We start from the raw sequence: 273,376 nt of genomic DNA on the forward strand, positions 1-273,376 counted from the left end.
CTCCTCCAATTAGAAGATAAGTTCCTTATTAGTAGGGATTGTTTTGTTTTTGCTTTTGTATCTCTAGAACCTGGTACAGACAAGGTAAATAATAAATACGTCATTGATTAATAATAATATAAAAGTGGCTAACTGGCTCAGTGGTTAGAAAGTTGACCTGGAGTCAGGAAGATCTGAGTTCAAATGTGACCTCAGACACTAACTAGCAATGTGAGTCTGGACAAGTCACTTAACCCTATCTGCCTCAGTTTCCTATTCTGTAAAACAAGCTAGAGAAGGAAATGGCAAACCACACCAGTATTTTTGCCATGGAAACCCCAAATGGAGTCACAAAGAGTCAGACATAATTGGACAACACCAAAAGCAGCATTATATAGTGTGTAAAGATTTTCTGTCTTATAGGGTATTTGTGTAAATGATAAATGTCTTATTAAATTATACCAGTCATTTGATTAAAAAATTCAAGGATCAGTGGTTTCATCAGTGACTAATCTCTCCAGTAATATGGATCACAATCATTCTTTAATTTCCTAGATTGTCTTTGAGAAAGTTTGTGATTAAAAAGAAACTCTCCTTGAGGTCACAATGATAAAGGGCACCTCTAAATCTAGCCAGATGAGGTCTTGGGTAAGAGACCTACCCACAGTCCCTCACTCTGTCCATATTCAAAGTCCACTGGCCAATATTTCATGAATCCAGAGTCTGCTCAGAACCACCAAAAAACAGCAGAGCAGACCTTTGATGCTCAAAGACACAACAAATACCACACTCACACCCAAATCCACACACAAACCACTCAAAAATACACACATAGAGGAATTAAACATGCAACAGATAAACTTTAGAAGGCTCTATTTTCCTTCTCTTTTTGCACCAAAGGCTTGCTCTGACAGCTCTTTGTAGAGTGTAGGGATTACCACGCTCAACCCAGAGGTGTCACCCCAGTAATAGCTCCAGCCCCACTGATCAATGGAAGAAGACTCCTAAATAGTCTGTAGCTCATATGTCTGAGGGCCAATCTAGCTCAAAGAGAAGTCATTTGTCACCAGAGGCCAGTCAATAGGGGACAGATCCTCATAGCTGTCATTTCTTAAGTTGGAGAGGTCCACAATGTGCATCAGTGGAGGGGGTGCCCATGCCAGCACAGGTCTATCCAACATAGCAGGTGGCCATTGGAGTGCTCAGAGAAGTATGGCAGGTGGACAGTTGGGCACTTCCCTGATAACCTTGAGATGTCAAAGAAAGAAAGGAAGGCTTCTGCTATGTTGGATAGACCCTCTTATGGGTATGACATGGAAGGTAGCAAAGGTTCTGCATCATTGGAGGAAATAGCTAGATTGAGGAGATCCTTGACATTGGTGTGTTTGATCATATTTATCTTTTTTTATATGTGATCATATCCACATGTAGGTGATGCCTAGTTGAATATATATGTTTTTACAAAAATGAGTAAGCCTATCTGTCAAACAGCATAGGTGGGCACCAAGGAAGCCTCAGCACCTAGGAAGGTAAAATCCATTGAACATTCAGTCACAAAGGAGTTACTTTAATCCATCAAATTATCCATTAATATCTAAACTTTATTTAAAATATAAACACAAAATGAGACACAAAGTGAACTTTTTATTGAGATACTTGGGCATGCCTGTAGCCTTTCCACTTTCTCCTATACCTCTTAGTTAATGCACATTTGGGACAATATTGACAATGATCTACTGAGTTTCTCTGATGAATTCAAAGCTCTCCTAAAACCTGACTCATTCTCTTTCTGCTAATGCATCCTGTGAACCCTAGCATCCCTCCTGAGGATCCCACCTGGTCAGGGCTTCACACCTCAGTATGATGGAATAGCTGAACATTGGTCCAGGTCTCTAATGACTACTCCACTGCTAAAATACTCGAGAGATACTCAAATGCTGAGTGTGGGCTATGAGGAATTAAACAATGGAATGAGAATAGGAGACCTGGTGATGGAAGAGACTCATTTGTCTCTCATTAGTGCCTTTAGCTGTCTTTTAAGAAACAGATTCCATAGGGGTGGCTAGGTGGCACAGTGGATAAAGCACCAACCCTGGAGTCAGGAGTACCTGGGTTCACATCTGGTCTCAGACACTTAATAATTACCTAGCTGTGTGGCCTTGGGCAAGTCACTTAACCCCGTTTGCCTTGCAAAAACCTAAAAAAAAAAGATTACAAAAAATTTATCTGGCAGAGTATCCCAAGATAAGAGAAACAGTCAACTTTAAAAAAAATCATTATGACCAGACAAAGGACAGACCCCAGGCAGTATCTCTTGCTACTGCCCTGACATGCTTAGTACCCTCTTCTTACCTCCCAGATGTCCAGAACCCCCTTCCCACTTCTCTCTAAGGATCACACCCCTAATTTGGACTGCTCCTTTCTTCCTATTGGAAGAACACTACCTTATTGGGAGTGATAGGTAACAGGGTTCTCTTTTGGGAGATGATTGGTCTTATTGGAAAGAGCCTGAAAAATGACTTTGTTTTTTTTATTTTTGATTCAAACATGTGCCTTTTATTGTGTGAAGAATTCCCAGTATGGAAAATCTCTCCAAAGATGCAAATCTGTGTGAGCCATCCTTGAAAGTAGCAGAGGTTGTGTGCCTTCTCCCACTCCCTCTAGTTACTGTGCAACAAAGGAAAACCAAAAAACCTCAAACGACTGCTCCTGTGCCCATTTCTGAAGGTGCACGCACCATTCTGCCCTTATTGTCCCTCACCTCTTTGCCAATAAGAAGGTAGACTTGAGTAATTGTGGACTAGTAAGTGGCAATGCACTGTCTTGAGTGGCAGTGCATGGAGCCAGGAGGGCCTGGCTGCACTCCTCCCCTTGCTTCCAGTCTCTCTCCTCTTCATGACATCCTGCCAACACAATCTTGTGTGCTCATAATTCTTCACTGGCTCCCCATTTTCTTGAGGATAAAAGCACAAACCTCTTGGGCCAGCATTTAAAAAGCTTTAGTGTTTGGTTTCTACCCACCACTCAGTTCCCTACATTCCATCAAATACTTCACATTCGAGACAATCTCAATTACTATCTGGGACCCAAAATTCCCACTCTATCTCCTATTCCTGGGCCTATCTGGCTGGTCATCCTCTGAGCCTGGAAAAACCCATGGGCCACTAGATTGCTCAGTGGATAGAGCACTAGCCCTGGAGTCAGGGGGACCTGAGTTCAAATTTAACCTCAGATACATTCTAATTATCTAGCTGTGTGACCTTGGGCAAATCACTTAACCCCATTGCCTTATAAAATCCCCAAAGCTCCCCATAAATCGCCTCTCCTTACTGGGCTCCTCAGCTCTCCTTAAAAGTAGGTTGTAGACTTGAAAGTGCCATATATCTTATTATTATTATTATTATTATTATCATGATCATTATTAGGGTTTAATGCAAGGCTCTGGTTGGATGCTGCTATCTCCTCTTCCAAAAAACCTTTACTGATGTGTCCAGTTCACAGAATCACAAGGTCAAATGTCTAGAGCAAGAAGGGTACTTAGATTAGTCCAATTGCACAGATGACATCACTGAGGCACAGGGTTTCTAAGTGACTCGTCTAAGGTCACAGTTACTCAACACAGTCTGGAGAGAAGGACAATGCAGATCCATCACATAGGAGGACTGATGACAGGTTCACCAGTTCCTGTCTGAACAAACTAAATCATTCAGTCTTCCTGCCAGATTTTCAGCCTCCCACCTGACTGTTTGTGGGCCTGTGGCATACAACTGAACTATCCACCATCTTTTTTATCTACCCATTGATGCTCCATGGGGGCCACTGGTTCCAATCCATCTCCTCCAATCTAAAGTATCCTAGAAGATGCCTGAGACCCCAATCCTCTCTTTTTCTAGAGAAGGCATCTGTGATCCAGAGAGGGAAAGTCATTTATCACACAGAAGAGGCAGGATCCAAACTCAAGTCTTCTGGTACCCAACCCCCTTTCCACTATATCAGATACATCTGTCTATGACTGCCAACATAGCCAGCCTTCAATAACTTGAGAGTATACACTTGATGCAGTCATTGGATCAAATATTTAGAGCTGAAGGGGATCTTCAGAAGTCATCTGGTCCAATCCCTTCATTTTACAGATGAGGAAACGGAGGCCAAGATTGTGCACAAACTAAGCAGTGTGGTATCACACTGACTTTGAATCAGGATGACCTGGGTTCAAATTCCTCCTCAGATAATTCCAAGTTGGGCAAATGACTTAAATTTGTCAGGCCTCTATTTCTTCTTAAAATGAAAGAAATGGACTTTGGGTTTGTGATCTCAAGATTTGTGATCTTAGTTTGTGATCTCAAGATTTGAACCCAGGTCCACAGACTCCAAAGTGAGGCCTATTCAAAACAACATGCTCTGTGCAGTGTCTGCCAGGGGCCACCCATCTTGTGAAATGAACTGCAGGCCGCTTACCCCATCAGCCCTTTGGATTTATCTCCCATGGTCCCATCTCCTGGGCAAGATTCTGGGAAAAGAAAAAAGACCCAGCTCTGCCAAAGCTTCCCAGCCCATCAACAAGCAGCCTGGGCAGGAGTTCAATGACTGTTAAGAGAGGGACATTATTTTATAATATCTTAGGGGAGAAGTTGGGGGAATTTTGTTAAAAAAAAAAAAGCTTGCCCTAATAAATGATTTACCAGGGCAGCCGCAGATCAAAGCAACAGCCCAGAAATGGCATCTCAGGGCACCTAAAATGCAGAGTTTATGGAAGGCCCCAGAACCTCAATCCTTTTATGGCTGTTATATTAGCTAACCACTAAATTTTCAAAGCAGTGGGACAGCCCTGGGTTTTAATAAGGGCTGCAAAGCCTGGTCCCTCTGCCCCTCCTTTTATAAATGGGAGGCGGCAGCTGCCACCACAGGAGACTTGGGAGAGATGGGGAGGGCAGGCAGCATTTGGAACCCAAGAGGGAGACTTATGATTAAGGGTGAGTGCCAGGTTTCCAGACTGGGGGTAGGGGAGGAGTCAGAGAGGAGAGAGTATAATACAGGTATGCAGAGCAGCTGGCACCATAGAGAACCCCTCCTGGAGTAGGACAATGACATGGTCTGAAATCACCTTTAAGAAGATGACTTTGACAACTTGGTGGAGGACATATTGGAGAGAGAAAAAGACAGAAATCAGGGAGATGTTACTTTTGCTGCTGCTACTACTACTGCTACTGCTACTATTACTGACTCCTCTGCTGTTGCTACTATGGCCACTACCATCTACTCCTGCTGCTGCTGCAGTTCCTGCTACATTACTATAGCCAGCTGGCATGACTACCTAGCACTACCTAATAGTGCTGTAACTGCTACTATTTACCAATACATTTATACAGGATTTTACATTTTGAAAGCACTTTTCAAAACTGAGCCCATTTAACCACCAGATTAGCCTCAGGAGACAGGGACTGGTATTATCACCATTTTACAGATGAAGAACCTGCTGAATAGAAAGAGGTCACCAAGCCAGACACAGTGAGGAGATATTTAGATAAAGTGCTATGCTTGGGGTTTAAGTTTTTAAAGGCTACAAAAAAGTGATATTTTATATATATATATATTATATATATATAATATATATATATATAATATGTATATATGTGTCTACACATCTATGGGAATCTGTATTTATATAGGTGTGCATACATATGTGCAAATATAATGTATGTCTAATATATGTATATATAATATATGTTATATATTATATATAATATAATATATATGGGCAAATGACTTAAATTTGCCAGGCCTCTATTCCATATATATATATATACATATATATATGTATATATATATATATGAAATATATGTATATAGTGTATATATATATATATATATATATATATATGTATGTATATAGAATACTAATACTAGAACCACCTGACTTTCTATAGTTTCTACTCTGGGCCAGGCCCTTTGCTAAGTGTTTTAAAATATTTTCTCATTGGATCCTCACAGCAACCCTGGGAAGCAGTGCATGTGCACATGTATGTGTGTGTGTACATGCATACTTCATATATATAAATACTGTTTACACATGCATATATGTGGAGATTTGTGCATGTATCTGGCAGCAATGACTCTGGATCAAAGGATACAATTTGTTCATTTTAAAAATATTTTCTCATCTCTTTTTTTTAGTTTTTTTTTTTGCAAGGCAAATGGGGTTAAGTGGCTTGCCCAAGGCCATACAGCTAAGTCATTATTAAGTGTCTGAGACCGGATTTGAACTCAGGTACTCCTGACTCCAAGGCCATTGTTTTATCCACTGCACCACCTAGCCGCCCCTTCATTTGGTTTTTAAAACTTTGAGTTCTAAAATGTCTCCTTCCCTCCTTTCCTTTTCCTCTCCCTGAGATGGAAAGCAACTTGATAAAGATGATACATGTGTAATCATACAAAAGAAATGGCCATATTTGTCATGGTGTGAAACAAAACAGATTAAAAAGGCCTCAAAAACTTAAAGAAAGTAGAAAATCTGTTTCAATCTGCATTGAGACTCTATCAGTTCTTTCTCTGACTGTGCATGGCATTTTTCATCATGAGCCATTTGAAGTTGTCTTAGATCAATGTATTGTTGAGAAGAGTTCATCATCACATAAAATTTCTGTTACTGTGTACAGTGTTCTCCTGGTTCTGTTCACTTCACTTTGCATCAGTTCATGTAAATTTTTTCCATCATTTCTTATAGCACAATAGTATTCCATGACATTCATTCCCCAACTGATGGGCATCCCCTTAATTTCCAGTTCTTTGTCAACACAAAAAAAGGTTAATAACTATTTTTGTACATGTGTTTTTTCCTTTTCTTTTATCTTTTTTGGGATACAGACTCAGTAGCAAGTATTATTGTGGATTAAAGAGGAGGCAGAGTTTTATAGTACTTTGGCCATAGTTCCAAATTGCTCTCCAGAATGAGTAGAGCAGTTCACAACTCCACCAATAAGGTCTTAGTGTCCCAACTTTCCTGCATCTCCTCCAATATTTGTCATTTCCCTTTCCTTGCAGAAGTTCTTAACCAGGGTTTGATGGACTTGTGCTTTTTAATATTTTGAAAATTGCATTTCACCAACTAGGTGGTGAAGTAGATAGAGTACCTGATCTGGCATCAGAAAGAACTGAGTTCAAACTCAGATACTTACCAGCTGTGTGATCCTGGGCAAGTCACTTATCCCTGTTTGCCTTAGTTTCCTCCTCTGTAAAATGAAGTGGAGAAGGAACTAAATCTCTACTCAAAAAAAAATCCCAAATGGGGTCACAAAGAAATAGAAATGACTGAACAGGCCTGAAAAATAACAAACTGCAATCCAACATGAACAATTTCCTTTGTAATTGTATGTATTTTATTTCATGAATTCACATACATTATTCTTGGGGGGTAGCTAGATGGCACAGTAAACAGAGCACCAGCCCTGGAGTCAGAAGGACCTGAGTTCAAATCCAGCCTCAGACACTTAATACTTAGCTGTATGACCTTGGGCAAGTCATTTAACTCCATTGCCTTGTCAAAAAACAAACAAACCCATTATTCTGAGAAGAGACTTTTCCAGACTGCTGTTAAGGGTATCTGGAACATATACAAAAACTGATTCAAAAGCCCCTGAGTTAATGAATTCTGGGATTTTTTTTTCCATAATGGCCAACCCAATTCTCATTCCATCAAGTATCTTCCTTCCTTCTAACAACAACTCTGGCATTGTTTATTTCTATTTTTTGTGCTCTTTTGATGCAATTTCGTTGGTTGGTTTCACCTTATGGAAGTCACTCTGTTCCTTACTCCCGCTAGAGGAAGGTATATGAGAGTAGGGGGAAGAACATTTGACCAGCCTGCCCACACTGGCTCCTCCTTCTCATCATTTTATCATCATCATCATCATCATCATCATCATGTCTCTCTGTCTCTGTCTCTATCTTTTTCACTAGAAAGTTTTTACCCTTCCCTTGCCAAGTCCTTAGCTTCTTGACCCTTTTTCTACACTGATGCTGGCTTTTCAGCACCTCCTCCTTCTGCCTCTCTCTCTTCAAGTTCCTTCCACTCTAATTACTGATTCTAGAACCATCCTTGGAAACTTAAGGGTGTCTGCTTTTCTTCTCCTTTCCATAATACTCTGACCTTGGACACATCATCCACCAATATGGGTGCCTCCCTATAAAATGAGGAGAATCTCTCCTGGCCTGGAAGGTTTTCTGGAGTTACAGAGATCAATGATGTCAGGGTCTGGAAAGAGGCTGGCTATAAGGATCAACCTGGGTGAAGAGATGGTGCCCTCCAGGGGCTGGGTCTGAAATGAGAAAAGTGCTGGGGCTCCCTTCACCCAGCTCTGACTCAGGCAACAGGACATACCCCCACCTCCAAAAGATTCCATTATTGCCTATTTACAGGAGGATGCCAGCAGAAAGGACTCCCCACAGACCTGAACCAGGAGTGTTTGGACAGAGGAGGGCTAGTGGCTCTTCTCTCTCACCTGAAACATGTTTCCTTCCCACTATCTGCTATTCATTAGGCAGCAGGCAACCTTAATGATACATCTATCCAAGGTGCTCTGGGAGCCTCATTTGTTCCTCTTTATTTATTATTTTAATAATAATAGTTAACATTACAAGAGGGTTTGCAAAGCATTTAATTCATTCATCACATCAACCTTATGAGGAAGGTGCCAAGATTATCCTCCTTTTAGAAATAGGAAACTGAGGCTGAGACTCCCCTACCCAAGGCCACCCAGCTAATAAAATATGGAGCACCCAGTCCTTTAGCCTCCCCAGCAGTGTCTAGTACTCTAGAAGGGTGTTCTAGGGCACACTGTGACCCTGTGACTGTACCCCAGGTGACCAGGGCTAATAGTTCCTACCTCAAGCTCACCTTCCTTCTTCTCTGGGCTCCATCCCATACCTCTGGGATTTTCTCTGTCATAGTACAGAAGCCTCTTCATCCTAAAGGTTCACTGCACTCCTGGTGGACCTTCTTACACTAGATGTACACTCAGTTAACCTTGCAGCTTCTCCTTTTTGTTTGCAAGGCAATGAGGCAAATGGGATTTGCCTAAGGTCACACAGCTAGGTAATTAATAAGTATTTGAGGCTAAATTTGGACTCAGGTCCTCCTGACTCCAGGGCCAGTGCACTATCCACTGTGCCACCTAACTGCCCCCAGCTTCTTCCTCTGATTGGCTGGTTCTTCCCAGAACCTGGATTTTAAGGAATGTGTCCAGCAACAACTACCCTTCTGGGCTTTCTCTACAATGCTCCACCCATTGGGCACTTTCTCCTCCCTTTTCACCTCCCTTTTCATGCTCCTTTTCTATTTTCCTTATTAGAATGTAAGCTCCTCCAGGAGCATTTTAGTCTTGATACCATTTGGCACAAGCTTCCTTGACCTCTATTTCCTAAAATACAAAAGAGCCTAGTTGAGGCTCTGCTTCTCTCCAAAGTATACATGCCATGGAAATGAATGAGATATTTCCTTCAAAATTCTTAAAGTAGCATTATTATAAGTTATTTATTTTTTATAATTTAGCCTCATTGGACCCTAGCAACCAGAATTGGTGATTAGTTAAAATAGTGATAGCAACAGTAGCAATAGTAGCAGCAGCAGCAGCAACAGTAGCAGTAGCAACAGTAGCAACAATAGGAGCAGTGGCAACAGTAGCAGTAGCAATAGTAGCAGCAGTAGCAACAGTAGCAACAACGGGAGCAGCAGCAACAGTAGCAACAATAGGAGCTGCAGCAACAGTAACAACAATGGGAGCGGCAGCAACAGTAGCAGTAGCAACAGTAGCAACAGCAGCAACAGTAGCGACAGTGGTAGCAATAGCGACAGTAGCAATAATAGTAACAGTAACAGTAGCAACAACGGGAGCAGCAGCAACAGTAGCAACAATAGGAGCTGCAGCAACAGTAACAACAATGGGAGCGGCAGCAACAGTAGCAGTAGCAACAGCAGCAACAGCAGCAACAGTAGCGACAGTGGTAGCAATAGCGACAGTAGCAATAATAGTAACAGTAACAGTAGCAACAACGGGAGCAGCAGCAACAGTAGCAACAATAGGAGCGGCAGCAACAGTAACAACAATGGGAGCGGCAGCAACAGTAGCAGTAGCAACAGCAGCAACAGCAGCAACAGTAGCGACAGTGGTAGCAATAGCGACAGTAGCAATAATAGTAACAGTAACAGTAGCAACAACGGGAGCAGCAGCAACAGTAGCAACAATAGGAGCGGCAGCAACAGTAACAACAATGGGAGCGGCAGCAACAGTAGCAGTAGCAACAGCAGCAACAGCAGCAACAGTAGCGACAGTGGTAGCAATAGCGACAGTAGCAATAATAGTAACAGTAACAGTAGCAACAACGGGAGCAGCAGCAACAGTAGCAACAATAGGAGCGGCAGCAACAGTAACAACAATGGGAGCGGCAGCAACAGTAGCAGTAGCAACAGCAGCAACAGCAGCAACAGTGGTAGCAATAGCAGCTGTAGCAATAATAGTAACAGTAGCAGTAGCAACAACGGGAGCAGCAGCAACAGTAGCAACAATAGGAGTGGCAGCAACAGTAACAACAATGGGAGCGGCAGCAACAGTAGCAGTAGCAACAGCAGCAACAGCAGCAACAGTAGCGACAGTGGTAGCAATAGCGACAGTAGCAATAATAGTAACAGTAACAGTAGCAACAACGGGAGCAGCAGCAACAGTAGCAACAATAGGAGTGGCAGCAACAGTAACAACAATGGGAGCGGCAGCAACAGTAGCAGTAGCAACAGCAGCAACAGTAGCAACAGTGGTAGCAATAGCAGCTGTAGCAATAATAGTAACAGTAGCAGTAGCAACAATAGGAGCAGCAACAGTAACAATAATAGTAACAGTAGCAGCAGTAGTAATAGCAACAGTGGCAGCAGTAGCAACAATATTTGGGCAGAAGGAAGCAAGATTAGGGGGGAATTGTAAAATTCAAAATAAATAAAATCTTTCAAGAAAAATAGTAGCAGCAATAGAAGTAGAAGCATAAAAATAGAAGCAGCATAGTAGAAGTAGAAAGAACAGGAGCGACAGCAACAACAATAGTAGGAGCAACAGCCATAGGAGCTGCTGCAGCAGTGCTAACCTCAATAGAATAGAAGGAATAATAACATAATAGAAGTAATAACAAAAATATACATATATTTCTTGCTTTAAAGTTTGTAACTTTGATCTGCTTTGTCCATAGGGTTGACATAAAGAACAAATGAGAGAATGGGAGATGGGAGCATTCTGTACAAATTACGGGAATTTGTAAATTAGCAGAAATGTGTGATTACTCAATTATTGGTTGGTTGTTGTCCTTGTTCTTGAAGTGGACCAAAATGACCTCCAGTTAGAGTGTGTCTGATTGTGCTTGATCAGATTAATATGTGCTCAGAATGTTCCACCCTAGGTCAGGCACAAATAGGCCTTGTGACCATTTGGGGAGATTTTCTAAATTTGGTATTGTTTGATTTCTTCTGAACTACTACAGTTCTGCTTTGCTCCTAGAGCACAGCACCTTGTCTGAGGAGGGCATGCCATACTGGAAGACCCTGTGCCAGTATCTTCCCCTCACATCATCACTTCCAAAGTTCTTAAGAGAGGCCTTGAGAGTGTCCTTCTTCTAGCCACCATGTAAGCACTTGCCTTGTGTGAATTTTTCATCAAATATATCCCTATGCGGAACCATCCTTTACAGCACATGGAGAAGTTTTGAGTACTGTGGATAAATTCACTTATCTTGGCAATGTACTTAATTTCTAGGGATAATGAGGTTAACACAAGCATTACCAGAGTTAGCTCAGTGTTTGGGAGCCTCCAAAAGAAAATGTGGGGGAGAACGGATATTAAACTGACTTCATTGTTATTTGCCTGTGAAACCTGGATATCGGTGCTATGCCAGGGAAATGGAATCACTTCCATTTAAATTGTCCTAGGAAGATTCTGAAGATCACTGGGCAGGAGAAGATCCCAGATACTGACCTTTCTCCAGCTAAACTGCCAAGCCTTCCAACTTTCCCACAGAGAGGGCAATGACATGGGCTGGCCATGTTGTTTCAATGTCAAACATATACTAGTCAAAAAATGAAAAAAAATACTTTTTATGGAGAGCATAAATATGATAAAAGGAAGGTTAGTACCAATGTAGTATTGAAGGACCATAGAGCTTATGGACCTTAATGCTTGAAAGTTCCTTGGATGCCAATACAGTCCACCCTTCTACCTAATGCAGTAATTGCCTCTGCTCCATCCTTGGTATGTGTCCATCCAACATGCTCCTGAAGGTCTTATGTTTCAGGGAGTTCTGACAAGACCATACCCTTGTGGCTGCAGTTGATTCAAGAGGGACGCTATCAGACCCAGACTAGGACCTCAATGTCAGCAATTTGAGTACATGGTACAGTAGTTGAGTTCTAGAATTGACATCAAGAAAACCTATATTTAGGGGTGGCTAGGTGGCGCAGTGGATAGAGCACCGGGCCTGGAATCATGACTACCTGAGATCAAATCTGGCCTCAGACACTTAATAATGACTTAGCTGTGTGGCTTTGGGCAAGCCACTTACCCCCATTGCTTGGTAAAAAAAAAAACCCTATATTCACATGCTGCCTCTGACATGAATTTGTCATATGACCCTGGACAAATCATTTAACTTCCTCAGCACCAGTTTTCTCAGCTGTAAAATGGGGGCAATGGTAGTAATTACCTTCACATGGCTTTTTTGAGGATTTAGCAAGATAATACATGTGAAAAGAATTTACCAAATCACATAGTAGGCACAATGAAATGCTTATTTCTTTGTCCTCTCTTCAGACAAGATAAAGTGATATGAAATAGCTTGCCAAGATGATAGTAAACTCATGGCAAAGAAAAAGTCCTTGCATGCCCTTAGTCTTCAGTTTTTAGAATCTATTTAGGGTGGAGTTGAAATTTACCTTCCCATAATTTAAACTTTTTTTAGATAGGAAGGACATTAGATGCCATCTAGTCCAATCTCCTTCCTCCTACTCTCCCTCTGCTCCATCTCAGACATTTGATCATCACCAGAGAGGATCATTTGGGACATGCCACAAGTTTCCCTTTCCAACCTTCAAAGCATACACTCTAAGCAACTGGCTTCTGATCCACAAGGGTCCATGGATTCTGGGTATTCATAGCTGGTGTTATTTTTACAGACAGATCAAATTGGCTTTGCAACAGCAAAAACTAAATTAGGAGTGAAAGTAATTTGGTTCAATGAAAATAAAAAAAAATTCAATCCCCCAAGTGAACCAAAAAAAAAAATCAAGACAAATCCCATAGAGGTCAGATTGCTTGGACCAAGCCTTCCTAAAGTCTTATAAATAGGAGGTAATTTCTAAAATGTCAAGGGCTTCTTGGCTCAATTAAAATTATTTGTAGCACAAATTGTTAGGAACTCGAAGTACTTGGGCCACAGAAATGCAGCAGCAAGAATAATGAGCTCCTGGGTTATTGTTGTGTGGGGGTGGGAGGAGGAGCTTATTTAAATTTTGAGGAATTTCAATCATCTCAGAAAGAAGCCCAGGAGAGAGGGGCTCAGTTAATCAGAACAGGAAATGGAAGCCCATTCCCTCAGGTTTCTTTCATCCTGCCTCCACTTAGAATGAGGAAACAGTCAAGAGCCATTTTGCAATCTAACAAACTTCATTTTCCCTAGCTATTGGGGAGCAAGAAACACAAGTCAGCTAATACATATTTAGGACAGAGAAGGGGGGAATCTTTGTGATTTTGCCATCCTGGGCTAAGAGCTGTATCACATCTTTCTAAATGGGTTTTGGACTTGGCAGCTGTCATCTGCTGAAGGATGGATTTTGCAAATATTATGAACTGATCCATTTGGGAAGCAAAAACAAATATTCCAGAAGTCCCGGCTTCCTGTCATAGATAAATAGTTCTTTACACAGTGAGCCCAGGAGTATTTAGAGCAACCTGGGAAAGCCCAATGGATTGTCAATTCCAGCCCCCCATCTTATCATTTATTGTCAGCTTAGACCCTCATCACTTACAACCATCATTGGGAAGAATTACTGATGATGGATACTGATGGCAACAATGATTACTCTTGCAATAAGCTTAATTAAAATAATGAAGTGCTTTTGCCCAGATTGTGGTGGCTTCGCTAGTAGGAAGATATATAAGCAGCCCAGGGAAGTCACTGAGATGCACAGCACTCATATTTCAATCGTGACACGCCTGGGGAGATGAGGAGTTACTGCCTGGGATGCATCGATGACCTCTCTCTCGAACAGATCTTGGACCCACATGCCTCCCATGTCCAGAACTACTGGGTTCAATGAGGCCCAGAATGAGATGCAGTGTCTTCTGGTGGGAGGGTAACTGCCTATGTGGCCAGCAATCCCAAGGAGGAGAGGGGATGATCTATACTCTGCCTGGCCAGAGCAGACTCTCTTTTGAGTTCTCTTAGGATGTGCTCCCTAGAGTGAGCCCCAAAGCTGGGTTAGCATCACCTCATCTTTCTGGCCTTAATGCGCCTGCAGTTATCCTCTTCCTACTTCCCCACCCCTGGTAGTAACTGCTTATTAGAGGTCAAATTGGAATAAAAAAGGTGGGGGGGAGGGAGAATAAAAACCTCAGAGGTAATTTCTGAGCCACCCAGAAGGCCAGCCTCCATTCCAGCCCTGTGTCCATTTAACACAATCTGCCTTAAAGCCAACCCTTCCTCCTCCTCCTCCTCCTCCTCCCCCCCCATCCATGGTGGGAAGATCAAAGGGACATTTGCCTACTCCCTTAACTCTGAAAAAATAAAACACCCAGTGCAAATTGTGGGCTTTTAACTATCTTGTTGGGACAAAAATCCCAATCATATTGTAGGGGACTATAAACATGGAGGAAGGGAAGCAGACAGCCATTAAAGTCTGATTATGAGACCAGCAGCTGTGATCTGGCATTATTGGGCTGCTCGGAGGAAAGAGCTCCAGGGTTGACACAGCTCTCCCTTCCCCTGGGGTGCAGCTTGGGCAAGAGAGCTCAGTGGGAAGAACAGCCCGGGCTCCTTGGTTCCTCTCCAGGGGAGCAGATGCCACACAAGGTGACAGAGTTACCTGCCTAAGACACAAAGCTTTGTTCCTGACCTTCCTGGGTTTCCCCCTGGACCCAGGGCTGCTTTATATAATAGTCGAGTTGCATGGGATGCCTAACAAGCAGGTCTGGTGGCTGTCATTCACCTCCAGGGGAGTGGGGTCTGTGCCAAGAAAATAGAGGGCAAGAATCCAGTGTCAAAGGGAAGAAGCAGAAATTGTTCTCTTTTTGTTTGTTGTAGGGGATTGAGACCAAATCTGTGATTTCATTGGTCTAAGGCACTTCCATAAATAAAAGGAGACACCTTTTGGGGAAGTTAAGGGACATGCCTAGGGTCTCAAAGTCAGTATCTAGTAGAGGCAGGATAGTCCCCACTCTATGTCACATTGCCTCTCAATAGATTATCCAGGCTCAATTTCCTTAAAAGATGACCTGAAACAGAGAGCAGATAGTGGATTTCTCCTCCCAATTGTGACTCTAGGCTTCAGCACCACCTCAGCTGTAGTCTTACCCTGGAACATCCCTCCATCAAGCCAGTCCCATTTTCCCTTTGGTGAGTTTTTCCTGGGATAATATATAAGCAGCCCTCTCCATTTGAGAGAGAGACTCAAGTCAGACAGCTTTCCTTCATTTCTGCCATTTGGAGTTGAAAGCAGTTCAAACCACCCTCCCCTTCCTGTTTCCTCCATCCCCATTCAATTCAGCCCTGTGATGCCTGGATCCCTATTCTCCTGGATTCCCAATCCTTCATTGTGTCTTCCATTCTGTTGTTAACAACCTACATTTCACAGAAAAATATGAAAGATATTAGTAAATATTAAAGATACGAGGCCCCTCTGAATTGATGTTGTCTTCACAGCTGCTAGGAAATCTTTTCCCTATCACATTTTCTATAGAATCTATCTCAAATCTTTTCTTCTCCTCTCAAGTCATCCATATGATACCTTCTTACCTTCCTCTTATTTTATATTTTATTGAAAACATTGAGGACATCCATTGTGAATTCCTTCTTCTCCTCAACTTTACATCTCAATATCATCTTTCATTTTTTCTTCCTTGGTTCCATGGTCAGAGGATGGAGTAGTTCTCCCTGAGGAGCCAACCTGATCTTGTGATCTTGATGCCATCCTCTCCCATCTCCTCCAAAAGCTTTTTCTTTCAATAATTTTCTTTCTTTTCATTTCCTCACTCCTTTCTTGATGCCTATAAGGCAGCCCAGGGATTCCTTACTGTGAATCCTGTCATCTTCTTAAGCTATCATCCTATATCCACCCCCCCTTTTTATAGCCAGACACCTATAAAGCTGTTTACACACCTTGCCTCTGATTCTACTCTTCTAATTCCTTTCTGAGCTTCTTGTGATTTGATTTCCAATCTCACTATTCAAATGAGCCTCCTGATCTCTCAATGATCAAATCTAGAGATCTTTTCTTGTTCCTCTTCCTTCTTGACCTATTTGAAGCAATTGGCATGTTGACTACCCTCTCCTGTGTATTCTCTCTTCACTGGAATTTCATGACATTGCTGTCTCCTGGCCCTCTCCCTCACTTTTCCATTTCCTTTGTAATACCACCATCGATAGCCTACCAATTATCAATGGGTGTATACCAGGACCCAGAGTCCTGGACTCTTTTCTTTCTCTAAACTTTCTCAGTCATATTTTAGCTTCCGTAGATTGGGTCTCAAATGAATCTATCTGTACTTCATCTCTTTCATCTACAGTCATAGATCAGCTGCCTCTTTTGACATCCCATCTATGTATAGTATGGACATCTCAAACTCAGCATCTCTACAATGGAACTCGAGCTATGTCCCCAGACTCAGTCCTTATTCAGACCCTAACCCGATTTCCGTCATGAGCATCTTCCAGTCCCCCAGGTTTACATCCTTGGAGTCACCTTGAATTCTTTCTTCTCCTTACCCGCCATTGCAAATCTCATGGATTCTTGCTCTCCAGAATCTACTTGAAATTCTATCTGAATGCCAGCTACTACTTCAAGCTCAGATATCATGTCTGGAGGCCAATGAAATCTTAACAACCAAAAAAGTCTTACGGGTGCTAGTCTTTACATATATATATCACTTTCCAGCAGTTCCTCTCCAACCAAATTTCCAAACAGAAGCCTCCCTTGTAACAAAAGCATAATGGAGCAAAATAAATGAAGCTATTTGTCCCTTTCTGACAAACGTCTGCCTCTGCACTCTCACTCTACTGGGTGGAAGGGGACATTTTCACCACAGTTACTGTATTTGCCCATCAGAACCCCAACCCTAGTTCCACGAATACTAATCTTAACAATATTCACTCACTGGATCCTGAGGTCACAATGAGTTACTGGATGAGACTCTGAAATCTGACCCGGGGCTTCCAGCTCTGCTAATGAACACATAACTCATGAATCATATGGAGTAGCTGTTAACACATTTCCACATAGCTTGGCCCTCCAAGACCTCTTCCTGCTCCTCTGCAGAGGTGCAGGCCACAGGTGTGCAACATTGCATATAAGATCAGGGTTTTTTTTCACTGTGCTAATCAATTTTGCTGAATTTTCTCTTCTTTAAAAAATTTTTGTTTATAGGAATGGTTCTCTGAGAAGGGGCAAGGGTAGGGAGAAAGGGGGAATCTAAGCAAATAGAGACAAAAATAGCAACAAGATTGCTTTAAAAAACATTGTGGCGTGTAGATTAAAAAGAATGGTTGTCCTTTCTGTTTGGCTTTAAGGTTCAGAAATCAACATACATACAAAATCATGCCTGATTTCATAAATGAAGTCACTGAGTATCAGAGAGTCTGAGTGGCTTTGTCCCAGAGGACCACTAAGCATCAGAGTCAGTATTTGACCCAGGTCTCCCTGCTTCAAGACCTATTTCCTTCCAATCAGCGGCTATCCAGGAATTTGTGGGACTTCAATTATCTCATGAGATAATGCTTGTAGAGTACTCTGAAGCACTTTAAATAACAATGCACTAGTCCATTCATTGAGCCTCACCTGATCAGGCTGAAATCTGTGGGTGGAAAAAGAATTCCCATTGGTGAAACCAGAGATCCTCAGAAGATTGAAATCAATTGAGTCCTCATCTTGATTAAGGATCAATATGTCTGGACCATGGATGTCTGAGTCTCTTCAGGCCATGATACCTCATAGAGGAAATTCCCTCCAGGAAAGGGGCTTGTCATGTTCTCTTGTTCTACTGCAGAACCCAACTGGATGACTTTTCTATTCACATGGGAAGAATTTGTATAACCCAGGTTTTTATCATCATTCATTCTCTCTCCTACTCAACCCAAAGAAGAGACATTCCTCAGAGATAAACTGCAAGATGGATTCTTCAACAACCTCCAGGCCCAAATTATAACAACTGCCAAAGAGGTCTTCCTAAAGCATGGGCCCACCCAGGTCACACCCTTACTCAGCAAATATCAATGGCATCCTATACAGCTGGGTTCAAAATGGAACTCCTCTCTTCAGCATTTGAAGTCCTTAACCTGACTGCAACCTCCCTTTTCAACTGTCTCACATAGTATTCTCCTTTCTTCCTCCCTCCCTCCCTCCTCCCTTCCTTCCTTGCTTCCTTCTTTCTTCTTTCCTATTTTCCCCTTTCAGTCTAGTCAAATGGATCTTCTTCTGTTCTTCCTTTCCAACAGTCCATCTCTGAGCCTGTGCCCTTGCTGATCATCCTACCTGGGGGCGTGCCCACTCCATTAACATCTCTTAGCAGCTTTCATTTCTTCCAAAACTGCTCGTATGCTCTTTTCCACAGAAAGCCTTGCTCAATTTACTGTTTACTCATACTCTCTTCCCTCCAAAACATTGACATAGGATTCAAGATCATGGGTGGATTGAGAGTCAGAAGGGACCAAAGAGATCATTGAGTCCAAACCTCTTGGCTCAAGGATAAGGAAACTGAGGCACACAGTTGTTAATGTTCAGTCTTGTCCAACTTTTCATAGCCCCTTGGGATCTTTCTTGGCAGAGACACTGTATTGTTTACCATTTCCTTCTCCAGCTCATTTTACAGATGAAGAAACTGAGGCAAACAGAATAAAGTGACTTGGTCAGGTCTCACAACTAGGAAGTGTCTGAGGCTGGATTTGAACTTGGATCTTCCTGACTCCAAGCTCTGATGTTCAATACACTGTGCTATCCAGAGGCACATAACACGGAGCAGGACCTGTTGCATTTCTGTCTTTGTATCCCTGTTTTGCTTTTTTTCTTTTTTGCAAGATAAATGGGGTTAAGTGGCTTGCCCAAGGCCACACAGCTAGGTAATTATTAAGTGTCTGAGGCCACTTTTGAACTCAGGTCCTCCTGACTCCAGGGCCAGTGCTCTATCCACTGCACCACCTAACCATCCCTCTGTCTTTGTATCCCTAAGATCTTACATAATGTCTGGCAATAATAAGTAATTGCTCTTAAGTTAATTAAACAAAGGAAGAAATACAGGAACAAAAGCATTTATTAAACCCTTATTATATACAAAAGTATTTAGCTAAGCATTACACCATCCCTGCAGGGACAAAGTGTTGGGTTTTGAGTCAGGAAGATGAGTTCAAATCTAGCCTCAGATATTTCCTAGCTCTGTGATCTTGGACAAATCACATGACCTCCCTCTACCCCAGTTTCTTCATCTTTAAATGAAGGTAATAGCAGTACCTACCTCCTAGGATTAATCTTGTTTCTTTTCATTTCTGTTCCACATGGTCCCACACCAGCCTTCAGAATGAACATGGCCTTGCCTGAGCTAACCACATGATCTCATCACTGTGTTGCCCCTCTATTGAGGGAGTAGGGAAATGAATGGTGGACTGAAAATAGGCATTAATTAAGCACCTATGGTGTGCCACTTACTATGTTAAACATTTTATACATATTATTTCATTTTATCCTCTAACAGCCTGAGGCTGATGCTATTATCCCCACTTTAGAGATGAAGAAACTTCCTTGGCAAGTCATTTTATTCAAAGGCAAAAGCCCCACCTGCCTTGGAATGACTGTATGTACAGCTGGTTCCTGGCCAAAGCTCCCCCTTACTCCTCTCTTCCACTCCACCCCAAACACAAACACATACACATACACACACTACCCACTTGTTTTGCCTCTTGTCAAAGAATCCCTCTTTCTAGCTACAGTCAATATTCAATTATTTGTTCTCCATCACAAACTCTTCCAGAAAATAGGAAACAAAACATCTCTGATTACTGTGCTGCTAATGTAGGGAAGGGGACACTCGAAACACATTATTGTTATTATCATTATTTCTCCCAAGAACTCCCCAAAGTCCCCCTGAGGACTTTATTGAGAAATGGATTAGGTCACTATTTCCCCTCTTACTCTCCAGATTGTCTGAGGGGACCAGAATGTGACAGGGGCCCCCATTTCCCTGAAAGAGTTAAATCTTTCAAAGTGATGCTTCAGGCTTAAGTTTTTAATGGGAGATCAGATCAAATCTGGGGCTAGGTCATTTAAGAGCTCAATCTCATCTTTGAAATATAGATTAGCTAGGAGAATATGAGTTCAGCACTTCTCTGTAATGTTGTTTCATTGATCTTCTGGGCCAACTGGACTTGGCTTTAGACAGATACCTAAAAATTAGTTTTAAAACTTTACCATCTTTTAATATTTTATAACCTGTCAGAAAATCAATTACGGCCTCACGGCTGCCCCTTTGGACTCCAGTGCCATAGGAGCTGATGTTAAGCAAGAGAATGAACCTGCCCCCTCCACTGCAAAAAGCAATGGGCAGTTACCATAAAAACACAGAGTAAATGATGACTTGGGGGAAATTCTTGGATTTGCTGAGATTTAGCGATGAATTGAGTGGCTTTTGACCTGATGAGGTCTGAGCTCAGGGTTTTCTCTTCTCCCTTAATAGCCATTGAGTGACATCACTAAGCCTCAAAAAGATCAGGGATCGGGGGTGTCAGGATTGGAAGAAGTCTCCATCGTTGTCATTTGTCAAATAACTCAAGAGCTTTTTTTTTCAGGCTCAACAATTCCCAAGGGTCTTTCCCTGACAACACCGTCCACTTCCTCTACATGAGCACACATGAGCAGTCACACTGGATTAGTATTCATTATTTAGGATTCTTCCTAAAGGAAAATATATTTAAATTGAACCTAAAATAACCCTGAGAACTACTGAAGAATGAAGGGAGATTTATTTCAGAACAAGGTTAACAATCCAACCCCAGACTTCCAAGAGACCTGGTGTGTTTATATCAAAACAGCCTTGTCCAGATCTAATTCTTCTCCTCCCCCAATCCAATCACCTTGTTCACTATGATGTGCTTTAATGTCCCTGAATGAAAAACAGGTGTGTGAGGTTTCTTTAAGAAGAGAGGAAGGGAGTACCTGGGTTCAAATCTGGTCTCAGACACTTAATAATTACCTAGCTGTGAGGCCTTGGGCAAGCCACTTAACCCCATTTGCCTTGCAAAACCCTAAAAAAAAGAGAGAGAGGAAGGGAAGAAGGGAGGAAGGAAAGGCTGAAGGGAGGGAGGGAGAGAGAGAGAGAGAGAAGAAAGAAGGGCAGGAAAAGGGGGGGAAGGAGGGAAGGAAGGAAGTCCAAAGTTGCTAGAGCAGATGATAAAGTATCTGGATCTCTTCTGGGAATCACCAGGTCACTCCATATTGTGTTTATTGCAGACAAAGTCCTAGGTGGCCTGCTCAGGGTCCAAGAAAGGCACAAGAGCCTATGGAACTCTTGAAATAGCTAGTATAATCCTTCTCATTCTTTCTGACACTGGGGCTGAGTAGCCACCTAGGAGGGCCCCTGAGAGCATCCCCTGGCAGGCTTAGTCCTTAGAATGGGGGCTTGGAACTCTCTAGAAAGGGAAGCCAGCTCCTGTAGTCCTATAAAGACCCCTCCCAGCAGTAGCAGCATCAGAATCCCAGGGCCCCATGGAGGCTACCCAAGTGTGCAGGGCTCGGTGGCACTGTCCAGTGTCTCCAGACTCTTTCCAGCTCCAGCTAACAGAATGGGATGGTTTAGTTTGGGCCTTGGGGGTAGAGGCTGGTAGTCAGATCCCACTCCCACTCCACTGCAGGAGCACAGAGGGAAGGAGAGGGAAGAGGAAGTGGCTGACAGGCTGAAATGAGTGAACCTTCCCTTCCTCGAAGCTAGCAGGAGATTAACAAAGAATATGCTTAATGAGTCCTTCCTGGCCACCTGCCTCGCTGGTCCTGAAATGTGAAGTTATTACTCACTCCCCACACTTGCTGAGTCCCTGAAATGTGTCAGTCGGCAAATTAACTGAGTCTTTTGGGCTTCCCTCCAGGAAATCAAAGAGATGGGATTGTTTCCTCTGCCTTCTCAATTTAATTTGACAATGACCTTTGACTTTTGTGGGAAGCAAGGGGGCCATACTCCTTGGCCTACCCACTTGCCACCTTTAATTATCCTACTAAGAAGAGATAGCCTGTGGCCAGCCTCCTCAGCCTCTTTTTGAAGGAGTTCCAGGTCTTCTTTTAGGGTGTGACTCTTTTGCAAGCCCCTCCACATTGCCCAATAAGATTCAAGTATTCTAAGGCCCCTTGCTCATGGGTCAGTAAAATGGCCTTGTGGTAGAGAGACTATTCAACACCATCCAGTGTGGGCATACATGCTGAGAGACAAGCTTACATCTTGAGACCTACCCTGGGCCAATCGCTGGAGAATGGTTTAATTGGTTAATCATATAAATTACAGTCACTTAATCATTTTAATCACCATCAGCCAATTAGCTCAGAGTTATGGGCTCTGAGGTAACACTTATGCAAATGTTTGTTCCGATGCCCACTATTAGCAGCCATATTTTCTAGATCAAACTGACAGTGACTGATGGGTGGGGGGAAATGAAGGAAGGCAAGCATTTGTTATTTTTAACTTCTTTCCTGTTGAGTTATAATGGAGATACAGCAGGAAGACAGTCCAACAAGCATCTTTAGTAAGGGCTCTCCTGGACACACTGTGGGGAGAGGGAGAGAAGAGGGAGAGAGAGTTGGGAGCAGGAAGGGAAGGAGGTGATAAGTAAGTCCTGCTGCTTAACTAGAGAGAATCCTCCAAGCATTGAATTTTAGAGCTGGGAGGGTCTTAAGGAGCATAAAACCATGAGATTGTAGATTTAGACTTGGAAGACACTTGAGAAGTTTTCAAATCCAAATCCTCGATTAGAGAAGAGAAAGCTGAGGTCCTTAGGATGCCTACCACCTAGTTGGGGAAGATAAGATGGTTGGTTGGTTGGTTGCTTTTTGTCCTTTGCCATCAAAGACCAAAATGACATCACTATGTTTGAGACAAATTACAGTGTGATAAGATACAGGATACCATGTCATCATGTGCTAAGTTATGTGTTATTCATCATTATGACTAATTCTGTTAAAGAAATGATATACCTTAGGGTGCTCCTGATGTTTTCACCAAGGCTTACAGGCTAAAGGTTTATAAATCACTTTACATACATTATCTCATGAAGTCTCCCAACAATCAAATGAAGTAGACAAAATGTAGTATTATCATCACCATTTTACAGATAAGGAAAGCTCACTTGGACTGGGGCTAAGCAATTTGTCTATGATCACATAGCTATCAAAATGTCAGAGGCAAGATTTGAACTCAGACTTCCTAACTACAAGTTAACTATTCCACACTGCCTCATTTTTTTTAGAAAAGAACATTTTTAGAAAGTGAATATTAAGATTAAGAATATGGAATCTGAGAATACAATTGTATTTCTAGACTGTGGTTAAAAATACAGGAATGAGGGGGCTATAGGCCAGGGATGGAGTATACCCAAGAAGATAAGAATAAAATAGATTTTCTGGAATCTTTTAGGTTTGATCAAAATAATGTTTAATATTTTTTTAAAAGGAGGTAAAGGGGGGTGGCTAGATGGTGCAGTGGATAAAGCACTGGCCTTGGAGTCAGGAGTACCTGGGTTCAAATCTGGTCTCAGACACTTAATAATTACCTAGCTGTGTGGCCTTGGGCAAGCCACTTAACCTCATTTGCCTTGCAAAAACCTAAAAAAGAATAAATAAAAGGAGGTAAAGGAATAGAATTATATATACTGACCAACCCAGGGACTATTGAGAATAGGAATTAGCCCATAAGAAGAACAGGTAGAAAAGCCCAGGATATCCAGGAAATAAGGCAGCAATAAAACTCATAGGGGATGGGATTGGACAAAGGAACAATCATTTATTAAATACCTATTGCATATCAGGCATACTAGTTGGGCAACTAGGTAGATAGTGGATAGAGTGCTGGGCCGAGATACAGGAAAACCTGAGTTCAGATCCAACCTCAGGTACTTCCTAGATGTGGGACCCTGTCATTTAATCCTGTTTGATTCTATTTCCTCATGTATAAACTGAGCTGGAGAAGGAAATGGCAAACCACTCCAGCATTTTTGCCAAGAAAACCCTAAAAGGGTTCATGAACACAACTGAGTAATAACAAAAATACTATGGTAAACACTTTAGAAATATTATCACATTTGATTCTCAATAAACATTTTACAGTTGAGGGGTGTGTAGAGGGGTGTTCAAGGATGACCAGCACCTCTGGTGGGATGGCTGCCCATCTACCAACTCTTACCTGTGACTCCAAGAAACTGTAGCCTGGGCAGTGAGTGGTCACATCCAAGGAAACCTTCATGGCAGATGAGCTAAACTGGGTTGAAGGTGAGAGAGTGAGACTGATGACTTTGTATAATTTTCTCAGTTACATTCAATTCACAAAGGAGTCAAAATATTATCCCATGATGTCATTGGTTCTCTTTGAAAAGGAAGAACAAAGACAAGCATCTGAGGCAGGATTTGAACATGTCTGTCTCTCTCTCTAGACCTGGCTCTGTGAAGTGTGGGGCTGCCTACTACCACAATGGTTTCTCAGGTATCATGGAAACTCAGTAGGAAGACACCTTGGGCTGGGGTCATATTCGGTTAACTAGAATATAGCCTGGAGAGCAAGATTTTCTTTAGAAGGAAGATAGTAGGTCAATGCTGTGTGATGGTAGGCTGAGATGGAGTGGGATGGCATTGAATATTAAGAGCATTTATTTCCATGGAAAAAATCCAGGAAAGAAAAGAATGGGAGGATAGAGAACATTTGGGGGAATTTAATGAATGCAAGGAGAAATGGAAGCAATTTTGTACTGAGGGTGTACTATAAACCACCTGGTCAGAGGGGGAAAAGGCAGAGTTTGGGACTCAGACATAAAGCTTAGGACTGAGGCATGATATAGGGATAATGATGCTCTTCCACATGTGACACATCTGTCCATGTCCTCTTTCTCTACCTCATATGTAAAGTCCCCCATTAGATGGGGGAAACAAGTATTTCCTGTTCAGGGTCTGGTATATAATTGGTGCTTGATGATGATGATGTTTGTCCTTTGTGACCATGACACCAGGGAAGTGATGCCATGACAAGTGAGTGAACTGGATTTGACTGAGAAGGACCAGTCTCACTTGCTCTTCCAGAGCCATCTGGGTGCAGTGACCAGATGTGAATCAGGACAACAGGAGAGGGCCCTGGGTGAAGTGACTTACCCAAGGTCACACAGCTAGTAAGCATCAAATGGGGCCAAATTTGAACTCAGGCCCTCCTGATTCCGGGACTAGTGTTCTATCCACTGCACTATCTAGCTGCTTAATAAATGTTTGCTAACTGATTGACTGACTGAGACCTAAGATTACATTAGCTGTCTGATAGCTGGGTCATTCTACTCACTTGTTGTTGAGTTTGCAGTCATTTCTCGGGAAGAACTGAACTAGAGGTACTCTCTGTGGAAGATTTCTTTTTAAAATTTCTTTTATTTTTTGGTTTTTGCAAGGCAAATGGGGTTAAGTGACTTGCCCAAGATCACACAACTAGGTATTTATTAAGTATCTGAGGCTGGATTTGAACTCAGGTCCTCCTGACTCCAGGGCCGGTGCTTTATCCATTGTGCCACCTAGCTGCCCCCAGGAAGATTTCCACTAAGAAAGAGCCCTCACCTCTCACCCTTTCCCAGACCTCTAATTTCACCTTTTGATGCAAATCATTGGCCATTATAACAAAGGAACCATAAAGTTTTGGCTTTAGAACATCAGAGAGATGTTTTTTAAATGACTAGTAATAAAGGGTTTAGCTTAAGAGACACAGAGAAGGCTGGAGAAAGGGAAAGGTTGACAATAATCTTTTTTTTAGGGGTTTTTTTTTTGCTAGGCAATGGGGTTAAGTGGCTTGCCCAAGGCCACACAGATAGGTAATTTTTTTTTAGGTTTTTTTGCAAGGCAAATGGGGTTAAGTGGCTTGCCCAAGGCCACACAGCTAGGTAATTATTAAGTGTCTGAGACCAGATTTGAACCCAGGTACTCCTGACTTCAGGGCCGATGCTTTATCCACTGCACCACCTAGCCACCCCTGGTTGACAATACTCTTAGAAAGAATTTTAAAGTGTTCTTCATTCAATATTTACAGCGTTATCTAACTAATTGCACTAAGTACCATAAAAATCTTTGCATAGACCTAAAGCTACCTACAGAGATTGAACTTGAATTATCAGACCTAACTGATCATTGAGGAAAGAATCTTGTGTTTGGAGGCAGGTGAGACCTGGGTTCAAATCCTGTCTTTGTCCCATTTTAACTGTATGACCCTGGGAAAGTCACCTAACTTTAAAATGTGGAACCTACAGTTTAATCTGATCATGCAGCTGGGTCTGACTAGGGTAAAGAACAGAGGGACTGTCCCCTCCTTAGGCTTCCTCTCTCCTCTCTCCTCCCTCATCACTCCTCTCTCTTTGTCTTTCTGTCTCTGTCTCTGTCTCTCTCACACACAGATACACACACAAACACAAACACACACACACACCCTCTCTCTAGCCCAACTCTTTGATGATGTTAGTCTCCAATTTACAATTCAGACTCAAATATAGAAGACTAATCCATTGAAGGGCAACTAGGTGGTGCAGTGACTTAGAGTGCTGGACTCTACGTAGCTATGTGACCCTGGATAACTCTGTCTCAGGTTCCTCATCTGTAAAATGAACTGGAAAAGGAAATGTCAAAGCATTCTAGTGTCTTTGCCAAGAAAACCCCAAATTGAATCATGAAGAGTATAACATGACTGAAAAATGCCTGAATAACAATTCAGCTTAGAGTGTGTGAGCCTACTCACCTCATTGTCATCTTCCCAGGTATCAGAGCAGCAAAGTTAAAAAGAGGAAAAGGCTGGTATATGGTTCGAATTACAATTTTCACTCGTAATAAGTACAGTGAAATGGAACCATGTTAAGTAGGAGTTTTCTCATAACAGGTTTTGAGGTGTATTATGCAAAAACAATAACTACTTTAGGGTTTGCCAAGCCCTGTTTATGTTCCTCATGTGGTCCAGAAGATGCAGAAAGAAAATGTGTTTTAAATATGGCGAGGATAATGAGATTGCGGATATGGCCATGAGTTGAACTAAGTAATTTGAGAGAAAGGGTGAAATACAGCTTTTTAGAAATTATTTTTCCTTTACCATGTCTGGTCCTACTCACCATGATACTAACATTTTTCTTTTCTCACTTCAATCCAACTCTTTTTAAAAATTATTCCCTCAATTACATCTAAACAAAAAAAAATTTAGTTTTTTTTTGCAAGGCAATGCGGCTAGGTCACACAGCTAGGTAATTATTAAGTGTCTGAGGCTGGATTTGAATTCAGGTCCTCCTGACTCCAGGGTTGGTGCTCTATCCACTGCACCTCCTAGCTGCCCCCCAAACAAAAAAAAATAATTTTGAGTTCTAAATTCTCTCCCTCCTTCCTTCTCTTCCCCCTCATTGAGAAGGCAGGCAATTTAATATAGGTTATATACTGTAATATAAAACATTTTCATATTAGCCATGTTGCAAGAGAAAATGAGGACCCCAAACCCCCAAGAATAATAAAGTTGTTTTTTAAAGCATGCTTCAACCTGCATTCAGATTCCTTCAGCTCTCTTTCTGGAAGCAGACTGCATTTTTCATCATGAGTTCTTGCATATTGTCTTAATAGATTCTATTGTCGAGAATGTCTGAATCATTCACAGTTGATCATCGCTCCAATCTGGCTTCACTTTGCATCATTCTTGTTTGTCTTCCCAGGTTTTTCTGAAAGTTCTTTCTTGTCATTACTTATAGCACAATAATATTCTATCACAACCACATACCACAACTTCTTCAGTTTTTCCCCAAATGATGGGCATCTCCTTGATTTCCAATTTTGTCACTACTAAAAGAGCTTGTGTGAATAACTCCTTTTCCTTTGATCTCTTTGAGGTACAGAGCTGTAGAGGCATTATTGGTAGAAAGGGAATGAAGTTTTATAGCCCTTTGGGTCTAGTTTCAAATTGCTCTCCAGATTGGTTGGATCAGTTCACAATTCCACCAACAATGTATCAGGGTCCCAGTTTTTTCCACATTCCCCATAATAGTTGTCATTTTCCTTTTCTTTCATATTAGCCAATCTGATTGTGAGGTGGTACCCAAGGGTTGTTTTAATTTGCATTTCTCTTTTCAATAGTTTTTAGAGTATTTAAAACCCCTAACATTATTTTTTAGAAAGATTTTATTTATTTTGAATTTTACAATCTTCCCCCTAATCTTGCTACCCTCCTCCCACCTCCCACAGAAGGCAATTTGCCAATATTTACATTGTTTCCATGGTATACATTGATCTAAATTGAATGTGATGAGAGAGAAATCATACCCTTAAGGAAGAAAAATACAGTGTAAGAGACAGCAGAATTACATAATAAGATAACTTTTTAAAAAAAAAATTAAAGTAGGGGTGGCTAGGTGGCACCGTGGATAGAACACCGGCCCTGGAGTCAGGAGTACCTGAGTTCAAATCCAGCCTCAGACACTTAATAATTACCTAGCTGTGTGGCCTTGGGCAAGCCATTTAACCCCATTGCCTTGCAAAAACCTAAAAAAAAAAAATTAAGGTAATAGTCTTTCCTCTTTGCTCAAACTCCACAATTTTTTTCTCTGGATAAAGATAGTATTCTCCATCAAAGATAGCCCCAAATTTTCCCTGATTATTGCACTGATGGAATGAACAAATCCATCAAGGTTGATCATCGTCCCCATGTTGCTGTTAGGGTGTACAGTGTATTTCTGGTTCTGCTCATTTTGCTCAGCATCAGTTCATGCAAATCCCTCCAGGCTTCCCTGAATTCCCATCCCTCCTGGTTTCTAATAGAACAATAGTGTTCCATGACATACAAATACCACAGTTTGTTAAGCCATTCCCCAACTGAACGACATTCACTTAATTTCCAATTCTTTGCCACCACAAAAAGGACTGCTATGAATATTTTTGTTCAAGTGATCTTTTTACCCTTTTTTATCATCTCTTCAGGGTATACTACCACCCAGTAGTGGTGTTGCTGAAACAAAGAAAACCCCTAACATTCCTAACCCAAGGGCCTTTACCTGACCATCACTAGCCCTCCTATTTAGATTGCCTCTCCTTGTTAGAATATAAACTCCTCAAGGTCAGGATTGAGTTTGCCTATGTATTTGTATCTTAAATTTTTTTCTTTCTTTTGTTCATTCATTCATAAGAAAATATAGAATACAAAGTATGACTGTATAGTCCCCATCTTGAAGGAGGTTTTAATATGCCACATAATGGCAATTCAGGATAGTATGGATAAACTGATGAACACACACAGATAGTATAGACCAAAGGGAATTGGGAAACACTTCATGGGGTCTTGGAGGATAGATAGGATTTCAGTGGACAAAAATGTTGAGGAAAAAGCGTGGGGAGAAGAGGCATTTCAGGCAAAAGAAAAGGCCTGGTAGTAAGTAATTCATGGAGAACTAGTATAATCTGGAAGTACAAACATCAGGTCATCTGGAGAGATATTTCAGGGCATTTCCACTATAATGAAAGTCCGTCTCTCCCTCTTTCTTTCTTTCTCTTCTACAGACCTCAGAGGTCCTCAGGTCACCCACTTCATTTGAATGAACTGAAGCCCAGGGAGGTCATCAAGCGACTTGCCCAAGATCTATCAGATAGTAAATGACAGTCCTAATTTTTGAACTTAAGTTGTCCAACTCTAAATTCAGAACAATACTTCCTTGTCCACTTGTCTTTCCTTTTGTTTTTTGAGACAATTGGAATTAAGTGATTTGCTCACGTCAGGTAGTTGGCAAATATCTAAGGTCAGATTTGAACTCAGGTTCTGTAGACTTCAGAGCTAGTGCTCTATTCACTGCACCATTTAGCTGGCCCTTAAGTTATTTTTCTTTTCTTTTCTTGCACCTCATTCATTTTTAACAAGCACTTATTAAAGTACCTACAAGGTACAATGTAGAGACACAGAAACAAGTATGACAAGTCCTGCCCTCAAGACCTTACAGTGATGTCAGGTTACCTCCATATTGGCTTAGAATGGGTACAAATAAGCCAGGCTGCAGCACATGGAAGGGCGTTCATAAAGGAGGGGTCTAATTGTGAGTAACCGAGACTGAGAATTAATATGAGGAAACCCTCATCAACTGCAGAGAGCTGTTTGGCATTGAGTTTGCTAAATACTGAAAGGAGTTATTGAGTAAGACAAGAGGATGTTCATTTCTGAAAATGGTTAAAAAAAACAGAGGATTTCTCATTTACCTGACAAAATTTTATTATGGTTTTTCTGGATCTGGGCTCCCAAATCTTTGGCTCTGAGATTTTGTGATCATAACAAACTACATAGCAAGTGGTGAAAATGAAAAGGACTAAGGTTTTTATTTATCCTTGAAAGCATCATGTGACTTAATTACAGTAATTGAAGACAGTATTTACATGGCCCCATTACATGTGCAATCAGGAAATGAATGGTAAATATTTAAGGAAGGGGCAGATCTTTCCTTTTAGACACATAGACCTATATGCATTTATGGCTAATTTGCTTTTTACAGGAGTAATTGCCAACCTATGGTGAGTTCTTCACTTAATTTTGTTTGTAATGATATAGTGGTCAGAATCTGAAAAAAAAAACCACTTCAAAACATGAAGAAGCTGAGTCTGAGCATGTAAACATTTGCTTCTATTTTAATGTCTTTTTCAAGAGAGAAGTGAAGGAAGGAAAAAGAAAGGCAAGAAAGAAGAAAAAGAAAGGGATTAGAGGGAGGGAGAAGGAAAAGGAAGAAAGAAAGAAAGAATGAAAGAGAAAGAAAGAAAGAAAGAAAGAAAGAAAGAAAAAAGAAAGAAAGAAAGTAAGAAGGAAAGGAAGGAAGGAAGAAAGGAAGAAAGAAAGGGAAGAAGAAAGAAAGAGAAAGGAAGAAGGAATGGAAGAGAGAAAGAGAGAAAGAGAGGAAGGAAGGGAGGAAGGAAGAGAGGAGAAAAGAGGAGAAAAGATGCTGAAGGTTAACAGATGCCATTTATAGTCTTGTTTTGTCTTTTTTGTTTGGTTTTTTTTTTTACAAGGCAAAGGGTTAAGTGACTTTCCCAAAGTCACACAGCTAGATAATTATTAAGTATCTGAGGTCGGATTTGAACTCCTGAATCCAGGGCAGGTGCTCTATCCACTGAGCCATCTAGCCACCCCAATTTATACTCTTAATGAAGGTGGAGCTGCATCAGTTTTTCTGTGTTATTTGCAAAATAGAGAGATTTTTCTATAAGAATAGAAGAAATTCTATTTATTCTTATTAGCTTGATAATAGCCCATTATGACACTGTTGCTACTTCTGAGTGCTGTGAAAACAGATGCAGTATAAATGCAGGTCCTTAGATAACTTTCTGCTTTCAACAAATCTCAAGGTCCTCTGCTTCTCTGTTGGCTGCCTTGGCTGCCAGATTAGTCAGTCTAACCAGTCACTTTTGCTCCTGAGGATAAATATTCCCACTTTGCCTACAAAGCACCCAGACTGTAGTACAATTATGCCAGAATTGGGTTGTCACTCATCAAGATGGAGACATGAGTAGAACCTTGGTGTAATTCTCCTTAGCAGCTGGAAATGGGGCCAATTATTTTATTGTCATTACATTGCTCTTCATTCCCATTATAGAGTTTATGAATCATCTCTCCCAACCCAAAGTTTTTCCACATCTTGGTTATATATCCCAACCTTAATATTTAAATAAGTGATGATCCATATCAGTCAGTCAATAAATATTAAGAGTCTACTATGTCCACTCAGCTCTGAGGATATAAAAAGAAGCCAAAAAACAGTCCTCTCCTGTCCTCAGGGAACTCACAGTATCATAGTAAAAAATATTCTATGGGAATAGGAAGTGTAGCTACTTCCATAAATTCTCTTCTTTTAAAAAGTTTTAATGTTTTTTTCCTTTTAAAAATCTTTTAATTTGTTATTTATTTTAACATTTTTTTCTTCTTTAAATTTTAAGTTCCAAACTCTCTCCCTCCTTCCTGCCCTGCCCCACCTCACTGAGAAGGTAATCAAAATGATATCAAGTATACATGTAAAATTATGCAAACATATTTCCATATTAGCCTATCACAAAAAAAATTAAAAAGTGAGAAAATTATACTTCAGTTTTCACTCAGAATTCATCAGTCCTCTCTCTGGAAATGGAAAGCATTTTTCCATCATGACACCTTTGAAACCATCATGAATCACTGTATTGATCAGAGTAGCCAAGACTTTCACAGTTGATCATCATTACAACATTGCTGTTACCATGCACAATGATTTTCTGGTTCTTCTCACTTCAGTTCACATAGCTCTTGTCATGTTTTTCTGAAACTATCACCCTTGTCTTTTCTTAAAGCATAATTTTTTCTCCATCATAAACATATACTATAGCTTATTCACTCATTTTTCCAATTGATAGATATCCCCTCAATTTCAAATTCTTTGCCATCACAAAAAGAGTTGCTATGAAGATTTTTGTACATATAAGTTATATTTCTTTTCTCTTTGCTTTACAGATGGGATGTTGCTAGGTCAAAGAGTATGCCCTTTGGACATAGTACCAGATTATTCTCCATAATAGTTGGGACAGTTCACTACTCCATCACAATGCATTTCTTTACCTATTTTCCCTCATTCCTGCCAGCATTTGTCTTAAATTTTTGATAGGTGTGAGGCAATATTTCAGAGTTATTTAAATTTGCATTACTGTAAACAATAGTGACTTAGAATATTTTTCATATAATTCTAAAATAGTTTGAATATTTTCCTTTTGAAAACTGCCTCTCTTTAACCATTTATCACCTGGGGAATGGCTCTTATTTTTATAAAACCGAGTTCCATATATTTCAGAAATGAAGCCTTTATCAGAGAAATTTGCTATAAAAGGTTTTTTTTGTATTTTTTGTTTTGTTAAGGCAATGGAGTTAAATGACTTGCCCAAGGTCACACAGCTAAGTATTTATTAAATGTCTGTGGTTGGATTTGAACTCAGGTCCTCCTCACTCCAGGGCTTGGTGCCCTTCACTGAGCTACCTAGCTGTTCCTCATAAAATTTTTTTGATATTACTTTATTGTCTATCGCACTTTTTTTTGGTAAAATATAGCTTCCCTAATTATGTCTTTTTTATTTTAAATTTTATTTATTTAAGGAAATGGAGTTTAGTGATTTGCCCAAGGTCACACAGCTAGGCAACTATTAAATGTCTGAGATCAGATTTGAACTCAGGTACTCTATCCACTGTGCCACTTAGCTGCCCCTAATTTTATCTTTTAATTAGGTCTATTTTTTGCTTTGGCTTTGGCTGAGATCATGATTGCCATCCCTAACTTCTTTTATTTTGGTGGAAGCAAAATAGATTCTGCTTGACCCTTTATTTAAACTCTGTTTTTCAGTTTCAAAATTGTCTCATAAACAAAATGGTGTTGGATTCTGGTTTCTAATCCATTCTGTCCACCTTCAGACATTTACTAGGGTATGTTTTACTCTGACGACTTCAATTCCATTTGCTTCAATTTCCTCATTTGTAAAATGGGGATGATAATAAAACCCCTGTCTCAGAGTTGTTGTAAGGATTAATTAAAATGATATTTCTAAAAAAAACTTGCAAACTCAGAAATGCTCTATACTCTATCATTATTATAACCTAGATCTGTAGTTTTGTTGGTATAAGGCTATCCTGGTAAGGGAATTTCTTTAACTAATGTATGTCAGCCCAGTCTTAGAAATGTTAAGATTTGGACAGCCACACCTGTGTTGGAGAGATTAGAATTGGGTCACACAGCCAGCTTGTATCACAAACAGAAGAGAAAGATCATTCTATCTGAGTTTCTGAGTATTTTCATGTCTTGTTTAGTTGTCTATGTCCTTAACCTATCTTGGATTTAAAAGGTCTGTCCATTTGCTTTGAGCAGGGTCAAATATACAGACAAGGCTCTCCACAAATGATGGTGATGACCATAAGGCTCCCCGTTCATTTGATCCCTAAGGATTCCTTGTAAATACAATAACTATTCTCCTCAGCACAGCCATATCCCCTAACAGACCACTGTCTGCCCACTGACCAGTCCACCTTGGAGGCCTCATTGCAGCTGTATGAGTCATGAGGCTTGAGTGATAAGACTGTCACAAATAGCAATAGCCAGGGAACCAAGATTTTGGAAATCCTACACCTTCACTGGCCTGGGTAAAGAACCATTTGCAGCAAGTTGGGTTGGTGTGCTAAGAGCTGACCTTGCGACCCCAGTCATAAACAAATAGTAAAGTTGTCTTCCACCCCTCAGTACAAAACTCCCTCTCACCGTTCTGAAAACCATTCTGGAATTGGTCCAAGGTGTGGATCTATTTGGATGTTTAAAGAGCAGATAAAGCCATCAGTGGGGGGAAATGGACATCTCAAGATTGTTGTCTCAAAGGACAGTAGAGAGAAGAAAAGTTTGTTTCTGGGAAGACAAAGAAGTCTAGGCAGGGATAGAGAGGGGCACAGGTTTATAAATTTAGAGCTGAAGGGGACCACCAAAGCCCTTAATTCAATTCTCTCAGGTGGGGGGGGGCTCTTCAAAGTCTCTTCTTATTGTACTTTTGCATGCTGGAAAAGCCAATAGCATAATGGTCATGGTATCATAGGACATTAAAGTCTGAAGGAATGTTAGAGATTAACCAGTTCTAAATCGAACTACAAATGTTTATTAAGTGTCTACTATATGCTAGGTGGTTGATTAGGTGATACCCTGGAGTCAGGAAGACTCATCTTCCTGAGATAAAATTTGACCTCATACACTTACTAGCTGTGTAACCCTGCCCAAGTTATTTTACCTTGTTTGCCTCAGTTTCTTCAACTGTAAAATAGACAGAGAAGGACAGGGCAAGTCTCTCCAGTATCTTTGCCAAGAAAACTTCAAATTTTTTAAATTGCATACACAACAACAAATTATCAGGCACTAGTTTGAACACTGAGGACTCAAAGGAAAAGTGGAAAAGAGATCCTTTCCTGTAGAAGTTTATATTCAAAGGGAATGCTGTCCACCCTCTTCATTTTATAGCTGGAGAAACTGAGACCCAAGGAGGCAAATCTTCTGGGTCCATTATTTATGACATTCCATATTCTACAGAATATTTTCATCAGTGACATTGAATTCCTTCCAAATCTTTCATGAACCAGACATTCACCTACTTTACATTCAGTGGCAGCAATCTTTGGGAATGAAATGTTCCTTATTTCCTATTTTATATTGCTATTTGAGATTAACTAACCCTATTTTCTTCCCCAATATTTGCATCAATTTCCTTATTGGGCAATAATTTCTTAAAGATAAAGGCTGAAGGTGTCATTTAATAAATGCATATTTCATTCTGCAGCTTTAGTTTATTATTTCCCTGTTAAGGGATGATAAGAGGGGAATGGTAAATACTTCATCATGAGTTTTTAATATATATAATTTTTGCTGCTTTGATCAAAGTTGCAATACTATTCTATAGATTGTTTCCTCCTAGTTCTGCTCATTTCATTCTGTATCAGTTTGTAAAAGTCTTCTCAGGTTTCTCTGAATGCAACATTTTTTAGACATGGCCAATCTAATTTGTTTTTTTTTTTTCCTGGACTATATGTACTTATCATAAGGGAGATATTCTGCTTGGGGTGAAGAAATGGTAGGTTAATGAGTAGTGATAAATATACAAAAAAGTACATGAATAAAACATTTTGAATGCACAGAAGGAAAGAAAAAAGTAGGTGAAGACACAACTAGAGTAGTTGAGTTACTAACTTGCTAAATTTATATGTGGATGTTTATGTATGAGAAACTATGTATATAATCATATATAATTAAAGTTACTTAACCTTGAATTATTTAAATAAGCTATTAAAAATAAAAAACAGGAAATTGATAACAGACAGGACACTGACACTGATTATAATAATTTCATCCAGAAGTTTATCTAGTGTACATTAATCTTCTCAACAAAGAGACCCACCTCACGCAGACATGTCAACCATACTTACATTTAGGTACCACAAAATGCAAAGCATCATTTAATAGGCAGCTGCTGTGATACTAGGTCTAGGTTATATGTAAAACAACACATGCCAAAAACCTAGCCTTCAGGAAGCATCTGGGCACAAACTCTCTGGAGTGACCCACCTTGGCCAATTCAACCTTCAATATGCAGTGAGACCTGGAACATCACTGTCTCCAAAGAACTAAAAATGAGGATCACCAAGAGGGCAATAGAAAGTCATATGGGAACAAGCCATATTACCAAAAAGAGATCCCAAAGAATAGCAGGAATAATAGGCATTATGGAGCAACCCTATGACAGAAAAAGAAATGGATGAGAGTGCACAATTGTGAAGGAGGATGAGAAGACCATCTTTCCATATAACCTCACATTATCAGGTAAAAGCTTCCTGAGACAAGGGAAGCAGGACACATGACCCTACTTCCTGGACCCTGAATAGCTGCTTATATGTATATGGTGGTGTCAGGTTTTCAAAGACACCCATTAACCTCAGTGAAGTCCCACAATAATCTTCTAATGTAGGAGTTCTAGGAGTGATAATTCTCATTTTGAACAAGAGGAAACTATGATACTAAGAGACATGATGAAACCTATCAGACATTGATCAGCTATGTAACCCTGGGCAAGTCTTTACATATTCCCTGCCTCAGTTTCCTCATCTGTAAAATGGTGAATTAAAATAATGCTTACCTCCTAGTATGGTTGTGCAGATCAAATGAGATCATATTAGTGAAGTACTTTGGAAACCTTAAAGCATGATGGAAATACTAATTATTATTGAGTAGTTAGTGTTGAGAATAGGATCTGAGGTCAGCTCTTCCTGATTCCGCAGTGAGCACTCACATATTAATGAGTAAGGGAAAATTGTCCAGTAAAGGGAAGAGATTTTGAAATTGCCCCTGCCACCCCCCCCACACACACACACACTCACACATCACACTGGCTTTGCTTCCTTTCTTATTCCATCATAGCAAATTCAGTTCCTACCCAGTGAAATCCCACTGATGATGATAGCCTTCCCCTTCCCCCCCACCCAGACCCCTTAGGAATAAAAGGGTTTCACTGAACTCTGCAAAGCCATTTGGAACATTTCCTGATGAAAGATTCTCTATAAAGGAGGTAATATAAGAGACTTGGCTTTCCAGTGCTTTCATTTAGTCTTTAACAGAAACATGAATCTAGTATATTAGCATCATAAACCAGGAGTGTTATATAAATGCTAAAAAAGATTCAGAGAGAATCACATGGCAGATATGAACACTCATTAGCTAAATGCTTCATCAAGTGTTATGCAAATGTTGATCAATCATACAATTCTATTAAATTTAATAATAATAATAATAATGCTATATTCTTCCTGTTTTTCAAGTACTCTTGGATTTCCAATGGTTTTGCATTTCAAGTAAGGGTTGTTTTGGAGACAGGAATAATAGCACCATTAAAAATGTATAAATAAAACATCTCTAATGAAAAAAATTTCATTGTCTTCTGAGGACTAATACCTTAGCTCAGTGGTTCCTAATTCATTTCTGAATTATGGCAATCAATCTATACAGTCTATGGATATCCTTGACTTGCAGTTCCTGAAAACTGGATAACCATTTCATTAACTGAGAGTAATAATGCTAAAAGTAGCTTAAAGGTTAGAACCATCCATTTCATAGTCCTTCCTCAGATCCAGAACTTTTCCATCATTTCTATTCTTGGAGAGTAGTCTGAGGTGCCCTGATCCTGGTTTTCTCTTGGTTTGCACAGCCAGTATATGTATAACTTGAATATAGGCCTCCCTGACTCCAAAGTCAATTCTCTAGCCATCATGACAGTCTTCCTCTTTGATAAATTAAATCTATCACTGACCTTCTATCTGCTTGAAGAATATCTGCCTGTTTTATTTGTGAAAAAATTATTAAATATCTGAAAAAATAACCCGAAAGCCCCAAATCCTCAAAATCTTGCCATCTAGCTTAGATCAACCAGAATCTTTATTTTTGTTGTTAAGGCAGTTTTCAATCATATCTGCCTCTTTTGTGCTTCTTTCTGGGTAAAGATACCAGACTGGTTTACTGTTTCCATCTCTAGCTCATTTTACAGATGAAGAAACTGAGGCACATAAAGTGATGTGTTCAGGGTCATACAGCAAGTAATTGAGGATGGATTTGAACTCAAGGTCCTTCAGACTATGTTGCCACCCAGTGCCCACTGAAACTTTATGACGTTTTCATTTAAAGATTATTTTTCAGTAATGTCCGTGTTGCCACCTCTGCTATGCCAGACCATGCAAAGCAATCTGATGAAAGGTCTCAGCTACAAAACTCATTTCTTCCATTCACTATCTCTGAGCCTCTGGGCAAATGATTTCCTCTCTCTGGGTCTGTTTTTCTCTTCAGTATAATGGGGATTTGGGAACTGAGTTTCCAAACAATGTTGGAAGTTCCTTCCTCTCAGTCCTAAATCTGTGATTCTAGGGCCCACTGATGTTCCCTTGCCCTTAGGTCTGCCCCAGTCCACCCCCACCCCAGTCTATAATGTTCATTATATTACTTGGGGTGAACAGATCCATGTTAATGTGGGTAATGATTTTTTTACATTACTGCCTTCAGAGGTGGGGAGGTAGCTCCCACTTGTACAAAAGCCACAGTCATTTCTCTGGCAGCCTTGAATAGAGATTGATGGGACTCCAATATGGAGGAATGCTTTAAATCTCCAACTGATCCAATTGCTTGGGTATTAAATAAAGAACTTGTTTGATGGTTAAGAAATAGCTCAGTTTTGTGCCTGCCTCATTTTTTTTAGGTTTTTGCAAGACAAATGGGGTTCAGTGGCTTGCCCAAGGCCACACAGCTAGGTAATTATTAAGTGTCTGAGATCAGATTTGAACCCAGGTCCTCCTGACTCCAGGGCTGGTGCTTTATCCACTGTGCTACCTAGCCGCCCCCCTGCCTCATTTTTGAATCAAACAGAAGTTCCCAAGACCCTGGAGAATTAGGGTGTCCAAATCTGACGCTCCAGATGAGGAAATCAAATAGACTGCCCCCTTCCCTTTTAAAAATGGGTTTCACATTTCATTTGGTGAAAGAGCCAACTCAGAAGGATTGGAGAAGGGTAATTTAACAGGCTATGGATGGGGAAAGACTGAAGAGAGGATGATAACCAGCTGTTCTCCACCTCGCCAAAGATGATGATGGCCTTCAGTTGTAGCAGGAAGCATAGGAACAGCCCTCATTTCCCAGAGCCCACAAGCTCAAGATGTTGCTTGAGGAAGCCCGGTGAATATTGACTCTTCCCTCCATTCTCAGCTGGTTGTATCTCCAGAGGAAACGGGAGCACCTCCTTCAAGACTCCACAGATCAAAGGATCCACAGCCTGTAGACACCTTGGCGAACATTCCTATGCCATTATACTCAGCGAGTGTGTCAAAGGGCCTGCACTACCTGACATCATGCTGGCTGTTGAAAGTGCAAAACTAATTTTTAAAATAGTTGTCCCCAACCTCAGGAAAGGGCAATGAGATGATCAATGGATAGAACAACAGACCTGGATTCAGGAAGACCTGAATTTCAGCTGTGGGACCCTGGCCAAGCCACTTAATCCTGTTTGCCTAAGTTTCGACATCTGTAAAATAAGTTGGAGAAATAAATGGCAAACTACTCCAGTATCTTTGCCAAGAAAACCCCAAAGAGGGTCACAAAGAGTCAGACACAACTGACAACACCAACAATCCTCAGGGAGCTTTTATTCTATTATGGATGAGGAGAAAGATAAATAAATTAAAAAGTAATCTGGGGAGGGGAGAGAAACCAGAACAACCAGAGAGATGAGGAATTTCTTCCTGTAGTATCTGTCATTGAATCCACAAAACGATGAGTTTTGAAGGAAGCAGAGATAGTTTATCAGTTTCTGCTTTCTTAGAGAGTTAATTGAAGAGAAGCTAAAAGAAGAGAATTGAAGAAGAAGAAGGAACATTGCAGGCATTCAGTCCAACCCCTTTACTTTACAGATGAGGAAACTGAGGCCCAGAAGATGAAGATTTGTTCATGGCCATCCCCAAGTATTGTGATTCCACCCAAATCCAGTATTCTTATTTCTGCCAGTCTGGGGAAGACACCAAACTATGGCCTTCAGTGTCAAGGAGGATGATCTGTGGAGGAAGGAAGGCATGAAAACAGGTTATTGGTAACACAAACTGTTTCTCTAGGCAGATGGTATTAGGAGAGCTCAGAATGGGGGGAGCTCTCAGGGAGGTCATAGTGCTTGGACTGGGCTTCCATTGAGAAGGATTTCAATATGTCCCTAGGAGGCTGGAGGGGACATTTGGAGGGGAAGGGAATAGCCTCTAGAAAAAGTATTGGGTCAATGCCCCTCTTGTGTCTGCGCTACTCCATATCATGGGCTTCATGAATATAGGCCAATTGGCAAAGCAAGAAGCAGTGTATTCTGTAGCAACAATGATTTTGCCTTGAGTGACTGGCAAAAGGGCATTACCTATAGCCAAGATTTTGTATATTCATGAGCAGATTAGGAAAATTCATTTATTGGCAATATTTCAAGTCAACTTTGCTTGAAGTCAAATGAAAGTGATGTCCCTTCAAGGAATTTCAGGTCTCAATGACCAACCTTGGTCTGCAAAAACAATTGTTGAAATATCCTTTCTTAGTAGAGAGGTGGGGGACCACTGGAACAGGATATCACATACTGTCGATTATTTGGATGGTTGATTTTGCTTAAGGATTTCTTCACTACAAGGGATGGTTCAGTAGAAGAGAGTGGAAGTGATTGTAGCATGAAAAATACAGGGATAAGAGACAGTATGGTATAAGGAAAGGAGAAATAATCTTGGGGTCAGGGAGACCTGGGTTCAAGTCCTAACATCTGATACACAATGGCCAACAGAGTCTAGGCAAAGCACTTAATCTAGTGGGACTCTCAATAGCTCTCTAAATCATCCTGTTAGAGAGAAGATGAAAATCTGCTTTAGTAAAGAGAGTTCCTCATCTGGAAGTCCTTAAACCCACAGATGAAATCATATGTCCTGGATTTAGCAGGGGAGGGGGGGTGAAGGACATCAGTTAAAAATAAAAGCATATGGATAGGGATCATGGAGTCACACCATCCATAGCTATTCACTTAGGTCCCCAAAACCCAGCTCCCAGGGGTGTCTGGTAAATTGCAAATATCTGTCAGCCCAAAGGCTCCTTGGCGAAGATGCTTCAATGACAGGGTCATCTCTGAGGAGTCCCCTTGCCACCTTTTTATTCAGAGATTCAATTTAGAACATGATAATCAAGGCAGGGAGGTGATACGGTGGACTTTTTAGAATCAGAAGGTTCTGAATTCAAGTGTGATCACAGACACTTACTATTTGTCACTCTGGGCAAGTCACTTAAGCTCACTGCTTGCCTCAGTTTCCATATTTGTAAAATGGGAATATTAAGGGCACCCACCTCCCAGAGTAGTTGTGGTAGTTGTGAGGCTAAAATGAGATAAAATTGTAAAGTGTTATATTGATGCTAGCCACTAACAGTAATATAAGCAACCATTTATAGATAGTTATGTGCCCAGAAAATTCAAAAATAGTAAATGCTATTTGATTCACTAAAGGCAACTGGGAAGATAATCCTCTGCTAGGCACTAGAAGGGGAGACAGTGTAGAGAATGTGGCCCTCATTTTAAGAATAACCCTAATGGAGAGGAAACAAGATAAACAAATGGAATATTTAGATGTGTTATATTCCTTGTTCATGGATTTCTAGAAGTAGATGTCTTTCTAGGTAATACTAATGTTTTCGAGTCATTTCAGTTGTGTCTGACTCTTTGTGACCCCATCTGGGGTTTTCTTAGCAGAGATTACAAAGTGATTTGCCATTTCCTTCTCCAACTCATTTTACAGGGGAGGAAACTGAGACAAATAGGTGAAGTGACTTGCCCAGGGATCACACTGAGTGACTGAGGCCAAATTTGAATTCAGGTCCTGACTAATCACCATACCACTTACCTTCCTAGATAATACTATTAGCTAGACTTTATAAAAGCCCTTAAAAGTTTACAAAGTACTAACGTTTGAGCCAATTTTATTATGAAGAAACTAAGGTGATGTTTAGAGCCAAAAACATCTGAGGAAGAATTTGAAAGCAGGCCTTCTGAATTTAAGTCTACCATTCTAGCCATTATTCCATGAGATCAGGGCTTCAATAATTACTAAAGTGTTTGGAGACTTCTGCAAGAGATGAGCTTTGGAGAAGACTAGGGAAGGCTGAGAAGTTGTTTTTATACATTGGAGAACAAAGAGACTTGAATCAAAAGCTGTCTGTTTTTTGTCCTGTCTAGACATCCCCATCTCGTTTAGTTTCTTGGTTTGTTTCTTTTTAAGCAGCAGATGTCTCTTGGGTCTCGTAGCTGTTGTTCATTATCCAAGGAAGGTTTGGCTTTTACATGGTGTTAAAAATCAAGTCCTCTCCATTGTCCCTCATTAAGATTTCCTCATTTTGATCCTTCTCAACATATTGATCAAATGTTATACACTTCAGTGTGCACGTGTCCCCATTGGTTAATTCTTTCTGAAAGAGGCACTCTCTTAATGCACCATAAATTCCCCTCCTTTCTTTCCCAAAAAATAAAATTTTAAAAAAATTTAAACCCTCAGCAATGACTGGTGAAAAATGCTTCCAATAGATGACCTTGGAAAGCTTAAAGGTTCTTCTAATAACGTCATCAACTAACTAATCAACAAGAATTCATGCATTTATTATATACTGGTCACCATCTTTACCCTTTAGAAACTTACATTCTGGGGCAGCTAGGTGGCGTAGTGGATAGAGCACCGGCCCTGGAGTCAGGAGGACCTGGGTTCAAATTCGGTCTCAGACACTTAATAATGACCTAGCTGGGCCTTGGGCAAGCCACTTAACCCCATTTGCCTTACAAAATTATTTTTAAAAAACCTAAAAAAAAAAAAAGAAACTTACATTCTTTTTTTTTTCAGTTTTAGCAAGGCAAATGGGGTTAAGTGACTTGCCCAAGGCCACACAGCTAGGTCATTATTAAATGTCTGAGGACAAATTTGAACTCAGGTACTCCTGACTCCAGGGCCCGTGCTCTATCCACTACGCCACCTAGCTGCCCCAGAATCTTACATTCTTGAACTATGATGTTTGGATACCATTTATATATGTAAATTGATGGACCCAGCCTCTCTCACAATGGAAGCAAAACTTTAATCTGTTAGGACCAAAGTCATCTTGCCTAAAGCAATTCTCTGAAGCTTCACTTGACTAACTTTCCATCTACTTGACTAATAAATAGCAAATGTATTTGAAAACAAGTCTATTTATGAGGCTTCTAGCCTCTGTCCCTGTCTTTTTTAAGGTGTGTCATTTAAGATCAATTCTTTGGGATTTGTCCTTTTTGCCCTGCCTTGGGTGGGCTGGAAGGTCAGATGAGACAACTGCAAAGGTCCTTCCCAGCACCATAATTCTCTAAGACCCCTTGGCTCTCTTAGCTTAAAACTTAGGGTGCCTATTTCTCCCAACTGGGTCTGCAGGCTGTAATAAATGTCAATTGATCCTTCTTTATGGGCTATGGATGATCTCCACATAAGAAAACATGAATAATGGGATGTGCTAAAATATGTATTCACCAGTGCCAAAGTCACATGTGCATAGAATTAAACAACCTGCTCATCCATTTGTCATCTTTTATAGGATTTTCTAAGTTTTAGCCATATACAGGTTTTAAATGAAAAAGATTATATTTCTCTTAACACATCTCCTATAGCTGAATTCCAAAACTGTATTAAGAATGAGTTCTTTGGACTAATTCAGAAAATATTTTTCGCTCTGTTGACTTTATCATTGAAGTTATCTTCACTGACCTTAACTGTTTCTGGAATTTCTCCTATATGTAAATAAACTCTTCCTTTCCATATCCAAGTTCCAGAAAAGCCTTATCTTGGATATATATCAGGCAAACATGCAGAGAGCAATCATTATATTCAAGTCTTACCCAGTGGCAGATACCCCCACTCCATAGTACACAGGGTGATGGACCTGGAGTCAAGAAGGTCCAAGTTCAAATTTGACTTCTGAATTTACTGACTGTACCTGGACGAGTCTCTTAGCTGTGCCTCAGTTTCCCCATTTGTAAAATGAGCTAGGAAGGAAATGGCAAATTAGTCCAGTATCTTTGCCAAGAACACCCCAAATTGGTTCATGAAGAGAAGAGCATGACTGAAATGACTGAACAACATACTATGGGCAATGTGATGAACAGGCTCTTCCTGTTAGTAGCTAGGACTACATGGTAGATGATTGTCAATCATCACCCTGCATTGCATCTTTATTGTTGTAATTCTTTTGTCAATGAGTATGTCAGTCATGATGAACCTGTCACTCATAGCTTGCTCTATAAGCCATTTGCAGACATTTTCATTCCTTATCCAAACTGTCTGCTTTAAGAAGTCATAATAATTCAATTAAATTTGATAAAAAGCATAGTAAAAATCCAAGAAAACATCAGGCCCTTGTGCTATTAAATGTGACCATCAAACCTTTCTCAGTTCCAATTCTCCGAAGTAAATTTTTCTTTAAGACTGGAGTCTGGTTTCTCCCAATGTATCCTCTAGGACCCAGAATGAGGTGGTGGTGTCTTAGCTTAGTTCATTTACCAGGTTTGTGTGTAGGTGGAGCAATCAAATGGGAGTCAGGGGAAGAAGCTGGGACCCAGGGAGAGGATTCAAATTCAAGTCTAACACCCATTCCATTAAGTGACTTTGGGCAAGTCACTTTTCTCACCTTAGTTTCCTCATCTATAAAATTTGGAGGCTGGACTTTCAGAAAGCTTGAAGGTCTTACTCTGAGTCCATGTCTTGCCAGGGGATTCAAAAGCTAATTTTAAAAACTCTCTCTAGATTTTTTCCATTTATCTCTTTCTAACCTCCCCCATTGAATATAAGTTTCTTGATATTAAGAATTGTTTCATTTAGTATATTTGTATTCTCAGTGCCTACCATATTTGTTGTTGTTTAGTTAAATCCAACTCTTGGCAAAAATACTGGAGTGATTTGACATTTCCTTCTTCAATTTATTTCTACAGATGAGGAAACCGAGGTAAAGAGAGTGATGTGACCATCCCATTCAGAGTTATACAGGTAGTTAGTGTCTGAGATCAGATTTGAACTCAGGTCTTTCTATTGCCAGGCCCAGCTGTCTATCCACTTAGCACCCCAGCTTCCTAGTGCTTGGTACGTAATAAGCACTTAAAATGCTTTGTTAACTTTTTTCTTTCTCTTTCTTCTGCCCTTCTCTTACTTGCATTCTCTTTCTAGCTCTGTGTATATATCTCTCTCCCTTTCCTTTTTTCTTGATTTCCTCCTTTTTCTCTCTTTCTGCCTACCTATTTCTTTTTGTCTGTCTGGAATGCTCCCATATACACAAAAGCAATTCATGGCAATACTCATTGTAGCTAGGAAGAAGTGGAAGCAAAGGAAATATTTGTCTCTGAGGGGGCTAATTGGACAAGTTGTAACACATGACAAAAGTGGAACTATGTCATAAGACAGGATGAATATCAACAATGGAGAGATACACGAGAATGTCGTAACTGATGCAGAATGAAGTAAACAGAACCAGGAAAATATTTTCTTTTCTGTCTCTTTTTTTCTTTTCCTATTTTTTGAACTCTATTTCTCCCTCCTTCCCTCCCTTTATTTTCTCCCTCTATATGCCTGTCTCCCTCTATAAAAGGGGGGGGGGGAGCCTTTTGCATCCAAGACCATGCTTCTTGAACCTTTCTTTACCTTACAGATTTGTTTCCTCTACTTCACAGTTAGAACTTCCAACTTAAGGGGAAGAAAGTCAATAATGTCTTTATTTCTCTCCAGAATGCATTACTGACTCCTTTCCCTAGGACCTCTGCTCCCATTTATGTCCCTTTATCCTCTTTTCTTCATTCCAACCTCCCCCATTTTCAGCTTTTTTTTTTCAGATTTTGGCAAGGCAATGGGGTTAAGTCTCTTGCTAAGTAATTATTAAGTGTCTGAGGTTGGACTTGGACTCAGGTCCTGGATCCAGGGCCAGTGCTCTATTCACTGAACCACCTAGCTTCCCCCATTTTCAGGTGTTGTCTTTGACCCTTAGAATATAAACTCCTTGAGGGCAGGGAATGAATTTTTCTCTGCTCCTATTTGAATTCCCAGCACTTAGCAAGGACTGACTAAATTATCTGACTTGCTGAACTTCCATGGTGCTCCCACTGAGAAGTTCAACAATTTGGTTCTATAGATCAGTGAAATATTTCTGAGCCAGAAAGAAATCTCCTTTGGAATAACAGCCGTCCCCATAAGTTGCATTGTCTGAGCTTGCCTTGCCCTTCCCTGACTCTATTCTGATAGCAGCTCACTAATTGCTACTTATTCTAAGATCTGTGGGCCTAAAACTCAGCTATTGGTAGGTTCTAACTGTTATTTGATGAGATAACCACATTTGGTCCCAACCGGGAAAGCTCTTTGGATGGCAAGGAAATGCATTAATTTGTTTCTGTTTCTACTGCGGATGAAGGAAATGCTATCTATTGTCCCACTGGGAAAAACCACTGCAGATAGAGAGAGGAATAAGCACATTTTGATTATATCTGGACTCTGTTTACATCCAGAAAGGTGCCATTTTAAAACTCTTGTCATCTCAGGTTTTAAATAGAAAGTGTAATGAAAGAACAAAAAGCCAAGAACTGGGCTATTTCTCCATTTATTCAGGTCACGGTGTTCTAACGAGGTCCATTTTATGTTTGTTAATCATCTTGTGGCTCCTACTTCTCTTGAGAAGCTGAAATACCAACTCTCCAATGCCAACTTTTGCATAATACCCCACATACTGAAGCCTCAGGCTTCACAAGGTTAGCACCAGATGGACCCACCAGACTGCCAGCTGATGTCCATCCTACTGTGTTCAGAGAGTTAGACACGTAGAGCAACAAGAGACTTCAGGATACAGAGAAATCAATGCTAGATCTCGAGGCAGAGGACCAGGGTTTGGGTTCCAGTTCTGTCATTCACTCCCCATGAGACCTGAAGGACATCTCTTTGCCTTTCTAGTTCTCAGCATCCTCATCTATAAGATGAGAGACTTGGACTGGACAGCTTCTGATGTGGCTTCCAACTCTAACATCCTCATCAAATTCCATCATTTTTCAGAGGAAGAGATTCAAAAAGGTCATGTGGCTGTCTCATAATTGGCAGAACTGGTGTGTGGATCTAGTTCTCATTGCATTGTACCATGCTGCCTCTCAATGAGCATCCTTCCCTACACACCCAGCTCTAGCCCCTTCATCACCAACTGGCTATTGGAAACTCCATTGTCTGTAAAGTTATATCAGATGCAAAATGTCCAAAATGTCCCTCATTCTCTTCCCTCACCTGAACCTACTCTTCTTCCAGATTCCTGGGGAGGGTACCCCCATGCCTCCAGGCTGCCCTACTCCCAACCTTGGAGTCGTCTACAGCTATTCACTCTCCCTCAACCTCTCATTCCAACCTGTTCTCCTGCTTTCTCAGACAGCCAATTCACAGTTATGAAGCTCCTAGGGTGTCAAGCCTGGAGGGTTACAAAAGCCTTGGGCAGTCCCTGCCCAAGAGGAACTTTCAAGTTGGTTGTGAACACAATCAATCCATGGGACTAACAGCTTGTTTAGTTCCACCTCTCACATGAGTAGATTGCTCTGGAATCTATACATGACTGCTTTCCATGCATACATGACCTTTACAGCAAAGTCTGAGACAGATGTTATCATCCCTGTGGATCAGATGAGAAGACTAAGGTTCAGATAAGTCAAGAAATTTGCCCAAGGTCACACAGTTAGTATACATGAGAAAAGGTTTGACTCCAAATCTCTCTGATTTCAAGTTCAATACAAAGAAGCTAGGTTAGAGCACTGAACTTGGAGTTAGGAAAACCTGTGCTCCAACCCGGCCTCAGACAATCCTAAACAAGTCATTTACAATCTCTTCACTTCAGTGTCCTCATCTGTAAATGAAGAATAATGATAGAAGCTATCCTGTAAGGTCATGAAAATCACATAAGATAATGCTTGTAAAACACTTTGCAAATTGAACTGTGTGTGTATGGATACAAGCTATGATGATGATGATGGGAACAGTGATGATAATGCCAGCTTCCTCTTCACTTTCCTATTTGGTCTCCTGGCCTCTACTCTTTGTCCTGTTCAATCCATCTTCCACAAAGTTACCAAAGGAATCTTCCTCAAGCACAAGGCTGCTCACCATGCACAAGCACACACACACACATGCACACACACACACACACACACACACACACACACACACACACACTTGAGACATCCTCAATAACTATCTTATGGCAAAAGATCCTCAGTCTGGTATTTAATCTCTTCATTGTCGAGGTCCACGTGACCTTTCCAGACTTATATTACCTTACTTCCCCTTACATATTGCACATTCCAGCAAAACTAGCTTCTTTAGTCTTCTGTCTCATGTCTTGTGGCTTTGCCTGGTCCTTGAAAGTCTAGAACACACCCTCTCTTCTTTCTTCTCAGAGTTCTTAGCTCTCGTCAAAGTTTCCTACAGCTGCTTTCCCTGACCCTCCAAGCTCTAGGTTTTTTCTTCCTCCTTAAATTAACATACCCTTGCTTACCTGTTGCCATTTACCTGTACAAATGTTGCGTCCCTTCCCCCATTAGAATATAAGTTTCTCCAGGAGAGTATTTGTGTGGGGTTTTTTGCACTCCATTACTTATACAAGTAGGTGCCTAATAATTATCTATGGAGCTGAATTTCCACTCCATTCTCTATTCGATGCACTCTTTTATTCAAAGGACATTTCTTCCTCTTACAATTAAACCCCATCTGCTTTGTTCTCAGTTCTTCAAAAACTATAGGAAAAGGTGGGGCTGGTGAAAATAAAATAAAAATTTAAAAAGCCTGGTATGCCCTTGCTTAGAACCAGCATGAACTCCAGGCTCCCCTGCCTGGGCTTGTCCAGCTGGCACATGTGAAGGAGATGTGCTGAGCTTGCCAGAGAAAAGTGTAGTGCTCAGCAAAATGGTTATTGCGGCATCAGAAAGCGACGTGCCCCAAACATGTGTTTTTAATGGATTCCCAGACCGTTAACGGTGAACAATTTTAATGATGTGTGGAGAGTTCAAATCTATGGCTAAGTGCTACCTGCAAATCTTAGTTCTCAGGGAAAGAGTGTCTCTTGGTTATCACTTTTTAAATATGCAATATAAAACCAGTTTCATTTTTATCCCTGCTCGGCTTTTTTATATGCACATTTCCTCTGATCCCTGGAGTCAGAAATGATCTCTCCTCCCTCACAACTTTCATTGCATTTGGATATTGCCTCTTTTTATTTGAGTTTATAATGTGGTCTTTTGTGCTTCGCCTCTCTTCAGAGGTATAACTAGGGTGAGACTGTCAGAGTTTTGCCCCAAGGTACCAAATTTAAAGGGTGCTAGCAGCACCTGCAATGTTTCAGTATTGTAGAAACAGCTTTAGCATCTAGTCATCAAGAATAGCTCATTAAAATCAAGAACTTTTCAGTGGGTCTGGGGTAAGATCCTCTCCCCTTGGTCTCTCCTGGGCTGGAGTAAGTGAATCTTCCATGATGTCCCACTCTCCACCTTGCCTTCTCAACATTAGCCAAGGAGTGATGTTCCAAAGCTTTGCTTCCTTCTCTTCTCACAGGGGAGTATTCAGCATGTCTTTACCCCATATGAGAGGTTTTCTCTTTTAGGTATAGTTTGTGGTGGTAACCCTAAATACAAAAATTCCTATTGAAAATTGGCCCCTTCTCCCTTACTAGAGAATAAACCCCTCATGGGTTGGTACCCATCAATAGATGGGCTTTTGAGAATTGTGGTGGCTGAAAACAGACATGAAGCTACAAGCAAATGGGCTGGTCCAAGACTGGTAGACTCAATCCATGAGCAAGTCTGTTCTGGAAGTCTTCCCAGTTCCACAAACCCTGCAGAGCCGGGGGCACCCCAGGCGCATCTAGAGGTGACCTCCAGGGTATGACGGCAGAAAATAAAGCTCCTAGAAACCAAAAACCAAAACCAAAACCAGGCTGTTTTCTCCCTATAAAGCAAAGCATTCTTTTTTAAAAAATGATAAATAAACTTTCATTGATGCTTTCTGCTCTTCCATCAGTCAATTCTGGATATATCTCGACATCTTTCTTTGGAGCTAGGTAATACAATGGATAGAGTCCTGGCTGAATCTGGATTCTGATACTTATTGAGTGACTCTAGCTAAGTCACTCAACCTGTTTGCCTCAGTTTCCTCAACTATAAAATAAGCATAATAACAGCATCTATCTCTCAGGATCATAGGGATCAAATAATATTTGTAAAGCGCTTAGGATAAGCACCTGATACATAGCAGATCCTTGTGCTTTATCTCTTTCCCTTGCAAAAGAATAACATTTAGGCAAAGATATCTGATACAGTGCCCCAGTTGGACAAGAGCATCCTGACTCTTGGTGATGCATTCTGTTTTTTAAAATAAGAGACGGAGGTTGGATTTGTGATTTGATTGGCTTAGGGAATTTGTTGTTGAAGAAACTTTCAACCAATGCCAGTTGGCTCCTCTGGAACCAAGGCAGAAGTAAGTGACAAAGAGGTGAACGGAAACCAGGAGCCCTATGTTCCAGTTCTGCCTCTGCTAGAGATCAGTTGTGTGACCCTGGGTCAATCACTTAGCCTCTTAATGTTCTATCTCTGCAACTCTATAAGACTAGGCTGGTTCAGAAGCAGTGGTTATCCTGAGTCCCTGGCTCTGTCCAGCTCTCCCTCTCTCTCCCCCCTGCTGCCTTTCTCTTATCACCAGGACCTCTCTGTCTTTGTGCCTCCATTCTGAGTCTCCATTCTGAAGGACTTAATTAAAAGGTACCATTAAGGGAACCAAACTGAAAGGAAGGAAAATGGAACCATCCAACACCATGTCTTTTCCAGATCAGCATCCACCTGTCCGGCCTATTTTTAGTTAACTTCCCTGTAAAACTAGGAAGGAAGAAGAAAAGAGACCCCCTCCCTTACAATTTCTGTTGTTCTGACTCTAGTCACCCACTTTGTTAGGGAGATCACTATGGCTGACATTAAAGGAATCCAGACTGAAAAGAACCTAGGAGATTGTCTAGATCTCCTTTTGTTTTCCTTTTGAGGAACATATATAGGAGTCCAGAAAAGTTAAATAACCAGCCCAATGTCACCCAGGTGGTAAATGACAGAAGCTAGATTTGAATTTGAGTCTTTCATCCCCTTTCTTTCCATATTGCTATGCTATTATGTAGATTTTCATCCCCAGATTGGGGAAGGGTTGGAAGGACCTGGGTTCCTGGCCTGGACCAGGAACTAAGAAGTTTGCATCTTCCCGAACTGTCCTCCAGCACTCTCCCAGAATCCCGTGGCTCATTTCATCCACCCTGGCAGGTCCATCAGGCTTACTATACCTTGGGCAGTAAAAGTACAAAGTAAAATATCATTGCACATACCTCGCTGGTCGATAAAATAACATAAAAAATCTCACTCTCGCCAAAGGGAGAGAAGCAATTTTCGGCGGCTTCTCACATTGGGTGGAACTTTACAAATATGTATCCCCCAAACCATTAAATGAGTCAAATCTGGACAATACTATTTATTTTTATATGCTACCTCATCCTTTATCCAAAGTATCTTAGAGCACTTTAAAATGAGAGGGTGAAATAGGGAATGTAATTTATTGGGCTGGAGAGAATAAGCCTCAGGCTACAAGGAAGGAGGGAAATGATCCCCAAGACAGAATCTCAAGAAGAAAAAGGGCTGAGACTCCAGCATAGTTAAAAATGAAAGCACACATATGCACATTGTTTATGGAAAAAAGACCTTGTAGAGAAGGAAGGGAGATGAAAGGCTATAGGCAAAGCTAGGGTCCCTGAGAAAGAAAAGGCAAGAATGGAAATGGACAGGCCAATAAGACCTTACTCTATGTCCTACTCTATGACCCTATGTCCTTAACTTTGTTTCTGTGCTTCCCTGCTCCCTTCTCCCCCATCCACACACTCCTTTATGTGTGAGATCTAAGAGGAAAAGTGGGGAACCTAGACTTCCAGAGCTGTATAGTAACTCTTTACACACTGGCCCTCCCAAGGATGATCATCAGGGACGATCTAGGCTTCATAAGTCAAAACTGGGATGCAAAAGAAATGTTTGCTGTCAACTAGGGAGTATCTGGTAAGAGACTCTCAAGTCCTGGACCAGGAAGTTGGTCCACAAAATAGCAGACTTGAACCTGAGACCACTGGTTACTCCAATGGGAGTATTTCTACTCTTTGTCCCAAAGGTTTTGACACCTGAGTTTGAGAATCTGTTGACTGAAATTAGAAGCCACAAAGTCAAGACAGAAAAGTGGACAAGGCAGGCTATTTTATAAGGATAAAAGAAGAGGAGGTTTGGCCTAACTCCCCTCTCTCAGACTGCTCTTGGTCCTGTGACTTTCCTACAGGTAGGTTTTTGAAATGAAAGAGCATTTCAGATATCACTCTTCTCATGAGAAAGAGGTATTTCAGGAGGTCAGCCTGAAGCTGGAACCACAGAGGCCCAAATCCTAGTTAATCTTTGTTGAATTGAATTATATTTCTAGAATTCTTTGGAGATTAAAACAGAATTTCTTAAACAAATATTCTTTCAAATCAAATTAGAAGCAGAAGCCCAATTTCATGGACATTCTAGTGATTCTTCCTTGCTGAGAATATTCCAAAACTTACAATCCTTTTCTGTGATGTACTAAAAAGAAAGCTATTGGCTCCTAGGCCACATGGACTTCATTTGCTTTGTCTAATGGCAGAAGTTAAATTGTGAGAAAGCTAGACAAAGGCTGGGCCCACTTTAGCTTGAAGCAAAGCTGTCTGGTGATGCAGATCAGCAGAGGCAAGACCGAAGTCTAATATTTATTACCTGTATGACCTTGGCCAAGTCACTCATTTGCCATTGTGTAAGTCTCTAGCTCTAAATCCTCTGAGCAAGGAGCTTCTCTGCTGAATAATTCATCCCAAGGCAACTCTTTACTGAAGGTGACATCTTGGGAGGATGTCAAAATTGCCTTCCTAAGTCTCATTTTCCTATTCTGTCAAAGTAAAATTTGATAGATTCTGAAGTTCCTTCCATCTCTAGAACCTTGGTCCTATGATCCTTTAATTCATTAATGTTATGTTATAAGTGGCAGTTAGATGATGCAATGGATAGAGTGCAGGATTTGGAGTCAGGAAGACCCAAGTTCCAATCCAGCCTCCAAACACTACCCCAGACAAGTCATTTAACCTCTAGCTGACTCAGTTTCCTCACCTTTAAAATGGATTTATTAATAACATTTACCTTCCAGGGTTCTCATAAGGATAAAATGAGACAACATTTGTAAAGCGCTGTGCAAGCCTTAAAGTGCTATATAAATGATAATAATAATAATAATAATAACTGTTATTACATACTCACCAAATTAATTGGTCATTTCAGCTTAACTCAAAAGTCATCCCATTCCTGGTATAGCAGCGTGGTCCAGAAATAAGGTTTCTGCATTCCAATGGGGTCCCGGGGGTAAAATAGCTTAGCTGGTGGTGAAAGAATTAATAGTAAGGCAGTGGTAAAGTAGGTGAGACAGACTGTGCCGAGTCAGCAGTTTGATGGGCAAAGTGCACAAAAACTTATTGTACCATTAAGGGATGCAATCCAATTACTAAAATATGTAAAAATGGAAATAATAAACATGCAACTCGATGAGATGGGCACATAAAATCAGCCGTTGTAAAGAGCAGTAAAATCAATAAAGTTTATGAAAATTGAACCATGAGAGCATGCAGGTGTGTAACTTACGTGTGCATCATAAATGGGGCAGAAGAAGGAAAGGAAGCCCCACCCCACTCTATGAGCCATGCCCAGGCAGGTGGCCCAGACCTCAGTGGCAAGAATGTGAACCCATCTTTCAATTTGATGCTTTAAGACAAATTCAGTTGGGAATGGGCCCTGGAGTGGAGCCTCGAAGGCAGCTTCTCTGGTTTTGGCTTCCACGTGGTGAGAAGGATCAGCAGCTACATAAAAGTAACTTACCGAGTGTGAAGCTGCCAGAGGTCAGAGGAAGGAAAGCACTTATCCAATAGTTTCTTATTTTAGTTACTTATTCTTATTAATGAAACGAAAAGCTCTAGAGAAGATCTACAAAAGTCACCAGCACCCTCTAAAATTTGAGACCCTAGGACAATACTCTAGTGGCCCTCACCTAGTTGTGGCAAAACTGGTGTGCAAGCAGGCTCATAGACAAGAGTTAATGGCACCTCTCTTATTTACTATCTGATTTTTTAGGGGGAGGGGATAATCTTTGGCCCTATTGAGGTAATTCCAATTTTCATTAGAGGAAGTGAGCTAGAGTGATAATGATCTTTCAAATCTCATGTATCACAAAACACATGGCAACCTTCTGAAGCAGATGTAAAAGCAGCTATGCCAGTCATCTGTGCTGCTGGCTAAGCCTCCTACTGGAATGTCAACTCCTTGAAGGGAGGAGCCATGTCTTAAGGTAAACTTTCAATTTCCCAGCACAGTGTTTTGCATAAAGCAGGTGCTTAATAAGTTTGTGGATTGACTGAAAAGGGCAGGCCCTCCTTGGTCAGGGCCTATGCTCAACAATCTGATTTCTTGCTGATTCCTCACTATACCCAGGGTATACCATTTCCCACTTTGCTTCAGGCCCTTTCATCATCCCCTCCCCAGCCAAACCAAACCCAGCTCAGGGCTCATTTTTGGCATGCAGCTCTCTCTCTGTCTCTCTGTCTCTGTCTCTCTGTCTCTCTGTCTCTCTGTCTCTCTTTCTCTCTCTCTCTCTCTCTCTCTCTCTCTCTCTCTCTCTCCCCACTTTCTCTCCTTTCTCCCATCTTTTTTTATCTTGGAAAGGAAGTTGGGGGGGGATCTCTTTCTCTCTCTCTCTCTCCCCCCTTTCTCTCCTTTCTCCCATCTTTTTTATCTTGGAAAGGAAGTTGGGGGGGGAGGAGAAGCAAATTTAAGCAGCATGACAGGAAACATTTACCACTCCCTCTTTCTATTCTCTCTCTCTCTCTCTCTCTCTCTCTCTCTCTCTCTCTCCTTCCTTCCCTCCTTCCTTCCTTTCCTTCCTCCCTCCCTTTCTTCCCTCCTTCCCTTCTGTCTTTTCTTCCTTCCTTTTTTTCCATCTCAGTGTTTCCCATTTTGCTGCTGGTAGCTTTATCCTCATGATTCAGTGAGTTTCCTCCCAGCAGGGAAACTGGCTACTAGAGAGTGTTTTGCTGCTTTCAGAAATCTCTAATTAGGTCCCTGTCTGATTTAACAAGGAGTCCATGCCGTTCATAGCATTCCTGAAGCCTTTACAAATCTTTGCTTTGAAATCTCTGGAGAGATGGGAAGGTGCCCCCAAACTTACTTCCTTCTTTACCTTGAAACAGGCTCCTCACTCCCATTCTCCTCCCCCAGCCCCATTCCTTCCCTAAAGAAGAAGGCAAGGCATCCCTTTCAGTCCCTCTAATTAATAGTTTGTTTTTGTTTTTCCATATTTGGTGGTCGATTTAGTTTAAGGTTCTCAGGGGACTGAAGCCACATGGATTAAACAAGAGCAGCTGGAAGGTTGTTCTAGAGTTTCCTTCTCTCTATTTTTTTAATTGGTAGCAGCACAATTTGGAACAAGGTGAGGCTGATTCCATTCTGCTGAGAGAGGAGGAAAGTTTTTTTTATTATTGTGGTTCTCCAAAGTGCAGGTAATTTGTTGCTCTCTGGTTCTATCTGGGGCAGCTAAGGGACATCATAGGTCTTAGAGGGTCCAACCTAGAGTCAGCAAGACTCATCTTCCTGAGTTCAAATATGGCTTCAGAATTTAATAGTTGTGTGAACCTGAATCACTTCCCCCTATTTACCTTGGTTTCCTCATCTGTAAAATGAGCTGGAAAAGAAAGTGGCAAATCCTTTCTGTCATTACCTCTCTCACTTATCTTCAAACTTCTCTACTGACCCCAAACATCTCTAGCTTCCAAAAGCCCTCATTTGGCTTTCACATCTCCCCCTAACTACAATCCTATATCTCTTCTCCCTTTTGTGGCTAAAGTCCTTGAAAAGGTCATCTACAATTAGTGCCTCTTCTTTCTCTCCTCTCACTCTCTTTTTCATCCTTTATAATCCAGCTTCCAACCTCATTACTCCCCTGAAACTTAGCTCTCCAGAGTTATCAATGATTTCTTTGCCAAATGCAATGATTTACCCTCACCCTCATTCTCCTTGACTTCTCTGCCCTGTATGAAACTATGGATCACCATTTCTTTCTTGATACTCTCTTCTCTTTAGATTTTTTTGGATGCCATTGAGTCCTGGCTTTCCTCCTACTAATTGGACTCTTCCTTTGTCTCCTCCCCTGGATCACCATCAAAATGAAGGTATCCTACAAGATTCTGTCCTTCTCTACTACTTCACTTGGTGATCTCATTAAGTCCCATGGATTTAATTACTATATCTGTGTTGATAATTCTCTTATCTACCTATACTGCCCCAACTGCTCTCTGTTGACCCCCAATCTCCCATTTGTAATTGCCTCTCAGATATCTCAAACTGGATGTCCAGCAGACACTTTCAAAACAACATATCCAAAATGGAAATCTTTGTTTCCCCAAAATTCTCTCTTCTGCCCCCAAACCTATTTACTATAGATGGCAACACTTTCCTCCCAGTCCCTCAGACTTGAAACTCAACTCATCTTTCTACCCCCTCCCCATAATCCTATCTGTTGCCAAGACGTGTGGATATCACTTTTGCAATGTCTCTTAAATACATCCCCCATCTCTCTATCACTACTATCACTCTGATATAGGCATTCATCACCTTAAGACTGTTGATGAGTTGGCTTGCTTCACATTTCTACCTGCTCCACTCTATTTTCCATTCAGCTACCAGTGATTTTCCTAAAGTGTAGTTTTGACCACATCACCTCCTATACAATGAATTTAATTTTCAAATACAAAATGCTATTTGGCATTCAAAGCCTTTCATAACCTAGCCCCCTGGCACAGTGTATCGAGCACCAGCCTTGGAGTCAAGAGCACCTGAGTTAAAATCCAGCCTCAGACACTTAATAAATTATTAAGGCAATGCCTGGCTTGGGCAAGTCACTTAACCCCATTGCCTTAAAAAAACAAAAACAAAAAAGCCATAACCTAGTCCCCTCCTGCTTTCCAGTCTTCTCACACCTCACTTCCCACCATATACTCTCTGATTCAAAGACATCATCTTCCTTTCAATTTCTCAAACTAGACCCTCCAACTCTTGTCTCCAGAAAACTGGAGCCACAAAGTGACTTGACCACAGCAATACAGTTAATAAATGGTTGAGCCAGATTGAGCCAGGATCTAACACGTTGTCTTCTTGGTCTTCTTGCCTCCAAGTCTAGTCACTCTTCTCTAGTGCTTCACAACAGACCACCCTGCCTATTCACCACTTCAGCTTGACTGCTGGATAGACCTGATGAACTGTTTGGGCACCAGACAGAGGGGGTGGGGGATAGAGGACAGAATACTGGCAAGGCTCATTGCATTTTCACATGCCTGAGCCCTGTGAGTACAGAGCCAAAATAGACACATGATAAAATTTAATCTGACCTTTAGTAGCTTCTGAGTTACACAGTTACAGCTCCAAGGACTGGCAGCACTTCTATGTGGTTCTTATAGTTCATGTCCAGGAGCTCTCCAGTCCTCAGAAACAAAGTCTAGGGTTTCTTTTTCAAAGGTCAAGTCTATCATGGTTATTATTTTCTTGTTTGATTTGTTTTCAAGAGCTGGACCTTTGGAAAGAGGAGAGTGTGAGTAAGATTCTGGAATAATTTGATCTTCCCCAGAGCACCAGAGATGGGATTGGAGCTGCTGGTGATGAAGATGATGAAGATGATGACAGTAAGGTCATGAGTATTAGAGACAAGGAACCTTCTACGAGTGTCTTCAGGGTCTAAAACTTTGGTCTGGAAACATTTCAGGGAAATGACCTTCCTTAGCATCACAGTCTGGACATCTGATTGACTAATAAGGACAGCAGTATTGTTCATCCACCAGAAAGGGTACCCATCAACCACTTAAGATCTCTGACTCCATCTCCAAACCAGTTGTCGTGGTTACCCATCATTCTCTGAAGTTTCCGAAAGGCCTATGCCTCTACTCTGCTCAGAACCAAATCCTACTTCACCCTGTTGAAGATCTCAAGTCTTTGAGAAACTAAAAGTAAATCCTTGTTAGCTAGATGACTTGAGATGTTAGAGATGAGAAGTGGATGCCAGTTCTTAGAAACAGTAATGTCAAGTTATAATTGGGTTGGAAGTTTACCTGTCTTTGGAGGCCTTTAAACAAAGAGTAGCAGAGATTCTTCTGTCAGGAATGTGTTGGGCTAGATGATCCTTCCAACTCTGCAGTTCTGTGATTCTAAAATTCCATTTTGTGATCTTTTTTTCACTTAAGAGATTCTAGAAAATGTTCTTGAAGTGATGAACTGTTTTCTGGATCTCTTTGTGGCTTCCATGAGACTTTTTGGTTTGGTCTTTTCTATGGAATGAAATAAAAGCTATCCTTAGCCCAATTTATACTGGTTACCTTCAGAGTTTATTCAGGATCTGCCTGCACACAAGCTTTATTTGGCTATTTCCCAGGGTAAACATGGGGTAGAATCACATGAGGCAAAGAGCATATAGATTTGGGGAGAAAGCTAGTCAATACTGAAGATTAGAATCGGTTCTTGCAAGCCCCAAACTTTGGGACCCCCAGGCCATTGGTTACATCTATCTGTCTGGACAAGTTATTTTTCCCCAATGCAATCTAACTCTTTGCAGACAAAGTTGTTTCATTTTTATCTTTGCAAAGCCCCTGAGCATAGTAGGGACTTCATATCAATTTTATTAAGTACTTCCCAGGCCCTGTGTTAAATCCTGGGGATGGAAAAACAAGAGGGAAAAGTCTAATGGAGAGGAGTACACAGAGATTATATACAAAATGAATATAAGGTCATTTGGGGAGAAAGGGCTCTAGGAACTGAGGTGGAGGGTAATCAGATCAGGAAAAGCTTCATGTATAGGGTAGCCTGGAGAGGAGTCCTGGGCAAAATGCTTGCTGATTTGAAGTAGTACTGAGACCTGGAGGGGGCCTTAGAGGTCATTTACAGATGGAAAAACTAAGGCTCAGAGAAATGAAGTGACCCGACCATGAGCAGTAAGTAGAAGGGACCGGGATAGAGGCAGTGTGGTTTAATTTATATTTGGAGCCAGAGGACCCAGGTTTGGCAACTTGCCACTATCACTGACTACCTGGGGGCTTCCTTCTAGGACAATGCCTATTGGCATGAATGACTTGGCCAAGAGGGTCTGCTGGTGAGGCTCCCAGGTGTTTGTCACTGAACTTTTCTACATGTGATGACACTTGAAGCACTGACCATGATCAGAAAACCCTGTGAAATAGCAATGAATATATGGGGCTGTCATGATACTTTGACTTTCTCTTCTTTTGGATGCATAGAGCACCTTTCCATCACACCTCTGTCCTTTATTTTGGAACACCCCAAAGTATTACTAAGGAGGGGCTTAGAGTGGGAACCTTGACAAGCATTGAGCAGCCCCATCCCTGGGAAGTGAGTTCCTATGGCCTCCCGTGGCCTTTCTTGGCTAAGCAGAGAGATAGTATTTCTCTAATAGCAGCTCCCTCCATCCAACTTCTCTGGCTGCCAGCCATGGAGAAAGAGGCTTGAGTCCTTTCACCTGCTGATGGGTATCCATATTCTGTCACTTGCCAGGGACATTCTATGACTTAATACTTCTGGCAAAAAGCTGAGGGGTAAAAATAGAACCTGATAAAACAGAAAAGCCAGCCTTCTAAACTAGGGCAATGCTAAACAAAAACCTTTCTTCAGAAATTACATTAGGATTCCTAAAGAATAGGTTTGACCATATCCCTTTCCCACTTGAGATGCTTCTAAGGTTTTCAGGATAAGCCCTTATTTGCTATCAAAAGTCCTTCCCAATCTGGTTCTCATTTATCTTTCTAGTCTGATTTTACATCATATCCCCCCCACACACTGTATATTTAATAATCTTTAATAAATCAATAAACATTTAGTCTGCACCCTTTTCAACACTGAGTATACAAAAGGAGACACTCCCTGGCCTCAAGTAGCTCAGTTTAATGGGGGTGAAAACAAACCTACTAACAAATACCAAAAACTATGCAAAGGATAAATAATTCACAGATGGAATGGATTCGAAGAACAGTTGGGAAAGCCTTCCAGTAAGGGAAGGGATTCAAGTTGAGACTTAAATTGAGAAAGTGAGGGAAATCAGTAGGTAGAGTTGAGGAAGACAGAGGGGACTGGCAGAGAAAATGCCAGAGCCAAGAGGTGGAGTGTCTTTGTTCGAGGAACTGCAAGGAAGTCCATTTCAAAGAAGATGTCACGTAAAAAGTCTGGAAAGGTAGGAAGAGTTGAGCGATGAAGATCAAGCAGAGGATTTTCTATTTGATCCTGGAGGTGATAGGGAGTCACTAAGGTTACTGAGTAGGATCTGTGCATTATGAAAATCACTTTGGTGGGTAAATGGAGGATGGAAGGGAGATGGATTCAGGCAGGTGGACTCATCGGCAGCTACTGCAATAGTCCAAGAATCATCCTTGTTCTTCCTTATACATGTCATTTCCCATCTGTGAATCTTTACTTCTCATATCTATCATACTCTTCCTCCTCACCTCCATCTCTTGTACTTCCTGGTTCCTTTTAGACTTCACATCAGATACCATCTTATAGAAGTAAATCCTTCATTTTTAATTCCTGCTTCAAAAATTCTCTCGTATCTTTTCATGTTTTTAAATTTTACTTCTTTGTGAACATGTTATTTCTCTCTCCATGAAGGTAGAGATTTTCTTTTTTGGCTTTGCAACCTTAATACATATCATAATACCTAGTGGCACTTGTAGCTGTTTATTCAATGCTTTTGAAATTGAATTAACAACAGTGAGTCCTGAAGGGAGATCTGAGAGGCCTGAAGGAGAAGGGAGAAGGATAGGGAAAGAGAGGGAGAGGAAGAAGACCTTGGGAAACAATAAGGAACTGAGAAGATGAGGAGACAGTGAAAGGGAGAAGGTGCAATTAGAGAGATAGGAGGAGAACTAGGTGGCTGTAGTGTCTTTGAAACCAAGGGAGAACAGAATATAAAAAAGAGGCATCATTTACAACATCTAACACCACAGAGAAGTCAAGGTTGGCAATAGCTAAGCAAAGGTCTCTGGATTTGATGATAGAAATTCGGTGATTTAGCCAAATTTTCCTATCCAGAGTGGGACCTTGAATAATTCTGAGTTATCATGAAAAGGGGGCATTTTTTTTTAGGTTTTTGCAAGGCAAATGGGGTTAAGTGGCTTGTGCAAGGCCACACAGCTAGGTAATTATTAAATGTCTGAGACCGGATTTGAACCCAGGTACTCCTGACTCCAAGGCTGGTGCTTTATCCACTATGCCACCTAGCTGCCCCTAAAGGGGGCATTTTTTAAACAAAAAAAATTATAGCTTTTCTTCTTTGGATTTATGGTCATATATAGCTATGACAATGGAATACTAGTATCTCCAGTGAATGAAAATTGATCATCCAAAGGGCAACAGAAAGGTACATGTTGAATAAGAACATTTTAAGTGAAGAATTAATGAAATTCTAAAATTTCTAAAATTCTAAAATTTCTAAAAAGTGTCATCAGAGAAAGAAAAGAAGGACTGGTGATAAACATGATGGATTAATCAAATAGCCAGAGCAAGGGATAATATTTGGATAGCCACCAGGCACCATTCTTTTTTTTTCACCATTCTATTTTAAAATTTTATTTTCATCCATTTGTATATGCATATTTCCAAGTTACAAAATTTCCTTCCACCCTTCCTTTCCATCCTCCTCCCCTCAGTAGGGAACAGTCAGGTTAGCATTTTCCATACATATTTTGTTAAACATATTTAGAAATTAGTAATTTTTAGCATGAGGAATTAGGATTAAGAGAAAGATACAGAAGAGATCATTTTTATAAAGTGTTCATCAGATTCGGCAGGGGTGAATTTTTTTTCCTATGTGTTTTGTTTTGTTTTTCTTCCTCTGGTTGGGGATAATATAGTCTATAACCAGTCAAATATAGCTGTCCTGGCTCTCTGGACTGATGAGAGGAGTTGCTTCCATCAAAGCTGTTCATCTCATAATGTTGTTGATGTGTTCTCTTGGCTCTACTCCCTTCGCTCAGCATTAGATCTCATAAAGTCTGAGGGAGAATCAGTGGGGGACTCCTCCTCTGGTGAATTTTTAAAAGCATATAGACAAGGGTCTGACAGGATGGTCATGAATGTATAGATTGGGATCTGTTTTGTCACTAGAAGAAATATATTGATGAATATTGGGTTCACATATTACACAAAAGATCCAGTTTTCTTTAAACAAAAAAATTTAAATTCCAAGATTCTCAATCTCAAAGACCACAATTTCCACTAATTTTTGATGTCAGTCTAAACTATAAATTTTCAGCTTTTCATGGACTATTTTTTCCCTCTTAAAACATTTTCAATCATTTTGATATACTGGCTTTTTTTTTGATTGATTCAACTGTCTTGGTTGGTTAATGAGAAGCTAGTTAATGAAGCCCCAAGGAATTATGTGAATTCTCATCTATATGGCATTTTATGGATTGCAAAGTGACACATGATCTCATTTGGTCCTTACAACAGCCCTGTGAAACAGGCGATGTTGTTACTACCCATTCCCATTTTACATATAATTCTCAGAGGGGATGAAGTGACTTCCCCATTGTCAGAGTACCAATTTGTGTATGAAATAGGATTTGAACTCAGATCGTCCTGACTCCAGGTCTAGCCCTCTCCACTTTACAAGGCTGTCCTGAGTGGGAGGAATATGCTTTCTATCCAGAGGGAAGTTTGTTTCTAGGATGGTTGAGGAAAAGTATGGGGTGTTTTAAGTCCTGGAAATCTTTTGTCTTTGGGTATTTGTGCTCCACAATGGGACAAGCTGTGTTCCCATGTCCTGATCTGAGGAAAGAAGGATGCTTTGATGTTGGGTCAAAGGGGAGACTAAAGGGGCTGGCGCAGGTAAACAGGGGGCTGTAATAAAATCCTCTCTCATGGCCCATGCCCATAAGGAAGAGGAGAAATACAAAATAATCATCCAAGCCGAGGGGTTTCTTCATTTCCACTTCCTGTGATCCCAAGTAGTTGCTAAAGGGAATTCACAGTTTGAGTTACATTTAGAAAGCTGTGTTCACCCTACCTGAAGTCATAAAAGCCATTGTTGGGGACTTCTAATTTATAGCAGGCAGTAAATGCTAGCAAATTGTACTGTACTAAAAGAGATGTTGCTCCAGGATTTAATCCCAAGGATAAAACTGAAGCCAGCCTTTATTCTTCCTCCTGTATTGGGACATATGGATACACTGAGACCAAAGGGACAGTCTTTGAGACACTTCCCTGGGAGGCTGTTTAAAAAAAAAGATTATTGCCATTTGATTCTTATAACACAGAGCACAATTTACTTCAGACTGGCACTGGCCTCCCAGATTTCCATTCTACCTTAGTAACCCCAGTGTCTCTTATATAGTAGGTGGTTAATAAATGTTGGGTGATTTGGCATCAATTCAACAAATATAAATTGAGGACCTTATGCCAGGCCATGCTGAAGAGGCCAAGATGAAGGAGATGTGGACCTTGCTGGGGAGGAACTTCAGTCTACAAGTACAAAAAGTAAAGTAGAAGAATCAGAATGTGATTATTACCCTCCCCAAACCCCCATCACCCTAAGAGGAGGGCTGAGAGCCAGCTGGTCCATCACTGGACCAGTCTTGGAGTTGTCCCAGTTTGGTGGCACCTCCTATAATTCATGCTCTGTTGGTTTAGCCTCTGAGCACCCAGGGTTACCACCTCACTTCTAAGAAGACTACTCAGAAGAGGTCTTTCCATGTATTTATTAGTGGGTAAGGTAAGTTATTGGGCAAGGTAAGGGATACATGCCAGGGAGGTTGGAGAGATTTTCTGAAGACTATTTGCTCAGATCTTCATCCCAACATAGAGAGATACCCCCCCACACACACACACACAGTCAGAAAGCGAAGATGCATAAACCTGAGCATTCAAAGAACAAGATATTGCCATGGCTCCTGGGAGTCAGGTCACATCACCCAACTGGGGTTCTTTGCCCCAGATTCCCAAGACTGGGGTGGGGGAGCAGAATTTACCACCTCTTAGGGATGCAGAATAGTAAGCCACTGCCATTTCCCCATTACTCACACTAACCAGCCCCCACTTCCACCTCTTGTAGGGGTACACTCATGGACACCAGGAGAGATATGGAGGCCTATCTCATTGATGTGTACCCATGATTCCTATCCCTTCCCTTTCCCACTCCCAGCCCCATTTATGACAGATCTAGCTGGGTGATTTTGAACTGGAAGACTGCCCAGAGCATTCAGATGACACATTGCTGCTGTTCCACTCTATGGTCCTAAACTGATTGCTGAATCTTTCTCTATTTCCTCACTTTTAAATGAGAATAATACAATTTATCCTGTCCTATTCCATGCAGATGTAAGGGAGAGTATTGTGTAAATAAAGCACTACAGAAATGAGAAATGATTAGTTGTAAGCAAGAAGCATTTATTAAGCCCCTACTATGTACCAAACCAGTGCTCAACTCTGGAGAAACAAACACAATGAAAACAATCCTTATTCTTAAGGAGCTTATATTCTACAAAGTGAGAAATATATATATGGAATAATGATAAAAAGAACAAATACAAAGTAGTTCTGGAGAAGTCAGTCAACAAACCAACATGCATTTATTAAGCTCCTCCAATGTACTAACCACTGTGCTGGGCTCTGGGAAAAAAGACCCAAAGAATGAAACCATCCCTATCTTTAAAGAGCTTACATTCTAACAAGGGAAACCAAAAGTATATACATACATAGAAGAGGAATAATGATAACAAAAAATAAATACAAAGTAGCTCTGGAGGAAAGACAAGAAGAGTAACGAAGTAGCAAGCCAGGCAACAAATCAATAATCCTTTATTAAGCATCTCCTATGTACCAGGAGCTCTGAGGCTATGATGAGAAGGAAACAATCTCTGTTCTCGGAGACCACAAGTAAATGCATATATGTGTATGGAATAAATATAAAGAGAACAAAGACATAAATAGAAGGCAATTAGAGAGGAAGACTATGAGCAGTACTAGCAGTAGGAAGTCGTTTAACAAACCAACAAGCCCTTATTAAGCACCTACTATCTGGAAAGCAATAGGCTAAATACTGGCAAAGAGAGGCAAAAACAAAGGGTTCCAGACTAATGGGTCAGGAGGTAGAGATGGGATCAGGTCTGGATATTATCCATGGGCTAAAGTCTGAATGGTGTGGTGGAAAGATGATTGACGTTGATTCAAATTCTGGCTCTGGTACTTACCAGCTATGGGATCTCTGAGCCTCAGTTTCTTTATGTGTAAAATGGGAACAATAATATCTCCTAACTCCTAAGGTTATTATGTGAGTCAAATGAGATAATATTTATAAGGTGCTTTGCCAGCCTCAAAGTAATAAATATATAGAAAGGTTACTTTTATTATTATTATTATTATTATTATTATTTTGATTAGCAACCTTCTCAGGGAGGTCTGGGAGAAGTGCTCTGTTAGCCTTAAAATACTCTTGAAATTTGATTACTCATGAAAGGATTTAGATTTGGAAGTCATTTTCATCATTACCTGGAAGACATTTTCCAAAGACCCAACCAGAGATTGCATGAAATGGAAAACTATGAGCAAGGTGCAAGCTAGGTGCAAGGATGGACAGAAGGAAATCTGACCTATTTCTCAATTGTCCTCATTTTAGACAATCTATTTCCCAGGGTAACAAACTCCAAATTCAGGGAGAAAATTGGTCTCTGCCCCTCCCCTTCATCTATAGGACTCAAGGGGGCAGTCTTATATATGCTCCTACATTAGTTTCCTTCATTCCCAAATTTAAAAACAGAAATTAGTCTTTACCCTAATTATTGAAATAACCAACAAGGATTCTCTAAAAACACTTATTATAATGAAGACAGTCCTTTCCCATAAAAAAGACCACTCTTATTCCTCAGAACCTTAGCTCCCCTTAAGGTTTAGTTTGAGAACCCCCTCCTATGGGAGATTCTTTCATTGTCATTGCTTCCTCACATGACCCCTCTTGGAGATTGACATTCCCCTTAAATATATTTTGTATTTGCATATCTGTGGATTGGTTATTCCCTCCCAGGAGAATGCAAGCTCCTTGAGGGTAGGACTATTACTCTTTTGTCTTCCTTTGTCAGCACTTAGCATAGTGCCTGCCCAAACATTTAATGAATAAAGGGGGAAGGATAGTCTTCTTGAATTTTCAGAATTTTAGAATGGAAAATGGTGGCCATTGGGTTCGACCCATGTTGGGAAAAGGATGCTATTCTTTTTTACTGCAGAGATGGTCCAAGAGATTTACTTCAAGTCTCCAAGGAGAGGGCACAGTTTTCTAAAACATTCCTGCTCCAATTTTGTTTGGTGCTAGTTGGTAGGAGTTTTTTCCTGCTGTCCAATCTAAATCAGTCACTACCAGCTCTGCCTTCAGGGACTAAATTGAAGAAACCTAGCCTACTGTGAACTGCTTTCATTAGAGATAAATTTCCTCTAGGTTTGGCACATGTGGAAGGAAGGATTTCTGAAGCCTTCTTCAAAACAGGCTGACTATCACTCTTTGGTGCTTTCTGAGGGGCCCTACCCAGTTCTCAAACATAAGTATCAAAGACTTAGCCCTGGAAGGGATCAGTGGATCATATATTATAGCTTGAAGTAGTCTTTGAGGTCATGGAGTCCAAGCCTCTCACTTTGAATGGGAGGAAACTGAGACCCCAAGAAGGGAAAGAATGTACCCCCCAAATAGGTAGCAAAGTTAGATGGGAAGAGAGTGGGAGAGTCGGACATTCTGGCTGCATTCTATGCTCATGGACTAGTCCTCTCACTATATTCTATCTTGCAAGAGGTTCAGATCCCAACTCTGCCACATCCTATGTGTCACCTGGGCCAAATCAGATGAGAGAGTTAGATGATGTAGACTCCAGGTTGTAGATCCTTGGACTCATGACTGAGAATGAACCTTTCTTGTTCTAAACCTGTGGTCTGCTCTTCTTTTTGGGGCAACCTCAAGAGTCTCGGAATATTATAGCTCCTCTCACCCTCACCTATAAACATGATATGAAGCTATGCACATGCACACACACATATCCATACATTCATACAAATAAATCTATAAATCTATCTTAACTCTAGGATAGCTTTAAAAATTATTCTATTCTTACTCACAAAACCCATTATCTACAGGGATTTCTAATAAGCATTAAATAGGTGGTTAGATAGATGATAGACAGATAGATGATAGATGATAGATAGATAGGTAGATAGATAGATAGATAGATAGATAGATAGATGCATGCATTTATATACACAAAGAGGGAGAGATAGATGGATGAAGGTGTGGATGGATGGATGGATGGATGGATGGATAGATGGATAGATGAAGGGTGTGATTTCTAACCTGGCAACAGTTTTGCTGCTCATTAGAGTTCAGAAGAGGACTGGAGCCCTGGAAATCCTATGCAAATGGGTCCCATTGAGCACTTAACTAATCTGTTTACAAACCAGAGCTACAAGACAGGCCTCAATAGTTTCCTATCAAAGCAAAGGACAGTCTTTATGGGCATCTGGCTGTCCCTGGATGGATTGTTTAAACCTGAGTCTCTTTCTTCAAAGTGAGATCAAAGGTTTTATGACTCCTAAATTAGTGCATTATTCCCACTCACTCCCTCCTTGTTTGCAATTTGAGTTTATTCCCCAGCTTGTCCCAGGTTTACTTGGTGAGTTACTGGCCTCTGAAAATCTCCAGGCAGCTTTATGGAGCAGGCTGTGCAAGCTCGTCCGGGGCTGGGCCGCTCCATCCATAAGGAGGCCTAGCAGAGAGCAGGCTGGGCCTAGAGGACAGGATCTGGCCATGCAGAATTCATTTGTGATTTCCTCTAAGAAGGGAAACCATCTGGCATCACCGGATTACCAGGATATTAAGGGGAATAAAGGTCCCTGAAACGAAAGGACTAGAAGAGTAGGCAACTGAAGACAATCCAGATTTTTCTTTGAAGTTTGAACCGTGTTTTCTCCTAGGAAGGATGCTGAGAGGCATTTCTTTCTTTCTTTCTTTCTTTCTTTTCTTAATAATATTTTATTTCTTCCCCAATTATATGTTAAAACAATTTTTAACATTTTCTTAGACAGCTTTGAGTTCCAAATGCTATTCCTTCTTCCCATCTCTCCTCCCTTGAGATGATAAGAGCTATGGCTTAGACATGTGCAATCATGTAAAACTTTACCATTATTCATTTTGTATAAGAAGACTCAAACAAAAAAGAGGAAAAAAGGAAAAAAATAGTTGTGCTTCAGTCTGCATTCAGAGGTCAGTTATTTCTCTAGAGGCAGATAGCAAGTTTCATCAAAAGTCCTTTGAAATTGTCATAGATCATTGTGTTGTTGAGAATAGCTAAGTCATTCACCGTTTATCATTATATAATAGTTCTGTTTCTGTTTTCAATGTTCTCTTGGTTCTGTTTACTTCACCTTGCATCAGTTCATCTAAGTCTTTCCAGGTTTTCCTGAACTCAAGCTGCTTGTCATTTCTTATAGTACAATATTCCATTGTAATCATATACCACAGCCATTTCCCAAATGATGGGTATCCCCTTGATTTCCATATTTTAGACATTACAAAAGAACTGCTATAAATATTTTTGTACAAAAAGGTCCTTTTCCCTTAAAAATATCTCTTTGGGATACAGACCTAGTGGTGGTATTGCTGGGTTATACACAGTTTTATAGCCCTTTGGGCATGGGTCCAAATGGTGTTGAGTGGTATTCTAAAGATGAGATGAGCTAGAAGGAAGTTCCAGCAGAGGGAAGTACAAGGAAGCATATTCACAGATAATAAAAGGAGATTTTAAGATGTCAAAGCTGGTAGTGTGGCTTCAAGGGGAGGATGCTAAATTGAATCAAATGACGTGGGTCCCTAATCCTTGAGGGTAGGATCTGTTTCCTTTCTGACTCTGTGTCCCCAAGACCCTCATGATGCCTTACACAAGGCAGACATTTAATAAAGTCTTATTGAATTGAGAGATATTATGATATGGTTGGTCTCTGGGATTCTTCTAATAAGCCTTTATTAAACTGTATATACTAAGTAAGGATACTAAGATGCTAAGGATACTAAGGGCAGTTAGATGGCAGAGTGGCTAGAGCACTGGCCTTGGAGTCAGGGGGATGGAAGTTTGAATTCAGACTCAGACACTTGCCATTTACTAGCTGTGTGACCTTGGGCAAGTCACTTAACCTGGATTGCCTCCCATCCAGGGCCATCTCCAGTCATCCTGATTGCTATCTAACCTTTGGAACCAGATGGCTCTAGAGGAGAAAGTGAAGCTGGTGACTCAATATACTATCCCCCCCCACTCAAATCCAATTCATGTTCTTGTTATGACATCACCTCCCTGATGTCATAATCTTGAGAATGAAGGACAAGCATCATCACTAAGAAAAAAAAGGTAAAATCAACCCCCTCTCCCCTCCTCCAGTTCCCAGTCCCTGAACACAAGAAACATACTTTCTACTTAATGGAAGATCTAGGTAGACAGGTAAATCAAAAATGATAAGAAACAAAACCAACAGTAAAGTTTTACTTGATTACCCACGTCTAAGCCATAGCTCTTATCGTCTCCAGGAAGGGAAGAGAGATGGGAAGAAGGAACAGTATTTGGAACTCAAAACTTTTTTAAAAAATGTTAAATGTTGGGGCGGCTAGGTGGCACAGTGGATAAAGCACCGGCCCTGGAGTCAGGAGTGCCTGAGTTCAAATACAACCTCAGACACTTAATAATTACCTAGCTGTGTGGCCTTGGGCAAGCCACTTAACCCCATTTGCCTTGCAAAAACCTAAAAAAAAGTTAAATGTTAGGGGCAGGGAGGAGCATGAACACTTGGGAAAATCAGTGAAGGCCTCTTTGTGACTCAAAGCACTGTATCATGTTTGTATCATTGTTTGTGGAATGAATCAACTGAGGTATAAGGAAAGTAAGATGATCTCTAGGCTTTGTTTTTAGAAATTCACTAACTCTTGCCTTACCAACTATGCACTTCTTTGTTTCTTAAGCCAGGCACTGTACTATGGGCTAGGATACAAAGAAAGACACAAACATCCCCTGTCCTCAAGGAACTTCCAGTCTAATGCAAACAATTATGCACAATCAAGAAATACTGAGACATTGGACAATGCAGAGTTCCTCTGGGAGGGCACTGAGGGGGGAGGCAGGTTTGGCTTTTGTCAGATCAACTTTACACAATCATCTAGTAAACATTTTCTAAGTATGTTATGCTCACATCAGCAAGGAAAGAAGCAACGGGCCTGTACAAGATGAAACAGCATCATTGGAGGATGCAGCAGTTGGACAACAAGCCAATGGTTCACAGACACTGTAAGAATTTAGCATGGCAGCCCTCGTGTCTCCTAGAGATGTGATCAAAGAATGCAGGTCAATATAGAGTCTTAGGGAACTGCAGCTAGGTGATACCGTGGATAGAGCAGTGGATGAGACACAGGAAGACACAGTTATGCATTCAAATTCAGCCTCAGGCAATTACTTGATGAGTGAAATCTGGGCAAGGCACCTAACCTCTGTCTATCTCAGTTTTCTCATGGGAGTAATAGCAGACCCTAACCTCCCAGGGATGTTGTGAGAATAACAGAGAGCAGAGTGACTATCATATAGCAGATGATTAATAAATGTTAATTGAATTGAAAATCATATTTGCAAAGTACTTTGTAAGCTAGACAAATGTTAATTATTGTTATTACTATTCTTATCAAGAACATTTGGAGATCCCAGCCCAGGCTTCCCTGGCTCCAAGGCCAGCTCTCACTATACAATGCCACATTGCTTCTTCACCTTTCTGAGCAGATGTAAAACAGGGATGAGGTCAACTTCATAGACTACTACATATAGCATTGTGAGAATGGGAACAATAAGCTATGATTTCTGATGCACTGGACCCCTAGAATATGGTTAGATGATACTTAATAGGAGTAAAGGAATGAATTATGTAGTATTTCTACCATAGCTACCATGATGTGGTAAGTCCTACAGAAAATGTAAAAATACCATCTTTTTTCTTAGAGGCTTCATTCATTTTTTATTCTTTCATTGTGATGGTCCACTTTCTCTCTCTGTCTCACTCTTTCTCAGCAATCAGGGTTAAGTGACTTGCCCAGGGTCTGATAGCTAGTAAATGCCAAGTGTTTGATGCTGGATTTGAACTCAAGTCCTTCTGATTCCAAGGTCATGTCTCTATTCATTGCACCACCTACCTACCCCTTGCTGTTCTCTTTTCAAAAAGTATAGTTTTAACCAACCAACCAACCAATGCAAAATAAGCTTATGTGTCAGTACATCAATAGCCATACCAAGAATCAAACTATCACCTCTTGGTTCCCCAGATTTCATTAGTATACTGTTCACTATAGTGTTCAGATAGTTGTAACCACTGCATGCCCATCAATTTTCCTCTCTTTTGCATAGGATTTCCATAGTCATGCCCCTTTCAATGCCATTTAGAATGTCAACGTGCTACTGTATTAGCATTCTATACACTTCAGTGTGTACAACAGGGTATTTGGAATCAAAAAGACCTGAGTTCCAGACTCATCTCTGGTATGATCTGCGTGAGCATAGCATTCAACAGTTGTAACTTTGGTGACTACAAGACCACTTCTCAATCAGAACTCAAAGTTGGAATTTTATGTTGAGGAAGAACCACAAACTACCCTTAGAGCAATAATTTTTGTGGCATTATCATCAATGAGACATCATCTCACTGGGGGAAACAGAGTCCCTGGGACACTGGAGAGATGCCACAGTTGGGAGGTCGCCTGGGGAGAAGAAAAGGACAGAGTAGAGCTCAGCTTAGCCCTCCTTCTGGTAGCTTCCCATCTGAAATAATTATTCTTGTTAACTAGGTGCTAAGCTTTTCTTCAAGTTACTGGATGACTGAGAACTGCAGTTAGCACCTTTAAATTCAACACCCTTCTAAATTCAGCCCTCTGTGACATTGTGTTATTTGCCCTGCCCCTATTCAATAAACTCCAGTGGCTCCCTATTGCCTCCAAGATCAAATAGAAAAGTCTGATGGCTTGTAAGGTCCTTCAGAGCCAGCCCCCTTTCTATCTTCCCATTCTTTTTTATTCTCTTCTACATATTTGGCATCCAGTGACACTACTTTTCTTTTCTTGTCTTTCCTCATCTCCCCATGGAGTTTTCTCACTGACTCTCTGGCCCCTATGGCTAGATCTTTCTCCACCTTCCGGTTTTCCTGGCTTCCTTTAAGCTCAGCTAAAGTCCAAACTTCTGCAAGGAGCCTTTCCCAGTCCTTTCATCTTAGTGACTTCCCTCGGATCTGCCTACTGATTTATCTTCTCCATATCTTCTTTGTTCACAGATGGTGCATGTTGGTTCCCTTAGCCAGTGAAAGCAGGTCATGAGTTTTTTAGTTTATTTTTTTAGGAGATGCTTAAGAAATACTTAAAATGGCTGTGATGAGTCTCAAGAAACTTCATGTACATGAAAGACAATGCGAAGCCTAGAGGCCAATAAAATTGTCAGTTATTTTTATTATAATTCCATCATTTGCAACAATAGACTATCCCCAGGTGACAGCAGTCATTAACTGAAGGTAGGTGCACTTCAAGAGTTTATCTTGTAAAGGTGACTATTTCCTTCCATCTTGGGGAGTAGACTGAGCTCCCATCTTCTCAACCATCATTGATCTTTATTAACTCAATTTCCCCTCTATGGTTATGACTGAAAGGGTTGTGTTGCTTTGAGATTCTTTGGGGGTTCTACCTCTTAGAAACTTCTTCTATAGATTTCTAATTGGGGCCACTCTAAGAACAAATGCAACCGTAACCTTCTCTCATTTTGAGACTCTGTTGACCTTAGCCTTGACCGGAGGCCTGCACTCTCCCTGAACATTAGAAGTGATTCATTCTCTTTGCTAGGTTTAGAGATGTTCTTTTAATGAGCTGAGAGTGCCAAGGAAACGTGAGAGCTCATTTTTGCTGATGAGAGTCTGCTAGTTAGTGTTTACTCTACAACTGCTGGCCCTTTTGTCTCAGAAACTCAATCTTTGGCCAAGATGTTGGTGCTAGTTCAATTACAGTATTTTGGAATTTCAGGGGGGACAAAGATGGGGACTTAGAAGTCATCTTATTTGACTTTATCATTTTTTAAAAGAGGGAACTGAATTTAATTTTAACAAAAAGAGGGAAATGTCCCTTTATTATTCAAGGGGCTGTCTTTTTAGTAGCAGAAGTAGCAACTAGGACTTAAAAATGGCTTGTTGATTGGTTCATTATAAGGTAGTAAGGCATGAATCATTCTTGGTAAGACAAAATCTTGGTTTGGGGGGATATTAAAAATATGCAATCAGTCCATCTTGGATCTGTGACTTTTTAAAAAAGTTTTTGCGAGGTAATGGGGTTAAGTGACTTGCCCGAGATCACACAGTTAGGGAATTGTCTGAGGCTGGATTTGAACTCCGATCCTCCTGACTCCAGAGCTGGTGCTCTATTTACTATGCTATCTAGTTGCTCAGGAAGTGAGTTCTAATAATACAGAACAAGACCTTTTTCCTTTTTTTCTTCCTCCTTATTTTAGAAAATTGCCTGGTGTCACTGGGAGACTAAGTGATCTGCTGTGAGTCCCACAGCAAGTTTCAGATGTGACACTTGAACCCATGTCTTCCTAGCTTTTAGCCTGGTTCTCATTCTACTTCCCACATTGCCTCTCTTTCATTATTTTCCCCATTATTCGGGGTTCAACTTCTTCCTGGTGATCCTTTCATTGTTTTCTTCATCCTTTACATTGCTGCATGACTCTTCACAGGCTTCTCTTAGCTTTGCCTATTTCCTCTCCATACCAGACCACATTTCCATGCCACCATTTTCCTAGTTTCTCCTAGAGGAGGCCCAAGAGCTAAGAGAATCCCTAAAATGTATCTGCATCCTTTATGACACAGAGCTCTCTGACACAAGGTTTACCTATGTCAAAAAACAGCAAAGCAGCCTGGACCAGTTTTAGCTCTGACCTAACAATCTGTTGTCCCCTTCAGATCACAGTGTGCACAGAAGCCCGTCAAAGGTCTCTCAAGGGGAATCTTTACAAGCAGCTGGATGGTTTGCTTTCAGAATGCCAAGAACTCTTTGAGAATTTGCCATCTCTGTGTTTCTCTTCCAGAAGTCCAAAGAATCTTAATCAATTCTGGCATATGCTCTTCAAAATGAAAAAATTACATGCTTCATTTCCAGTGATTTGAGAAAATTGTCTCTTATTTTTTCTTTCAAAGAGAGGAGGAATATTGTATTTTCAGCTTGTGACTATCACTAGGGCATTTTTATTTCTAGTCTTAAACAGAGAGTGCTGGGCACTGTGAGGTTACCTTTCCTCATCTCTACCACACTCCCAGGCATAATCCATGCTGGGGATTTATCATTTTTAATGACCAAGGAGACAAATGCCAAATTCTGGCCTTTTAGAGATTTTTTTTTTAAAAAGCTCCATTCCCAAACTGGGGGGGGGGGGGGGGGGGGAGTTGTGGACACAGCCATTGCTGCCCTTTGATTTTATGAGTCTGGCTGTGAGGAAGGTTTCCATTGCCTCTCTCCCTTCTGCCAGCATCATTATTTTTCAGATATTCCTGCTAATATGCAGGTCCTGGCTAAGTACTGTCTGGGTTCCATGCTTATTCAAGTGGCTCAGTCAAGATTAGATTCTCTTAGTCTCTCTTTACTAGACATGATAGATTATCATTAATAAAATTGTATTGATTACTAAATCTACTCCCTGCTATAAAAGTTCTAATAAATGGGATTACTGTATGAGTGATAAATAATATTTAGCCAAAAGCAAATGATCCAAAAGTTTCTGGAAGCACATGCATGAAGTTGTCAAATTACCTTTCAAAACTCTTAACCCACTTTTAAAATAGGATAAGAACATATCAAGAGGTTGGGGAACCCTGATAACTGATATCTCATCTGATTCAACTGGATTCCATTTGACAAGCATATATTAAGGACCCACCTTATGCCAGGTCTTACACTTCAGGCTAAGGGTATGAGCCAAAAACCAAAAACTACCCCTGACCTCCAAAAGCTTATGTCTCCCAGGGAAACTACACAGGGACAGGTCAGTATTTTCCTAGATGGATCTTGAACAATTTCCATTCTAGTCAAAGTGAATTAGATCTCCATTTTTATTATATTTACTTGATACATTATACAAAAAATAAAATTACTTATTAACAAATCACAAGAAGGCCATATGGGCATCCATGCAGTGGTGGTCTTTACATCTTGCACGCAACACAGCAAATCCCTATGATGTCTCTGAGATCCTTTTTAGGCTAAAACCCAGTGGTTCCCTATTGGCTGCCCTTGTGAAAAAATGGCAGAATGCAGTTATTCCATCAGAGGCTAGCAATGAAGGAACATCTTTGGATAAGCACTTGCTTCTGACAGTGACCTGGGGAGAATTTAGAGATCTGATTCCCTCTTCCCCATTTCTTTGTTCAAATGAGCCTTTTGAGATTGTTGTGCTGGAGAGGGCACATATATACCTGATCACTTAGGAAAACAGGGAAAAGATCAAAATCTCTACTTTGAGGAGAAAATGCAAGTCAAGGAGGTAGGTTCAGCTGTGATTAGAATTGTAAATGAAGACTTTGAAAGAATTTAGAGGATATAGGCACCATATACAGCTTAGACATACATGTCATAAGAAATTAAATAGGGCAGGAACATAGGGCAGCAGATAGAGCACTTGGTCTGGTACTGGGAAGGTCTGAGTTCAAATTTGACACTTACTAGCTGTGGAACACTGGACAAGTCACTTCACCCCTTTGCCTCAGTTTCCTCCTCTATAAAATGGGCTGGAGAAGGAAATGGTAAACTACTCCAGTATTTCTGTCAAGAAAAACCCAAAATGAGATTATGGAGAGTCAGACATGATAAGAACAACAACAGAATAGATTAAATTCTGATAACCCTGAAAATACACAGGGAAAAAGGTTCATCTATTCAATCCTTACTATAGGCTAGGAACTGTGCTAATTGTTAGGAATACAGATGCAAGCAAAAAGAAAGTTTCTATCTTTAAGGAGTTTCTGTTCTAAGCATCAAAGAAACTGGAGAGCAGAAGATAGAACCAGAAGCAGTAGCTGAAGCAGCTGGTCAAGGCCTTTCCCCCAAAGGGGCTCATCAATGGAAGAAGAGGGCTAGGAGAATGGAAGAATGTGACTAGGTGGGAAGACCCTGGCTACTGTGGGAAATTCCTGAGGGGGAAAAAAAGGACAGCTAAGTCATGGGTGGCCAAGTCTGTAATCAGAAGCACAGTTGGGAGGAGACAATAATTTTCTAAAAGTTGAACATGCTTGTCATAAGAACCACTTTCAGGTGGTCTAAAGGTGAAGCAACGCAGAATTACATTAGGAAACTTGGGTGATGTTCAGTTGTCTACTATACAAAAGTGTAATCTACCTGTGCAATACAAATCTTTCTTCTCATATTTTTTGGTTAGCTTACCTACAAGTTTGGAAAACCTCCAAAAGTCAGACTGTACTACAATGTCAAAATAACTGAACAATCGTTCAGGATAGTAACCAAACATGAAGTGCACATGTTCCATTCTTTCTACATTTTGGGTGACAGAAACACATGATGATCCTAAATAGGCAGAAGCTTATTACCAATGACCTGTGACATATTTCAAAGTCTTAAAGTCCATTATGGGAACCTCCCCCTATGCCTTTTCATTCTATGTAATTCCTTTCTCCATCTTCCCACAAATCCTTTATGGAAGGTCCATCCAAAGAGTTCAATTCCTGTCTGTTTCTTCCCCTAAATCATCCATGGAAGATCCATCCAATGAGCTGGAGACTTTCTATCTTTTAATATTCTGGGTACAACACTATGGTACTCCATTTATTCATCTGTTATCCATTATTCTCAATTGTAAAGTTCTAGAATCATGTTTCAATTTATTTAGTGCCTGCAAATCATCATTATTAATACTATCCTTACCATGTCTCACTCCATTTGCCTTTGGAAATTATAGTTCTATAATGCTGCAGTCATAGGGCTCCAATAGAAGAATATTGATGGATTTCTATGGGAATAAGCTTCTTGAAGTCAGCGAAAATAAGGTACAACTTACCTCATACAATACAGCTGCTTTCTTCTCATTTTCCGTTTTAGGCCCATTATCTATCTGCTGCACCTACTTCAATAAGTTAGTCACTCAATGTCCATTACATAGACAGTTAAGAAAACCTTGTTAACTGACTGAGTCACCAAAGAAAGAAAATAAAGGAGTGGGCTCGAAGGCAATAAACATTTCCTGGGATCTGGGCTGTCTTACCTGGAAGTACTCATGATGAGCATAAGTAAAAAACAAGAGCTGCAAAGATAACGTATGCACTGACATCTTCCACAGAGGATGAAAAGAATTTGACAAGAGCTTCCATTCCAAACCAACCTATACATTGGGGTTTAGTGACTTCAGTGAAGCAAAGACAACCCACCAAGAAAGAGAGCATCAAGATTACCTTCTAAGAAATGTATAATATTAACAAGCATTAAGGAGAGAATTACAATTTGAAAGGAACTTTACATGTAATCTTCAAAACAATCCTGGGAGTATTTTAAAGATGAGGAAACTGAGGCAGAAAGCAGTTAAATGATTTGCCCAGTGTCATACAACTCCTAACTGTTTGAGGGATTTGAACTCAGGTCTTCTTGACTCCAACATTCTAACCACTACACTACCTAGTTACCTCAGAAGAGGAAGAGAGGAAGACAAGGGGTGGACAACCTGAATATATCACTGTAACTCATGAAATGAAAGATACCTAGAAGATGGCCTCTAATGCGTTGAGGCAGCTCCTCTGTGGTAGCTCCATTTAACAGAGCTCCATTGTATGGAGGAGAATACATAGCTTTTAATCTGTTTCACAGGAAAGTCTTCATGTGGTCAAGAGAGATACAGTGAAATGGTGAAGTTTAAGTTTCACCAACTCCTATGCACAGTTTGGCTTTATTAGGGCAACAATATAAAATCTAATAATTTTCCCAGTTGAGGAAAATTCCTACTAAGAGATCAATGAAGATAATTACTCAATTGCTTTAACAAGAAAACCATGAGGGCTCATCAAAAGAGGAAAAGACCTCTATTCAATGGAAGGGCTGTGGTCTGCTCCTTTAAGGTGAGATAGTAATTAAGTTCACCAAGTCCTGACCTGAGGTTTCCTCAGTCTGGAGATTTATTTTTAAAAGGATAAGTCAGCAAACTAGAAGCCCCAGTAAGTCCAACTGAGGTGGAAAGGCTTTAGATGCAACAGACTGAGTTTCCTTAGGAAAGAGAAATTTAGCTAAATTAGGACAAGAGAATCACAACAGACAGGTCATATAATGAATCCTTTAACCTTGACAAAATCTGAAACAAACAAAAATAGAAAACTGCTCTTAGGTCCACGAATCTTCCTTCTCCACTTTTGCAGTCATTGAAAGGTAGAAGAGGTGGCAGAGAATTCCAAGAGTCACAGAATTTCCAGACCATCCACAAATCTGAGCCACTGCTGGGATTCTGAATGTGAGATCCTCGTTCTAAGACAAAGGGAACATAGCACTGGGAGGATCTGACTTGCACTAATCTTAATATTCTTTCAATAAACAAAACTAGGTGTCATCAAAGGAACATGATTGAAAGGGGATGGGTTGAGGGTGGCTAGGTGGCACAGTGGATAGAGCACTGGCCTTGGAGTCAGGAGGACCTGAGTTCAAATCCAAGCTTAGACAATTAATAATTACCTAGCTGTGTGACTTTGGGCAAGTCACTGAACCCCATTGTCTAAAAATAAAATTTTAAATTTTTTAAAAAAAGAAAAGGGATGGGTTGTTCATGGGGTCAAGGCAAGAGATAACCAATGGGCAGCCTATGTGCTCTACTGTTATTTTTTATGACCCTGGGTCAAAGGGATGGAGTTGCACAGAAGATCCCAGAGCCATTGGAGTAACAATTGCAACTCATATTTATATAGCACTTGAGATTTCAAAGGGTATTTTCTTCACAACCACCATGGGAGCTACTATTAAGCAACATTATCAAAAAATAAAAAATTTAAAAATTATATAAATTTTAAAAAAGCATTATCCCCATTCTCATGGATGAGGAAACAGAGACTCAGAAAGTTTAAGAGATTGGCCTGGGGGTCTCGCCACCAGTAAATGCCAATGGTAGAATATGAATTCAGGTTTTTTTCTAACTCTTAAGTCCAGTGTGTTTTCTTCTACAACGTATCACCTTGATACTATAACTTTTGCAAAGACCAAACTGAAATCTCAATATTTCCTGTTGTTCAGTCTTGTGGAAGATACTTGATTGTTGAAGGCCCAACCAGCAAAGTGAAAGTCCTGGCAAAGTCCAATGCTTTGAAGAGTTCTGTGTGGACCACAGTCTATGCTGGAGGATCATCTTCAGCATTTGGCATTTTGGTATTTTTTAGTCACAGAGGCTCACAAAGACTATGACTCCACCAAGGCATCAGAATGTGTGAACCATCTCAATGTAGATGACCCACCGATCTTACAAGCAGGAGATGATTCAGCACAAATGGCCTGACAGAACTTCAGAACTTAATAGCCCAAGGACCACCAGGAACTATTCACACATCTTACCCTTGAGGAGAAAAAGAGTCAGACCTGAAGGAACTAGCTTGACATCATTGAAGAATATTTCAAAAGTAACCTAGGGGACTTTGTAGAGAAATAAGTAGGAAATAGTACCGATAACTAGACCATCAAAGAAAGGCAATCCTTGACTTTCAAAAAGACATTGTTCCTGGTGAAGAAATGCATTTTCTCTTTGGAAGTGTGCAGTGCTTCAGGGTAGTAGAATGTTTACTGGATATTGTTGGCCAGCATACAACTGGCTGCCCCAGCCTCTTCAAGAAGCGACAGCCAGGTCTCTCTGATTAAGTAACTACTTATGTGCAGCCCCAAATAAGTGAAGAAGCTGAGAGAAAAGTAAGAGAAAATGGGACAATGTGCATGTATATGCACCAGATGAGGAACATAACAAAAAGAAATCTAAATTTATCTATGAAAGACTCTACTCCAGAACACACCTTTATTTCACATATCTTTTCACTAGACTCAAAAAAAGGACTTGGATCTCTTCTAACTCCTTACAATACAGATGGGAAAATTGCATCCTAGAAAGTTAAAGCAGGCAGCTAAGTGGCACAGTGGATAGAGCACCAGCCCAGTTCAAATGCAGCCTCAGACACTTAATAATTACCCAGCTGTGTGGCCTTGGGCAAGTCACTTGACCCCATTGCCTTGCAAAAACTAAAAAAAAATTTTTTTAAAAGTCAATTGGCAAATATTAAGCATCGATTACATGCAAAGTACTGTCCTCTTCGATGTAAGATGCTGCTAACCTCCTATGCAATTTTGCAATTTTTAATAAGTAATGTGAATACATTGAATCCTACACACCAGGCAGAGGGAGTGACTAACTTGCCCAAGGTTAGTCATTTAATAAACATTTATTGAGTATCGACTATGGACTAAGTGCTGAGGATAAAAAGAGGCCAAAGACAATCCTTGCCCTCAAAGAGCTTACCATCTAATGGGCAACATGCAAAAATGCATATAAAACAAGCCACATACAGGACAGATAGAAAGCAGAACTGGGGTGGGGGGGTAGGAAGGCTTCCTATAAGAATGTTAGCTGGAACTTCAAGGAAGCTGAGGTGAGTCGTAGCTGGAGGTGAGGTGGGAGAGCAGTCCAGGAATTGGGGAGAGAGCCAATAATAATGCTCAGAGCTGAGAAATGGAATAGTCTGGAGGCCACTGCAGCTACATCAGAGACTGTGTCAGGGAATAGGGTTTAAGAAGACTGAAAAGCTAGGAAGGGGCTGGGTTATGAAGGGATTTGAATGCCAAACAGAGCATTTTGTGATTGATCCTGAGGTGAGATGGAGCCCCTGGAATTTACTAGAGAAACATGGATGGACCTGAACTTTTGGAAAATCACTTTGGTTACACTGATAACTGAATTGAATATTTGTACTTAACAGTTTGATTACATATCAAAAAGGGTGGAGGAGGAAGCAAAAAGGGAGGCCGAATGAGCTCTTATTAATTTGGGGTCAAATCTGTTTCTCTAGCTTACTGGGGAATTGCTGTACCCCAGTCCCCATCTGACCTCCAAGCTCAAGGCATTCAATCAGGTCAGTGAGATGCTAGGTCCACCTTCACATTGATTGGCCTTTTCTAACTTACTTCACTTAATCTCTCACTGCGTCCAATGACTCAGGAGTCAGGGACCATAACAGAGCTACATGCTAGTTTGTTCTTAAAGAAAAATAATGAGTTGTTATAAAATTTCAGAGGATCAGAGAGGTAATGGAGCAGAGGCTAGCATGTCCTTAAGGACAACTTATGTTCTGGAAGTAGCATAAAAGACATGGAGGATCTGCAAGTCTAGAGAAGGGAGTAGGCCAGGGAGGAAGCAAATCAGGGAGCACCTGGATAACCAGAGCACTGCTCCAGCATCACACACGCACACACTATACACACACACACACACACACACACACACACACACACACACACACACACACACACAGACCAGGGGCCAGAGGAACACCTTTACCTCTGAAGAGAGAGACTCTTGAGAGCATTCCCTCAGGAAGAAGGGCACAAATAAGAAGGGACAGTGCAGATTTCACCTTGTGGATGGGGTATTCACACTCAGTACATTAAAAAAAAAAACAAAAATTCTCAGAAGACATTTTCAGCATAGAAATTTATTTGAATTCAAAATAATGTAGTTTGTTTATTTAGAGCAACATAATAATCATCTAAAGCAAATATTCATTGTTAACCCAGGAGCAGGCCCTGAAGATGCCATTCTTTTGATGTCCAAAAATACTTGAAAAAATATACAAGGAAACAAAAAGTTTAAAAATCAGTTCACAGTATATGGAGGCTTTACTGGAAGAGGCGGGGGACACACACCCAGGGAGACATACAAAGATATTGCAACTAAGTACAAATTGTAAAACATACAATAACAAGTTTTAACTTAATTTTATCAACTCCGTGGAACAAAAAAAATAAAATCAGTAATTTTATTAACCTAAGAGAAACCAAGTATTTAAGAAGACAAACCTATTAGGTAGGTGGGTGAGTAAGGAAGTTGTATATCATGCTGCCTCAGTTTAACTGATTTGCCCCTGTCCCTAAAACTAATTAGACCTCCTTCTCCCCACAAAGAAAAATTTTATTCTGGTGAAACTTACTTAAGATCTAGCTTATTTGTAAAATGAAATGACTAATAACCTAGCTGAAGTAAGTAAAGATTCAGTTGAATTTGCCCAAGGTAATACTTTGGGGTGGCAAAAATATAAAAAAAAATTTTTTAAAGCCTAGTATTGCTTTGGTGTGCCTCTGATGGTGGCCCTTAAGGTATGAAAGTATTTGATTATGATATGGTCACTAAATAGACTAAAAAGAAGCATTTTTTTAAACAGATGAAAAAATTTCCTAGTCCTAGATCATTGTGACCTAGACAATCAAAACCCATCATGTCTAGGAAAGATGCTGCCTCAAGACCTTGAATCCAATCCACTTAGAGGTGGGAGAAGCTACAAGGAGGTCCCAGAAAGCTTTGGGCCTCGACCAGTGCCTGCCACCAGAGCCACTCACAAGTTCTCCTCCTCCCGTAGAAATTGGAAGACCGAGGAGAAGTCTTTGCGGGCATAGCCCTTGGCACACATCATCCTGTAGATCTGATGCGCCAGACCCCCAAGAAATACTGGACTTTTTGTGTTGGTTGCAGAGTCCTGTGCCAAACCCAGATCCTGAAACCAAATAGCAAAAACAAGGGGAGAGAAGGAGAACATTTGGGTTAACAGAGAAATTGCAGTTCACTCATCAAGGGTAGAAAACAAAGTGACCAAAACTTCAATATTTACATAAGGGATAATGTTTGGTTTGAAAAGTGATTTCTCCTCAAACCACTGTAAGATAGTTATAAATCAAAATGGAGATTTCTTCATTTTACTTCTTTTATTTTTAAGGTGCTCCCCCCAAAATAAAAAAGTATATTGATATTTCCTGTGGTGGGTATAACAAATGAAAAGCTGTATGGTGACATTTTTAAAAAAATATATTTTAAAAGAATTATGAATGTAACAAAAATGAACAGAATATTCATATAGAATGAGAGAGGATTATATTTGAAACCATGTATTTTTAAAAAGTATAATTACATTTAACACTAATACCCCCATTGCCCTGCTTGACCTGAGCACCTTTTTGAACTTTTCTGTGAATTTTTAAATATTCCTCTGATGCTCTTTTCTTTCTCTGTTTTTAAGTCACCATTACTACCAACCCCCAAACAAAAACATCCTCTTTAAGTAATCAATTAAGTTTAAACAAAATACAATTTACACAGTGGTCATGTCTGAGGACAGACATTTTCTTCTGCACCTATAGTCTGTCATTTCTCTCCCAAGGGAAAGTGGGATTTATCACTGGTCTTCTGGAATCATGATTAATGACTACATCAATCAAGAGTTCTTTCAAATTATGTTCCTTCACAGTATTGTAGTCATTTGAATAAATTGTTCTCCTGGTTCTACTCACTGTACTCTGCATCAGTATATACAAGTCTTCCTAGGTCTCTCTGAGTTGTCCCCTTTCACAATTTCTCAGGATATAAATATATTTCATTACATTCAGGATATAAATATATTTCATTACAGTCATTATATTTATTCAGTCATTCCCCTACTGATGGGTACCTACTTTTCTTCCAGTTCTCTGATATAATAAAAAGTGTTATTAAAAATATCTTTGTACATATGAGTCCTTTCCATCTTGTCTTTGATCCGGGGGGGGGGGGGATACATGGTTCAGATCAATATTTCTGGACCAAGGGGGATATATATATATATATATATATATATATATATGTATATAGTGAGGTGACCTAGTGACATAGTGATATAGTGAAGTTGGGTCCAGTTCTAAACTACTTTTCTTCAATAGCACATTTGTGTTTCTATCTTCCCACAGACTTTCTAACAACTGTCATTTCCCTCAACCCTTTCTCCCTTTTTTGGGGGATATCTTTGTCAATCTTATGAGGATGAATGAGAATTTCAGAGTTTTAATTTTCATTTTTCTTATTAATATTGTCCAGAATTGTTTCTTAAGATATGACTTTGGAAAGCCTGTCCTTATTTAAGGAACTGCTTGGATACATAGTTTTTTTTAATATTCTTAACTTAAAATGCAAAAAAATAGAATTTCCATATATATATATAATAGAAAAAAATTGATAGAAAAAGATTTTACATGAAACTGTAACGTTTTCTATATATAGCTTCAAGTGGTTCGCTTTTCTTTCAAATTCAACATGTAACTTTGAAAGTTGCCCTGTGTCTCTCTGATGTCTTCTATCCTTCCTTCTGTTTTATTCTGTGCATTAAAAAATGTCCCAATGACTAATTTTTCTCTCCTTTTTTTGGCAACCCTATTCCTATTCCTCTTTTCCCTCTCCTCTCATTCTCACTGAAATAAAAGAAAAAAATTGTGTAGTCAAGCAAAAAAATTCTCTCATTGGTCATATGTGAAAATGCCTATCTTATTCTTTCTCTTGAGTCCATCATTTCTCTCTCTCTAGCAGAAGATGGGCAGTAGCTTCCTCATCAGTCCTGTCGATGTGGAAATCCTGGCAATAATCAGAGTGCTTAAGTGTTTCAGAGATGTTTGTCTTTATGATGTTGTTGTTAATGAAAATTCGACTATATTTAGATATCACACTTGATTCAGCTATTTCCCAAACCAAAGGGAATAGGGTTTTCAATTTATAACAAAAAGAACTATTTAAATATTTTTGCACACATGGGTCCTATTAATCTTAGTTTAAGTTTCCTAGGGTACATAGGCCTACTAGTGATATTGTTGGTAAAAGCAATATTATGCAACATTTCGTGACTTTGGGGGCATAATTACAAATTGTTTTCCAGAAACAGAAAGTTGAGAAACAACTTTCACAGTCAATGCCTCTGATAAAGGCTGCATCTCTCAAATATATAGGGAAATTTGTCAAATTTATAAGCATAAAAGTCATTGCCCAATTGATAAAATAGTCAAAGGATATGAACACAGTTTTCAGTTGAAGAAATCAAAGCTACTTATTGTCATATAAAATAAGTTCTCTAAAATCATTAGAGATTAAGAGAAATGAAAATTAAAACAACTCTGAGGTACCATGTTGTATCTATCAGATTGCCTAATATGACAGAAAAGGCAAATGATAAATGCTAGAGAGGATATGGAAAAATTGGGACACTAATGAAATATTGGTGGAATTGTGGACAGATCCAATCATTCTGGAGAGCAATTTGGAGCTATAATGTATCACACAATCAAACTGTGATTTTTGCAATAGCACCACTAGGTCTATATCCCAGAGAGATAAGGAAAAAAAAAAGATTCCATGTACAAAAAATATTTAAAGCAACTCATCAATTGGGGAATGGCTAAATAATGGATGTAATGGAATATTATTGTGCTGATGAACAGGCAGATTTCAGAAAAAACCTGAAAAGACTTACATGCACTAATAATGCAAAGTAAAATGAGCAGAACCAGGAAAACAATGTACACAGTATAAGCAACATTGGTTGATGATCAACTAAGATAGACTAGATTTTCTCTGCAATAGAATGATCCAAGACAAATCAAAAAAAATCAGGATGGAAAATGCTATTCATATCCAGAGAAAGAATTGATAGAGTTAAAATGCAGATCAAAGGCATATTATGGAAGCATGCTTTACATGATTGCGCAGATATAAACTATATAAAACTGCTTATCATATTAGAGAGGGGAAGGACAGAGAGAGAAAATTTTGAAACTTAAGATTTTATGTAAAAAATGTATGTTAAAAATGTCTTTATATGTAATTGGAAAAATATATACTATTAAAACAAAGAAATTGCTTTCCAGAATGGCTAAACCAAATGACAAATCCTCCCAACAATTCATCTGAATTACAGCCAATCTGATGGTTGTCAGGTAGAATCTGTCATTTTCATTTGCACTTCTTTAATTAATGATTTGGAGCATTTTTTCATATGATTCTTAATAGTTTAGATTTCTTGCTTGGATAATCATGTATCAATTGGGGAACTGATCTTCTTTTTGTGTTTTAATCAGTTATATATATATATATATATATATATATTGGGACCTTCATTGGAGAAATTTGCTATAAAGACTTTTTTCTTCTTATTCAGTGTTTCCCTACTAATTCTAATTACATTTGATTTCATTTGTGCAAAAATCTTTAGAACTTATCGAATCAAAATCCTCCATTTTATTTCCTGTCTTCCTCTGTATCTCTTGTGTAATCAAGAATGTTCTCCCTACCCCAATCCATAGTTATGGAATGGCTTTTCTTTCCTTTTCTTCTAATTTTTTCATGAGATAAGCTCTTACATCTTTTATCCATATGAAGTTTACTGTTGTAAATGGGGGCAGCTATTCTCTCAGATCGATTTCCAACTTTGTCAGTTTAGATTTATCAAAAATGATGCTATCATGTTTTAGTGTTTTGGGTCATGTATACTGATTAACTTTCTATTTTTTAACTAGCATCAAACTGTTTTAAAGATTCCTGCTTTTCAGTTTATGACCAAGGAAGAGATGGAGAACATCATTAAAAACAAGCTAGATAATTTTAACTACATTAAATTAAAAAGCTTTTGCACAGACAAAACCACTGTAACCAAGATCAAAAGAAATGTAGTAAACTTGGAAACAATTTTTATAACTAGTATTTCTGACAAAGGACTCATTTCTAAAACATACAGAGAACTGAGTCAAACTTTCAAAAAAAATAAGCCAATTCCCCAATTGACAAATGGTCAAAGGATATGCAAAGGCAATTTACAGTTGAGGAAATCAAAGAGATCCATAGTCATATGAAAAATTGCTCTAAATCATTACTTATTAGAGAAATGCAAATTAAAGCATCTCTGAGGTACCACCTCACACCTCTCAGACTGGCCAATATGACCAGAAAGGACAATGATTAATGTTGGAAGGGATGTGGGAAATCTGGGACACTAATACATTGTTGGTGGAGCTGGAAACTCATCCAACCTTTCTGGAGAGCAATTCGGAATTACACCCAAAGGGAACAAAAATGTGCATACCCTTTGATCCAGCAAATACCATTACTGGGTCTATACCCTGAAAAGATTATGGAAAAGGGTAAAAACATCACTTGTACAAAAATATTCATAGCAACCCTATTTGTTATATTATTATGTAATTTTGATATCTCTTATACTTTATTTTTCTTCCTTAAGGATATGATTTCTCTGTCATCACATTCAACTTAGATCAATGTACACCATGGAAACAATGTAAAGACTAAGAGACTGCCTTCTGTGGGGGGGGAAAGCAAGAATGGGGAAAAAATTGTGAAACTCAAAATAAATAAAATTTTTCTTTAAAAAATCCTGCTTTTTAAAAATAGTTTGAGATATGAAACTACTAGGCTTCCTTCCCACTTTGTTTCATTATTTCTTTTGAGATTCTTGATCTTTTTTCCTCCAGATGAATTTTATTATTATTCTAATTATTTGTATGAAATAACTGGTATAGTACCAAAAATACAAAGTTAATTACACAATTGTCATTTTAATCATATTAGCATCAACCAACTGTGAGCAATTAACATCTCTCCTATGATTTAAGCCTTCTTTTATTTTTCTGAAGAGTATTTTGCAGTTGTATTCATATAATTTGTGTGTTGTTTTGAACATAATTTTTTACAATCTCTTATGGTTGAATTTTCTTAACATACATAAAGGCTAATAATTTTTATTGATTTATCTTGTAATCAGCTATTTTACTGATGTTACTGTTTCTATTCATTTTAATTGATTCTCTAGCATTCTTTAAGCAATCTTTTTTATCATTTGCAAAAAATGGTCATTTTATTTATATATTGCCTATGTTTCATTCCTCAGTTTCCTTTTTCTTGTCTTATTGTCATGGCTAGTACTTCTAGAGTAGTAGATATTCTTTGATTGGAGAACTGCTGGATGGGGCATCAAACTTCTCCCAAAGCCCCTTTTAGTCAGCTCTCCTTTTCCTACCAACTGCACTGCTAAGTTTTGACTCTATAATCATTACATCCTTACCACTCCACTTTTCATCTTCCTTTTATGTTTTGTTTTCCCTCATTAGCTCGTAAGCTCCTAGAAGCAGGAATTGTCTTTCTTATTTATATCTCTACTGTTTAGCATATTATCTATAGCATAGAAAGTACTAATAAATATTGTATTACTTGAATGCTTATGTTCATGACAGAAAAAATTATTTACTGGTTGAAATATATATATTATTTACTTTCTTAAGGAAAGGTCAATTTATCCCTATTGCTTTGATTTTTTTTAAAATAAGCACTGGGTTTATGAGTTTTGTTATTAATATGGTCTATTTTATTTATATTTTTCCTAAAATTAAATCTTGGGATAAACTCAACCCAAACATTATATATAATCTTTTTAATATGTTGCTTTAACTTCTTTGTCAAAAATCTATTCAATATTTTGGCATCAATATTCATCAGAGATATTGATCTACAGTTTTCTTTGCTTTCTCTCTCCCTGGCTTAGGAATGAGAATCTTATTTGCCTCATAAAAGGAGTTTGAGATCATGCCTTCTTTTCTTATTTTTGCAAATAATTTGTATAATAATGGAGTAAATTCTTCTTTGAATATTTGATATAATTCACTACAAAATCCATCTATTCCTGGTTTTATACTTCTTTGGGAGCTTATTTATGACTTATTCCATTTATTTTTTCTGAAATGAATGTTATTTAAGTTCTCTATTGCCTGACTTGTTTAATCTGGATAGTTTACATTTTTTAGAAATATTCATCCATTTATCTTAATTTATCAGTTTTGCTGGCACATAATGGAGTAAAACAGTTTCTAATAGTTTTCTTAACTATGTCTTTATCAGATGTGAATTCTCCCTTTTCTCTTTTAAAATGGGTTTTTTTCAGAAAGTTAAAGATCAAATTAGTTTATCTTGCTACTTTCTTTTTTGATATTCAAAATTTGTCTTTAGGTGTTTTGGTTTGTAGCTTTTAGCTACAATTGTGCTTTTTATACATTTGTGTGGTTAAAAAGTATTAAAAATATTCAGTATCATGAAGAAGAATGGAAAGAATGCAAAGAAATATGGGAAAAAGTAAACTATACATGGAATGCTTCCTGTAGTTTTAGTTATTGTGTACCAGGAAACTGAAGTAGATTTAAAGAAGGTCCAGAAAAAGGCAACTAAACTGATTAGAGAAGAATTTTATTACTTTAAACTAAAGAATGCATGATCACCAATTCTAAAAGACCTATGATGGAAAATATCATCCACAACCAGAAAAAACATTATGGTGTCTAAATGTAGATCAAAGCAAACTATTTTTCACTTTTTAAAACTGGCTTTATTTTTTTTTCTTTTTCTCATGGTTTTTTCCCCCTGGTAGTTCTGATTTTTCTTTTACAACATGATTAATATGGAAATATGTTAAACATGACGCTACATATATAACCCATATATCAGATTACTCACTATCATGAGGAGGATGGAGGAAAGGAAGAGAGGTAGAACAATATGGAACTCAAAAGCTTATGAAAAGATGAATGTTATCTTTGCATGTACTTGAAAAAATAAAATAAAAAAGACTAAATGTTTACTCTGCTCAGACAAAGGGCAACTAGCCAAACAGCTGACCCTTTCTGTGAGAGGGAAATTCTTAATTTTCTCAAGAGGCCACTGAAACTTAGGTCTGCATGGCACTGACAAGGATTTTTATTTTTAGGTTTTTTGCAAGGCAAATGGGGTTAAGTGGTTTGCCCAAGGCCACACATCTAGGTAATTACTAAGTGTCTGAGATCAGATTTGAACCCAGGTACTCCTGACTCCAAGGCTGGTGCTTTATCCACTGCGCCACCTAGCCGCCCCTGACAAGAACTTTCTTAAACTCTCCAAACTTTACCAATACAAAAAGGTAATCCAATTAGCTATAGAATACAGTTGCTAAACCATCTCCTATCATGATTAAGATAGGAGAGGGAGATAAAGTCCTTCTCTAAAAATTTTAATTCCAAATAAAATTTAGGGTACTCTGATTGAATTTAACATTATGCTCTTATTAAATACAAATCTAGTACTAGGCTGTAAGGATCTGCATTTCAGAATATGGACCAGGATTCAATGCACATTCCAATATTGTGATTTTTATAAAGAAAAGAATTAGATTTGTGGATCCTATTCACCCACATTCTACAAAAGCCAGTGTATCAAAAATTACTCCACCGTAAACTCTGCTGAATGTTGCTTTGTCTTTCTTGCCTTCTCAAGTGAGGACACCATTTCTGTTTCACTTCCTTTTCCCCTACTCCAAACTTCCATTCTTGAACAGAAACTTGTAGAAAAAACTTCAGAGAAACTTTAAAAGAGACCATGGTTCTATTGGATAGATGCTTCTTAGGCAATTTAGAGAGAACAATCCTGAGAAAGGGTATAGTGAAGAGAAGTAGGTCTCTGTGCCATCACAAAAGTCACTGAGGCCAAGACCTTCATTTTACAGAAAGTGATTTCTCCAAGGTCACACCTACAGAAGGTCTCTGCAACAGAATTTGCACCCAGCTCTCATCCTGGCTCTAATCCCAGATTATTCTCTACTTCTTAGTTTCTCTCTTGGTTTCCATCTCTGGCAGCATTTCTCAATTAGATCTCTAAGCACCACGAGTTCCAAGTCAGCTGTTATAGATTCTCAGAACATGGCCATTCCTTTATGCCTGCTGGCCAGCAGCCATCCCTTTTTTATAGGAGATGACTTGTTCTTATTTGGTAGGTGATGAAAACTAGGATTAGACAGCAATCCTGCCCATGACAGCAAAAGAAGAGTATTCTGAACTGAGAATAGGAAACATACCTATAACATGCTAAGTGTAGAGAGGTCTAAATAATGGCTTCTTGGAAAGTGAATTCCGAGCTAATAGGACAGGTGCTCCCCTTAAAGAGAATGGCTTTAATACAATTTTTCACATAGGAAAAAATATAATACAGTCCCTTACAAATCCCCTATTTCTCCTCAATAACTAAGTAAGAGAATTTTATTTTGAGGTCTTCTATTAGTTTGGGAGAACTTTTCTCCTTTTAAAGTGTACTTATAAGACCAATAAAGGGGGTTAGGAAATTTAAATGTTAAAATCAATGTTTACTAATCTTATTCTATGTTTTATAAAACTGCACAAAATTTTACCAGACTATTTTAAAAACAAACTCAAGCACAAAATGTGGCAAATACCTTTGTCAGTGTCTTCTAGTAAGGTATATTAGCAATAAAGTTGAATTCAATTAGCATTTTCTTACCAATTTGGAATAAATTCATACTTATCCCTGGTTAGGAGGTTTAAGACAATTTGCAAGGGTGAAATTAAAAAGTGATTTTGTTGTTTGAAAAATATATGAATGGAAGGGATAGATTTTTGTTGGGAAAAAACAAGAATAAGAGAAAAGGAATTTAAAAATTAAATCTCTATATCAAATGTACAGTACCTTGGCCATAAGCATCGTTCCAAATCCACCCTGGTAATTATTAGCAGAAGGTACTCCATCCATTACACCTGGTACAGGATTGTAACTGTCACTTGACCAACAACGACCTGAGCTCATATTTAGAATTTTAGCCAACAATTTTGGGTCAAGACCCAACCTGTCAAAGATCAAAGAAAAGATATGTTAAATGTCAAGATGTGCAAGTCATGGGTGATTTGTTTTATATATGACAACAAGGTGCAATTTCTCTTCCATTTATTAAATGTCTTGAAAAATAAAAGAATATTGACATTACAATAGGAACTTTTAAAATACAGGGTGTCTCAAACTAGCTACTAAGCAATAATATTTCAGAAGCAGCATTTTTGGCATTTCATAAGAATATTTTGCCCTATCTTGATTTTTAAAATAATATCGCTTAACGAGATTTCAGTGTGTTTGCCTGATTACTGCAAGCAAAGGTTTTTTTGGTCTTTTGGTCATCACTACATCTATGTACTTTATAAGAATCTTAAACCAAAATGATCATCTCTAAGACAAGATAACATTTAAATTCCGCATACCATGCTCATAACTAAAATATTTCAAAATGATACACTGGCAAATAAATTATGCACCATGGGAATATACGTGTGGGTGCATTTATATTGTGTATTTTTTTTTTACTTTTCATGAGAATAAATGCAAGAGATGAGCCACAAGCAATAAAAGAATCTTAAAAGAAATTATCTTGTAAAAGAACATATTTCCTGTTGTATATTGCTGAAGACTATTTATTTATTAAATCTTCATTAAGAAATCTTGCTTATGAAGCAAGTCTGCACAGAGTTGTGACATATGCTATCTATTCAGAGACATGCATTATAGTTCTGGGTCAACTGCTGATGAGGTCACTGATCCTGATAAAACAAAGCTTGTCCGAGCAGAAACATCATTTGTTCTAATGCTGGGCTGACGGTGTAAATGGCTGCTCCATGTGGACTTGAAAGAAAATAGAATCAAAATACGGTATTGTTGTGGGGCTAAGTAATTTTACCCAATTGGAGAAACATATTTTTGTTAAGCATCACTTACTCAAGTTTCAAATAACATTTTCTATGGATGACTTATCTACTTCTTTAATATAGAGTTGTTAAAAAAATGCTATGAAGTTTCCTGTTCTCACTTAGAACCAATCTTTTCTAAGAAGAGAAAGAATATACTTTATTATAGAAAGGCAGATCAAGGTAAAAATATAAGCACCTTTATTTTGTACATTGTACTTTGTATGAAAGCAAAGAGAAATTTTTTTTAAAAAAGAAACTGATTAAATATTAAGTTCAGCAAAATTCTTTTCAATACTGGTCCTGGGAGGCCATTAACAACTCAGTTAGAGGTTAATGACTATGTTACCTCACACTTTATAAGTATTCAAGGGAACATGATTAGACTCCTGATATATAAAAGTTATAAAGATCTGTGTTAAAATAGGTTATGCTGAGTGTTTAAATATCATAAAGAGGAGTATAATAAATGTAATAGATTAAGTTAGACTAATCTGAATCTGACTTCAATGAAAGAAATTCAATTATTTCTCATTTTTTCTGAACTAGTTTTGCTTACGTAAGGCACTGAAAGAGGTGTGAAGGAGTTTGAATTATACAAATGTTTGTGTAGCTATATCTATTTTCTAATCAGCATCAAGCCTCTTAGTCAAGAAAATAAACATTGCAAAGAGAATAAGTGAAAAAATACAGATTGTTGATTAGCTAATTTGCTTTAAGTGCAAATAAATATTTTCTAAATGCAATGTAGTACTGCTCTTAATTCAGGGGCATGTGGACTCTAAAGAGCCCTCTTTTTCTTACCTCTTGAGAAAAAATTAGGGTGGCTCCTAGTCGGCAATTCTTTTGTAACTACTTCAGCATATTGCTATTCCTCTTTCTAACACCACAGGTAACACTGACCAGATGCTAAGCACTAGATGCAATTCATGCTCATTGGAGGCAATGTTCCCCAACTCCAAAGCCCTCCACAAAAGAGGGCAGGCCATTTTATTCTAAGAAAGTACAGCTTGATCTGACATTCTTTGAATAAATAGAATGATACAGAACTCAAAACAAAGAACTGTGCTGCTCGGAAGCATGGGGGGGGGGGGGGGAGTGACGCCCCTGACTAGCTCAGAAAGCGGCTCCTGCCCCGGCCCCCTTCCTCAGCACAGGAGGCGCGGGCCGGGGTGGGCCCGGGCCGGCGGGGCCAGGCCCGGCGTCATTGTCATTCAGGGAGCGTCTCCGGACGTCGCGCTTCACTGGAGGAGCCTGAGCTTCCATCTGAAATCAACAAATTAATCCGAGACAGGTATCCGAAAGGGCACGTTTAATAGGGAGCCGCTCCGGGCTCTCAACCATGATGAAATGTTATTGCTGTTTCCCTGTAAATTGGCCGGGAACACAGGATGCTCTCCGCATAGGCTGCCGCTCGCAGACAGAGCGCCGCGGCCGTCAGAGTGATGACGGGCTGTCAGTCCCCATAATAACGTGCCGCTGGACCCAGCTCGGGTGCGCCTGCGCACCCGCGCTGACCGCTGCTGGACGGCTGCTGGAACGTTCTCTGAAATAGCCCTGACCGCAGTCACCATGCTTCCCGAGGACGGCACTGCGGCGCAGCTCGTCGCCTCTAAAATTCAAGATTCTGCAATGAAATACTGGGGCACGTGAGGGGCCAGTGGGGTGCCAACTGCGAAACATTAAAAATATCCAAACCTGCCCTGAACCAAACCAAAGCTTCAAACACCAGAAGAGTTGAGTTAACTTTCCCCATAAGCACATCTGCCTCCCAGGGGTTTGGCCTGAAAAGAAGCCAAACATTCTAGGCATCACAGTCAGACCGATGTCTGGAGATGTTTCACAGATGGACCGGAGGCCCGGGACACCAGAGCACCAATTACATGCAGCTGATCTTGTATGAAAGGAGCACTTACATGCCCAGAGTATTGTAAGGACCCAAAAGGAGGAAGCCGTGTCCCTGACCTAGTGGGGCCTACCGTCAAATTAGTCAGAAAAGATATCTGTCTTCCAAAATAGTCACAGCAGCTCTTTTTGAAGTGGAAAAAAATTGGAAATGGAGGAGATGCTCGTCCATTGGGGAATGGCTGACCAAGTTATGGTATGTGAATGTTATGGAGAAAGATAGTTCCATAAGAACCATGACTGGTGGGACTCTAGAAAAGCATGAATTACAGGATTACATGAATTACAGGATCTGACGCTGAGTGAAGGAAGTAGAACCAAGAGAACACTCTACACATTAACACCAACATTGTGAGATGATCAACCTGGATGAATGCTGCTCTTCTCAGCAGTTCAGAGAGCTCAGATAACCCTGGGAGACCTATTATAGACAATGCCATCCACATCCAGACCAAACAAAAAACAACTAAAATACCCCACAGAATCTGAATGAACACTATGTTCATTTTTTAAAAACTTCTGTTTTTTCACATATAAGCTTATATGTGAAATTCACCAATCTTATGTTTTTTTGACAGGAGAAATCATATCATATTTTCTAGAAGTTAAGTCAATCTTCTATTTCAAACTTTTTGTTTGAAGCCTCTGAGTTTGCTTTACCTTTGGGTAAAACACTGATTTTTTTTTTATTTTGAAGCCTAAGTCAGTCGCCTGAATACAGAATTTTTTCCAAAGTAATTCTCTTAACAATTGAGATTATGCATCACTAATCTATTTTATTTTCCCAGTTTACATGTAAAAGCAAGTTTCAATATTCACTTTTAAAACCTTGAGTTCTAAATTCTTTCCCTTCCTCCTACCCTAATCCCCCTCATTGAGAAAGCAAGTTAAGTTGGAAATTTCACTATATATTTTTAAAAGATTATCTTCACCAATACTATAAATGTAATGACTCTTAGAGGGATTCCAGATTACTCAAGGAACTTGAATTTTAAAAAAATTTAAAACTTGAATTTCTTTATGCTCCCCCAATGGTTAATCCAGTTTATATTTGTTTATAACACAAAATATGTCTCTTTATTTCAAAAAAGGCAGTTTTCAATATTAAACCCAGCTTTCTGATAACTAGGAACCCAAACTGAAAGGATAAGCTACAATGAAGAGACACCTTCAAATTATAGTCCTGTGTTGTGACTTCTTATTCTTGATTAACATCATTTAAAAGTGATAGTAACCCAAAACATGATAAAGAAAAAAATAAGTGAGAGAAGAGATTTGCCAGACTATACTAATCAGTATAAAAATAAAAATAAATGTTCCTGATGAATAACTAAACTGTGAAAGTTAATCAGAAATGCATATTTAAAAGGGATCAGCAAAGACTTTTAAATGTTGACATTATAACTCTAAAAAGAAACGTATTCTTATTTTTATGAACAAAAAGAGACAAAACCAACATATTTCCCCCAGAGTGTATAGAATATAAATGGAGCTAAAGTGCCCTGATGCTGCACTACTTTGTGGGAATTTACTACTTGGGAATTTATGCTCGTTGATGCCAATTTTCTCTTTCACCTTGCAAAGCTCTATAAATCCTGCCTGCTATCTATACTCTATTAGAGAACAATTCTGTCATTTTAAAACACGTCTGTAAACCATGGAGAAAAGACAATAGTAGAAGCACTCATATTTTAGTGCTTCCAAACCACTGAGAATCTCCTAAAGAAAATGGGATGAAAGATTTCAACATTTTGAAAAATGAGCTTGTGAATTATGTTACCAGGCAGCAATTCATTAACAAGAGCTGAAGGAAACACTGGCAACGAGCACACTATTTTCAACAGTTAAATAAAACAAGTGAGTTTCTTCCACATGTTCACAGATGGGCCACAGGCATGAGAAGAAGTGAATAGGCTCAGGTTAGTCCTGAAAAGGCTTTCAGCCTCACATTAGTATTCCTGTATTTAGATTTCCATTGAGTTTTGTTACTGCATCGAAACTCCAAACCTTTAGTCTATCTAAAGGGATAAATCTTCCCTTACTTGTGCCCACCTAAGTGAGGTCAAGGCTTCTTATTTCTCCTACAAGGGCTTATTTCTTTCAACCAATATTTATTTAATTAAACCCCTACCAAAGGAAATGCAATGGATTAGATATGGAGAGAAATGCCATGAAAAAAAAATGAAACACAGAAAGATCTGGGGATGGGGAGGGGGAAATCAATACTTGTGATACAAATGATATAAAGATGGGGGGAATTCACATACATATCTCCACATTTGTCCCTTTGGGGTGCACCCTGTGCTTTGCCTTTTCTCACAAAGTCCATATTCCTATATCCCTGAGAAAGCCAGCCCAAAGATTAATATTTTTCTATTACACATCAGGAAGTGCATGGATCACAGAAGCTGAAGGATTTGGTCAAAGCCAGACAATAGAGACTTCAAGCCTAGATCTAAACCAAGGTCTTCAGATCTCAGGTCCCTGGGCTTCTCATTGTAGAGCTTCTTTCATCGGCTCCTTCCCACCTACATCCTCCTTTTCAGTCTTGGATCATCTTCCATCTCCTGGGTAGGTATCCCCAGGCCTCAGGCTTAGACTCTCCTCCCTTCTTTCTCTAATGTCTCCTCCCTTCTTTCTCTAGTCTCTCCTATGGGAATCTAATTTATTAACATGCTTTCAAATGCTTTTTCTATGCAAATGACTGTCAAATCTAGCTATCCAGACATACCTAATGCCAAATACTAACTGTAAGATGAGTTTATCTCCTCGGAGAGTCAAAATATACACAAAACAGAGCTCATTATCTTTTCCTCTCATCTGAACCCACTTCCAAACTCCCCTTTTTCTAGAGGACTATCAATCCTCTCTTCCCCCCACCCCCAAACACAACCACTTTCTAGGCAAGTTTGGGCAATGAGGCCTCCACATCCCTCACAATCGATCCCCCTTCTCCTGCCATGCTAGTTTAGACTCTTAGAAGCCAAGAAGAAAGTAGAAGAGGAAAAAGATGGAGTAGACTACTAGATGAAGATAGAAGAAAGAAAGAAAAATAGTCCAGGAGGAGTCAGAGACAGAAGACAAAGGAGGCGTGAGAAATATGAGGAAAAAGATGCCTAGACAACACAACATTTAGAGTGGATTCAAAGCAACAAGTAGGACCTGCAATGTTTTTCTGGGAACCATGCTGCCTGGAAGAAAGGCATCATTTTGCTAAAGGCCAATTAATAGACAAAGGACGTGCCCCTTCTATCCTCAATGATCTGGGAGTCTGGCTGACTCCTGGTTGCATGTTTTTCCTCAACTCCTGACCTCAAACTAGGGGACTTCAACATACACATTGTTACTGTTTCAAAAAACCCTAAGCTCATGTTCCCCAACTCACTCATTTCCCGTGGCCTATTCACAGCCTACAGCCGCCGCCACCACACACACACACACACACACACACACACACACACACACACACACACACACACACAGGTCTTACCTTGATCCTGCCATTACCCACAAATGCATTTCTTCCAAGATGATAAACTCTGGAATCTTCTTAGCTGATGAGTTTTTTGGCATTCCACTTCTCCCTGCTCTCTCTCACACTAGTACCTTCAAACCCTCAGCTCCTCAGTTCTTTCCTAGGTCATCACCCTCACACTAGTTATACTCTCCTCCCTTCTCCATTATGATCTTTTGGTGAACCAAATCAATTCTATACTGTCTCATTCTCTAGAGTCCTTTGTCCCTTTTCATATAGCCTATCTTGCCCTAAAGGAAGCTAGATAACACAAGGACCTGGAGTCAGGAATATCTGAGTCCAAATCCAGTCTGTGTGACCCTGGGCAAGTCATTTAACCTGTTTGCCTTTATTGTGGTTTGTCCTTGAAAAGTAGAGGGACTTTCATTGTTGTTTATCCTTTGTGACTGAAAAGTAGCTCAAGGAAAAGAAACCTCTTCAAAGATGAACTCATTGTTCTTTTACTACCTTCTCTCATATGAGAGGGAGAGAAAGGGAGAGAGGCTTTGCTTGGCTGAACAATTACTGAATAAACAGAATCCCCTATATTTGAAGAACGGGCTACTGAAATACTTTATGGCACTCCTGCTATCTTCTACAGTTTAAGAGGAGGGAATTTCTCAAAGCTCCAGAGCAGACTTGAGAAAGCTTGGCAGTTCTCTTGTTTAAGGGAATTGCTCACCACTGAGAGCAAAACACTTCCTCAGTGTCCTACCAAAGGAAGCTGTGTGCTAAATGAACTTGTCCCTATTTCAGTATCTCAAGAAGAACAGAAAAGAGACACGGCCAAATTAGAGAGCTATAAGGACACGAAGGGGAGAACCAGAGGGAAAGTAGATAACAGAGAAGGAGGTGATGCATCAGTCTATTTTATAAGATCATCGAGGCTATCTGGTCTGCTCCTGTCCAGCTTCATTAGAGGCAATGGACATATGAGTTTTCCAAGCACTGTGTGTTCTTGCTAGTGTTTTGTAAATAGGTGACCACTCTCCCCCCACAGACACCCGACACACTGGTTGATTCAGGCTTAACAATTGACATTATATTTTGGTTATTTCTACTTTTATTTTCTACTGAGAAATGTTATCATTATTCATGCTTTTGTCTTCCACTGAACACAGTCCTCAACTTTCATAGAGTTAATGTTCCTGAAAAATGCCATGAAAATAAAAAACATGAATGTTGATGCATTAAACCTTTGGGAAATAGGCTTTGGGTTCCCATGACCACCAAAAATTCTAATTCTTGCTGGAGAAGGCTGAAAATATACTTTTTTTGCATGCAATTTAGATAATTGCACTTATCCTAACAGAGTAACTATAACTCATAAAAATGCAAAAGGAAAAAGAGGGACCACCAGACAGGAGAGGCAACAGCATGTAGGTGGGCAGTGGATACGGCACCAGCCCTGTAGTCAGAAGGACCTGAGTTCAAATCCAACCTGAGACACTTAATTACCTAGCTGTGTGACCTTGGACAAGCTTTAAATAAAAATTTAAAAAAAGAATAGCCTCCAAGGGCAATCTGCCATCTCTCATTTACCTTTCAACTTAGTGGCTCAATTGCTCCCTGATCAAAAGCATATGTTCAGAGCAGTCCCTGAAACCCTGGACCCCAGCCCCCAGCCCTAGGCTGGGCAGGCTCAGCAGGACCAGTTGGGTACAACATAGCTCTTGGGCCTTGATGTTCAAGAGTCCAGCTATAGGGACGGGAAGGGGTGGATGGGGAAATATGGAGGGGCAATGCCAGAATGCTCTGGGAGCGCTGCAGAGAGGGTAGGGGTCACTGCCTTTCCATTTACCAACAAATTTAACTGCTTTTTCATTTTTTCCAATTCCTTCACCTTGCTCTTGAGAGATTATTTTAGCATTTTCTGGAGAGGATTCATGAACACTAATATATTCCTCCTCTTTGTACACAAAAGCATTATGCTTCTTATATTTTTCTCTACTGTACCTAGCCATGAATGTGCTATGCCAAGATTGCCAACAGGAAAGAGAAAATGAGGTTACTAATAAAACCACAAGAATACTTTTAGTTGCAAAAGTTCAGTGTGAATGGCAAAGGCTGATTTGCAAGCATAAAGTTGCTCTTTCCCTCTATTGAGAAAATATGATAATTATTCCTTCTTCTGTTATACCCTTTTAGTAAATATTTCATGTTTCGCAGTTGATGGTATCACGGTGATTGAGTTTATATAAATGTGAAACACACTGAAGGGGGCTCAGGATCTACAGGGTTGAAAAGAGAAGATTGCCTCTAGATCCTAAGAAAGAGCTTGAGTCACAGCACTAAGGCATCCTCTGCTTTGAGAATTCCAGATCTGCCGACTGAAGTGTCAACTGGGGAACAAGAAACTCAGAGACCTGGAGGAGAAAGTCTGTGACCCACCCCTGCCATCAAGGTATCACCAGCCTTGCCTTTAATAGGAGTATAAGAACTGTTGGTGAATTTAACTGAATTAGAACTTCCAGAACTTTGTTTAAAACCCAGCTCTTTTTCGTCATTTGCAAATGATCACCTACGGTGTCTGATGAGCAAAAAGTGTTGAGGGAGTACCAGGGTATTAGAAGTGTATTACTCATTTCCCGTGGCCTGTTCACAGCAGCTCTGGAATCATAATGTCCAAAGTATATGGTAGGAAATTGGGGAAAATCTACCAGCAACACTCTTGGTAGATCTTTCTTACGAGACCTGGAGGAGAAAGTCTGTGACCCACCCCTGCCATCAAAGTATCACCAGCCTTGCCTTTAATAGGAGTATAAGAACTGTTGGTGAATTTAACTGAATTAGAACTTCCAGAACTTTGTTTAAAACCCAGCTCTTTTTCGTCATTTGCAAATTATCACCTACGATGTCTGATGAGCAAAAAGTGTTGAGGGAGTACCAGGGTATTAGAAGTGTATTACTCATTTCCCGTGGCCTGTTCACAGCAGCTCTGGAATCATAATGTCCAAAGTATATGGTAGGAAATTGGGGAAAATCTACCAACAACACTCTTGGTAGATCCTTCTTTTTACAAACCCTTTATTTTTTTTTTATATCTCAAAACACTGAACTGTGTTAAGATATGCACCAAGTCACTCATTGCATTGTCAACACTAATTAATTTTGTACACATTTGTGTTGTAGAAATTTCCATCTCCCTCTTTCATTTGTGAACTGCAATAGAGCAGGACATGAAAATAAGTTGGAGACAAGTAGTTTTTCAATCATGCTAAGTGACCCATAGACTACAACTGACCATAATACAGATACACCACTTTGAATTACAATTGGCTTTAACAATGGCTACATCCAAGACTCCCTGGTTTTATTAAAGCTTAATACAGATATGCTTCACCATCTTACAGACATTCAATTTTAAAATGTAAATGGTACAGGATATTGATAAACCAATTAGCACTGATGCAAAGCAAATTGCTCTTTTATCTCAATTACAACATGACAACTTAATAGGTCAAGACAGTCCAACATCTGAGACAAGGGCAATTCAATAAAACAACAGCATCTTGATATGGTAATTAAGAGGAAATGTGAATCCATTACTGGGTTGTTGTTATTGTTTTAAATCAAGTGCATTTTGCTGTTTTGTAGCTTTTATCAAAAGTTGAATGGTAGGCTACTCTATGTTAGTTCATTAGAAGTATTCAATATCTTCGTTTGAGGTGGGCAATTTTAGGGGCGGATGTGAAACAGGAGTTCTTAACTTTTCATGTCATGGACCTTTTGGGCAATGTGGGAAAGCCTATGAACTCCTCAGAATAAAGTTTTTTGATTATACAAAATAAAAATACCATGGATTACAAAAGAAACCAAATATATTAAAAGAAACTTATAAAAATATTTATTAGAACCAAATTCATGGATCCAAGGTTAAGAAACTCTGATCTAAAGGGTTAACTAATACATGAAGTACTCAACAAAATAACTTGAAAAATGTATTAGGAGGCTAGGTAGGAGGAGTAAAAAAAGAGAATGAAATGAGAATGGGAACAAATATGTTAAGGAAAAGAAAAAATAAAACAGGAGAGTATGAGAGACAGAGAGAAAACACCTTCAGAAAAATGAACCCATGTGTTCAATTAGACAGCCATCACATTGAAAATATAATTTCTTAGAGACTGTCATATGAAGAGTTTCAAATATAAAAGATTACTGATTCATAAGCCAAAATTAAGAACTTATCCCATGACAGCACAGAGAGCACTGGGACTGGAGTGAGGAAGACCTGATTTCAAATTCAGTCTCAGATACTTACTAGCTGTGTAAACCTGGGCAAGTCCCTTCACCTCTCTGTGCCTCAACTTCCTCAACATTAAAATGGGGATAATAAAGGTACCAGGGCTGTTGTGAGGATCAAAGGAGGTCCTATCTGCAGAGTGCTGAGACAGGTGATAGATTAATTTTGTCTAGAGAATACCAGGCTTCAGATCAGGTCACATTGCTTTACTATTTAGAAATTAAGCCCCTGATGTGTTCATCACAATATCTAGGAGAACAATGTTCAGAATGTAAGGAGATCACCCTCCCAGGAGGAGCCAAGAGAAGAATTCAGGAAGAGATACAAAAATGAGCATAGACCATTAAAGGATGAAAAGGATTTTTCTCATTTCCCAAATGATATAAGAATCTGCTTGTTTTCCCAGTATTTTCCCAGTCATCATCATGGGATGGTCTCCATTACTTATAGTTTTTGTTTAGTAAATCACAGAGAATAAAACTTCATGTCTATTCTATATTTTTCTGTTGTTTTTAACCCTTTGTTTTTGAGGTTCTTATAATTTTAGGGTTCACAGTTTTTGGTGTCATCGATCAGATCTAGATATGTTTTGAAAGAAAAACACTTTTCCTCCTGGAAACACCACAAGAAGGGATCCCTAGAAAACAAAGGCCTGAGAGTGAGTTTTCTTTACTTTTCTTTTTTCTTTTTTGCAAGGCAAATAGCGTTAAGTGGCTTGCCCAAGGCCACACCGCTAGGTAATTAGTAAGTATCTGACGCTGGATTTGAACTCAGGTACTCCTGACTCCAAGGCTGGTGCTGTATCCACTGGGCCACCTAGCTGCCCCTTTTCTTTACTTTTCAAACTTAAACTGCTGTAGTCTGAACTGTTGGGGTTTTGGGGGAAGTTTTTTTTTTTTGTTTGTTTTTGAAGTTGAAGTTTCTCTAGGAGATTATCTTTTGTTTTGGGGGATTCTCATAGGTTGGTGAGAATTGTTTTAGGGGCTAGGTGAGTGCTGAGGACTTGTTCCTACATCTAAGTGAGGCATTTCTTTGAAATGGCCTAATGGTTAGATCTCTGGCACTTTTTTGGTGAAGTATAAGGAATTTGTCTGGCATCCTTGTCATATGTCCAGTGTCTTTGTGGCCATCTTTAGATGATCTCCACCTATATAGGTTTTGGTAGGTAACTCCCAGAGAATAAAACTTCATATATAATTTGTCTTTTTGTTATTTTGTTTAACCCTATGTTTTTGAGATTCTTATAATTTTAGGCTTCACACTTTTAATAGAAAAAGAAAATTCTTGAAATAATTGAAACAAACTATTAGCTAGTATATATGTGTAAAATATGGTTGGTTATCTAAGGATACATGTGAATACATTTTAATAAGTAAAAGAAATGCTGGTACACATTAACAACAGCATTGTGAGTTGATCAGCTGTGATGGAGGCAGCTCCTCTCAGCAGTTCAGAGGTCAAGGACAACCCTGGAGACCTGTTAGGGACAATGCCATCCACATCCAGAGGAAAAAGCCATGGAGATGAGATACAGAGCAAAGCAGACTATGCTCATTTTTTTAAAACTTCTTTTATGGTTTTCCTTTTTTCCTCATGTCCCCCCCCCCCAATTCTAATTCCTATTTCACACAATGACTATCATGGAAATAACATTAAACACAAATGTATATCCACAACTTTTACTAGATTGTTCCTTGCCAGGAGGAGGAGGAGGGGAGGGTGATAGAAAAATGTGGAATTCATAAATTTGCAAAGGAATGAATGTTGAAAAACTACCACTACAAAATTACATGTGTAACTGGAAAAATAAAATAAAATTTCAATTTTAAAAAAAAGAAATTCTGGGTTCTGATGGCAAGGGAAAAGCAAGCCCTGTGAGAGATCTATCTCTAAGACTGAATTCTAGCTTATGTGGACAACAAAATATTCCTCTTTGCGCATGGCACCTGACCAAGCAAACTGAGCTCTCTATTGCCAAGGGATATTTCATTTTACTGAGATTGTAATCCCTACTTCAACATGATAGAAAAATTGGGAACATCACCATAAGAAAAGATAATGTAACTTTAAGTGTGGCTCTTACAAAGAAAGCTTGTGCTCCCCAAGGCTCAACCTCTGGTTATATAAACAAGGTTCAGAACATTCCAATATTCCAAACAATTGGAAAAATTTTTGTGGCAGAAACTCTCCTGTGTCTCTTTAGTATTATTTCCCACCATCAAAAGACATAGCTGCTAAAAACATAGAAGCCAACAAACCTGATTCCAAGATTCATTGCTTCCGCAGTCCCGATCATGCTGATGGCTAACAACATGTTGTTGCATATCTTTGCTGCCTGGAAATAAAATAAATGGTCACCATGTTGGGTCAACATGACTGCTCTCGCCCTATCATCTCCAAAGAGGTCTGTCTAGACTTGCTCCTATTGGCTTCTTCAAGGGAACAACCCAGAGGATGCTAGTCTTCCTCTGAACATAACTTACAAGTGAAAGTAGACCTGAGCAAAGTGGGCAGAGCAAACTAATCGACATAAAGCTGATCTCAGCTCCCTCCACAGCCCAGTGTCAGTGACTGGGCTCCTCCCTCCAAGGCAGGCAAGGTCACTCAATGGAAAGGCAAACAAAGGTCAGTGAGACACAGACCTAGAACCCAAGCAAGATCACAGACTTAGGAAGTCGCCTATGTTCAGCTGGTGATGCTGGGTAGTAAGAGTTCAGAGACAGGGGAGGCCCATGACCCCTAGCACTAGGGTTGAGATGATGGAGGAGAAAACATTGTTAATGTGAGCAGACAGCAGCATGGCTGAAGGCAGAAGGAACAAAGAAACAGATTCTAGGAAAGGGTGGCTATAAGTTGAGGGATGAGAGTGAGACAGTGAGATAACTGGCTTAACTACAGTTCAGCTATTGAGGAAAGACCCATAGGGATGGCTCTGTAGGATATGAACAAAAATCATGGAGGAAACCGAAAGCCAGGAAAAGCCGTGTAGATTTTATTCAGGAGGAAACAGGGAGTCATGGAAGATTATTCTGCCGGTTACATGAAGTAGAGGGGAACATGAGAGGTACGGGAAGTCGGCTGGGTGAGAGGATGGCAGCCTGAGATCAGCCCTGCTAGAGACACTGGGGGAGAGGAAACAATAAGCCTTCACTAAGGCCTGCTTCTGTTGGTCGATCCAAAGGAATGGATTCTCAAGGAGAAAAGAAGAGAAGGAAGAGCCTGTGGCCATCCTCTAAGAAGAGCCCAGGGTCTATCCAACCAGGAGAAATGAGAAGAAAGGCCGAGCACTTCAGTGAGAAAAAAAAAAAGCCATTTCATGTATTTGAAAGTTTCTTGCCCTGACAGGAGAACAATGTTAGTGAAAAATCCCACAAGCTATGAGAAGCTATTCTAGGTCCAATTCTAAAGTTGTGGGGATTTTTGTTATTGTCATTGGGAAGTAAAGGCTTCAAATGCAGGGGAACCCCCAGATCCTACCATGGCTCACCTCCCTCCCTTCCCTTCCTCCTCCAAAGGGGTCCTTCCTGATTTCCCAGTTCTTAGTGCTCCTCACCCAAATTGATGAATGGGGGTTTTTGGTTTTCGTTTTTTTGGTCTCTATTCTGCACTTTTCTGTGACTGTATGACCTCAAACAGTGCCTGTCATATAGATACTTTAGAGAATGCTTTTTGATAAACTGAGTATATCCTTGCAAGAAAATCTGAGTACAGTATGGTAGAAAAGAAGGGAATTAAGTGAATGTGAAGAACATCTAGAAGGAAAAGAACAAGTATGCCCCAAAGAAAAACGAAAACAAACCCATTCCCTCTCCTCCACACTCGGTCTCACCTGTCCGGTTCCCACTTCGCCACAATACACCACGTTGGATCCCATACACCCCAGCAGTTCTTTGGCAGCAGCAAACTCTTGCTCGAGTCCTCCTACCATGAACGTCAGGTTCCCAGCTCGAGCAGCTCCAACCCCTGAAAAAAACAGATTTGGAATGGAGAATAAATGTAGAGGAACCTTCTGAACAAATTTAAACATGGAGGCCTAGATTAACAGAAACATCAAATTCAAACTAAAACATTACTGACACAAGCTGCATCTAGATGCAAGCTTTGCCCAGCTTGTCCAGCTCTCCTCTGCCCATGCTGAGACACTGCTCTGGGAGAAACCCACACCATGCCCCTCCATAAGCAGAGTTGCTGATGACCCAAAGAGCAATGGAAAGAGCCATGACCAGACTAAGTGGGCCCAGGCAGTCCAACAACAGTGCTGTGCCCGGGCTACCAGATGATCCGACAGAGGTCGGGGCAGCAAAGACAGAATACCCGAGGCCTGAGCACTGCTAGAATCAGAGACCTCAGAATGGTCCAGGAGGAGGAGAAGACAAATGAGTCTCCACTGCTCAGATTGAAGCCACTTTACACATGGAAGATCATAAAGCCGAAAGAAGTCAGACTTTACAAATCCATGCAGGGATGTTGCAGTAGGCAGAAATCATGGATAATACAAATGGAGTCCAAGTCAGTCCCATTTCAGTGTTTGAAAAATGATGAGCTGAGTATTTTGCATGATGTTTGACAGCTTTTATGAGAGGATGTGGCACTTTATGTTTGGCTAGCCTGGCTATCAAAGGAGAGATATGCAGTCTAGCCACCCCCACACGCCCACTCTGAGTCTCAGTCTCCTCATCTATACAATTAGAGGACTGGCATAGAAGACCTCCAGGGCTCCATCCAGTTCTGATCTTGGGATCTTAAAGCCAAGCCCAATGGGCATGTCTTTATGTCTGTATCACCCTCTACAAAGCTAAGACTTTGCAGAAGGTCTACTGTCTCTCAGACTACTCCCAATGATGCAATCATAGTCTTTTAAACAAAAACATGACAGGTCACCTTCTATATATTGTCTCATCTCATCAATACACTGGTGATTTTTAAGCTTCATGTAGAAGGACCCCCTCAGGACATTCAAGTGAAGAATTTGGAGGAGATCATCTCCCCTTTCTTGCACACATTTCCCTTTTACTTCAAATGACTCCCCTTCTCATTTGCATTCTCTTCCTTCAAGCCTCAGCTTGGCTACCATCTCTTCCATGTATCTTCTCCTCTTCCCTTATGCTTGCTCTCTCTTGAATCAAATTTTCTTATATTTATTTCTCAGTTTACTTAATATTTTCTCATCTTGATAATGTAAGCCCCTGGAAGGCAGAGAATGGCTCTGGTTTTTGTCTTTATCTTCCCAGAGTTTTGAAAAAAGCTGGTGCTAAATAATTGTTTACTGAATTTTCCTTACTAGTGTGACTACTGTTTATGTTTATTTTTTCTCATTAAAAAAGTATTTATTTGCCCAAAAAGGCATTAAATGAAAATTTCAGATTTTAAGGTCTGATTATTCTAATAATGGCACTTTCATGGTTTGGTCAATGCACTGATACTAAGGAGATAAGCAGATTAAAGATTAGAACCTTAAATTAATTTGGCTGTTTTCCAGGATCTTTTTAAAAGGTTCTACTGGGTAAACATAGAATTTTTATCTGTGGCTTTACTTCTTCTGTACTAGCATAGAGGATGTAGAACAAACAGTTTTGTAACTAAAAGATGATGCTCAAGAGAAGGACTTGCTGTTCTACTTCATGTGTTAACAAGACTTTGAGAGCTTCACTGTGAGTCCTCAAATCTTGTCCCTGGCTTAAACATTCAGAAACTTAATTTTACCATTTTAGACAGACCAATCAGACTCTAGGGAAATGAGTAATGCAAATAAGTCTCAAGAGCCTAATTTATAACCCCAAATACTAAACTACTAATTTACAAAGAAAGTTCTAACAGGAATCAGAACTGAAGAAAAATGATAAAAAAAAAAATACTTGAGGAGAACACAGTCAGAACCAACAGAGTCAATACTCTCAAGGGAGAATTTTCAACAACCTAGGGAAGCTTAATGAACAGATTTTCTCCACTCCAAGCACATTTCTGCTTTGGGAAATTATATTTGTCACTTAGAATCAGAGCATCTTCTACCTTGGACAGTGTTGCTTAAGTCCTGGCAAATTCTTATTATCCAAGTTTCTTTTTCAAAATTCTTTATCAGAGGCGGCTAGGTGGCACAGTGGATAAAGCACAGGCCTTGGAGTCAGGAGTACCTGGGTTCAAATCCAGTCTCAGACACTTAATAATTACCTAGCTGTGTGACCTTGGGCAAGCCACTTAACCCCATTTGCCTTGCAAAAACCTAAAAAAAAAATTAAAAAAAATTCTTTATCAGTCACCAGTCCATATAATACTTCCTAATGAGAGACATGTAACTTAGAGTTTATTTTCATTCTTTCCAAGGGGGCAACCCAGTCTTATAGTAACATATTCATAAATTCTAGGATAGGTTACTTTTGAAACCGACCAGTCAGATCTAAGACATTCCAGTTGATATACGGTATTAAACTCAGGATTAGGAAGACCCCAGTTCAAATCCTGCCTCAGATACTTACTAGCCATGTGACCCTAGGCAAGTCATTTTACCTCTCTTAGACTCAGTTTCCTCTTCTGTAAAATGGAGTGAACAAGAATGTTGACCTTAAAAGGTTGCTGTGAAGACCAAATGCAATAATGCATAGCAAGCAAACCTTGAAGCACTCTTTAAATGTCGGTGTTATTGTTATTTTATGTAGATTTTTATTATCTTCAATTTCAAAGGTAGACAGCATTGTTTCAATCTATGTCCTAATTCTCAAGATTATACTCTTTATAAAACTCATAGCTTATTACTAATTATGAAAAAAATACCATTCAATGTGGCTTGGCCTCAGGGCCTACAAAAATTAGGCTAGTACTGAAATAGATTTGATCCAACTAAGATAAAACAGACCAGACACATTATCAGTGTTGTTTTCAAAGAGGAATGGAAAAGTCATTCTTCATTGATACTAAAAATATCAGCTCACAATTTTCATGTCAAATCCTGTTGTCCAAGACAAGGATACTATGTGGCTGAGCTATTAGCCAATGTCTTATATTTACACTTCATTTTACACTAGAGCTAGGAATGAAAATACCATAAGACTCTGGGACATGTATAAAACTGGAGCCCATTAGAAGAGACAGCTGCAAGTAATGGCCTACTTTTGAACTTAATTTATTCACCCAAACCCACAATCTCTATACTTAAAAAGCACAAGTGAGAGTAGCTATATTTCATTCAAATTGTGAACTATTTCATTCTTGCAAAGTCAAAGCCTATTGAGGTTCATACTATTTTTAACCAATTAGGTACTGGCACTCTAAAAAGTCAGCACTATCTTGGTAAAAGTATTTTGGGAAAATGAGATCATCTCTGAAAGCCTGAAAGAATACACATAGGAACCATGACCATCCTTCAGACCACATTCTTTTGAAGTGTTTCTGTATGGAAGTCCCAGGTTCAAAGGATGGCTTTCATTATGACCTTTGCCCACTGTTCATTCTGATCATATTCAAAGTACAAGTGACTGTTACCATGTTGGCTTCTGACATATTTCCCAGCATGACTGCAGAGATCATTATGTTAATACTCTCTGACATCGAGAACTGTTTTTATTCAACAACCATACTAAGTCTTACAACTGATCCACTGATCTGACCTACAGCAAATTAAGTAACAATTTCAGTCAAAACTCACAAACAAACCCCAGAACTATCAATCATAGGCCAATAGCTTTGTAGCTGCATTACAGGCTGCTAAATAGCTTCAGAGAGTCATTTATTAGAGAAAAATTAATGATGACAATAGTTCTCAGCTGGTTAAGCTTGTGACAGCTGCACTTTTTCACTTGTTCAAACACTTATTTCATGTAAAAATAAATTTTAAAATCTCATATGCAAAAGAATAATTCACTTTATTACATATGTGTAGGGAGTTTTGTTCAATTATTTCCTCCATCTAACATAACAGGCCAAATGTGTGTATGTGTGTGTTGGTTTTTTTTTTTAATTATTCACAACCTCTTGGGAGCATCCACCAAAATGCACACTTTTTCCCAAATGAATTTTGGCAATCCCAAAGGCCAAGTCCAATACGGGGTCCCAATACAGCAATAATACAGCACATAGTTACATGTCATATTAGAGTACAACTTATCATTCACTATAATTTATGATGATTATAATTAAATTTGTGATCATTATCTCATTTGGTCTTCCCATCAACCTTATGAGGCAAACAGTGCAAGCTGAAGAAGCTAAGGCTTAGAAAGCGGAGATGACTTGCTCAAAACTAAACGACCAAAGGGGAATATTAGGTCTGAGGTGCAGTGCCGACTGATCGTCTGGTATAGAATTTATGATATATGGTTTAGGACTTCCCTAGATATCACCTCACCCTGTACCATTCATTAAGTTATCAGGTCAAAAATCAAAGCTGATGGTATTCTCACAAAAGTAGAGTCATTTGGAATTCCTGAAGGAACAGCTAGAACATTTGCACAAGGTCGCATGCAGTTTTAGGATTTCAAAAAAAATAAAACTACCTAATGGTAAGATTGTGTAAAGCTCTTTAGATATGGAATTCAAGGATTAGGCTTCAAATCACAGCTCTGATGCTTGCTACACATGTAACTTTTAATAAGTAAGTCTTCTTTACTTCATGAAAACCTGGGTTTATAGCTGCTATAATCTGAAAGGGAATTTTTATTCTACCTTTCTGTTATTTTAAAAAATACCTGAAATTCAACAAATTAAGCATTTATTGGTAAACATGCACCTACTATATAAATAAAACATTTATTAATAGCTTACTGCATACAAAATTCTGAAATTATAAAAACAATCAAAAAGAAAGACAATACTTTGCCCTCAAGGAGCTTACAATCTAATGAACAACACATAAAAGGATGCTGAAAAGCAGGGAACAAGGTCCAAGGTTCCTATTTGGGAATCAGAGGAGAAAGAAGTCATCACGATGAAGGTATTGCCAGTTTGAGAAGATCTATTAACAGGCACATTCACTACATACCAATCTTTGTACCAGTAACTAAGGGAGATGTCAAATTTAAATATGATGTGATCCCCAACTCCATGGAGCTTAAAGTTTAACATGGGAAGAAGTTGCCAGAACAGAGAGCTCTAATATTATATGACAAACCCATGAAATGAGGCCAAACAGGGAAGGTTATAACTGACTCCAGAAGGGATCTTCATGGAGAAAGTGGAATTTGATGGAAATCCAAAATTTTAGGGAGGTGGACACTGACTCCCCCCCCACACACACACACAAGAGGTCTAAGTTACTTCTCTGCAATAGCCTGAGGTCTTTGGACACCATACACAGAGGAGCTGCCACTCCACCTCCCTGCCTGTGATGGAGAATCTTCATGTTCAGACGAAGAGTCTGGATTTTACTTAGTAGTGAACAGGGAGACAATAGGGTTTTGGGGAAAGCTTTTGACTGGCACATGCTTCTCATTTCTGGCTCCCTGAAAGGCTCAGCTCAAGCAGCCTCTCCCAATGCCCCTTCCCACACCCCCATTACAGAAGGGTATCATTGTTATGCTGTTATCATTATTTGTTGTTGCTGTGTGCTTTTTGCTATGTCCTATGATACTAGCAGAATGTAAGACCAGGTCACTTTTGCATTTTTTATAGCCCTAGTATCTGATTCATCATTCTCACAATTATAAATTTTTTACTTATAGTTGATACCACTCTTAATTAATTCTATATAATTTTATTTTATTATCAGTAGGTATGGACAAATTTAGTGCTCTCATATTAAGACCTTCAAAAACTGAAAATTATAAAGTCCTTCTCTTAGGCTTCTCTTCTCCTGGCTAAAATCATCAACTTCTTTTGCTCATGGGACTTGTCTTTCATTTCCTTAATCAGTTTTGTTCCTTTTCCAGGCCCACCTATAATTCCTCTGTATTCTTTTAAATACTGGGCAAAATATAAATGACATGGTTGCAAGATATTTTCCCAAATATACAAGTTATATTCATTTTCAAAAATTTTAGTTTCATGTTAGCTTTTAAATAATTGTAACAAATCTAAAATTCATTTAATTCATCTCCCACTGTGATTTTTAAGGCACACAAGTATGAGTTCTACATGAAAACTAGGGCTTGTTTCATTTCACTGTTTACTATAATTTGGATTTCTCTAATTTGTCTCATTCACTGATTTTTCATCACAAGGGGGTTTGCTTAAAACAAAACCAAGTAAAACAAAATGTTAATCTGTTCTTACATGATATTTAAGAGTTTTAAAAAACCATCATTTGAAAAGCATGTATTTAAGCCATGGCTTGAATTCAAGAAGGGCCCACTTATTCTTAGAACAGTACTGGTAGGTCTTACATAGTTAGAGATGTTGTTATTGATGGTCTCCAACTTGACAAAGACTTTTCCAAGGGATAGGAATGCTGAATCCACTAAAAACTTAACTCAGCACCATAAAATCATCTACACACAAAAGCAATTTTTTAAAAAAACAAACTTTATAATTGGACTTCAACCATAATCTCCTTCCTATCAAACAACAATCTACCCATATCTTCTCATTCTCTGTGATACCTGTCAATATTCTTTTACAGAGAATAGCAATCAGACCAGAGTACTTACTCTAGGTAGTTATACAGCATAATGACTCCTATCTCTCTTGGCCAGTTTGCCTCTCTCTCTCTAACTAGACAATACTTTGGCTTCACAGATATCAAAGACGGTCTTTATATCACTGGTCAGGACAGGCCACCACCGGAAATATTCTGGAGCCTCCTGAAACCTTGAAGGTATTTCTCCACTGACCTTTGGGTCACCTGAAACTTTTATTTCTTATAGATTTGAGCACATTAAAATCATGATGTAATTTCCTAAATGCAGGTTACCCCTATCATATTTATTATTCAAATCTAGGTTCAATAAAAGTAAAAACCAGACCCAATTAAAAGAACAAGAAATGGAAAATTTTAACAATTTAATTTCAGAGGAAGAAATTGACCAAGTCATAAATGAACTTCCAATGTTAAAAATTCCAGGACCGGATAAGTGAATTCTATCAAACATTCAAAGAACAATTAATCCTAAGACTATAAAAACTGTTTGCAAAAACAAAAGAAATCCTACCAATTTCTTTCTAAGACACAGATATGGCTTTGAAACACAAAATAGGGAGAATGAAAGCATAAAAAGAAAATTAAAAAAACCAAAATTCTTGTTAAACATTGATTTAAATTTTTTTCATCAAATGTTAACAGAGAGTAAAGTTATAAAAACTGATTAGATTTATACCAGGAATATAGGTTGATTTAGTATATTAGGAAAAACATAAGCTTAACTACATTGATAATAAAATCAACAAAAACCATTCTTTATATCAGTAAAACAAGAAAGTCTTTTTGACAAAATAAAATACTCGTCTATTAAAAACACCAGAAAGCATAAGAATAAATAAATCTTTTCCTAAAATAAGTTGTATGTAGCTAAAACCAAGAGGAAGCCTTATCTGTGAGGTAGAAAAATTGGAAGCCTTTCCAATAAAATCAGGCAAAAGCAAGGAAATCCATTATCAACATTATTATACAATCTTAGAGTAGAAATGCTATCTTTAGTAATAAGACAAGAAAAAGAAATTAAAGAAATACAAATAAGCAGCAAGGAAACAAAACTATCATTTTTTTTTGCAGATGATATGATAGTTTACTTAGAGAATACTAGAGAATCAACCAAAAGGCTAATCAAAATAAGTAATAATTTTAGCAAAGTTGTGAGATATAAAATAAATCTGCATGAATTATTAGCTTTCCTAAATATTACCAACAAAATTTAGCAGGAAAAGATGGAAATAGTATATAAAACACTTGGGAATATTTACTAAGGCACCTACAGGAACTATATGAACACAATTAGAAAATGCTCTTCACACAAAGACAGATCTAAATTCAAACTTGGCCTCAGACACTTAGTAGCTATGTAACCTTGGGCAAGTCACTTAACCCTGTTTGTCTCAGTTTCTTCATCTGTAAAATGAGTTGGAGAAAAAAAAAATGCCATACCACTCCAATATCCTTAACAAAAAACAAACAAACTCAAATGGGGTCATAAATAGTCGAACACAACTTAAAAGGGACTGAACAAATAACAACAATCAATTGGAGAAATATCAATTTCCGTGAATAAGCTGAGTCAATATAATAGAAATGACAATACTACCTACATTAACTTATTTATTCAGTGCCATACAATCAAATTATCAAATAATTACTTTACAGAACTAGAAAAAATAATGACAAAATTCATCTAGAGATACAAAAGATCAAGATTATCAAGGAAATCAATGAAAAAAATGAAGGGGACCTAGAAGTACCAGATCTCAAATTGTATTACAGAATGGTGATTATTAAAATAATCTGATGCTGAATAAGAAATAGAGTGGTGTATCGGTGAAATATGTTAGGTACACAGTATACAAAAGTAAATGACTAAAGTAACAGTATTTGATAAATCCAAATGTTTCAGCTATTGGGACAAGAATTTACTATTTGACCAAAAACTGTTGAGAAAACCAGAAAGCAATCTTGCCAAAAATCGGGATAGACTAACATCTCACATTTTATATCAAGATAAGCTCAAAATGGTTACATGACAGACACAAATGGTGATATCATAAGCAAATTAGGGCAACACAGAAAAGTCAGATATGTTTAAGAGTTTGTGACCTAAAAAGAGATAGAGAAGATCATGGGAAGTAAAATGGGTAATTTAAGGTTTTCACATTAAAAACAAAACAAATAGAAGGAAAGCATGAAACTGGGGCTAGGGGTATGGGGTGGGGTGGGAATTTTTACAAGTTTCTCTGCTAAAGATCTCATTTCTCAATAATACAGAGAACTGAGTCAAATTTATAACAATAAGAGTCATTCTTCAATTGATAAATGGTCAAAGGATAGAAACAGAAGAAATCAAAGTTATCTCAAGTCAGATGAACAAAAATCTCTAAAGCACTACTGATAAGAAAAATGAAAATTAAAACAAGTCTGAGGTACCACCTCAAAACTATTGACTAATATGACAAGAAAGGAAAATGCCAAATGCTGGAGAGGATGTGGGAAAATGGGTTACTTAGCACACTTTGGCAGAGTTGTGAACTGACTCAACTGAGTCAATTATTCTGGAGAACAATTTGTAACTCTTCAAAGGTCAAGCATTCCCAAAGAGATCAAAGGAAAAGGAAAAGATCTTTGCAACAAAAATATTTCTAACAACTCTCTGTGGTGACAAAAGAATCGGAAATTGAGAAGATATCCATCAATAAGGGAATGACTGAACATTGCTAGGATGTATGATTGTGATGGAACACTACTGTGTAGTAAGAAATGATGAAAGCGATGGTTTCAGAAAGAATTTGGTAAGATTTATATGCACTGATACAAAATCCAAGAGAAGATTGTACATAATAACAACAATATTGTAACAAGAATCAACCGAGAAAGACTGAGCAACTCTGATCAATACGGAGATGCACACCATTTACATAGGATATTAAAAATGCTAAACATCTTCAGATAGAGAACTGATGAACTCTGAATGTAGACTGGCACATTTTTTATCTTTATTTTTTCTTGGAGTTTTTTCCCCATAGTATGGCTAATATGGAAATATGTTTTGCATAACTTCATATGGATAATAGGTATTATATTTCTTGCCTTCTCAATGTGTAGGTTAGGGGAATGGAAGGAGGGAGAGAATTTGGAACTAAAAATGAAAATGAAATAATTTTTTTTTAAATAACCAGATATATCCTAAGACCAGATTGGATTTCTACCAAGAATTCAATAAACAGTTAACAACATTAATAACAAAACCAACAATAAAATTTCAAGATACAGAAATTTTTTTTGACAAAACACAACACCTATTTCTATTGGAAAAAAAACATTTACAGGGAATAAATGGACCTTTCCTTAAAATGATAAACAGTATGTACCCAAAACCAAGCGTTACAATTAAATATAAAGAGATAAACTAGAATATTTTCCAATAAAATCAAAAGTGAAACAAGGATGTTTCTTGTGGTCACTTCTAATCATCAACTAGAAATGCTGGCTACAGATATTAAGCAAGAAAAAGAAATGGAGAGGATAAGCAAAAGGCAAAAAAGAAACAACTTTCCGCAGCTGACATGACGGTGTACTTAAAAAAAAAAAACCCCTAAAGATTCAATAAAAAATAAACAACTTCTTCAAATTTGTTGCAAATAAAATAATTTCTTTTTTTTTTTTTTTGGTTTTTGCAAGGCAATGAGGTTAAGTGGCTTGCCTAAGGTCACACAGCTAGGTAATTATTAAGTGCCTGAAGCCAGATTTGAACTCAAGTACTCCTGACTCCAGGGCCGGTGCTCTATCCACTGTGCTACCTAGCTGCCATGAAAATAAAATAATTTCACACAAATCATCTATTCTTGTATATATGAAACCAATAAAACTCAGTGGGGATAGCTAAAAATAGAAATTCCATTTAAAATTCTGTAGAATACATAAAATGCTTGAGAGTCCACATATCAAGATACATACAAGAATTATTTAAATACAACTGTAAACTGCTATTTTCAGAAATAAAGATAGACCTAAATATTTGGGAAATTATTAATTTATTTTTGACAGGATGAATCAAAATAATACAACCTAATTAATTAAATTAATGATTTTTTTATTTACTGATGTACCATTAAAACTACCAATCAGAGGATTACTTCTTAGTTCTAGAAAATAATAAAATTCATATAGAGGCAAACAGGTCAGGAATCTCAAGGGAAACAATGAAAAGTGGGAATGAATGGGGCCAAGCAGTTCCAGATCTCAAACTATTCTACAAAGCACTAATTCTCAAAACAATTTGATATTGCTTTAAAAAAAAAAGATTGACCAGTAGAAAAGTTTAACTATAAAACATAAGCAAATATATCTAGAATGCTAGTATTCCATAAACACAAAGATCCAGTGATTGGGATAAAGACTTCCTATTTGACAAAAACTTCTGAGAAAATTAGATAGCAGCATGAAAGGGAATTAGATTTATATCAACATTTCACACCTTATATCAAGGTAAGCTTAGCCTAATGGATATGTGACCTAAATATAAAATACATAATTTTTCCAACATATATTTTAAATGCATAAACAATTCTAAGAAAACTAGAATTAAATGGGAAACATTTAACTGAGGCAGGGGCGGGGGGAATCTTTGCAATATGTTTCTTTGATAAAGTTCTCATATCCAAGGTATGTAAGGGACTGATTAGAATTTACAAGAATAACAGCCATTCCCAAATTCAATAAATTGTCTGAGGATATGAATAGGCAGTTCTCAATGGAAGAAATTCAAATTATCTACAGCTATATGAAAAAAAAGTTTCAAATCATGACTAATTAGTTCTTTGCCTAACATGTGGAAGTTATTATATTAATGCTTATTCCCCTTTCCCTAATTAAAAATGCAAATTAAAACAATTTTGCAGCTTTACCTTATACTTATCAGATTGGCAAATTTGACAAAAATTAAAAATGATAAATGTTGAAGGGGTTATATTGTTATATTGTAAGCTTTGCTTAATTGTTTTGCTTTGTTATACACCTCTTAAAGAAAAATACATCAATGTTTGTAATTTGTACAATAAAGTTTGGTTTGGTTTTTTTATAAAAAGAAAAATAGGAACATTAATACATTGCTGATGGGAGTTGTGAATTGGCCAAACCATTAAGTAATTTAGAAATGTTCTAAGAGGGGCAGTTAGGTGGAGCAGTGGTTAGAGCACCGGCCCTGAAGTCAGGAGTATCTGAGTTCAAATTCAGCCTCAGACACTTATTAATTACCTAGCTGTATGGCCTTGGGCAAGCAAGCCACTTCATCCCATTTGCCTTGCAAAAAAAAAAAAAAAAAAACTAAAAAAACAAGAAATGTTCTAAGAAAATAAAATGTTTTTACCCTCTAACCTAGAGATGCCACTATTGGGCATATTCTCCAAGGTCAATGACAAAAAGAAAGAGCCCAATACACCAAAATATTTAAAACAGGATTTTTTTTTTTGGGGGGGGGGGGGTTAGTAGCAAAGAACTGGAAATGAGCCCACTAAGGAATGTCTATACAATTGTGGCATAGAAACATACTGGAATATCATTGTGCTCTAAGATATGATAGAGGAAGATGTATATGGACTGATATAAAGAGAGACATAACAAGAAAAATAATGTAATGACCACAACAATGTCAAGAGAAAGAATAGCAATAAAAGAAATGAAAATTAAAGTTATAATGATGACTAAGCTTGGCTCTAATCAAAACAAAAGCATCTCTCCTCCTTTGCTAAATTAGGGGACTATGGGGAAAACAGTAGAGATGTAATCTTCTTTAATGTGCTGGTTAGCTTTGGTAGACCATTAGTTTTTTTTTTTCTTTTTTTAATTCTTTTGTTATAAGGGACGAGTCTTGGGGCAGCTAGGTAGTGCAGTGGATAGAGCGCCAGCCCTGGAGTCAGGAGGACCTGAGTTCAAATCCAGTCTTAATAATTATCTAACTGTGTGACCTTGGGCAAGTCACTGAACCCCATTGCCTTAAAAAAAAATTTTTTTAAAGTAAATCATAAAGGATGAGTCTTTTGAAGTTGGAGGCTGAGAGACACAGCTGAAAATGTAGATGATGAAAAAATAAAAGCTACCAATAACATTTATTTTTTAAAATTCTAAACCCAATTCTTTATCTGTATGTAGTATCTAAAGCAAACATATGTACAGATATACTAGTTCAATGGAATTAGACACCTAGCTGCTGTCACAATCTGGATCACAGGTATTCTTCATCCATGATGGTTAAGCTGAAGCTGATCTCTTTTTAAAAAGTAGGCCCTGGGCCATTCATGAAGCTTGGTATAATGAAAATAGCACATAAGGGACTCAGATCAACAGGCTCCTTCACACTTTTCCCATCTTTCCAACCTTCTGGGTTCCCTTCCTTCCTTTCCTTGACCTCACATTCGCCTTCATCCTTCATGTCCAATAGGCTGCCCCATTTAACTACCCACAGCATCTTCTGCCTCCAACTCTTTTTCTCTGGACACAGCTGCCATCTTAGCACAGGCTCTCATGCCCTCCTTACCTCCTTGTGGATCTCTCCACCTCTAGTCCATTCTCCAGGCCACCGCTAACATAGCTTCCCTAACATGCAGATCTGACTCTGTAAATCTCTCCTTCCATGGCCTCTAGAGTCAAGGAGAAACTCCTCTCTTTCACTTTTCAAGTGTTACACAGCGGGGACCCAAGCTATCTTTCTAGCTTCGGGGGGCATTATTTCTCCTCTCTAACTCTGCAGTCCCCCAACATGGCCTTGTCTGTGCCCTTTTCCCTTCTGTCTTCAAGACTCTGCACTGGCCATCCCCATGTCTGAATGCACTCTAGATTTAAACAGTATAGGTGTGCATATTTGTAGGTAAGTATGTATGTATGTATTGACTCTTTTCTCAGAGAAGCTGAGCTCCTTCTCCATAAGAATTGTGTCATTCTTTGTGCTTGTATCCCCAGCATCCAGCTCAAGGACCAGGTCCATTGTAGAAACTTAATAAGTGCCTGCTGATTGATAGATTCTATTTTGTCCCTATAAAAGACTTCCTCCATGACAGTGCAATTGCCCTGGGAATCATACATCTCTCTTTTAGGCCTCAATTGATGCTGATAAGCAGAGTCATTGGGAAAAAATCTCTGTGGCTGCAAAGTGCCTGTGACTTACCTGGAGCTTAATAAATGCTTATTGATTGATCAAAGTCTAACTTGAATGATTTTAACATATGCATGAAAAATTCGGACATGAAGTTAAAATCCAGGCAAACCTCTTTACACTTGACTTCTTTTCATGACCTGTGAAAGAGGTATTAAAAACTAATGCTATATAACTTTATCTAGGCTACTCTGACAACTGTCCTCAGTTTATTTCCCTTTCATACTCTAGCTTTGTATCACACATAAGTACACATAAAAACACATAAAAAGCTTAAGCCATAGGCTCTAGTAATACAAGAGCATGACTTTGGGCTTTAGAGGATGGGGGAAAGGAGGGACAAAAGAACATGTACTGGGAAGTACAGTTATCATTCTCCCTACCAGTTTTGATATATCATAAGTTGGTATAAGAAATGAAATGGGAATATTTGGAGAGTATTGCAGAAGCCACAGATGACATACAAAGGCCAGCAGATAATATGGGAAAAAAAATTAAAAAAACTCAGAAATGTAAAAAATATATGCTGTATAACATCAACTCCAATTTTATAATAAAGTACTATAAACACTTCGTAACAGAAAAGGAAAAAAAAGTCAGACTTCTCTGGTATGAAGAAGGGAGAGCCAAAAAATTTTACATGGATTTTCCAAACTGTGGGAGCACCATGCCCCTAACTCCTATTATGTGGAAGAAATAACTGTAGTTAGCTTCTTTGTACCCAGGGATTTTTTTATTCATTCTTATATATTATGAGAGGCACACTCATACTTATATACTAGATAGGGTCAGAGAACATGGAAGATGTTTGTCTTGTTGATGATGTTTGTCCTTCATTCTTGAAGAAGACCATGATGTCAGGGAGATGAGGACATGACAAGTAAGTGAACTGAATTTAAGGGAGGGGGCCATGCTAGGTCCCCAGCCTCACTTTCTCCTCCAGAGCCATCTAGGTTCAGGGGTCAGATATGAATCAGGATGACTGGAGATGGTCCTGAAGGAGAAAAGTGGTTGGATTCAAACTCCCATCCTCCTGACTTCAAGGCCAGTGTTCTGTCCACTGCACCACCATCCTGACTCCAGGATGGAGTCAGGCACTCGACACTCCCCAGTTGTGTGACCTTGGGTAAGTCACTTATACTTACTAGCTGTATAGCTTGACTAAATTATTTAACCTGCTCTGTCTCAATTTCTTCATCTGTAAAGCAAGGGTAATAATACTTACACTGATCACTTTATTTGAACACTGTCAAGAAAAATCCTCGTAAACCTTAAAGTGACAAGTAATGAACACAGTCCTAGGACTGGTTGATTGGTTGGTTCTTGTCCTTCATTATTGAAGAAGACCAAAATGACATCACTATGTTTGAGACAAATGACAGTGTGTCCTTCTGTGGTTTATCACACCAACATGAACTTGGAATGCTCTACCATAGGTCGGGTACAAATAATTAATGTGAACACCTGGGGTGGGTACTCTAAACTTATGGATATCAGGTTTCCTTTGAGGTGTTTCAATTCTGCCTTGCTCATAGAATGTGGTACCTTCACCGATGAGGTGGTCCTGTGCCAGTATCTCCCAAGCTGTGCAATCAATTCTAAAATTCTTCAATGAGACCTTCAGGGTGTCCCAGTATTGCTTCTTCTGATCCCCTTGTGAGCGCTTGTCCTGTGTGAATTCTCATAAAATAGTTTTTTTTTTCGCAAGCATACATCTGGCATTCTAACAATATGTCCAGTCCATAGTAGTTGCATTCTCTGTAGTAATGTAAGAATGCAAGGCAGTTTAGGTGAGAAAGGACCTCAGTGTCCAAGTCATAAAGGCGGCCCAGGTCAGCTATCTGGAGCTTACAGAAAAACTGGACAAAAAAGTTATGGCAGCAGACTGCAACAATAGTCCTTACAATAACGACCAGGGACCCCAGAGATGAGACGACTATGGCTGGTGGAGAAGGGACTAAAAAAGCCAAGGATAAATAGAGCTGATATCTAGGAAGCAGTAACCCAAGCCAATCTATTCCTTGTGCTATCAAAATCTGGCCAGGTCCATGCAAGCCCTTCTAGGGCTGTATAACTCCACACAGTAAATCACTTAATTTACTCCAAAGAACTTAAATGTTTTAACCAGTCTGCCATCAAAAGAGATAAAGAAGAGGACCAATGGGACCTGGGCTGCAATGTGAGCCGTCTTTAAAACGCGATTGTTCTAATCATTTTCTACAGATGCCGCCTCACAAGGGGCTGCTGTCACAGGGACCATTTACGACTTGTTATGGTGTCTCTATTGTTTACCAGGGCATTCGACAAAAGGAGGCGACAGCTGGGACAGAAAGCTGCTCCTCCACCAACAATATAATCCCGTGAAAGTCATCAACAAATTTAAGGGTGTTAATTAACTTTACACTTTATCATGTTCAATTAGTTGTCCTTTCTGGGAGAGATTGCCGTGCACAATCAGTTTAGAGCATGCCATGTTTGATTTGTAAGCGATCACGGTTTCTGTTCCGGGCCCGTGTCAGATGTTCTCTTGGGTTTTGGGGACACAGATGAATGGCTCTGCACATGGGAGAAGGTGAGCGGGTGGAACAGAAGCCAGCATAATATTGCCCGTTGTTCCCATGATTTGGGACATTATTCAGGCTGCGAACACAAGAGAAAAAGTCACATCAAGATCCTCAGAGCGCCGTCCTATGGTCAGGAAAACAAAGTTTGGTCCGCTCCTTCCGAACCCCACAGAGTCACAAATACATACAGAAATGGGCGATTTTTCATCATTATTTTTCTAAGCAAGGCCTGTCTTTCAGGGGCATGTTTGGGATCATTTCCTCCCAGCAAGATTCCCCAAGTCCTGCTGCATTAGACACAAAGCAGAGTTCCCCTGTTCTCCATCCTGCAGACAGACTCAACAAATGCTGGGGAGTCATTGCTGGGTACCATGGACATCATCTTCCACAATGTGACTTTTAAATTTGGAGGCCTTATTTTAAAAGGGGGGATCTATAGGGAAGTTCTATTAATCTATGATTGCAATTTGCCTTTTCTCTTCCCTTTAATGCACCTGTTCCTTCCTACTAATGGGACAAGGCAAAGCTCATGATGAAGTGACAATATATTCAGAATAGCATTTTAATGAAAGCCACTGCAGTTTCTCTGTATTGATAAATAGGACTCTGTATCAAAACATTTCTCAAATTATTGATGTGCAGAACAAAAACCAAAGCTAAGGTTTGGACACTCTTCTAAACAGGATGTCTAGCTTTAAGAAAACAAAAATCTTAAGGCCTCAAATGCCATGCATCTTTCTCAAAGGAAAACATTTGTAGAGGATTTGGAAATAAGTCTTCATAAGGCTGTCCCTCTCCTTTCTCCTAGGCTTACAGTTCCTTGAATAATAAACAAATTAAATACATATAAATAAACCACAGCTGGTTAGCTAGTTTTAGCACACATAAAGAAATAACTGAACTTCTTCGAAACAGAAAAGTTGTTAACTCTGAAAGCTAATAATGTGCTAAGTTAAATATTAAAGAAGGAAATTATAGGTGATATTTGAAACAGCTGAAACCACAATACACAGCAGCAGAAAACATTAGTTTTCTGCAGAAGATCTGCAGGGAGAAGGGAAGCGGTCGATAGATCCTTAAATTGGAAGCAATAGCCGTTCTTCTAGCCCAAGTTGGCAGCTGCTACATTTGCAGACCTGGTTCATTATTTACCCATAATGACCATCAAGCTGCAGTCAAAGGCAGATCACAACAACTGTCAGCAGCTCTTTTAATTAGCCTTGTTTGAATTCAGATAAATATCACAATAGACCTGTTTATGCTGAAGGAAGGCATTGCACTATGCTGGGTTCAGAAGGACCAGTATTCTGAAAGACTTCAGAAAGGAGAGGCTCGGGGGCTTCTTAAAGGATGGAAACAACCAAAAAGTGATATTTTTAGCCTTTTAAAAAAAAACCTTTAAAAGTAATTCCATACCTCTTACCCAGACCAAAGTCATCCTTAATATAAAATTAAAGGAAAAAGAGGACTAGGCATCTATAAGCTAAGGATAAAAGTTACCAAAATGGTTCTGACAAACTCAATTTTCCAAACATCATTAAAACAGTATATTTAAGAACAAATAATGTAAATAACTGTTAGACACTTTTGAAATTATATAAAAGATCTAGCATTGGCTTTTCTTGTCTCCTAAATTTGAGTTATAATGTCCAATATCAGCAATAATACTGTGATTAGACAACTATTTTCTCATGGTCCTAGCACAGGGCACCCCCCATATCAAGAGTGTACACTCCAAATGCAAAAGAGATTAGGATCTCAAAGTCCTCCATTAGAGGAGCCCTCAGAGATGTGCGGTTACTCCTATTTTCTCCTCTCCTTCTTAGACCCTCCCTCTTATACTTTTTCCTGATCTTCCATAAGGGGAGAAGGTCTTAATATCCACGTTTGGGGTGGAGGGGGGGTGAAGACAACAGGAACATCTTCCCTTTTTTGTAAGAAAGGAGAAAAGGGGAGAGAAACAGTGGCATGAGAAAAGGCTGTTGCAGTTGAAGAAAGTGTAGAAGAGATCAGTAGAGATGATCAATGATGTATTTGCAAAAAATTGGGCTAAAAAGAATTAAAGGCAGCCCTCATGACATGGGTGGTCAAAGGGAAAAAGTCACATGAGTAAGATCCACTCAGATAACCTCTCTCCATTCAATGAAACCTAGGAGACAAGTCCCCTTCTCAGCTCTCCCCCTTCTTGGGTCACCCCACAGCCCTCCTAGATACCTTGTCCCAGTCTGAGGAGGAGAGTCATCTTTTCAATGCTTCAAATCTCCACACAATCATTAGCTGCTGACCAAATAAAAAGACTGCAATTACTCAAAACTTGCTCAGGAGAAGTCAAGAGCTAAGGGGACTATGAGACTGCTCATAACTAAAAAGGACAAAGTGAACGCTGCAGGGGTTGAGGTAAGGCAGCCTGGCACTGTGGGAAAGTCCTCAACTGGAAGTCAGAGAGCCTGGATTCAATCTTGGCCAAGTTGCCTTAGCTTTCTTAATTGTAAAAAAGAGAGGAGGGGCCCGCAGATGATCTTGAGTCCCCTTTAGCCCTAAAATTATGATTCCCTAGGCCTAGAAGTAACCCAAACAAAGGACAGTAGGAATCTTTCAGCTGGGGTTGGTCCAGGAAGGTGGCTCCTGCCTGGAGCTATCCAGAAACTGCTAGTGGTTAAATCTGGTTGGGACAGAGGGTGGGGTGAGGAATAAGGGGATAGGAACTAAGCCTGGGGGGACAGACTGGAGTCATGTTGTAGGACACAAAGTCTGTAGGTTCCCCAACAGGTAAAGGCAACCACAAACAATGCTCATGCAAAAGAATGACACTATCATTCAGGTCTGGGCCCAACACAATTTAATCCTATAGTTGTATGAAAAATATATTCAAGGGGAAGAGGTTGGAAGCAGGTGCTCGGTGAGCCAGCTGGGACAATGGTGGTGGAAGCCCACTGTGGAAATGGAGACAAGATCTGCAGGCCTGGGCAGGGTGGTAGTATGAGGGAGCCACCCACCAAACTGGGGAACTTGGGAGGAGGAGCAGGCCCAGAGGGGCTAATGATGGTTAGGTAGAGGCCAGGGGAGAACACGGCAGGGAGATATCTAAAAGGCAGAGGCAGATATAGAAGCTCTGAGGAGAGCTCTCAGCATCCTCAAACAAGTGTCAGTGGGACATCAAAAGGTGCCGCATGTGGTGGAAGATGGAACCACTGGCATCAAAGGGTAACAAGATTTGCCCAGTAATACAGGCAAACCCATGCCCATTCCCATGCCCACACAATCTGGCTCCCAATATCCAATCACCAGAACCAATTCTTGCTACGGTCTAATTGGGAGATAAGACAAGTCCACATGGTAAATCAAAGAACACAACTAGAGCAAACACGGATTACAAACAAGTGCAACTAGAGGTCAGGTAAAGGATTCTTTATCTGGGTCCCCAAAGATGAATTCTAGAGCAGAGTGGGGAGGAATCACTTTCCTCTTCAAATGTTTTTATTTTTAAAGTACATCCTATATTGGGTCACCCTTTAAGCATGGCAGAGTGGCCTTCTCCCTCTTCACCCCTCCATTCAACCCGCCTCCAACTTCTGCACCTCCCACAGTGAATGTGGCTACAATATACCCAGCAAACAAAGAACAAGAAATGACCAATCTGTTGGTTTTCAATCTAAATTCTAGCTATTTAGCCTTCCACATGTGGCAAACAAAAGGATTCCTCAATTGGATAAACTAGGAACAAGACTGTGCCAGAACATATGTATTGTCATCAATTTGGTTTTCAAGAGACCACTTACAGGTAACGGGATTCGAATAGCCTTAATGATTTTCACTTTTCTTGGAGAAACCAGAGATAGCAGTGAAGTGTACCTGGATAATTAGAAGGCCAAAGGCTAGAACCCCAAGATTCAGCACATTCATTATGCATTCTAGACCAAGCCATGTCTCACAATCTTTAACAACTAACCCTACACCAACATGTAGTCTTGGTAACAGTCTGTGATGCCAGGGCACCTAATGAGTTAAACTGAAAACATCAGGGAATGACTGCAGTGCAGGGGTGAGTAGAAAAACTGGCTAAGCTAAAAACAGAATGTTAACGAGATTTCTGCTAGGAAAAGGCAGTGAGTAGATTCCATAGAATTAAAACTTACCCTAAAAATACAAAAATAATAATACTGCAAAGTAACTTGTACATAGCACCTATCCACACCAAAACCTGGAAATAAAATGTGCTCTTTAAAAAGCATATAAATTATGATAGAAAAAAAATGAAGGGAGAAAGAAGGCAAAGAAGGAACTATTTTTAAACTCTTTTGAAATGCAAAATCACAGTACAGAAATAATAATGAAATAATAATAGATAACAAGGCTGTGCAAAAAAGCTTACAACTAGTTGGTTCATGAAAACAAAAGCAGAAACATGTCCTTTTCTGTGTGCCTGAGACAATGTGTATAAAATACTATTGCATTCTGGTCACTGTAACATCAGACAGAGCCATGATAGCACTTGAAAAGACACCGAAGAGGGCCAAAAGGCTAATCCTAGGATTAAAGAAAATAAATCCTGATGACAAGAAGGGAACAAAAAACCTTTTGACCCTCAACATTAAAAAAATATGCTGGCTAGTCCTTCTATCTACATAAATAATACAATAATAAAATAAGCAGCAATACCAATATTTCTGATTTTAAAGGGTCAACAAAAAATCAAACCAATTTTCAAATTTTATAAAATTTTATAAAAATAGTCTAATACTGATGACTCACTATCAATTTTTTTAAAGTATCATCATTTTTAAGTCAATTAAACACCAGGTAAGAAAACCTTTAAACACAATAATAAGGCAAATTCAGACACTGTGATCTACAATTTCCATGCTTTCTATTAAATCAAAGTTTAAAGATAAGACTATAACAACATTTACCAAATTAAAACATAGATGAACCCTTAAATTACTTAGACAAGTTAAAATGGAAGTTGCAATGGTTGAGATTCATTTGCACCTCCACAGATTAATATCATTCACTGCACAACAATTCAATTCCCCAAGTCTGCTGCCCTTCAACTAGGAACTGATGTAATTGATTTAGGAAAAGTATATTCAGGTTTATTAGGAAAAATGCATTAGTTTACATGGAAAAAATGCAAGGCTTCAAAAACCTGCTAAACACAAATGACTAAAGTTTAAGGAACAAACAAAAGGAAGTAAAGATTATAATGCAATACAGCAAACATGGACTCAGGTATCACGGAGACCTGGAGGAATAAACTCCACAACCTATCTATGGCTTTGGGTAGGTCTATCTTACTCAGAAACAAAAAGTAAAAAAAAAAAAAAAAAAAAAAAGTAAAAAGAGGTGAGGTTGACAAGTGTTTACTAATCAAGTATATTCTTATGAGGAAATCCAGGAACTTGATAAGAGAAGAAATATGAAGAGTATCTGGGTGAAGTTCAAAGGTGAGAGAAACAAGTGATTTTGTCATTGGGGTATACTAAAACCACCTAGAAAGAGAGAGGAAGTAGGTGGGCTTGGGTAACAGCTAACAAGTCTGGCAAACAGGAATCACATGGGTTTAAGGAGAGACTTCAATTATCCAGTCATCTGCTAAAGTTTTCTTTTTCTCTACCAAAAGCAAAGGTGCTAATAACTTTTTTAACTTGTCATGATGATCATTTCATCCTCCAAAAAGGAGAGCAACTAAGAATGGAAAGTTCTATCCTAGCCCCGATTTTCACTAAGAGGAAGGAAGTGGTTTCTGGGGTGGAATAATGATGGGAAACTGGGGGAGAGGGGATGGAAGAGAGGAAGGTGACCACTGTCTCTTGGTATTTGTGACAGAGGACAGTAAGCTCATATACTTCTGGATTTGGGGAAAGCAGATTTCAAAGGGTTCAAATGACAGATAGGCAGGAACCCATAAGTAAAATGCTTCAGATGAAAACAAGGCCAGGACAGATGGGAGACACTCAAAAATGAAATTTTGAAGACACAAAGGTAAACAATTCTAGTGAGAAAGTAGCTGCCTAAGGAACTCCATAATCTACCAAGATTATTTTAAAAAGAACAGGAAGAAATATCAGGGAACAAAGGATGCATATGAGAAAATGACTTTTGTAAAAAAAAAAAAAAAAAAGAGTGGGGAATGCTAAAGCTTTCCCCTGGACAGGGAAGCTAAGGTCAGCAGAAGTGGTTTGTTTAAAAAAAACACACAAAAAACTTGTGTTTGTTTATTTGGGTTTTTTGGGAAGGGGGGAATTGTATTTCATTTTTTTAGTTCTACTGAAAAGAAAAAGCAAGATCAAAGAAAGTCTGGGAGTATTGTTTGGGATGAACAGGATAACCATAACTGAAAACCTGGAGAAGACAGAAGCACTCACACCTTCTTTGGCTTCCATTTTCTGTCAATGAAAATGATCTTTGCTCTAAAGATCATGAACAAGAAAACCCACAAGGGACAGATATGGTCTGGTTGTTCTCCATGAATCCCCTCTCCTGCTCTGGATGAGGAGGGCTGAGCCTCTAGATTCATTTTGGAGAAGTCATGGGAAATGGTGAAAGATCCAAGAAGGGTCTGCCAATGATGGGCCAGTGTGTGTGGCTTCCACTCCTGGGGATATTGTAGAATGGATAAGTAAAGAAAGGCTTGGTAAATGTCTAGAAAGGGAAATGGGGATGAACAAGAGACAGTCAGCCTTCAAGGACACAACAGATCAAACCAAATAATTCCTTTTCTAACAGGACTACTAGGAAACTAGAAACTAGCCAAGAATGAATATGATTTTGAAAGAGTTTACCTCTGTATTAGCCAAGTTTCTGATAAAGTACCTTATATTATTCTTGGGAAAAGACAAAAGGCGATTGATTGGAGGATTGCAGAGTAAGATGGATTTGGAATTGATTGACAGCCAGACTCGAATAGTTCTCTATTGTTCAGGGTGGGTGTGGCACTGTCCAGTAAAGAAAATTGATGAAGCACCTACTATGTACCAGACACGATGTATTTTGAGATACAAAGAAAAGTCGACAAGAGTCACTGTTCTCAAGGAACTCCCAGGCCAACGTGGAAGGTGACAGTGAAACCAAACAGGATGGGAATAGAACAGCAGGTGACAATCACCAAAGCAGGGTGGGGGAAAAGTGCTCTTACAAGGAAGGGGGGAGTTTACTTGGGATGAAAGGAAGCAGGGGAGGCAGTGCTTCAAGGAGAGAGAGGAAGGGGCCAGGGGAAGGAGGGTTTGTACACCAAAGAGATGATTTTTGTACTGGATCCTGAAGAGAAGAGGGAACCACAGTTTACTGAAGTGAGCAGGAACCCAGGCAGACTTGCATCTTAGAAAGCTCAAATTTGTAGCTCAGTGGAAGATGTACTGGAGTGGGAGGGAGGGAACCCTCTCCACCCCTTTCCTGGCAACTGCTGCAATGGTTCGTGTCTGAGCGGATCAGGGTAGGGGCAGCATAGGAGGAAAGAAGGGGACATATCAAAGAGATAATATAGAATTTACAGATGACACAAAATTGGAAGGGATAGTTCACCAGATGACAATGCCAAGACCCAAAAAGATTTTCCCAGATTACAGTATTGGACTAAATCTCACATGTAAATTTGGTTCTGTCTTTGGATGTCATAAATCATCTCCATAAGTAAAACAGGCCCAATGAGAAAGCAATTTGCTCAAACATGGGTGGGTGGAGGGTGTTAAGTGGACTGTCAGCTCACTGAGTCAGCAAGCAACCACAAGTGAATCGGACCTTGGGCCACATTCAAAGAGAATCATAATTTCTGGAATATGAAAAAGGTAGTGGTCCCACTGAATCTCTTCTCTTCAGACTGTAGGCACCAAGAAGGACACTGAGAGGGAAGCAGCTAAGATGGAGAAGGGTGGAGAGTCCCCATCACATGAGGCAAGGGGGCATGTTTGTTATTGAGAACTGAAGAGTTGGGGAAGCATGATAGCTGTCTCCAGGTCTCTGAGGAGCTGCCATAGGGTAGGGGCTAAAGACTTGCCTAATCCAAGGATGGGGACAGATTGTACAAAACACAGAGATGTGAGATACATGGTAATTATGGGCTGGTGCCAGTGTGTCAGTGAAAGCAAGTCATGAATAATGAGGCTGGAGCCAAACAGAGGGCACAAGAGGGAACCAATGGAGTCCATGGAGCAGGGGAGGGACCGCATTAGAGCAGTACTGTAGGAATATCAGCTTGATAGTTATGTTATTGAAGGATTTGTAGAAGGAAAAGCCTTACTTCCTTTGCCTTTCAAACACTCTTTTAAACTCTCTTATTTCTGGGTCCTTTGCAGTCTGGCTTCCAACCTTATCACTCAACTGAAGTTCGCCTCTTAGCTGTCCAAGTGGTCCATCTCTCAGTCCTCATCCTTGAGTTCTCTGTAGTATCTGACATTGTGGGGGACCCTTTCCTCCTGGATTCTCCCTCGGTCTACGATTTTGCTCTGTAGCCAAGACAATCTCAGTTTAATTTGCTTCTATTTTTCAAGGTTGAGTAAATATTGGGACAGTTCCTCTTCATGCACTCTGGCCAAATTAGCCTACCTGCTACATTCCCCCTAACCCCGGTATAAAGATTTCAGAGGGTCAAAGTAAGGGGAAATGGAGAGGACATTGGACTTGGAGTCAGAAAGTGGCCATTCAAATTCCAACTCTCTCTAGCTGTATGACCTGGGCAAATCATTGAAACCCTCTCTCTCCTCATCTCTAAAATGAGGGGGTGGGCCTCTGGCCTTAGGAAGTCCCTTCCAGTTCTAAATCTGTGATCCTATGACATACCATCTCCTAATTCCCTCTCTTTGAAGAGATGGTTCACTATCACTCAAGGATCAACTTAAGGACCACCTCCCAAGAAGCATTTTATGATTCTTGTTACCCACCCATCCTACATCCATTTTCATGTACTCTGTCTTTAGTTATCTGTGAACAAGTGGCATCCTTCTGCTAGAATGGAAACTCCTGAGGGGAAGACATCTCACAACTGTATCTTCAGAGTAGAGCGCAGCACTGCCTCACTGCATAAATGTTTAGATTTGATTGCTGAGGAGAATAGACTCAAGGCCAAAATGAACCAAAAGGAGATGACTAATAGCCACTGGATATCCCTAAAAGCTCAAGTGTGATAGAAACTTGTGGCTACCTTTGATGATATAATGTCACCAAACTTTGCTAAGTTACACTTTCAAATATTTAAAGGACAGGCAAATATGACTGTCTAAACTAGGTCAGGGTCTTCTGAGAGATCAGGTACCAGAGGCCTGGAAAACATCAAATGTTTTATTTTCTTTTAAGGGAAAAAAATAGAGGCTTTGAATTTCAGGCTTGTGAGCTTGACTTCCATTCACATAAAATTCCAAACTTTACCAGAAAAAGGAGAACTAATAAAAGAGCATCAAGAAAAGGAAGCACTGATCACAAGTCAGCATGGTTTCATCACAAGCAGACCCTCTTCCACCTTGCAAACCTCATTTTCTTCTCTGACAGGGCTACGTGACTGGTTGTAGAAACAACAAAGGGAGCTGAAATTCAACTTCTCACCCTATGAGTTGTGTGGCCCTGGACAAGTCATTCACCTCTTCTATATGTGTCAGGTAACTCCCTAAACCTTACAGAATGAGCAGGGAAGGGAGCTCCCTATGATGACAAAAATCCAAGGTTTTTTGTTCAATATACTCTCATTCTAGATCAAGAAACCAAAGGAATGTTCTAAATATTCTAGTAGCCTAGAATTTACAAAAGCATTTAACAAAGTCTCAGTCCTATTCCGGTGTTCAGTCCTGGGTGCCATCTTGCTAAAAGAATATTGGCATTTGGGGAAGGAGTAGACAAAGCATTTAATAAGTGAGATAAGCCCTGGAATTATACCTACAACCAAACAAGACAGTCCCTGTCACTGAGGAGCTTCCATGCTAATCAGAGGGAGCTAGAAGGGGCTGGTGAGGGGTGACAAAGGGTTCTCAGCAGTGTGATATACAGAGCAAGAGAGGAGCAGGGATCCACATGCTAGAGGAGGGAGGGGTGGACCTGGAGCATGTCCAGAAGGGGCCATCAAGTATGGTTAGAAGTCTGGAGATGACCAAAGGCACCTTGTAGCTTGCAACCATCTTCATGTATTAGAGGGATGTCACAGAGAGCCACGGAGTCGATCTCAAGGTAGACTGGGCTAATAGGGGAGGTGCTTCATTTCCTAGCATTGGAAGTCTTGGATCTTGGCCTGAATTTGCCATCTGTGAAGAATGTTATAGGGGGGATTGGGGGCCCAGGGCCAAGGGAGTCAGTCCTACATGAGTTATAGACAATTCAGTGAAGGGTCCATCCAGGTCTGAGAGTCTCTAATTCAGTGAGATTTCTTCTGCAGTGCTAGGAAAGATTGGCTAAAGTGGGAAGAGACTGGGAGGACAAGGAGAACTAGCTAGAAGATGGTTATTAGAAGGGCCAGAAAAGAGATGATGAGGATTTGAGTCTTGAATAATATAAAGGACTAGCTGTAAACACTGCAACATTTACAATCTCCTTCCATAAATGATATTATCAGGAATGATGTCATGGCTTTTCTTGGAACTTTACCATGAAGAAGATAGGAGAGAAAGTAGGTACTAAAATTCCTGTCAATCACTTCTACCATATTAGGGAAACAATGAGCCCCAGGATTAGTGGTGTGTGTGTGTGTGTGTGTGTGTGTGTGTGTGTGTGTGTGTGTGTGTGTGTGTGTTGTATAAAGACTGAATACTTTGTGGGGGGGGTTTTACAATTACTAATTGATACAAGCCCACCATCTCAATCCCTGACAGCTTTCAGTCACAGAAGGTAGGGGAGGCTGGCAGTTAGATCCAATTGGTCTACTTGGAGTTCATGTGAGCTAACTAATGACATATTCAGAGTACTATCAGCTAAATTAATATTCATAGACTTTCTGAAAATAATGTCATTCTTAGCACTCTTCATATAATCTGCATCATGGAGAGAGCCCCCACACCAAGGAGATCACAGATCCATGGAAGTATCCAAGTATTTAGGGGCTAATGAGTTACAGTTTTCTGTATGAATATCCTTGGGCTACACCTAGCCCACTAATGCTTACTAAAGAGTATTTAGTATTTATAGCAGCTGTGTTTGTAATGGCAAAGAACTGGAAACTGAGGGGAGGTCCATCAATTGGAGAATGAATGAGCAAATTGTGGTATATGTATGTATGTGATGGAACACTCATTCTATTAGAAATCAGGAGGGATGGGATTTCAGAGAAGCCTGGAGGGATTTGCATGAACTGATGCTGAGATGAGCAGAACCAGAAAAGCACTGTACACCCTAACAGCAACATGGGGGGTGATGATCAACCTTGATGGACTTGCTTACTCTATCAATGAAATAATCAGGGGAAATTTTAGAGAATACCATAAGTATCCAAAGCAAGAACTGTGGAGTTTAAACAAAGACCAAAGATTATCTTCAATTTTTAAATTAAATACATCTTATGTACTACATAATTTTTCTATCTCTAATATCCATCCAGTCTTTCCTTAAAGACTCAGGGAAAGCAGCTTGCTCTACTTGGGGAGAGCCCCTCAGCCTTTGGCTCTTTCAACCCCATTCTTCCTGGCTCTCCCCTCTGCCCTGTGAAAGTCTTTCCTGCAGCTCCACAGTCCTGATGGTCACATAGCCTGCACTCTAGGCCTTGACCAACCCGGCCAGGCTGCCCAGCCAGGTTTATCAACGTCATTCCTAAATGGTAGAGCCCAGACCTGAACTTGATATTCCTGACAGGGTCTGATCCCAGTGGTCTAGCTACTACGTCTCTTTAATACTGCCCAAGACCACATTAGGTTTCTCGATTCACTTTGAACTTAAAATCCATTAAAAATAATTTTTTTTCTGAGATGAACTCCTATCTAGTCATCCATCCTCCATTTTTATATTTGTAAAGTTGACTTCTCTCCTGCCTTTTTCTCTTATTAAATTTTCTTTTGTTAGATTTGGACAAATGTGTTAGGCACCAATACTGGCCATGAACCCCTCCAGTCCGGCTACATGAAATGTGCTTATTATCCTCCCTTTACAGTAAAAATAGATCCCACTGTCTGCCTCTAAGGAGAAAGCGTGCTTGTGCACAAATCTAGTCTATCTTCTGGGAGGTGACCCAACTTCCAATGGCCTCTCGGATATTAGTGAAGAATGTTGATCCCTGACAGCTTTCAGTCACAAAAGGTAGGGGAGGCTGGCAGTTAGACCCCACTTGGTCTACTTGGAGTTCATATGAGCTAACTAATGACATATTTAGAGTACTATCAGCTAAATTAACATTTGGTCTTCTGGGAAGAAGCCCAAAACAAGATCATTCTGCTGGAGATGGTTACAGACAAGTGTCCGATGGCCCAAAGTGAGCTTGGAATGCTTTACCACAGGTTGGGCACAAGTAGTCCATGGGAACATGGGGTGGGGGGGTCTCTACAGAAATGAAAAGAATGCAGTGCTGAACACCCAGTGGAGAGAGGGGTCTGCTTTTTCCTGCAGACCTGCAAGCTGGGGAGGTGGAGCTGAGCCAGCTGCAGCAGCAGCAGTGCCCACCAACCCTTTCCCATCATGCTGGCTGGCTCAGCTCAAGGTGCCCACCTCAGGATTACCTAATATAGGTAGTAAAGTCCCTTTCTACTTGGAAGCCCTAGAAAAAGCCTTTTCATCCCTGGAAATGGGAAGACGGGTTACTGTGAAACTGGGCGATGAGGGAGGCAGAGCAGGGGTGCCAAGACTAGACTCGAGGGAGGCCCTAGGTGAGGGAGAAGGATGGGAGGAGGTGCAGTTTGGAGAGGGGAAGATAGAAAACAGTCTGCATAACCCCCAAACCACTAGGCATCAAACCTGAGGATACAGGAGACAAACTTTTCAAATCCCATTTTTAAAAGGTACTTTTTTCCCAAACACTGTTTTGGCCCAAAGAACTAAAAGGGGGTGGGAGGTGGCAAAGTTAATTATTTCCCATAATCAGTAATTAAGATTAGATAACAAAGCCTTTGGCAAAGAACTATTTTAATGATAGAGGACCAGCATCTCGGGAAATAAAATAGTGCATTAGCATAACGGTATATGCAAAATACACAGAGCCACTGCCACAGTTAACTTGGCAGTGAATGATTAAACAGGAATTCATAATTAGAAAAATCCACAGTGTAATTTATTGGCCCTTCCCAACTGCTCTGGTTCATTAGGAGCTGATTACCCAACAGTGACCTCTAGTGGCCTAAGGCTTTCTCCTGCCATATTGTTTCTCTTAAAGAGACAGCTCAAATGGACTATTTTAACCTAAAGAGCAATTAATTTGAAGAGGGAATGTGGTTTCAAATAGATTCTCCTGTGCAGCTCAATTTTCTTTTCTTCTCACAAAATACATTATCTCTAACCAAATATAGTGTTTATACAGCTAATGGTTAAATTATTAATTTATTCAATAAAATTTACTGTATGTTACGCAATAAATTTGTCTTCTTTTTTTTGCTGTTGAAAATCGACATTCTATGTACTTTCCAGTAGGGGAAAAAAATAACATTAGTTTTAAGATTATATTTCTGTTAATATGTGTTGACTGATCATTAACACATGGGTATACTAAAAACATGCTTTAAAATATATAGATCCTAGTAAATCCAAGTTAACATTTACAGAAGTGTATGTAAAAGGTCAATTGATGGACCACAGTAAAAATGTAACTCATTAATTACATTTTTATTTCAGAAAGGCTCTACATGCACATCTACCACGAGAATAAAACTACTATTCAGTGAACAGGCCAGGCCCTCCCATAGCCATTCCTTGCCTTAAAACTAATTCATTTATCTTTTAAAAGTCATCTATACCCCTGTAAAAGTAACATAAGAAAAAATTAAAACTCAAATTACAAGTACATTGCTTTCATTTCTTGCATTTCAGGTAAACTGGTTGTTAAAATGTCTATTCATCAGAGTTTAAACAGAAGGCTGATAATTTCAAGAGAGGAATTTTGGTTTTTATAGAAAACAGATTTTTCCCTTCTCCCTCCCCCCAAAGCAAGGTCCACATCTCTAGCATCCCTGAATCATATAGTTAAGCCTCCAATAAATCTAAGGTAGGAACAAAAAGAGAAGCCTACACGGCTCCTTCATTTCCCATTTCTGTAGAGAGAACATGGATGTTAGATTCCAGTTGTTTTCAGTGATGATTTAATATAGTGGCTGGATAATGAGTTGGACCTTCTGAAGCAACTGAATCACCATTTAATGGTATTATCAACAGTTCATGACCCACCAGCACGAAATGTCAACCTGATTAATCCAAATGCTGCTGACCTCCAAAAAAAAAGGCCCTTACCCCTCCAGGAGAAGAGTTGGTACACCTATTGTTCTTCAATATATAAACACATAATAAAGCAAAGCTCTAAGGAAAACAAGGGAATCTTTTCAGAGGAAAATGGTGGAATTAGGTAAAATGAGGTCAACCAGACCAGGGGAAAAGTCACAGAATGACATCTAATGCTAATCAAACAAGACTAACTTCCCCCTGAAATCACAAGCTTTCCTTACATGCTCTGCATCATTAAAAATTCCTCTTTAAAAATTTTTATTGTTCTTGAAACAGTCAAATAACTTCATTCAAAAAGCCACAAAGAGTAACTTCAGGAATATTCATCTTCAACCTGCTACATCTGAAAACACAAGGATCACTCTGGCAGGGTCATGCAAACACCAATGTCTGTGTCTCCCCTTCCCCTGCTCAGTCCAAGGGTGAAAGACACTGGGGGTAAGAGCATTTTTTTTCCTTAATGTCAATGGAGTGGTTTGTTTTTTTTCAGAATATGCTAGTTTTGAAAAGATAAAAACACTGAAAGGCCTGTACATTTCAGAAGAGATCACTGAAAAATGGTTGTAAAACTCCTACCAGGTCATGAAAAGCACACATCTTACAAGCAAGTTTCAGAGGGGCTCATTAGGGTTTAAATTGGACAGCTGATAACTGGTTAGGAGCAGAATAAATTTTTGTTTCATTACAGTAAGTCTATTGTTAGAATTACCAGTTTTTGAGCTATATGAACCTGGACACTTAAGGGGAAAAATAAGCTTTGACTAGAACAGCTAGAATACATGAATTTAACATTCTAATTCTAAAGGAATCTGAGAATGGGATCCTTAAAGTAAGCATTTTGGTAATAAGTAATACAAGGCAAACTAATCTATGCGCGATTATTCACTTTTTAAAAACCACTAGTTTATACAGTTCCATAGCTTTTTAAAGATAAGTAATTTTTGAATAATTATTATCTAACATCTGTTAAAAACTAATTTTAGTCTACATACTAATTTTCTCAAAAGAGAAATTTGAATATGAATTAAAGTGATAAGTAATTTTTAAAATTTTGATCATCTAACATTTAATACTTTGATGTCAACCTACACCAACTATTTGGAAATTACTTTTAAAAGATACAATATCTTCTGGAATAAGTTTTTAAAAAATCTCAACTGTTCTCGAAAAATCATTATGTAGAATTCTTCTGCTTCTATATTCCAAATTCCTTTGCCGTGGCAGGGCACAAAAATGATCAAGAAGGCAACATATAAACCATGCTTCCCATCAGCAATTATTCACACAAGAATATCTATGCCTAATTTACCCACCCTGACTAAGCATGACCAGTCAGCATCCACTCACCAGGGGACTTGAGGATCATACTCAATACAGCAGATGCCAGACCAAGTCTCTTATTCATTTACCAATTATAAATTTTACTTCTTTTTTAAGTCCATTTCTTCCAAAAACAGCTTCTCTTCCTTTTCATGGATTAGGTATCTTTGGGGAAAATAAATAAGGCATAGCCTCCATTCCTATCCTAGGATTAAAAATCTTAACATTATTTTGAATTGCAGAAAACTAAAAGGAATCAGTTCCAGATTGATTTTATTTTTTCTATCTACCCTCAATTAAGAATCCTATTTCCCATCAATTTAATTAATCTCAAAAGAGGGGGGAGAAGAGGAAATGTAGGAAGTGGAATCTTCTCTAAATCCCCCAAGGACAAGAACAGGTTTGCTCTGTGTATGTATAATTGGGAGGATGAGATGGGATGGGGGAATTTAAATAGTTCTCTGGCACATGAGTTTTTGCAGTTAGAACAGAACAGAATAATTACAGCAAAATTAAGTTTCCAATTCCTCCCTGCTTCTAAGGTGCCTTATCTTAGGTATGTGTCAAACTCTAAATTGTAAACATAGTTCAACCCTATCTATGTTAAAGCAATCACTGGGAGGATTTGGGGGGGGGGGGGATGTAGAGGAAAGAGAAAAGGATTTCAATGTGTTGTTTATTTTTTTGTTTTTTGGGGGGCAAGGCAATGGGGTTAAGTGACTTGCCCAAGGTCACACAGCTAGGCAATTATTAAGTGTCTGAGGCCGAATTTGAACTCAGGTCCTCCTGACTCCAGGGCCAGTGCTCTATTCACTTCGACACCTAACCGTCCCTTGTTTTGTTTTCTTACTGGTTTCTAAAAGGATGGGAGTGGGGGAGAAAAGTAAGTTAGACAAGACTGGCTCAAGAATCCATCTGTGTTGATAGACTTTGCTTTATGTGACATAATGCTATTCTGACATATTGTAGGATAATCAAATTGGCTCCACTCCTGACTCAAATTACAATTTCAAAGACTGGTTAATTATTGAGCTGTTGGAAGGGCACATAGTACAGAAGAATAAACACTGATCTTAGAGTCAGGTGGGACCTGGGTTCAAATCCTGCATGTGGGGTGATGGACAAGTCACTTAACCCCACTGAGTCTCAGTTTCCTTAGCTGTAAAGTTGAAGCCTCAAGTACCTACTTCACAAGATTCAAAGGAACAACTCAACATGACTGTATTAAGTACCAATTATGTGGTTGGTCCTGAGGATACAATAACAAGAGCCCCACCTCTAATGGAGCTTATATTTTAAAGGATTTGATGAACTGAAAATCTATTTCCTCCAACCAGGCAAAACCCCATTATTTCCATTTCTCCATAAATTTAGGTTAATTGGGGGAAGAGCAACAAGAGAAGTACATGACTCCCCCCCTCCCTTTATAGCATCAGTATAAAGTTGTGTGGGGGGAGGGAGGTGGGGTTGTGTCCTGTGAGCTTCATGAAGGTCCAGGAGCAGAGAGTGAGAGCCAGAAGGGAGCTCGCTGAGAAGTGACCTGGCCTACCTCTGGCCCAAGGTCACTCAGGGCTCCTGAGGTTAAATACACTATACTTCCCACCACCCCACACTGTCTCTCATAAACACATTGGTCTAAAAAACCTTCAGGAAGCTATGGGCCTCAAGTGAGATAATATGTATTGCACGACCACCACCACCACCACCACCACCATCATCATCACTAACTGTTCCCAACCTTCACAGTGGAAGAGCAGGTAAAGAATGCACTTTGTTGAGAAGGACCTTTCTGGCCACACCAGAGGTACTCTAAGCATCCAATTGGAATTGCAAGGACACAAAGGGCTCATTAAGTTTCTACATTCTGCCCTTCCCTCTTTAGGGATCCCCTGAGAGCCTTTGCCCCTGCCCCACGAAGCTAAGCCTCTACTTTTGAGGGTCCGAAGCAGAGAGACCTCCTGGCTCAGCTACCTCCTTTCACAGAGGTACCCACAGAGCTGGCGGGAATTTCACAAAGACATACCGAATAGGGACCAAAGGTCAGTGGCCTGAATCTAGCTTTACTTACTGTATTCGTGTCACTTAAGGCCACAAAGGGCAAGGGGTGGCCCAAGTATATACATAGCAAGATACTGGCAGAGATTCAACAGTGACTCCTGAATTCCAGCCCAGTGCATGGTCTTATAATCCATAAGCAGCTTCCTTTTTGGACAGAGAAATTGCTGGGAGCTTTTATGTATAGTAAACATTTTTAATTACATTTATTTTTCAATATGCTAGCAGAGGTGGCAATTAAAAGGGATCAAATGGTGAATCGTATTGTAAAATGAAAACCTGTTTAATAAATGCAGCTTCCCTATTTATAGAGCATCTAAAACAGGGTAAACAAAAGTCTAAATGCTTTCCTGATCCAGCTGAAATCCTATCTGTACTCTCAGACTCAAATGCTGTCTCCTTCAGGTACAGTTTTTGATCTTTCCAGACACAAATGACCCTCCCTTCCTTCACTGACTCTACACTACATTTGTGACAGGTTTACTTGTACTAGACTTTTAGACAGAAATGATAGTTATCTGTGCACCCTCCCACCCATCTCTCTGCATTGCACATTAAAAAAAACCTTACCAAAAATGTATTATGTAGAACACAGGTATTCTACAATTATAGAAGCTCTCTCTGGATTTCTCACTTAGTAATTCAAGGAGCTATGGTTGACCCTGACACTAACATTGTTCTCTTCTGCTTTCCTGTGCCTGCACAGACATACAACACTCACTGTGTGACCTTGGGCAAGTCACCTCACCCTGACTGCCTCCCATCCAAGGCCATCTCCAGTCATTCTGATTCCTATCTGGCCACTGGACCCAGGAGAAAGTGAGGCTGGTGACCTAGCACAGCCCCCCTCACTCAAATATAATTCAAGTGCTTGTCATGGCATCAGCTCCCTGATGTCATGGTCTTCTTCAAGAACAAAGGACAAACATTATCATCATCATATGTTTATGGAAAAAAGGAAAGAAAGTAAAAGAGAGGATCTGGACAAGGAGCATATTCTTGATTAGAATAGCATTCTTAAGCTGTGTTTCATCCTATCATAAACTCACATATTTAGAGCTGGTTTTGGTCTAATATCAAACATTGATTAATGTTTGATTAATTAACAATTAATTTGATTAACAATTAATCAACAATCAGATGATAATCCTCAGGAACAATCAGATGATAATCCTCAGGCTGTTTCAGCAGAATGTATATAAAAAAAGACTGGTATACATTGATATTCTTAGAGCAGTAGAGTTTTTTAATTTGCAACTTTTGTATTAATGATATTGCTAATAAAAGCAATTATTTTAAAGAGTCAAGATTATAAATTCTGACAATGAAATATTCACAAAGTTTGACTGAGCATCAAATCCTAAATTCAAAGAAATGCCAATATAATGATTATTTCCCCATTTAGATTTTCTTAGAGTGATCCTGAGTACTCTCTCTCCAGCCTCTCTTAATCAGTGGACATTTGATTAACTTGCCAAACCAAGAGAAACAGCTACCAAAGGCAATATCAAGTTAGAATATAAAACTTATCTCTAACATCTCATGAAGAAGAATGATGGATGATTATGAACAATGTAATTTCATAAGGCAGAGAGAAGCAGTGCAGGCTAAAGAAAGTTTAGCAAAATATCCAACTAAGCAAAGTCAGCCCAAGGGTACTCCAGGTTGAAAACAGAAAGAGATCTACTAACAGGAACAAAATGGAAACGATTTGAAAAAATTATCATAAACTCCTTCTCCCTCAGGGATAATGTAATAATCCATCACCCTTGGAGCCTAACACCAGAGATCTGAGATACTTAGAAAGAAAGAAGAAAAGAAACTAAGCTGGGGAAAGCAGCCAGAAGGGACCAGAGAGATAGGGAGATTTGTGCTGAAAGTAGATAATTGTGAGGGACCTATTGATAAGGTAAGAAAAAGAGAAGATGCAGAAGTCATGAAAAGAGTCTCCAACATAGTTAAGTTAAAATATAAAATGAAGAAAAAAAAATCAACAACTGGTAACCTATGCGCCAACTCTCCCATCTATGTAATCCACAAACTGAAGGTATCTTCAACAGTGGTATTAGTAGGGAGCAAACAGGTTAAATTTCACAAATGATATTCAACAATGGTGTATATTTTTATCATCCCACATCTGACTGAGAGTAGTGAACATAAGCTCCCATTCTGTTTAATTTCTGCTGATTATGAAAAATTTATTTATTCAGGACAAAACGGTACATTAAGGACTCTTTCTGCAAAGCTTCTCATACACACAAACACACACACACACACGCGCACACACACACACACACACACACACACACACACACACACACACAACAGAGATCTAGATCATTCAGTCTTCTGTGGAAGATGTGACAATTGAAATAGCTCTGTTAAATGACCCCTCTAATAAACATCAATTGTGGCATGCACCCACTCACAAAGAATGTATATTCACCAAAGTTTTTGTTATTGCAATAGAATAGATCCATTATTGAGTCCTAATCAAGGAGGGATTCCCTGCAATTGGTGAGGGAAGAACATCCTGTATATGGAATATTGTCCTGATTATGTCAAAGCCCACTGCTGAATCTTCTGGAAGAAATTAAAAGATTGTCCAATAACATGTATCTGGGGTGGACAATACAGATGAACAATGAGGGGGCCCAGAATTAAAATGAAGGTGGAGAACAAGTGGAATGGTTTTGAGGAAATTGCAAAGGTCCATCTTTTCAAAACAAAAATTGACCCTATTGTTGAAACACCAAAGCCTCTGACAAAACTAAAGATAAACATAACATAAAAAAAGGATATGAAAAGATGGGTGGTGAGTGCCAGCAGGCTAAAACTATAATCAGTGAAGATCCTTAAGAGCAGAAGTAAAACATATCAAAGAACTTGAACAAGATGAGCTGGTCATGTAGCAAGAGTAAGGGATGACAAGTGAGTAGATTGCCAAAATGTCCCCATGAAATAGCCTAATTTTAAGGGAAAATGAGGAAGTCTTCCAGTAGGTTCAGTGGACTTCCTTTTAAGGGGCAAACTTTTGGAAGAACACAAACAAGAGTCACACAAGATGGGCTGGCACTTAAATCAAGAAATCAAGGACCCACTGGAGTTGCAAGAAATATTGCTATCACAGCAGAATGACTTTGTTGGATGGCCCATCAATGAAAATTTCCAACTCTCAAGAAGATCCAGCATAGTCCAAGTCAAGGGAGATCGTCCTCTTCTAGGATGATATGATCCTTCCCCTTCTTGTTTGCAAGGTTACACTAAGTTTCAGAACAAAGTGGAAGAATCTCTTAAATGAGATCTATAATTATTCTAAAGAATTTGGCCTAGGGGCGGCTAGGTGGCATAGTGGATAAAGCACTGGCCCTGGAGTCAGGAGTACCTGGGTTCAAATCCGGGCTCAGACACTTAATAATTACCTAGCTGTGTGGCCTTGGGCAAGCCACTTAACCCCATTGCCTTGCAAAAAAAAAAACCTAAAAAAAAAAAGAATTTGGCCTAAGGAAACACCTAATTGATTAAGAATCCATATTGTTTAGATTACTTTATGTAATCAAATTGACAATGAATTATGCATATGTGATATGATCTATGCCGTGTATGTGTGTATAAACATATATTGGACATATATTCTAAATGAACAATAAATTGAAAAGGAGAATAAGTTGCCTTTGCAAGTCACCTCACCCTGATTGCCTCGCATCCAGAGCCATCTCCAGTCATCCTGATTCCCATATGGCCACTGAATCTAGGTAGCTTTGGAGGAGAAAGTGAGGCTGGTGACTTAGTACAGCGTCCATCACTCAAATTCAATTCATGTGCTTACCAAGATATCACCCCACTGGTGTCAAGGTCTTCTTCAAGAATGAAGGACAAACATTAAAAAAAAAAACCCTAAGATTAGGAAAAGAAACCCTAAGATTCTCCTTGAAACAAATCTCATTCTTTAAAACTGTTTTTATGATGTCTGAATGGCTAAGAGTCATGGAAATCTTAGATTTCTGGAGAAACTCAATAAAGACTAGTGCAAAGAGAAACAAAGGGGTACAGAGTGGGCCTGGGTAGGTTGCATTGCATTATAAATGACGAATTACAGAAGAGAAGTGGAATGTTAAATAGCACCAAGGAAACAGGTAAATGGAAAAAAGAAGTTGACATGATTACACAGTAAGAGATGGGATGACCAATGGGTAACCCCTATGCTCCACTAGTATCCACTGGGCACCCCAGAAAAGCACCCCACCACTTTCAACAGAACTCCCATGGCCAACTTAACAGGAAGATGTGGCTGAGAGTCCTGCAAGATGGGTGAGCATGGATGGATGGCAAGCTGCATTTTTCAAAGGAGTATTCACATCAATGAGATCACAGATCCATTTGAATTTTGGGGAAAAACCAGATGCATGATGACTTCATATGATCACAATGTCAGATTCAGAAATGCAAAGGGACTTTAGAAATCATCCAATCCAGACTCTCATTTTATAATTGAGGAAAATGAAGTATAGAGAGGACAGGTAATGAGCTTGAAGTCATATAGGTCTGGTAAGTGGCAAAGTTCAAATTTGAACTCAGATCCTCTATATCCAAGCTCATCACTCTTTCCACCACACCACTAAAATTATTAAAGTATCTACTCTCTGATGCTATCACTATTACAAAGTCCTTTGCAAATACAATATACTGAATAATGCTGTATTTAAGAGACGAAAAAAAAAAAGAGACAAGGAACCAGGATCCAAAACCTCTCTCACTCATATTCAGACACTGCTATTTGTGAAATGAGTAAATCACTTAGGCTTAGTTAATTTTCTTCTTCAATAAAACTAATCATCATACTTGCATTAATTATTTCAAATAGTTGAGAGGAAAAGTTCTTTGCAAACCCAAAGATATGAATATGATTATTGCCTCCTTTTTCTCTTACATTTGCAAGAACTCAAACAGAAGGGGTCCTGGGACTAGCTGCCATTATGTTATTCTTTTATATTATTCTAAATTACTGCCCAGTTAGATAAAAGTCATTTTTTAATGGAAGAAAAGTATTGGGATGTTAAGATTTACCTTGCCATATTCCCAGGTAATTTTGATTTTTTTTCTGTCTTCTATTTTGAAATTTTTTTGGTAACATCTTTGTTAACATCTATTAAAAACATTCTTACATTCTGCTGAAATAATATTGACCAAGTGTCTGTGAATAAAAACAATTCAGTCTGTGATAACATTTCACTTCCAGTAAAGTTTATTGGATGAATTCTCAAGCTATTTTCATGGCCTTAATTTGTAGAATGAGGGTTTACTGTCTGTTAGTTTATGAAGGCTGAAGAACCTCTAATGGCTAATTCTAACTACTAGGTCATATCTTGTTAGGTATTTATTGCATGCTAAAATTTTGCAACCTGCAGTGATCTCATACAGTTTCGACTGTTTCCCTGTATAATTTGCATTAATCAGTAAGTCTGGGATCCTTAGGATAATTCATCTCTAATTTCTGGTCCTGGATTGCCATTATTATATCCTTTTACCATTAATAATAATAAGTTAGAATTTCATGAAATGAAACAACCCTTCCAAATTCTAGATTAGGTAAACAATGGGGGGGGGGGATACAGTTGGGATCAGCTTATAATTTAACATGCTTCCAATTTAACTCACTTATTTAAAGGTAAACATTCACATCATTCTGAGATGTGCATACACTGTCGTAAATATTGACAAATTTAGGATTAAAATTATCTGAAACTAAGAGTTGGATGCATTAAATTACATTACAATTAAATTAAATTACATTACAATCAGGAGGAGGTAATTTTAAAATGATCTGAAAATATTTATTGCAATCTCCCAAAATCTACTTATTTTAAGTAAAAGGTTTCAGATAATGAAACTTATTAGCCTTCACTTGGCAGAAGTTGGGTATTATGGGTGTTGAATGTTGCATACAATGACAAACTGTCATTCGGTGGAAGAGTTTTGCTTAATAGTTTTATTATTATTTATTATTATTATTAATAGTATTATTATCAATGGGAAGAAGACTATTAAGAAATAATTGTGGGAAGGGAGCACCTAGGTGGCACAGTGGATAAAGCACCAGCCCTGGAGTCAGGAGTACCTGGGTTCAAATCCGGTCTCAGACACTTAATAATTACCAAGCTGTGTGGCCTTGGGCAAGCCCTTAACCCCACTGCCTTGCAAAAACCTAAAAAAAAAAAAATTGTGGAATAAGGAGTAAACAGAATCACTAAAAACAAAGGAAAAAGAGAATTCCACTGCTGTAAAAAAATGCTTTACATTGGAACTGGATCATGACCAGTCCATATGGAAAGAAAACCTCTCCAGACCTTCTGAAAATTTGAGGACCAACCTCAGGCTAGCCAGCCTGGTCCTTTGCTCAAAACTTGTTTCAAGAGATCACCGTTTCAAGTCTGTAAAATAGCAGTGATAGAACTGCCAGCCTTTGAGAATATCCAGATAAGGGAATACACACATGCACACTGATCCTCAACTCAAGGATAAAGGAGATCTATAGTTAAATGTCTAGAAATGCATTTATGTACCACATCTCATAGTAATTGAGAGGAATGGCTATAACTTGACTCATTAGGATCTGAGTTAGGGAAAGATCCCAGATTAGCAGAATAAAATGAAAACATCCATTGCTGTATCTTTTTACAACAGTGTATCAGAAAAACAAAAGCTGCTTCCCATGGATTTAAAAGGCCCAGTCCAATTCAACAGAAGAAAATCCATCAATCACAACAGCCTGAAATGGACTTTTCTCAATTAAAAACAGCAAACTCCGCACTGGGACTGAAGTGGTGAGATCTTTGCTTTGCTTTCAGCCCCCAAGGCCTTATCTATCCTCAGCTCCAATCCCAGTTTGTACCTCTTCCCTTTATAGAAGGGGAGGGGGAGTAATGAATAACTGGAAAACTTTTTTCACACCTTTCTGGAATGTCATTCACATAGACAAAGGGGAAAAAATCAATTTAAGCCAATGAAAAATAATGAAAATTCCCAGCTACATTTTATCCCTCAGCAGCTAATCATACAGGTTGGACCAATATATAGCCACCTTCCTGAAGTCTTCTAGAATGGCTTCAGTCCCTTTTCATGTTCCTATTCAGTCTCTAGACTGCATTTTTAAAGTACACTAGAAGTTAGCAATGCAAATCATTTGGCTGGGAATATGGAGATACCTTGAAGTCTGTTTTTCAGGAAGGTAGGAAGACTATTCAGTCCCCACATGGCCGGGTTCTCCCTCCTTGGGCAGACCACTTCCCCTCATCTGAACAGATGATAACAACTTCACACTCAGATCCCAGTCTTCTGCTCACAATAGTCTCTGGGCCAGATAGTGAAATGAATAAATCCATGCAAGGAAGGGTTTAGCCAGGGTTGCTAGGGCTTCTTCCAATTCCACAGTTTTGTTGTACAGCATCACATGTATTCCAGGTCCCTCTTGAGCCTCCCTAATCTTGGCAAAAATAACATTTATCCCTACAACATAGTTATTTTATGTTACCTAAGCAATAGGTCAAGAGCAGCAGACTAGAAAATAAATACTCCATATACCATTGCCTGATCGGCATCATTTTACAAACTGCTGTGAAATTATTAGAAACAAGACTCCCCTGACATAGAAAGAAACCCCATTCTATAGTCTTCTGGCCAATTTCCCATTGGTAACATTGTTCTGGGGACCTAACATTCATTGTTTCATTTAACACAAGCTTTTTGAGAAAACAGGTCACAATCCTGGGCAAGATGTCCCCCATTCCAACCAGATAGGACTATGCAACAGGTCTGTTCTGAGGATCTGAAACTGCCTTCATTATACTGGAACTCAAAGAAATGCAATTGCTTTCTTTAAACAAGACTCCATAAATCTCAAGTCAGAAATGAAGAAATGTTTTGGTAGATCTAAAATGCCAGTGGAACCAAACTTGGGATAATGGGAACATTTCCCCTTTTGTCCTCACCTAGGTAAGTACCTGTCACTCCTCTGAAGGGTATGATGTACAGTAAAGTGTTGCTAGTCTTTAGAATTGGTGTCTCTCTCCCACTGGTTGGCTGTTTCCTTCTCACCCTGTAGGTGAGATAAGAAAAGTGGTGTTCTTTTTGGAACAATAGTCCAAATAGTAATAGCAGCTCTTTTCTGGTGATAAAGAAGTGGAAATTGAGGGGATGTCCATCAATTAGACAATGGCTGAACAATCTGTGGTACGTGATTGTGATAGAAGACTATTGTGATATGAGAAATGACAACTATATACTCTCATAAAAACCTGGACTTACATAAATTGATAACAAAGTGAAATGAGCAGATCAGGAGAATGTTGTACACAGTAACATAAATAAGATGATCAATTGTGACTGACTTAGCAATTGTCAGTAATACAAAGATCCAAGACCTCTGAAGGTCCTTTTTAAAAATTATTTAATTTTTTCAAGAGGCGGCTAGGTGGCATAGTGGATAAAGCACCGGCCCTGGAGTCAGGAGTACCTGGGTTCAAATCCGGTCTCAGACACTTAATAATTACCTAGCTGTGTGGCCTTGGGCAAGCCACTTAACCCCATTTGCCTTGCAAAAAAAAAAAAACCCTAAAAAAATTATTTAATTTTTTCCCCAAATACAATTAAAAATAAATTTTGACATTCATTTAAAAAGTTTTGAATTCCAAATTCTCTCCCTCCCTCATTGAGAAAACAAGCAATTGAATATAGGCTATACATGTGTAGTCATGCAAAGCATATTTTCATAATACTTATGTTGTAACTAAACATCTTATGATGAAACATACTATCATCCCCAGAAAAAAAAATTGATGATGTCTAAATACAGATTGAAGGATCCTTTTTTTACTTTATTTTTCTTGGCCTTTATTTTTCCTTTGGCCTATATTTTCTTTTTCAACATTAATAAGGGAAATTTTTTACATGTTACACCTAAATAACCTATAAGAAATTGTTTGCCTTCTTAAAGCAGGTAGGGAAGAAGGGAGAGAATTTAGAACTCAATTTTTAAAATGAATGTTGAAAATTATTTTTATATTTAATTGGGGAAAAATAAAATACATTTCTTTAAAAAGTGCTCTGTTTCTGGTCTCCAAAGAAACCAAAATCAACAAATGTAAAATATTCTTACTGAACCACAAGACAAACTAGAAATGTGTATTGAAGATGAAAGGCAATAAGTTTTTCTACTCCTAAATAAAGATAACCAAGACATTTATTCAATTTCTAAGAAACAAAACTGAATGATTTTACAAGAAATTCAAAATGAGAAAAATGACCCTTATGTTTCATAGTATAGGAGATACCTCATGCAGCCAAACTCTAATAAGTAGCAATAAGAGATAAGTCTTCAAAGGTCATAAATCCAAAGTAATAAAAAGGTGAGAAGCTTCTAAAAACACAAACCTAGCAAAAGGAAGATCCAAGAGATCCCAAATAAATGTCTACAACCAAGTCTCCTACTATCCCTTCAATGAATCTGAGTGTTCCCTACAACAATGCAGATCCTAATCCTTCCGTGTCCTCTCAGACGTTTGTCCCCGCAGATCCACCCAATAAGCCTATGGCCTTCCTCACTATGTTGGTACATCCACCAGTCTTTCTCACCTACTTCAGAAGGCCAATTTATCTTCTCTGCTTATTGTACACTTCCTTAAAGACATCATTATACTCTAATATTCCTCATCAGGGATGTGCTGCTTCTAACTCTCATCAAACAGGCACCTCTCCACTGCCCTACATAAGGTATCTCTTTCTAGGGGCAGCTAGGTGACACAGTGGATAGAGCACTGGCCCTGGAGTCAAGAGTCCCTGAGTTCAAATCCGGCCTCAGACACTTAATAATGACCTAGCTGTGTGGCCTTGGGCAAGTCACTTAACCCCATTGCCTTGAAAAAAACCTTAAAAAAAGATATCTATTTCTAGCTGTTCTAGAACTTCAATAGAATGTTGGTTATAAAGAGAAGGGTCTTGTTTCCTTGGGAAACTAAGGGTCATTTATATTATTTTATTTTTTGTGTTTTTGTAAGGTAATAAATAGGGTTAAGTGACCTGCCCAAGGTCACACAAGGGGTAATTATTAAACATCTGAGGTTGGATTTGAACTCAGGTCCTCCCAACTCTAGGGCCAGTGATCTATTCACTGCACCACCTAGGTGCCCCTGAAACTCTGCAATCTCCTCAAAGCAGCCTAGTCCTGGATTGCTCTTCTTCCTCCTTTTCTCATTCAGTTTAATTCCAGGCGCAACTTCTTATGAAGAAGTATTAAGAATACAGCCCATCTCCTTCGATGTCCTAGATAGCCATATCAATGGGAAAGTTGTAGAAGCTTCTGTTCCCAATGTAGATCATAATCTCAGCAATAGATTTTCTTCATCCATGTAGTTTTTCCTGGGTGAATGGCCAGGCCAAAATCTTTTCAGTAGTCACACATCTCTTCCACAAGGCTTTGCAATGTTCAGGGTTTGACGCAATCATCCATAAACAGGGGTGTCTGGAAGATCTCACTTTCCCCAGAGAGCCCTCCTCTGCTATAGTGTTGCCACGTTATTATAAACATTTACATCCTAAAGTCTCTCCTAGAATGGAAGCTTTTCTGGAGAGTCAGGATTTCCAGAGAGTGATGCAAGCTGCTTTAATGGGACACTTTCCATCTCCGTCACCCCAGTGTCTAGTATGTAAGGTAGATACCTTCATAAATATTTGTTGAACTGAACATGAGGAACTTTGTAATTTTAACTTTTTAAATGGAAATCTTGTAATTATACATCATGGAGAACACAGGGCTAAATGAATAATGATCCCAGGACTAGTCCTTGTAGCATAAAAAACTCCCTGACATCAGCTTGCTTTCTTCATAATTGTCCCTCTCTCCCTCCATAAAGGTGAAAAAGGATGTTATATGTAGCTTCTGCATTCCCTGAGCAATGTGACAAGGCTGACTTTCTATAAAATTAATTAGCAAATCTAAATATTGAAGCTTGCTTTTTCCTACATGCTCCTCACATTTCGCCATTAAATGATCATTCCTTGTTTCTGAGGATGTCCTTTGACCTGCCGCCACAATTTTTGGATCATTAGTACAATGGGCAGGCATCTCCATGTCAGTCAACCACTCTTATGCTCTTATATTTCAAAAATCTCTGCCAGGGCCTTTCAGGAGGTTTATTTCAAAGCTCACAAACTCTATTATCATAGGATGATGACACCAGACCTTGGTTTTCCTCAGGTCTACCATTAAGGGTTCACCTTTGAAGAAAATGCAACCACAGAGACATTACAAATTGCTTTTTTTCATTCTACAACAAAATTGAAATGTCTTCATGAGGGACTGATTCCCTCCTGAAATCCATTCCACAATTATTGCATATTGTGAACAGTGCTCTGGTTCCTGGATTGATCAGAGAGATAACAAGGGAAATGACTATTATGCCAGTGATCTATGATCTCATCTATATTGAGTACTCCCTCCAATGGGGAAAATCACAGTCTATCACTATCTGCTCCTACTGGGAGATTTCTATCTGGGTCCAGAAAACAAGCAACATGTTGGCAGCCTTCTTTGCAATGTTGAGACACTGTGTAGTGGCTGGAGCAGTAATACATAAAAACATTTCCTAAATTGTCTAGTAATGAGACAGCTCTGCTAACTGGGGTAAACAGATGGTTCAGAATTCATCTTCCCATAAGCTTCAATGACAATGAATCCATGATCTCCAAAGCAAGGTACTTCTTCCCCTTTTACAGACAGTGACTCCTCCATCACCCTCTCCTTCAGGGTGATCCACCAGAAACCCTGCCCCAGGAAAACCTTATTGCTATGAAGGCATCAGCTGGACTGGTCACTGAGAATTCCTCACTCTCAGTCTATATTGGCCAACCTCTTTTTCAGCTGCACATGTCTTTGAGGATGTTTTAAGCTACTCTTCCTATGAAAGTCATCAGTGATAATGAGCTACACCTGCATAGACTGACCTTTCCACACTCCTCTGAGTGGCCTGGAATTGTGACTGCAATTAGGGTTAGGTTTGGAAGCTCCTTGAGGGCAGGGATCACATCAGTTTTGTCTACCTATCCTCAGTGCCTAGACCTGTGTCCTATACAGATGAGGCACTAAATAAATTTTCTTTTAAAAAACTGAACTGAATATAAATACTTTGTTCCATGTCTTGCCAACATATGGCATTATTGACAGAATAGTGAGAATAAATATATGGATTAGAATTTTTAGAAAAACAAAGAAATGTCTAATTTTTGTATGCTCACATTTTCATAGTCTGTAAACAAGAGATAGCACAATAAGTTATATTTTCAAAAGTTTCAGGACAACAAAATTTTCCACTCACCAAGGGTTTTATTTTAGAGAAATCCATATTATTACATATGCAGTAACTATCAACTCATCTTTATTTTGCTTCAGTGGGAGAGGTGGTCAGGAAAGAAAACTCCCTGGGAGTTGAGGAAGAAGTCATCAGAGACAAAGCATCCTGGATTCATTAGGTCTCAGGAGGAAAGTCGCCAACTTCTGCAATATTTGCTATTTTTCAGTTGTGACACCTTGTTTTCTCCTATTATTTTTGGCTTGTCATCTAAAGCACCGAAAGCACCAGTGTTTCCACTCTTGTGGGCATCCTTTGGTCTTTTCCTTGAGCATTAACCAAGAGGTCTTTCCACAAAGGACCCCTCATAAGAAAAGCCATCTGGAATCTCTGACTCCATCCACTCTACAATCCAACTGCATAGATCCCCCATGGGTGGTCTGTAAAGAATGACCCCTGTTCTGCATCCTGAGAGATTTATGTCATCCATCTCTGAGATTTCACTGGCACAGGGAATTCCTGGTAAGTAAATGCCCTCTCCCAATCCATACCAGCAACACCAAATCATGATTTGAACATCATGAACAGCCATGGTATTCAAAAGGAAGAGCCTGAAGCCAGAGGCCCCTGTCTTGTTTTCTTGATTATATCCACCAATTCTGGAATAAATGAACCAAAACTGAAATGGTCAATCAATATATCCTTGAGTTTTCCCTTCCAGGGCAGAGGGCATGGCAAGCAGAGCCTGGTGGACAAGGTATACCTGCAGAGCCAGCCTTCGAGACTCCTGTCTAAGAGATGACAAGCCCGTCAGAGCCTCAAAATGCTCTCTGACACTTTCACACCTGTCTCAAGGGCTGCTGGAACAAAGGGCCTTCAAACCTTAAAGTGCCACCTGAACATGAGTTACAGATAAGATCACATGCAGATGTCACTATTTTCTCTTAAGATCAACACCACCTTCTTCCCTTCTTGTGTTGGTGCTATCCTAAGGTACATAAACAGGATACTCCCCCTGCCAAGCTTCTAGAGCCTCCTGCCCCCTCCTCATCTCTGCCCTGCTTTCCATCAAGGTCATCCCTTCTACTCAGAATGGTGAGGTTGGAAGAGATCACCTCAAAGGAATCCAAAGTCTGGAGACTTGGAAGAGGTAGGCCATCCCACTTCTGATCAGGACTAATGGGGACAGCTCTTTTCCTAACCTCAAGTCTATATGAGCCACTTCACCACTTCACCACCTCCACTGCATACTCAGAGGAAGCCCTGAACCTCTTCATAGGACTGAAGACACCATCTTATCTCCCCTCCGACTCCTCCCTCACTCTTCTGGGAGTCCTCCCATTTATCAATGTCCTCCCTAACCTGTAGAACTCCAAAGGAGCACAGTGTGCTAGAAGGATGGATGAGAAAAGAATACTCATATCCTGATTCCTGGACTTCCTCTCTCCCAATACCCCCATACTTTACTTGTACATACTTAGAGTTCCCATCAGCACGATCATTTTGTAAATGAGGAAACCAAGGTTTGGGCCCAGGAGATGACTTAGTCAAGTCACAGATGCCATCCATGTTAAAACACAAGATTTGAAAAGAGGTTATCTGGTGACCCCACCACATGGTTATCTCAAATGGAGCTTGCAAGCTCCCAGGACTTCTTCAGAGAAACTGCCATGTAACTGCACTTCCCCCACTTGTCATCTACTAAAGTTGATCAGACCTTTTTGGATCCTGACTCTGTAATGAATGCAGTGTCAGCAATCGCTCCCCACTCTGGGTCCTGATCCACATAATATCTATGGTTCTATCCAAGTCAATGACCAAAATGTTAAATAGCCCAGAGTCAAGCACTGAAAGCTGAGGCACTCCCTGGAGACCTCCTGCCAGGATGACTATGAACACAACTCTTCCAGGTAAAGCTAGCCAATCAATCCTAAATCCCTCAATTGTACCAAGGGTCTAAACAATATCCATCCATCTTTTCTACTAGGAAAGTAAGAAACATTTATGAATGCTTTGCTAAGATTGAGCTGCACTAACCCATAGCCTAGCCCTAATCTAGCCAGTGACAGTGGCAGACCCCATATTAGATGAAACTACAGTGATGGTGGCTTCCCTTGCTGGAAAGGGACAGTCTCTCTTTTTTTTTTTTAAGGTTTGTTTTGGGGGCAAGGCAATGGGGCTAAGTGGCTTGCCCAAGGCCACACAGCTAAGTAATTATTAAGTGTCTGAGACCAGATTTGAACTCAGGTACTCCTGACTCCAGGACCAGTGCTCTAATCACTGTGCCACCTAGCCCCCGACAGTCTCTTCTTGATGGCTTGTCATGTTTTTTGAGACCAGGTCTCCCTAACTCACCCATACCCATTGTAGACTTGATCTCAAGACTGATGTGCACAGAAGCTGTGACCTTGTTCTGACCTTCTTCTCTCAGGAACTCACCATATTGGTGCTGGACACCTGAATGCGGTCAATCCTCCTGCAGCAACAGAGACTGCAGGTGTGTGCCCCCAGACCCAGCCACAGACTGCTTCTTCTAATGACCATACAAGGGGAAGTCCAAGGTTCATGATCAGGCTTCAGAAAAGCAGCTCCTAGGTCCTATCTCATAGCCCTCTTCCCTTGAGCTCCCAGATCCTGGGTTCAGGCTTCCACAGAGGAGGTATATGTCTGTTTTAGCTTTCAGTCAGTGGGGTCAATCCAGCGGTGGCTGGCATGGTTCAGGAGCCAGTGACATCAGCCTGAGAGTTGCTGCCTCAGTCACTGAAGTAGCTCTAACCATCTTCTTCTTTTGCTGTTGTCACACAGGTGTATCATGGGAAAATAAGTTCATGCTTGTCAACTGCATTTTAATTTTTAAATTTTTAACAATATTTTTTTTCACAATTCCATGTAAAAACAATATTAATAATCACTTTTTAAAATTCTGAGTTCCAAATTCTTTCCCTCCTTCCTTCCTCCCTTCCTTCCTTTTCTCTCTCTCCTTGAGACAATAAGCAATTTGATACAGGTTATATATGTGCAATCATGCAAAACATATTTCCATATTAATCATGTTGTAAAAAAAACCCAGACCCAAAAATAAAGCAGGGAAACAATAAAGAGACTAAAAAAATAGCATGCTTCGATCTGCATCTGGACTCCCTCAGTTCTTTCTCTGAAGATGGAGAGCATTCCTCATCCTGAATCCTTTGGGATTGTCTTGGATCATTGTCTTGCTAAGAACAGCTAATCATTCAACAATCCTATCAATGGCATTTTAGCTTGTCTCCAACACTGTCATTTCAGATTCTCAGTAGCTTTTGTCACATCTCTCTGTTTTCAGAACCTTTTTTAGGCAAAAGTAACCAGAAAACACATTTCCTACCACATTCCAAGGATGAAAGCTCACATAGCACATCAGATATAACTTGGAAGTTTGATTCTCCTCTACTGGTTTTATTTATTGTAGAGGGTTCAAGAGCAACTTCTTACCTCTGGGGAAAAGGAAAGGAGAGAAAGGAGAAGGGAAGTGACAGCAGACTCCTTTCAATTTCTGAGTCATTCTGGAAACTGGGTCACCAGAAAGCTAAGTTTTTACTGTAGATAACTCTAGAAAAATTAACATACTCAATATTTTAATAGATAAGAGATCAAATTTCATTTTCTGCCTCCAAAAGGCAAATAAAAACCTTTTCAACTACAATCAAAACATTTCTTTCTGTGTGACTGCTTTAGCTTGGCCCCTTACACAGATCTGCAGTAATTCAGCAGAGGTATATAAATGACCTTGGTTGTTCATAGGACATGAAAGGGACTCAAAGTCCCTTTACCAAATATTCCTTTTTAGATATAATTGAGTATTTTTGTCACTTAAAATCAAATCCACAGAAGTTACAAAAAAAGATTGTGTGTGTGTGTGTGTGTGTGTGTGTGTGTATATAAAAACAGGAAGGAAAGAGAATTTTGCTCCATGTTTTGGTGGTATCCGAGAACTAAAAATGACCAACAATGAGGCCAAAACAGGCAGAAAAATGAGAACAGGACTACAGGGACAATGTTATGAATTTTCACACCCCTGTAAAGGGTAAGGAATGGTTCCCTAGGCTCAAAGGAGCACAGAAAGGGGATTCTCCTAACTCAAGACAGTAAGAGCTCTCAGGCAGCCTCTGCTTCTAGTATCAAACTCTGAAGGGTTCAAGGAGAACAATAAAACTATCATTCATACCCCTTCCCTGCCCACCCCCAAAAAGAAAAGAAGTGTCAGAGTCCAAAGCCTCACTGATAAGGAAAGGAGGAAGTCACTGGGCCTGAGATGGGAAAGGATGACAAGGAGGAGGAAGGCAGAGCTCAGCATGGAGAGTCACACAAGAAAGTTCTTGCCCCGTGAGACTCCAGCTTAGTTCAAGGAGGTTACTTTAGGAAGAGGGATCAGATGCTAAAGGAAAAGGACAAAGTATCCTGCAAGGAACTTGGAAACTCCTTTTTTAAGTCATCAAACAATAAATAATAAATAATGATGACAAAGGTAGTAAGTAACCTTGGAGTCATGCTTTGGGAGACAATGTCTCTTCCCCTGCTAGTGCGGGCTGAGAAGGGAGGTGCTAGTCACATCTTCTCCTTGTGGAAATTCCCAGAACAAGGAAGGGCCAAACCCTTCTCGGAGTCCTTTGGGAACCTCACTTACACTGGGCAGTGGGGTGCCAATGAGTCCACTGAATTTAAGAAAGTTGGGATTCTAGCACTGGCTCCACCACCACCAAATAGTCAGGTAAAACTAGACCAATATTGATACAGTGGGAAAAGGGCCAGACTTGAGACATTAAACTCTGCTAGCTTTGTGTCCCTAAACAAGTCTATACTATTTGCCCTAGGGCAGCTAGGTGTTGATGCAGGGAATAGGGTGCTGGGGCTAGAGTCAGGGAGAGTTATCTTTCTGAGTTCAAATCCAGCTTCAGACACTTCCTAGCTGTGTGACCCTGGGCAAGTCCCTTATGCTTGTCTGAGTTTCCCCATTTTACATAATTGCCTCATTTTCCTTATCTGTAAATGGGTATATTAACCTACTCAAAATGAAGCCTAAGGCTCTTGTGAATATTAAATGTGATTATACAAGTGTTTTCCAAAAGTTTTGTACAATTTTAAGCTAGGCTTAAAATTTTTTTTAACATCCAATTAAATCTCAAAGGCACATTAAGAGTTCGTGAACACTCCAAATAAAAAGGCTTTGAAAAAGCCAAAAGTCTCATACATTGATAAGTATTATTAGTAATAAATGTAATGATGCTTTTGTGAAGGCCAGCTTTATTACAAAAAATTCTAAGAAACTGTAAAAAATCCTAAGAAACTAATCACATTCTCTTCTTGAATTGGAATTTGATGGTGGGGACTATCATTAGAACTAAAATATATATTTTAATATTTGGAAAGCTCTACATAAAAAGGTTTTTCACTACCATAGCAGTTATAATAAGAACATCTATTCTATAAATTCTTCTAAATGGATTTCATATCCAACTATCTTTTCTTTTAATAAAAAATTAGGAAAGCTTTATTATGGGATTCTAATAATGGAAATAAGATAGCAAAATTATCCACTTCAATACTGATGTAACTTTTAATAATGGGCAAAAAAGTTTGACATCTGTCACATTCTAATCTTGGAAAACAAAAGATATGAATCAATTCTGTCTTCATGTGAATTACATTTATATGCATAAAAGTGAAAAGAAGTGACATTAAAGTAAACTAAATGAATGCTTTTTCCCTACATCAAGGCAATTCCTTGAATGAATCTCATTGCAGTAACCAATGGATGCATTTGTTTTTTAAGTCATCAGTATCCCAAAAACCGAGGGCACCACTCTAACGAAAACACACAGAAAAAGAATATTGGTTGAGGACCCAATTGATGGCCCTTACATGCTCTTGGTCTGCCTCCTGAATCTGGTTTCCAGATTTGAAAAGTACTCCGTAATGCAGAAGGCCCAGGCCTTCAAACAGATTGGGGTCTTCCTTGCACATGAATAGAATTAGCCTGAGAAGGGTCAGTGGGTCTCAGCAGAGCCGCCGCAGCCGCCTCATCCTCACAGGGGCGGATTTCTGAAGCTTAACAAGCCTCACTGGTGACTTGTTACATCCTCCTGTCGGTCCCTCCAGGTCCGGTACCCTGACAGGCCATTATGAAAAGGCTCCCTAAACAGGGCCGCTGGCTGTCAGAAGCCACCAGCTGGCCTGCCCCGGCCCTGCCGTCGCCAGGGTCCAGCTGCCAGGCTGGGCGTTGCTGTCCATGCTGAGCAACGTGCCGCCCAGCTGCTGTGTGGTCACGTCCATCTGGAGCTCTCCAGCTAGACAAATCTCCAGGCCTGTCAGACCTCTTCAGCGAGCCTTGTTATGCAAATTCAATTACTCAAGTGTGCCCTATTACTGCTGGCTAACTGCTCCGAGAACCAATCTCACACTGACAGTCAGGGCGCCTTCTTTGCTCACTTATTCTTGCCTGACTGTTCCCTAGTATCATTAAAGCAGACCAGCCCGAGTCCACAGGAGGAGAACCTCTCTGCAGTGGGCTACTGTGCTCTACAAAGAGCTTGGAGGGAAATTAATTAAAAAAGAAAACCTTCTGATCACACATGAGATAGTCTTAAAACAGCAGTTTCCCTGGACTCCTCTAAGATGCTCTCACTCCCCAAAGTGCAAGCTTTACAATCTGAACAAGCAAAGGAAAATCCAGTGGAACAAGCATGGAGAGATTAAGAAGGGAGGGTACATGCTGCTCATCACCAGCTCCAATCAGGAGGGATTAAAGGAATAGTCCTAGATCTCTTAGTCAATTAAGAGGATCTCTCTTTGAACAGACAAAACCATCTTAGGCCACCCAACAATCCAAATATCCTTCAGACCGTGAGGCTGCAGTGTAGGCAAGAACGCTCCTTCAAATGTTCTTAGCACACTCTGGCTGAACTCCTCTTTTTCTTAGGCAGCTTGGACAGTCTTATCTCCCCCATCAGACAGTAAGGGCCCCTATTGAGCATTATTTTTCATCTCAATATCTCAAGGACCTCTGCCGATGCCTGGCTCAAAGTCACTGGTGGATAACCATGAGCTAAACTGCACACCCCTGGATGGCATATCAACTCATGAAACAACTGAACAGAAATCATCAATAGTTCACTCTCACCATTTTGATGTAAAATGTGTCCCCAGAGCCAGCTAAAAGGTCCAAGAGGGAGATGAGCACAAAAGCCGTTACACTTTCCAAAAACCAGCAAGCTCCACAGTCCAGGTACCCGAGTTGAGAGAGAAAAGAACCAAAGTAAAGGTCTGTTTTACACATCATACTATGATATAAATAACGAGGACAAACCTAGTTTGAAATGGCTGTTATAAATCTGTGGTTTAGACCCCACTCCCCTGGGAGTTGGCATAATTCCCAGCTCCGGAATTTCAGGATTTCTGACTTGCTCCAATGGATTCTCTGATTTCATTATAAGTACTCCCCCTAACAAGATAAATCATAGCCCACCAGGACCCTCTTGACCTTTCCACACAATTTTTGATACAGGAAAAATAACATCCTACAGATTGAGAAATTGAAATAAAGAATAAACTGTTTGCTACACACATAATACACAGACTAAATTCAAAATTTCTATAGACTGAAAGTACATGAAAAGCTCCCAAAAAAAGGGAGAGGGAAAAGGAAAATCAAGAACTAAACAAAAAAGAACTTAATAGTGATTGTACAAAGATAGAATATTAACATGTCACATAAATATTGAAGCTGTGTATTTTTAGGGAAACCACAGATTTACACATCTACAATTTTGCTTCTAGATGTAATTAAAATTTCTCAATTATTTCTGTGGCATTAATGCTCTACATGATTTAGAATCTAAAACAAAAAATGATACTTCTCTCTGATAAAATTTCAATGGGCATCAATATGCTATCATAAAGTTTCTCTTTTAAAAACAATTTAGGGGAGGCTAGGTGGCGCAGTGGATAGAGCACTGGCTCTGGAGGACCTGAGTTCAAATCTGACTTCAGACACTTAATAATCACCTAGCTGTGTGGCCTTGGGCAAGTCACTTAACCCCAATGCCTTGAAAAAAAAAGAAAAAGAAAAGAAAAAGAAAGGAAAGGAAAGGAAAGGAAAGGAAAGGAAAGGAAAGGAAAGGAAAGGAAAGGAAAGGAAAGGAAAGGAAAAGGAAAAGGAAAAGGAAAAGGAAAAGGAAAAGGAAAAGGAAAAGGAAAAGGAAAAGGAAAAGGAAAGGAAAAAAACAATTTAACTGGGGTGGCTAGGTGGCACAGTGGATAGAGCACTGGCCCTGGAGTCAGGAGGACCTGAATTCTGGGCAAGCCACTTAACCCCATTTGCCTTGCAAAAACCTAAAAAAAAAAAAATTTAACCTGTATAGCTGGAGAAATATTGAAAAAATGAACTTCCCCCTCTCCACTGCAGGTTGGCAGAGACCACCAAACTAGGAGTTCTTTTCTTATGTGACCTCTCCCACCCCACCTCCCAAAAAATCAAAAAGAACTAAACATAACCCTTTTTTCTAATCTTTGCTGTAGCTCAATAGATCCAATACCAAGTTCCGTTTTTATCAAGAATAAACTGCTACTTTTAGTTTTTTAGATTTTCTTTTCATGATACACTGTTTCTGTGTGAATGTATTTAAGATCTTTATGTCTGCTGATTCTTCCCTTTTAAATCATCATATCTGGAAAGTTTTAAAGAAAAAGATTAGACTAAAAAGTTCAGCCATACAGAGTATATTACATAAGGGAAAAAAGCAACATGGTATTTTTTTCTGTTTAATTGACATTTCTTATTTCCCCGATAGATACTATGTGTAAATTGACATTGATTCAGTAAATGAATAATGAAGTTAGGAGCTTGGATTGAGAGTTGAAACAATGGGCATAGATTTTTATATCTTATACTATTTTCTTCTTATTTAATAAAACATGGCTTGTATATTGGACTACCAAGCCCTCTAAAAGCAATAATAAACAATATCATGAACTTAAAAAAAAAAGAAAGAATAAACTGACAAGGGGGCAGCTAGGTGGTGCAGTGGATAGAGCCCTGGAGTCAGCTCCACAGTCAGCTCCACACAGAGGACCTGAGTTCAAATCTAGCCTTAGACACATAATAATTGATTTGCTGTATGACCTTGGGCAAGTCACTTAACCCCATTGCCTTACATTCTAAAAAAAAGAATAAACTGACAAGCATTATTAATAGAAATTCATTCAGAAAAATTTCTTTTATGTTAAAATGAAAACAGTGTTTTATCTTCTAATGCTATTTCTCTGGGCAAAATTTTAAAAGTTTCTTTAAATCAAGGCAGCTAGGTAGTAAGTGAAGAGAGTATCAGATCTAAAGTCAGGAAAATGTCTTCCTTAGTTCAAAGCTGGTCTCAGACACAAGCTGACCCTGGACAAGTCACTTCACCCTGTTGGCCTAGGTCTCCTCATCTGTAAAATGAGTTGGAAAAGAAAATGGCAAACCACTCTAGTATCTTTGCCAAGAAAACCCCAAATAAGATCTTGGAGAGTCACACATGACTGAAAAATTAAATTGGAGAATCATGGTAAAAGGCCACTCTCCTCCTCTGAAGTGGCCTTTTTTCTAATCCATGTCAGGTAAATTGAAGTCCATTCTCCAAAAGGATCTTCACCAAGTTAGGCTCCATCTACCCTAGGCAATCCGAGCAGTAGTCAAAGCTTTAAGAAGTCAGTTTTGTATCAATCATATAATTATCAAAATTCTGTCTTGGGGAACTTTCCATATAGAGAGAGACAATTGTCCTTTCAGCTCTGGTGATAGATGATTATTTATTTGAGTTAGGTTCCCGGGGAAAAAGACAAGGCAAAAATTCCTCTGGCAATGCTAGGCCTTCTAGATCTACTATTCTTGTTTTTAAGGTAATACCCAGCAAGACATATTCAATAAAAATAACACTCTACTGAGGAAGTTGCATCTGTATTTCCATAATTCATAGATACTTCCCTAAAAGAAAAATCCCCTTATAAGAATTCCAACCAAGAGGAAGGTTTGTGAATAACTCACACTTTCTGAACCAGATAAGCCTTCATATCCCCATCTGGAAGAACAGGAAGTCTCAGGACTGTAGGGGACAAACTCAGTCATACAACTAGCAAGTGGTTCAGTTTGGTGTCTCCTGCCTCCAACTGCTGTGCTCATTCCACTACCCAAGGCTGCTACTCTTATCCTAAGAAATCTTTGTTACTGGAGAGTTCTACAACCTAAAAGGGAGTTCCAAGGAAAAACTTGGAGAATAGTAGGACAGTAAAGTGTTAATTTATGAATCTTGGAATGTTTTAAGTGGCTAGGAAAGTTTGCTGATTACTTTATAAACATAAAGGCAGGCATGGGAGACACAGCGTGGAGTGAGTAGCCGGAGGGGGACAGTGTGGTCCAATAAGGTTAGGCTAGAAAGACTAAGAGCAGATTGGGAAAGGCTTTAAAAACTCAAAAACTGACATCTATGTAGTGCTTTCTTTCAGGAACTTCTTACCAAGATTGGTCATTTATCCTCATGTGTTACTCCATTAAACTGGATACTGAATGGATTGGGGCTTTAGGTCCTCTCACCAAACTTGTATGAGATCAAGGGTCAGGGTGTGGGACAGAATCCAAGTCCACCCCATATGGCCTAGGAGTCAGCAAACAGCCACAAACAACACCAGCCACTACCCACCTGCCATTCCACAAGGACAGAACATTTAAAAGTATAAACAAAGTTCAAAGGAAACTTCCTCAAAGGAAGGCCCTAGCACCTTGACAGAGATTGTTCCCAGTTTGTAAAGCAGCCTACTGGCTGATCCTGTCCCAGGGTGCTCTACCTCCCAACTCAGGCCATTTTCACCCAAGCATGGAACTCTCTCCCTCCTGAATTCTCTGACTTCCATCATGTCCCAACTAAAAATCCTTCCCTCCAAGCAAGCCTTCCCCAATCCCTCTTGATTCTAGAAGCTTGCTCTATTATTTTCAATTCATCCTGCATAGAGCTTCTTTACAGAGTTGTCTGCATGTCGTCTCCTTCATTGTAAGAGTTTTGTAAGACTGGAAGCTCCTTGAGGGTAGGGACTGTCTTTTGCCTTTCTCTGAATCCCCAGCACATGGGATACTTCATAAAAGCTGAGTGATTGACTGTTATTCCACCATGATTGTGTTTTTTCTTTTGATGGAAGCTAAGTACATTAGGACCAAGGAATAAACAATGTTCCCATGGAGAAGCAGGTTGCCTGATGCTCTTCCCACAGGCTCCAGGAGAAAACAAACTCAAGCCTCATCAAGTTGTGTCCTGCTGCTGTCCACACACACACACACACACACACACACACACAGTCCATGGCTTCTACATAGTCCCTGAAATAAGAGATCCAGTTGAAAGCAACATTTCTACAAACACAACTCACATCCTTTGCAGGTCTATTTAAGATGTAGACAGTTGACAAAGCCAACAAGAATCCCCCAGGGTACAAGAACCAAAACTAAGCTGCTCATGTACTTGGTTCCTCCAAAAGCATTCTGCTCGCAGAGATCCACTGACTCCAAAGAAAGTACAAAAACAAATAGAGCCAAGGACCCCCCCCCCCATCCTCAATAGAGCATTTATCACCCGAAGCAAACCCACCAGAAAATTCTTCCACCAGTTCCAAGAGAAGGAGAGAGACAAGGACCCTAAATAGCCAGTGTGATGTTCTGAAGAAGGCCCATAACCTAACACCACTGAAGGAACATCTAGTCAGCACTCTGCAGACCTAGCCTGGGACTGTAACAATCTATCTGTCCCCCTCATCCCAACCCCAAAACTACCCTGAGCAGTAATGTATTTCTTCATCCTCCCACAAATACCAAGAAAGACAAGAAACTTCTTTCCCAAATCAGCATCATCACTGCCACATCATCTCAGTCACTAAACACTGAGAAGAAAAGGCCATATCCCTCTGAAGGACTAGCAAGATAGAAGACAGATACTGTCCAAAAATGTCCATAGTATTCTAACTACAAGTAGCCCTCAAAGTCGACTCACTGGGTCAGGAGGAACTTCTCACATATGAAGTCCCAGGCCTAGACTGAATCTCTCATGATTAGGGTCCTTTTAGTCCATTTAAGCATTCACTCTTTTTTGTTTTGCTTTTTTTTTTAGGTTTTTGCAAGGCAAATGGGGTTAAGTGGCTTGCCCCAAGGCCACACAGCTAGGTCATTATTAAGTGTCTGAGACCAGATTTGAACCCAGGTACTCCTGACTCCAAGTGCTTTATCCATTACACCACCTAGCCGCCCCTAAGCATTCACTCTTATCAGATTCCTAGCATATACTGATGTTAACACCTTGGTAAGTATATTCCCTTTACCTCCACCAAAGTCTATCATTTCTCCTTCACCAAGAAAGACCACTCCTTCTATAGTTTAGTTGAAAATTCAATTCAACAGTTTATTGAATGTCTACTATGAATTTTATAAATGTGTTAAGATGTAGATAAGACCCAGTCCCTGTCCTCAGGGAATTTCTTCTATAAGTTAGTTGGGAATAACATACAAAACCCACATGTAAGGTAGTATATAAAGGCATTAGCAAGAGACAAAATTAATCAAGAAGATATGGACTGGCTGCCTAAAGGGGAGCCAGGGAAGGCTTCCTGTGGAATAGGACCTTGGAGTTGATGTCCAGTGGCCCAAACCAGGAAGTACTGAACGGCTTCTCTTCTGGTCCTAAGCCTCTGTGGACTTGGTCTGCAGATCCTCTGACTGAAGTCAAACAAGACAAGCCAGCAGAGGACAAATAGCAGAGGCTTTTCTACCCACTGGAGGGAGCTTTTAGCAGAGACTGGGGCAGACGTAATTGCGAAATGATTTTTTTTCCCCTTGTATATATTTTCTTCCAAAACAAAAAATTGATTAAAATGCCTCCACTTCGGCCCGTCTTAAAAGGGGAAATAAAATCCGCTAACAGATTGGCAACAGTAAATAAGCAGAAGAGCACTTACGGTTGAAAGAATTTTCATTCTAGAACACATTTTGAATCTTTTATTATTACTTTGAACAATCTGAATTAAAACTTTAAAAACTACTGATGAGACTAAATAGAAGACAATAATACAAACTAAAGAAAAACTATATAAACTACTAAGCTAGATTTTTTAAAGAAAAATAAATAAGCAGGTCTTTGATGATTCCTGTCCTTAATGTTAAGTCCACACTTTTCAACAATTTTAAGATGTGTGATTCTGTTGCTATGGATCTTCCCTCCACTGATCCACATCCCTATTCCTTAAGGATTTAGGAAAAGTTCTGCAATGCTTGCCAACTTAGTGGGGCTAGTTCCCAGATGATAGACATTTAGTCCATCAGCAGACCACCCTAGAAGTCTTTCTAGTAGGCAGGACATGTTAAGAGTTTACATTTGATGGAAGAACACAAGATTAATTCCACAGCATAAGGTATAAGAGTTGGGCTTTAATGCAAGATTATTCTAGATCAGATAAAAGAGACAGGCAGTGACATCAGCTGACCTCACCATTCCTCTGCAGGATTCATTCCCCTTTGAGCATAATTACCAGCATCTCTTATTTTCCCTAACCCTGAGAGACTGAACCCAAAAGCCAAAATCCAAATTCACTTCACCAACTTTAAATGTCCTTTCCTTAATTTCCATTTGATTCAAACTCCCTACCATCACTCAACAATCTTTCCTCATTTGAGGTTCATGTAATACAAATTTACTACTTAAAAGAGATTCTGGTAGAACAGCTGAGTTTCTGACCTAGCTATGTGACCCTGAGCAAGTCCCTTTACCCGTTTGCCTCAGATTCCTCATCTCTAAAATAAGCTGAAGAAGGAAATGACAAACTACTCTAGTATCTTAGCCAAGAAAACCCCCAATGGGGTCATATAAAGTCAAACAAAAATAAAAACAACATTCCTAAAATACTATCCTCCTCCATTTTGACTCTAAGCTTCCTGACTTTCTCCAAAACAAAGGTCAAACCCCACCTTCAGCTGGGGCTTTCTACATCCCCTCTTTCCCAGCCTGTTCCTTCCTTCAGAGATTACTTTCCATTTACACTGTCTATCTGATGTTTAAATAATGAATTCCATAAAATTTTGATTTGGATTCACACAGCATATTTCCATTGAGCTGGAACCAATTACCAGATTTCACATAACTACAACTTCAACTGCTGCAAATTTGCACATAAACAACCCCTTCAGAGGTGTCCTAATTGTACCAAAGGGATCTAGCCATACTTAGTTCTTTGCATGTGGCCTCCACCATTATTATGTGAGCACCTTGAGGGGACAAATTGTCTTTGCTTTTTGAATATAGTGTTCACTGCTCCATGGAGAGGAAGAGCCTAATAAATGTTTTTTTTCCCCATTTTTTCATTCATTCCAGGTCTTCATTGCTCTTCAGGCTAGCCTTCTGACTGGAAGAAGTTTCTCCACAGCTATCCCTTCCACCTGGAAACTGCCTGGAGCCCTGGCCTTCTTGCCTTGGAAGGACAAGGCCTGTGGAGCCCTCCCTCCAGGTTGGCTGGCTTCTCCCAGAACCACTATTTTAAAGAAGTTTCCCAAGTTCGACCTGGTTTCAGTCCTCTCCAGGCTGCCTTCCTGACTCTGGACTTTCCCTGGAATCCCCATCTCTCCCCTTCCTCTCTACCTTTCTCGATTCCTGTTCCATTAGAATGTAGCTCCTTGACGACTGGAGTTATCTTTCTCTCTGTTTGTATCCCTACTTCCAGGACTTAGGATGGTGCTCAGCTTAGTCAATACTTGCTGATTCAACCATTTTCATTCATTCATTCATTCATTCATTCATCCTGCCATTTATAATTCTCTATCTTGTTTTCCTAACTTGACTCAATGCCTTCTTCCCCTCTCCTCTTGGAAACCCTTTGCAAGCTGGCTTTCAAGTGCTCTCACCAAGAAGTCTGAGGACCTCTTCATTGCAAAGCTTGGTGGCCTTTTCTCCTTCCTCATTCAACTTGACCTCTCTGCAGTACTGGTCACTGGTCACCTTCTCTGCCTGGATGCTCTCTCTGTTCTGGACCCCCCAACCTGTCTGATCACCCCTCTACCTCCTTTTTCAGATCTTCATCCAGTCACTCTCACCAATGATGGGTATTCCCAAGGCTCGGCTCTAGGTCTACTTCTGTTACATCTAGACTCTCCCTTGCTGATCTCATCAGTTTGCACAATACAATTATCATCTCTGTGGAAATGACTTTCAGCCCTATCAGCCCCTTATCAACTGCCTATTAGATTTTGCCAGTATTAGATCTCAGGACAGATTTTTCATATTAGTTCTTTGATCTTGGACAAGTCATTGCCAAAAAAAAAAAAAAGATAAAATTGATAACTTAGACTGAAAAGTTCCAGTACAAATACAATTAAGGCAATGAGGATCAGAAAGTCATTGAATGGGAAAAAAAAAAACTTTATATCAAATTGATAAGGGTTTGGTATGAAAAATATATATAAACAATTAACAAATGAATGATTCAAGAGAAAAGAGATGAAAAGACATTCATACCCCATCATTTTGCAGAGGTGGCAGGTCCATAAGTTTTGTACATTGTATATTTTTTAGATTGTTTTTAAGTGTTGATCAGTTAGGCTAATTTTTTTTCTTTTCCTCTTACTTTTTTGGGGGGGAGGGGATTTTAAAATACTATTTGTTATATGGGATAGCTCTGTGGGAGAGACAAAGGTGCTAAGAAAACTGTTATTAAAACTTATTAAAAGCTATATACCAAAAAAATTTTCTTTTAAATAATGTAAGTTCTTTGAGGACAGGAATTGCCTTTTATTTGTATTTGTATTCCCAGTTCCTGGCATAAAGAAATACTTAATAAAATTATTTATATATATATATATATATATATATATATATATATATACAAATACATATATACATGTGTGTGTGTGTGTGTAAGCACACATTAAACTATAATATATTGTATCCATACATAAAATATGTATATTGGGAACAATGTAAAACCTCTGGTAAAAGAGTGTTCATTCTGTAAAAGATTTGTACAAAATTTAATTATAGAAAATAAAATGGGTCAGATGCCAAAAGAAATTAATGGCCATATTTACATTCCAGCCTGTCTGGTCACTTCTCACTAATTCCTTTACTTAAACAGCAATAAAAGCCTAAAAAAAAAACAACAAAAAAAAACACAGAAAACTTCCCAAAGTTGTTTTTATAAAATGTCCAATTTCTTCTTCTTCTTCCTTATAACAATATTCCCAATTTTCTATCAGAAATCACAAAGTAGTTTGCATTTTTACAAATTAATGTGTTCATAAAACATTCATCTTCCTTTTTAAACAAAATCTCCATTAGCCCTTTGGAAATTGGACCATGCTCAATGTATAGTATAGGCCTCAGATGTAGGAAGTATTTCTTCAATTTATTATTGAACAATTGGAAATCATCTAATCAGATAAACAAAAAGAGACATTTTTTTCCTGCCCAAAAATTCTTCCTTGACTTGACCTTGGTGCTGTCATGATGTGATGAACCCCTAGAGAGGTTCCTTCTAATGCTATTTGGAGAGAAGGGGGGGTGGGGGATTGGACCTGGTTGAACTTTGATCTTTAATCATATTCTTTTAAGACCTTTTTGTAGCCCTATTGTAAGTCTTACTCCCCTGGAAACAGGACACTGAACAAAAGTTGCAAAAGAAAAGCCTGGGCAGCTAGGTGATGCAGTGGATAGAGAACTGGCCCTGGAGTCAAGAGGACCTGAGTTCAAATCTACCCTCAAACACCTAATAATTACATAGCTGAGTGACCTTGGGCAAGTCACTTAACCCCATTGCATTGCCAAAAAAAAAAAAAAGAAAAGATGCCAATCTGTTGGATCCTATATTACCATATTCTTGTCTTGTTATCTCTGTGAGTAGCCAATGACAAGGTTTTTTGTTAATATCTTATTTTGCATACATAAAGTAAGGCCTTTTGGGGAAAAAAAGATTAAATTAAAATCAAGAAAGTCTCATCTACCTTCTGAGCAAACCAAGGAACTAGTCAAAGGCTGTAGTTACAAAGAAGGCAAACACATACATACATACACAGAGAGCTCTGTATTTTTACCACTCAGACATATATAGATATATTCACATAGGTATGTTATGTAAATATACATATATACACAGTCATAGCATGTATATAAACATAAAACATATATGTTGAGGGGGGTTTTAAGAGAAGCCAATATAGAAGGGCAGAAGGACCTCCTCACCCCTTCCTGTAAAGCTACCATAGTAAATTACAGAAAAGACCACTCATACAATGAATCTAGAAAATTACTCTGAGAGAGAATAATCCTGAATTCACTACTATATAAAGCACATGTGGGTAGAATGAGTTATATTTCTTCAAACAAGCATCAACCCCACTCAGTCAAAGCTCTCTTTTCAAAATCTGCAAAACGCTACAGATTTGCCAGGCTTTGGTAGAACTTATATTGTAGGTCAGAAAAGCTGGGCAGCTTTGAAAGCTACAGATTCATCTAAATATATATTTTAAAGTAAACTGGACATAACAAAGACCTGCAGTTTCATGTAAAATATTCTTTTTCTATTCCAACATGCATATGAAAATCTGCATCCTCTATGTAACATATTTAAAAATTCAGAATAAAAGTAAAAATTAATTTTTAAAAACCTAATGTTCTATATTTTAATCCAGATGCTTTTTTGTTTAATCATACAGTCTTCTCTCTATTTTGGATCCATTTCTAGGGATTTTTTTAAATAATACAAATAAAATTATACTTTTGAGACTAAAAAGGAGAGGACTCTAAAATTAATCCAAATTCCTAAACCACTACCATAGAAGAAGAAGAAATTGGACATTTATTGAAGGTTCAATAAAAGGACAACTACTGCCACCTTGCCAGTATGCTATGCCACCTATGCCAGATAATCAGTCACTGAAATAAACAAGAAATGATTTGCAGTATTATGCTTTACTACAGTTTTTATTACTTAAATATAGCAAACAAAATTCTAAAGGCTGAATGTTATTAATGTAACAAGAACATCAAAATTCAATAATATATTTTCTGAAATGCCTTAGCATTATAGAAGATTGTTAAAAAAAAAATGTTTTTAAAGGTTTTAACTCCCTGGAAAAAAATACAAATTCATGGAAACCTGGGATAAAAATCAACCCAAGGAACTCGAGATGGTGCAGCTCTCAGGACTCTCCCTATTTCTTTAATACAAACACCTCTTGAATCTCCTGACCCTCCATTAAAAGGTACAGAAGGAACTGAGTAAAAATTTCAGTTTTTATAAAAATGTGGCTCTTCCCACTTATTCTGAATTTCCTTGTTCTCTTTCGTTCAATTAGATTCAAGCTTTTAAGAAAACAAAAAGAAGGCTTCATTTCTCTAGCAATTTATGAAGTTATGGTTGGCATGTCTGGTAATAAAAGCATTTTTCAGGGGTTTCATTTTAAATCAAGACCCGAGAATCCCAGAATATTAGAGCTTACTTCTAGTGAAAAAACTGAGGTCCAGACTAGTAAGGAGAACCCCACTCCACTCCCCCAATCCACCCTGCTGGGAAGCCAGCTCAGCCCCAGGCTCTTCCCATTAAACCTTTACTTAGCTTTGAAAGACAGTAAGATAACAAAAATCAAAAAGCAAGAAACTCCAACTTGTAGATCATAAGGACTAAAACCACACTTGTCACATTTGGAATTTAAAAATCCTAACTGAATTCTGTTGTCTGTTAGTAATAGTGGCTCCATTCTTAGGGCAATCAATAGGAAATCTGGCAAGTTTTCCTGTCCTTCCCCAAACTTCCATCACTGAATTTATTCTTTTAAAAATTGATCAAGATGATATTTAGAACTCACTGGACTAGACCCCATAAATATCCTTTCTTGCCTCTAAATTCCTTCCATTCTCCCTACCTGTTCCTTGACTAATGCTCGTTTTGTTAGTCTCATTCCTGCAAAATATTCTGTAACAAAATCCAAAGAGCAGCTGACAACTTGCTAGGCACTCTTTCTTCTATGAACCTTTTTCTTTCAAAAGAAAAAATAATCTTGGAAGCTACAGTTAAAATATTAATTAGTAAGGTTCAGCCACAGATGATTGCTGCTGCACAATTCTGAGGAAGCCCACAGAAAAACTGGAACTCTAATAAGAAGGAAACCCCGGAATACCCAATGTGCATCTCCTAAAGGGTACTGGCAGGAAGCCCGAACCTTTCAAACCTGATATGGTTCAGATCCCCCAAATTACCTCCTGACATCTACAAAACCTTCCCCTGCAGCACAAGACTTGAGCTGGGTCTGTAGTCTACTCCCTCTCAGGGCTTTCCTGGGTTTAAAGCTGCTCTTTAGCCCTCATCCCCTTTAATTCCTTCCCTGAGATGATTTTATACAGCAATGATGATTTTATGCAGCAACATTCCCTGAATTAACTCTTTTATCTCTGGACGCCTCACAGCAGATAAGGCTTATTTATGAAGAGTCTGGAATTAGCGTCACTTCAGACACTGATACTCTGGGAAAAAATAAGGTGGTTGTTTACTTGCCTCATTATGAATTTTTTTTAAAATTCTGCATCAGGATATTTCATTTATCTTCCTGACAACATTACTCTTCTTTTGGATTAAATAAACGGGTAAGCTCAAACTGTGCTGGTCAGTTTTATTATTCTTTCAATAAAAGATATATGACAGTCAGAAAACACTCAGCAAACAGTGATCATGTTTGAAAAACCTGAAAAACCAGTGTTTAGTACAATTTACAAAAGACAGCCAACTTTACATATACAGTTAAATTGGCTGTTCTCTGTTCCTCTTCAAGAATGGAAACATAAATGTGTTCAAACTATAGTATTTGTTTTTCTTACTTTTATATGAATATTATAGTGAGTATACTTTTCCTGCAACTTACAAGTGCTTAACTAGAAAAAGGTGTTAAGTTACAAATCTTTAGAAACTTTGATTTACAGAAATCCCCAATTCTAGCCATTCTTTGAATGTTTAATGATAACAGCTATATTAGTAACCCACTTACTGACTCAGAAGAATTTAAGGACATAAAATACTAGATGTTTAAGAAAAAACATATGATAATTTATTAAAATTATTTTTAGCCACCTCAGTAGATCTTCATTTTGTAAATCAACAAATTCTGGTGAATGAAATAGCTAATGACTGCTATAATAATCAAGCTAAATAATCTCAATAAGAGGCAGGTTTTTTTTAAAAAACTACACAAAATAACTCTTAAAATATGCAACAACCCATGAAATGAAGAATTTCATGTTTAATCTCTAAAATTTTCTCTTTCTAGGATCTCTCCCTTTCCTAGTCTTCCTGATCACCACCTTCCTCTGCCCCTCAACAAAAAAGAATAATCTAACTGGGGCTCTGATTCCCTTTCCCCATCTTTCCCTTCTGTCTAGGCTGGATTCCCACAGCAAACACTCATTCACACTGGCACTCTTTCCTACTGCACAGAAGTCAAGTGCCAAAAGTCTACATTATTAAGACACCTTAACAAGGCTAAACCTTATTTTTAAATAACATCAGTCTATTTTTCCCCAAATGTTTTTGCCTTCCAACAAGCCATGTAACTGATCCTAAAGCAAGGAATGAAATTCAAACAGGAAAACACAGTGAGGCCACGGCAGGAAAACGGCCCATGGGTCCCATCAGTGTCCAGTGTTCCAATGTCCAGATCTGGGCCACCTCGGGCCCTTTCACAGAGAGCAGGCCCAGTTGTCACAAAGCTAGCCGACTGTATCAAATTTGATTGTTTTAAGGGTTTGCCTCCTCTCTCACAAAAGCCCTGGTGAGACATTCTAACACGTCAGGCAGCAGGGAGGCACAATCTGCAAAGGCCAAGGAGCCCGGCTTTTTGATGTTCTGTAAGGAGCCGGAAGAAGACATGGCAAAGCTAAAAAGCAGACCACTGTATCAAGTTTAAAAGTTTAATATTGAGGTCCAAAGGCACTATTCCCTTCTGCTTTGGTCTCTTTTATACATAAAAATATCTGAATTTTAAAAAACAAAAGAAACCTGCTTAAATTTTAGGTCTTTTTAAAAACCTCAGAGTTTATATTTTAATGATAATTTTACCCAGACATTCCATGAAAATTATTTAAAAGTATTACAAAAAGAAAAAAACCCAACCCAAAACCACCTTGCTCTTCAGGGTGGGAGGTCGAGCATTGACTTTGAAAACATATACTGTTCTTAAACAGGTTCAGCACATTAAGAAATTTGAGAAGTAGCAACAGTACAGGATGAGTGGCATTTTGTAACATTTGTTAAATGACCAGAGCTTATCGTTAAATTTATCTCCCTGGAGTGAACACATTTTTGAAAATAAAGTTAACAGAATAAAGCTGAGCCTTACTGATTTTGACTGTGAGTCAGAAAATCCAATCAGCATCTTACACAGAATGAATCCCATTGAATATTTTCTAACTATTTTCATGAATTTCATCATTGATATTACAGTGGATTTAGAGTCTGAGTATTAATATTATTGAAGCCACAGCAACAACAATAAAAACTCTGCTATAAAACTAGCAATGGGGATCTTTTTAATTTTTTTATACATTATCACTTTCTTATAATGAGTTCAGTCCAAACAACTATAAAGACTCCCACACATCTAGCACAGGAAACTGGGAAATTTACTTCCACAGGAACTAGATTTTAAGACAGGCACACTATCTAATGAAACTCAAAGCCACGCTCATGAAACGACCAACCAGCAGCCACCTCTGAGTGTTTATCGCTCCAGTTCACGCTGTTCTCAGGTTGAGAGCTCAGTGGGCACCCGATACTGCCAGCCCTTGTGAAATAAGGAGGAAACCAGGGGAAACCACTAATAATGTTTCAACGTCTTCGGACTCCAAAGAATGCCAGCTCGCCCTTGTAAAGGTTGACAGAACTTCCCTTGACTTTCCCTGGAACACCAGGGACACGTGGGTGCCTTTCACCAACTCTCCCCAACCTGCCCAGGCCCCTCTGACCGGGCCAGCTGCAGGCGCCTTTGGCTGCCACCGAACGCCCCCTGGTGGCCCCGACCCCCCACCACCCACGGAGCCACAGGCCAGACTCCCAGGATGGGGGACCACCACCCTCCAGAGGCCCTTGAGCAGTCAGGCCCTCAGACATGGGCATCTCCATCCCACAGACCCTCTAACAGATGGTCGAGTCAGGAAAAACCATCTCAGCTCTTTAGAAAATAGAGTGGGGGCTTCAGCCTCAAAGGATAAATGCTTACAAAAGTGGGGGAGGGGAGAGCTGCCGAGTGGCTTTGTAAAATTACACTGTATAATTAATTCCATGGTAAGAATGTTTTTATGGTGTGTTTTGGTGACCTTTTATTACCATCAAGTTCACAATGCTGGTGGGCTTCCTTTTAATCCCTCCGCAGACAAAGGCCCTAAATAAACACAGATCCCTTCCTGGGAAAAAGTCCACTCTGGTTAAATGGTAAGGAAATGAGTAAATCATTAGTAATCTTTAAAGCCAAAGCTATAAACTCAAGTTACCTTAAGTTAAAATGAAAGTGTCCGGCCAGAGTTTCAAAGTTCTGTCACAGATAGAAATCTCCAGCTCTTGACTCCAGACTAGGCGCCAGCTGATAAACAAACAATTTAAGTCAAGAGCTGGAGAATTCCCAGCTTTTTCACTTAATGGCTCGGGCCCAGAGTATTTATGGCCTCCAGTTTTATTCTCACTTAGCTCTAAGAGGAAATTTAAACTCATCATTATCTCAAAGTCCAGCCAGGCAGCGGCCACTCACCTGGGCCGCCTCTTCTTGCTCAGACTAGGTTGAGTCTCCACCAGAAGTGATGTAATAGTGTAAACTAATTAACTATAGTTTGGGGTTGACTTTTTAATAGGCTAAATAAATTTTGTTCAATATGGTTTATATTCCCACTTGGGGCAGTAACGATTCCAAAAAGTTTAACTTTACAGTTTCCAGTCCAAACTACTAGTGAAAATTGAAAAGGACAATGGGATTACAAAGGAAAAAAAATAACTCTTGTCATGAGCCCTTAAGTATTACATGTCACAGTTGGAGGAATTTTCTGTCTCAAATGTGCTCTTTTACGATTCACTCTCCAACATCTGTAGTGCTGGGGAGGCCGACCAAACGCCAAGCTTTACAGGACAGGAGAGATGGAAGGCCACAATCCCCGGATCCCGATTTAGGTGATTTAGTGTAACCGTGAGTAAGCCATACAGAACTTAAAAGCAGAGTTCAATTAAGAACCGTAAGATAAAGCTATCCCATGTTCCCATGTGCTCTAAAAAAAATTTTTACACATGCCAGAATTATTGTTTTAAAAAGAAAGTAAAGGGAATGCCAGGACACCATCCCTTCCCCAAATGATATGCTCCATTTTCAATAAATTGACAACTCAATCCAAGGTTTTATTTTAAAAAATAAAAGCTTATTCTAAAATCTGATTAATTACAGACACCTGACAATTGCACAAGATTAATTCTTTTCCTCTGTTTCTTAGTTCACTAAGAAACAACATTAGAGGGAAACAGTGATGGCCTAAAGAAAGGGTTAATAAAACCCTGTAAAGCCCAGGGTGGGGAGGAGGGAGAGGAGGATTTTATTTCTCTCCCTTTAAAAAAAATTTTATTAACCGGACTTGGCTGGAAAAGCCAATTAACTATTTTAATGTATGCCAATACTCTATTCCTTTATATGGATAAGTACACTAAACAGCTGGTATTACTCCCAAGAAAAAGGAATTACACCTAAGAATAGGACAAATAGCAGGAAAATGAAATATAGACTGATCATCTACTGTTCTAAACAGAACTCCTTTATTATTTATTCAATCAAAATTATCTAGGAATACTTCTAAACATTTGAGAAGGGATGCAACCACACTCTAGTTTTATGAAGTTGCAACCTCAAAAAAGAAAAGATAGCTGGCTGGGTTTGAGCCCCCCATCACCTGAATATTGGCCAGTGGGAAGATTGGAGGTAAACACACCAAACTTCTCGGCTCAGGTCAGGTTCCGGTCACTCCAAGATGGAGGAGCCCTCAGAATGCACTTGTCTGTTACCTTATCTGACTTGGCAATGAACTGTGGGCCACAATTAAGATGTGCATTTAAAGTTTAAATATTCACAAGCAAAGTGAGTAAAGTTAAATCAGAATTCTGTAAGAAATATAAAGGGAAGAATAATTCCTATCCAAATACACACTTTCATGTCCTGATATTCGCAAGTGGACTTTTCTTGACCACATCAAAAATATTTAAAGAAATAAGAATAAAACAGGAGATGACATTTTGATCACAGGACAAGCAGACTTGCAAAATTCCTAATCTCCACTCCCCATCCTCCAATACCTTTTAGGTATCACCCCAAAGACAACCACAGACATAGAATACAGACAATACATGGAAAAGAATTTTATTCTATTTAGAAACCACTGGACATCATAGAAAAGTAGATTCCCTATAATGAATATCTGGGAAAGATTGATTTGCTTCACTACCACATCTCGCTACTAAAACAAAGGAGCCAATCTTACATTACCCAAACAGAGCCAATTGTGTCTGGTCTGTCCTACATCCTGAGTGGCAATTACAGGACATTAAAAATTCCCTGGTTTAAACTTCAGGCTGGACCCCTGCCTTATCCACATGCTTCCCAGTCTAAGCGTAGTGGGGAAGGAGGGGTAGAAGGCAGAGGGGGGGGAATGGAGAACCCTGTCCCTCCACAGGACAAATCTTAATAGTAGTAGTGTTGTAGTAATCCTCCTAATTATTACAGGTTAGGAAACTGCTCTGTCATTTGATCTGGGGCTTCAGATTTAGGGGAATGGCAACTGCAAACAGGCAGAAAGTATACATGGAGGGGACTTCATGAAATGAAACCGTTTTTCCATCAGTAATAAAGATAGGGCAAAAGCTAGCTTAAAGGGAGCATCCTCACTTCTCACAATCTTCTCAAAAGGCAGATTCTTACAACTCCCCAAATAATCTTATCTTAGGCAGGCATCTTTACTGGTATTAAGCACTTATTACCAACTTCTTTAAAGATACCAGTCTGGAAGCTGATGGCGAGGACCTCCTCCATGGTCAAAGAATGCTAATGGCTGCAGAGGGGTCTGTCTGCTTTTAGAATTTGTTACTACCTCTTTCTGGCAAATGAGAACAGAATACAGAAAATATAATAGAAAAATCTAGGACTATATTATGTTATTTAAAGAAGAAATGTAATGGATACCCAAAAAATGGATGCTATGTTCATCACTCTTAACACAAAGAATTTCACTACCTTTTGGTAGATTATGTCCTAAATTTTATAAGAACAGACCTGTCCTGGACAAAATTGGAACTATATAGAAAAAATAATAATAAATTAATTTATTATATTTGCTGATGGAATTATTCTAGGATATAGCAACAAATTTCAACGCTACCCAATTCTGCTTCAAAAAATTAGGAATCATCAATTGGAACAACCACAATAGAAATCTCCAGAGTCATCCCAATATTAAGATTTTAAAACTTCAATAATAATTTAGTTTAATGGGAATGAATGCAGCTTCTTTCATGAGAAAGCATGCTTATATTTTTACTTTTAAAGGTTGCAACTAATGCCTATATAAACTAATAATGTTAATAATATTAACTTATAATGCATTGCTGTCTTTTAACAGTATCATATTATGTTAAAACAGTGGAGAGCATTAGAAAACAGCCAGAAATAATCCTCCTTCACCTCATACATAATATAAAGTAAGGCCAAGTTCAGTTAAATGAAATTTGGTAAAAATAATTTGCTTTTGGACAAAAATAGCATGTTTCTGCCTGAAGCCAAGTAAAACTGCCAAGTTATAAACCTAAGAAAGGTTTCTAATGGAAATGCCAACAGACCCTTAACTATAATGGCCCTATAAGGTGCCAGAATATCAATTATTTTCGTTTTTGTGGACCCCATGTCATAAATTAGATAGAGGGAGGGTGGAAAAACTCTAGGTATCTGATTTAGTCAACAGTAAAAAGGCCAAGACTAAACACTTTATTTTAAAAACAATCATGGCATAGATCTAACCAAAGTCTATAAGAGGTTTTTACCCTTAAAAATGAAGCAAACAAGTCATTCTTGAAATTCTTTATAGCTTGTTAAATGCAATCCACTTAACAAGCTTTGTTGCCACCACCTCAATAGTCTAGAAACTGCAAAACTGACCCAGGCACACTAAAGTATAATAGCAATGCTAAATCTCTATGTTCCTCCTCACTTATTCAGGACGGACACATATTAGTGACCCCCACAAACCAATAGCTCAGTCGCCTGGCTCCTCCCAGGTCTCCCACAATGACCAAACTCCTCCGGAGTCATTTCCAGGGCAGCTCAATGAGGAAAGGCTGCCCTTGGAGGCCACGAGGCCTGCAGTAGTTGGCTACTGACCACAAATAGAGTTTTCCAATTCACATTCCCTACCAAAGCATTTGAGAAAGATTCAGTCTTCATCTATCCAATATCAAGCTGTCTGGTCCTAATAGGAACTCCTCTACTTTAGACCAAACTTATTTTTCCAGAAAGGTATAAAAAGCATTAAATAAAGCCTGGGGTCACATAGTAGTCAAGTAGAAGACACTTAATAAACATTTCCTAAGCGGAATTTAATTACTTTGACTTACATCCAGTTACCTTGTTTTGTGAGAAACTCAAAAGTATGGTATAAGACCACAGGCATAGGTTTTAATTCCAGGTCAATTAAATCCTTACATTCTTCAGCCAGAAACTACTCTTAAGCAAGATCAGTCATTTTACAAATACTTCCTGATGATCCTAAGGGGAGTCAGCTGAAAAAGTCTCACTAACTCACAGAAATATGAAAAACATACATATGTCCTAATAATGGATCACTGTTACCATCATAAATAATCCTCAGGTCTAAGGAAAGATGTATTTGTTTGCAGATTAAAAGTTAGTTTAGAACTACAGGATTCTGGCATTCTAACAGACTCAATAGATCATCTCATCCAGAGGCCTCATAGTTCAGAAGTAGGGACTGAAATCTGCCAGAAGTGCCAAGACCAAAGGTCCTCCTAGGTCCACTCTTCTGGGGGACATAACTTACTCAACACTGGAACAAGCCCTGGGCCCAAAAACTGGGTTTAGGATGAGGTCAAATAGCTCAAACCAGTTTCATCCCTTGATAACCCACCAGGCTCAGGGCTCCACGGACTCATGGCCTCCATCTTTAGGAAGCATCAGGATGGTGGTGTCCTCAATATAAATACAGCAAGTAAGAGAAAAAGTTACATTCCATCTTGGACATGTTGAGTTCATGATGCAGGCCTAGAGTTTAGGAGGGAGATCTGGCTGGGAAGGAGACTGTGGAAATGATTATTCAACCTACAGGAGCAGATGAGATCACCGAGAAGGGGAGGGGGTTCCACCCCAAGCCTTTGGGGATGCATCTGGCAAAGGCCCGGATATGGATGATATTCCAGCAGAGGAACCCAGGATGCAGTCAGAGAGCTGTGAAGAAAACTAAGCAAGAGAGAGGAAGGTCTCAAAAGCCCAGGAGAGCACCCAGCAAGCCCAGTTTGCACCAAGACTTGGTTCCTGTGCCACTACTGTTTATGTGCAAGCTTCTTGAGGGTAAGGATTGGTGGTCGTTCCATCTAGTTCCCCAACACAGTGCTTTGTAATGTGCTAGATGACAGGTGGATCAGATAGGAAACTGGACTGGTCAAAGGTCAAAAGCTGCAGAGTCATCAAAGAGGACAAAAACTGAGAAAATGTCATTGGAGTTGGCAATCTGGGATCAGAGATAATCTTTTGTTTTTGTTTTCCTTTTTTTAAAATTTTTTTCAGAGATAATCTTAAAGAAAGTCTTTTGGGTCAAATCTGTAGGTTAAAATCAAATAGCAAAGATCTAAAGAGTGGTGAGTGAGGAAGTAAAGGGAGATGGACAATTCTGAGAAGGTTGGTGGTAAAAAATTGGGGTGTTAGATGATAACAGTTTAAAATGCAAGTGGGAGTGGTACACAGTACAGGCTGAGGGATGGTAATCTAATTATGTTTGATGAAGGAAGGAAGGAGGGTCCTATCAGAGAGAAGACAAGAAGATAGACTCCCAGGGAGTCTATGAGGTGGCAATGGTATCAAAGAAAAGTCCCTGACTCTGATAAGAAAAAGCCTTTTCCTCAGTGTCTGGACAAAAGGAAGAAAGAATGGATGAAGCTGTAGAAGGTCTTTGAGGTACCAAGTGAAGGAGGAGCTTCTTAAAAATATGAGGTTAGGCTTAAAGAGAGGAATGGTAGAGAAAGCACTCACCTTGGAGTGAGCTCAGCCTCAGTCTCGTCTCTGAGATGTTATGAGGAGCACATGTAACATACTTTTCAGATAGTAAAGCCCAATAAAAATGTTAGTTATTATTATTATAGGGAGAGTGGCACAGGACTTAGAAATCAAAACCAAGTTCAGAAGAGAATGTGAGAGCAGCAGTGTGGTACAGTAGCCAGAACCCTGATTTAAACTCTGGGAACCCAAGTTCAAATCCCATTCACCTTTGTGTGCTAGCTGTGACCATGAGCAAGTCAAAACCTCACTGAACCTGTTTTCAAATCTATAAAACAAGGGGATTAGACATGCTCTGTGATCCTTTAACTTAAAAAAAAAGTTTCTGTACAGCTTGGGAGGGCTCTACAGTGGATTCAGTCAGGAGGCTGTGAACCCTTCTCCATTCCCAGATTAAGATGACTAGGTCTGGATCTGGAAAGGCATCAGAGATGCTAGGAAAAGGTAGCAAAATACTGGCTGGTGGAGGGCCTCTCCCAAAACCTAACCCTAATTCTAAAAACACTTCCCAAAAGACCAGGCTCTCACCACCCACGGCCTTTTCTGCCCCCATTGTTAAGCCCCTCTTCCTCTTGAAACCATTTTTCTACTCTATATACTTTTTATTTATTCCTATGTGTAACTGTTGTAACCACCAACAGAAGAGAACCTGCTGAAGGATCTGGATTACCTCCTTTCTGCCTTTGAACCTCGAGCTGCCAGTATGGTCTCTGAGTAGTTTTGTCCAGACCTGTGATTTCTCCTGGCCTAAGGAATTCCAGGAAAGGCCATCCCCTCTGCCCTTCTACAGACAGAGGGGCCTGGAGCACTCAGGGGCCTATTGACAAGGCCTCAGACCCAGTCAATGTCATCATCACCCCAAGCCCCAGTTCTCCTGGATCAGTCTCTTCCTAGGCCAGTGAGCCCTCTTTCCTTTTTCTTTCCCCACTTCTACAATCACCAATGCCACCTCCTCCATAAAGTAGACTTAATTAATGGTTGGCAAATTGAGTAGTTCCTGTACTTAGACTAGATGTGATCTTGAAGTCCAAGTCTTACCCAAGATCCTGCTCAGAAGAAGTGCCTCCATGGCCCCCAAGATGCCTTTCAAAGTTACTTTAAGAGGATATATATGAGAGCCAACGTCACTAATTTCTTCAGCTGATAAGTTGAATAGTGTTCTATCATTTACATTGCTTTTTAAAATTTGGATAGTTTGAAATGCTGCCTTGTCCTTGTATCTCTTGTGCTTTTCCAGATCCAGACCCAGTCATCTTATCTGGGATGGAGAAGGGTTCACAGCCTCTTGAATGTATTCATTGTAGAGTCCTCCCAGCTGCATAGAAACCTTTTATAAGTTATGACTATCACTAAGAAGAAAACCTCATTTAAATTTATAAATTACTTCAGATGATAGAGGCAAAGCAAAGAATTTGATTTATTACAACACTGAGTTGCTGCCTTCATCCCAAAAGTCAGAAAGATGTTTGCACTTGTATTGCAAAGACCTAAAAAAAAAAATCTTAATTTCAAAGTTAAAGGGCCTAAATCTACAGGGAGAAATATTTTAATTTCCTTAAAGAGGAAGAAAAAAAGAAAGAAAACTAGATTTCTGCAGGAGCCAAAACAGGGTCTGTGCCATGTAGCACTTCTGCAAGCAGTGAGGAGTGTGATTAGAAAAGAGGATTCATTTCTTTCCCTGATTTCAGCTGGCACCTTGGCAGTTTTCAACCACTGAAAGCTATGCCACATGGAGATGGAATGAAGGGATCAGGGACCCTAGCCTGGAAAATGCTCACGGAGCAGTGATATGGGAGCAGCCTTCAAGCACATATGGGAAGATCTATCAGGCTGAAGTGAGGCTAGGATGGTTTTGTCTGGTCCCAGAGAATCCTGGGTGGCCAGGACTAAGAGGCCCCTAGAGACCTGATCTCAGGGATCCCAGACTGCCAGAGCCCCCTTGGGGGGAGCCAGGGCCCAACAGGCACATTCTGAAGATTCCTGCTGAGGCAATAGCTGGACCATAAGGCCTCGGAGGCCTCACCATGTCTGGATTCTGAGATCAACATTTCCATTTCAGGGTCCAGCCTAGGCCTTTCCAGCCAATACCCTCCCTCTCAGGCCTCTTACACTTTCATCTGGTTCCTGCCCCCCCATTCCCAAGAGCCTAGAAAACTGATGGGGCAAGCTAATGTAAATCAGTCTAGAGAGGAAAGGGTGGAAGGGGGTACACAGGCACTAAAGCAAATTGCTTCCAAACCCCTATTTCAAAACAAAGGATTTCATCCTATCATGGGGGAGAAATAGGTATAAAAACCAAGTTGGGCTACTTTTTATTTCATTGAGAACCTATTTCATGGAAAAGAGCTTTTGGCCACTAATACTAAGATTCCACTGTGAGATAGGAGTCCACAGGGCAGTATTTACCACGTTACCTGGTAAATAAAGACTTTCAGATCTGATTAAAAATGAGAGCTTTCACTGACCAGACATCAAGGCAACTGCCAACAGAAAATAACTACTGCACCTGGAGCACAAGGAAAGCTGCCAATTTTCCCCTACTATGGGAAACATTTTCTGGAAATTTTATTACTAAGATTATTTACATGCATTTTTATTATATTAAACTTTTCATGAAATGAGGATTTTTTAAAAAAAAATTCTTGAAACTAAACAAATACCACACACAACTCACTTCAAGATACTAAGAAAATCACCCCAGAAAGAATATTTCTAAGAAAATCTAGAATTGGTCAGCTGATGCAAGTCATCTGAAATCCTCAATACACCAGTAAGGTCACAAAGAAAACATCATCAAGCTGAAAAACTTCTTTATTCTTTAGAATTCATTATCAATTATTCATGTAGCACAGCACAACAGTCACATGAAAAAAGTGGAACAAAATGCCAGCAGCTCCATTGATGGGAACATAGAGAAGGTGAAGCTTGAGAGCCCATTCATTCTGAGATGGTCAGAAGTTAACTCTCTAGGCCCATTAGAAGTGAGCTACTTATCTCTTATACTTTATGTTTCTTCCTTAAGGATATCGTTTCTCTCTCATCACATTCAATTTGGATCAATGTATACCATGGAAATAATGTAAAGACTGGAAAATTGCCTTCTGTGGCGGGTGGGGGAGTGAAGTAAGATTAGGAGAAAAATTGTAAAACTCAAATAAAATCTTAAAAAAAAAAAAAAAGAAGTGAGCTACTGAGGCCAGTGGTCAGCTCCTTTCTCTTTGTAAATTGAGGGCTTAAGAAATTACTTATATACACTTAGGCCACCAAGTGGTGCAGTGTAATACTAGAAATCCAGAAGACTTGGATTCACATTCTGCTGGAGACATATACAAGCTGTATGACTCTAGCCAATTAACTTCTCTCTACTTCAGTTCCCTCCCTCCTAGGGTTGGTGTGAAGATACAAGTAGATAATATGCATAAAGTCCTTTTCAAACCTTAAAGCACTCTATAAATGCTATCTATTATTAGTGTTACTAAAACTAACATCTTCTGGTCCAACTTTGAGCCTTTTCAATGGTTCTCCCCATGCCTGCAATGCTCTGCCTCCTGGCTTTCTCAGACTCCAGGCTACCAATTTCTCCTCAATCTAGCTTGTTTATACATACTCATTTGTAAACTGTGTCCTCCATTAGGTTCTGTGAAACCTGAGGGCAGGGACTATCTTTTGCCTTTAAATTTCTAGCATTTAGCAAAGTTGATGAAGATTTATTGACTAATTGACAAGGTCATTTACAAAACACTACAGAGAAGAGAGATGAAAAAACATCAAAAATAAGCTGTTAAAGACAGCACTGTGTCAGACTTACCTGTAAACCAGAAAATTCCAAAAGCATTTTTAGCAAAAACTGGAAAGAGAGCAACATGTAGACTTAAAATGATAATTGACTGCATATTTGCAAATGTTGATTTTAAAACAAAAAAATTATCAATGAAAATAATATTTTTTTTCAAAATGGATTTCTCCGCCACCACATTTGTCTGTTATGCCCTAGGAGTCTGAAATGCTATTTATAGAAGGGAAAATAGCTCCAGAAGTAGAGTTAGACCAGAGGGGCTGGAGGGAACTACCTGTAAACAGAAGGCTGCTGCAAATGGTGCAACGTACCTCTAAAAAAGGTCTCAAAAGAGAGAAAGTTTCCATAAGAAGGGATTTCAAGTGATGTTTTCACCAAAACAAAAAAAAAGTTGCTAATCACCAGATCATATTATTAAAAATGAGACAGAACCAAGAATTTTAGATTTAAAGTGAGCAGGAACCTTAGTGATCATCTTTTCTACTTTCTTCATGTTAAAAAAGAAAAGGAAAAGACTTGGGAGATGCACTTGAAATCACGTAAGTAGCAAACAGAAAAAGATTCAAACCAGGCCTTCTGAAAAATAAAATAATAACATCAACAACAGAACTTACAGATTATCTTTAAGAAGACAAAATTTACTGATCAATGCAGACTCTGAAAACTGAGCACATACCAAATACCAAGCAAAATGTGTCTGGCAAGACTTAGGTATGAGGAGCTTGCTGTTACCTTTTATAACCAAACAAATTCCCATTACGCAACTGCAGACCTTGAAACATCTTTCAGAATCAACCAAGAAACTGCCCTAAAACTGGACCGGCAGAGCTGCTCCTGACCACACAGACAGACCCATGTCCCTGCACCAAAGGTTAACAGAGTCCAAACTATGTAAAATAAAAAGCTTTCAGATGATGAAGACTTCACAGAAGATATTAAAATCACGCTGTCCCCATCCTCCTTTCTCCTGATGAATTGTTCCAAAGATACTTTCAGAGAGTCCAAAGATAACTCAGGATTTTTACTCAGTTTAAAAAGCAGTTAATTTATCCACCTGTTTAACAGTCCACAGAACATTATATTTAAAAAATAATAGTATGGCAACTTGTCCCAGGATCATTTCTATTTGAACTCCACCAAAGATGAGAAGACCAAAATGAAAATAATAATACATTCATCTTCAAAGATCTGTTATTTCATTGGCACAGAAACACCTTCCCCAAAACAGACTGCAACTTACAGCCTAGAACACTTACAGAATTCATAATCTCAAGAGTGATCAGAAATGTAGAAAATGGAATGATTTCCCCAAGAGGACCCAGCTAGTTTCAGAGGCAAGACCTGAAACTAAGCGTTCCTGATTCCAGATCTTCAGCTCTATCCATGACAGCAGCAATGGTCAAACACATGGCCCACAACATTCCATCTATGGCAGGAACTAAATTAAAATGTAATTGGAAAATATTTTTTAAAATAAAAAACAAAAAGGATAGGTAATATTACATTTTAAAACTAAGTTGATATATGGCCTGTTTGAAACCTTCTATAAGAATTAGTAGCCCCTATTTCTATTTGAGTCTGACCCCCCACCCCCTCTGCACTATCCCAGACTGCCTCTCTGTTAACAGCAGCTTAATTCATAGAGAACTTTCAGGTTTAGCTAATTCTTTACATACATGAGCTCATCTGATCCTTAAAACAAGCCTGTAAGTGGATACCATGGAGATATCATACTACCCATCTTACAGATGGAGAAATTGAAACCAGGACCAGGGCAGGGAGCTGTCCATGGTCCCAGAATCAGTAAGTGGGAGGGGTTAGGTTCAAACTCAGGGCTTTTATGGGAAATTTCTATAGCAATTCACTTCTTTTTTTGGTTATACAGTTGACTAAAAAATGAAGTGAATATGAGATTCTGAAATAAATGTTTTGATTTTTTTAAAAAAAATGTCATTCATCTGTGCAAAATTCCACTTTCACAGGTTCTTCAGACAAAGTCTCTCCTGTGAAACTCTCCATGACAGCAGGTCTACAGATGTGATCAACAATCTGCTGAATCCGAGGAACAATCAAGGGATCAAGTATATATGTTTTCCGTGGGTATTATGGAAAGTATCCAACGTGAGATTCAATGAAAAAAAAATTTTCTATCAGTCTTTGAAGATAACATAACTTAATATACAAGTCCCTAACTATTACAAAGCTTCCTTGGTAAAATCCAGATTAATGCAAAAGAAATTGGCCTAACCATTCACAATGAAAAAATAATATGGATGAAAAATGTGGACTGCCAAGACTATAATACACAACCAGCTGGGAAGCTCAAATTAGTCCATCAATGAAAGTGTCTTGGACAAGCACAACAGATGGATAATTATTGGGGACAAACTGAGGCAGAGATCTGGCTTGATTTCATTTAGAAACCATTCAGTAATTTTAATGACCCCAAGTTCTTCCTAACAACACCAGCATCCCTTGTATAATGGGACACAGGCGCAGGAGCCCAATCCTAGCCCCTCCACTCTCTTCAAGTCAGGGCCATTCATTCTTCAAAGGCATTCAGAACTTTCTGGAGACTTGGTGGACTCAGGAAACTTAAAGGTCCATCAGAGTCCAAGGAAGTATCCAGAGAAAGCACCTGGCAGGTGCAGGTCACCCAGCTGAGAAATGACAAAAATCAGCTGAATCAACCTAAGCAGTCTTTCAATTCCTGGCCTTGTTAAAAGATCCTTCTGCTGCAGCTAAAAAAAGAAAAAAATCTTTTTGCTAACTGTTAAATGAGTTATTGCATCTCCTTTTGTTTCAATGTGAAATCCAATCTAGCAGGGAACTGGCTGGAGTGAGGCCCAGGTTAGAACACAGTATAAGCCTAGTGGTGTGTCTGCCAGTGTTGCTATCTAACTCCAGACTACAGGACACAATGTTCACAAACTAAGACAGCAAGTGATTCAAGCAAGGATGGAAGGGCCATGGTGGGTAGGAGCAGGTACCAATGTGGTCACCTCCATGACTTGCCTGGAATAGCCAACATGAAAGCCATCTCTGAGGAAATTTAGACTGAAAAATAAAGTGGGGAACAGCCACACTCAGAACAGAAGAGAACCAACTGAGTGAGCCAATGATATTCTTACAATGTAAATAGAGCAAGAAGAAGAAAATCTCCTAAATGTCTGTTAAATCCTTTGTGGAAAATTTGAGATAAAACTTGGCTGATTCCCACTGGATAAAAAAGGAATGTGCAGGCTAAGGGCTGGTTCTATGGAAGGTGTGCCAATACTGAGGATGGCATCTATACCTACCCTAAGGATTACTGGCAACCACTGTTATCCGACCATATGGAATAATGTGGACTAACATGAATTTCTAATACCTTCTTTTTAGTTTTCCAAAGTACCTACTTTGGGGCGGCTAGGTGGCGTAGTGGATAAAGCACCGGCCTTGGAGTCAGGAGTACCTGGGTTCAAATCCGGTCTCAGACACTTAATAATTACCTAGCTATGTGGCCTTGGGCAAGCTACTTAACCCCATTTGCCTTGCAAAAAAAACCCTAAAAAAATAAATAAAAATAAAAACAAAAACAAAGTACCTACTCTGTAATTAAAGGGGGCGAATAGACAATGAAACAAAATGGAAAATGAAGAACAAGGACTAGGACAACTTAAATGAAAAAGGACCCAAAGGAAGTTGAACCATGAAGTCCTGAAAAGGAGAGGATAAAAACCTACCTCCACACATAATGGAGAGATCAGGGGCATAAGCAAATTGTCAAAATCCAATGTTTGTTTTGCTTTTCTTTGTCACAAGTGGGAGTCAAATCTGGAGCATAGGAGAAAAGACTACATAGAGGAGAAAGGCATCAACGAAATGCTTCTAAAATATACATGACATTGTCTGATCTTGCTATCTCTTATACTTTATGTTTCTTCTTTAAGGATATGACTTCTCTCTCATCACATTCAATTTGGATCAATGTATACCATGGAAACAATGTAAAGACTGGCAAACTGCCTTCTGTGGGGGTGGGGGAGGGAAGTAAGATTAGGGGGAAAAACTATAAAACTCAAATAAAAATCTTTAAGTAAAAAAATAAAATAAAATATACGCATTTAAGAGTCTCTCGATGTAATAATGGGTCCTGCTGACTTAGGGATAATGCTTATTATAGTTAAGGCCAGGAGAAAATGGGTCTTTCCTCAACTCATGCCACCTGGAGTGCCCAGTCAGTCATTCAGGACACCATGTCTTAATCAAGTCCCTTTTTGTTGTTTTGTTCAACACGAATTTCTTTAACCTATACAATGGACAGATAAGATGGGGATGTCAGGAGCCAAGGAGAAGGCCACAGACCTCACTGGATCTTTCTCTTCTATCCCTGAACTGGGAAGGAGACAGGTAAAGAGGGCTGAGACTCCACTCAATCAATTGGCAAGCATGTAGCGCTGGGCAATGCCCTGAGAGGTACTGAGGGTACGAGGACAAAATCAAACCATGCTATTCTCACAGGTCCTGTGCAAGACCCAACGACATCCCTGGGCAGTAGGGACACATTAGAAATGTGTGTAGATAGGCTGACTGGTGGGAAAGAGCAGCGGATGCTCAGAACTGGTCCCCATTTTTAAAAAGGTAAAAGAATAGAACCTGTCAACTCCATGCCAATGAACTTGAGTTCTAATAAAATGCCAGAATAGATCATGAGAAGAGGCTTCGCAGAAAGGCAGTCAGGCTGACAACAAGGTTGGCTCTTGATAGAGAGGAGGTAGTCTTCAAGGGCAGAACAGCACAGACACTTTCAGGTGTGACCAAGATTGAACCTGTTTTGTTCCTGAAGATGGTTTCGTTGGGCAGGGAAAGTTGTAGGGGAGAAACAGGGCAGCAATAAAACGTTTTTAAATCATGCTAAGCTAAGTCACTTCCCTTTTTTCTACAAGGCTATTAGACCAGTTGATCAGGGAATAGCTGTAATCAGATTATGTTTAAATATCAGCCAAGCATTTAACCAAGAGTCTCAAGTTATCCTTCGGATAAGATATCCTTAACCAGGTGGTCAAGCAACAAGAATTTATTAGGTGTCTACTTTGTGCCAGACCCTGAAGACAGGAATGTCCTCCAGAAGCTGACATTCCATTGGCTTGAAGAGACCCAAGTTCTATGATGCATTCTGGTGAGTTCTAAACTGTCTGAATGATACTCTAGGATGGGCACTGACAAAATGGACATAGTTCCAAGCAAAGCAACCAGGCAAATCAAAAAGGTACAAAGACTGGTAGAAGGAACTGGGTATAATTACTCTAAACAAGAGAAGCCTTTGAGAGATGTAATAAATGTCTTCAAATATTAAAAAGGCCATCATGTGAGAGATTCCACATTTTCTGCTTAGTCCCGGGGGGGGCCAGAACAAGGAGTAAGGGAACAGATGATGACAAGTATAAGATGGAGGCTCCCTAACAATGTGATGTCCCCCAAAAGTAAAACTAGCCAGTCCTTGGAGGTAACAGACAAGCCCTCCCTGGAGGTCCTTACGCAGAGACTGGTATGTTGTACAGGGGATTCTAGGCCTAGGGCGGGCTGGACTGGATGGTCAATGAGGCTCTACTCCCCTCAGACTCTGAAGTCCTCAAATGGACTGAACAGAAGCGATCTTGACAAAGGGCTGCCACAGGACTCAGCTCCAGGAAGGAGAGAGAGACAGCCTTCATGAACTCATGGAAGAATGTGTTTGGAAAATAGCCCAATTCAGTTTAACTGAAATGTATGTTAAATAAAAGGGAGAAGTGGAAAACAAGGCTGCAAAACCCACACTGCAAAACAATGAGAAACAAGAGCCTGATGATCAGTGCCCTTAAATGCTTGGGAAAACCTAAATTTAATTCCCATGAGCAGCAAAGGACCAAGGAATATCTTGGAGACCAAGGGATATGGTCAGTCCCGTATTATTTGGCAGATACATGAGGGATGAAGGGTTACCTGGCCCTGGAGCCCAGAAAGCTCGAGGTGAAGGTCGATTTGAACCTGGCTGACTGCGTGACCTCAGAGAAGTCAGCTAATTTCTCAGGGCTCTAAGCCATAAGTTGCAGAGTGTGCCAACCAATATTCACAGAGGGCATTTCCTCATCTGGAAGTTACTGTACCACAAACATCACAGGATCCAGGCCCTAGTCTGGTCCTTTTGTGGACAGACTAGAGTGATAAGAAATTAGAGGCAGAGACAGACCAGACAAAAAGTGAAGAGGCCAGCCAACCATTCTGGACAGCAATCTGAAACTCTGCCCAGAAGGGCACTCAAACTACCCTTTGATCCCGCAATGCCACTGTTAGATCTATATCGCAAAGGAATAATTAAAAAGGAAAAAAGATCCACATGTGAAAAAAACATTCATAGCAGCTCGTTTTTGTAGTAGCTAAGAACTGAAAGTTAAGGGGATGTCCAACAACTGAGGAATGGCTGAACAAGTTATGGTATATGAATGTGAAGGAACACTACTGTTTTGTAAGAAATCATGAGTACAGGGCAGCTAGGTGGCACAGTAGATAGAGCACCAGCCCTGAAGTCAGGAGGACCTGAGTTCAAAGTCGGCCTCAGACACCTAATACTTACTCAGCTGGTGACTCTGGGCAAGTCACTTAACCCCAATGCCTTGCAAAAACCAAAACAAAACAAAACCAAAAAAAAGGAAAGAAATCAGGAGCAGGCAGATTTCAGAAAAACCTAGAAAGGTTTCTACAAACTGATGCTGAGTAAAATGAGCAACAGAACAGAGTACACACTAGATGCCACTTTGCAATGATAACTATGATAGATTTAGCTCTTGGCAATACAATGATCAAGAACAATTCCAAGAGATCTGTGATGGAAAATGTCATTCATAAAGAAAAACTCTGCTATCTGAATGTAGACCAAAGCAGACTATTTCACTTATCTTAATTTGTTTTTTTCTTTCTCAAGATCTTTTCCCTTTTGTTCTGATTCTTTTTTCATACAATGACAAACATGGAAATATGTTTAACATGACTGTATATGTTTAAGCTATATCAGATTACTTGCTGTCATGGGAGAAAGGAAGAAAAGGAGTAGAAAAATGCGCAACTCAGGATCTTGCAAAAAAAAAATGAATGTTGAAAACTATCTTTACATGTAAATAGAAAACAATATTAAAAAAAGGAAGAGGCCCCGAACTAAGGTATTATAGATGTAAATGGAAAGGAAAAGGGAATGGAATCAGTCCAAAATTATGTATTTTACATAAATTACTAAGCTGTATACCTAAAAGTCAGTTAACAAAAATCAAGACAACTTCAAAATTCCTTAATTGATTACTTTTTTAATTTTTCATTTCACAAAAACTACATTAACTTTCCAATAAATGCAGTGATACTATAAGATATTATGACTACTAAGTAGTCAAATTATAAAAAATACCAATCATACAAAAGCAGATGCACCAAGATGGGAAGACTAGCTGTTACAAGTGATCTCATCAATGAGCCTATTCCTGTTCTGGATTATTTTATAGCATAATTAACAAAATTTGGGATAGCCTTTCAGTCATCTACATTTATAAATCTACCAAGGGGTGGGAGAGTGGGGGCATAGCAATCTGCTGTTTTACATAAATTAACAGTATGGGAAATTAAGACTTCTACAGCAATCCTTGAGACAAGGTGGGCAGGGGTAAGAGCAGATGCCCTGAGTTATTCTAAAGCCAGGAGGGGCAACTGTTGGTGACAGGCAGGTAGGAAGACAGACAGGCAGAGAGTCCAGAAAACAGCAGACAGACAGGCAGGCAGGCAGGCAGGTAAACAAACAGGTAGGCAGGCAAGCAGACAGACAGACAAACAGATGGCAAGCAGGCAGGCAGACAGGAAGACAGAGAGGCAGCAAGAGCAACAGACAAGCAGGCAAGCAAGCCAGGCAGGCAGATCAGACAGACAGACAGACAGACAGGCAAGCAGGAAGAAAGGAAGGTAGGAAGAAAGGCAGGCAACAGGCAGACAGAGAGGCAGGCAGACATGCAGGTGTCTTAAGTTTAACTACTACTCACCACCAGAAACAGGGCTATCCATGAAAACTGCTCCCATTTTTTCAGCTTCCTTTGCCAGCTCTTTTGACACAGCAGGGTCAATTGTACTGGAATCTATTAATAAAGAGCCCTTCTTCACCTTCCTAAGGAAAATATAAAAATGTCTATTATTTTGTTTTGAATAGATAATTCATATTAAAAACATAATGGAATTAGCATTTTTGCCAATCATTCCAAAACAATGAAGCAGGATAAGTCAAATCAGGTCAAATTAAAGGGTACTACCCAAAACAGGCCATTTTCCCACTCTCAATTGCAAAAGCAATAGGAGAAATTAATCTCACTGATGCTGGCTTAAAAAAAAGTGAGATGCCACAGTCATAACTAAAGTGAGCATAAATGGGGCACAAGCTAGCTTCTTTGTCCTCTATAGACCACTTGGACAAATTTCACATTGCTATCTACAGTTTCCCTGAATAAACTATACATGATAGAAAGACAGAGTGAGAGACAGAAAGGGACTGAGGGAGGGAAAGAGAGGGAGAGACAATGCTGGAGGGGGAAGAGAGAAAGGGGAGATGGAGAGGGAAAAGGAAGGGAGAGGGAAAGAGGGGGAAAGGGAAAGAGGAGAGTGTCTCTATCCCCCTCTATCCTCTATTCCCCCCCTTTTATTTTGGGTATTGCAACTTTTTTGAAATAATGATCAAACCAACTAGCTGAAAGAGAAAGCAGCAGAGAAATAAATCTGGGCATTCCATAGAGAGTCATCATTTTTTTTTTTTGTTCTCTTTGGTAAGTTAACATAAAAAGGGATAAGACAAAAATCCTTCCCATCATTACCTTCCTCTTATGATTATGTTGGCCACTAGGGGGTGCCACAGGGCACAGAAGCCCTGGGTTCAACTCCAGACTCAGCCATTTACTGACTGGAGGGCCCTGGGCAAGAGTTTAAAAAACAAAAAAATCACCTCTGTCTGCCTCTGTTTCCTCATCTGTAAAATAGGGCTAATCCAAGTTCTAATGGGAAGGATACCATCCGATCTTATTTGTCATTTTTAAATGCCACTTGGGAAAGCTTCAAGTGTAATGGGAGTGAGTGCAAGCTGTTCTCACTAACAAAAAAGAAAAACAGAACATTTCTCTTCTTCAGTTAATTCCCATGGCTCCAAGACTATGAATGACAAGACAATATTATGATGCCTTTGTCCCTTCCTTCCCTCATTAGCTCAGGGCCACAGTCTCTGATAGAGGGAGTATGGGATAGGTTGAGGAATACAAACTGATTTTGTTAAGAATTCACATCCAATTATTTTAATGTAAGTCGAGGAAAATGAAATCTGATTCACAAAATCTGGTTTGATAAACTTCTCCAAAGCACATCTGCTCTGTAACTCAACACAATCTTTAGGATTTTTTTAAAATATGTTGTAAGAACATTTTAAATATTTATTTATTTTGAGCATTACAATTTTTTCCCCTAACCTTCCCTCCCCCACCCCCCATAGAAGGCAGTCTGTTAGTCTTTTCATTGTTTCCATGGTATACATTGATCTAACTTGAATGTGATGAGAGAGTAATCATATCCTTAAGGAAGAAACATATAGTATGTGATATAGCAGAATTACATACTAAGATAACAGGGTTTTTTCCTAGGTTAAAGGTAATAGTCTTTGGTCTTTGTTCAAACTCCACAGTTCTTTCTCTGGATACAGATGGTATTCTCCATCGCAGAGAGCCCCAAATTGTGCCTGATTATTGCACTGATGGAATGAGCAAGTCCGTCAAGGTAAGAACAATTTTTTAAAGGAATGTAATAAACATTTTACCTTGTTTTTTAATCAAAAATATCCACTTTTTAATTTCATTCACAAGTCTTGGACTTCGTTACAAATTCCTCAATTCTTCCTCAAATGTTTAGGGGTGAGTTCAGGGGTGGCTGCAGGCCTTTGATGGTGGCAAGACACCCAAGGAACCACTCAACCCAGGGGGAAATGGGACATATGAAGTGTCAAGGGTTCAGAATTCTAGCATGACAAACTCCTGAATCAATAGTTCATACAGTATTTGTTCATTTTTATTTGAATAAGTGCTTCCTATAAATGTGTCTTCCATGAGCCCTCAATAAGTAGTAACTGTGATGGTCCAATCACTACATACAATTTCTTTCCTCTCAAACATAAATGGTATTAAGAAAGCTTAAAGATATTATGTTAAATTGGGGTGGCTAGATGGCACAGTGGCTAGAGCACCAGCTCTGGAGTCAGGAGTAGAGTTCAAATGCAGACTCAGACACATAATAATTACCTGGCTGTGTGGCCTTGGGCAAGCCACTTAACCCCACTGCCTTGCAAAAAAAAAAAAAAAAAAACTAAAAAAAAAGATATGTTAAATTGTAATAATAATGTTTGTCTTTCATTTTCAAAGAAGACCATGACATCGGGGAGATGCCATGACAAGCATATGGACTGAATTTGAGTGAGGGGAGCTGTGCTAAATCCCCATTCTCACTTTGTCCTCCAGAGCCTTCTGGGTCCAGTGGCCAGATAGGAATCAGGATGACTGGAGATGACCCTGAATTTGAGGGAATTGGGGTGAAGTGACTTGCCCAAGGTCACACAGCTAATGAGAGTCAATTGTCAGAGTCTGGATTTGAACTCTAGTCCTCCTGACTCCAAGGCCAGTGCTCTAGCCACCACACCAGCTAGGTGCCCCTTGTAAGCAGTGGCAGGCAGACCGTTTAAAAGAGCTAATGCAACAGAAATAAAAACAAAAACATCCAAAGGGAGGTATGAGGAGTGAGTGGTAAAACTAATATTCCTGTTAAAAAACAAAATAAACAAAAAAACAAGAAAATTCTTCTTAGAAACAGAATTCTCCCTAGAAACAGAAAAACGGGGCAGCTAGGTGACACAGCAGATAGAGCACTGGCCCTGGAGTCAGGAATACCTGAGTTCAAATCCGGCCTCAGACACTAATTACCTAGCTGTGTGGCCTTGGGCAAGCCACTTTACCCCATTGCCTTGCCAAAAAACTACAGAAAAACAAGGGGCAGCTAGGTGTGCAGTGGATAGAGCACCTGCCCCGGTGTCAGAAGGACCTGAGTTCAAATGCAGCCTCAGACAGTTAAAACTTACTTAACTGTGTGACCTTGGCAAGTCACTTAAACCTCCACTGCTTTGCAAAAATAAAAGAATAGAAAAACATAATACATATGTTGTTAAAGGTTCAAAGGAAGAATTTGAAAGGTCCATCATGAGAAGCAGATACATACTTGAGAATCCCGGAAGGTCCTGTGTATACTTCTAATGCATTTTGGCTGGTAGGCAGCATCGTAATAATTCTGTCTGCTTTTTCTGCGACATCTGCTGGGGAAGCCACCACCTTTTAAAAAAATGATCCAAGTCACTATTTTAAATGTGAAACATGCACATCACATTAGTCCTGCTTTCAAATTAAGATGTTTCTGGAACACAATTACACACACCTACAGTTCCTTTCCCACAAGGTAAGACTTCTGATAGTTAGCTAGTCACATATAACCCACCACCCAGCCCTTCATTGTCTTTCTGTTCTTAGAAATTCAGATTCGATGGAATCCGTAAAGTGTAAAGGGAGCTCTGGGGGAAGGGCAAACCCCAAAATGCTCAGGGGCTCCTCCACCTTAGTGCCCTAGATAGTATCCTCAATGGTGAACTCTGAGGCTGGCTAAGGCAGGGCTAAGACAGGCAGGTGATTGACAATGTGGGCTGGTAGCAAGCAAAAGGACGTTGAAGGGGAGGGGGGGCGGAGGGGTCCTGAAACCAAGACCTCTGGCCAGTTCACAGACCCCCCCTTCTTCCTCTTCTGACCCAAGAAAAACATAGAGGAAGGGTCAGGCACTGGCAGCCAAAACACTGAGACCAAGAGATTGGCTGACCATCCCTGGGCATAACTGTGTTGGGATGAAACAGGAGGTACTCCCTCAGTGAAAGAGAAGCTTCTTGAAAACAGGGACTGTTTCATTTACTGTGGAAGGCCTACGGGTGCCAAGCACTGGGCTGGACCTGGGGGTTATACTCCATTCACATGTAGTAAGTACCTACTGTTTGTCAGACCTGAGCTAAGCCCTAGACCGAACCGAACCAGCCCCTGCCCTCATGGTAGATGGTGTGTGTATAAACTAATACATCTAAGACAGCTCTATGGGGAAGGTGCCTGTGGCCAGCAGGATCTGGAACTCTGAAGGAAAGGAGGGCTTCTAAGAGGCCAAGATAAAGGCCAAGTATACAGATATGGGCCTTGGGTCTGCAAAGCCATAAAGACAGAAAATGGAGAATTGTAGGTGAGGGACAGAAAGGACAGAAACAAGCATTTCTGCAGGCAGCCCCTGCCCTCCAGGAGCTTCCATTCTAACTGGGGAAGACCAAAGGAAAATAAGGGTAGGAGCTGTGTGGGGAGGCCCAGAAGAGGAGGAAGCTGATGGGCCAATCCTAGGGGGCATGGTGAGGACCAAGGGATGGGTAGGAGGGTCTGGTGAGAGAGGAAGGCACACTACTGTGGAGAAGCAAGCTGCAGAAGGGAATCAGAAGCACTAACCTGCAGTCCCTCTGCTCAGAGTGGACAGTAGCAGCCGCTCCATTTATATATTTACAAAGTATTATTCTCACAAAGTCTATTAGTCCTATAAATTAAAAACTGAGTTTTGAAGAGAGATTAAGGATCTGCCCGAGGTCATCAATGGATTCCAATGAATAGTATATAGTTCTTTCCACTCCAATACACTTCTGTGCACACAGCATAAAAAAAAGGAAAATAAAAAACAAAAACCCAAACACACAGTTCTATTATATTAGATCACTACATGCAAAGTCCTCCAAGAATTCTAAGGTAAATACGATCATCTATGACCAAGAGTGGTAGGGAAAGTTTTCTAGGTAAAACTTTTTGAGTCAGGTGGGTTTTAAGAAGCTTTAAATATTTATATGGATGATTTAAATTTAAATCTTTAAATAGGTAAAAGGAGCAAAAATAAGGGGCTCCATAGAGAATAGCATGAGTAAAGGTGGAACCTCTCTGAGAAATGGATAGTTCTATTTGGAGTCCAGAACACATAAGAGGGAAGGAGTAAAACTACAAAGGTAGGCTGCAAGGAGATTAAGAGTTTTAAATGCCAGACTAAGGAGTCTGGGCTTCATCTGGTAGGCAATCAAGAACCATTAGTTTTTGAGCAGATTGGATTTCAAAGAGGTAGGAGAACTAGAAACCAAATTGCCAAAATTCACTAGATAATGAAAAAAAAATAAAAGCAAAGGACTTCCAGAAAAACATCTATTTCTGGTTTACTGACTAAAGTCTTTGACTGGGTACACCACAACAAAATGTGTCAAGTTCTCAAGGAGATAGAAGTATCAGATCATCTTACTTTTCTCCTGAAGAACCTGTATGTAGATCAAGAAGCAACAGTTAGATCAAGAAGCAACAGTTAGAACCAAAAATGAAACTGGATTGCTTTAAGATTAGAAAAGGAATATGACAAGACTCCATCATCCTCTTTTACACTTAAAGTAAATGTAAATATATACATAGCCATACATGTAAAATGTTAAGGCTAGATAGGTCAAAAGAAATATCTATAATCTCAGAGATGTAAATGATACCACTCTGATGACAGAAAGTGATGAGAAATTAAGAAGTCTCTTAATGAGGATAAAAGAGAAGAGCATAAAAAACGATTCAATATCAAAGCTTAAAGAAACCCAAGATCTTGGCAACTGGTCCCATCACTTTCTGGGGGAGGAAAAAATGGCAGTAGTGTCAGTGTCAAAGATCATTGCAGACATCAACTGCAATCATGGAATTAAAAGATTTTCCTTGGAAGGAAAGCCATGGCAAATCTGAACTGCATAGTAAAAAGCTGAAACATCACCTTACTGACAAAGTTCCATATAATCACAGCTATGATTTTTCCAGTTGTATGTGGCTGTGAGCTGAGAGCCACAGAATTAACACTTTTGAACAGTGATAGAAGAGAAGACTTTTCAGAATTTCTTGGTCAACAAGGAAATCCAGGGGCGGCTAGGTAGCACAGTGGATAAAGCACCGGCCCTGGAGTCAGGAGTACCTGGGTTCAAATCTGGTCTCAGACACTTAAAAATTACCTAGCTGTGTGGCCATGGGCAAGCCACTTAACCCCATTTGCCTTTCAAAAAAAAAAAAGGAACTCCAATCAATCAGTTCTTAAAAAAAATTAATTCAGACTATTCCTGAAAAGTTAAACACTGAAGCTGAAGCTTAAATACTTTAACCACATAATGAGAAGACAGGACTCATCGGAAGACCCTGATGTTAGGAAAGACTGAAGGCTGAAGTCAAAAAGGGGACAGATAAAATGGACAGTTAGTATCATGGAAAACAATAAACATGAGCCTCAACAGATTTTGAGGACGAGTGGAGGATTAAAAAGTCCTGGCATATTATGGTTCTTGGAGTCATGAAGGGTCAGAAATGACTGAACAATTGAAGAACCTCAGTGGAGTGATAAACAAGGAAGATAAATATGGTGGATGTTATCCAGGATGAACTGGTCTACTATTGCAGCCCAGGATGGAGGCACTATCTTATACTGAAATTAAAGCCTACTACAAGAGTGGCACACATTAGCATATTGTTGTTCAAACTGTGAGTGAACTGGTTCCACCATTCCAGAAAGCAATGAGGAGTTTTTCTACAAAAGAGACTAAAATGTTTATAACCTTTGGCCCAGAGATCCCACTGCTAAACGCATGCTTTAACAAGGTCAAAGAACAAAAAAGGACCCATGTACCCTGAAATATTTACATCAGTAGTAGAAACAATTAAAAGTCCATCAGTTGGAGAATGTCCAACAGATTATGCTAAATTAATATGATGGATTAGTATTGCACTGTAAGAAATGAGAATATGAAGAATTCAGAAAAGCAAGAGAAGACTTATATGAACTGGTGCAAGAGAAATGAGAACCAGGAAAACAATATACTCAGTGACTGTAACAATGAAAAGGAAAAGAATTAAAACACTGAAACTGAATGCTTGTCAAATGATAAAAGCCAAACCCTGGCTCAAAAGACAGAATATGAGACTGCACATCCCCTCCCTTCTTTGTAGAGATGGGGGACTACATGTGTGGAACTCTGCATAGATGTTGAACTTGGATGGTTTTGTTGACTGTTTTTTTTCCTGGTTACATGGAATTGTTCTCTGAGAGAAGAAGGAAGGTCATACTGGGAAATTAAGATGATATAAAAATTAAATGGTACTAATGAATTTTTAAAAAGAAATGAATATCATAGAAAAATAAACAATATGGATTTTTTAATGATGCCAGAATTGATTTAAAGGCCCCTTCAGTGAAAACTGTAACTGTCTTAAATTTCTCAGTTTTTAATTAACTCCTTTTCATTTCCAACACCTTGACCAAGGTGATGCACACTAATAGTACACTCAATTACTAGTGAGGGCACAGGATGTCCTTTACCCCCTATCCAAAGATAAACTCCTAACCAGATCCCCTACTAGCTCCCAAATCTTCCTGACTCTGATCATCAAGCTTTTCCCTTCTAGTCTTCAGAGACCTGTGGCATCAAGCAACAGCAGCAAGGTGTAATGGGCAATCTCAGTCCCAAACTCCAGGGATTCCAAACTCCTAGATGGTGTTAAGTGTAAACAGTGGGGAAGGTTGGGGAGGGGGTTCCTGCTTCTTATTTTCTCTGTATAAGTTGAGGGTAAGGGAATTTCCCCCTCAGAGTCCCAGTTCTACCTCTGTAAAAGGATTGGAGCCTGAGGGTGCCTAATTAATTTTTCATCTTCTCAGAAGAACAGACCATCTGATGTCCAGGATGATTAGGTCCAAAGCATTGGCCCACCTGAGATTCATAGCCAGCTTTCTAACCTGCAGAGCAGGGCTGAAGGCCTCTGAAAGATAATAAACAGCAGCACACCTCATCAACCTGAATCAAAGTGTTCAGATCACCCAGCTCAGACTTAGCACCCTGACACTGGATCAAGCCTGGTTGGAATTTTTTCTAATAGGGAATTGGGGAAGGAAGTGGCACAATGGATAGAGTGAAGGCTCATCTTCCTGAGTTTAAATCTGACTTCAGATACTTCCTAGCTGTGAGATTCCAGGCAAATCATTTCACCCTGCTTGCCTTGGATTCATCATCTATAAAAAGAGTTGGAGAAGGAAATGGAAAAACCACTCCAATATCCCTGCCAAGAAAACCCCAAATGGGATCACAAATAGTGGGATATGACTGAACAACAACAAAGGGGGTAAGGAAGGGGAAGGGAGAAAAGGAGGAGGGAATAGGGAAAGGGAACAGGAAGAAAAGAAAGGGGAGGGGAGAGAATAAGAGGGAAGGGGAGCAGGGAGGAGGAACTCTGACATGACACCATAACTACTTCCCAGATGCTGAAGGGATTCACTTGGACTGGTCAGACACTGGCCAACATCCAATCTAGGCACTGTGGAGCACAAAGGTGCCAGAAGGAGGATGACGTTTCAGAGAAGGAACTGTGTCAATATGGTTTCAGCTCCTTCTTTCCTACTAGAAAAATGGCCCCCAGAGCTAGATCAGTTGAATAAGGAGATCACTAAAAGGAGATGTCCCCTGTTCATGACTGAGATTTATTTAGAAAAACTGTGCTACCCTTTCTAGACAAAATAGTCACTTGAATCCAATTCAGTGTTTGTGGCCACTAATCCATAAGTTCCATGAAAGTCCAAAGGGGCCAAAAATTTGGCAAAGAAAGAAGATGATATTAAACTTCCCCACTCCAGTGTTTTCAAATCACTAGAAATCCTGAAGCCCGCCACTGATTCAAACTACACAGCACTTGGAACACTGTAGAACCTCTCTGCCAGCATCTTGAAGCAGGCCAATATGGTGGAGCCCACTAGGCCAAAGGCCTTTCAAGTTCTCCACTTACAAGACCTGAGAGGCTGCCAGATTAAAACCCATGGGAATTACTTAACCAAATATGTTTAACCTTACAACTTGAGAACAAGATGGTTTCCAAGCTTTTTAAAGAGAAACCAAACTGAAGGAGAAGCTAGGCTTAACTGAGTCAGAAAATTGACCCAAAAAGGTCTATATACTTTCCTGACCCTCAGGCACAAAGAGCAGAAGTTTTGTCAAAAACTCCACACCCTAAAAGCCAGGCCTGGTCCTTTGGGATTGAACTTTAAAAGAAACCATCAGCAATCTCCCAAAAACCAAAGGGTAGGGAGAGGGAATGGATATGTAAAACGAGATGTCTCCCAAAGAGTTATTCTGGTTTGGTTTAAAGTTATAATCGTTCATCTTTCAGATATTTTAAAATCTGTTTGTAGCACTTGTTCAAGGTTCTTGGAAGTTGTTGCCAGTTGTATAAAAAAGATATGGGTATTGGAAAAAATATCTTATTTAACCACAGGCTTCTCTCCCCACCCTCCACTTGAGGCACATATAACTTCTAGCTCAGTGACAGCTAGTCCAGGCAGTCTTCCATACCTGTTTAGCATCCTGAACCACCTATTCTGAAGAAACCTCAGCGATGCCGATAGCTTTGCTTTGTATAACAGTTTTTCATTTCAGCAATCCCTGCCCTTTGGGCTAGTATCTTGTCTCCCTTTCCTCTGCCCTCCAACTGCTCATCTATCTCAGCTCTTCATGGGCTTACACTTATCCCAGGAGCACTGACTCTGGTTTACCCACCAGACAAGGTTCTCTTTTTTTGGTCTTAATGACTTTTTGGTCTGAATGACTTTTCAGAGGCTTTGGTCTGGTATATCCTTGTACTGTGGTGCAGAAGCTGCTGCTGGGATAGAAAAGCCGTTGCACAAATGCTCCAAAAGCCCAAGGGTGGCCCGTACTTGAGGACATCTAGTTCAGTACTATTCAAAGTGCAGAGAAGAGGGACCAAAGTTACATTCTGGTGATAAGTATTGTGAAATTGAAATAAAATGTCCAATCACATTTTAACATGTAATTAAATATAAAATTAGAAAGTTATATTCTTGATCAAGGATCAAAGGAATACATTTAATCATCCATAAATTATGACATAATCCAAGAATTTGAAAGCTGGAAGGGACCTCAGGGCCACATAGTCTAACCAATACCGGAAAAGGAATGCTCACAAGTTACCATCCAACCTTTGGTTGAAGATCTCCAAGGAAGAAGCTTCAGAGCAAAGAGCCCAGGGAATGGGTAGAAGCTAAAGAGACCAATTGAAGCTGAAATCACGAAACCCTTCCTAACACTGAGAGCTATCCAGAAAGGAATGGCCCACTTCTGGAGAGGGTAAGCTTTTCAATGACTAAGACTTTCAAGAAGAAGCTGGATGAGCACTTGTCAAGCAGGATCTACAGGGGATTCCTTTCTGATATGGATTTGACTAAATGACAGCTGGGCTACCTTCCAGTCTCAAGTCCTATGCTTCATTAATATCACTAAAATTATTTATAAGAGGGGCGGCTAGGTGGCGCAGTGGATGAAGCACTGGCCCTGGAGTCAGGAGTACCTGGGTTCAAATTCGGCCTCAGACACTTAATAATGACCTAGCTGCGTGGCCTTGGGCAAGCCACTTAACCCCATTGCCTTGCAAAAAAACCCTAAAAAAAATGAAGGACAAATATTATTAAGTGAAATAAACTCATTTTATACTTGAGATATATTTTTGTTAGTCTCACATGGTGGGGTTGAGGGTCCTTTTTCTTCTTTATGGAGATCTAAGATATATTCTATGGTTATTCCAGGTGGGCTTTGCTTATATTATGATTATCTAAAGCAACCTTTCCTAGTTTGAGGTAGAAAGGTAGACTGAGGTCTATGGGTTCTCTAGGCTTCCTTTTTTTTTTTTTGCAAAGCAAATGGGGTTAAGTGGCTTGCCCAAGGCCACACAGCTAGGTCATTATTAAGTGTCTGAGGCCGAATTTGAACTCAGGTACTCCTGACTCCAGGGCCAGTGCTCTATCCACTGCGCCACCTAGCTGCCCCTTGTCCTTCATTTTCAAAGAAGACCATAGCACCAGGGAGGTGATGCCATGACAAGCACATGAATTAGATTTGAGTAAGGGGAATTATGCCAAGTCACTCCTCCAGAGTCATCTGGGTCCAGTGCCCAGACTGGAGATAGCCCTGGATGCGAGGCAGTTAAGGTGAAGTGGCTTGCTCAAGGTCACACGGCTAGTCAGTGTCAGAGGTTGGATTCAAACTCCCATCCTTCTGATTCCAAACCTCTGTACCACCTAGCTGCCCTATTTCACTCAACAGACAATGCAAATCATGCCATAAACTGTGAGGACAACTCCCTCACCCTTTTGGGGGAGTCTCACCTCATCAGAAATCTCTTCAGTTCTCCAAACTAAATTCTAGCTGATACTTGAGATTTCCCTGCAGGAAAAAGGTACATGGTGGTTAGAGAATCAATGCTCCCCTATGGAGAATCTCCAATTCCTCAGGAGTGGATTCCCAAATTATAGTTCTAATTTGGGCAGGCTTCAAATCAGCCCTACACTTTAGCAAACTCACTAGATTAGAGTGTGAAGAGACTTCAGCAAGTGCCAGGTGAGAGAGGTGTTGAGGGTCTGAACTAGGATGACAGATGGCTATGTGAGCAGAGAAACAGAGACATACAAAAGAAATGATGCTCACAAGGGAGGGAGCAAGAGTAAGTGAAGGATGACACAAGAGTACAAACCAAGGCAACGGGTAGAAAAGATGTTGTTTCCTAATTCAATCCCATTACAGAGAGATAGCTGAGGGTTTCCGCCCCAAGCCCACTTACCCATGAAATGTGTCATGCCAGTCAAGCGAGTTCATCTATGAGGCCCCCCCCATCCTATGTATTAATAAAGGAGTCATACTATAAGAACTCCAAGATACCTGCCACAACACTGGAATGGTGAAAACTAAGAATTATCTACAATTCAGAGATGAAGTGGCATTACGATTATGTATCAGTGAAACCTATGAACATAATTACCAAAAAGAAATGACAGTCAAACATTTATCATTATAGTTACAGGATTCAGGGGCTAAACTGATCTTGATTTTAAATAGTGAAGTTAATATGGCTTTTATTAATGAATAATTAGTTGCTCTATTTTTGAAGAATCATAAAAAGTCTTCGAGATCATTAAACCAAAAACACAGTGCAATCAGTCCAAACCAATTAAAAAGATCATTTTGCTATAATAGTTTTGCTCTACCAATACTAAATATTTAGCGTTTGATAAACAGTACAAAATAGAAAATCAACCTTATAAAGCAGCACTGGGCCCTTGTTTCATTTGTAAGTATTTAGGCAATAAGCTAGAAAATAATACATTAATTTACCTTATTTGAGATTACTCAAGACTACTGCTTCTATCCATATTTATATAAAAAGGAGTAAAAGTAACCTATTTTTTAGAAGTTAAACAAAAGATCGAGGTCTATCGATTTTTATCTCAAAACCTGGCTTGGCTCATCTACAAACTTCCCTCTTCTTTGTGGTATTATCAGCAGAAGAGGAAAATAGAAGGGTCTATGTTCCTGACCACATAAGGTACAATTAGAGAAGTATTTTCTGATGATGATGATGACAATGATGATGATATTTGTCCTTTGTTCTCAAAAAAGACCACAACATCAGGAAGATGATGCCATGACAAGCACATGAACTAGATATGAGTGAGGGGGACTGTGCTGTTACCCACCTCACTTGCTCCTCCAGAATCATCTGGATCCAGAGGCCAGATATGGATCAGGATGACTGGAGATGGCCTTGGATTCAAGGGTTAAGTGACTTGCTCAAAGTCATAAAGCTAGTAAGTATAAAGAGTCTGAGGTTGGATTTGAACTCCCATCCTCCTTGCTACAAGGTTACTGTGCCACACAACCATCTTCCTCTAGTTTTCTCCTGGTCGGACAACACCAACATGAGGATGTTCAATTCTGCAAGGTATATGGGTATATTTCAGGAAAAGCAATGAAAAGTTAGTAAGGGGAGCTCTTCCAAAGGACAGCAACCAACATAAGGTAAGACCTAGAGATTTTGTTTTATGCTTACCATTCAAAGAAACTGTTTAACCTGAAGAAGACAAGACTTAAAGGAAATATGGTAGGTTTCTTCAAACATTTAAAAAGCTTTCATATTGGGGCAGCTAGGTGGCACAGTGGATAGAGCATGGGCCCTGGAGTCAGGAGGATCTGAGTTCAAATGTGACCTCAGACACTTAATAATGACCTAGCTGTGTGGCCTTGGGGAAGCCACTTAACCCCATTGCCTTGAAAAATCTAAAAAAAAAAAAAAGGTTTCATATAAAAGAGGGACTATATTTGTTCTTCTTGACCCTAGAAATGAGAACAAAGTTGTAGGGACAAACATAAGCTTGAAATAAGGGAAAGCTTCCTAATCCTTAGTGTTATCCAAAGCAGAGAAGCCAGCTTCAAGAAGTAGAGGTCCTCAGGCAAAGATCAAATGATCACTTGATTGAGTATCATAGAGCATTCCGATACTGAATGCATAAGAAGATCTCAAGTCCCTTCTGATTCTAAGAGTCTCTTACAATAGGCAGTCATGCCCCTCTCCTTCTTGGTTCAGGGGTAGAACTATTAATAATCTCCTCCCCACTCAGAGCTTATCAGTCATTCCCTTTGATAAAAATCCCAAGATTATTATGACTATCTTTCTTCAAGGTACCAAAGGCAGAGAAAAAATCAGATCCAATGGAAATCTGAGCAGGATAGCTGATTATTTTTCAAACCTAAATTATTCTCATCAACATGATTACAATTCAAATTTACTAATTCATAGTTGCCAACTTACATTCTTTTTCCTGAGAAAGGTGATTATTTTTACTAAAACCTATGAGATGCAGAACCACTTAAAAAGGTGAAATAATAGATAATGTAGGACTCAACAAAATATAAGCTTCTTGAGGATTGGGTTATTTCATGGTTTTTTTCTGCTTCTGGCACACAGCACGAGTTTAATGAATGCTTACTGACTGATAAACTGATTAAATACTACCTAATTCTCCCTAAGAATTTTTCAGCTTAATTTAATAAGATTCACTTTTTTCCATAAGAATACAACTCTGGTTTAAAGAAAAAGTGTCAATTGACAGACAAATTTGCTTGATGGAAATTTTTTTTCTAATTGTACTTAACTGTGCTAGGGTCTCTGTTACATGCAAGAGAGGATACCTATAATCTCAGAATTGCAGTTAGTTTCAATACAGCCCATTCTCATTCAGTGTCTCCATCAAATCCCCTCCAGTCAAGAAAAAGGAAAATGACTAAAGTGACCTTCTTCCATTCTTTATCTCTAGCACAGTAAAGAAATTAGGATACTGATTGCCTATGAACCTCTTTGGTCAAAGTCTTCACTTCTTAAAAGACATTTCCTCTGTTTAAAGATTCTATCATTGGATACAGAGAACCGAGTCATATTTTTAAAACAAAAAGCCATTCCCCAACTGACAAATGGTCAAAGGATATGCAAAGGCAATTTACAGAGGAGGAGATCAAAGCAATCCATAGCCATATGAAAAAATGCTCTAAATCATTAATTATTAGAGAAATGCAAATTAAAGCTTCTCTGAGGTACCACCTCACACCTCTCAGATTGGCCAATATGACCAGGAAGGATAATGATCATTTTTGGAAGGGTTGTGGGAAATCTGGGACACTATTTCACTGTTAGTGGAGCTGTGAACTCATCCAACCCTTCTGGAGAGCTATTTGGAACTATGCCCAAAGGGCAACAAAAATGTACATACCTTTTGACCCAGCAATACCACTACTGGGTCTATACCCTGAAGAGATGATGAAAAAGGGTAAAAACATTACTTGTACAAAAATATTTATAGCAGCCCTGTTTGTGGTGGCAAAGAATTGGAAATCAAGTAAATGTCCTTCAATGGGGGAATGGCTTAGCAAATTGTGGTCTATGTATGTCATGGAACACTATTGTTCTAGTAGAAGCCAGGAGGGACGGGAATTCAGGAAGCCTGGAGGGATTTGCATGAACGGATGCTGAGTGAGATGAGCAGAACCAGAGAAACACTGTCCACCCTAACAGCAACATGGGAGTGATGCTCAACCTTCAAGGATTTGCTCATTCCATCAGTGCAACAATCGGGAACAATGTTGGGCTGTCTGCAAAGGAGAGTACCATCTGTACCCAGATAAGGAGCTGTGGAGTTTGAACAAAGTGCAAGGACTATTCCCTTTAATTTAGAAAAAAACAGATATCTTATTGTCTGATCTTGTCACCTCTTAGACTTCTCTTCTCTTCTTTAAGGATGATTTCTCTCTCATCACACCCAATTTGGATCAAGGTACAACATGGAAACAAAGTAAAGACTCACAGAGTGCTTTCCATGGAGGGGTGGGGGGAGGGAAGCAAGACTGGGGGGAAATTGTAAAACTCAAATAATATCTTTAATAAAAATAAATTTTAAAAAAGATTCTATCATTGGGGCAGCTAGGTGGCACAGTGGACTCCTCAAGGCAGAAGGACCCAAGTTCAAATCCAATCTTAGACACTTAATCCTTATTTATGTGACCTTAGGAAAGTCACTTAACCCTATATCCTTGCCAAAAAAATTCCATCATTGTTATTCCAACCAACAACAACAAATAAAAAAACTATTGTGGATATGGAGAATTAGAGAACTAATCCCAGAGAATGACTTGTTTCTTTGAAACTAACTAACTAACTACTGGCTAAGTCATCCAAGTTAAACAACAGTTTGTTGCAAGTAACTATTCCTGTTGACTTCTTGAAAAGTCATTCATGAAAAGACTTTTTTTAGGACTTTTGTCAGGATCCAGTATTCAACCCACAAATCAAAACTCTTCTTTTCCCAGATTCTCTGGGGGAACAAGAATGACTAAATGGTGGCGACTGTCCACATGTCAGGGCAAGCTCTGGGAATTTTCAGAAGCCTTCATACTGAAGGCACAGTGACCACGGGAGGGTAGAGGGGCTACACTGGAGCCCAAAATGAGGATAAAGAATTGCATCTGTACTATTCCTGTACTATTGCTGCCAGTGTACTACCCTCTATCCAACCCAAAATAAAACTATTGAGAACTCTCAGGTTTACCAAGTCTTTTTCTTCAATAGCAATGAGTTTTCTATATTTATAATCAACTCATTCAGAAGTTGACTGTCCAACGTTATTTTTCTTTCTTGCTGGCAACCTTTGAACCATTTTCTTGTTTCTGAGCACCTCCATTAGTGAATTTTGAAAAAAGAGCAAAAAAAAAAAAGGAAAATAAAAACCAACTCTAGGACCTTGGTCACTGGTTTGAAAATTATCCAGAGGAAAAAAAAAATCCAAATGAGTGGATTAGCTCCAGAGCCAGCCTAACACAGTACACAGAGCCCTGACTTTGGAAGTCTGGAAGAAATGAGTTTGAATCCAACCTCAGAGGCCCACAAGTTATCTGACCATGGCCCAATCCTCCACATAGCCACAGTGGAAGAAAATGGTGATAATAACAGAACTGACTTCACAAGGTTGTGAGACTCAACTGAGATCATGTATGCAGTCGTTTAGCAAATTTGGTGAGACCAAAGATTGAAAACCTGACTATTGTAAGGCTGGACAAGACACAAGCTTGGAGGGTACCAGGCTGCTTGCTCTCAGAGGGTCCAGACTGGAGGCAACAACATTACCTTGACAGAGGCAGTTCCTACATCAGTGAAATATGGATTCAAACAGGATAGATGTATATCATATCTAACATAATATGAACAATACTTTGAGATTACAGAACAGAGGCCAGCAAAACTAGCTACATAAATCTGTGTAAAGGAAATCCTATTCTCCTATTAACTTTCATTTTAAAATTCAGAATGAACTCCCATGGAGAAAAGAAGATTCCTCATGGATTGGCTTCAAAATACTGAGAGGGGTGGCTAGGTGGCGCAGTGGATAGAGCACCGGCCCTGGAGTCAGGAGGACCTGAGTTCAATTTCAGCCTCAGACACATAATAATTACCTAGCTGTGTGGCCTTGGGCAAGCTACTTAACATATTGAGAGAGTCAAACTAGGGACCAGTGTTAAGGCGACTTGGGCAAGGACCCTAGGAGGTCTAAGGCTCCAGAACCCCAGGCCCAGGTCATTTGTTAACCACAGCCAGTCATTCATATTTGTTGAACTAAATTGAGTTGCATGCCCACCTAGCAAATGATCTTCGGTTGACGCTGTTACTGCTCACATTCTCCCTTGTGCCTTCAGTCACTATTCTACCACTGCCTTGACCCAGAACAGTTTCACCCATTCCCAAAGCTCCTCTCAAATACGGATTTCTTTGTCCATCTGGTCAGATCTAATCTCTCTTCCAACTTCATCTGAAACAGTCTATTTCTACCAATTTATAAGTAGCACTGGTACAAGAAGGAGGTGGGGGTGGGGGCCTAGAAATGACAGCAGGAATCATGGAAAGCTGGAAATTTGTGTGATGTCAACCAATCCATCTGCTTCTTGGCCTTTGAGGGGCCCTAGGTCAAGCTCCCTCATGGTTCACCCAGCTCTTCTCACTCTGCTGCCTACAGAGACTGATGGGATAAATGGGTTTGCTGACCATTTTACATAAGTTACCTGTCTTTTCTTTTATTCTTGCCTGTTTTTTGATTCAGCAGCTTATGAACTCAGCTCAGCCAGGAACTGCTCTGAGGGAACAGTGTTGCTTTCTCCTCTTTCACGTCTTATGGAACTTGGAGGAGTGAATGACCTCTTCCCTTACCAGTGGGTGACCTGATCCCCCACAGAACAGTGCTGAAACAACACCTATACTGAGAAGGAGTCATTTGCTATCTGAAAAGAGTTAGTTTGGAGGGGAATATTTCCACAGGTTCAACACGAGAATGAGTCATTTCCTACTGGAAAGATTTAGTTTGGTGGGGAATATTTCCACAGGCTCAACACTATCTGCCCTCTCCTACTGGAGAAACTCCTGATCCCCTAGTTTTCCAGATCCTATTTTCTCTTGCAGACAACAAGTTGTCTTGTAAAAGAATACTCCATTTGGGGCCAGAGGGGCTGGGTGCAAATTCTGTTGGCACTTACTTTTCCTGAGGAAGTCATTTAACCTAATGGACCTCATCTTCTTCACTTATAAAATTAGGAGTTTGTACTTGATGGTCCTCAACAATCCTTTCCAGTTCTAAACTGGAATGCACCTGCTCCCTCTTGGTCGGTCTTTCTCTTCTTGTCCTTCAAGGACCCTTCCTTGTGCCCTGTGGTCTACATTCTCCTCGTTTAATTATCAGCTCTTCACAAATGATCCCCAAATCTGTGCATTCAGTTCTAATCTCACCACTGAATTTGTCTCATATTTACCACATGTCTCTCCTCCCCTGGATTATGGCTCCTCAGATGCAAAATAATCTAAGCCAAATTCACTATTCTTACCCCTTAACTGCCTCCTTCTCCCAAGTAATAATAACTGACATTTATAAAATGCTTTAAACATATTCTCTTCTGGTCCTTTTTAAGAAATCTGTGGAAGGGGTGGCTAGGTGGTGCAGTGGATGAAGCACCGGCCCTGGAGTCAGGAGTACCTGGGTTCAAATCCGGTCTAAAACACTTAATAATTACCTAGCTATGTGGCCTTGGCAAGCCACTTAAGCCCATTTGCCTTGCAAAAACCTTAAAAAAAAAGTGGAAGAACATTATCCCCATTTTACAGATGAGGAAACTGAAACTTAAAATGTTTGAGGGTCTCATTCACAAGCACATAGCCCAAGGGTCTCCAAACTCCAAGTCTGGATGGAGTTCTCCCTAGTTTATCATATTGCTTTCTATGGCTGACACTGCCATCATACCTTTTCTTCCTCTTGCCCCCTCCCAAATTCAATTAACTGACAATTCTAATCAATTCTGGAACCATGAAAATTTTGTGAATTATTGTCCTTCTTTACCCTCCCATTCCCACAAAACTAGTTCAAGAGCCCTTTACACAGCCCTCCTTTATCCCCCTAGCTATTAAGGCTCCCTCTGTCAAAATATGTCATATGTACTTATATAATATTATATAAGTATGAATTATCCTAGGCAGGAAGGTGGAACAGTACATCGAGCACAGGATCAAGGGTTAGGGAGATCCAAGTCAAATTCTACAACAGATACTTCTTAGCTATGTTATCCTGAGTCTATTTCCTCATCTGTAAAATGGAGAAACCATTCATATAACCAAGATAGTTATGAAAAACAAAATGTAGTATGTATAAAAGCATTTGGTAAACTTTCAAGTGCTACAGAAATTCTGTCTATTAGTTACTACTATTGTGGTTGTTGTTTTCCACCCCTTGAGAGCAGGGATTTTCAGATTGGATAGTTTTTTTAAGATTGCCTTTGGGGCAGCTAGGTGGCACAGTGGATAGAGCACCGGCCCTGAAGTCAGGAGGACCTGAGTTCAAATCCGGCCTCAGACACTTAATAATTACCTAGCTGTGTGGCCTTGGGCAAGCTACTTAACCCCACTGCCTTAAAAAAAAACACTAAAAAAAAAAGATTGCTTTTGTGTGCAGTGTGTGTGTGTGTGTGTGTGTGTGTGTGTGTGTACATATATAATATATATATACACATACTGTACATTCTCTTGCTGTTTGATTGCTTTCAGTCATTTCCAACTCTCTATGACCTAACTTGGTTTGTCATTTCCTACTCCAGCTCATTTTACAGCTGAGAAAACTAAGACAAACAGGGTGAAGTGACTTGCTCAGGGTCACAGAACTAGTATCTGAGGACTTCCTGACTCTGAAACCTGGCCACCTAACTGTCAAATTTCCCATTAAAACCTAAAAGAAAGAGATCTAAAACAAAGGCCATCTGGCCAAATCTAGGAACAAGGAGGATCAAAACACCTGGAGTTGCCCAGACCCTCCCTCCCAATTTCAACTTCATTATAGAAATCTCTTCTCATATATGGAGTCAGAGGAGTCATATAATGAAGAATAAAATATTTTAACTAAATAAGATTTAAAATTGTTCTAGGCATATGTCTCATCAAGATGCCACTGTTCATTCAAAATACACATTCATTTTAAAATATAAACATTTGCAAATCCTATAGCTTTCAACACACAGACACACACAGACAGACACAGACACACACACACACACACACACACACACAAACACATTACCTGTTCTCCATCTTGGAAATCTTTGCATGCTTCTGGGAACACATCATAAATAATGAGAGGGTATCCGTGTTTGATGAGGTTTTTGGCCATTGGATTTCCCATATTGCCCAGTCCAATGAATCCAACTGGAGTCTTAGAAGCCACTGACCTAGAACACACTGATTTCAACACAATATTTCAATCAGGATGAAATTTCAAATGACTTAAATTTCAATTTTTTTGGCAAAAATATCCATACGTATTTTGTTAAACTGTTAAAAATTACAAATATTAAATAAGTAATGTAATTTTTTTTAGGTTTTTGCAAGGCAAATGGGGTTAAGTGGCTTGCCCAAGGCCACACAGCTAGGTAATTATTAAGTGTCTGAGACCAGATTTGAACCCAGGTACTCCTGACTCCTGGGACAGTACTTTATCCACTTCGCCACCTAGCCACCCCAGTAATGTAATTTCTAATGATCCTGCATTCATTATTATCATCAACCAGTATCTCATCTAGGAGAAAATTAACTGCTATGTCTGTTTTTTACAACCATTCCTTCTCTCTCCCATTTTTAGAAACAAATTTAGTAATGCTTCCAAAATCCCTCCTTTTTTAATGAAATTTCTTCCCTAATTTCTTCCCAAACTAACAATAGCACACTTCACCTCTAACAGGGTGGGAGAGCATTTTGATTTCTGTCCAGGAAAAAGTATACTAAACCTTGATTTATGTTAATAAAAGCTAACTAGTTTCCAAATATGCTCATTCTCATTCATTTGGATTAAATTCCAAGACAATACTATCTAAATCTTATTACTAGTTCCCTGATACTTCACTTTTAGTGCATTTATCACAGAGGTATTTTTTACTATTTTTAGCTTTTAAAACTATGTAAAAATCTTTATCAACTAAAAATATCTTAAATCATCAGAATAGCTTACCAGTTAAAGGGGCATGATAGAGAAAAATCTCAGCATTGTGAATCTTTGCCTCTTTTCCTACCATGTCCATGATTTAATCAGTGTCAGGAACTCAAGGGCAGAAATCTCCTTTCCCTCACAGTACAAATCAACAAATCATCTGAACTTTCAAGAGAGACCTGGGCACTGCCCAAAGTCACACTGAACTCATGCAGTTAACTCTGGACAGCGTGCCAGGTCTGGAGGCAAGAAAACCTGGGTTCAAATCCAGCCTCAGACACTTTACCAGATGTTTAACTTGGGCAAGTCACTTCATCCTATTTGTCTCAGTTTCCTCATTTGTAAAATTAGCTGGAAAAGGAAATGGCTAACCCTTCCAGTATCCCAGTAATGAAAACCCCCCAAATTGGGTCATAGAAAGGTGAACATGGCTGAAATAACTGAACAACATCTCTGACTCCCAAGACTGAACCTTTATTCAAGAGGCCACCAATTACTAACTTTCAGGAGCCCCTAGACTCTTTTACAATTTTTATTTCCCAAGAAGTACCACAGTTTAGTGAATAAAGAGCTACCCATAAGTCAAGAAGAACTGGGTTCAAGGCCCATTACCTACCTAAATGTTGTGTGATCCTGGACAAATCATTTCAATTCTTAGTGTCCCAGGTCAAAGACTTCCTGATCTGCATTTGAAAAGTGAGTTTCTTTTGGGGGGAGTTCCCCAAACCAATGAAATCATAGGACCAGGGAAAAATATCGAAAAAGTGTTTTTTTCTCCATTTGTAAATAAATTATCTAACTAATTAAAGTCTCTGTGTTGCCTTTTAAAACTCTTTAGGCCCATGGCCAGTCTCAAGTCAACTCAGATTCTAGCTCTAACTCTCACTAGGTGTGCGACAATCAGGTCCTTCCTCACTCTGGATCTGTTTCCCCAGACCTCATCCCCTCTGCTGTGGATAATTCCACCAGGGTCTCTCTGCCTCAAGTCTCCCCCAGCACCAAACCAGCCTCAGCTCAGTCGCCAAGGTCTGACTGGGCCACTTGCCTACAATAAACTCCAAAGGCTCCCACTGCTTTCAGGAAAAAATGGAAAATGGCTTGGCCTTCCGAGCCCTTTCCAGCTTCTCCCAACTACCGCCATGCCCCCCCTCCATGCACCACCCTGACCTTCTCTCTGGCTTCATGGGGGAGGGGGGGGCTCTCCCTGAACACATGACCTGTCCTTGAAACTAATCCTCTCCCCCCCTCCCCAGCTAGCCATCCTGTATTCTTTTTTATTTTTTTTTTAGTTTATGCAAGGTAGTGGAATTAAGTGCCTTGGCCAAGGCCACACAGCTAGGTAATTATGAAGTGTCTGAGGCTGGACTTGAACTCAGGTACTCCGGACTCCAGGGCTGGTGTTCCATCCACTGTGCCACCTAGCCACCCCCTGTATTTATTCTTAATGAATACTTGCTGATTGACTAGTTGGTAAATGTCATCACAAACTGTGATATTTGATTAAAAGTAATATATCTTGAAAACAAATTTTGACCGCAAATTAACAAATGGATAACTAAAATGAATATTTTATAGACTAGAGGATTAAGTATAAAAAGTTTCCTAAACTAGGTCAAAATCCCCTCATGAGTTCTATCCTTAGTAAACTTCTCATCGTTATATTATCTAATGCTAATGATTATTTTCATGTTTATATTGGTGGGCCAATAGCATTTTGGGAGGGGGGAATAAAGATTTTGGAATTCTCCCTGCCATGGCTAACAAAAAGCCATTTAACTCAATTTTAGGACAATACATAAAACTTAAGCTTTTAAAAAAAAAAGCCTTCCATAACCAGACATTACTTTATGCTAGTCTTTTTTTTTAAATGACTGCTATTTTAAAAATCTTTGTTATTCTGCTTTTACCATATCCTGAAATTTTAAGTGAAGAGGACATATTTCGTTTTGTTTTGTTTTTGCAGGGCAATGAGGTTAAGTGATTTGCCCAAGGTCACACAGCCAGGTAAATATTAAGTATCTGAGGTCAAATTTGAACTCAGGTCCTCATGACTCCAGGGTCAGTGCTATATCCACTGCCCTGCCTGAGGGCAGATTTTTAACTATCAAATTTTATTATACTAGTGGTCAAATTTTTAATAATCAAAATGTACTATATTAGTGATGATGCACATATAATACCTAGTACCATGATGGCAAATATCCTTTACAGAACACTGGACAACACTACACAAGTAATAGGAAAAGTGGAAATCATGACTTTTCCCCAAGTCACTTTTTTCTTAAAATGCATAAGATTCTCATAAGGTATATGCCTCTCCTCTTTGCAATTACATCAAATTGAAATCTATCTTTTCTACTAAACTCAAAGTAGGAGAGTAAAATGTCACATAACAATAAAATGACAATGTTAAAAAAAAAATCAGTTCCAAAAATCATTTCCATGACTCTCCCTAAAAACAAGGTTGTACTTAAAATTATAACTGCACATTATCACAATAATATTGTTGAGAATATATGCAAAAAGATAGGGATGGTGTAAACATCATTGTTGCTTCAATCTCTATATTCTATCTGCAGGCCTCTAGATGATTGACTGATCTCTTCCTGTTACAGCTTTAGGGCCCAGAATTTCAACCAGTAATTTATAGGAACTTTCATTATCTATAAAAGAGAAATAACTTCTATATGTATTCTACTATGGAAGGAAGGAAGGAAGGAAGGAAGGAAGGAAGGAAGGAAGGAAGGAAAGAAGGAAGGGAGGAAGGGAGGAAGGGAGAGAGGAAGGAAGGAAGGAAGGAAGGGAGAGAAGGAAGGAAGGAAGGAAGGAAGGAAGGAAGGAAGGAAGGAAGGAAGGAAGGAAAGAAGGAAGGGAGGAAGGGAGAGAGGAAGGAAGGAAGGAAGGAAGGAAGGAAGGAAGGAAGGAAGGAAGGAAGGAAGGAAGGAAAGAAGGAAGGAGGAAGCGAGGGAGGGAGGAAGGAAGGAGGGAGGGAGGGAGGGAGGAGGGAGGGAGGGAGGGAGGAAGAGGAAGGGAGGGAGGAAGGAAGGAAGGAGGGAGGAAGAGAGGGAAGGTGAGGGAGGAAGGAAGGGAGGGAAAGAGGAAGGAAGGAAGGAAGGAAGGAAGGAAGGAAGGAAGGAAGGAAGGAAGGAAGGAAGGAAGGAAGGGGAAGGGAGGGAGGAAGGAAGGAAGGAGGGAGGAAGGAAGGGAGGAAGGGAGGGAGGAAGGAAGGAGGGAGGAAGGGAGGGAGGGAGGGAGGGAGGGAGGAAGGAAGGAAGGGAGGAAGGGAGGGAGGGAGGGAGCGAGGAAGGAAGGGAGGAAGGGAGGGAGGAAGGAAGGAAGGAAGGAGGGAGGAAGGGAGGGAGGAAGGAAGGGAGAGAGGAAGGGAGAGAAGGAGGGAGGAAGGGAGGGAGAGAGGAAGGAAGGAAGGAAGGAAGGAAGGAAGGGAGGAAGGGAGGGAGGGAGGAGGGAGGGAGGGAGGAAGGAAGGGAGGGAGGGAGGGAGGGAGGAAGGAAGGAGGGAGGGAGGAAGGAAGGGAGGGAGGGAGGGAGGAAGGAAGGAAGGAAGGAAGGAAGGGAGGAAGGGAGGGAGGGAGGGAGCGAGGGAGGAAGGGAGGGAGGAAGGAAGGGAGGAAGGGAGGGAGGAAGGAAGAAGGAAGGAAGGGAGAGAGGAAGGGAGAGAAGGAGGGAGGAAGGGAGGGAGAGAGGAAGGAAGGAAGGGAGAGAGGAAGGGAGAGAAGGAGGGAGGAAGGGAGGGAGAGAGGAAGGAAGGAAGGAAGGAAGGAAGGAAGGAAGGAAGGAAGGAAGGAAGGGAGGGAGGGAGGGAGGGAGGGAGGAGGGAGGGAGGGAGGAAGGGAGGGAGGGAGGAAGGGAGGGAGGAAGGAAGGAGGGAGGGAGGGAGGAAGGGAGGGAGGGAGGAGGAAGGAAGGAAGGAAGGAAGGAAGGGAGGAAGGAAGGGAGGAGAGAGGAAGGGAGAGAAGGAGGGAGGAAGGGAGGGAGAGAGGAAGGAAGGAAGGGAGGGAGGGAGGGAGGGAGGGAGTGAGGTCAGAGCACCGCTGCTCTGCTCCGTGACCTCTCTAGGCGCGTCTCCCCGCCGCGGCCTTGAACCTGGCTCTGCCCGAGCCCCGGGGGGGGGGGGGGGGGGGGGGCGGGGCAGGTGGGTACCGAGGGGCTGCGCGGGGGTGGCAGGAGCCCAGCTCTGGAGGGGGCCTGAGGGGCCACTTGACAGATGGGGCCCCCGTCCGGGCCTGCACCCCCGGGGCTCTGGAGGGGGCGCCCCGAAAGCCGCCGAGGGGTCACGGCCCGCTCCCCGCCCCCGGGCCCCGTCTCTCTGTCCCGGCCTCAGAGGCCCCGCTGCAGCCCCCGGGCTGGTGCCGGCATTCAAGGCCCCCGCGCCTCGGGCGCAGCCGCGGCAGACCCGGGGCCCCGAGTTCGAATCCCGACTGGGCCCCTCAGTGAACGTGGCCTCCGCGCCCTGCCCGGGGATGGGCCGAGGGAGGCGGGGAGGCTGGCGCTGGCCCCGGCCCCGGCCCCGCCCCGGCCCCGGCCCCGGCCCCGGCCCCGGCCCCGGCCCCGGCCCCCGCCCCGGCCCCGGGCCCCGCCCCGGCCCCCGCCCCGGCCCCGGCCCCGGCCCCGGCCCCCCGCCCCGGCCCCCGCCCCGGCCCCCGCCCCGGCCCCGGCCCTCCCTCCGCAGGCTCGGCCAGGTCAGGCCCGACGCGGCCCGGCCCCCCGCCGCCCCCCGCCGCCCCGCGGCCCTTACCCGCCGTGAGGCCGGCCCGGCCCGCGCCCCGCCGCCGGCCCCGGCCCAGCAGAGTGCTGGCCGCCCCCCGGAGCACCAGCGCGGCTGCCATGCTGCGAGCCAGCCGCGGCCCAAGCAGCGACGCGGGCGGTCAGCGCCGCCGACGGGCAGCCCCGCCGGCCAATCGCGCCGCCGCGCCCCGCCCGGCGCCGCTCGCCGCTCGCCAATGGGAGCGCGCGCTCGCGGGAGGGAGGGGCGGGGCCGGGCCGCCCCGCCCCCGACCTGCCCCGCCCCCCGCGCCGCGGCCTCGCAGCCTCTCCTCGGTTTGTTTACGGAGCGCGGCGGGGTGGGCGTGCGAGGGGCGTGGCTGTCAATCACGGCCGGAGCCCGCCCCCTGCGGGGAGGGGCCGCGGGGAGGGGACGGGGCGGGGCAGGGCCCCTGGACCCCGCGACACCCGCGGGTCCGAACCCGGGTCCGGCGCTGCAGAAGCATCGATTAGGCGCCTGCTGTATGCGAGGGAAACCAGGCCCTGGCTGGAGGAGCCCCAGGAAGGAGGAGGGGGTTCCGTGCCGGCTGGGAGAGAGCCGGGGGGAAGCCCACCCGGAGCCCGGGGGCTCGGTTCCTGAGAAAGACCGCGGGGGAGGGGGTGAAGATGGAGCCAGCCTGGAAGGGGGGGCAGAAGCCAGGAGCCAGCCCCTGCCCCCCCAGCCTGCGTCCCCCTCGGCCCTGCCTTTCTTTGCCCCAATCCAGTCTGCCCTCTGCGCCGCCCACCCCCCCTTCTGGGTGCCCCCGGAATGCCCGCTCCTTCCATCATCTGGCTCTCCCCGAGACCCAGCTCCTCCCCCTGCAAAGACCCCCCCCAGCACCGGCTCCTCTCTCTCCTCCTGAAGGCCGGAGAGTGGAACCCTGCTCCCCATCGCCATTCCGGGTCCCCCCCACCCTCCATCTCGCAGGAAACTCCTCCAGCCAGATGCACTCAAGCCGTATTTACACCCGATTAAAATTCTAATTATTGCCATCCAAGAAAAGCCTCTCCTCCCTGCTCCCGGGCTCAACCCTCCTCCGGGAGCTTCAACAGACAAAGGAGCCGGACCCCAGCACCCCCCACCAGGAGTCCTCGGCTCACCCACTCTCCTGACCCACCTCTGCGCCCACCTCAGCCACTCAAGGATGGCCGCACCTTGGATTTTGCCAGTTCCTAGAAGCGTAACGCTCCGAACTGCCCTTATGTGATCATGACCGCTTGGCATTCTGCTGCTCCTTCTCCCTCACACCCCCAAACCTCCTCCTTTATCCACCCCAAGACCTCAGAGAGGCACACACGGGTGACCTACAGGGGTGGCTCATAACAACTGCTCAAAGGAGTAGCTGGGCCTCACAGTCCTTTTACACCTTACTAATTGACTCCCTCCACAGCTTCTCCTCCTCAAAACTCTCAGGACGCCCCCTCTTGCCACGGAGAATCTTGCATATTTTGCTAAAAAAACTGAGACCACTCACCAAGGTTATCTCCTGTCTCTTCTTCATTTCCATCCCCCAGATGCCTTCTGCTCCCCATGTCTTACATAATGAGATGTTCCTCTTTACCGAGTCAAAACCCTCTCTGTGCATTTATTGAGGATCTACTGTATGCATATCAGACACTAGGGGGTACAAAAGAGGGTTAAATAGTCCCCAATCTTCAAGGAGCTCCTCGTCTAATGGGTGGGACAAAGAATAAACAATTATATACAAAGGAGATATAAATAGGGCAAATTAGAGATCATCAGCAGTGCATTCCAGGCAAGAGGGTCTGCCAGGGCAAAAGAACAAAGAAAACCATTGAAGAAAGATATTTGTAGTACTGTACAGTGCCCTGAATAGTGGAGGGGCAGAAAATATAAGACCCACAGATGATAAACGACTTGCCTAAGGTCATAGGTATTCCCTCAGGAATGGAATTCCAACACAGATTTGTCAGCTCCAAAATGAACACCTGGAAATTTCTCATGCTTTTAATTATTGATATACGATATTGACATAAGAAACTCTCTTTACCATTTCTTATGGGCACCTGCCCTATGACATAGTCTTAGAAGGCTGGGAGCTGATGATGCTGTAACGTTTGACTAAAATATTAAGGATTAGCCTTGGAGGTCACTTAGCATGACCCCCCCCCCCTTAGTTTTACACTTGAGGAAGCTGAAGCCTAGAGAGGACACTTAGCCGGGCAGATATGAACATGAAAACTATGTAGATAGTTTTATCTAAACATTTGCTCATTTCTTTCCTAAAACTACCAAATCGGAAGCTTCATCACATAGAAGTGACTGGATTCTCAAAGCCTCTGCCAGTGAGTAGGAAGTGCCAGCAGATGCTACCAAACTGAGAAAAACTTCCATCTCAGGCCCCACAAAAGACAGTATATTTGTCGGTTGCCCAAGAACTCCCTTAGCTTTGGAGAGGTTAGTCATCAGCTTGCTATAGAAGAATGGCCACATTTCTTGGAGACCATCTGCTAAGTCACCAAAGTGGAGATCTTTGGTCTATCACCCTACAAACAAAATAGTAGTCCTTGAAATTGAATTGTTTATTGATTTAAAAGTTCAGTGAGTTTTTTAAACAAATAAAAACTCAGGTAAAAATCTTAACTCAGAATGAATTCACTTAACTCAGCCTTTGAGGCAAAGAGCCAATCCTGGAAGTCAGTCAAATTAGGTTTAAGTCTTGCCCAGATACAGACTAGCTGCTACGTGACCTTGGGCCAGCAATGTGTCCTCAAAAGGCCTCAAGAATCGCAGCAAAATTGTAAAGGACTGCATTTCTGGAGAGAGTTTCCCCCACTGGGTGCTCCCCATTTAGGTGAAATCACAAGTTCCAGACATTATCACCACCTCCACCACCACTACCACTACCTCTACCACCACTACTACTACTACTACTACCACTACCATTACCACTACTACTACAACTACAACTACCACTACCTCTACCACTACCACTACTACTACTACCACTACCACCACTACTACCACCACTACTACCACCAGTACTACCACCACCACTACTACTACTACTGCTACTACCACTATCACTATTACTATGACTACCACTACCTCTACCACTACTACCACTACCACTACTACTACCACCACTACTACTACCTACTACAACTACTACTATTACAATTACCATTACCTCTGCCACTACTACCACCACTACTACTATTCTACTACCACTACTATTGCCACTACTACTACTACCACCACTACCACCACTACTACTACCACTACCTCTACCACTACCACTACTACCACCACTACTGCCTACTACTACTGCTACTGCTACTACTACTACTACTACTACCACCACTACTACCACTACAATGACTACTACCACCACTACCACTACCACTACTACTATTCTACTACTACTACTACTACTACTACTACTACTACTACTACTACTACTAGTACTACAACTATTTCAAATCAGTCATTTTTCAGTCATGTCCAACTCTTTTCAACCCTATTTGGGATTTTCTTGGCCATGTCCAGCTGCTGCTGCTATTACCATTACTACCACTACCACTACTGCAAAAATAAGTGCTACACTACTAACACACATTCCTAGAGGAGAAAAACCAAAAATAGCTCTTTTCAGGTAAGGGCTGGGTAAGGAAGCAAGGCTTCCAGGTGGAACGAGGGCTTTGGGCCCCCTCTCTCCCAGACCCAGCATGAAGCCCAGAGTCTGGGTCGTTGCTGGGCAGGGTAAGGGGTGGTTATCAGCAAGCCTGGCTGATGCTTCCGTTTCTCTTGGGTCTATTTGTTCCTGCTCTCAGGGGATAGCGTCCTGTGCTAGGTTACAGGATTTATCTCCCTAACCAGGCTCATGAGCAGCATATGGCCCTGCTAAGTGCTATCTCTGTTGCTAATCTTAGGTGAAGGAGCCAGAAGCTAGACTGGGACCTTGTGAGCTTTGAAATGTCAGGAAAGGGAACCAATAAAAGTCTGGGTACAGAGGTTGCCATCTACCAGCAGAGGCCCAAGGGGTGATTAGGACCTAGCCCAGGAGCAACTTGGCCTTGTCGTCAATATTCTAGGTTCTATAACAGGTAGGAATTTGTCCAGCGGCTATGACACATTCAGAAGTGCTTGAAGTTTATCCCCAGGGACAGATTACTATAAGGGGGAACTGTACCCCCATGGGTGTGGGGGGTGGAATTTTGAATTTCTTTTCTCAGTAAATACCCCCTTGGGAAAGCTAACTGGAGATTTATACTGAGAACAACTCATCAGAGAAGGAGCTAGAACAACTTGAAGAAGATGCTCTCAGAGATGCTCCTAAAACCCTACAAAAAGGTTTTTCTGCAGCCTTACTCGGAGACCCTTGACTCATTAGTGTGAGAGAGGAGAAGGCTCTCCAGAGCCCTTTTCAGGCTTAGTTCTTCTAAGTTCACCATGGATGGGGTGACCAATGTGCTGCAGACCTTCCTGCATGTTTCTTGACATGCCAAGGACACGATTCTTTGTTGATGTGCTTTGGTCCAGATCTCCTCTACAATTTTCCAATAGTAATAACTTAAAGCCTGGTCACAACCACCATGTACTTCTCTCTGTCATCTTCTAGGTCAGTGGTATCAAACTCAAATAGAAACAGATCCTTGCTGGCAGCATGTTAACTGAGAAAAACCACAAATTAGTATTACCTCTGTTGTATTTTTATTGTATTAGTGTTTCCAAATTCCTTTTGAATCTGGGTCCAGTTTTTTCTACATTGGCCAGCTCTGCTCTAGGTGATATCATGCTCTCATTCTAATCTTCAGAAGCATTCAACAAGGTAGGATCTAAAACCAGTTCTTATGGTTCCAGAACTAGTGCTCTTTCCATTATGATATCATTGTTTAGTCAAATCCAATTCTTCATAATCCCATTTGGGCTTTTCCTAAAGATACTGGACTGGTCCGCCATTTTCTTCTGCATTTTACAGATGAGGAAACTGAGGCAAACAGAGTTAAATGACTTGCCCAGGGTTACACAACTAAGCTAGTTAGTATCTAAGGTTGGAATGAACTCAAGGAGATGAATCTTCCTGACTTCGGGTCTGACACCACCTGGCTGCTCTCTTTCCATTCCACCATATCCCAAATATATGGAGGCAGAGGAATCTATAGATGTTCATTTAGCTGCTCATTGTATTCTGAACAATTAGCAGGTCTTCTTGCCTTGGTTGTTTCCACGAATTACCTATGAGTTTGCTGGATTAATACACCCTTTTAAATGCTAAATTTTTTATAAGGTGTTATTTCTTAAGTTGGATGCATTTTTGATTATTTGATTTTTTTCATTTTTTGACATTAAAAATAAACATTTTTAGATGTTATTAAGTCTCTTAACAGTCTCTTTTCACTCCTTTGTCTCAGACCCCTTCACAGTAAATTGTGAAGAGATGACCAAAAGATAAGATCAGATTTAACTATAGCAGTGATCTGTGAAGCCTGGCTTGGAAGCCAGGATTCCCCCACTCCCCAACTCCATCTTCTGGGGCCTAGACCCCAAATGACTTCTCTCAAAGGTCCCACTTCAGATCAATTTGTGACGGGTTTCCTGCACCACCATATCTTCATCATGGCTTTGTTCAGATTTTAGCAGAAACAGATTTGCTGCAACCCATAAATGTAGTCTTCCATAATTAACTACTGAAATGCAATCCTGAGTCCCACACTGTCAGCCTATAATCACATTTCTGAGCTATTTACAGCATGCAGCAATGTCTCCATTGATCTCCCCATCTATGGCGGTCCTCCACAAGCTTTATATGGCATCAGATTGCTTTAGTCATTTTTCCTGTATAGAGCTGGGTTTTTGTTTGTTTGTTTTTCTTCATTGTTTTTAATGCTTACTTTAAAAAAAAAAGAACCCAACAGCAAATATTTCTTTGCCTATGGGAACAGCCATTAGGTATAATATATTGCTTGGCCAGGTCATGGACCTGGGAACAATGATGAAAGATGGGAGGCTGCTTCTGACTTGTGGGGCCATTTGGATGGGACAAATCCCTCAACCTCTCTCTTTTTCCAGTTCTTCATACCCTGAATCTGATCTGCTTATATGAGATTCATGAGCTAAGACTGGCTTAGAGATTTTCATGGGAGTCTAGGTTGGCATTCTAACTATTTCAGGATTCCCTATATTTGAAGGATATATTCGGTCAGAGGTGCTATGTGCAGCTCAGCCTTTAATTCAATTTGGCAAGCATTTTTAAGGAGTTATGCTTAATAAGTGTGACATGAAAGGAAGAGGGAGGGATGGCAAATTCCGAGACAATGTACAGGGGGCTCTGCCTACTGCTAATCCAGGGGATGCTTGAGGAACCTGTTTCTAGAACTATGATGATGTGACTTAGGGTGGTCCTCCCCTACTCACAGGAACTCTGTGATTGTCTGCTACTGTAAGGTCAAGAAGAGCCTTTAAATGGGATGTTGGGACAAAACTGAGTCTGAGAACAGAGGTTCTAACTCGATGAGTCGGCCTCTCTCTTTCCTGGTTGCAAGATTGACTTGCTTTGAGCCTGCAAGGGAGGGAGTTGTCCACTCTCCCTACTCATGTCAATAGGACACCATGTTGACCGGTGTTATTATTGGGTTTCATTCTTTCCTGTCATTAAGTGAATGAAAATGGAAAATGCAGTGATCCAAGCTCTGACCTTCTGAGCTGGAGAAGTCCAGAAACAAGAGTCTAGATCACAGTCAACAGGAGCAGCCAAACCTAGGGAATAGTAGTTTGCAAAATCCAACCCAGTGGTGAATCATTTTTGTAGCTCAGGTGCCATATCCTTAGCAAAGGAGCAATTCCAATGTCTGTACCACATCAGGGAGGTAACTTAGAGTTCGAAATGTTAGTGGCAAGTGTTTCTGTTTAAATTTGAACTCATATCCCCAGGGACTGAGGGAGAAGGAGTGAACCAGGAGAACCCAAGTTTCCACTGCCATGGCTTCTTGTCCAAAGACAAATTCAAGAGATATTCCTCCACCTTCCTCTTCATCCTCTTTAGTTCACTTTGCAACATAGATATAGTGAGTCTCCTTATTATTCTTCCTTCCTTTGTTCCCAATGAATCTCTGTTTCAGCAAGAATTTTTCTTATTCTGATAGGGAGGCAGCAGCATACCAATATTTCCATTGACAATCCAAACATGCCATTTGAATTCAATCTAATTCAAGAACTATTTATTAAGCATCTGTTTTAGTGCTGGGAACAAAAACAACAAAAATCCTTGAGGGGCTTCCATCTGCCAATGATCCTGGGTAAACCCTTGATGTAATTCTCCAAGTCTGCCTACTACATCAACTTTTCTCTCTCCTTATACCTCACTCTGTGATTTGGAATTTCTTTGATACAACTTGGATCAATCTTCCAATCCTAGGGATTTAACTTGGGAATCTGATCCTGGGAGAGGAGAGGAAGGTATAGGAGATGGGCTAAAACAGAGTTTATAGGAACTGAGGAGGTTAAGGCCATGGAAGGCCATGGTGCTTGAAGGAGAGAGGAGTTGAAAACAAGACTGAGAACCAGAGACTTCATTCATGTTGGAAAGGAAAGTGACCTAGAATTTGACAGATGACAGCAAGAACTTTTCAACATTGAGGGATGGGGAGAGAGGAAGGCTCTGAAGGCAGCTGTGAGGGGTGAAGAGAAGGCTACTTCCTCCTCCTGGCCTTGTGGATCATGGGGCATGGGAGGGAGCATGGGACATGGGACAGCCAGTTCTGGAAAGGTGTCAATTGATGTGTTGATTGCAGAAAACTGGTCTTCATGTACTTTTCCTCTGAACTATAACAAGTAATTTTGGCACCAGAATCATTCTGCTTACTTGAGATTAAATCATAAGAAATTTGTATCTTGTCAACTTTTACTCCATTTTTATCTATTATTTATAATTTTCACTGTATATTTCCTCTGAATTGCTTTATAATAAACATTCTTGGCAAAAGACAAGAAATTACTGGAATGTTTTCAGGGAACAGAGGGAGGGAGGGAACCCTTTATTGTTTTCTCACTTCCATCCCCATTTGCAAATCTCCTTCCTCCCAAATCCCTCCCACCGTACACATCATTGCCAGGAATCCCAAAAGTCCAGGAAAAGGGGAGGCAGCAAAAATGCAGTAGAGGGTCCTCGCTGAAAAGATTCAGAACAGAGGCTAAAGGTACATAGAATTTCCAAGTGGAAATGTCAAGAAAAGTCTCATGGCATCATAGGATGGTTGAGGTGGGAATTATAAACCCACATTAAATTTTATTTTGTCACTTCCTCATGTTTAAACCTGAAATTCTATGCCCTAATAAAGTCCAGAATAATGTTCCAGATAAATTATGTATTATATGATTAGGTACATATTATATTGGATATATTTTATATGAATGATAGGTAGATAGGTAGATAGGTAGATAGATAGATGATAGATAGATAGATAGATAGATAGATAGATAGATAGATAGATAGATAGATTGATTTAGCATAAGCATTAGAAAGTATATTAGTGTTCATCTGATCCAACCTCCTTTCTTTTTTTCCAAATAAGGAAACTGGAGGAGGGAGGGAAAGAGAATTGGACAAAGTCACACAGGAACCAGAACTGAGACTGAATCCAAATTGAGGTCACTATCTCTCTGCCAGATGGCCTGTCATTCAACATACAAGATTTTTTGCTACTAATTGTGGATGGCAAGAGCTTATAACTCTAGAACAGAGAATATTTAAAAATTAGTTACTTTTCATGTATTTTAAACTCAGAAGCAAAGTATTGAGTCAATGTTTTCAGCATATTGTCAACATTTGTTGACTCCCTACTGTGGGGTATAACAAATGAGATGACTTAAGTAGCGTACTTAGCAAACTCTGAAATGCTAACTATCAATATTATTTTTGCTACTCTTATTATGATTCATTATTATTATCCCACATATATCAAGGGCCAGCTCAAAAGTCATTGACTCTATATGGGATTCCTCTGTACTATGCTCCCTCCCTTTCCTCCTTCTTCCCCTATTCTCCCTCCTTCAGAAATAACCTCTCCCTTCTTTGGACTATCCCAACACTTAGATTGCATTGTATTTTCCCACTGCACTCTATCTTGTAGCTATTTATATGTATTATTTTTTTTCTTCCCCAGAGGACTTTAGAGTCAAAGGTGAAAAACTGAGCCAAAATGAAATTGGAAGCTTTTGGAACTGCAAGGACTGCTCTTGCCTCCAGAGCATTGCCTTCAGGTAAATTATAAGCAGCATCCTCATTTTGATGGAAAGGTGGAGGACCACGGGTACCCAATACTGCTTCCACTCTCACTATATTGGTTAGTTTTGCCAAGGTTCACATCTCTTGCACATGGAGTCTCCTGAATAGTGACCCCAAGTTTAGGGTTCTCTGTGGCTCCCTCAAACGCTAGCTCAGGATCCCTTCATCAAAGTATTTGCCTTTTTTTTCCTAGTCAGTCAGAGGACCCACTTAATTTAAAACAAAGACATTTAAAGAAATAGCATACTAAGGAAGGTAACATTGAGGCATCCTCTTCTCCTGTACCCCAGGGCACTCTTGCTCCAATATGTATGCATCATCCATTGGGGTTCTACCCAGGACATACCCTGAAGTGGGAGACGTGTAGGCATGGAGAGAGTGCCACATGGCTGATTTCCAAGGCCGGTCTCTGGGGCCCTGGGGCCACCCATGAGCTGCCAGCTCTCTGTCTTATCCCTGCCAGACCTTCCCCATCTTTTGCTCTACCCCAGGCTACTCTGATCTCTTTTGGGAGACTCGGTGGATTTCACAGTATCTGCTGGACTTATTCTGAGCAGACTTTCCTATTACTCAATCAGTGCTAATTGAATGAGTGCCCATTCTACAGTTAAGGAAATGGTGGCTTAGACAGGATAAGTGACTTGCTCAGGGGCACAGAGATGGGGTTTAAGAAGATAGGAAAACTCACATTTTTTCAAACTGTGAGCCCAGCGCTCTATTTATGCCATACATCATCCATCTAATGCATTGTTGGTGGAATTGTGAACTGATACAACCATTCTGGAGAGCAAAAAGGGCGTTCAAACTGTGCCTACCCTTTGATCCAACAATACCTGGGCTAGATATGTCCCAGAGATCACACAAAGGGGAGAAAGACCCACATGCACAAATATATTCATTTGTATACATACATATATTTGCATGCATATATATATAATTTTTATGGTGACAAAGAATTGGACATTGAGGGGATGCTCATACCCATCCACTGGGGAATGAATGGCCGAACAAGTGATGGTTTATGAAAGTGATGGAGTACTCTTGTTCTGTAAGAGATCAGAAGCAGAGGCAGCTGGTGGTGCAGTGGATAGAGCACCAGCCCTGGAGTCAGGAGGACCTGAGTTCAAATTTGACCTCAGACATTTAATAATTTCCTAGCTGTGTGAACTTGGGCAAGTCACTTAACCCAGTTGCCTTAAATTAAAAAAAAAATTTAAAGAGATCACAAACAGAGGACTTTAGAATAGCCTGGGAGGACTCGTACGAATAAATGCTGATTGGAGAACTAGAAGATCATTGTGCTTTGTGAGATGATCCACTAGGATGAAGGCAGCACCTCGCGGCAGTTCAGAGATCAGGACAATCCTGAGTGACCTGCCATGGACCATGCCATCCACTACCAGAGGAAAAACTATGGAGTCTGAATGCAAAGCAAACAATGGTCATTGTTAAAACTTCTGGTGCTCTATCCACTGGGCCACCTAGCTGCCCCAGTATGGAAATATAATAAACAGAATTGTACATATACAACTTAGATTACTCACAGCTATAAGAAAAGGGAAGGAAGGCAGGATGCTAGAAAAAATGTGGAACTCAAAAGCTTGCAAAAGGATGAATGTTTAAAACTATCTCTGCATGTAACTGGAAAAATTAAATTAAATTTAAAAAATACATTGTTGGGGGGGCGGCTAGGTGACGCAATGGATAGAGCACCGGCCCTGGAGTCAGGGGTACCTGAGTTCAAATCCAACCTCAGACACTTGACTCTTAATAGTTGCATGACCCTAGGGACTCCCAACTGCCTCACCAAAAAAAAAAAAAAAATAAAAATACAATGTCTGCCAGGGTTGAACCTGCCTGTCATTCACACATTAGCACGAATTACTATAAGAAGCTTATGTACTTATCTTCTTCCTAGTTGAATTCTCTGCATACTGCTTTTGAGACAAAGAGAACTTTTAGTTAGATTGTAGAATGGAGGAAGAAGGAATTTGAAAACTTAATTTGAATATGGGAAAAGTTAATCTGGGTGGGGCTTTGAATAGCCAAAGGGCAGAATGTTTGAAGGCGTTCAACCATTAGAACTTGTTCAGAGGAAAGTGAAGAAGAGGAATACAAAAAGGGGAGGGTCACGTTCTAAGAAAAAGTTAGTTTTGCAATCTTGCTTGGGGTCCTGCTAGGAAGACATGTCCTGCCAAGGATGACACCCTATCTGAAGCCTTCAGGACATTGCTGATGGCTGCTATTAAACAAACTGGTGAGCCAGTCCAGGTGTCACTGCTATTTTTGTCATCTTTAATATTTCCTCAATAGATGCATTGCTAAAGAGGCTACTCCCTTTCCAAGGAGGGCAGAAGTGCCATATACTGATCATGGTTTAACCATTTCAATTGGCCAGTGGGTTGCTAAATAAAGGTGAATACAGATAGCCATTTCAAAACTCCTCACACATAAGACAGTCCACAATTTGCTAATAAGTCATGCTTCAGAAGCACTTGGGTAAGTGGCCTAATGCTCTTTTTCCCAGAGTACATACTGTGTCCTTGATGATTTGATTCCCAGGCCAGAGTCCAGAAGTTCATTTAATACATACTGTTCCTGATGTTGAATGTTGTATGGAATCCAGTTGAACCTAACCATGTGTGGGAAACTTCAATGGAAAAATGTGCACAGAGTCCAACACGTTTCTCCTCCCACCAGATTCTACAAAAGGACCTCTCCTTTTCTTTTCATTCATCTCCCTCATCTGCCCTTATCCGTTTGTTGTTGTTTCACATTTAATTTTTATTTCATTTTTTCAGTTAATTACATGTTTACAAAATTTACCATTTTTTAAAAATTTTGAGTTCCAAATTCCCTTCCTCCTCCACCTCCCTCCTTAAGAAGGCAAGCAATTTGATATGGATTATACATATGAAATTATGCAAAACAAATTTCCATGTTAGCCACGTTACAAAAAGAAAATGCAGACCTAAAAGCAATAATGATAAACAAAATTTAAAAATTATGTTTCAATCTGTATTCAGATACCCTCAGTTCTTTCCCTGGAGATGGATAGAGTTTTTCATCATAACTCCTTCATACACTGATTGAGAATAACTAGTCATATAATATTGCTGTTACTGAGAATAATGTCCTGATTCTGCTCATTTTACTTTGTATCAGTTCACATAAGTCCAGGTTTTTCTGAAAGCATCCTGCTTGTCATTTTTACAGCATATAAGTATTCCATCACAATCATTATCACAACTTGTTCTGTCATTCCCCAATGGCTGGGCATTCCCTCAATTTCCATTTATGTGCCACCACAAAAAAGTTTCTATAAATAATTTTGTACATATAGATCCCTTTCCCTTTTCTGTCATCTCTTTGCTCTTTTATTTATTTATTTGTATTTTTTTCTTTATATATTTGTTTGTTTCCTTAGGTATTGCTACCTCAAAGGGTATGAACAATTTATAGCCCTGTGGACATAGTTCCAAAACATTCTCCAGAATGATTAGATCAGGTCACAACTCTACCAACAGTGAATTAGTGAACCAATTCTTCCTTGTCCTCTCCAACATTTGTCACTTCCTTTTCTGTCATATTATTAGTCAATAGGATAGTTGCAGATGGTACCTCAAAGCTGATTGAGTTTGCATTTTTCTAATCAGTAGTGATTTAGAACATTTTATATGATTATAGATAGCTTTGATGTCATACCCATTCATATCCTTTGACCATTTATCATTTGTAAAATGACATACTTACAAATTTGACTTAGTTTTCCCTAGTTTCCTGTTTCCTTCTAATTTTGTTGCATTAGTTTTGTTTGTTCAAAACCTCTTTAATTTATAATCAAAATTATCTATTTTATATCTCATAATGCTCTCTGTCTCTTGTTTGGTCAAAAATCCTTCTCTAATCCATAAATCTTAACAGATAAAAATATGACATATGCTCTAATTTGCTTATCTATTGGAAAATGGATTCAGGTCAGACCTTGGCAGTACTGGCTGTGCTTCTTCCACAGGTCCTGTTAAAGTGAAATTTGGAGAATTCAAGGTTCAGAGGAATATCATCTACAATATACTATACTAAGATCATCTAACACTTGCTTGAGGAGTCCTAAGAAGTCTTCTTACTTGAACCCCCACCTACTAAACAGCCCATTGGGCTTTTGGATAGATTCAATTTTTAAGTAATTTTTTAAAATCAGCTGAGATCTGCCTCTTTACATTCAACCCATCTCTACTGTTGCCCTCAGAGGTTAGGCAAAGCAAGTCTAATCCCCACATGCACAGGAAAGATCTTCACCAACTTAAAGGGACAGTGATTCTCAGATCTTTCCTCCAAGTTAAACATCCCTGATTCCGTTCATTGGCTCTCCTATGCTGGGGTCCCCTGATTTTGTTCCATCTTAGTTATCCTCTTTGGACACCCTCAAGTTGACCAATGTCCATCCTGAAATGTGGGCTCCAGGACCTACCAAGCTCTAAGTGTGTCTGACTTGGGCAGAGTGCAATGGGATCATCCCCACACTCAAGGGCATTTCTGCTAACAGAAGCCATGCTCAGCTTTGGGGACTACCAAGGGAATCTTTGTTCTTCAGCAAAATTCTCCATCACAGAGAGGATTATCTCATTCATCCTTTTCACAACATTCACAAAGCATCTCCTTTGCAAGAACAGAAACTTCCTGTACTTAGGAGCAGTCATTCTTTTTTGTTTGTTTGTTTAGGTTTTTGCAAGGCAAATGGGGTTAAGTGGCTTGCCCAAGCCACACAGATAGGTCATTATTAAGTGTCCAAGACTGGATTTGAACCTCCAGGGCTGGTGCTTTATCCACTGCACCACCTAGCTGCCCCATGGAGCAGTCATTCTAATGGGGGAAACTTGTTGCAAAAAATTTCCCCCCCAAGGGAACAAGAATTTATTATGTGCTTATTATGTTCCAGACTTTACAAATATTAACTCACTTGATCCTCAGAACAACCCCTGGAGGATGCTGTTATTGTCTCTATTTTTCATTTGAGAAAACTGAGGAAGGCAGAAGTGAAGTGATACCTGAGACTGGATTGAACTCGGGTCTTCCTCACTTCAGACCCAGTGGTCTGTGCACTATGGCACTATCTAGCAGTCTCATTCCTACATTCAGTCAATCCATAAACATTTATTAGGCACTGACTATCTCCCAAATACTGAGCTCTATCCTGGAAAGTTCTAATGTAGCAGATGACTTTTGACCTATGACTTAAGGAAGACAGAGATGAAGAGGGTATCTATTCCCAAAAGGTCAGGAGAAGGGAGAAGGGACGTGGATTGTCATCACTGAGAAGGTTGGACTAGATGGTGGAGCTCAGGATGGGCAGGAATGAGCTGTCAGCCTAGAAAGAGCAGGGCTGTCAAGAGAAGCAGGCATTGGCCTTTTATCCTGGAGGGGCTTTCTGAGTCCATGAGGGTCTCAGGAGGCTCAGAGCGGGAGGGAGTGAGAGGGGAGAGACTGGAAGCAGGAGAAACAATTGGAGGCTCTTGGCAACAACCTGTTCAAGGAACATAGGTGAAGAGAGAGTGCTATGTGATTTCTGATGTCCTGCAGTTTTTGTTGTGAAGGGTGAATTCTGCTGTATGGAAGTTAAGAGAAGATAGCTCTATTCTTGTGTTAACCTTTCCCTCTTTTCTCACAAATGTCTGCCTTTGGTGTTTTGGGGGTGGGCCTTCTTGCCAACCAACCATGTAACCCCTAGAGGAGTGTGTGCTTGAATGCCTGGAAAGAAGAGATGAGTGGTCCCTTACTCCTTTGGACTTGGTCTTGTCTCCATGATGCCCCTTCAGATCACAAGACAGGACCCCTCTCCCAATTATGAGGCCAGTACATTGACTTCCTGTCCTGTCTCTTCCCCTTCTCTATGACCTTGGCCCCATTACAATCAGTCATCATCAGCCTTCCTTCCTCCTCCTTACAATGGGGGCATTGAACTAGACGACTTCTGAGATTCCTTCCAGACCTAGGTCCATTATCTACTATTATCTGCTACCATCTCTGGGTTTGTTATCTTTTTGATTCTACTGTCATCCTAATGTCAACATGAATTCCTTACACAGACACTGCAAACTCAGAGGGCTGCTGATAATGTGTTTTCCTGAATTTACTTCACATCTGCTTTAGTAAATTGTCCTTTTCCATCACTACAATTAGATGTCCTATAATTGATATCTAATGGAGCTAGATTGGTCCATGGGGAGCAGTCCAGCAAGCAGATCCAAAGGTTCCCTGCCCACTTCTGGCCATGGTAATTCAAGGCTTTGTACTAAGAGATATATAAAGCTACCACCTTCCCCTCCCGGGCTGTCCTCCTTCTGGCTTTGATGGAGATGGAGGAGCTGTCCAGAGGTTTAAGGGTGGAAGTAGGTAGCTACCCATCACCCTAAGCAGAAGCCCCTGTCCCACCTGGGCAAGGGGAGGTGACCTGGGGGCAGAAAAGGAACATTTCCACCAGCAAGTCCTGCACATTTGGAAAAAAGGAAGAAAAAAGACAAGATAATCCAGAGCCTTTGTGAACCCTAATTACCTATAGCATTATTTTAGTTATATTAGAAGTGTTTGGTCTTTCTAGGCAGAATTCAGGGTCTTGAATCTGTTCTCAGGTTTCAGGAGTCTGCATTAGCTAGGGGTCACTTTACTTCTGAATTTGTAGGAAAGATCTGAAATTTTAAATGGAAGATGCACCCATTTTAAAAACTCATCATTATCATCAATATTATTTTTATTATTTGGATGGAGCCTATCTTTCACTATGACCTGGCTCTTTGTATGATAAAACTCCCCCTTGTCAATACGGCCCAGATTGATTCAGCAGGATCTAGTCTTTGGATGCTGGCTGACTTGTCAAAGAATGTAAGATCACCCAAGCTGTGTCAAAATGGGATGGAGTTCCCATCTAAGCCATCAAACTAAGCTTTTAAGAAAAAAAAAAAATTGGTGAAAAGATTCTCCTGCTCCCTTGGAAGATTTTCTCCTTTGATAGAGAAAAGAGTTAATTTTTTTTTTTGAAATGAGGAAGCAGATTATCTTCCTGGTGTCCACACAAGCTAATAAGGAGTGATTCAACCTTGAAAGAGCAGCCTGGGGAGGTATGCCCTTCCCCTAAAATGACAATGACCTTGGAGCCAAAGCCCATCAAGGGAACAAGCTTGGCCTCTGTGAGGCTGTCCCTGAAGCCACTGGCTCTGCAGGAGACTATACTGATAGCCAGTGTGGGGCTTGATTCATCTTCCCTTTATGTTCTCAGAGATGGGCAATTCCTTCAAGGTCTTGAGGTTGTATTGTTCTTCTGTCACTTTGCAGTCAATATCCAACTCTTCATGAACCCATTTCAGGCATTCATGGCAGAGATGCTGAAGTGTTTTGCCATTTCCTTCTCTATCCCACTTTTCCCAGATGAGGAAACTGAGGCAAAAAGAAGTTAAGTGATTAGTTCAAGGTCACTCAACAAGAAAGTGACAAAGATGAGTCTGGTTCTTAGAAACTATTAAATAAAAAAGGAATGTGAGTCACCTCTAGAAGTTTGTTTGCCAGATCACTGCCTCCCAAGTGGTATTTTAATTAAGAAATGAATCCCAGCAAGATAAATTTTTATTCTATATAAAAAATATTATAAGCAAACTAGAAGATCAAGGACTAGTTTACCTGTCAGATCTATGGAAAGGGAAGGAGTTTATGAGCAATAAAGAAATGGAGAACAACACTAAAAACAAACTAGATGATTTTGATTACATTAAATTAAAAGGCTTTTGCACAGACAAAACCTCAGTAACCAAGATCAAAAGAAATGTAGTAAACTGGAAAATAATCTTTACAACTAATGTTTCTGACAAAGGACTCATGCACCCCCTTTGATCCAGCAATACCACTAGTGGGTCTATACCCTGAAGAGATGATGAAAAAGGGTAAAAACATCACTTGTACAAAAATACTTACAGCAGCCCTGTTTGTGGTGGCAAAGAATTGGACATTAAGTGAATGTCCTTCAACTGAATAATGGCTTAACAAAATGCAGTATATGTATTTCATGAAATACTATTGTTCTATTAGAAACCAAGAGGGATGGGAATTCAGGGAAGCCTGGAATGACTTGCATGAACTGATGCTGAGCAAGATGAGAAGAATCAGAAAAATATTCTTCACCCTAACAGCAACGTGGGGGCGATGATCAACCTTGATGAACTCGCTCATTCCATCAGTGCAACAATCAGGGAAAATGGGGCTGTCTGTAATGGAGAATACCATCTGTATCCAGAGAAACAACTGTGAAGTTTGAACAAAGACCAAGGACTAATACCTTTAATTTAGGGGGAAAAAAACCTGATATTTTATTGTCTGATCTTCTTATCTCTTATACTTTATGTTTCTTCCTTAAGGATATGATTTCTCTCTCATCACATTCAATTTGGATCAATGTATACCATGGAAACAATGTAAAGACTGGCAAACTTCCTTCTGTGGGGGGGGGGGAGTAAGATTAGGGGGAAAATTGTAAAACTCAAAATAAATAAAATCTTTATAATTCAAAAAAGAATATACTGGGAAATGCAGGTGATATAAAACTCAAAATAGATGAAAAAGTTTATTTCAAAATAAAATGATAAGAAACTCTAAAATCTTTATTTTCTTTGTGCAAACATTTAATTTTCATTGGAAAATTTTGGAGTGAGTTATAGAGGGTTTATGGTCATTGTATTCCAATAATTAGGTTAGTAAGGGAAATGTTCTATCAAAACCTGGGCAGAAGTTGGTTTTGTTTTTTGGGGTTGGGGGTGGGAGGGTGAGAGAAGAGACTAGGGGAGCAAATCAATGATTTCACTGATTAAAGGAATTCTTGAGGAAGACCTGTACCTGATTAATTTATCCAGAGTCACACCCTGAGTAAAGTATCAGAGGCAAAACAACAGACTATGGTCTTTAAAAAAAATAAGGAATATTATTTGTTTAGTTAGAAAATAATTTTGGAACTCCCACCCAAAATTAGATAATTTTTCAGAATAACATTTCAGAAATAATATTTCAGAAGCTCTGGCACCACTATATCTGGGTGAAGTTGGCTAGATAGCCGTCTCCCCAGTGGTCTTGGAACCCTTGAGGGGTAAGGGTGGGTCTTTCTTCCACTGTAAACAGTTTGATGGCTGTGTTCCCCTCATCTGTTAGGAGTCTCAGTTGCTAGCACACCTTGTTCCATGGAACCACTTATGAATTTTCACAAAGGCCTTTTTATTTCCCAGACAGGACAGGCACATATATACATTTTCCCCAATACCTTCTAGGCATACTCTCCTATACTCCAGGGGTGTCTACCTCAAATAAAAATAGGGGCCACTCATCTGTCCACAAGAATCCCTGCAGGCCACAAACTGATTGAGTTTTAAAATGCAATAATATCTGTTTCATTATGCTGTTATTTATTTTATTACACATTTCCCAATTACTTTTTAATCTGGTTCAGGCTCACTGTTGGTCCAATGGTCCTGGATTTGATATTAATGCTGTCTCTGGGTGAATAGGCACAGAATTGATCTCAGTTTCTAGAAAGCATTGGTCCCTCCAAGTTCACATCCCAAGGCAGCATTACTCTGGGATGATTCTTTCTGCTAAGTGGGTTCCAAAAGTCCCTAGCATTGTTTCTTGTTCCTTGTGGGCATCTAATGCTAGGTTGGCTGCATCTGGCCAAATTTTAGTTCCTGAATTCCTATGGTTCATTCTCCTGGAGACAAACTCTCCTTAACCTAGTGTTAGGGATCCTGTCTCCAAGATAAAGCTTGCCCAGCCTCCCTGCACCCTACCATCTTCCACCTTCACTGCCTTCTGTTCCATTAACTATGCCACAGTCTTCTCAATCCAAAATTTTTTTCACCAGCAATTACTTCCCAATATTTGTTGCATTTCCCTACTAGAATATAGGTTCTATCAGTTAATATTGTTAAATTTTAAATTATTGGGGCAGCTAGGTGGCATAGTGGATAAAGCACCGGCCTTGGAGTCAGGAGTACCTGGGTTCAAATCTGGTCTCACACACTTAATAATTACCTAGCTGTGTGGCCTTGGGCAAGCCACTTAACCCCATTTGCCTTGCAAAAATTTAAAAAAATAAAAATAAAAAAATTTAAATTATTAACATTTAAATGCCTGATCTCTTTATCACATTTTGGTGGAACTATCTCTACGTATGTTATACTTCTTCCCTTAATAGTACATTAGATAATAAAGAAATAGAACAAAATTTAGTGCATTCTTCTTTGGGAACATCAGTTGCTGTCTTATGCCTATAAGGTGCTGCCTTCAGGGGTGTCTATCATTCCCAAGTGAAACAGTCCTGAACTACAGAAGCCACTTCACTTTCTCCAGGTAATGACTAATGTATTTTGCACACAATTCTACTACACTCAATAAACTTTGAGGAAATTAAAGTCACTGAGTAAATTAAATTGTTGTTGCTAAGGTTCTGTCAGTCATGTTCCACTCTTTGTGACCCCATTTGGAGTTTCTTGGCAAAGACACTAGAGTGGTTTTTCTTAAATTGCTAAATGATGTCTACTTTCTAGTTTTTTCCTGTGTTCCTGTTGATTGAAGTTCCTAGAATTTTGTCCTCCCATGTTAGCTATCATCATTTCATTCTTTGCAAAGTAGATTTTTCAAAATAACCAGAAATCATATTTTATTATGATTTTGGATAAAGAATACCATAAAGCAATGTTCCATAAAGCATTTAAGGCCAAGATATTTTAGAAATAATTACTTCAAAACTTGAAATCTGTTTGGCTGCTTACATGAAAGAGTTTCTAAGTTCTTAGCCCTAAAACTTAAGGACAATGAACATTAGTTTTTGATATTAGCAATTGGTTAACTGGCAACTATGCTTTCTCATATGGACAAATATTCAATTACTTGACCATAACTGAGGTTATTCCAAATTCCCCTGTAGATTTCTGAAAAGTAAATCCTACATTTTCATTGATTTTTCATTATTAATAAAATGAACATGTTTCCATAGGAGGGGAAAATTCCCTATTGGACTTGCTGGCCAAGTTTGCCAGTAGGAATGATGTTTTTTGCAGATAACTAAAGCTGGGACCCTTTCCTTTTTTTTTGGCAGCATCTTCCTAGACACTGGCTTCCTAGACACTTCCTAGACACTCTCCCATTTCTTTCTCAAGTAATGGGAATTACTGCTACATCTCAATCTCTCATCTCCATGTCCAGAGCAATTTTGCTGCCTTCTTTCTCCCATGTGTGATATCTGTAACTCAATTGAACTGAGATTTATATACTTTTTACTCACAGACAGGAGGTAAATGCTTTACATGTTAGAAAAATGAAGGGAGGCTAGGTGGCAGAGTGGATAGAGTACTGGCCCTGGAGTCAGGAGTACCTGAGTTCAAATCCGGCCTCAGACACTTAATAATTACCTAGCTGTGTGGTCCTGGGCAAACCACTTAATCCCATTGCCTTGCAAAAACCTAAAAACAAACAAACTAAAAAAAAAAAAAAAACAACTGGTCTTCTGGCTATAAATTCTGTTAAGCAACTGGAATTACAGAATTTGTCTTGTTAGTTTGAGAGAAGTTTCAATCCTTTTCTCAGATATTATCACACTAGGGAACTTAGGGGAAATAAGTTTATTACAGAAAGACAGTAAAAGGCACAAACTTTAGGATTAAATGAGAAAATTCCTATTAATATGTTTTTCATAAAATTTTTTGCCTCAATTTACTTCAAAAGGTATACCAAACTTTTAAACAACTTTTCAAAACATAGTAATTATGAAGGACTAAAGAATGATTCAATATTAATTTAAGGTAAAAAGAAAATGTAGACAAGATTGTACAGAATGAACATGATAAGGAAAGAATCCTTATTCTGATAACATCATAGACCCATCAAGAAGGCATTACCAAAATGAGTGAAATAGAAAATTGTCCACGGATTTCTATTTGTCAATCTACAGAAACATTTTATAACATCCTCAGAGCATAGATCCATGGGCATAAATAAATGCCAGTGGGTCCTGAGCAGCTTCATTTGGATTTTAGTTATAAGACTGGAAATACAATGGAATTTTCCAAAGATTAGATGTAGAAGAGTTACCCATCAAAGAACCAACAGCAGAAGTTTCAGATCTGTATAACGGAGCAGCTAGGTGGTACAGTGGATAGAGCATTGGCCCTGGAGTCAGGAGGACCTGAGTTCAAATGTGGCCTCAGACACTTAATAATTACCTAGCTGTATGGCCTTGGGCAAGCCACTTAACCCTATGTGCCTTGCAAAAAACTAAAAAAAAAAAAGATCTATATAATAAGCTAGTCAGTAGACAGTTGGGATAAAACTAGAATTTCATATTAACTAACCCCTGAGTTATACCTAGATCCTCGACATCTTAAGTAGGTGGAGATAATACAGTTGAGTTAGACATTCTCTTATTACTAACTGGTTAGTCACCGGAGTTAAAGCTTAATGTCTCAGTTAAATTCTGCAAGCTCCAACTAGACTTGCATTCTCAACTAAATAGTGGCAATAGAAACAAACTAGAAAAATTATCCTATGATAATGAATATTTAGTTTTTTACTTTTAAATTCTAGCCAATTTTTATTGAAATTATTAGATCATAGTATTCTTTATTTAGGACCTATGATTTCCACTTTATCCCCTTTGACTTTTCCAGAGAAATGACTTTTTTTATTGAAAAATTATTGAATGTAATTATAATTGCACCAAAACCAAGATTTTGCTTGGTTTTGTAAGAAATTACCATTCATATCTAATAATGCAATATTTACATATCAACATATTTAATATGCTAATAACAAATCTTCATATATTAAGATATTAATAGCATATCTTTGGTTCTGATTTATTGTTTGTTCTTAGAGTGCTGAAAGAATTTCCTTGTTGGCCATGTGTTTTCTATCTGTGTGCCTCAGTACAACATACTCAAGTTTACACTTTTCTTTCTTTGAACTCTATATGTGCAGTGGGAGTACAGTGTCTGCCCTGAAATCAGGAGGACCTGAATTCAAATGTGACCTCACACCCTTATTAGCTGTGTGACTTTGGGCGTGTCACTTAACCCTGACCACCTCTGATCTAGAGTCATCTCCAGCGGTTACTGGACCCAGATGGCTCTGGAGGAGAAAGTGAGGCTGGTGACTTAGCACAGCCACATCCCCAAATCCAATTCACATGCTTGTCATGGCATCACCACCTTAATGTCATGGTCTTCTTGGAGAAGGAAGGACAAACCTTATATGTTTTTGTGGAAGAGTGCCCTCCAGACCTTTGGAAGGATGCTTTAGACAAACTTCTTCCTTCAGTTGCCTTTTCTAAAAGGTAATTGAAATCTGGCAGACAAATCTCAGTGGGAAGCACATTGATGGGGGCTTTTAAGTCATATTGACTCAAACTCTAGAACAGCTGCCTCCTGGAGACCTGACTTGCTAATGCAAGTGAGAATTAAGAAAGTAGCCTGGAGTGGATTAAAATAGGAATTTAATAGGGATTTAAATTGGTAGGAAAAATTCTTTTCATTTGAAAGTTATTTAAGTTCACATGAACAATCATTCAAATGGTCACATTGGGCAGCTCTAATTCACCCATCACTTGTGCCCTTCCTCTAGAAATGTCTTTGTTAAGTACTTTTCATTTATTTGGCATTTCATTTTCTGCATCTATTGTTTCCCCCAGAATAAAATGCAAATTCCCTGGAGAGAGAGAGGCTTTTTTGCTTTGTGTCCCCAGACTAGCCTTAGGGGAGAAGAGTGAGGGAAAGAATTTGAAGCTCAAAATTAAAAAAAAAAATAAATGTTAAAAATATTTACATGTAATTGGGAAATATTTAATGAAATAAAATATATTTTAAAAAAGAAAATGGAAATAGTTTCAAATAATTATGTAATATGCTAGAGTGTCTTGTTTCCTCAGGGTATTGTCTGTGAATTTCCAACAGGAATTATCTTTAGTCCATGGGCAGAATCCTATGGTTTTCTTCAGCAAAACTCAGAAGAAGCAGAGAATGAGATTGGCCCAGGGTTGGCCACTGTTAGGGAAAATTTAGACAAAGAGCATAGAATTTGGAACTGATTGCTTCAAGATCATTTAATCTGATTCTCTCATTCTACAGAGGAGAAAACTGAAAGCTAACAAGATGATTTGCCCTATGTTAAACACCCAAGGTCCTCTCACTGCAATGGCCTTTCTACTCTACCATATTGATTCAGGTGATAAAGGATGCAAGGGCCTAACCAGGAGTATCTTTTAAATGGCAGATCAGAGGTCCAGATAGAGCAAAAGAAGAGGGGAAAGGGTCCAGAGCCTGGAGGCTCGAGGGTGGAGATCAGATTCAGGGAATGAGTGAAGGGAAGAAGTGGATTAAAAAAGGCAGTGGGAAGAAATGATGAATTCATCTGGTCTGACACGTTGGAGGCAGACCAGTTCTGAATGGTGATGAGGACATTTAATTTCTGATACAATGGAAAGTTTTTTGCTGGCTTGGGCAGTACTTGTCTGACTGGTTTGTTGACTAGCATCCAAAATGAATGCCAACTGGCAGAAACTCCCTCACTTCCTTGTAACCAAAACCCACCTGACTAGGTAGACATAGTTTAAATATCTTCTTTATGTGTCTCCTCGGTTTATCTTAGCTCCCAACTGAAACCCAAGTCAGAGCAAAATCCTACATGACTCAGTGTATGTGGGAATATGTGTGTATCTACACTTTTTAAATCTCACCTGCATTACTCATACTTTCTTAAGTCTAGAAGATAATTAACAAAACAATAAATTATGCCCTGAATTGTAGCCTTTTTTGGATATCTCTGGCTGGTTAAAGCAGTTCCAACACAAGCTGGGACCTGGTCTGGCAGAAGGAACAAGAACAGGACAGGGACCAGGAGAGGAAAGAGAGGCTGGAGAAGAGGAAGGAATCAGAGATAGACTTCCTCCTTCCCAACCTGGGCTCTGGCCAGCCCTGTTGTACCTGAAGTTCAAAATCCACCTTCTGCAGGAGAGGTCCATCCAGTCTCTGAGATGACCTTCCCTTGACTCATTTATATCCTGGATGTATTTAGGTTTCTACATACTGTCTCCCCAACTAGAATGCAAACTTCTTGAGGACAGCAATCATGACTTAAATCTGTCTTTATATCTCTAACTTAGGCTGGCATCTGGTAAACATTCTTTTTGTGAGGGCACTGTACCAAACATTGGGGATACCAAGAAAGGTAAAAGGCATATCCTCAAGGAGCTCGAGGGGAGGATAATACACTTGCAAAAAAAAGTTGAAAAGGATTGGGGATAAAAAAAAGAAAAAGAAAAAGAAAAAAGAAAAGGATTGGGGAGAAGGGTATCCTTTGATGGGGCATCATGAAGACCTACAATTGGATGAAAAAGATGAGATGACTACACTGGGTCCCTCTTTAAAAGGAGATCTGGGAAGATCTCTCCAATGTCTATTCTTCAATCCAAGAGAGGAAGGGACCAGGGATGTACAGAGAGAGGGGTTGATGTAATCTTACAGGAAAGACCAGTTACTAAAGACAATGATGAAGTCTAGGAGATTAGCCACATGCGAAATGATGAGAGGTTATGCTGGACCCCTCTTTAAACAAAGCATCTTGAAGGATCCCAAAGAAAGGAAAAAACTTTTCTGCAAAACTAGCTCACAGACCAAATCTTAAAGAAGATGGAACCTTTGGCAACCATGGTCCCCAGTGAAGAAAAGGAGATGCATTTATTCATCTTTTCTTGGAATCAAATTTGATCATTCTACAAAACAGTATTTAGAGTTTGTTTTTGTTGTCTTTTCCTTTACTGTGTCTTATTTTCCTACTTTTGTTTATTTTGATTTGTATCGATTAAAATAAGACCAATGTATTCTTCAGATTTATCATGTCTCAAAACATAATCACATGCCATTAAAAAATCCTGTTTCTCCTCACACATTTGGAGTTTATGAATTTAGAGCTGAATAGAACCTTAGAGATCATAAAGCCTGTAGGTCTTATTCTACAGGGGAGGAACTGAAGTGACTTGTTCAAGATTGCACCAGGTGCTAGTGAGACAGTAGATGAGCCTAGGTCAGGAAGCCCTGACTTCAAATACAGCTTCAGACACTTCTTAGTTGTGTGACCTTAAGCAAGTAATTTAAGTCCCATCTGCCTCCGTTTCCTCATCTAAAAAATGGGGATAATAATATTTCCTACTTTCTAGAGTTGTTGCAAGGATAAGATGAGTTAATATTCATAATATCTTTCACATTTAAAAGCACTTTAAATGTTAGTTATTATTATCAGTCATAACGAGAATTCAAACTCAAGTCCTCTGATTCATTCTACATTTTTCAGCATCATGCATTTTATACTACTTGGTGCAGTGGATAAAGCACTGGTCTTAGAGTCAGGAGGATGGGAGTTTGAATCCAGCCTTGGGCAACTGGCACTAGCTATGTGACCTGGGACAAGTCACTTAACCCTGATTGCCTGGCATCCAGGGCCATCTCCAGTCATCCTGATTCCTATCTGGACCCTGAACCCAGATGGCTCTGGGGGAGAAAGTGAAGCTGGTGACTTAGCACACCCTCCCCTCACGCAAATCAATTCATGTGCTTGTCATGGTATCACATTCCTTGATGGCAAAGTCTTCCTCCAGAATGAAGGACAAATATCATCACAAAATTAAACTCCAGAATAATTTGCATGACCCTAGTGCTGGTTGCCCAAATTATCATGAGAGTTAAAAGAAATTTTTTCACTATAATTCAAATTTATTAACTCTAATATCAATGGAGGAAGAAAACTGACCCAAGGGGCTCTTGCTTTGTTGGCAGACTGTAGCTGTGGGTCTAACTCATAAAAGAGTGATAAAATCCTGAGACTGCAAAAAAGATTGGTAATGACTCCTTTGAGACCTCATGGCAACTACAATTTAGGGGTGGACTAATAAATGGCAATAGGTGATGACATCAGCAGTATTGGAAAGAGGCAACAAGGGACAGTTTCAGAGGCAGAGAGATATTCCAACTTGCCAATAGCCCTAGGAGTATGATCTATTCTACTTACGTATCTTCTCCTACCATAATGATGGGAATCTCTGAGAGAGAATATATCAAATTTGTTATCTTGCTCTTTCTATCTATTTAAATGACATCATTTTGAGATAATGTGCCTTATAGATTGATCTGCTAAAATAATAAAAATTAAGAGCTATGGTGCAACATGCTTTGAACTTATGGCTTCCAAGTCTAAGCAGATTTTTAAGCATTGTTGATTACATATGTCACGGAATCTGAGAAATCTCCAAAGAATAAAGAGCATCAGGAGAGCATCAGATCTCAAATGCCGAGTCTTGGGGTGGAAATTCGTATAGGTGGCACTTGGAATGCAGAAGCCCTAAGGATCTAGAAATCAGAAATATGTATAAGGGCAGATGGTGTAAACACTGTCATATCTACTTTTGCTTTGAGCATTATTTTTATATTTATGTCAGCATATCAAGATAACTTAAAATATATTACAAAAAATATCAAATTGAATCTCTAATAATTAATATCATATGAGGCAGAAACCAGTAGATGTTCAACACTGAGATGGAGGAGATCCATCCAACAGTACTCTTTAAGGATTCCTTGTGATTGGGTCCTCCAAATGTCACTCTTTGGGGATACATTGTGTTGAAGCTTCAGAGCACTGTAGAGCCTCCTGGAAGAGGTCTATAATTATTCCAAGAAGTCTGACAGTCTCTCTATTCATAGAAGAAGGACTAAATGAATGAAGAGCATCCATTGACCAGATTTCAACATGCATTCAATAAACATCCTATAAAATTTGTCCAACTATATATATATATATACATATATATATGTATGTATGTATGTATGTATGTATGTATGTGTGTTATAATCTGATGGCTAGGTGGCACAAGGAATGGAAGACTCATCTTCATGAGTTCAAATCTGCCCTTAGACACATTAGTTTTGTGACTCCAAGCAAATCATTTAACTGTGGAGTTAAAGGGAAAAAATGGCAAATCAGTCTAGAATCTTTACCAAGAAAAACCTCAAATGGGGTCTTGAAGAATCAGACATGACTAAAACAACTCAACAATAAACAACAAAATATATATCTGGAACTGGCATGAATGGGCAATTTCCAGGGATCACAGATGCATGAGTGTTTAAGTTTACACTGACATATTTCTTTTTCTGAGGGAAGGAGACTTCGAGGAGCATTCTGAAGGAAAGCCCTGGTTCCTTTCCTTCTGGACACACCTTAAGTCTTTCAACTGATCCAGCTTTGGCTAAAATAAGAATGTACCCGACTGCTAACTAGGCACATTCTGTTCTTTGGAAGGTGTCAGATTCTTTGTATCCAGAGCTGTTCCATACTTGGAATCTCCACCTCTGTGACTGTGACCCAGGGTCCATGAGGAAGGGAAAATCAAGGGAACAAGATGACCTTGGAGAGAGGAAAGACTCCAGGCCTGTCCTCAAGGGGCTCCCGAGCAGGGTCCGAGTTGCAGGGAATTCCTCTCTAAATCAAGGCAAAAATAGGGATTTTTTTTCCCCCTGTTAAAAAAGGCAAATCTCTGATTTGTCTCTCTGAATGGTTCAAAATATGCTATGCTGACCCTGGGTTCTAATTTCACTGGTAAATTCTGAAAGAGTGTTTTTTTCTGTTGTTTTGTTTTTAAGAGTATCTGGTTTAACACTAACACCAGGAGATGATCAGCTATGATGGACTTTATCATTTTTGCAGAACAACAACCAAAGACAATTCTCAAAGACTTGTGATGGAGAATACCATCCATATCCAAAGAAGGAACTGTGGAGTTCAAATGCCAGCCAAAGCTTACTATCCTGAATTTTTAAAAGTTGCTTTATGTATTATGTTTTTTCTCCATTTTGATTTGATTCTCCTCTCACAACCTAACCTGGGTCTATGTTTAACATGATTATACTTGTATGGCCTATGTCAAATTGCTTTCTCTCAGAGGGAGAAGGAGGGAAGGAGAAAAATGTAAAACTCAAAATCTTACAAAAAAATGATTGTTGCATTCAATTTTGATCAGTGGATAGCATGGAAACAAAGTAAAGACTAATAGATTGCCTTCTGTGGGAGGGAGGGGGAGGGAAGCAAGATTAGGGGAAAAATTGTAAAATTCAATAAAAATAATTTAAAAAATGATTGTTGGACAGCTAGGCAGTGCAGTGAATAGAGCACCAGGACCTGAGTTCAAATCTGATCCCAAAAAAAGATTGTTGAAAACTATTATTCCATGCGGTTGGAAAAATAAATAAATAAACTTTAATTTAAAAAAAAAATATCCAGTTTAGAATCAGTTCTATCACTGCTCATTCCCCCAAAGAACATGTTGGAAATTCCTATTGACAGAAAGTATTACCTAAGGGAGCAAAGATTCCATTTAGTAGATTTCCTTTGACAATGGCCCATTTATTAAATAAAACTATAACTATATACTATAATTTAATGTAATAGTAATAATAATAATAGTATCTAACCTTTCTGTGGTGTTTATTATGGACCAGGCCCTGTGCTAAGCACTTTACAATTATCTCATTTGATCTTCATAACAAACCTGGGAGGTAGGTGTTTTGTTAATTTTTTAATTATTATTACTATTACTTTATTAAACTAGGCAAAGGCTAGAGTCACATAGTTAATAAATGTCTGAGATGGAATTTGACTTCTGATCTTTCAGGTCCAGCATTTTCTATCCACTGTGATACCTTGCTGTCTGCATATGATAATATTATGTTCAATATAATCAATGGAACAATTAATTGGATAAACTTGTGATAACTCTAAGAGGCTTGGAAATTTACTGGAATGGCAAGTGCAGCTGTAGGAGAATAGGCTGGTATGGCCTACCCAAAAGAAAAAGCAGTATTGATTCGACTATGGATCAAGATATTTGTTTTTAATGAATGAAATGATGAGATTAGGGGAAGGCAAGATCCCAAATGTTGACAATTTGTGAAGATCCCTCATCCCTATTCAAATCGTCATGTTTCTCTCCAAAATTGCTGATGTCTTCTCCATATACTGTGTAAACCTGAAGACTTGGACTAATAAAGGACTCGATTAGTGAACCATAGAGCCTCTAGTCATTTATTACAAAGTCGTCCTTTTGTTGTAGAAAGCCAGTTCTGTTCAGTGGGATCAGGGTTCAGATGAAAATAAAATGAGCTTTCTTACTTGATTTCATTTTTTATACTTTCCATTTCTTTGCCAAAATAATCAAATTATTTCCATATGAAAAAATTTGGTAAAAACTCAAGCTTTGCCAGTGTTCAAAATACCTTTATTTGAAGTAAATAAGTAGGAAAGAATTCACTTCTCTTGAAACAACTTGCAATTTATTAAACAGACTAGCAGTATCTGCATATTCAAATTCCACTACTGACTTTTCTGAATGGATTTGTGTATGATTTGCTTTCCTAAACCAAGCTATTAAAATGTGAGTATTATAACGTGAAATGTTTATTATTTGTAGAGTCTAGTTTTACATACTGTGACACTCTGTATTCTACCTATAAATACCTGGGTACACGCACCATTTGGGTGTATAAAATGAAACTACCTGAACATTTTACAAAAAATTAGAGCAAAACCTAAAAGTGTCTATAAAAAGAAATTCATTAGAGATTTCAAAATATCCGTAAGTGCTAAATAAGCTTTCCAGAAATCGGTGATTACCCTGCAAACGTGTCACAGGGGGAACTGTTAACAAGTGTGACTTGGCCAGTGGTCGGAAGGCTGCCAAGGCTTAATTGGCTTTAAAGTTGGTGCACTCTCAAAGGCTCATTGTGTCTCAAAGGCTATAATGCCAACATTGAGGACTCAGGCCTTAACTGGGAACTCAGAGATGCCTAACTGAGGCACAAGGCTTGGCTCCTTGCAGTGTACCTTTGGTAGACCTGCAATCCTACTGGCACAGAACCCCCCTCAAGTGATATGGACCAAGGCCCGTTCATTAATGCCCATCTTGTGACTTGGCTTTCACAGAGATGCAGGGTTTCAGAGACAGACAGAAGGAGAGGGCCCTACAGAGAGGGAGCCCTTATCAGGATGTTAGGGTGGGCATTTCTCATGTGTAGGTGTCAGACTAGATATCTGAAAAAGAATCTCTAATACTACATAGATAACAGCAGCTCCTTGAGGCAAAGAAGGCTGCATTTCTTGTTTAATGTTTATCAGGTACACAGTAGGTACTTAATAAATGCTTGTTGAAATTAATTGAATCTGACAAGTGATCATTCTGCCCTTGACTGAAGACTTTTCATGAGGTAGAACGTTTACCCTCCTGAGGGTTCCCTTGTGGACCCTCTCTTTGTTGGAAGGTTTTCCTAACACGCCTACATTTGATCACCTACAACTCTCACCCCCAGCTCCTACTTCTGCCTTCTAAGGTCTTCTACATCACAGCTATGAGGATCCCCCCCCCCAAAAAAAAATTTTCTTCTTCAGGCTCAACATCCCCATTTCTTTAATACAAATCTCATAGTATAGAATCCAGGTCATTCAGATTTTCCCCCTGTAAAGGGGGTCCCAGGGGGTCCCTCCGTACTAGGGGGAGCAGAGGGAGGAAGCATCTTCCTCTGGCTGCCTTGATGTGATGGAACTTTCAACAGAAAGAACTGGCTGTCCGCCCAAAGAACTGGTTACCCCCATCTTGATACAAGACTGATCCAATGTTTTCCTAGTTGTATGAATTTTAAAAAGTAGAGCACTTTTATGAAACACTTTATAAGTCTTCAAACACTGATGATGATGTTTGTCCTTTGTTCTCGAAGGAGACCATGTCAGGGAGGTGATGCCATGACAAGTACGTGAATTGGATTTCAGTCAGGGGAGCTATTCTATATCACCAGACTCACTTTCTCCTCCAGAATCCTCTGGGTCTGGTGGTCAGATAAGAATCAGGCTGTGTTAAGTCATCAGCCTCACTTCCTCCTCTGGAGTCTTCTGAGTCCAGTGGCCAGATATGAATCAGAACTGGAGATGGCCCTGGGTTCGAAGCAGGCAGGAGCAAATGACTTGTCCAGGGTCACATAGCGAGTAAATGACAAATGCCCCATCTTCCAGACTCCAAGGTCAGTGCTCTATCCACTGTGCCATCTTAAAGCACTGTATAAAACCTTACTATTATGAAAACAATGATGCCATCCCTTATACACCCTATTTGTCCCTTCTCACCACTCTGTGAGTAACCAACAGCTATTAGACACTGATATTCCAGCATCATGTAGCATCATCAGGAGTTTATTTTTGTTGAAAAGAATCAACTCTGCTTCAAGAAAAAGATTGAAACCTAAAAAACTCCATTCAGTCCTCTAAGGCAGACTTCTTTCCTTTTTCCTCTCAAGTCTTGCCCACTCTCCAATCTTTGTGAGTCCATTTGAAGTTTTCTTGGCAAAGACACTGCAGTCATTTCTTTCTCCAGCTCATTTTACAGATGAGGAAACTTAGGAAACTGAGATTAATAGGATTAAGAGGCCTGCTCAGGGTCATACAAGTGTTTGAGGCTAGATTTTATATATATATATATATATATATGTATGTATGTATGTATAAGGCAATCATATGAGGTTTCTCTGTTGCCTCTTGAATAAAACACAGGTTGCCCCCATGCCAAAAATAATTCAATCTCTACCCACATGGGGGGGCATACTGAGGGGATATCTAATGCATGCAGACATATAAGTTCAAGGTGGTTGGAAGAGACTGAGAGAACATTAACCACTAGTGGTGAGCATCAGGGATGGTTCCATGGAGGAGGCAGTGCTGCACTAAGAATTACGGAGAGTAGGGGCAGCTAGGTGGTGCAATGGATAAAGCACTGGCCCTGGAGTCAGGAGTACCTGAGTTTAAATCCAGTCTCAGACACTTAATAATTACCTAGCTGTGTGGCCTTGGGCAAGTCACTTAACCCCATTTGCTTTGCAAAAACCAAAAAAAAAGAAAAAAGGAATACAGAGAGTGGATGGATAACTGAGCAAATGCATCAAGTCAGAACAGGGAACAGCCCTCCTCCAGTTTTCTGAAATAAAAGTGTCCAGGTAAAATAAGCCTGGAAAGGTTGTCCCAGGCCAGATTGTGGAGTGCTATGGGGGCAATAGGCAATAGGGAACTACTGGAGGCTTTTGAGACCTAGTTTGATTCCAAACTCTGGGAGAACTCATTTGTAAAATGGTGGGGGGGGGGGTTGACTGGATGACCTGTAAGGTCCCACTACCCCTCAACTCTAAAACCCCAATCCAAGAGGGAGGAATAACTTGCCAAAGGTGACTCTGCTAGGGAGTTGGTGTATCAGAACTAGACCCTAGGTCTTCTGCTTCCCAAGCTGCCCTCTTCCCATCAAGCCAACTGTTTTTGCTCATCAGAAGAGTCAACCTAGCCTCAGCTCTATACCCCACCATCATCCTAACTAGGAAAAAAGAATAAATGAGGAGGAAACTACTCCTGACTTGAGTTAGGAGGTCCAGGGTCTATCCCAAGTTCATTACTTACTATTTAATCCCCATTTCAAGATCTTGACCAATGTTCTTCCCCATGGAGCCTCCATCTACTCTAGAACATGAAGGATGAGAACGTGGATGTGGAGTCAAACTGGGGGGGGATGGGATCTTGGCTCTGTGACTTGACTTCCCACTCAGACTTAACTTTTGCAAGTCTCTGTTTCATCTTAAAATACTAGACAAGATGACACTGAAGGGCCATCTCAGTTCTAATGTCCTCTGCTACATAACGGTCAGAGTGCTGGGCTTTCCCTTGGCCTCTCTACTTCATAATCAAGCCCATAAAGGGGGAAGCAGTGTGACTTCTTTGTGGATGGAAGGTTGGCCTTTGGGGAAGACCTGGGTTCCAGGTCTGCCATCTGACCCTGGAGAAGTCATTTGGCCTCTCATTACACTAGGCAACTCTCAGAGGTTGTGTGAGCAGCCAGTGGTGGAGGGAGATTCCTATACTGATGAAATCACAGGTCCAGACTAAATCTGAAATGAGGACAATGGAGTAGATTGGAAGACAAGATCTGGGTGAAATCTTTACCTCTTATCAGCTTTAGACCCCCAGCAAATTACTTTACTTCCCAGTTTCCTCAGCTATACAATGTGGACAATAATCTCTGTGGAAGCTTCCCTCCCAGGGCTATTCCAGGGTTTAGACCCTCCCAGAGCCAAGTGGAAGCAGCAAGCTTGAAGGCAAAGGTGAATAAAAGAAATGCTCTTGGGAGAATAGATGACTAAAAGTAGTAGGCTGTGGATCCACCCTGTGTAGGCTCACTGAGGGCATCAAAGACACACTCCAGTAGCAAACAGGATGATGGGGATAGCATGTACTGCCTCCTATCCTGCATTATTTTGATTTCTTCTGATAGGTCTCTACATTTTAAAAACTTTTTTATTCTATGTCTCTGGAGGTTGTATTTGCATTGGCAACATTTATTTAAAATATACATTTTATAAATATAAGTATTATTTATTAATATGAATATAAATATAAATATCGACTCTAGAAATGGCAGATTCCAATTCAAACAGTGCTAATAATGATCCAGTTCCAGAACTGGCAGAGTTCTCAAAGATATTTTGAGGTCAGTATTCTTAGCCAGGGGACTTGTCATCTCTCAGACCATGAAAGATAGGTTATAATAATTATTATCATAATTATATTAGAAACATTTGCCTCCCTTTTAAGCTTAGAAGATCCCCTAGCTGGTTGTGAGCTCTCCTAAACAGTCTTACTCAGTCACAAAAGAAACCCAAGACTCTCAGCCAGGCTCCCCACTGTTGATGCATGGGGACCAGGGTCAAGACAGATGTAGGCTGGTGGGCTGCCTTTGGCAATCAGCCTGCTGATATCACTTCAAATACAAATACAGGAAGTGATGGATTATATGTGACAGGACCTCAAGGGCAACTGAGAGAAATGCAAGATCCTTGACCTTGAATTGAGGGGATCTGGGGTCCAGTTCTGGCTTTGAGCCTATCCTGTCTGCCCTCTGTACTGACCCCATGGGCTTTGAAGTTGCTTCTGGTTTGGGCATTCTGTTCATCTATTCCTGGATGGAACAAGGGCAATGAGAGGTTCACCTGAAGGAGGCTGTGGTGAGCAGGTGCTGGGGCTCTTGGGGACTCAAGTAGGCAGAGGGGGAGGGGAGGGGGGCTGCCGGCCCCAGCAGATGGGCTGAGGCCCTTCAGAGCTCTCCCAGGGACACTGCTACCCTCAGGGCCGCATTGCTCGAATGTCTTCACTCGGGTGCTTCCACCTCTGGCATTCCTGCAGACTCCTGGGCAGCTCCTTCCAACCTAGCAACTCCCCAGGAAAAAGAGCACCCCTCCCACACTTTGTCACTTAATCACTATGTACACTATGTATGAGGTGATGTTGACTGGTAACTGCCACATCTCTCTCACCTTCTGTGGGATGTCATGGTGGCTGTTCTCTGGGATTAGCCCCAAATTGGCTGCCAGAACTCTGCCCAGATGCTGCAGGGATTACATAGGATCTCTGCTAGAATACTTAAGTAGGAAGAAAATTCTTTCCCTAAATGAGCAGACTTCGCCCAATCCATTCAATCTCCCTCACCCTTGTAAACATGGGAGTTTCACATTTATAAGCATTTAAAGGGGAAAAACTAAAATGGAAGATGCCATATAGCTAGAAAACATCAGATTAAATGCTTCAGTTTCTTTTTTAACATTTAAAAAATATTTTCCCAATTTATTCCCCTCCCATCCCTTTCCAGAGAGTCATTCCTTTTGACAAGAAATAAAAAAGCAGGAAAAAATAGTCCAGCTAATCTAACCAACACATTCACCAAGTCAAACATTGTCTTCAGGATTTTATAGCCATAGTCCCCCACTTTCTTAGAAAAGGGAGGGAGGGAGGTACATACCTACATCTTTTCCTTGGGACTCTTGCTGCTAGCTTTTTTAATTCTGTGATTATTATTATATGATCAGAGTGGTCCTTGGTCATTGTGTTATTATAGCATTTTGTTTTGATTCTTTGGTTGTTCTTTTTATCCACATGGTGCTGAAGATATTTCACATGTCTACCTGTACTTCACTGTGTAATGAGGATGGTCTGTCTACTCTCCATAAACCAGATAGGCTGCATCTGCCTTCAGGCTTCTACCATAGGGCATCTCTTCTCTGTCATCAAACCCAATGCCCATTGTTAGGAGTCTGTGACAAGCACCCCATTTAACCACTTACCTGAATTGACTGGACCTAGTTATATAATGTCTACCCATAGTCCAATCCCTCTGGGTTTCTATGTGGCAACTGTGATGCAGTGGTGAGAGCAATGGGCTTGGAATTATGTATACTCACTCATCATGCTAAATTCACTCACTAACTGTGTGACACTGGGCAAAACACTCAACCTTGTTTGGTTCAGTTTCCTCATGTGCAAAATGAGCTAGAGAGGGAAATGGCAAACCACTCCAGTATCTCTGCCAAGAAAATCCCAAATGGGATCATGAAGAACAGGACACAACTAAACAACCACCTCAGCAATATACCTCTATAGAAAATATGGTCAAAATATTGTGCTGTGTATGGAACTTTTCTGTCATTGATTTCCTTGGAGCACTGCTTAACAGTTGATGATGTCTTTATTTTGTCCTTTATTCTCCACAAGGACCGTGACAAGTACATGAATTGGATGGGAGTGAGGGGGGCTATGCTAGTTCACCAGCCTCACTTTCTCCTCCAGAACCATCTAGGTCCAGTGGCCAGATAGGAATCAGGACAACTGGATATGGCCCTAGATGTGAGGCAATCAGGATCAATTGACTTGCCCAAATCATCAGTTAGTAAAGAGAAAGTGTCTGAGGATGGATTTGAACTCTGGTCTTCCTGACTCCAGTGCTCTAATCCATTGTACTACCTAGCTGCCCACTTAAGAGTTAAATTCTTGGGTAAAGATTATGGATGTTTTAGTTACTTCCTCAGCATAATTCCAAATTGCTTTCCAGAATTAGTTTTTTCATATGATTATTGATCATTTGCATTTCTTCTTCTGAAAACTAAATGTTCATATATTTTTGACCACTTCTCTTTGGAGGATGACACTCATCATTATTCAAATCTAGGCTTAGATTTCCTGGAATACTTGTGGGTGTGCATATTTATGGATTTCTATAAGGCTACCAAAGCCTCCCCAACCAGCTAAATGAAGGATCCCCGAGAAAGTTTAAAACTTCTGCATCACCCTGTCAGAAAAAGACCTTCAGTAATGACTGAAGCCTCCTCAAGTCATCTGCCATTTTCTTAGCATTGCTCATAGGAAAATATAGTCTACAAACAGAGGCCATTATTTACTAGTTTCCAAGCCAACTGTAAAAGCATCAATTCATCATTTCTCAGTATTTTTTCATCACACATTCAAAAACCATGTTCCTATGTTATAGTTGGAAAAAGTCTGAGGTTCATATTAAAAATAAATTATTAAGTGTGTCAATTATGATTTCCAGTTGTAAAATACAAACTTGTGTGTTATTATTTATTAAATTCAAGTTTTACACATGCAACGGAGAAAGATGTGATGTTTGTGTTCATGATTTCTCTTTGAGTAGTTCTTTGTGGCTAAATTCCAGTCTTTTGAAAAGACTATGATTATTTTTCCACCATAAACAAAGTGTGCATTTAGCCCTCCAGAACTCCTGAAATTGTTACTTTATTTTTAACACCTGTGTTCTGAAAGCTGAGGCTTTATGAACTATCTCATTAATCTTCCCAACACTCCTCTGGGCACTGCCAACAGCACTGTCAGCCATAATCTTCCCCCATATGCAAGAAGAACAAGGTCCTCTTAAGGGAATGCAAAGATGTCCTGGGTATCCTTAAGACACAGAATGCTAACTTTTAACTTTTGCAGGCGAAGTAACGGCATGTATTTCCGAGGTCATTTCCCCTCCCTTTGCAGGTACTTGACTCACAGTATTTCTATCCCCTTCAGCTCCTACCCTCACATCCAGAGGACTTAGTATACCTGTTCTTTCAAGCTCCTTCACCACATGGTTTTCCATTATCCTCGACTCACGTGTCCTACCTAGACCTCAGCCACACGCAGGATTCCAATCACATCTTGATCTCACCTTCACTCACAAGTGTTCCAGGGCCAGGATGAAAAACTCTCAAAGTCCTCTCTGACCCAAACCTCCTTGTCATCTCAGCACTCTTCACTGACCCTGACGTGATCTTCCTTTTAGCCATGAGATAGCTTGTACCTCTAAGTATTTTCCCAGGACATTTTCTTCCCTATTTGCACTTTGCTTTGCTGTGGTTTCACTGCCTCTGTTGCCAGTTTTGGTCCTCTAGCTGACCTGTTTCACTCAACTTTATCCCCTGTTTTCAAATTTCCTGGTCTCCTGTTCTGTAAATGTTCACACCTTGTCAGTCTCCAAGCCTAGACTCTTTACATATTTGACCCTCCTGCTCCTGCTCCCTTGCTTCAGAACACATCTGGACATAGTCACTCAACTGTATTGATTAGGTTCATTATAAACTTATGCCTTGAACTCATGACCCTCATGACTTCTCCCTAATTTGATTCTCAAACCCACTCCCCAAGAGGCTGTTCCAAACCTCATCTCTTCTTAAACCTGTCACACCATCTCCTTTTTCTCTCAGTTGAGAGCTCCATGTAATATTTTAATGAGAAAACAGGCTACTCACTCAGAGCCCCCTCCTCTCTCTCTCTATCTCTCTCCATTATCCTCCATCTTCTCCTTTCCTCTAATCTGATAAAGAGGGGACACTTGTCCTTGCCAAGGACAACACATCTTCATATATTCTTATTCTCAACCTCTTCTGTCTTCCCCAATAGATTGAGCCCACAGTCATTCTTACCCTTCTCTCCCAGATTGATTTTTTTTTGGACTAGGTAAAAGGTCATTCTTTGCTTCATTTCTTTCTTACCTAGCCTTAATGACTGAATGAGTGTTGCCTCAGTCAAACTGAGATCTATTAGAGATTTAGCTTAAAAAGGCCAAGGTCTCCTTGGCCCTGCATCCAGAGCCATCTCCAGTCATCCTGATTCCTATCTGGTCACTGGACCCTGATGGCTCTGGAAGAGAAAGTGAGGCTGGCTACTTTGCACAGTGCCCTCACTCAAATCCAACTCACTTGCATGTCATGGCATCACCTCCCTGATGTCTCTTTGAGAATGAAGGACAAACAACACCAAAAATTTCTCCTACCTCTCCACCAATTAAACACTGACTTTCTGCCTCATCGCTAAACTGAAACTACTCTCCAAAGTTACCAATGATCTCTTGATGACAAATATCAATTCTTGGGTCTCATTCTTCTTTACCCTTATGCTGTATTTGACAGTGTTAATTAACTACCCTCTACTGGATTCTCTCTCTTCTCTGAGTTCTCACATTACTTTTTCTTGGTTCTCCTCCTACCACTCCTTCTTTGATCCATAATTTAGGTCTCAATTAGATTCATCTCAAGACCCCTAACTGTGGGTATCTCCAATACTTTGTCTTGGGTCCCCTTCTCTTGTTCAACTGCTCTCTCCTCCTGGTGACTTCATTGGATCCTATGGGAGTAATTATCTTTAGACAGATGACTCACAGTTCTAGATATCAAGCTTTAGTTTGTCTCTTCAGCACACATTACCAGCTATCTATTAGATATTTCAAACTGAATTTCCCAGAGAAGTCTCATGGCTAAAACAGGACTCATTATCTATTATTCCAAACTCTCCATTCTTCAGAACCTTCTATTACTCTCAAGATTACCACCATCGTTCCATTCCTCCCTATATAAAATTTTTGTAGTCATCCGTTACTCCTCTTACACCTTAATCCCACGTTCCATATTGTCAGATTTTATCCATTCTACTTCTGTGGCATCGCAAGTGTCTTTTTTTTTGGCAAGGCAGTGGGGTTAAGTCACTTGCCCAAGGCCACACAGCTAGGTAATTATTAAGTGTCTGAGGCTGGATTTGAACTCAGGTCCTCCTGACTCCAGGGCTGGTGCTCTATGCACTGTGCCACCTAGCTGTCCCACTTCTCAAGTGTCCATCCCTTTCTCTCTACTTACATGTCCATCCCTAATGGTTCAGGCCCTTACGTATATTATTATCATTGTTGTTGTTACTGCTATTGGGTTTTTTTTGCACAGCCCATGGCCCTAGTCACATAATTGGCTTCCTGACTTGTCTCTCCCCAGCTCAACTGGTTCTCCACACTCAATTAACGATAAAAAGCCAAGCATTTATCAGAGGCTCACTATGCATTGTGTACTAGAGGTATAAAGTTAAAGAAAGAAATAATCTCTAATCTCAAGGACCTCCTATGCTAAATATCGAATGTTCCATATTCTGCTGGGAAGACAAGAAGTGTAAATATAAGTAAATACAGAATAAAACTGGAAAGAATAAATACACAAAGTACTTAAATATAAGGCAGTTAAGGATGGAAGGTAGTAGTTCTTTGGGAATTAAGAAAAGTTCCATGTAGAAGGTAATATTTCGGCTGTGTCTTGGAGATTGCACAAGGACAAAGTAGATTCTGGGGTGGGGTCTCTCCAAAGATAGAGGAACAGAAAGCATAGTCTAGTGTGTTAGGAATAAGGAGAAGATCAGTTTGGCTAATTTGTAGAATGCCATTTGGGGTACAGGCTGTCTGCAGAGGGCTTTAAAAAGTTAACCTGAGGCTGGACGTGATGGTGCTTATTTGAACTTGGGAGTTTTGAGTTACAGTAGAGTAGATGCCATTGGGTAGCTATTAAATGTTACCAGTATGGCTAGCCCTTGAGAACAGAGGTTCCTAGGCTACCTAAAGCAAAGCAAACAAACCGAAGCCAGCAACATAGCAGGTCAAAGTTCCTGTGTTAATCAGAGGATAGGATTGGGTTCATGATTGGATGCTACAAGTATAGCCTGGCTGAAACGGGGGTACCTGGACTAAAAAAAAAAAGAACTTAACAGAGTAGTTCATATTTTAACCTAGAGGACACTGTTGAGGGAGGAGAGTGACATGATCAAATATACCTTTCAGAAAAATCACAGACAGAGAAATTTAGGGAAGAAGTTTGGGGTAGGAAAAGTAGAAGACTTTTGCAGAAATTTAGGTGAGAGGTAATGAGAATCTCAGTTAGGGTAAGGGCTGTAGGAGAGACAAGGAGTCCGATGTAAAAGATGTTGGGAAAGTAGAAATGGCAAGATTTGGCAACTAATTGGGCAGGTGAGGTGAGGAAGATTGAGTTCAGGCAAATAGTAATAAGGTTGTGAATCGGAGAAGGGAGGAATGGTAGTTAGGAGAATTTAGAAAAGGGCTGGGCTTCAGGGAGAAGAGATGAGTTTTGTTTTGCACATGTATTTGGGATTTTTCTCAGATACCTTGTTTGAAATGTGCAGTAGGTAATTGGTGATATGGGACTTAAGCTTGAGGGAGAGCCTAGGACCAAAAATATGGATCTGTAAACCAGCTGCATAGAAATGCTAATTAAACCCGTGGGAGGCCATAATGTGAAAGGAAGAAGTAGAGGAGGGAGAGAGAGAGACAGAGACAGAGACAGAGAGAGAACAAGAATATTTATTCCTAAACACTTGGAAGAGAAAAAATGGTAAAAGCCAGTCCCTGCTTTCAAGGAACTTATAGACTAAAGGGGGAAGGAGAAAGAAGGAAGGGAGGAGTAGAGGACTTAGGATGAATTCTTGGGAAACACGCACAATTTGGGGATTTGATATGGGGACTGAGAAGGAGCTGTCAGAGAGGCCAGAGCATAATAGTGAAATGAAACCCGAGAGGAGAAACGCAAATCTTACTATAGCATTCCCACACTAATAAACTCCAGTGGATCCCCATCACTACTACGATAAAATGTAAAATCCTGATTAAAATGTGATTCCTTCGCATCCTGGCCCCAATCTAACTTTCCCGACTTTTATACATTATTCCTTTCAGTTTAGCCATACTGGCCTTATTCCTATTGCTCATTCACTACACTCCATCTCCCATCTCCATGCCTTTGCTCTGACTCTCTTCTATTCCTGGGAGTCTCTCCTTCCTCATCCCTTTCTCTCTGCACCCCTAATTTCTTTTGGAGCTTAGCCCAAGGGCAGTCTTCTGTATGAAACCTTTTCCGTTCTCCTGAGCTACAATCTCTTTATTCCCAATTTTTTGGCATTTTTTGATGAAACCTAAGCATTACCTGGTTGAATGAGATGTCTGTATCCTCTTTAGCACCTCACACCTCTAACATGGGCATGAATACTTCCTCACTTTCTGAGCTAATGTATTCATTCTAACCAGCCCTCACATCGACAATCTAGATTGCCAAAGAAGGACTCAAGAAACCAGAAGCAGGAAGCTACTCTTGAGACCTCATGGTGTATTTTCATTTATACAATCAACTATTCACAATGATAATATTTTTGATATTGAATCTAACCATCTACTTGATAATAAGACAAAAGAAATAATAGTGCAAATACTTACTTATTAAGGCAAATGCAGTAATTATGAATACATTACAATCCATATAAACCTAGGTGACATTCTTCCCATTAATGCAACCAGTATCTATATAAAGAGCAGGAACGGGCTTACAGAAACCTGGCAGGGAAGCATATGGAAAAAGGGAAATCCATGTGCTGTGGATAATTTACAGCCCTGGACTGAAAGCTTTGATATCATTGATCCATTCAGGGATATGTGTACCTAAGAAACTACTTCTCTGCTGTTTGCCTGCTGCTCCTTACCACTCTCTGACTGGACCAATGTGATTCTTTTCTTGAACTACAATTCTTCCAATTTACAATCAGCCTTAAAAGGGTGTTGGGGAAAATGTTATACTATTTAGCTGGCAAATAGTTCCCTTTAAGGCAGAGAAGAGCAACATTCATCAGGCTAGTTATCTTAGGGCCAGACAGAGGTGAAGTGACTTGCTAACAATAACCCATACACAAAAGGTTCTGTGAGCTCATTCTCTCTGATGCCAATTGCCACCCATCTTTGCCTCTTCATCTCTGTTACACTTGCCCACATGTCACCATAAATCAGCCAGCAAAGACCTTGCTCCTTACCTTATTCCATTCAGTGGTCTCTCCTCAGGTGCTCTTGAAGTGATTTGGCTACCACTAGTTCCCAGGGCTAACCATAGTTACACAAAAACTGAGAATTGAACCTAGAGCTTTTCTAAGGCTGCATTTTTTAGAATACTTGAAGAGAGTTCTCATGTCTTCCTTTCTCCAGGTGGACTCCAGATTCAGTTTGTTGGATGGTTGCTATTCATTCTCAGAGAGGACCAAAAATGACATCTCTTTAGTAGAGTCAAGCTACAGTGTGTCTGAATGTGGCTGATCAGATTGTCGGGCACAAATAGTCCAGGTGAACATTTGGAGTGGATTCTCTAAATTTGTGCAGCTCACACTTCTTTTGATGTAGCTTCTTTTTCGATTTTGCTTTGTTCATAGAGCACAATATTTTCTCCATGGAGAGCATGCCATGCCATGTGGTTCTGTGCCAGTGTATGTCAAGTCATGGAATCACTTCCAAAGTTCTTAAGCAAGGCCTTGAGAGTGTCCTCTTATTGAAATTGGTGTGGAATAGTAGAAAGAGTGTTTGCTTTGGAGTCAGAAACAGGGCTATTTGGTGGAAGAAAGAAGATCTGGGAGAATGGCTGCTTATTTTTACTTGCTACAAGGATTGTGTTTCTCATTTTTTCATTAGTAGCTTGCATTTGGGGAGAAAGGGAAGTTGTGAGATAAAGAAAAAAGAGCGTTTGGTGTATTTAAAAATGAACAAAAGAGAACAGGAGGAAGTTCTAAAGGAAATAAAGAGGAGACACTTGTGAAAGAAACAGCTGAGAGTTTTTTATACTGTTTCACATTTAGTTGCTTTTTGTCTTTTCTCTATATACATATTGAAACATTTGTTCTTGTTTGCTAAATTCAGATTTTTTTATTTTTATTTTTTAAATTTAAGGAGATGGGGTTAAGAGTGACTTGCCTAAGGTCATACAGCTAGGCAATTATTAAGTGTCTGAGGCTGGATTTGAACAGAATTTTTTAAAAAATGAAAAACAAGAGAAATATAGTCAGTCCTTTATTAACCTCCTATTATGTCAGCTCTTCCTTTAGGATTCCATGAACAAAACTTAGTCTTTACGAATATTAAGTACATGGTTAGATTTGTTTTCCTCTTGCTATCTGAGTGTTGCAAGCAGCAATTCTGCAGGTTGCCCTTGGATAAGTAGGAGCAACAGAACACTGAACTCAACAGGTTTTGATAAATCTTTTCTGGATCACTGCAAAAGGCAGTTAGGAAACATTAACTGGAAAAGGTGGCTTCCATTTGGAATTTTTTACATTGCTTATTTTAAGTCAAAGCTAATAGCATTCATGATTATAATAATTGATAGGATGGCTAATGCAACATCAATAATATTTGTATACAGTGAACTTCTGGAAATCCCAAATGATGAAAATCAAACTGCCTATATCCTCAAAGAGCTTTCATTGGTTTTTTTTGGTAATAAATATTTTTAAAATAAGCTTTTATTTTCTCTTCCTTTCTCTCCACTCCCAAATTGAGAAAGAAAAAAGAAAAAAAATCTTTGCAACAAATATACACAGTAAAGTAAAACAAGTTCCCCACATTGGGCACATCTACAGTGTGTAGATCATTCTGCAGATTAAGTCCACTGCCTCTTAGCCAAAAAGTATATAAAATGCTTCATAAATGGTCCTCTCAAATTGTGGCCAATCATTTCATTGTTCAGGGTTCTTAAGTCTTTCCAAATGATTTTTACAATGCTGTTATTATATAACATGTTCTCCTGCTTCTACACACTTTATTTTATTACTTCACTTGGTGATCTCATTAACTCATGGATTCAATTTTCATTTCTATGCTGATGATTCTCAAATCAACTTATCAAGCCCTAACCTTTTTACTGACTTTCATTCTCACATCTCTAACTGTCCAAGGCATCAAGAACTGCTCGTCCTATAGACATTTTACACTCACCCTATTCAAAACTGAACTCATTTTTCATTCCCAACAAAACCTTCCCTGTTACTGTTGAGGGCACCACCACCCTCCCAGTCACTTGGGCTCAACCATAACTTAGAGAATCTCTATTCCTCACTCTCCAGTCCCTCATATTGTCCTCCATAGTCATGTTGCCAAGGTCTGTCAATTTTATCCTTATGACATCTTTCAAATAAACCCCTTTTTCCTCCCCAGGCGGACCTTTATCATCTTACACTTGGACTACTGCAGCAGTTTGCTGCTGTTCCCCCTGCATTCAAGTCTCTTCCTGCTGCAATCTACCCCTCTCCCACTCAGCAGTCAAAGTCATCTTTTGAAAGCACAGGAGGGGACCCCTCCCCAGCCCCAACTTGCTAAACTTGATGACTCTCTATCAGCCTCAGGATCAAATAGAAAGTCCTTCAAAGCCTTTCAATGTTCATTTTACCTATCCCTGCCTCTGCCTTTCCATTCTTCCACCTTATGGTCCCCAATACTCCTCAGTTCAATGTCACTAACCTCCTTGCTGCTGTCTAATCAATCAGTAACATTTATTAGGTATCTAGATATGCTGAGTATATATAGGTGCTAAGTTCTGGGATATAAATAGAGGCTAAAGACAGTTCCTGCCCTCAAGGAGCTTGAAATCTAAAGGGAAGACAAGAGACAAACAAATACATACAGAGCAAGGGGTAAACAGGAAAAGGAGAAAGTAATGAACAGAAGAACAGAATTAAGAGGGTATGGGGGGTGGCTAGGTGGAGGCTAGGTTTCATAGTGGCTAGAGCACAGGCCCTGGAATCAGGAGGACCTGAGTTCAAATGTAACCTCAGATATTTAATAATTACCTACCTGTGTGGCCTTGGGCAGCCACTTGATTCCATTTGCCTTGCAAAAAAAAAAAGAGGGTATGGGGAAGGCTTCTTGTAGATGTCGGGCAGGTCAGTAATTAAAGTGGAGTTCCAGTCATGAAGGACAGCAGAAAAAATTCCAAGAGCCAATTATCTTGTTTTGGAAGAACTGGGAGGTCGGGGGTCTCTTATTTGAAGAGAACACATTGGAAAGGTAGAAGGGGCTTTGAACATATTTGCTCTAGGAGGCAATAGGGAGCCACTGGAGTTGAGCAGGGGGTGACATGGTTAGACTGACACTTCAGTCAAATCACTTTAGAGGTTGATTGGAGGAGGATGGACTGGAGTGAGGAGATACTCAAGGCTGGCAGACCCAGCAGCAGCTGCTAGAACAGTCCAGGTGGGAGGAGATGAGATTCTGCCTACAGGGGCCTTGCCAGAGGAGAGAGGGGGTACATTCAGGAGATGTTGGAAAGGTAAATTGACAGGCCTCAGAAATATCTTAGATGTGAGGGGTGAGAGAGTGAGGTATCCAGGATGACTTCTATGTTGTGATAGTGAAGGTCTGGGAGGATTGTGTTGCCTTCCACAGTCCTAGGGAAGGTAGGAGGTTGGAAAGGTTTAGGGGGAGTTGAGTTTTAGATATATTAAGTTTAAGGCATCCACTAGATATCCAGTTTGAGATGTCTGAAAGGCAGTAGGAGATGCAAGATTGGAGGTCAGCAGAGGGACTGGGGCAGGAAAGGTAGATTTGAGAATCACTGACAAAGAGATGGTAATCAAATCCATAGGAGTTCATGAGATCACCCAGTAATAATGTAGTTTAGAGAGAAAGGAGAAGAGGTCCTAGGATAATTCCCTGAGGGATCTCTACAATTAAAGGGCATGATCTGAAAGCGGTCCAGCAAAGGAGAAAGTGAAGGAGAGATCATCAGATAAGTAGAAGAACCAGGAGACAAGGGTGTCCTGAAAACCTAGAAAGAAGAGAGTATCAGGGCAGCTAGGTGGCGCAGTGGATAAAGCACTGGCCCTGGAGTTAGTATCTGGGTTCGAATACAGTCTCAGACACTTAATAATGACCTAGCTGTGTGGCCTTGGGCAAGCCACTTAACCCCATTTGCCTTGCAAAAAAACCTTAAAAAAAAAAGAAAAGAAAAAAGAAGAGAGTATCAAAGAGGAGAGAGTAACAGTGTCTAAGACTGCAAAGAGGTCAAGGAGACTGAGCATTGAGAAAAAAATCATTAGATTGGGAAAATGGGAGATCATTAGTTGCTTCAGGAGATCATTATTTATTATTCAGTGGAATCATGAGATCAAAAGCCAAATTGTAAGGGATTAAGAAGAGAGTGAGAGGAGAGAACACAGAGGCACTGATAATAGACACATTTTCTGGAAGTTTAATTACAAAGGACAGAAGAGAGGGAGAGAATGAAAATCAGTGAAAATGGGAACATGTTGGAAGGAATATCCTGAAGAAGGCAGGATGAAGGGAGACGACTTGAGCAGGTGGAGAGTTTGCTACAGTCAGGAGGAAAGTTGCTTCATCATGTGAGATGTGAGTTCTTTGAGAGCCAGCACTATCTTCTCTCCAGCACCTGACCAGTCCCTGGCACTGTTGGCGTTAGGTTGTTTAGTCCCATCTAATTCTACATGACCTCATGGACAAAGTCTATGACACTTTCTTGTCCAAGATAGATACTGGACTGATTGGTCATTTCCTTTGCCAGTGTGTCCTCATCTTTATAGAAGAGGAACTGAGGCAAACAGGGCTGAAAAGTGACTTACTCTGGGTCACACAGCCAGGAAGTATCTGGGGTGAGATTTGAATTCAGGTCTTCCTGACTCCAGGTCTGGCATTCTATCCACCGTACCACTTAACTGCCTGGCCCACGATAGACATTTAATTCATGTTTATTGAGGAGCATCAGTTCTTAGAAAGTTTCTAGGTTTCTTGGATTGTTGATAGTGTATTAAAAGTTCTTTCCTATTTCTTTAGAAATAATATTTAAATGTTTAACATAGTTATACATGTATAACCTATATTAGAAAAATATAGGACTCAAAACCTTAAGAAAAGATTGTTGAAAACTACTTTTGCATGTAGTTGTGACAATAAATTAATTTAAAAAAAGAAAAAGAAATAATTATTTATTCTGAATTCACTTCCAAAATCATTGGAAAATTCCTAAGAAAGAAGGGAGATAGGCCAGAACAAAAGGGGGGGGCGGATTTCTTAGTGAAATGGCACAATGGAGAGAACCAAACTTATCTAAATGGCACAAGAAGTGACCAAGATCTGGAGATTGAGACCCACTCAAGAAAGGTGCCCTCTTCCATTGAAAGGGAGACACTTTCACTGCTTATGATTAGCTTTAGATGTTTCTATAGGTAGATAGTGGCCTGAGAGAGGGGCAGTCCAGGAAGAATGAGAACTTATTCCATAATTCTGGAGTGTTAACTAGATTCTATTTGCTTCCTCTAGATTGAAAAAAAAAAGTCCCTTAAAATGGTCTTGGGGCAAAGAATACTATCTGGGGCCTGCTATTCTAGGACAGTTTGGGCATTTCTTTCTTCAAGCTACAAACTGCTTGAACATAGGTTCATGATAAATGAAATAAAATTGAGTTTGGCAGATTTGAGCCTAAATTTCAGGGTACAAGTAGTTTATTTTTTTTAATCAATAGGGTGTAATAATTTTCCATTCACTCATTTGTTTGGTCATTCCACAGCTGATGGATACTACCTTAGTTTCTAATTCTTTGCCTCCACATAAAGAGCTACTGTAAATATTTTTGAACATAGGGTTTCTTTTCATCCTTCTCTGATCTCTTTGGAGTATGGGATTAGTAGTGGTATCATTGGGTCAAAAGGTATGTATGCACATTTTAGTAACTTTTGGGGCACAGTTACAAATTACTTCCTTGAATGCTGGATAAATTCAAAGCTATGCCCACAGTGTTTTTAAATATTTGTTGTTTTCCATTTTTGGTCAGCTTTTCTAGTCTGATAGATGTGATGTACAAATTCAGAATTGCTTTAAATTCACATTTTTCTAATTGTTAGTGATCTGGAGCATTTATTCACATAGCTATTGATATCTTGGATTTCTTTATAAAACTATGTGACATGATTATTTAGACCCCTATTTTATTCCAATCAATATTAATCAGTTTGATATGAATACAGAAGGGTAGTGATTATAAGTTCTGAGTTGTAAACTGTAGATTTTTAGTTAATGTACTTCATTATAGGATACTATCTAAGGACCTTACCCTCTCTTCCTGCTATGCAGAGGACACAAGCCCACTATGGTCAAAAAGCCTCAGTTAAATAGAAAGTACCCCAACCATTTCCTTGTCCCCTTATCATTTGGCCAGTGAATGACCCTGATTGTCTGACTGCAGCCTGCCCATAGGCCCATGTAGATGCTTTGACATCTGCTCCTCAGCCCAATCCAATGAGCCTGATCATCAACTTGATAGGACTGCCTGAAAAGTCAAGATAGCTCCGTTAAGGTCTGCTCATTTGCCATTTTGTCCACCAATGGGATTTTGTATTTTATCTGTCCCTCAACCAAAGGGATTCTGAATTTTTGGTGTGCTCCACCTGTAACAGCATTAAAAAAAACTAAAGCCTTGGTGGAATGGCAGGGAATAATATTAATGTTAATAATTCTAACAATTAACATAGCTCTTTAAGATATAGTATTATATATAGATTATCTCATCTGAACAAATCTATGAGAATGGTATTATAGATATAGTCCCATTTTACAGGCAAAGAAAATGAGTCTCAGAGAATGACTTGACCATGGTCACTGAGCTAATAAGAATTAGAGGCAGGCTTTGAACCTAAATCATCTTGAATCCATGGCCAACACTATATAGCTTTAGGGATCCTTTAATCAGGAGCCTAATTTACTTGGTGACACTCTTTGTCTTAAAGACTTTGATTAGGAAAATAATTCTGAGATGAATAAAAACTCCCAGAGATAGTTTCTGGGTAATTAATAATCAATTTATTAATTAGGCTAGTGGCAATCAAACTGATGGTCAGTGGTTTCTTTTGGTAACTAAAGAATTCAAGGGAGATCAAGGCTGAAACACCTTAAATTCCTTCCAAAACAGAACATACACAAATATATACAAAATGACTATAATGTAATTTGGGTGGGAGACAATATATGTATGTTGATGCCCTGAAGTCAGGAGTAACCGAGTTCAAATCTGGTCCCAGACAGTTAACACTTAATGTGTGACTTTGGACAAGTTACTTCACCCTGATTGCCTTGCATCCAGGGCCATCTCCAGTCATCCTCATTCCTATCTGGCCCCTGGATGCAGATGACTCCGGAGGAGAAAATGAGGCCACTTAGCACAGCCCCCTCTCACTCAAATCCAATTCATGTGCTTGTCATGGCATCACCTCCCTGACGTCAGGGTCTTCTTCGAGAAAAAAGGACAAATAACAGCTGTCTGCCAGGCCTCGATGCTGGCATGCCAAGGCAAAGAATATAAACAATACTTCATTTCAAGGCGCTTACATAATTATAGGGGATGACAAAGGTTTCCTTGGAGCATTTTATTCCTTTCTCTACTATTGCTCATCCTTGCCCTGGATTTTAAATAAACTTAAGAGTTCCTTGTCATTCTGAATAGCAGAATTTTAATTTTATCGACTAGAAAGTAAAAATAAATAAATTTAAATCCTTATGTCATCTGGTCAAATTGCTTAAATTTATAATTTTATTGGAGTTATTTACTACCAATTAGTCTCCTACTCAAAATAATATTCTGTAAAAGGATTAGTGTTATGCTAAAAATATTTTTTGTAACTCTCACTACATTAATAGCACATGTATATTTTTAGCATATTTTTAATGTACCCTAGAGCCTTCAAACCTCATAGCTAGTCCTGTCCTTTGGAGGGTGGGCATGGAACATAATTTATGCTCTAATGCTGACTGGCACCAGAAAAAACAAAATAAGTCCCTGTCATCATCAACATAGAAATGACAAGGGACTTGGCTCTGGGTTGATCCATCGCTCTTCAGATGTGCTGCATTGTCTTCTTGGATGAGCCCAGAGCAAATATCTCCTGGTAAAGAGACCAGTATAGACAGAGTGCTGGCTCTGGAACTGGGAGACCCTAAATTCAAGTCTGAACCCAGATACTTTACTAATTGGGCAAAACCCTAACCTAATAGGTCTTGGTTTTCTCATCTGTAAAATCAGCCTGAAGAGTCCAGACTCTTCAGAGGCCGCCACCTGCCCCCAAGGGAGTGGCCCACCTCCAGTCTAGAATTTGAGATTCAGTTCTTGAAGAGCTGGTGTTTCTGGAGATTGTTGGGTTTCTTGTAGCACCCTTTGGGGCTCATGGACAGATTTCAAGGAGGTCTGTGTCCTTGGATGGGAAGACACTGTGTCTTTTGTGTGTGTGTGTCTTTCAATAGAACTGATTAACTTTGTAATCTTGTGTAGTTTATTTTTATTCATTTAAAAACATTCTGAGAAGGAGGCCTTAAGTTTTACCAGAGGGCCAAAAGAGTAGAAGAATTTTTAAAAAAGAAAAAAGGAAGTCTAAGAGTAACCTGGACAGAGAGTAGCAGAGTTGAAGGCAAGCCCTGCCGTGGACCCACTGAGACTGGGACCCTTCACCAGTCACTTCACCCTTTCTGTGGTCAAGCAACATCCCTTAGAAAAGGATGCACGGTATTGAACAAGTATAGCCTTTATCAGACTAGTGCTGAGAGGGGAGGGAATAGAGGGAGGGAGGAAAAGGTGGAACTCAAACTCTTTCAAAAAACAAATCTTTGCATATAATTGGAAAATAATTGACAAAAAAGGGAGGGAAAATAAAATTCTCAAAACAGTGGAGGGAATTTCCTATAACAAGGAAATCACAGGTCCGGTCCTCTTGTTCCCTTCTCCCCCCAGACAATTTAAACATTTAGGTTAAAGTTCTCCAGTGTTTCATAGGGTGTCATGGTCACTCTGAGGACTCAAAGGCCAGGGCCATGTGAGTTTTGATTTCTCTGGCTGGGTTTCAAGTGTGGATTCCTTGAGGACAAGATTAGTTAAGATTGAAAGGGTTCATTGCCAGACTGGCTGCAGGGTGACTGGCTTCAACCATCCTCCAAGAAGGTCTGGTAAGGAGTAGTGAAGATGGAGAAAGTGCCTTTGGGAGAAAAGGGGACTTAAGGATCCATCCCTGTGGGTTCATTTTGTGAAGGTGTCTGGCTCAGGGAGGTAAGAAAGGCTTAGACTTTATTTCAAAGGCTGCACAAATGGTTTATAAGCCACTACAAAAGTTCACAGATGAAGTTCTCTGGAGAAGCAGCTAGATAGTGAGTTTCAGTAGAAATAGTGGAGTTTAAGTAAAGAAGTGTCCACAACTGGGTTGGTGAGAACATCAAGGGCAGCTAAGAGGGAGGAAAACGTGTGAGAGGTTATTTGGGGGTTCACAGGAAGCAACCTGTGATAAGTTTATTTGTATGTAAGCAACCAGGGCATACATAGTAGAAAAGAACAGAGGGAGAGGAGAGTTTGGGGGATGATGCTCCCCAAAGTGGACACCTCCAAAGGAGCATGGGCAGCTCAACTGAGGAGTGAGTTGAGCTTTTAAGGAGGTTGGTAGGGAGCTATGGGTAGCTTAGAGAGCAGAGATGAGGTAATGAGAGGTATATCCATGAGAGGTGATAGATCAAAGGCTTAATCCTTTCAGGCCTAGGCAGGGATCTATTATTTTATTGATAGGGACATTTGTGCCTGTGAACATCCTGAAAGTTCATTGACCATGTCTCATAGCTTGGACAATGAGATGGGGGTGGGGGGAGATACCTGACCTGTGTAGAGGGTACCATCAACAACTAGAAAACATATTTTGCTGTCTAATATGTCCTCTTCTTCAATAGGAGGAGAATATATAATTAATATCAAACTGCTGGGGTGGCTAGGTGGCACAGTGGATAGAGCGCTGGCCTTGGAGTCAGGAGTACCTGAGTTCAAATCTGACCTCAGATACTTAATAATTAACCTAGCCATGTGGCCTTGGGCAAGCCACTTAACCCCCTTGCCTTGCAAAAACTAAAAAAAAATATCAAACTGCTTGCCTTTTCAAGGAGTGGGGGGGCGGGGGAATTAATTCAAACTTTTACAAAAAGAATGTACCCTAGAGCCCTGCAGCGCTAAGACCCAAGCCATCTGTCCTTGGTCACTGACCCTCTGCTGCCTCCATCCTTTAACTGGAATCCAGTATATTTCTTCTTTGTGCATTTAGTTGACTCTGTCTCTTCCCTTCTCCTCCACGGTCCTCTCAATCACTTCCTTTCTCATTTTCCATCTTTTAACTGTTGGTTTTTCATCCTTTTAAAAACCCTTCATTTGGATTATTGTCCTCCTAGACATTTTGTCTATTTTATGGTCAAATTCTTAGAAAAATATGTCTACACTCATAGCTTCTGCTGGTCACTTCTCAACCAAGCTTCAGAATTTAGCTAGAAACTCCTGTACTCCAGAAATTTTTCTCTCTGAGGCCACCAATGATTCTACATATTGCTAAGGGCAGTTAGGAGGCATTGGGACTAGAAAGTATAACCTGCAGACATGAAGAAATTTGAATTCAAAGCCTGCCCCACGGATAAGCTGGGAGACCCTGGGCAAGTTACTCAACTTTTTCAGCCTCAGTTCCCACATTTGTAAAATGGAGATAATAATAATCTAGCCTACAAAGTTATTGTGAGGATCAAATGCAATAATACAAGAACAGCACTTGGCAGACCCTACAATGAGATGGCAAAAGATAAAAATCCCCTGAGGAGAGAGGAGAGTCCTGGTTGACTTTGACCTATTGTAAATAAATATGTGTTAAGCTTCCCAGGGTTTGTCCTATTCAAGGGCAAAAGTTACCAGAAGTTTTGGTCTTAAAAAAGCAAAACAGAATCAGATTAATAAGCACATTTAATGATATTTCTCTAAGTTGAGAATTTCACTAGTGTGGAGGTATCCCCCTGACTGGGGATTGACTCCAAACTTTAAAATAGCTGGCATCCAATCAGGAGTTGAGATCTGAATGGTCACCTCTGGCTGGTCCAAACAAAGAATGGTACAGCCTCTAACATGGGATGGGGAGTAGTCAAGGTTCAGCATAAGGTGGGGGATACTCAGGAAGGGGGGGAAAGGAGGTATCCCAGTATACCTATATTCTGAGGATCTATTCATGGCATTAAAAGGAGATCCTTTGGTTTGTTTACTATCAAAGCATTCTTCTAATCTGATCAGTAGAAGGATTTATGAAATAGGGGACTTTCAGGTCACTTGTTATAGAAATGAGTTAAAACTCAATCCCCTTTGACAAGATAAGCTGGCTATTATTTTCATCTGAAGTTTCTGACTCTGGCCTACCCCTTCCTCTTGGTCATTCTTTTTGGCTTCCTTGACTTTAATCTTTCTTAATTCTTCTCTGACCTATCTGACTGAGGGCTCCCTCTCTGTCTCCTTTGCTGGATCATTATCCATGACTGGTTCCCCAGGTGTGGAAGAAAGAAAAACCATAAAAGAAGTTTTAAAAAGTGAACATGGTATGCTCTGGTCTGCATTCAGACTCCATAGTTTTTTCCTCTGGATATGGATGGCATTTTCCATAAGAGGTCCCTCAGGATTGTCTGAACTTCTGAGAGGAGCCAAGTCCCTCAAAGACAATCATCACCCAATGTTGCTGATAATAGGCACAATGTTCTCCTGATTCTGTTCATTTAGCATCAGTTCATGAAAATCTTTCCAGGATTTTGCTAGATTTCTTTCTAGGGACAAAGCC

The 273,376-nt window shown here is 40.0% G+C and overlaps 1 protein-coding gene and 2 long non-coding RNA genes across 6 annotated transcripts; 1 reads left to right on the forward strand and 2 right to left on the reverse strand.

Annotated features, from left to right (window-relative positions):
- Nucleotides 1–23,962: 23,962 nt before the first annotated feature.
- On the reverse strand, nt 23,963–61,446 carry LOC141494404 (uncharacterized). 3 transcript variants are annotated; one of them, XR_012470431.1, is made up of 4 exons: nt 58,825–61,446; nt 58,111–58,292; nt 53,942–54,057; nt 23,963–24,719 (listed from the first exon to the last, which is right to left on the reverse strand). It is a non-coding gene; the product is annotated as an uncharacterized LOC141494404 (long non-coding RNA). The 3 variants fall into 3 exon arrangements; XR_012470429.1 differs by having other exon boundaries at nt 58,111–61,446; XR_012470430.1 differs by lacking the exon at nt 23,963–24,719 and adding an exon at nt 39,355–40,586 and having other exon boundaries at nt 58,111–61,446.
- A 21,046-nt stretch (nt 61,447–82,492) lies between these two features.
- On the reverse strand, nt 82,493–219,518 carry HIBADH (3-hydroxyisobutyrate dehydrogenase). Of its 2 annotated transcripts, none has more exons than XM_074195549.1 (8): nt 219,409–219,518; nt 213,751–213,908; nt 196,870–196,979; nt 193,620–193,741; nt 106,920–107,053; nt 105,349–105,425; nt 92,386–92,542; nt 82,493–83,581 (listed from the first exon to the last, which is right to left on the reverse strand). In XM_074195549.1, the coding sequence occupies exons 1-8, from the start codon at nt 219,497–219,499 to the stop codon at nt 83,423–83,425; spliced, it is 1,008 nt and encodes a 335-aa protein (XP_074051650.1). In that variant the 5' UTR covers nt 219,500–219,518; the 3' UTR covers nt 82,493–83,422. The 2 variants fall into 2 exon arrangements, with proteins under 2 accessions (XP_074051650.1, XP_074051651.1); XM_074195550.1 differs by lacking the exon at nt 219,409–219,518 and adding an exon at nt 215,270–215,314 and having other exon boundaries at nt 82,494–83,581.
- Nucleotides 219,519–223,410: 3,892 nt separating this feature from the next.
- LOC141493630 (uncharacterized) lies at nt 223,411–237,126 on the forward strand. Its single transcript, XR_012470263.1, has 3 exons — nt 223,411–223,481; nt 228,540–228,636; nt 236,738–237,126. It is a non-coding gene; the product is annotated as an uncharacterized LOC141493630 (long non-coding RNA).
- Nucleotides 237,127–273,376: the final 36,250 nt, after the last annotated feature.

The sequence above is a fragment of the Macrotis lagotis genome, chromosome 7 (assembly GCF_037893015.1).
Source record: "Macrotis lagotis isolate mMagLag1 chromosome 7, bilby.v1.9.chrom.fasta, whole genome shotgun sequence".
NCBI lineage: Eukaryota > Metazoa > Chordata > Mammalia > Peramelemorphia > Peramelidae > Macrotis > Macrotis lagotis.

Bases quoted from the DNA above. Each gene is read 5' to 3' on its own strand.
- HIBADH (XM_074195549.1), bottom strand. From the start codon at position 219,499: ATGGCAGCCGCGCTGGTGCTCCGGGGGGCGGCCAGCACTCTGCTGGGC. The intron at 213,909-219,408 runs GTAAGGGCCGCG...TGTTGAAATCAG, and splicing joins CCGGGCCGGCCTCACGGCGG to TGTGTTCTAGGTCAGTGGCT. The intron at 105,426-106,919 runs GTGAGACCGAGT...TTTTATTTCCAG, and splicing joins GCGAAGTGGGAACCGGACAG to GCAGCAAAGATATGCAACAA.